This window comes from Equus caballus, chromosome 8 (genome assembly GCF_041296265.1).
Source record: "Equus caballus isolate H_3958 breed thoroughbred chromosome 8, TB-T2T, whole genome shotgun sequence".
In the NCBI taxonomy this organism is placed as follows: Eukaryota; Metazoa; Chordata; class Mammalia; order Perissodactyla; family Equidae; genus Equus; species Equus caballus.
In genome coordinates this window covers 84,387,888-84,676,245 of record NC_091691.1, presented here as the reverse complement: position 1 = coordinate 84,676,245, position 288,358 = coordinate 84,387,888, and the positions used below count along the sequence as shown (strand labels likewise).

General features: G+C 43.8%; 3 protein-coding genes across 28 annotated transcripts; all 3 read right to left on the bottom strand.

The window, feature by feature from the left end:
- Positions 1 to 30,454: 30,454 nt before the first annotated feature.
- SEC11C (SEC11 homolog C, signal peptidase complex subunit) lies at positions 30,455 to 42,718 on the bottom strand. Of its 2 annotated transcripts, XM_001489285.7 has the most exons (7): positions 42,591 to 42,718; positions 42,119 to 42,386; positions 39,566 to 39,675; positions 35,863 to 36,012; positions 33,027 to 33,146; positions 31,289 to 31,346; positions 30,455 to 30,655 (listed from the first exon to the last, which is right to left on the bottom strand). In XM_001489285.7, the coding sequence occupies exons 2-7, from the start codon at positions 42,203 to 42,205 to the stop codon at positions 30,602 to 30,604; spliced, it is 579 nt and encodes a 192-aa protein (XP_001489335.2). In that variant the 5' UTR covers positions 42,206 to 42,386; positions 42,591 to 42,718; the 3' UTR covers positions 30,455 to 30,601. The 2 variants fall into 2 exon arrangements, with proteins under 2 accessions (XP_001489335.2, XP_023503667.1); XM_023647899.2 differs by lacking the exon at positions 35,863 to 36,012 and having other exon boundaries at positions 42,591 to 42,670.
- A 43,863-nt stretch (positions 42,719 to 86,581) lies between these two features.
- On the bottom strand, positions 86,582 to 148,509 carry OACYL (O-acyltransferase like). Its single transcript, NM_001433606.1, has 15 exons — positions 148,321 to 148,509; positions 131,843 to 131,982; positions 130,409 to 130,487; positions 122,345 to 122,486; positions 121,119 to 121,345; positions 116,466 to 116,645; positions 115,344 to 115,446; positions 108,991 to 109,092; positions 103,577 to 103,742; positions 101,884 to 101,963; positions 95,228 to 95,341; positions 93,574 to 93,706; positions 90,788 to 90,974; positions 87,295 to 87,437; positions 86,582 to 86,978 (listed from the first exon to the last, which is right to left on the bottom strand). The coding sequence occupies exons 1-15, from the start codon at positions 148,475 to 148,477 to the stop codon at positions 86,853 to 86,855; spliced, it is 2,079 nt and encodes a 692-aa protein (NP_001420535.1). The 5' UTR covers positions 148,478 to 148,509; the 3' UTR covers positions 86,582 to 86,852.
- Positions 148,510 to 157,337: 8,828 nt separating this feature from the next.
- ZNF532 (zinc finger protein 532) lies at positions 157,338 to 265,532 on the bottom strand. 25 transcript variants are annotated; one of them, XR_011441558.1, is made up of 12 exons: positions 264,556 to 264,783; positions 262,936 to 263,017; positions 262,742 to 262,851; positions 215,795 to 218,157; positions 204,628 to 204,809; positions 200,311 to 200,487; positions 194,262 to 194,424; positions 190,266 to 190,547; positions 167,130 to 167,219; positions 163,396 to 166,142; positions 161,206 to 161,353; positions 157,338 to 159,326 (listed from the first exon to the last, which is right to left on the bottom strand). XR_011441558.1 is itself a non-coding variant. In XM_023647889.2 (12 exons), the coding sequence occupies exons 4-12, from the start codon at positions 218,138 to 218,140 to the stop codon at positions 158,832 to 158,834; spliced, it is 3,996 nt and encodes a 1,331-aa protein (XP_023503657.1). In that variant the 5' UTR covers positions 218,141 to 218,157; positions 262,742 to 262,851; positions 262,936 to 263,017; positions 264,556 to 264,783; the 3' UTR covers positions 157,338 to 158,831. The 25 variants fall into 25 exon arrangements, 22 of the variants coding, with proteins under 22 accessions (XP_023503657.1, XP_023503658.1, XP_070131888.1 ...); XR_011441559.1 differs by having other exon boundaries at positions 264,620 to 264,780; XM_023647889.2 differs by having other exon boundaries at positions 163,396 to 163,508.
- Between the last annotated feature and the right edge of the window lie 22,826 nt (positions 265,533 to 288,358).

Here is a 288,358-nt window from a genome sequence, read left to right as displayed (position 1 = left end):
TATTGAGAGGTTAGCATATTTCCTAGTGCTTTGCAGAACGCTCAGTAAAGGAATTATTATAACGTTCATATGGGAGGGAAAATCTCCTGCACATTTCGGTTGTCTTTTGTGTGGTGAACCACCACTACCCTCTTCTTTCTCTGGCGTTTACTGGGAGGCAGAGATTTAGTAAATACCTCCAGGGTAATGCCAAGGCCTCCCTTCCCCACGGTGCTGGCTTTCCCCTGAACCAGGTCCTCCCTCACAGGGGTATCAACGAGAAACAGAGGTGGACAGCTGTTAAAGGCGGCAAGACAGATTTTATTCAGACTGCTACCATAGGGGAGAGAGACTTCAGTATAGGACTGAGCCCAAATACTGAAATAAAGGGCAGGAGACTTTTGAAACACTGGGTTGCGCTCGAGGAAAAGTACCGCAGGACGTAAGAGGGGGGTGGTCAGTGTGATTAGGCCATCTGTGTTTGCTAATAGGTCCTTGTCCAGAAGAGAAACAAACTCCTCATCTCTTTACGACAGAAGGCAGTTTTGCAAATTGGAGCAAGGCACCCACCAAAGTGAGTCTCCCGCCTCCCACAAGACTAGGAGACGAGGGCGCTACCTCCCTTGATGTTTGCATTTCACAGAGATAGCTCTCAGATCCTTGAGGAGACATTTCTAGGTGGTAGAAGATGTACCTCTCAGAGGGGCAGAGAAAGGATTTATAACTGCAAGTTTTCTAAAGTACCTGCTCTAAGAAAAGGGATGTCAGGGGCCTATAGTCAGTTTTTAGCTGGAACAAACAGTGAATTCCTCTGACAGGGTCAAGCTGTCTTAGACAGGCATTGTAAGGGGGCTGGGGTCAGCCTCGGGACATGGTCTTGGGCTGATAGGAACCACGCTAGAGTCGGTCAGGTCTTTCAGCGTGGGGGGCTGGACCGAGTCATTTGTGCCAAGAATTTTGGGCTTCTAAGTGGGTGTGGCTCTCCTGTTGACCGAGGCCTCCCTCTGCTGGGAGAAGAGTCTCAGAGTATCTCAAGGTTCTGGTTGAACTGAAAAATATCTTCACCTTTCATTAATCCTCAGTCAACTGAGGGCATGGCAAGAGTTGTCATCTGTTAATAGACGGCTTCTAGTTCAGAGAGAACATTTTTTAAAAGTCTGTTTAAACATTCCTGCAAAAAATATAAAATAGTCTTGAAGTGAATATGATAAAAATTCAAGTTCCCTTTTCCTCCTAGTCCACCTCCCAGAGTTGATCATTTCTAATATTTTTTCTGAAAGCCCATGATGTGTCTATGAGGCAGGTACTCTATTATTCCCGTTTTACAGATGAGGAAACCAAGGCCTCCTTCACATGCCCATGGTGACTAGTTGGCAAGTAGTAGAGATAGGGATTTGAATCCAAGCAGTCTGACTGCAGCTGTATGTTCTTATCCACAATGGCATGTGTCGATGCTTTCAGTTTTTCCTTTTTCATTGGTATTCACATTCTACTCTGAAGCTTGCTTTATTCACTAAGCAACATGCCAAGGATGTTTTCCTGTCACTACACATAAATCTATCTTCTTCTTTTGAAGGAATATTACCCTTTTGTGTGAAGGTACTATTATTTATTTAACCCAGTCCCAATTGATGGTTATTTAGGTTGTCACCCACTTCTTGCTATTGCAAATGACCTTGTGATAAACATCCTTCTGCACGATCTTTGTATGCATTTGTGAGTACCTCTGTATGGGATAGTCCTAAGAACGGAATTGCTGTATCTAAATATGTGCACATTTAGAATTTTCTGGTCACTACCCAATTGCCCAGAGGACACCTTTAAAATAGTGCTGTGTCACTGGGACCTGGGAATACCTCACTTGTTTCACTTTTGCCTGAAATTTTTGGCCCTCCCCCATGACTTCTCAAGTGAAACAGCTGGTTTCTGTCAGTAAGTTAGGGTGCTGGGTCCAGCGTGCGTGGGGAGACTCTCTCTCCAGTGCTCATTTATACTGACTTTGAATTAAAGTTAACTGTTAATCCTTATGACTGGAGTGAGAGTTATAAATCTGGCTTCAGCTTGGCCAAAGGGGATCCCAGTCATCTTCCATAATTTCAGAATACAAGCACCAATTTAATCACAACTCACACTCTAATTCTCCCTTGGGCTTGAGTTTTTATTCTTTATCTGAAGCTTAAATATCCTCCTAAAATAGGCTGAATTAACAGTAGAGCTGGTCATGAGGAAATTCTGTAATTCGAGCTAAAAAACCAGGACCTCTTAACCTTTCTATATTCTAAAGAAACCAGCTAAACCAATTTTAATTGACTTGAAAAATATAACTACCAAGGAATATCCCCCTAGTTTGAAGGAAGAGGCTTTACTCTTTGGTTCTTTTTTTTTGGCAACCTCAGGCAAAACGATCCAAGAACGAGCTTGGGGACAGGAAGATGTTAATGGCTTTGATGCCAGTAATCTCATTGTTCTGCCATTAAAATGGTATGTATGGACATGACAAGAATGAAAGATTAAAGCTGCCACACATTTGCCATCATTCAGCTTACAACAGGGTAACTCCCATGACTTCCAAAGGACAGGGCTGATAAGATCTGAATATACTAGAATCAGACTCTAAAGGGCGTGTCTGTCTACGCGTGCTTGATGCAATGGAGAGAAATAGCTGGAAAATGGAGTCAGAAAGCACATTAGCTCAAAGTCTTTTTTTTTTTTTTAATATGTGTGGACTTACTGTCTGAGTTCCTGAAAGTCTGTGATCTTTATGGAGAGTTAGATTAAGCTATATTTTTTATTAGCTGCAGAATTTGTTAGCCCTTGAAACAAAGAATGAGCAGGCAGGAGACCTTCCTCTCCACTGGGCACTTGCCCAACTTCACCTTCCCTAATTCAAGCGCCAACTTTCACCTGACAGTGCCCCCCACGCCCTGCCCCCCACCCAAGCATGTCTGCTTGTCCTTGCGTTGTCTGAGGTGGTTCCCTTGGCTTGGACACCCTGCTTTGATCTTCCTTCCCTTCCATCCTGTTGATCCCCATTACTTCGCCATCCCCCTGTCCCCATTCCGAGGTGTCTCTCGCCACCCCTGGGAGCCTGACTCTATTTGAGCAGCCTCCTGTCAGACCCTTCCCTAGGCGGGGCCTCAGCGGGGACTGACGAGTTCCTTGTGCCCGCCCCCCCATACAAGCTCTTCATTCCAGGGAGACCAGGAATCCCTACTGTGTTGTCCGGGCTCCCAGTTTTATTCTTGCTGTTCTGCTGGCGGGAATGCCCTTCCATTCACTCTGGTTGTACAGACCCTACTCTTCGAGTCTCAGCCTGAAAGGTGGCTCCTCCGTGTTGTCTCTGGCTGTCCCAGCCCTGGGGCCCCTGCTTCCAACGCACAGCTAGTGCTCGGCACCTTCCCAGTTCAACCTGTCACCGCTTCTCGTTTTCCTGGAGCTTAATCTCCCCATCCAGACAGTATATGGTTAAGGCCAGAGACCAAGTCTCGACCTGAAATATATTTAATTAGTAATTGACCTGGGAATGAGGTTCCTGTACCTACGTCAAATATCCAGAGAAATGATCGGAAGCCAAGCCACCTGCTTCAGGACCAGGCAGCAGGATAATCCCTCACTGAGTGTGGTCAATGTCTTAGACCTGCTCGTGGGAACCAGAAGTTTCTCTGGGCAGGGTGGTGAGACGGTGCATCTTTGTCTTGAGTGAGCAGCCTTGGCTGTCATTGCTTCTTTCCTCCACTTTCTTCTCCCTCTTTAAGCCCCTCACTGTCCTCTGAGTTCTCTTTGCTTTTTCTCTTACATAAATAGAGATCCTGTCATTTGTGTGTTGATCAATGAACCTTTTACACTCATTTGCATGAGTGAACTCAGCTGCTATTTGTTGACGGTTTACAAACTTGACTGCACAAAAAATGCTTGAGTTCTTTTCATCCCTACAAGGACCCTGTAAGGAAGGTGTCGATTATAGTCCCCAATTTACAGATTAAGCAGATGAGGCTCAGAGAGCGATGGAAATCACCTCAGAAGCCAATGGCAGAGCTGGGATGGGTCTCAGGCCTCACGGAATCCAAAGCCTGTACTTCTAGCCTCCGTGTGGGGTTGTCTCCCTCGGCAGGACTGGTACATTTTAGGCCATATCTCAAATTATGGTATAAAAGTATTACTCTGTGGTAAAGATACTTTAGGCATTGACCAAATGAGAAATAATCTTCTTATGGGGAAGGAAAAGGGGACCCAGAGAGGTCCCTGAAATTGTTATTGGCTAAGGTTTGGGGGCTGCCTCAGAATCCCATGCGTTGCCAGTCCCTCTTACAGACAGGCCACTGACCCAGCAGAAGCCTGTCTGTGACTAGTAACCCCTTGTCTTGGGCTTATGGGGGAACCTGTCCTTTTTCATGGTCTCTCCCAGCACCTAGGACCCCCATGCCACCCCACACTCCCTACCCACTGCTGGACCTCTCCATTCAAACTCTCCTGGCAGCTGGTTCAGAAATCTGGCCCCTCTCTCATCTTAAACCCAAATCTCCCTTGCATCTGCCCGCAAGATCCCTGGGTGTCAAATATACCTGTGTGCATGCATGTGTGCGTGTTATTCCACATCTAATGATTATTCCTGTAGTTCCCAATATACCAACAGAAACACACTACCTGCCTCACGCCTGCTCTGCCTCCTGTCTTATTTCTACCTTTGCCCAGGACATTTCTCAAGGAGCAGTCTGCCTGGCAGCACAGTCTGCTCATCAACCGAAGAACCTCAGTTTTTCTCTTGGGTCCCCACAGCAACACGTGCAGAGTAGAGTACAGGAATCGAGCGGAAGCTCAATAATTACCTCCCAGAGGTGCGACAGACCACCAGCTCAGGGAAAAGAGGCCTGTGTCTGCTGCTGGCTGCATGAACATAAAACCTTCACACACACAGCCCTGAGGCCCAAAAAGAAGCAGGAATAGGCCAGCAGGAAACACATAGATTTATCCCACTTAACCGGCTACAAGCATAATAGGTTGTCTTCCTGTCCCTGGACACAGCCCAGGCCAGGCTCCTTGGCCTCTGCTCGGAGCTGTTTCAGTGGCTGCATCTGTGAGAACCCCTCCTCTGATTGGCATCTTTAGAGGGTTGGTTTCTGGGTATTGATTCCCAGCCTTGCAGCTGAATAACTTCCATTTCTCTCCTGTCTATAAACACCATCTGTTTGGGAGAAAGTCGTAACAGGAAAAGGAGAGTTTGCTAAGCAATTAGAGAAAGGCAAGCTGTGTGTGTGAGGGGGTCTTCTTCAGTGAAGAGGAAGCTCCAACCAGAGGCAGTGTGATGGGATTTTTCCAAGCAACTTGAATTCCACCAATGAGGCAAAGGTGGGGAAAAGCAATGGCACTGAATAACCTTCATTGTGACCTTAAGCATGGTCTGTAATAAATTAAGAGAATGATTTTATGTCAGGGGGATGTGGGTGATGTCTGTATGAACATCTCATTCCTCCCAAACTCATCAACCTCCCCACTCCCTACCACCACCGTATAGAAGGAACATATCTCCACAGGACTGGTACTCATGCTGCTCCCTGTACCACACAACCACAGTTGTCCCAGGCATGGTGCAATGGTGGCATCTGAACATACATTGATTTCCCTCCCCTGTAATGGCGTTTCCTCAGGTCACTGTGCTTGGAACCAGTCCTCGGCACTGTACTTTCTGGAATGTCATCAACAACTCCATGACGAGAGCAAACCGGTGTTTGTCAAGGATACCAGGTACCTGGGTCTAACAGGAGTAGCTTCTACATGGGATGACACAGTGATAGTTCAAAGTACTCTCCCAGGCTGGAGCTTGCGGTTGAAGAAAGATGGAGATTTACAAGGATCAACGTAAACTCAATTGCACAAAGAGAGGGTCTGTAGTCACAGCAGTTTTTGTAAAACAGAAAAAGAGATTTGGGGGACCACTTACTAACAGAATCTAAATAAGGCACTGGTGTCATATGGCTGCTAAAGTAGCCAAGTCCATTTTAGGTTGTGTATTAACAATTGTCATACTTAAGTCCAGATTAACTAGGGTAGGACCAGTTCTTAATGTTGATGAGATTCTGGATCGTGGAGAAGCATCTTGGCACAAAGAAAAATACTGGATGTGAATGTTGAATGTGCAGATTTGGGTTTGCATTCTTCCACTTAAGGCTTGTTGATTTCTTTGGGCCATCCATCATACTGAGCCTCAGTTTCCCGATCTGTAGTATCCGAGTGCTAATGCCTTTCTTGCATGTTGAAAGGATTGGAGAGAGGATCAAATAAGGTAAAATATTACAAAGAGCTATTAGAAATCATTATGTCATGTTCTGTTCTCAGCATAATACCTTAGAAGGTGCATGTTTGAAATATAATGATGTATACCTGAAATGTACATGATGTTATAAACCAAGGTTACCTCAAAAAATACATATATATATATATTTGTTAAAAATTGCTAGATTCTTCCCTTTCTGAAGGAACTGAGGCTGCGTTACCAGAAGGAGGGAAGTCTGAAGAGGGACCAGATTGTTGTTTTCAAACATTTGAGGAGTTGTCATGTGGAAGTGAGTAAACTTTTTATGTGTTGCTTTAGAAGCTAAAAGCAGTGGGTGAGAGTCACAGGGACTCCCGTTCAGTAGGAGTTGAGCACTTTCCATGCTGTTCCACAGAACACACTGCCCTGTGAAGGACTGAGCACCTGTCACCATTAGGTGTAAGAGCAGGGCTTGATTCACTACCTGTCAGGGACATTGTAAATGCACCCCTGACGTGGGAGAGAAAGAGAACAGGAGTTCCCTTTCCACCTTAAAATTCTATGATCTGTGACATTATGTTCCTTTAATTCCCTCATGTGTTTTCACTCACAGAGATAAAACCTATAAAAGCCATCCCTTAGAGAGTTATGAACAGCTATTTCAGTCTATGTGTGGCTTTAGAAAATAAACCCCTTGGATCTACTTATAGGAGGGTTGCTGGAACAATTTGTGGACGTTCTTCTGCCACAATCTCTATAGCAAGAGCACAGACTTGATGTCTCTGTTGAAAAGCTAAACCCAGACAGGTTAAGTCAAGTGCCAATGGCCAAAAGCAGGCTCTGCCATTGAGAATTTGCAGTAAACTTAACCTTGGCAAAATTGTGATCTAGGCAAAAGTATTTCTCAGTACCCTCATCCCCAATATTTTAATTTACTTTTTAAAACATATAGAAAAGTACAAAATAGTATAATATATACTTCACGTACATACCAGGCAGATTTAATAAATCTTAATTATGTTCTTTTTATGTGTTAGCATCAAAGTCACTTAAAGTTATTTCCATTGTACCCCTCTGGCCAGGGAAGTTCATGTCCCCACCCAGATTCTAGGGAGGAAACATGGACCCCAGCTCTTGGTAGGATCAGTGTCTGTTGAACTGTAGTTAGACAGGAACATTGGACTGGTTTCATCACGTGCAATCCACATCCTTCACTCACTCCTGACTACTTTCCACAAGAAGTCCCAGAAAACATTTCCTCAATCAAGGCATTGAGAAATATATAGGTAAAGGGAGAAGCTGGATCCTTGAAAGTGCTGTGGTTGCTCTCTTTTGTAGAATGGCATGACAGTATTGGAGACCACCATTGAGATAAGGTCTGTGATTTCAAGGGGAGTAATGGAACTCTAGGGTAGCAGAAGACAAGTGGCTGTACTTAACCACAAAGTCAAAGTGGGCACATCTACTGTAAAGGGCAGCAAGGATATACCGGTAGTAAGAATTCCTTGGACTTCAAAGATCTTTAGTGGTGGTTAATTGATCATGGTGTCCATAGGAAGAAAATAGATAGGCTGCCTACTAGGGTATTGCTTGGTTTACTTAACAAAAAAAAGTCTAGGCCTGGTAGCTCAAAACTTGACTTGAGTCACCATAGTGCAGAGTTATGACCATCCACTGAATTTCCAGACATAAGTCAATTACCAGGCGCAGAGTCATTCAACTGCCGGGCACCTGGGTCTCCTTGAGGAAGTACATATGTATAAATGTATATAAACAAATATATATATAAGTACATATTATAAAAGTACAAATAATTAATGTACATATGATAAATCTTCCTCAAAGCTTTCCCCAAAGAGACCTGAGACCATTTACTAAAGAAATGGTGCATTTGGGAAATGGAAATATCTAGATCTCTTGGGAATTACTAGTCATTAGCTCTAAATGACTTTAATGCCTAGAGACCCCAAATGTGACTGTTCCCACACATCAAAGTGAGGGCGTATAGTGGTTAGGTGAATGGTTGAGTCTTAGCCCAAGTCTGACTCATACTGGGACTATGATCTACAGAACCACCCTGAGGTTATTCCCCTAGTTTTCAGATGTATATTTTGAATAGATATAATTATCACTCTCAGAATCCCCAAATTCTCTCTGACCTGTAGAGTAAGGGCCATTATGGTAGGAAAGGCTAAGTGGAAGCCCATAGAATGTCTCCTCCCCACCAAGATAGTAAACCAGAAGTGATATCCTATTCTTAGGAGAATCAAAGAGATCAAGGCCATCATCAAAAGATTAAAAGATGCAAGGGTGGTGATATCCATCGTGTCCCCACTTAACTCACTTGTTTGGCACGTGCAGAACCTGGGTAGACCTTGGAGAATGGCTATGGACTATTGTAAACTTAATCAGGCGGTGACTCCAATTGTAGCTGCTATTCCAGATGTAGCATCTTTACTTAAACAAATTAACACAGCCCCTGGGACTTGGTATATAGCTGTTGACCCAGACAATGCATTTTTTTTAAATATACTAATTTACAAGGACCATCAAAAGCAATTCAGTTTTCTCTGGCAGGGCCAACAGTATACCCTCCCAGTCTTGCCTCAGGGCTTTGTCAATTCTCCCGCCCTCTGCCATAATATAATCCATACGATGCTTGATCATCTTGACAGTCCACAAAATATCGTACTGCTGTACTATACTGACATTATGCTGATTGAATCTGATGAGCAGGCAATGGAAAGTTACTTTTGATGGCATTTTGATGCAGATTAGAAAGTGGGAAATAAAGCCCACATAATTCAAGTGTCTATCACCTAAATGATAATTCTGGGGGTTCAATGGTTTGGAGCACATCAAACTTTTCCCTCCAAGGTGAAAGATAAATTGCTGCATCTTGCACCATCTACCAGGAAAAAGGAGGCAAAATGTTTGATTAGCCTTTTTGGATTTTTGAAACAACATATATCACATTTGAGTGAACTACTTTGATCACTCAGGGATGACTCCAAAGGATAGCAGTTAAGGGAAATCCTTGCAGTGGAAAAACTTTTTGCAGTATACATGGTTGGCCATTAGGTCTGGAATGAGAGATGGCCAGACCTATTCTAACTTAGGGGCAGTTGGTAATAGTTTGGCTGATGGTCAGGGACTTGGAAATAGGATGGGAAGATTGGTGACAAGGACGTTTGGGGAAGAAGTACTTGGACACAGATTGTGAAGATATTTGTGTCCCATGGAAGTGCTGACCAGAGGGCATCCACTGCAGAAGAGGCTCTTATTAATCAGAAGAAGAAAATGGCGGGCTCTGAAAATATCAGTCTATCTCTTTCCCTAACCACCTCAGTGTTTGCTCAGTGGGCCCATGAACAAAGTGGCCCTGGGGGTAGGTATGGAGGCTATGCATAGACTAAACAACGTGGACTTTTCCTTGCCAATGCTGATGCTAATGCTACGGGTAAGTGCCTAATCTTCCAATAGCAGAGACCAACATGGAGTCCTCAGTATGGCACCACTGACAATCTGGACCTCTCCTATAATGGAGAAAACGGTGATTTGTCTAACTTGGACAAACAAGTCTTCTGGCTATGGATTTGCCTTCTCTGCCTGTTGTGTTTCTACCAGCACCACCATGTATAGACTCACAGAGTGTCTTAGTCACTGTTATTGAAGAGCATTGGATCTCAGTTCGCAGCAAAGTAATCGCGGCAATGGGCTCATGCTTGTGGAACCAATTAGTCTCGCTACATATCTTATCACTTAGAGATGGCCGGCCTGATTGAAAGCTTGGACGTTTTATTGAAGATTAAGTTACAGCACCAAGGGGAACACAACACCCAGAAAGCGTGATGTTCTATCTTACAGAATGCAGTAAAGGCTTTGGATCAGAGACCAGTACATGGCAATGTCTCTCTTGTATCCAAAACATTGGGTCCAGTAATCCGGGGATGGAAGTGGGAGTGGCTTCTCTCACTACTATGCCTAATAACTCATGCAGTTTTTCTATTCTCTGAAAATGTCTGTATGAAATGCAAATTATCTGTTCCTGAATATTAGGTAAAATTGCACTATCTGGATCTTAAGAAGGGTGGAGACTTTTGTCTGGTGATTTAATTTTTTAAATGATTTTTTGTTTAGTTAGGTTTTCTATTTATCCTTGTCAATTTTGGTAAGTTGTGTATTTCTAGGAAATTATCATTTTTCTCTATATAGTAACATTTTTGGCATAAAATTATCCGTGGTATTCACTAATAATTTTAAAATCTCTAATACATCTGTTTTCATTCCTGATTGTTTAGTTTTGTCTCAATTTTATACTTTATTATTTTGTTCAATCTTGCCAGACATTTTCTATTTTATTGGCCTTTTTGAAGAGCGTCTTTGATTTTGTTGACTTTCTCTGCTGTTTCTTTGTTTTCTACCTCATTAATTTTTTCTCTTGATTTTATTATTAAGTTCCTTGTACGTTCTTTGGGTTTTCTCTGCTGTCATTTTTCTAGATTCTTAAATTTTAAAATTCATTTATTTTCATCTTTATTTTCTTAATGTGAGTATAAGGCTATAAATTCACCTCCACGTATCACAATGTGTGGTTCTGTTACTGACATCCGGTTCTAACTATTTTGTCACTTCCACCATGAATTACCTTTAACCCACTAGTTCTTTAGGAGTGCATGCTTTGGCTTCCAAGTATGTTGAAATTTTCAATTGATTTTTCATTTAATGGCTTTTAATATAGAGACTTGTTTGAAAATTGCCTCCTAATATGTGATTTTTTTCTTAATGTTTTGTGTGTTCGTTAAAGAAGTACATGTTACCTTTTCTAACTGGATGCAGACTACCTCTCTCATATCAATTTTTTTATCATGTTGAACAAATATTCTATAGACTGTCTAATTATTGTCTGCTTGAGCTGGCAGTTTCTAACAGTGGTGTGTTAAAATCTTCCACTCATGGGGCTGGCCCCATGGCCAAGTGGTTAAGTTCGCACGTTCCCCTTAGGTGGCCCAGGGTTTCCCCAGTTGGAATCCTGGGCGTGGACATGGCACCGCTCATCAGGCCATGCTGAGGCGGCATCCCACATGCCACAACTAGAAGAATCCACAACTAAAAATACACAACTATGTACCTGGGAGACTTGGGGAGAAAAAGGAAAAAAAAAATCTAAAAAAAAAATTCTCCCACTCTGATTGTGGCTTAATTTCTAATTGTTTTAGTTTTTACTTTATATATTTCAGGGCTGTATGTTAAGTGCATACAAGATTATGCTTGTTGTATCTTGCGATTGTTTTTTAGCATGATGTATGTCTTTATTTATCCTTGGTAACTCTTTTTAAAATTAAATTCTATTTTATCTGTCATTAATATTGTAAAAGCTTCATTTGAGTAATATATGCCTTGAGTATCATTTCTCAGACTTTATTTTTTTAACCTTTCACTGTTATAGAAATTTTCTGGATTTAGTTTGTTGTTGTCCATTTGTTTTAATCCAATTTGATGGTCTCTGTCCTTTAATAGGTAGGTTGATTCAATTTATATTTATTATGATTCCTGCTAATACATTTGAGCTTATTTCTACCATCTGGTTTCTCTTCATCGGCTTTTTACTTTTCTTCTCTGCTGTCTGTTGGGCTAATAAATTTTTCTATATTCTCTTTGTTTTCTTCTCCTCTTTCCCAAGCTCTTGATGGTATTTCTATTCTTTCAGCGTTAACCTTATTTTTAACAGTATCTCATCCCTTCCAGAACAAGGCAAAAACTTGGGTATACCTACCCATTAAGTCTGTGCTTCTGCTCTACCTTATTCATTTACTCATTCAACAAACATTTATTGAACACCTCCTATGTGACAGGCACCATATTAAAGGTTGGAGGTAGAGCAGAGAACAAAGCAAATCTTGATTCTTGGGGAGCTTATTTCCTAGTGGGAACCAACATACTCAAGTCTGTTTCTTCTTGTTATTGTCCAGAGCTTCATCTTTAAAAGGAAAAAAAAATGCACAAAAGTTTGCTCATTTGTTTTTCTTCTTTTAGTAACCAATAATTCAATGTACCAATTTGTTTTTTATTTCTGTGTTTGCTGTTGTTCCTTGATTCCAGTCGGCTTTCTGTCTGGATTCATAATTATTCTTGCTTAGTGGCTCTTCTGTGAGGCTCAACGGGTAGTGAGCTCCCTTAGTCTTTTTATGCCTACAAAGGTCACCTGTTTGTCCCCACTTACGTAGGCTGGTAAATCTGCCTAGAATCCCAGGCCGATAGATATTTTCCCAGTACTTTTACAACTTTGCTCCATTCAATGCCAGAGCTGACTGTTGCTGATGAGAAGCTGGCCCTTGGTCTAAATGCTCCTTTATACGTAATGGGTCATTTCTCTCTGATAACAGCAAAGATTTTTCTGTTTATCATTGATGTTCCTCAGTTTCACAAAGTTATGTCTATGTATGGATTGAATTTTATTTATTTTTCTCAGTACATAGAGAATATCTTTAATATGAGGGCTCATGGCTTTATTCAATTCTGGAATTTCCTTCTTACCTATAAGATCTTCAAATAATGCTTCTCTAGAATTTCCTCTTTCACACTTTCTTGGCTCTTTATTGGTGCATGTTAGAATCTCTCCATCTAGCTTCCATGTCTGTCTGTCTGTCAGTTTCTCTTTCTTTCTAAGTCTCTGTTTCTCTGAACTTCCCTCAGGTGTGTTACTTAGTATTATCTTCAATTGCTCTTTGCCTGTCTCTAGTCTAGAATTTATCCTATCCATTAAGTTTTTAAATTATAATCACTATATTCTTTTATTTCTGAGATTTCCAATTGCTTATTTTTCATATACTCCTGCTCTTCATTCATTCATGCCTGGTTATTGTTTCATCGCATTTTGTTAATGTCTATGGATGGATGATTTTCCTTCATTTGCCTTTAAGGATCCTAAACATAACTAGTTAAAAATCTTTTTCATTTTGTTATATTATTTTAATTTCAAGTGGAGTGAATTAATTAGATTGATCTTCCTGACACTGATTTTCCTGCATAGAGTCTAAGTTTTGAATTTTCTCTTTTAGGCTCCTCTTTTGTGGGAGGTCTCTTTCTTTCTGGTAGTTTTGCTACTGTCTCCACTGGCCCCCACCCTCCACATCCCCATAGCAAACAATTCAGAAGCAGGTGCCATAAAAACCTCAGGGATATTACAGAATCAGGCAGCAGCTTAGCTCAAGTCCTCTTGAAAGGATGTGTCTATGTCCTCCTACCTTCATTCCTGGCCGTGCAGCTATGAGAAACAAGAAACCTAGTCAACTGTTGCTACAGCTTTTTCCAGCCTTTTCTGGTTCACATGACGGAAGCCCCACCCCGACACTGCTTTTAGGCAGAGACTCTGGTTCCATTTCCCTGCCATTCCTAATCCTTGTGGCTGCCAGAACTGTACCCCCGACCAGTACTGCCCACTGATGGCCAAGAGCCCAGCAGGCCAGCACCTGTTGGTGTTTGGTGCAGAGGTGCCAGTAACGAGGGGGAATCTTCAAAGCGTGAGCTCTCAGTGCCCCAAAGTCCAGCCATCTTCCCATTTTGGCAGACTCTCCCCAGACACTCAGAAGGTATTGCAACACCTCTGAATAGCACTCCGTCACAGGTCTTCCCTCCCCTCCAACAAAATCTACCCTTCTTAGATAGCATCCTCCTGGAGCACTGATCTTGTCCTCTGTGCAAATGTTAGCAGGGCGTCCCTAACTCTACCCACACAGCAGCTGTGAAAATTTATACCTGAGGGAAGGAGTAGTTGCAGCGTGGTTTTACATATGTAGTTGACTCTGCATTCAAAGATGGAGGAAATCATTTTTCAGGACCAACTCCAATATGAGTGAGACAGAGAATCTCTGATATCTTCGTTGTAAAACTCCACAGATAGCTGAGTTACCATTTTAGTTTTTATTTTATTTACATATTTGATTTCAGCTATTTAGTTATGTCATGGCTAGCAACATTAGCGTTTGTCTAACATTGGGAAATTAAAGGATTATATTCGCTAATTAATGTCCTATTAGCCATTTTGACAAGGATATTTGTTTTTCTCAAGCAAGAGGTTTGGTGTTTACCAAAGTCATTTCTACCCCTTCAGTAAATGAAAATGTATTGAAATTCCCACAAAGAGGTTTTACTTTCACATATCAGGGGGCCCAGCATCAGATCATATTGAGTGCCAACCCTTAGTTAATTCACAGGCTCACAACTAAAACCATCTAAGGCAACTTTGTCCTTGACACTAAAAATAGGACATCATAGATGGATTTTTTAAATTTAAAATAATAACATTTATTGTTGTGCTCATGAGCAGTTTTTAGCTATAACAGATTAACATCAAAGAAGCATGTCACATATGTCGCCCAATCATGGGTACAGGAAAAGGTTTGCATCCACCATATGACCCGGACGCCTCAGGCTGGTGAGCATAGATAGCAACCCCGGTATTCTTTACCACCCACGTTTTTTTCCACCAGAACTTTTAATAAATAAGTACAAAACATATTGACTTGAGTTTCATCTCTCTTCATTTTTCTTGTTTTGAAGCTATCAGCTAGAAGCAGATGGCAGGAAAATTCAAATGTTTGGGCCATTTACAAACTGGGTAGTTAATTCCTAAATGTGCTACTTACCTGTCTTTTTACAGAATTTTAAATTGGAGAAGGAGCCAGTATTTCTCAAGGACAATAATATAAAGAAATTAGAAGCGTAATATGTTGACCTATCTAATCAAAGAATTCAGAGACAGCCAACTGAAACCCAATACACTTTTGCAAATGCCAAGCGACAGAGGCAACCGACTTCCATTCCAATATGGTTTTGCAATCTACAGTTTACTTCTGTGCTCTAGCCTCCAATAGTTTTTACTAATGTTCCACTTTTTTCCCGGTACAGGAACTTCACTCTGTCATTCTTAATATTTCTGCTCTCTTTGGGGCTGTCAGTAGTAATTTCCTTGTGGTTAGAGATGCAAATAGCTTTGCCTTTCTCAGAGGGTCGCCAAGCGCTGCCTAATTCCTCTGCTGGGGAAGTAGCTTTATGAAGAAATGCTGGGAAGATGACAAGAGACTGAAAATGCAGGAGCTAAGACAGGCCGTGTTTGGGGAAGAAAAGAAATCCCTTTAGTGGTAGCCATCGCGGAGATGTTCCCAACATGGGATCCTGCTTAATATTTCCTATTAAGTGACACCACTGTGTCCTGGTGCTGGTGCTTTGGAAATATTGAGAGGAATATTCAAGCGAATTATTTTATTTGCACTCACCCAACAAATGTATTTATTGCGCACCAACTCTCAGCTCAAGACTTTAATGTACCTTGCTTCCTAAGGGGTCTCCTGGAGCTCTAAGGAAACAGACAGGGTAGGAACTGGCATGTGACAGAAGGACAGGTGATAACAGCTGATTCCAGTGTAATGAGGTCTGGGTGAGCAAGATGATAGCCTTAAGCCAGCAGTCACACAGGGCGTGGACAGGAGAGGGACTATCCTTCCAAGTTGACTTGAGGTCATGGTTGATTTTCTACGGACACTCCTCACAGCTCTGTTCCCTGGCCAGGACAGGACACACTTTCTCACCTGGGCTCTAGTCTGAGTGTAGCATCAAGTCCACGACCTTGTCTGAGCCAAATCAATATAGTCACATCCTACCCCAAGTGAGGATCCCAGGTCCCCCTTATTCCTGGTAGCCTAACCCACGAAGCCACCTAACCCAGCTGGCCCAAATTTAACCCCACAAACTTCCAAGAAAAGGGTGGAAAGAAGTAGTATCCTACGGCCTTGCTATTCCTTGCGGGTCCACCAACGGGCAGCATCAGCTCCACCTGGGAGCTTGTTAGAAATGCAGACTTTCAGCTTCACCCCAGGTCTCCTGAAGCACAATCTGCATTTTAACAAGATCCTGCGTGATTCCTACATGGGCAGTCAAGTTTTGAGAAGCACTGACTTAGGGGCACCCATACGGGTGGAGAACAAAGTGCTGGCCTCCCCCCTCTCCCCAGCTTCCTCACACACACACCCCAAGTACCCTTGCTGTGGGCAGAAGGAGACTTGGTGAGATCGCCCCAAGGAGGAGGCGAGTGAAGAAGGGGCTCTCAGGGAAAGGCGTTTGCCCCACGGTAATGGCCCGGTGGGTAGATCAGGTTCTAGAAATCCCGGCAGCTGAGAAGGGCTGGGGATGCAGGGATCTCTTGCCCCAGAAATATCCCCTGGAAGAGTTATTCCTGACCCGCTTCACGGACACCCTTGTCTCACACGGGGGTAAGAAAGCTGCTCTCCCATCAGTGAGCTACAGCCTGGCTGCCCGTTAGAGTCACCTGGGAGGTTTAAAAAATGCGATCTCCAGTCCCACCTGCAAAGACTCTCTCAAATGGTGTGGGATGGGGCCCAGAAACCTTGATTGTTCAAAATGCCCAGGTGATTCTAACGGGGGCCAGGACTGAAAACCACTGATAATGGGAAACATAGAAAATTCAATGTAGACACTGAAGTTAGAAAACCCTGGGCCTGCTCTAGCTGCTTCCTTCCCACTGCTGGCCTCTTTCCCCTCCTCTCCCTCACTCCCCACCAGGAAAAAGCTGGAAATAGTGAGAGATGAGGGGAGGGAGACGGTGGCTCCAAAACGCAATGGAGGCTCAGGGAAGACGTCAGCAGACGTCCTGTTATATCTACCACGGCCACGAGGCCTGGCTGCAAGTGAGAGGCATTTCTGGTAGGAAAACCCATCATGGGCCCCCAGGGGAGACCCCTGCCCCTGCTGGCCCTGGGCTGCCCATCTTCGAGCCAGGAAGAATTACAGGTGCATCTGGAGCTCCACTCCCACACAGTTTGTTATTTATCTCTCTTGGGCTATTTGTTTCTCAGATTTCCTCTTAAACCCCTTAATCTCCATTTTACATCTTACCTGTCAGAGACCCCGCTGGGATTCTCATTTTGTTAGTTCCTACCAGTTGCCTGAATGATACAGATTTGTTATCTTGATTTTTTTTATTTAACCAATTTGGAACGAAATTTTAAGTGAGCCAACCCATGGAAAACCACATACATGCACATGTGTGTATGTGAGTGTGTGTGTGTGTGTGTGGCGGCAGGGCAGGTGGGCGGAGGACATTTTGCATAAGTCAATTTGCAGTGGGTGTAGGAAGTAGAAGTTGGGCGCGTGCAACTGTGCAAGTGCTGCAGAAACTCAGTTAACTATCCCTCTTGTTTAACCAAAGCAAACGTGTGATTCGATAGACTTGGGGAATTCACACTCCTCCGCACCCAAAAATTTTCTTCCTCAGCTGTCAAGGTATCTGTAATGACCCAACTTGTGTTACATTCCTGTGCATATTGAAGACCTCTCTCTTTTTTACAAATTCACCACTAAAATGTAAATACTCCTGAGAGGGAGACATTAAACCCCTATTAGTTACTATTTTTTGTACACTAGTTTAGGAGCTATGCCCTCAAGGTATAAGACCCAAAAGAGGCACCCCGGGGCCCCGAAGGACCTAAGAAGACTTCAGAGCATTAAGAGGTGGAGCAGAAAAGGTGCTTAAGGATTTTTCTCTTTTTTTTGTTTAGGGCTGACTCTGGAGAAAAGATTAGTCTTCAGCCTGGGAAGTGCTCTGGCCAGCTGAGAGAGCTATGTGAGGAGGAAACTGTCCTGGATTTGCTCATTCCCCACAGCGCCAACAGAGTGCTGAGAACACAAAGGGCAAGTGGGTGAATGATGGAGAATAACGGGACAACTACACACAGGACACATGCTGAGCAGGAAGGGTGAGAGGGACAGGCTTTGAAGGTGCTGGTTGCCACCTCCGTCTTCCCTAGCTACCCTGCACTACCGGCTCTCACCCCAACCTCATGTCACAGAGGCTCCCTGCCACTGACCCATCTCTTTCCCCTTGAGACATCGCCACAGGCTTGCTGGTGTTGGGTCTTGAGACTTGAGACCTTGTGACCACATAGCTTAATATCAGGACTGAGAACTGAGGCCACCTGTGTCAACATGACTTTATTTGTTTCAGGAAATCCTTCTGACTTCTGGGAACAGAAGGGGCAGCAGGAGCTGTGAGCCTGAGCCAGGCCCTCCTGCTACTTACTCAAAATGGACAGAAGGAACCAGCTTTCTCGGGAAACAGGGCTGCTTAGCAAGAGGCCTCGGACCTGCCATGGGATGGAAGTAGCAAGAAAAACAAAGCATGTCTGAGACCGAGGATGCGAGTCAAGAAGAAGCTGAACTTGGCAGACCAGATTCACAAATCCAGGATCTAGAAATTTCCAAGTTTCTGTAAGAGGAATGAAACCCAGCTCTGCAGTCACACGTGCCTGTGATTTGTCTCCCCTCAACAACATAGCCGTCTAGGATCCCACAGATGCTGCTTTCAAGGAACTTCAGAGGGTTCCTAGGAAAAGTTTGTTTCAAACTGATGAAACCCCAAATATATTGGAGATCAATAATTTAAAGTGTCAGTAAGATAAAATGTTAAGATAAGAAAAGAATATGGCCAAGTCAGCCACACCTGGTGTCCAGCGATGCTGAGGCTGCCATGCCTCTGGCAGCACACATTGTCCAGAGTCATGGTTAATGATGACAGGACCTGAGTCCTGTGATCTAAGGTGGTGGACCCTGTATACTCATAGGCCTGTTCTGCGGCAGAATTTTTTTTTCGAGGTTCTGGAAATTTAACCTCCCTTTGTTTTTCCACCTTCTGAGCTTGGATCTCCAGCTTCCACGGTAATTTTATGAGCTACCAAATGATTATTCAGACAATTGATTTTCTGGTTGAATGAGAATCACTTTCTGTTATTTCTAACTTAGACTGGACAGAGTTACTGCATAAAATTCAACAAGTCAAAACATATTAGGTGGTTATAAAACTAGGATTGAAAAAATAATAATTTCCACTTACGGCCAAAAATGGAATTTATAGCAACAAGATTTATTCTCCCACTTTAAGGAACTAGAAAACTGGACAAAATGCAAAGAACAGGGGTTTTCACTCACCAAACAGGCAGTGCGAGGCTGCGATCCCACGGAGAAGGGAACAAGGTGGGCCCCACAGCTGCACCCACTGACTGCCTGGATGCAGTTTCCAGGCCTCAGCACAGGGAGGGCTAGCCCAAACCGGAGCCAGTTATCTTGATGAGTGGAAGAGACAGAAATCAGAGCTCAGAGAGACCCAGGTGACTAGGATTTGTGGGGCAGAGTACTAGAGAGAAGAGAGCTGCACAGTGAGAGCTCTGGTGATCTTAAAAGGGTCCCTGTGAATCTTTAACCAAATTCTGATCTGTATATGCATAAAGAAAACTTCCTTGATGCCAGGGAAAGGACAAGATAATCACTGAAGCACAGAGTTAACACAGTTTGTATTGCCTCCAGTCATAGTGGAAAGACCTTGGAAACGTGAGTTATTATGTACTGTCCTCAGAAAGGTCATCATCTTAGTAGTGAGGTTAAATTAGGCCTAGTCTGGAACCACCCTAACACATCTTTAGAGAAAGGCTCAAAAGAATCCAGTTAATTCTAAGTAACTTAACTGAGCACCAAAAAGAAAAAAAGAACAAAAACGAGGGGCCAGCCCCACAGCCAAGTGGTTAAGTCCGTGTATTCTGCATCAGTGGCCCAGGGTTTCACTGGTTTGGATCCTGGGTGTGGACATGGCACCACTCATCAAGCCACGCTGAGGTGGCATCCCACATGCCACAACTAGAAGAATCCACAACTAAAATATACAACTATGTACTGGGGGGCTTTGGGGAGAAAAAGGAAAAATAAAAAATAAAAATAAATCTTTAAAAAAAAATTTAAAAACAAGAAACGATTTAAAGGAATACAACAAAATCCAGCATCCAACAACACAAAATTCACATGTCTGGCACCCAATAAAAAATTTCCAGGTATGCAAAGAAGCAGAAAAATATAATCCATAATGAAGAGAAAAATCAATAGACTCAGATCCAGAAATGACAGACATAATGGATATCAAGGACATTAAAAGAGCGATTATGAATATGCTCTCTATATTCAAGAAGGTAGAGGAAAATATTACCATAATGATAGGCAGAAATAAAACATATATTTAAAAAGACCCAATGGAATATCTAGAGAAGAAAAACAAAATATCTGAAGTAAAAAACAATTGGATGAGATTACTAGCAAATGACACAGAGGAAAAGATCAATATCTTGAAAACATAATAATACAAATTGTCCAAAATGAAGCACAGAGAAAAAAGACTGAAAACAATGAGCAGAGCATCAGTGACCTGTGGGATATTTAACACATAGGCAATTGGAGTCCCAAAGAGAGAGGAGAGAGAAGGTGACAGAAGAAAATATTTGAAAAAATAATGGCTGAAAATGTTCCAAATTTGATTAAAACAATAAACCCAAAAGTCCAAGAAGCCCAACAAACCCCAAGTGGAATAAATATGAGGAAAACCATGTCAGGGAGCATCACAATCAAGTTGCTGAACAGTAATAATAAACAGAAAAATTTTAAAGCAGCCAGAGGAAAGAAATGCGTTATGTTCAGAAAAACAAAGATAATAATAAAAGCAGGCTTTATATCTGAAACTATGCAAGCCATAAAATAACGGAGATCCATCTTTAAAGAAGTGAAAGAAAACCAAACTGTCCACCTAGGGTTCTTTTTTCTTTTCTTTTCCGGCTTTATTGAAATATAATTGACATGTAACATTGCAGGCATTTAAGGTGTGCAACGCGTTGATTTGATTCTCAGACGTTGCAAGCTGATTACCTCCATAGCATTAGCCAGCACCTCCATCATCTCCCCAGTGACCCTTTCTTTTTTGTTCAACCTGGGTTTCTTTACCCAGCAAAAACATCCTTCAAGATCAAAGCAGATGAAGACTGTGGCAGACAAATAAAAGCCGAGCGAATTCATTGTCAGTAGGCCTGCACTACAAAAATTGTTGAAGTTTTTTAGGCAGAAAGAAAAGTCTACACTCGCGGCTTTGGTGAACTCACCCAGTTTCATGGCTTTTATGGCATGATCAGGCTAACAACTCCTAAATGTAGGTCTCCAGCCTCAAATCCATCCCTCAACTCCAGACTGGAGCATCCAACTGCCTACTCAGCCTTTGAACTTGGGTGTTAAATAGCGTCACAAACTTCACATGTCCCAAACGGAATTCCTGATTTCCCCTCCCAAACTTCTCCACCTGAGTAAATAGTAACCCTCTCCTTCAAGCTCTTCGGAATAGAAACCCATCAAAGTAAATCCTGAATCTGACCATTTCTCTTCACCCCTACTGTCACCACCCTCCTTGAAGCTACCATCTCTCCTTACCTGCGTTAATGCAACAGTCTCCTCACTCTTCCTTTTATAACTTACTTTTCTGCCCCCAAAGTCTTTTTATATCAGTCCCTCCCTTGCTCATAGCCTTCCAAGGCTCCCAGTCTCAGAATAACAGCCAAAGTCCTGACAATGGCCTTCGGGGCCATGATCTTGTCTCTTCTCAGACTGCATCTCTTCCTTCTCAACCCTTAGTTCACTCAGCTCTGGCTACACTGACCGCCTCGTTGCAATTCCAACTCACCAGAGCCTTCGCACCCCCCACCCCCGTTCCCTCTGTCTGGAGACCCCTCTTTCTGGTCCCTGCCAACCTTGCTCTGCCACCTCCTTCAGCTCTCAGCTCAAATGCTGCCTTTTCAGAGAGGTGTGGTCTTTAACATCACAACTCCCCAGAGCACTTTCTGTCCTTCGGTCCTGCTTTCTTTTTCTCCGTAATACTTACCACCTTCTGACGTCTACATATTTTGCTTTATTTCCCCTAAATTATCTTTCTTTCCCAACTAGAATGTAAGCTCCATGAAAGCGAGATGTCATTCCCTGCTCTATTCCCAGTACATAGAAGAAGGACCAGAACCCAGTAAATGTTCAGTAAACCTTTGTGAATGAAGAAATAGAACATTAGAGCTGGAGAAGCGTTTAGAGACAACCCCGCTTAGCCTCTGCTGGTCCCCAGCTCACACAAAGAGAATCGAGCATGTGAAGACTACTTCTTTCATTACAATTTTTTTTTTCTGCAGGCGTGGCCGTGGCCCTCCTACCACGTCAGAATCTTTGGGAGTGAGACCAAGGAATCTTTTCTGATGTTATTTATACCCATTAAAGTTTGAGAGCCCTTGCTATATGCTCTCCAGGAGAACTCAACAGCAGAAACACACCATGAAATGTTGCCTGAAAGAGAAAGCTTTGGGGAGTGATTAGGTGTAATGTTCCTGGACCAGTTAGGATAGTTGTCATGATGACAGAACTATTTGAGAACCCCAGAGTGGGAAGGTCCAGCCCTTTGGACTGTTCCCCAGACCCTGAATGCCTTCATGCAGACACGGCAAGCCCTGGGTTAATGTCAATACTCCAAGTGCACTGACAGTTTGTGCATCTGTTTGTTTGTTTAGGAAGACAAATGCATCATTAGGTGTCTCTGGGTTATTAAAGCAGAACAAAGAGAAGACGCTGGGAGGACTGTGTGTAGAGTAATAAGCAGGGCTGGTGGGGCCAGGTCACTGCTGCCTGGCTTCAATGCCGTGCATATAACACCCAATAAAATGCTAACATTGATCAGCCTCTGGCATCGTTCAATCTTCACCCCACTGAAATCTGACTTCTACCTCCACTGCTCTATTAAACCGACTCACTCTGGTCACCAACGAGAATTTAGCAGACGCTTTTTCTTTTTTAACTTGGCCTCATGGCAGCGTGTGACTACAGTAACTTCTCCCTCCTTGGCTTCCAAATCACCTCTCTCTCCTGGATTCTGCCAAACACTTCAGTCACTTATTGTGCATTTTTGTGGGCTTGTCCTCCACTCACCCTTTCAATGTTGATGTTCCCCAAGGTTCTGTCTTCTTCACTTCTCGGAAAGAGGAAGTTAATGTGGACAACCCCAGCTCATCCTCTGGTCAAATATTTTGAGAGCTGTTCTAAGTGGTTCTGTTTACTGAACCTAACAGTTTACCACATGAAAATGTATTTAGAAAGTGAGAAGGCATAAAATGTTAAACATCAGGCATCTATAACTCCCTAGAAGTTCCACCATTCTTTGGACCTTATGAGGAACCTCTTGTCTAAATTTTCCACCTCTAAGATCTCGGTCTGAGAGGAAGTCTAGAAATGTCTAAGAGATACCCTCCTCATGAGAAGAATGTGGTCGTAGAGGTCATCTATGAAGCACCAGATTCAAGAGATTCTTTGAAAATAAAACTCAAAGACACAGAGAACATTTTTCCATGAGAAGCAACTTATTTCACTTAGTTTCTTAATAGCCAAGATGATTCACCATGACTTTGAATGCATCAGCCACCTCACTCCTGATGGCCAGAGGGCAAGTTACAAGCAAGTACTTGGAAAACTATAACTTTCTACTTACCTGTAAGGAAGCTCTTTTGTAGGTCTTTGCTTGGTTTTAAAATGTTTCACAGCGGTTTAGTCACTCAGCCATTAAAAATCAGAAAGTAGAAAACATAACATTTCAAGTATAAAAATGTGATAAATGATCTTTTAATGCTGATTTCCATTTTTGTTTCCCATGTTGACTTGAAAAGGCATCTGGCCTCTGTACAGTGCATGCAGGGAGACCGTGAGACATAGCTTTGCACTAGCAGGAATTAAAATGTCCCATCTCAAGGATGACTTGTTGAATTTGAGAGTGAATCACCAGGCCCCCTTTGGGCCTTTAATCCGCTATTGAGATCAAATCGACTGCTCTCAGTGCTACCAGGTAGGAGCTCTAAATGGCAGCCTGATTCTGTTATGATCCGTTTTTTCCTTAGTGGGAAGTCGAAGTCAATCTATCTGGCTTTAAATCCACTGATCTAATCAAGAGCTCTTGAAATTGATAACCAAGAGGGAGGGGGAATGTGTACCCAGCCACAACAGATAAACCGGATGCTGGAGGAAACCAGGCATGTCACAGTGAAACAGAAAAATAACAGAGGAAGCTCCCAGTAAATCTCAGGGGAGAGAGAGGCTCAGAAGTTTATACCAATGCATAAATCTGGGAAGGCGGATGAAAAGCAACGTGAGATTTTAAAGAAAGCGGGAATTCTTCCTCACAGATTGGCTTGAGGGATGAAACTTACAAAGGAATATGGCCATGCAAGGTTGTATGTTTTTTCCAAATATAAATACCTAGCAAAATTCCTGCAGTATGGATATTGACAAACTGATTCTGAAGTTTATAGGGAGAGGCAAAAAAGACCCAGAATTGTCAACTTGATATTGAAGAACAAAGTTGGAGGACTGACACTCCCTGACTTCATGACTGACCATAAAGCTACAGTAACCAAGACATGTGGTATTGGTGAAAGAACAGACAAATGGATCAATGGAACAGAATAGAGAGCCCAGAAATAGACACCAATAAATACAGTCAACTAATTGTTGACAAAGGAAAAAATGCAATAGAATGGAGCAACGATAGACTTTTCAAAACAAATGGTACTGGAACAATTGGACATCCACAAGCAAAAAAAAGAATCTAGACACAGATCTTACACCTTCTATAAAAATTAACTCAAAATGGATCATAGACCCTAATGTAAAACAGAAAACTATAAAACTCCTAAAAGATAGCATGGGAGAAAAAACTAGATCACCTCGAATATGGTGGTGTCTTTTATATACAAGACCAAAGCCATGATCCATGAAAGAAATAATTCATGAGCTGGACTTCATTAAAATTAAATCTTCTGGGGCCAGCCTGGTGGTGTAGTGGTTAAGTTTTTGCACTCCACTTCAAAAGCCTGGGGTTCGCTGGCTTGGACCCCAGACGTGGACCTGCTGTGGTGGCATCCCACATACAAAATAGAGGAAGATTGGCATAAACGTTAGCTCAGGGCCAATCTTCCTCACCAAAAAAAAAACACCAAAATTAAAACTTCTGGGGGCCTGCCCTGTGTCATAGTGGTTAAGTTCGGCGTGCTCCACTTTGGTGGCCCAGGTTCACAGGTTTGGATCCTGGGCACAGACCTACACCACTCATCAGCCATACTGTGGTGGTGACCCACATATAAAGTAGAGGAAGATTGGCACAGCTGTTAGCTCAGGGTCAATCTTTCTCAAGCAAAAAAGAGGAAAATAGGCAACAGATGTTAGCTCGTGATTAATCTTCCACAGCAAAAAAAATTTTTTAGAAATCAAAACTTCTGCTCAGCAAAAGACAATGTCGAGAAAATTAGACAAGCCACAGACTGGGAGAAAATGTTTGCAAGAGACACATCTGATAAAGGACTGTTACCCAGAATATACAAAGAACTTTTAAAACTCAACAATAAAAAAACAAACAACCTGATTTAAAAGTGGGCCAAAGATCTTAACAGACACCTCACCAAAGAAGATATACAGATGGCAAATGAGCACATGAAAAGGTGTTCCACATCATATGTTATCAGGGAAATGCAAATTAAAACACTGAGATGCCACTACACACCTATTAAAATGACCAAAATCTGGAACACTGACAACACCAAATGCTGACAAGGATATGGAGCAACAGGAACGCTCACACTTTGCTGGAGGGAATACAAAATGGTACAGCCACTTTGGAAGACAGTTTGGCAGTTTCTTATAAGACTAAATGTACTCTTACCAAAAATCCAGCAATCATGCTCCTTGGTATTTACCCAAATGGACTGAAAACACATCCACACAAAAACTTGTACACAGATGTTTATAGCAGTTTTATTCATTGCCAAAATTTGGAAGCAACCAAGATATTCTTCAGTGGGTGAAGGGATAAATAAACTGTGGTACTTCCAGACAATGGAATATTATTCAGTGCTAAAAAGAGATGAGCTATCAAGACATAAAAAGATATGGAGGAACCTTAAGTGCACATTACTAAGTGAAAGAAACCAATCTGAAAGGGCTACATACTGTGTGATTCCAATTATATGACATTCTGGAAAAGTCAAAACTGTGTAGACATTAAAAAAAATCAGTGGTTGCCAAGAGTTGTGGGGAGGGGGGATGAACAGACAGAGCATAGAGTATTTTTAGGGCAGTGAAACTACTCCGTATGATGCTGTAATAGTGAGCATGTGTCATTATACATTTGTCAAAACTCAGAGAATGTACAAGACCAAGAGTGAACCCTGATGTAAACTGTGGTCTTTGCGTGATAATGACATTAACTTAGATTCATAAACTCTAGCAAATGTGCTCCTGGGCTGTAGGATGCTGATGGAGGGGGAGGTTGTGCGTTTGTGGGGACAAGGGATACATGGGAATTTCCAATCTTTCCGCTCAATTTTGCTGTGAATCTAAAACCACTCTAAAAAATAAAGTCTACTAAAAAAATTCCTGCTGTATGGCAAAAGCTAGACTCCTGTGGGAAACCATGAAGCCTGACCAGAGGCACGTGGTGGATAGAGTTTGGCTGATGACTGAAAGGGAGAGGAAGCCCAGAGAAAACCCTACAGCAGGTGGAGGAAGCACCCCCAGGCCCATACTGGCACAGAACTGGTGCAGGGGAAAGATCCAGCTTAGGAGGGGCTTCTGCTCCCCCACATCTTCCTGAAGCTTCGTATAGCTAAAAGCAGAGGCTCCAACGGAAAATGTCCCTGTCGTGGGCTATGTCTGCAATAACGTGGGGAAGGAGACTAACTTAACAACTCAGAGAAAATATACGTAGAATTTTATGGCCAAAGATCATAGGGAAGAATGTTCAAGAGGGCTGGGAGGCTTGAAAAAGAAACAAATTCTAAGTATTCAAACTCAAGTGATCTGAGGAAGAAAGGGTAAAGCTCTATTTGATTAAAACCAAGTAGCTAATAAATTCCTGACCTACCTTGACCCTAATTCTGGAGATAAGGGAACTGAGTCCGGGCAGTTACAGATTACATATCTAGTAGGTGGAAGCAGGGCCTAAACCTCTGTGTGACTCCACATCCCTCTTTCCACTGCACCCCACCCCACCCCACGCCTCTCATTGGAAGCCCAGGGAACCTGCTGAACCCGAAGGGTGCAGATGGATGGACCTCTGCCTGGAGTTTCAGGATGAGGCTAAACTGACTGTCCAGTTCACTGGGCCAAAGGTACTTTGTGAGATGAGACACTGAAGCAGACACCAGACGACTATTAATAGAGATGTTAGCATTAGTTTGATGTGGAAAACGGTGGCAAAAGGGTGGCATATGGATACGGTGTGTTTCTGGTTTTTTCCTATCACGCAGTCTGAAAATGACTTCACGAAGATGAGAAGGAAGATATGAACAATCAAGCATTCTAATCACATTTTCTCCCAATTAATTTGTGCAGATGTTTCTCAGTGGTTCTCAACCCTGGCCGCATGCGTCACCTAGGGAATGTTTCAAAGTGCAGACGCCCAGCTTTGCTTCCCCGAATTTAAAGATTCCTACCTTGCTTACTTAGAATAGTCAGACTTCCTCCACTTCACAACAACACTTCATTTGCCCAGGGGACAGTGGTAGGTCCAAAATTTTTATAGAGCAGCAGTTTAGAGCCCACAATCTGGTCATTGCAGAGTATGTGTGTGTGTGTGTACATACACCTGTGAGCGCTTGAACAAATATGTGCACATGCACTCACACACATATTTGTCTAGTATTTGCATAAGACCAACACATTCATCGCCAAAGGAGAGAGGGCAGGACTAAGGCCTGGGGGTTGGGAAATCAGAGGTTCTACCACTAACCTTTTTAAAACACCGAAGCTTCCTCCTATAGTAGAAACTTTCCAGCTTTTGATGGAAACCTAAGTCAGTCTCAAACCCAGTATAGCACACACCACTTACAACACTCTTACAACACTGTGTCCTCTTACAACACTGTGAGGCCTTTGTGAGCTGAAACATGGGCCATCTGTCCCTACACCAGGTGGCGTCTTGAAATCCTTGCACCTGTTTTCTACACTTTGTCTTCTCTCTTCTCGGTGGGTATTACTCGTTTGGCCAGGTCCACCAGACGTCTTCTACTTTGATGCTTCTGAGCTGCCGTGAGGAGGAGAAGCAGTTGCCCAAGCATGTGAGAAACGCATGTCACAGAAGCATCCGAAAGCACCCAGCAGGTTTTACCTGAGAAATAAAGTATAAGCAACTTGGATGTCGCCATGCTGATTTTGTCTGCTCAGACACAGGCCTGGTTCTTGTTGAGGTCTTCTTGTTGATGTGTTCCAGACATTGAGACCCTCCGATAAAAGAACTTCCATCCAGCATTAACTCCCATTGCTTCCATTTTCTAACAACCAGCAGTATCTAAGAGGCTGGAAGACATCATTTTTTCTAACCAGCCACAATTAAATGGTACTGGCTGAGCAATGCTAAGGTTCTTGGGTGTCTTTGTCAAGTTTACTTCAAACTGTTAGACACGTGCAAAGAATCACCGAAAAGCTCAGCCACATTAAGAGCTTTTTAAGTTAATATTAACCTCCTACAGAACCCCAGGAAGATGATAAAATAGTAAAGTTTTGACCCAACACCTTAAAATGCCATCTTTGGTTAAGGGAAGAAAAATCTATTTTTCTTAAGAAAAGAGTTTATTAAGGGCACAAGAGAATAATGTTTTTATAAGGCATCCTGTAAATTTTTTCCTTTCACTTTGCTGATTTCAACAGGATGAGGTCCATTATTGTCACAGCAGCCTATTTTAGTAGCGATAAAGGATTAGAGGGCAAGCTGCCCTCATGGTTCACGCCTGCGTCTTTACCAAGTCACATGGATCACGCCTCTGTCTTTACCAAGTCACATGGATCACGCCTGCGTCTTTACCAAGTCACATGGATCACGCCTGCGTCTTTACCAAGTCACATGGATCACGCCTCTGTCTTTACCAAGTCAGGAGCTCACTCAGCAAGTGACTGGACAGGTGTATAATGAGGCCTGGGTTTACAGTGAACAGGACGCACACATAACCACAGGCACCATCTATTGAGCTGGTGCTGCCCACACGTCAAGCACCATGCCAAGTGTTCAATGAATCATTGACGTGTTCCTCAGGACAGCTGGAGGCCTAATGCGCTTCTTATCCTCCAGCTGAGGCTGAGGGAAGTTAGGTAACTTGCTCGAGGCCCATAGGTGGTTAAGAGACTTTTAGGGATTCCAAATTCTTAGCTCAGAATTGGACAAACCTAAAAGAATGAGGTAGATTTGTAAGTTGTGACCAAAAGGACGTCAATGTCACATTGTTCAGTGAAGAGAGAACATTTTTTGTAAAACTGAAGAGTGCATTTGAAATCACCACTGGCCTCCTTTCTATTCCTCTAACACTTTGCTACACAGTGTGGTCCGGGCACGAGCAGCATTGGCATCCTCTGAGTGTTAGGAAGGCAGAGTCTTGGCCCCCACCCCAGACCTCCTGGGTCAGAATCCGCATCTAACAAGAGCCAGGTGTTCTGCATCCTTGATAAAGCTTGAGAACATTCCCTGCTGGGGGCCTCGACACTCACTGGAACCTCTTCTCCAAGGTTTACATGCCTCATTCCCTCTCACTTCTCTGAGCTCTGCTTGACATCACCTCCTCAGGTCTCCCCTGACCTCCATGTGGAAAGCACCACCCCTCCTGAAACCACGTCAGTTCATCATCTTTTCCTCCACTGCACCGTAAACTCCGTCCAGGCTGGGACTTTGCATCGCCAGCACCCAACAGCGGCTGGGGTACCAGCGCCTGATAGATAGTTTAATGAAGCATTATTTCATATGCAGGACGACATATGGTGCAAATATAACAAAATGAAACTAAAATAACGGACCTCCCTGAGAAATGGAAAAGGGAGATGGAGGAAAGAGACAGGCCCCTTCTACCCTCCTGTCCTTTTTGCAGTTTTTCAAAGGCGTATGCAACTATTCTTATACCTTATTAAACACGTTTCAAATAATTACCCAACTTTTGTAAGATACAACCCGCCACAAAAACAAAGCAGATGACACCTTTCCTTCTTCAAAGGTTTTAGGCTTTGTTATGCATCAGATTATACTTTAATAAATCAGAAACCATCTCCTTTTAAGGGCCTGTTGCTCCCCCTGGAAATGCCATTATGTTATGCAAAGAATTTTATTTTTGAAGCTAAGACATTACAACTATACCATGTGGACTACGTGTTGTCCCCACGATCAGGCCAGGCCCAGACACGGCCTGCCAGGTTCCTGCAGTGGCCCAGGCCTCACGCTCAGTTAAGAAGGACTACCAGGAGCGGCAGGTAGATGGGGGAGATTCAAATCAGAGCGGACAAAAGACAATAAGCTTTACTGATGAATCATTTATTTGGACAACACAAAGAGGTCTCCACATTGTTTCCTTTTATACATAAAGTGGAACAGCTCAAATATATTAGTTTTTCTCTTTTTCAACAGAATTCATTTCCATCTCGTCCCAGGAACTGCTTCTCATTTTAGGATTCACGTTTTAGTAACACATACGCACCCATTACAGCCAAAAGAGCATACTGTGAAGAAAACACAGCGGGAAATTACCGAGAGGTTGACAAATAAATTTGGTCTATAAATGTATCCAGATGAAGTCTGTTCAATACTGGACTGAGGACAGAATCAAAAGATGGCCTCTTCCCCACGCCTTGTTCTCCAAAGGAGATGTTCAATGCCACATTAGAACCCCAAAAAAGACATTGTTAGAAACCCAAAAAGACATTGATGGACTAAGATCAGAAACCCAACAAACACAACTAACGCACTACTCATTCCTGCATAGGTTTCCTATTGTTTTCAAGTGATTAAAAAATATACATAGGTATCACTTTTACTGAAGTTGGGAGGCAAGTATTACTGGGTCTACTGGACTACTTTTTTGGTATGTTTACAGATTTCCAGAATAAAAAGCAACAAATATATAGGTGCCATTTTAGAACACACACACTATAAACGTACAAGGCGAAAGTAGCTATTTTAAATAATTAATTTGTGTCAATAATTTAAATGATTATGTAAATTTGCAGTTAACTACAAATACTCTGCAGGAAAAATAACTAGCAAAACATTTTAAACAGACTGCATCTTTACAGTTGTACATGCAAAAGCTCCAATATATTTTTTTAAATACAGACACACACATAAATTCCTACCTTGAATTTTGGATAGTCATTCATTATTATGGTGACCATACCAACATATGGTAAAAACCTAAATTGTGAGATAAAAAACGAGAAATACACAAATTGTAATAAGATGATAGCAACATTTGAAAACACTATATCAGGCTGAAGAAACAAATCTTCCTTAGGAACACAACTCATGGGGGCAGGAAGGACAATATCCCCTCCTATCTCAGAAGGTTTTTTTAGGAAGAAGCATCAGAGCCAGCAGCCAGGACAATTTTCTAAGGAGACACGATTTGAGCTAGAAGGTCACCTGTCTTCACCTGCTGCATTCACCATAACAGAATTGAAATAATTCTTTGAGCCACTTGTACAAACGGAGTGGGCAACTTTCACAAATCTAGTTTTAAATTTTTTTAGCAGAGAAGTAAGATTCAGACAGTCTATATAAAAACCGCTGTTAGAGAAAGCTTTTAAAGCACAGGAATAATTAGTCTGTAACTGAAAGAATCATCATCATTTTCATTTCACAGTGCTTTTCAGATGTAACACACAAGTTTATTGGGCAGTGAATACAAACGTGACTCCCATAACTTACACCCAAACGTGATTATGATCCCAGAGAGAGAAGGTTCAGAGCAGAAGCTGGCTGATGATTATGCTGATAAAATTAATGTAAATATGTAATCAGTCTGTCCCAGGTCTCAATCATCGCCCTAATGGGAAACATGGTAACACACCCTCCATACGCTCCACTCTTATTTAAATCAGCAGCTTGGATCTCTTGCTTAAATAAAGCTTATCACCAGAGTGTCTAAAGATACAGCCCTGAGCAGCTGGAAGTCTCTCATCTCCCCACAGATGTGCAAGTGGAAACACAACAAAGTAAAAACAGTTAAAAGGTGAGCAGAGGAGGAAAGGCACAGAGAGAGGCCTTTTTACACCACATCTGATGAACCAAGCTGAATCTCAGAAAATGGTAAGTAGTGTGCTCCAGCCTCACAGCTGGTGGGATTTAGATAAGATAAAAAAAGACATTTCTAACAAGGCTTCAACATAAAAACAGTCACCAAGAGAGGGCAAGCATCACCTGTTTTTTTGCTTTTAAATAAGAGGTTATACTCTCTGCTGTGTCAGTCAGAAGCAGAACTCATTGCTGGGACAATTATGCAAAGATGAATATTAAAATATTTATCTTAGGGCTGTTTTTAGTAGTGAAAAACAGGAAATAATCTAAATGTCCAGCAAAAGAGGTCTGACTGGTTAAACAAGTTACGCTGCTCAGGGGAACAGCATGGAGCCATTGAGAAGACAGAGATGGAGGTCTGACAGAGAAAACTATTTCCAACTTCCTGTTGGGTAAAAAAAATCAAATTCTTCTATGCAAAATTATGTCATCTATGCGCACACACCTGCATAGGCACAGGGAACAGCTAGGAAAGTGTTACACAGTGGTTATCTCTGGGAGGACTTCTTATAATTAAGTCAAATCCACAAATCACGAATCTCTAGGTGAGGATTTATTTCAAAAATAGAGTTCCACCCACGACATAGATAATAAACTTGCATTCAGTTTTAGATTTTAGGTCCTTATGAGCGCTGAGTTTTACTTAGTCACCACACTATAAACTAGAACTACTTATAAGTCTCCTGACATATAATATTTGTAATGAACGATTCTATTAGCCTATACATTTAGTTTGTTTGCTTCTAAACATTTTTGTGGTTTCTGACTGTTCCGTATAACTTAAAAGTTAATCCTCACCCTCTGGCTCTTCCCACCACGTCCTTCTTTTCCAGCCAGTTCTGGCCTTCTTTGTACAAGCCTCTATCATCGACTTCATTATTATCTCCTTTAGTCAGAAATTTGATGTCTCCATTATCTCTGGAAAGCAAAACAACGTCCTCTCAAAAATCATTTTCAGCAGAAGCATCATTAGAAAAATATAAGTTTACCCAACACTTTACAGTCAGATATGGGCATTTAGAAAAGCAGTCAAAGATAACTTGATGTTTCTTGGTCTAAGATGATTGCTTACAGATAACCATTCAACTAAAGCACAAATCTAGTGACAATTTTGAAGATTTAAACTCTAAGAGGCCGGCCCAGTAGCCAAGTGGCTAAGTTAGCATGCTCTGCTTTGGGAGCCCAGGGCTTTACCAGTTCGGATCCTGGGTGTAGACCTAGCACCACTCATCAGGGCACACTGAGGCGGCATCCTACATGGCACAACCAGAAGGACCTGCAACTAGAATACACAACTATGTACTGGGGGGGCTTTGGGAAGAAGGAAAAAAAAAGGAAGATTGGCAACAGATGTTAGCTCAGGTGCTCATCTTAAAAAAGATAAAAACAACAAATTCAAGTTACCCTGACAACCAAAAAGCTTGGCGAAGCACAAGGGCTCAGTAAGGCAACACTTAGCTTCCAGCAACTATTTCATTCTTAGTCCCCATGGACCAACTTATTAACATGGATTATAGTCCTCTTTACTCGAGATATGAACTTGGTCCCAGATCACACAGAACGGAGCACAAAGTAATTCAAATGCAAGCGTGCTCTTACATCTCCTCAAACTTAGTTTTCCTTGCCAAAATAGACAGTGTTAATGCATTATTTCCTTCACCACTGAGCAAAGTGGAGTAAAATCCAGTCTGCTAATTGTAGACTCCACTTTGTTATCAGTGACATCGCCAATTCTGACTCCTAGCGCCCCTGTGTACAGCAGAGGGAACCCTGCCCAGTCTTTTTTCACCATCCTCTCACTTTCCCGTGCTATCTTAGACAATGCTCCACAGCTACTCATAGGGTTTTCGTGGCCAATTTTTTTGGAAGTGGGTGGCCAGGTCCTTCTTCTTAGCCTGTCTTAGTCTGGAAGCTCCACTGAAACCTGTCTGCCATGGGTGACCCTGCTGGTATTTGAAACACCAGTGGCACAGCTTTCAGCATCACAGCAACATGCAACTGCCACAGTATGACAACTGACAGACTGTGGTATGGTTCCCCGATGGGGAAACGAACCCAGGACGCAGCAGTGAAAGCACCGAATCTTAGACCACCAGAGCTGGCCGGCCTAGACACTAGAAACACAACATTGTAGCATTACAGAGCTATAAACAGGGTCTTCTTTCAATGATGCAAATGGAAAAAATGCATTATTATAATTTGATAAAATATTAAAAGCCCACAAAGATTTGAAACCACACCAAAAGGAGCAAGCTGATTTGTAGCTATCGTTCAAGGAAATCAATAGGATACAAATCCGGGCAGTCTCTCACAATTGATGCAAATTGCAGACAATCATTATTTCCTCAACTTTGAACAATTTCTCATCTTTAGGAATTATTTTTAAATCAAGTGAGAGTATTGTCACATTACAACTGAGCATATTTCTCCATCAGTAAGTTAACAAGCAGGGGCCGGCCCCGTGGCCAAGTGGGTAAGTTTGTGCACTCTGCTTCGGGGGCCCGGGGTTTTGCCAGCTCGAATCCTGGGCATGGACATGGCACAGCTCATCAGGCCATGCTGAGGCAGCATCCCACATGCCATAACTAGAAGGACCCACAACTAAAAATACATAACTACGTACCGGGGGGCTTTGGGAGAAAAAGGAAAAATAAAATCTTAAAAAAAAAAATAAGTTAACAAGCAGACATCAAGTAACATTAGTGCAGTACCAGGGTATTAATACAAACTGACAGAGTCGTTCTAATGTTTAGGATAAAATGAAGGGAATATCTTAAGTATCAACATCTTTGGGGAACACCTGGAAGCAGTGAATGGAATGGGAAATGTACAAATAATTATGGTGCACACACACACACACACGGGATGAGAAATGTTCCATTATTTAAAAAACATAAATATACATATCTAACTTTAATTCCCTAACTCATGCAGGTAAAAATGCTACGCTGAGCTGCATAAAGGTAAACGAATAATCAAGCATATAAAACGTGACATTTTTGCTAATCATGTGACTGTATTCTCTAACAGGAACTTAATATATTTGAGCTAGAAGTGATTGTCTCTGGTTCCCAAAAAGTGTCTTAATAAGTTACCCTGGCATTTAAGGGAGAGGCAAGGCCTTCTGTGGGGCAAGAATTAACACAGGATATGCAAGGACCGAACTGTGGGATGAGCTGGGGAAAGGAATTTTATCCATCCAGGGCTAATTTTACCTCTGAGAATGCCACTTGGTCCAAAGTGACATAGAGAAACAGGTAGCTTTCTGCCTTTCAGAAAACAATTCTCATATCAAAATAATCCAGTTATAATGGGACCTGATTTTCTTCGAGACTCCTTCAAATAATTAATACTATGCTACACTACATTCCCCCTCACATTGTGCAGCAATTCAAGTTTTTCAAGTGCTTTAGTAAACGTCAGTTCCGTTAACCGTCACAGTGTGAGTTACTGAGGGTAAAGTATCATCATTCGCGTCCTACAGACTGAGTCAAGAAGCAGATCCGAAGACCCCCAATTAGTAAATGGCAGAACCAGGAACATAATCCAGGCTTTCGCTACTTTTTACTCAACTATTAAAACTGTCTACCAAAAATTTACAAAACACCACCAAAAAGAAGTAAAGCCTCTTTACTTTTCATGAACTTTGATTACTCTGTGAACTATTGGAATGTCTCGTCCTTCGACTTTAAAAACGACGATTTCTCCAGCTCTTATAGGGTCTTCCCGGAAATTCGTTAGGAACAGAAGGTCGCCCCTGTGAAAGGCCGGCTCCATACTGCCACTAGAAAGAAACACAAAATCACATCTAAATTACCCTGGGTTCACCAGGTGAATATTTCAATTCATAAAGAATATAATGAACACATCAGTTAGAGTTTCAACTTTCATCAATAGTCAAGTAGGTCTATGAGTTATAAAAGAGGCCACGCTGGTTTCCTCCTGACGCTCAAGGTGATGACACTAAGTGGGAAAGGAAAAGGTCTCTTCTTAGATGTAAGTATGAAAAGGGCACTAGCAGGCCCCTCTGCATTTTGTATTAGGGAGAAAAAAGAATCAAGAATAATGTGGATTCTTTGGAGTAAAAGCCGCTAATTTCTAGCCTTAAAAAAAGTCCTACATCTCACATACGTTACTCTTTTCATTCAGAATTGCAGACTCTGAAAGCTGGTTAATACTCTAGGGCAATTCTTAGGTGTTATGGTGTATCCCCAGCACCCAAGACATGAACACACTCGTGCCAGGAATGAGAAACAAACAAAGACCACACTTAGGAGGATGATCGATCCCAAAGTCACACGGAGGCTTGGGACAAAACTCAAACCCAAGTCTTTTGATTCCTGCACGTCATCCTTTCGATCATATTCTACAAAAAGCCCAATTCTAACAAACGTTGACTGTTTTTGTTGTTGTTGTTGTTGTTTGCTAATTTTTTTTTCCTTTTCTCCCCAAAGCCCCCAGTACACAGTTGTGTATTTTTTTAGTTGTAGGTCCTTCTAGTTGTGGCATGTGGGATGCCGCCCCAACATGGCCTGATGAGTGGTGCCATGTCCGCACCCAGGACTTTAAAGAGGGGAACCCTGGGCTGCCAAAGCGGAGCACGCGAACCCAACCACTCAGCCAGGGGGCAGGCCCCACAAATGTTGACTGTTTTGATGAGGAGGTGAATAAATAATCCCACATAATACCAGTTTAAACCCATGCCAAAAATCTTTGATGGATTCAAAGTAAATTATAATCTAGTGGAAGCTGAAATAATCAAAATAGAATTCATTTTACATACAGTCATGCTTTGTTTTAATGCACGAGCAAATAAGACCTAGAAATATGACTGCAGGAGTCGTGTAACCAACAATAAGCAAATGTGTTGAGGGCAGGAAAGGGGAGAAAGAACCAGACTAGTGAAGAAATGGGGAGCTTTAAAGGAAAATGTTGAGTTCACAATGGGAACAGCTCAAGAAGTTGGCCCCCCTATACCTCCCAGCTCTGACACCCCTTAAACTTATCACACGCTCGGAATGCAGCAAGGAGAAGTGCACAGAGACTGGCTGGTCACTAAGTACCTGCTGATGTGTTTATTTTTAAGTGGAATCAGTGACACCAAGTATGGTAATAGATCCAGCATTCAAAAATAGGAAATCTGAATAAAAAAGGTAGAGAGGGCTAGCAACATACATGACTAAGAGGGAAAGAGAGAGAAAACATCTGGGGGGAAAAAAGTTAGGGTTTTTTTTGTCCCCCAACGTGGAAGTTTATTTTGTTTTCTGAAAATAAAACATGATTGCTTCAGGGTTTTGTTTCCTTCTCAAGAGTAATTAACGGCTACAATTCTTAAGACGTTTTCTTCATCTATTGCTTCATCTTTACTCTTTCAACAAAATTCCTGAAGACAGACAATAGGAAGCTGTCTCTAGAAAACCATCTTAGTCCATGACAACAACTAAGAATTGCAGCTAGAAAGACCTCGGGACAAGCCTCAGAGGCAGGAGAGTCACTGCAGTCTGGCATCAAGAGTCATTATCACGTCCCACAAGGAAAGCGGTTCTTTGAAATGTTTCACTAATATCAAAGTACACTTCTCTCCTCATGGGCCGGGGATTCCCCCAAGGTCACACATCTCTCGTGATGTCAACAGTTTATGTTGACAAACCAAAGTGCTTTAGAATTGTAAAGGATGTTTTAAAAAAAAGTCCCTAGATACTGCAATTTCACACCAATTTTGGTGTGCAAGACTGTCTGTGTGATTTAAGGAGAGCCAGAATGTCTCGGATCTAGTTTTGGCTCTGCCAAAAGTTAACTGTGAGATGCAAGTGACTTGGCCTCGCTGGGCCTCAGGTTCCTTATCTGTTGAGTGAGAGGGCCCATCTAAATCTGAGGGTATTAATTTCCTCTTTTTTTAAAACAGCCTTAAAATCCTTCCCTCAGATGCAATCTTACCAGGAAGGATAACCACATACAACACATAAAAGTGGAGCTGTCATAAGTGAAGCAAGGCTAAGGTATCTAGAATCCAGGAGCTTGGTCCCCTCTCCCTCCTAACCTATCCACCTGGACCCCTGGGCACTCCTGGAGCACAGCGTGAAACTCAGCGAATCAGAGGTCCCCTGAGCTCCATCTGTGATCTATGCTCTCCTAAGGCTCCTAAATTTCTGGAAACACCGTATCTCTACAAGTGGGCCTGTTGGCCAGCCACAAGAGAGTGGCCTGGTGAAGCCAGGGGCATGGCTAAAGCCCCATGATGTGGCAGCGGGCCCTAGTAGAGGGAAAGAGCACCGGCTTGGGAACCAAGCACCCTGCATGCCGGCCTTGGCTCCTGCCCTGGCCAGCTGTGACCCTGCCCCAGCCCACTGCTCCACCTGCAAAACAAAGGGGCTCCACTCGCACCCACAAGAAGACTCAACGATCTAGGACACATCGGACAGAAAGAATCCTGAAGCACCTAAGGGCTCCCAAACATGTAATTTTAATTTACTCAGCTTAAATTATTTATATAATTTCAAATTGATTAAGTTTTTCCCCTTGGATGACTTCATGGCTACATCAAGTTAACAAAAGTATTAACTTTTCTAAAGTAAACAGGCTGTGCTTTATAAGAGTAACAGTCTCAAGAAGAGAGTAGAAAGAATACTAATACAAGAGTATTACAGGGCCGGCCTGGTGGCGCAGCAGTTAAGTTCGCACGTTCCGCTTCTGGGCAGCCCGGGGTTCGCCAATTCAGATCCCGGGTGCGGACATGGCACCACTTGGCACGCCATGCTGTGGTAGGCGTCCCACATAGAAAGTAGAGGAAGATGGGCACGATGTTAGCTCAGGGCCAGTCTTCCGCTTTCAGCAGAAAGAGGAGGATTGGCAGTAGTTAGCTCAGGGCTAATCTTCCTCAAAAAAAAAAAAGAGTATTACAGAAGCAGCTTGAAAAAATACTAGACACTCTGCTAGGCACTGGAGATACATACTCCCTGCCTATTTGGTACAAAGAAAACCAAGTAACGGTTTTAAATTACTTATGTTTAAAAACCAATTTGGACACAAATAATGCACTAATACCACATTATTAAATTGTCATTTTATGTGGATTAAAATAATAAAATACAAAAGCAAATATATCGCACTGGAGCATTAGCATCGACATGATAAAAGCTCTAAAATGTCTGTTGGAAAAGATAAGATTTTTCAACAGATGCCAAAGAAAGTGAAATACTCTCAAAACAACTATCAATAATGAAGACTCTAATACTTTATCAATGAAAGCTCTGAGTCTTGGCTGTCACGCAGCCTTTCACTCAAGGCAACCCTGCTCCTCGGTCACGGGCAGCAGGGGGACAGGCTGCAAGACCCACCTCAGCACCACCACGATGGGGCTCTCGCTGCCAGTGAGGACGATCAAGCCTTTCCAGATCATGAGTGCCGAAGACACGATCATGGCAAAGTTTAGAACCTGGTAGTAGAGCTGGAACGAAAAAGGCAAAACCCAGAGTGAAAACCAACGGCAGAATACTCACGAACCCTAAGCTGGAGGTGTGCTTCTTAAAAAACAAACAAAGCAAAGCTGTGATTTTAGGACATGAAACTCACTCTCACAAACTGCAAAATTAGGTAGGATTTCAACGTTTGTCCATGGAATGAGCCTTCCACATATCGTCTCTCCTTCAATGAAAGAAAAGGAGAAAAAAACCAGAGCGATTTGTGGGACCTGCTTTGTGAAAACCTCGATAAACTCTACTTACCTCTCTGGGATTTTCCAGAACCTTCAACCCTGAGTGGTCCCACTGCTCAAGTCCTACCACTAGGCCTCCTGCTCTGGTGTAGAGTGCGGGGCCCACCTGAGAGCCGGGCACACACAGTGGGGCTCCCCTAGAACCCGTCCTCAGCCCCATGCCCAAAGCGGCCCCAAATGAGGCTTCTGAGTCCTACAGTACTCAGCAACGAGGCCACGCTGCATCTGAAATTACATTTGAAAAGTGAACAAAAACTTTAAACACCTGGACGCTTAAATTTTCAGTAAATGTTTTAAAAGATGAACAACAAATCTTTGGTTAAGAACCCCAGTGGGAAGGCCACCTGAGTCAATATCCAACTCTAAGCCAACCCCCAACACACACCTTAGCCCACTGAGTTAAGACCCACAGGACTTGTCCTCGGCCTTCCCTGTACCTCACATGCTGAAGCACAAGGGTGCTCCTTGCTGACAGCTGCCTGACACACCTGCCAACCCCTGGGGACTAAGAGGAAAGCAACACCTGCCCACGTCACAACAGCCTGTCGGTCTGTGGGTGAACTGTTAGCCCAGATGTCCACCATCCTCCAAGAGGCTGTAGGAGCAAAAGCCACTGTGCCTAGTATGACTCAAAATGTCAGCATCCACCCTTACAGTCCTGCCTGGTGGCTCCGTTTCAGTACCTGCCTCAATCTTCTCACAACTCCTGCAGTGGCCCTGGGTGATCTGAAGAGCCATGTGGATGGCCCACCTATAACTCTGGCATCTCAATTCCTGGACCTTCTCACCTCCAACGACCTTCTGCAACTCTCAGCATCATCCCTGGAACTGAAACTGCCCGCGCCCATATCTCTAGTTCAGTCATCGCCTCCCCCTGACCGCACCTGCCTGCTCTTCCGGCATGCGTGCTCCCTACAGGCAGGACTCCTTTTTCAGGATCCCAACCCTTCGCTTGTGTCTTTCCATCCTCGGTGTGCATGCTGTTCCTCGCAGGAGAGTATCCACATCCTCCAGGAGGCCTGGCAGCCCTCACTCCAGGACCTTCCGTTTACCCCTCCAGGGAATTACCCTCCAGACCTCTCCCTGGGAGGGGAAGACCTCTGAGTGGAGTTGGGGAGGACAGCAGGGGATCTGCTTCTCAGTTTTTCACCCAATCTAATTTATTTTAGCCCCGCCTCCCCTTCGCCCCCAGTTCTGGAGATACTTGGTACTGCCAATTCTGGAGTCTGTTAGGAGTCTGCGAGGAGTCTGCAGCATAAATAGTGCAGACTTATTCCTCAGTTTCCCCCACTGCTGGCTCCAGCTGTCAGCTGCCACACTTCCATCTGTTTTCTAGCTTCTAGGATTTGATGGATCTTATTTCCTTTCTCAGGCTTCCTATCTTGGAGTAACTGATGACTTTTCAAGTCCCTTTATTACAGTTTTGGTGGTATTTCAGAACAAGTGTGATTAGATAATCGAGATGCCATCTTAACTACCTACCAGCTTACCCTACTAGCTTTCCAGAACATCCTTTTGAAGTGAGCTTGGAACCAGGACTCAGATCACACGGCTGTGGACAACATCGTTTCCCTCAAACACCCAAATTTAATTTTCACTGAGACATAATGCAGGGTTATGAGCTCTTCTTGAAGAATGAATACAGTTTAAACGCAGTTTTAAACACAGTTTAGATATAGTTTAAGATGCAGCAAATACATTTTTAAAAATGCACAAGGCCTGGAGAAATGGGGCTGAACACTGTCAGGAAGTCTCAATAGGGATGTGCCAGGCGGATTCATAGGGTTCGGACTTCAGAGAGTGTAGACCGGCCCTGACAGCAGTGGTTCTCAAACTTCAGCGTGCCCTAGAACTTCCTGGCGGACCTGAGGATTTACATTTCAAACAAGAAGCTGCTGTTCTGGGGACCACAGTTTGAGAACCACTGCTCTGTACAATTGGTTCTCAGTCTTGGCTGCACACGGCAATCACCTGGGGAGTCTTTGGAACACAGTATACCTGGTCTCCATCCAAGACCACTGAATCAATAGGAGGGGAGGAGTGCTGGCATCCACGTTAAATGTATTTAACTTCGCTGGACGCCGTTCTTGCCGGAGCCCTCCCCGGGAAACTCCGACTCCCCGCAGTCGCAGCCGGTCCCGACCCTCGGGCGCGCCCCAACGCGGGCCTCCGTTACCTGGCGCTTGTTCATTTTCCTCAGGTCCCCGAAGATGTCCAAGCCGGACGCGGGGAGATGCGTCCCCACGGCGCCCGCGCGCACCATGGCGGGGTCTCTGGGGGCCGAGGAGGCCCGCGGGCTCGGAGTGTCACAGACAGCTACGGAGCACCAGCCCGGCTCGGGCTCACCAGGCCCGCGTCCTTGCGGACCGCGCGACCAGCGACTCGCTCCAGCGTCTGGGAATTGTAGTCCTTCGAGTCTTGGCCACCAGTGTACGTGGGAGGAACTGGAAGGGAAAAAAAACTATCACTCCCAGAATGCCAAGGGGCGAGAGCCTTGTCCAGTGAAGACCCAGGACTCCTGGGAGGGCAGCGACGGGCCTCGGGAGCCTGGTCCAACCCTTGCGAGCGAACTTGGGGGAGGGTGTGATCCTAAATATCGCACGGGCAACTAGGGGAAGTGACTACCCAAGGGGAACTGAATTCCTTACGACTCTGGTCAGGCGCCGAGAGGACACCTAAAGCTTCCTCACTTTCACCTAGCCGTGTATCTTGGCCATTGGATGACTGCGCCGAGAGAAGGCGGGGCTTCTACACTGGTGGCGGGCTGCTCTGACTCGGGGAGGAGCCTAAAGATGGGCAGGGCGGGTGGGCAGGGCTTGGAAGAGGCGGGAGTTTTGAAGCCACCGAGTTCCGCGCTCTGCAAGGAAGCATGTTTGTATCCTCTTGACCATGGTTGTGTCGCAACGGATATTAATTGAATGAATAAATAACCATCTAATTTTATACACGAACAAACAGAGGCCCAGAAAGGTTAAATGACACGGCCAAGGTTAAGTGGCAGATTCTGGAATAGAACTCAAATTTTACAATCTCCAAATTCTGGACTACTGCCGTCGTGATCAAGGATTATCTTTAGGTCATTCATTCACTCATTTATGCAGTATTTATTTCATTCACTTATTCACGAGTCTTTTTGGAGCACCTACTATGCATCTGGGCTTGTTCTACGCACTTGAGAAACTTCAGCAAACAAAACAAGCAAAGATCCCTGCCCTCATGAAGCTTACATTCTAGCAAGGGGATATATGATAAATAAGAAATTATTCAGTACCTAGAGGGTGGTGGTGCTATGGAAATAAGAAAAGGAGATAAGAGCGATAAGCCGCTCTGGGAGAAGGCAGAAGGTTGCAATTTAAGATATCCCAGAAGCTGACTCACTATGAAGCTAATGAAAGATAAGCTTTGGAATCCTTCATTTGCAAAGGCCCCTTCCAAGGCGTTGGAGAAAAATGGTCATATGGTTTTGTGAAATTTTAAAAAGCAAGATATTTGAATTACTATTGGTTGAGTCCTGTTTCTTTGCATTCCAACTTCCCCTCCATCATACTTCTTTCATGGAGAGGGATAAGGAGCATTTTGAGGGTCCAGCTAAGAAGTTGAGTTGGAGATACATTTAGTTTGGGTTTAGTGGATATATTTATGGGGTTCATGGTCATTTCCTGCCATCCTGGTGTAGGAACGGCTTCTGGAAATACTGTCACCCACTGTGCCAACTCACCTGACATCATGGCAGGAATTTGCACTCGAGGTGGTATCCTGATATGAGAGTGTCCTACTGCACCTGGCCTTGGAGGTGTGTGGGTAATGGTGGAGAAACAAGGTTTGACATGTATGGAGCAGAAGCTAGTCTGTGTAATATGCTTCCAAACACCAGCTGTATAAAATTGTAAGTGGAAGATGCAGTTCTCATCAGCCCATCAGGAAGATATAATGACAGGTAAAACTAGCACTAACAGTTGCTTGAACTAAGGTGGTAGCGGTGAGGGTGTTTAGATGTGTTCAGATTCTGGATATATTTTGAAGGCAGAGCCCTCAGGATTAGGGTATGAGAGAAGAAAGGAAGTTAAAGCTGACTCCAGGGTTTTTAGCCTGAGGAGTTAGAAAGACAGACTTGCCCTCATTTGAGATGAGGAGAGCTATGGGTGGAGCAGGTTTGTGGGAGAAGAGTAAGAATTCACATCACTGTGACCAACAAACCCGAGACCCAGGTTTTACCAGCCCAAGATCCTCATGCCACATCATTTGGACTTTGCCTCCATGTTCCTGCTTAGGCTGAGCACTGGGTAAGGAGCAGTGCAGAGACATTGGGTGCAAATCCCCAAGTACTGTCCAATCTCAGACTAGTTGATTAACTTCCTGGAACCATTTTCCTCATCTGTAAACTAAAAACCATACTGATTACAGCCACTATGGAAGACAGTTTGGTAGTTTTTTAACAAAACTCAGCATACTCTTCCCATCAGATCCAGCAATCATGCTCCTTGGTGTTTACCCAAAGGAGTTGAAAACTTATGTCTGTGCACCCTGCACATGATGTTTATAGCAGCTTTGTTCATAATTGCCAACACTTGGAAGCAACCAAGATGTCCTTCAGTAGGTGAATGGATAAATAAACTGTGGTACATCCAGACAATGGAATACTATTCAGCACTAAAAAAAAAAAAAACAAGGGGTATCAAGCCGTGAAAAGATATGAAGGAACATTAAACGCTTATTCCCAAGCGAAAGAAGCCAATTTGAAAAGACTACATGTTATATAATTCCAACTATATGTCATTCTGAAAAAGGCAAAACTATGGAGACAGTAAAAAGATCAGTGGTTGCCAGGAGTGAGTGGGGAGGGGTGAATAGGCAGAGCACAGAGGATTCTTAGGGCAGTGAAACTGTTCTGTTGGATGCTATAATGGTGGATACATGTCATTACACATTTGTCTAAACCCATAGAATGTACAACACCAAGAGTGAACCGTAATGTAAACTGTGGACTCTGGGTGATAATGATGCGTCAACGTAGGTTCATCAGTTATAACAGATGTACCACTCTGGTGAGTGATGTTGATAATGGGGAGGCTGTACATGTGTGAGGGCAGGGGTATACGGGAAACCTCTGTACCTTCCACTCAGTTTTACTGTAAATCTAAAACTGCTCTAAAAAAACTGTCTACTTAATTTGAAAAAAAACCCTATATCGCTAGTATCTGACCTGTTAGTTGTAACAATCACAGACAGGACATGTGTGAATGCTTTGTAAACTGTAAATTTTATAAGTGTTATACACGCATATGCCGTTTAGGGGGCTTGTCCCTAGAAATGGTGTAAACTGCATTGGCCTGCACAGAGCCATTGTAGCACAGGGCCCACTGAGCTGCCTTCCCCGCTCTGTATATGTTACTGATATTTAGTGTATCCTTTTCCCTGGGCTGCGATAACCAAAAGCCACAAGCTGGGTGGCTTAAAAACAACAGAAATTTGTTTTATCACAGTTCTGGAGGCTGAAAGTCCAAAATCAAGGTGTGGGCAGGGCTGTGCTCCCTCCGAAGCCTCTAGGGGAGGAGCCTTCCTTGCCTCTTCGAGCTTCTAGTAACCCCAGCCATTCCTTGGCTTATGGCAGCATCACTCCTATCTCTGCCTCCCTCTTCACGTCATCTTCCCTCTGTGTCTGTCTCTTGTCCTCTTATAGGGATAGCAGTCATATTGGATTTAGGACCCACCATACTCCTTGATTCTATCTTAAATTGATTACATCTGCAAAGAAAGGCCCTATTTCCAAAGCAGCTCACATTCAGAGGTACCCGGTGTTTTGAAAATATGTTTTCATGCATCTGTGTGCTGGAATTAGAATTTGGCAAAGTGGTTAGGAGCCTAGGCTCTGGTGTAAGACAGCCTTGGGTGCAAGCCAGGTTCTAAAACTTACTAGCTGTGTGGCCTTGGGCAAGTTAGCTCACCTTTCTGTCCCTCAACTTCCTCTCCTGTAAACTGGAGACATGATAATGATTACAACAACCTCACAGGCGTGCTGTTATGAAGAGTCATTCTTAGAAGTAAAGCACTTAGAACAGAGGGTAGTACATAGAACTCTGTAAATGTCAGCGTTTATAAGCATAATGATTATTATTATTATCATTATTATTACTACCAGTGAGCAGCACAATGACCAACACCATTCCGGTTCGTGGCTGAGTCTTAGCATCTCTCTGCATTCATTACAGATGCTCTAATGATGGATACGGCTAGTTCTGGTGTCACTCGTATGCCCCTGGCGCTCTCCTGACTAGACAAGTGGGAGGTAAGCTTGCATTTTAACATTCAGCAGGTCCTTTAACTGCTAAACTGTTCTATTTGGCCTTTGGAAAGCTATGAAACCACTTGCTGCGATGACTATCTGAAAATAGGATGCGAAGGGCGGTGAGACCACTGATGACTAAACAAAATAGAGACAGGCTAGCCGTGCTCAGATGGAGGGCAGTGCTGGCTCAGAGGCCAAAGCAGAGGAGAGCAGGCCCTGAACTGCCCTGTGTCCAGCACCGTGACAACCAAGGCTGGCGGGGCCACACTGGGCGGGGTATTGTTTATTAAGGTATCCACTCTACCCAGCCCTGCACTGGTGCTGGGGGGCAGGGAGGTGTCCCCACTCACCACGGTGACACACAGGAGGCTGTTCTTTGGGGCAGTCTTTTCTGTTAACCCGAATTTCCTGACAGAGCGGGCTGGCTCTGGGCTAAGTGCACTGCCCCGTCCAGGCTTTTTCTCACTTCCTGGTTTGGCCAAATGCCCCTTCCTTTACTTGATCCTGCTGTGGCTTTAGGTGCTGGCCCCTCCCTATGCTCCCTTGAGCCATTCTCTGAGCACTTCCGCTCTCAGAGAGGGTAAGTGGTCTGCCCAAGGTCACACTGCCAAACTGGGCACAGCTCGGTCTTGATGCCAGGTCCACGGGCTGGTGTTTTCTCCACTGGGACATCACATAAAGTATTTCAGGGACAATATTTTTTTACTTCATGCTTAGGCCACAGTGGTCTAAGCTCTGCCATTTACTAAGTGTGGTCATTTCAGACAAGTGAATTGATCTCTCTGAATGTTAGTATCTCATCTATGAAATGGGGCTGACGATAGCTGCCTTACAGGGATGTCGTGAGATTCAAGTGAGGTGATATATGCAGAGCACCCACCTGGCTCATAATAGACTCTCAGAGGCAGTAGGAGGAGTTATTGTTACTAATTTCTTTCCTTAATCCACAGAAATAAGTAACTTAAGAGAACTAGAGTGTTCTCTTTGTTTCCTGTCACTGGTGGTGACATTCCCAAAGAAAGTACTCCTTCTTATTAACTCTAGAGAATTCCAAGCTCTTTCCTAAGATGCACTGAGTTGATTCTCTTGACTTCGGTCTAGGGCTGCCATCATTCCAGCAGCCAAAAATTTGGCGCTGTTATTTTGGGAGCTCATCTGTCTGTGTCTGATGCTGGCACTCGTGTATAACATCCTCCCTACCATAAGCTTCAGCCTCCACCTATATTCTGGAAACTCTCAATCTGTATTCCAGTCAGGGGCTTCCTCTAGAGCCCCAAACCCGTAAACGCAGCTGCCTATGGACACTACTACATGGATGTCCCAAAGACTTCAAACTTAGCATTTCCAGAACAGAACTCATCCTTGTCTTCCTATCTCACTCTTCAGCCTGCTCTCCTGCTCTCCTTCCTGTATTCCTTATCTAGATTGATGGCACCTCTGTCTACCCAGATTCCAAATCTCGTAGTCATCCTTGATCCCTGCTGCCATCCCGCATACTTCTCACCCCACATCCAACTGTTAACCAGAAAGCCTGTCAATTCTACCTTCCAAGCATCTCTTTGTCTTTTCCTCTGCATACCCTGCCACTGCCCTGGCTCAATGCCTCCTCCTCTTTTCCCTTCAGCTTTAGCCATTTCTCTACCTCTAGTCCCACACCCCTCCAGTCTAACCTCCACATGCTGCTGGACTGTTCTTTTTAACTTGCAGGTTTGACCATGTTGAGCAAGTCACTGCTCAAAATTGTTCAGTGGTTCCCCATGGCCTAATAGGTTAAAATCTAAACCTCTCAATATGACACATAAAATTCTTTATTGCTTGGCCTTTGCATGCTTTTCTGACATTCAAGGGACAACCTTGTCCACAAATGAGATTGAAGGTCCACGATGAGTTGCCTTCATGCCTTCTATGGACTATGGAAGGGGCTGGCTGAGACCCAGGGGCTCCCCCTTCTCCCTGCTAGAGGGTAGCACCCAAGCCTAGCTTCCTACATGACCAGAACCTTCCCCCTTCTGGCAGCAGGACTAAGTATCCCACCACCCCAAATTTCTCAGGGTCCAGGGCAGGTGAGTTTCCCAAACAATTCTTGTACATAGGTGGCTCCACAAAGCCAGCCAGGTGTCGAACAGCCTACATATTCTCCTACTGATAAGAACACTTTCTCCCACTTGATCCATAAGAAAAAAGACCCAGATGGGCAAAGGTTCCATCCACTGGAGCAGCACCCACACCATGTTCATCAGACATCCTAGCACACTCACTTCTCCGCGGGGCAAAAGGGAAGACTGGGGAGACATGTGCATCTCTGCTTGATGACCTTGGCTTTGTGGGTTTTCCCCTTCCCAGGAAAGCCTGCATCTTAACCCATACCACGTGCCTTTCCGGACTTTATTCTAGTCCCTTGCATGACAGAGAGCAGCCCTAAACACACACCTATGGAAGGACACTAGCCTCACCTCGAACCTTTCCTCCTCTTGAAATTTGCAGTATAGCATTATTGAATTCCTCATAATGCCCTGAACACCCATGTTGTCACACCTTCATGCCTTTTTGTCAGCTGGATTGCATGTTTTTAATACCTGGTCTTTGTCCTAGTAATCTGTCTAGAAGACTCCTCCACATCCTGGAAGAAAAAGGTCTCACTCTACCTATTTGGGGAAGACTTTTTCCTCATACACCCAGACTCCCCTTCTCCTATTGCACTTACTGTACATTAGGCACCCTCTTTCTTAAAGTCATTCTCATATAGTCTCTGTCTCTCTGTAGAACTGTGTAATTCTCTAGGGTAGAGATAGAATCTCTTATATTCTGCATACCCGGCAGCAAGTGCAGTGCCTGGCAGATAGTAGGTGCTCAATTATAAAAAAAAAAAACTGGTCCAATCAATAAATAGCCTTGTCAGTTTCTTGCCTCTCAGCTCCAAATCCACCCTTCTTTACCCTGCTGTGTGATACTGGAGCTGGACCTTGCAGACGTTTCTCCATTGTCAGAGGGAATAATGTTGAGCTTTATTAAGCTTTGTCATTAGCCGGTGCTGGAGAAACACTGCAAGAGGAAGGGGCACCTCTTCCTAGTTCCACTGACATGTGAGACTCCTAGCAAGTCTCCCTGGCACCGCAAAAGATAGCTCCCTAGCAAGTGCAAGTAGTGCTCAAGGAGGTGGCTCCCCAGGGAGTCTCATCAGCATCATAGTAGGCAGTTTCCTTCTTGCCAGCTCCAGTCTGTCACCTCTCAGAGAACTTCTCCACACTCGGTAGTATGCACCTTAACTCTTTCTCTAAACCTTCCCAGTGGGACCTGTGGCCATTTACAGGAGTGACTGTACACTGAGAAAAGGAACTACCCAGATCTTTAGGGGATTACTAGACACTGTCTCTGAATTGACTTTAATTCCTAGACACAAAATTGTGACCGTGCCCGCAAGTCCAAGTAGGAGCTAATAGTGGTCAAGTAGTAGATTGAGATTAGCCCAAGTCTGACTCACAGTGGGACCAGTTGGTGTACGGATTCACTTGTGGTTATTTCCTTAGTTCTTGGATGCATATTTGGCATAGATACACTTGTCACTCTCAGAATCCCCATGTTCTCTCTCTGATCCATAAGTAAGAGCCATTATGGTAGGAAGAGCTAAGTGGAACCCCATAAAACACCCCCTCCTTACCAAGATAGTAAACCAGAAGCAACATCTCATCCCTGGGGGCATTGCAGAGAAATGTTTCTTCAGTGTCATTCAATTAGCTAAACCTAGAGAGGGCAAAAAAACTTAAATTGTTGGACTAGGCTTTAAGCAATTACATTTAAAATAATGGTCAGACATTTAAATCTTGTCAACTCAAAGTGAGTGGAGAACTTAGGCAATTCTTGGTGTAACACTCTTGCAAGAGTCCCACTTTTCAAACAAAATAATCTGTGTATTTCAGCCATGGGTGATTTTGGAGCCTGAATGGCCCAGTTATTGGCCAATTGCTCCATTTAGAATCATAACACCAAATACTTCAAAGGGATTCAGAATGCATCTAGGTCAAATTTCTACCACAGCTGGCAGCTCTTCTTTAAGATTGAACAATCATAAAGCTTCTATTGAAAGGATATTGAACAGCCCCAAAATTCTCTAGAAAAGTAGAGCAGAAGACAACCACTTATCAAAAATTATGCTCAACACTGTTGAAATTGCACTTCCTTAACAGTTGGCCCTAAAAACAGGGAAAGAGGCCATTTGATAGAGGAAAAGCAGAAGGTGTGACACCTGACCAGCCATCCTTCCAACCTCACACCCCTGGCCAAAGGACAGGGTATACCTTCAGCATCCGCACATTCCCTCCACATGATGTAGCTGTGACAGATGTGATCTTGGGGATCCTTCATAGACCAACTCTTGATGTTCTTGGACCGCAAGTTTTGTCTGTTTGACTTGTTCTTACAAAGGAAGTCATTAAAGTCAAGTGAGGTCTCGGTACCACTGAGCCCTCAGACCTCCAGTCCCACCCTTGACTGGTACTCAGCCTCTCTCTGTCTCTGTTCTCAGCTCCTCATTTTCCATCTCCAGCAGTGCTGTGATATCAAATGCAGAGTCTTAGCTCCTATTGGCCTGTTTCCTCCAAAGATCTAGGAAAAGGAGCAGGGTTTAATTCCTATCAGCCCTACTGCCAATACCTGGGAAGATCTAGTTTGACTAGTGTCAGAAATCAAGCATTCCTCTGCCTCATTATAGAGTTGTCTCTGATTTATTGTATGTCTTAAACCAAAACATAGTATTGCTTTATTTCTCCTTTTTCCATAAAGAAATAAGTATATCGATTTTCCTTCTGAAATCCCCTAAACACAGGCTGACAACCATACACCCTTCCTCCCCTCACGTGAGATAATCAGAAATAGAATTTTACAAAATCTCCCATACAACAATTGGTTCACTCTCTTACTTATTGATTTATTTGCTCTGTAGAGCACTAGGAATGCAGAGGTGAAAAAGACAGAGTTCTCAGATCGAGGTGAAGCTGTAAATGAGCAGACATGATTGTCAAATGGTATAAGAGGTGAACTAGGTAGGGCTTCATAAAAGGTATGTACTCTGCTTTAGAACCCCTTAGCACATCAGGGTAGCCCTTATGAATGGGGTGAGGAATTGCTACAGAGGCTATCCCAGCTAACATTTTTGCATGTGTATTTTGTATCAGATAAGTGCTTCTTTATTTGTTGTTAGTGCCGTCTAGTCGATTCTGACTCCTAGTGACCTGTGTACAGCAGAGCGGAACCCCGCCCGGTCTTTCTGTGCCATCCTCTCGCCTTCCGGCGCCATATCAGACAGTGCTCCACTGCTATTCATAGGGTTTTCACTGCTGATTTTTTCAGAAGTGGGTGGCCAGGTCCTTCTTCCTAGTCTGTGTAGTCTGGAAGCTCCACTGAAACCTGTCCACCAGGGGTGACCCTGCTGGTATTTGAAATACCAATGGCTTAGCTTTCAGTATCACAGCAACAGGCAGCCACCACAGTGTGACAACCAACACGTGGGTGGTGTGGTTTCCCAACTGGGAGATGAACTGGCGCCATGGCAGTGAGAGCACCAGATCTTAGCCACTAGACCAGACCACCAGGGCTGGCAGAGCTTCTTTATTCTTACTATCAGTTTCATGCTTACAAAAACCTCACTTCACAGAAAATGGAAAATAAGTCTCAGAGATGATAAGCAACTTGCCCAACATTACAAAGCTGAGAGATGACAGAGCCGGAACTTGAGTCCAGCTCTGTCAAATCTAAGATCATACTCTCACTCGCCAGCACACAGTCTCTCCTCTGTTCTTTTCTGCCCTTTGAAACCCACCCCCAGGTTTCAAACACAGTTCCAGGTGGGACTTTAACGTTTTAGTTTCTGCGTTCAAGTCACTGCCTACAGACTATGGTGTTGGAAACCAACGCCAGCCCCAAGTCACGAACACTGCAGAATCTCGGGGATCCTGGTCTACTTCTGCTTGATGGAGAGAGGTGGGACTCATTCTCAAATGGAGCACAAACAGGAAGACGTCTGATGGATGACTTGGAATTGGGTCAGCCCTAGCAGGAACACAGGAGCCTGGCTGGCTGGGTAGGAAGGAGTCGCATCGTCTCAGATCTGAGTCAGCAGCACCTGGTTAACGGTGCCAGACATCAGCTTTCTGAGTCGTTCTCTGCCTTCGCTGTCTTTTGCATCTGTGGAAGGATATGCCTCAGAAGAACTGCGCTGTTACCAGGGATGTCATCAGCAGAGGGTGGAAATTCGGGCTGCCTTTCCCTCCTCCTCAATCTGTCTCCAGCTCTGCTGCCTAAGTGCTCTTGTCAAAATAAGCCATTTCTCAAACTGCCACCCTCTTCTCTCCCAGCTGACTCTTCTGACTACCTCCCTATGCCTTACAGTTGTTACAACCAACCACGAGGAATTTTATGCTAAGAAAAGTGTCAGGAATAGTAACAAAGGAGAGGAACGAAAGAAGGAAGAAAGGAAGGAAGGAACAAAGGAACTAAGGAAGGTAGGAAGGAAGAAAGGAGGGAAGGAAGGAGGGAAGATGACATTCATTAACTAAAGATGCTCATTCTGAGGGAGCCGACCCCATGGCCAAGTGGTTACAGTTATGCCCTCTCTGCTTCGGCGGCCCAGAGTTCACTGGTTCAGATCCCAGATGCGGACCTACTCCACTCATCAGCCATGCTGTGGAGGCATCCCACATACAAAGTAGAGGAAGACTGGCACAGATGTTAGCTCAGGGCTAATCTTCCTCAAGCAAAAAAAGAGGAGGATTGGCAATGGATGTTACTCAGGGCAAACCTTCATCACACACACACACACACAAATAAAATTTTTAAAAAGATGCTCATTTTGATTTATGTCCCATGCTACCTGACTGTCGTGAGGTAGTCAAGAGCTTTTAAATTTGACTTCTCAGTTTAACTGAATGCTCTATTTTTAAAAAGGTAGGGAGCCATTTTCTTACATTTGCTACATGGATGAGGCTCAACACTTTCTGAAGGAGTTTATAGACATAGGAAGGCAGCCCCATGTAGTACTGGGTACCCTGAACAAGACTCAGAGATCTAGTTGTCTTCCTGGCTGTGCTCACATGTAGCAGTGTCACCTTGAACCATCCATCTTTCTCCTTGGGCCTCAATTTCTTCATCTGTAGAAACAAAATTGTGGCATCTAATGTCTTGTGGCAAGTATAAATTTCACAATCATGGCTTCTGGGGAGCAAAAATATAACTATATGCTCCAGTAACTTAGAAAATTTATATTAAAGCCCCCTCTGCCTGGTTTGCAGGAACTTAATATAGTCGCTTTGAGTTTTAAAACTGGGTCAATTTGAGATTATTTAAAAACTCTCTCCTACCCCCTCCCTTTCCTCCTCAGATGGCTACTGAGTTAAGGGTGGTGTACCCTGACTTTGAGAGGCTGTTATTTGCATCTGATTCTCCCTTTTGATCTGTCTCACTTCTGTTCTAGCATCCTTGGAAATGTAGTCTGTCTTTCTGGTCCTCAGACATGACCTCCTCCACTGCTGAGTCATGGGTTTCTGTCCTTAGTGCCCCCATTGAAGTGCCTGAGGTCCTGTCATAACCTTCGGTCTTCATACTCACATGTATAACCTCAAGCCCAAAGCTTCTTTGGGTCTACCAGTCCTCTCTCGTTTGGTCCTTTCTTGGGTAATTCCTGAGTGTTTCTGACTCCCGAGTGAGTTTTGGCACCGTCACTCAGCGTCACTTGGCCTTAAAACCCTCCACCCACCTCTATTCTATTATCCTACACCATTGTGGCTCAGAGGACACAGGTAACACACTCAGAGGTCCAGATGATGCCCCTCTGCTCTGGGATTATCAGTCTGAAAAACAGCATGTGTCTTTATACCTTGCTCCACCTTCAGGACCCAGGTGGAAGGGGCTGGATGCAACGACCACTCTTGTTATCTCTACTGATTCTCCTCTAACTTTCCTCTCTATACCCTAATTTAGTGTTTTGAAGGGCGTTCAAAGAAAAATTGGTTATGCTAGATAGCGATCCCATTCATATCTTTTTGGTTTTACATCTGAATTGTACCTTTGACCTTAGAAGTCAAGAATTCACCACTGTAGTCTCAGACTCTGAAGTGACCCTTTATTCCCCGAAGCAGGTAACTCATCTTTGGCTGTCTGTGCTGGGGCAAGGACAGAATCTTGGGATACAAAGGAAGAGATTAAAATGCAGGACGTGGAGAGATGGGGCAAAGCTGTTAATAATACACATGACAATTCTATGACTGGATAACATGATCCTGTGAAAAGGGAATTCTAAGTTTAAAATTAAGGGTTTGCTGTTCTTAAAGAAACTCATTAAAACTTACGTATTTATCGAACCCTTACTACCTGCATTGTTCTAGGATCTGGGAATTCAACAGTGCACAAAACAGATAAGGTTCTTGCTTGCGTTACATTTTATTCTATTAGGGAGAGAGACAATAAGTAAACAAATAAATAATTAAGGTAATTTTAGACATTTATAATGTTATGAATGATGAGAAGCCAGCCATGCCATCTAAATCTGGGAAGATTTAGAATCTGAATTCACGTCTACTCTCTGAAGCTGGACAGCTTTGGGGTATTCAGACCCACTTCAGACAGTACAGGGCAGTATAGACATAGTCCAGTGTCCCACGTGGTGGAAGAGAGAGTTGTGGTGCAAGCAAGCCCTCAGCTTTGGGGCCAACTATGAAGATGGGATTGAGACAGGCAGGAGAGGTAGGGAAGAGCCAGCAGCAGGTTGGCTATCCATGTGCAAGAGCAGCCCCCGTGTTCCAATAGGATCCTGAGTGCAGCCACAGGTCCTAGCATAGGTGCCAACCACACTGGGCCAAACACAGCACCTATCCATCATGGCCTTTATGGTCCAGTGCAAGGGTGGCACCTGACACAGCTGGCATAGTCTTTCTTCAGCATTCTGGGATTTGGGAGTCTTTCCCTCAGTGCCTGGGGCTTCCCACAGTCATTTTTCTTCCATGAACCAGAGAAGAAGAGACAACATATTTGTAGAAAGAGGACAGGGAGAACCTGACTGGATGCACAGGGTGGACAGAGATGAGAGATGGAGAGTGAGTCCTGACCACGTTTGAGTTCCATGCTCCAGAGGTCCTAGGCATGACCTCATTCCTGACCCAGGTTCCATGAGACCCCTGGTATCTTTATAATAAAGTTCCCTTTTGGTTTAAATTGGGTAAAACTAGGTTTCTGTCACTGGCTACTAATAAAGTCTTAACCAATACAGAACATTCTTACAATTGTATAGGTAGACTTGGATGGAAACACAGTCATGCACCGCATAATGAAATTTCTGTCCAGGACGGACCACAACCATATACAACAGAGGTCCCAGAAGTTTAGTGCCATACAGCCTAGGTGTGTAGTCGGCTATACCATCTAGGTTTATGTAAGTTCACTCTATGATGTTTGCACAGCAACAAAATCACCTAACGACACATTTCTCTGAAGGTACCTCCATCATTAAGCGATGCATAACTGCAGTGGGAATAGAAAGGAGGCACTGGCCTCAGTAACAAAAGGAAATGGGCCGTAAACATTCTTCCTGACTTACCTCCCAACTCTTGCTCCCCAGAGATGCTCTCTGGAGCTGGGGGGTGAGAAGCATCGTAGGTTGCTGCCTGAGGTTACTCTCAAATGCCAGTTTACTCAGAAGCTGGTAAAATGGTCACAGAACAGATGCTGTGTGGAATGTTACTTAATTTCATTAGCAGTTTTGCATTTGCCAAAATATGTTTTTGCCAGAAGTGCCAGTGCATCGGGGTTGTGGTTTTGTGAGAACTGAATAAGATCCCAGGGAGCCCTGGAGCGGGCCACAGGCCACCTGGCAGATTGTCCCTCAATTGCCCACAGCTGGGAGGGAACAGAGTGGGGCCCACAAAACTGAGGCTCCCTGGGAGCTCCCGAACCCCTCTCATCCCACAGCGAGCTGGGTCTGTCACAGTGATGGTTTTTCACTGTTGAAAGACAGCCCAGCAGGCTCCATAAGTCTCCCTAACATCCACACATTTCTAGACTTCAAGGTGCTTACTCCCCACCTTCTGGAAGGGAAGGCCATCAGCACATCTTTATCTGCAGTTTGTACTCAGTTCTCAATAATAATACTGGCTTTCCTTCTCTTCTTAGTTACGCTTTCAATGATACTTAGCAACCACTCCATTCCTTCCCCTTACACATGTGGCAAAGATTAATGCTCTTTCCATGAGATTTAATTAACTTCTGTGGTTAATTGCAGGCCTTCTCTTTGAAGCAAATTCTCTTCTTTAGTAAACTATGTCAATAAATAATAACAGGTTCCGATTCGCCAGGAGAGCTCCTCAGCGATGCATATCTTGCATTGGCAGTAGGCTCAGCCTCCATCAGCAGCTTCACACACCATGAGGAACACAGTCCTGACCAGTTCAAGGATCCTCATGACCATCCTTCACTAGCAAACGTGCTCACTGGGACTGTTTTAGTCCTCTTCTGGATTGATGCGTTTATGAGTATGTCTTCATCCTGAGAACTATATATTCCAGATCAAGTGTCTCTCTATCTGCCTTGTCCCTGGGTGCAGAAGCCACCTAACAGTAATAATTTTGTCATATGTTTGCATAGTGCTTTTAGCTTAACAAGTTTACATAATCTTATTGAGTCTAGAAATAATCCTTGTGGTCAGGAGTTGTCAGAATTCTTTGGGTTGCGAATGACAGAAACCTAACTTGAAGCCAATTAGGCACAAAGGAGCTGCTGGTGTCTAAGGCCCCTCTGGGGGAGGGGCAGCGTGAGTGAGCCTCAGGACTCAGGATTCCTTTCTTTCTCTCTCTCTCTCCTTCTCCCTCCTTGTCTGTCTCTGTCTGTTTGTCTCTATCTCTGTCTCTGTCTCTGCCTCTCTCCCCTTCCATCTTCCACACATATCAGTTTCATTCTCTCAGATTGATTTTCTCCATGGGGACCAAAATCTAGCAGCCAGCAGCTCAGGGGACACTACCTTCCCAGCGTTGCCGATAGAAAGGAAAGGAATCAATTCCAGGGGATAAATTATGGAGAATTCTAACTGTTTGGGGATATATGCCATCTCCTGTGGCCAGGGGCAACAGAAACTGTGACTGGAGTCCCCATGGAGCTCCATGATTGGGAGGCTACAGTGGGGGAAGGAGTGTTCCCTTAAGACAGAGGAGTTTCCAGACAGAACCAGAGAACAGACACCTTCTCTGTAGGGGGTCTCTGCATTTTACAGAGAAGAGGCAGAAGCTGAGAGAGTAGGTGACGTGTCCGTGCTTACTTAACCAATAAATAACAGATTCCAGACTAGAAAGAACTGCCATCTGCTAGGTACAGTTACATAGTTTCCAGTCCAAAAGTGGAGACAAAGTTCTGACAACTAGTCTGACTTTGGGGGAGAATATTTGGAATCAGGGCTGTCTTTGAAATCTGGAATTTTTCCTTAAGAACCAATTACTCCCCAGACAGCACTTCCCATACGGTAGGTGCTCAAACACATTGAATTTCACAACCTGGCAGTGTTGTCTTGTTTGCTCTTCCTTCTTAATCTCTCCTTCCCTCCTTGCTAGAGTTTGCCGTGCCACGCGAGGGGCAAACCCAAGACCCAGGGCTTCATCGTAGTACCATCAGGACAGCCAGCTCCATCCTAAAGCCGGTGCCTTCTCTCAGTCTGCTCATCACAGTCAGCATCCCAGATCCTGAGAAGCAAGCAGCACTCAGAGTGAGCATGAACCCAGAGCAAACCCAGCTCTAGTGGAGAAAGCACCCAGGGGAGGTGACCTCCAGCCAGGGGACAGCAGCGGACTCTACTGCCAGCCTGACAGCTCCGGAGGCAGCCGTTTTGCTGCTGATGCTGTTCTGCACGATCTTCCTCTTCACCAGCCACAAAGCGGTTCCAAGTTTCACTATGGGGGAGCCCTTGGTCACGGGTGGGAAACATCTTGCCCTCCTACAGGTCTTCCCTTCTTCCTTTGTCCCTTCCCTCGCTCCTGTGCCTTAGACAGCCAGAGCCTCCATGCTGCCCTGCGGTGCCCAAACCCCTTCTCTGTACCAGACCCGGGCTCAGAATGAACCCACTCTTCTCCTTCCTACCCCAGCCTTCCTCCCATCCTCTAGGGCCCTGAGATAAACTGGAAGTGCAGATGATGAGAAACCCATAAAGGCATTTTCCTTGGCCAGGAATGCCCTGATTAGCAAAATATAATGAACATCTAACTGCTTAAAAAGTCAATTGAGGGGCCGGCCCGGTGGTGTAGTGGTTAAGTTCACATGCTCCTCTTCAGCAGCCCAGGGTTCACTGGCTCAGATCCCAGGCGCAGACCTACACCCTACTCATGATCAAGCCATGCTGTGGTGGCATCCCACATACAAAATAGAGGAAGATTGGTACAGATGTTAGCTCAACGACAATCTTCCTCACCAAAAAGAGGAGTCAATTGGAAGGACTGCCATTTGATCAATATGGCAGACTAGATATTCAGAGAGATCTCATTCAAGACAGCACGCTGAACTTTTCTTTTTTAAGTTTAATGCACAGCTGAACTGTCAGGAAAGTAAAGGAATTCCTCAGAGAGCAGAAATGACAATAAAGTGTGAACTCAGAGGGCAAGTAATACTATTGCTGGCGTTTTTTGACCCCTGGTGGTATACAGCCTGAATTTTAATGGGCCACATCACAGGGGACAGGAATATCCAAGTATTCTTTTCAAGTGCTTAAAAAACACAATCTCATACAAATACATAGTGAGCACATGTCAGAGCTTTGTGTAACCCATTAATGAGAGAACCAGCAGAAGGACAAGGACAGTTTAAGGAAAGTTACAAGAAATTCATGTAGATAGGTAGATAGATTGACAAAATGTTGGATTACGGTTTCTGAACTATATTTTTAAAATGGCTTAATACCCAACAGGGGAAAAAAAGGAGATAACTTTTAGAATCATCTCCTTTAACAACAAAAATCGTTTGCATCTCATTGGGAATTATTTTCTACCAACTAACATCTAAGTTTCTAGATTGTAAAGTTTCTGGGCCCTGATCAATAGGAAATAGTAAAAGGAACAGAGTTGCATGCCCCTACCCAGAGAGCCAGATGTTCTTTGGGAAGCTTGTTAGACAATGCCTGAAAATGACATTGAAGTCAGGCCCTTCTACTGGTGGACTTGTCACACCAGACGAAATGAGACTGATTCTCACATACAACACTCGTAAATTGTGTGTCCCGCCATTGACAAGGAATGATGTAGAAGTCATTAGAAAATACTTTCCTTCTGTTGTAACATTGTAATCTTGCTCTTAGATTCTTCCCTGCATCTTTTGAGTGTCTTGGGGCGTCTTCCTCCGCATTGATGAAAGGCTATACTCGGAGCAAGGATCTACATCCACACACGCTCTCAGCATTTGATGAGCAGACCTTCCTCGATGCCTCTAATCAGTTGGAACTTTATTTTAATTTGCAAAATAATGTATTTCCCATCCCTTTATTTGGCTTGCTTGTTAGAAGCCTTTGTACTCATACAGCAGCCTTCCAGCTGTTTTTCTGGCAACTAAAGCAACCATATTCCCGGTCTGCTTGTCTCCATGAAGCTTGCTGAAGTACTATAAGCAGAAGTGTGTTCCTGATTGAAGAGTGGAGGTTAAGAGGGTCCAAGCTTTGCAAACAGCAAACAAAGCTCAGCTGGTGAAAAGCGGGGACAAAACCATGTTTGCAATCACCTGTTTGTCTAGAAACTGTGTGGAGCTGTCTGGGGAGCGCTTTGTCTAGAAGACACTCCCCATGTGCCCACTACACTTTTGGCATCTATCGTCAAACTCAGCAGCTACTGTTCATATTTCTCTGCCTCTTCTCACCACCTGTGCCAGGAAAACAGAAGGTACAGGACACAGTCTTGAGGGTAAGTTAACTCAACACTGCCCCTCCTCGTTCCCAGGGGTTCTTCTAAAACACTCAGAAGTGTATTTTTTGGCATGCTGTTTAGGACTCCGTCTTTCCAGCAGGCTGATGGCACGCCTAGGCCTCATTCTCTGAAGCAGGGACACTGGAGCCCGGCCTGAATCTGCTGCCTGGCTCCACCCCAGGCCAGCTGTATTCGTTTGCTGGGGCCGCTATACCAAAGTACCACAGACTGGGTGCCTTAAACAACAGAAATTGATTCTCTCACAGTTCTGAAGGCTGAAGTTCAAGATCAAGGTGTCAGCAGGATTGGTTCCTTCTGAGGGCTGTGAGGGAGAATCTGTTCCAGGCCTCTCCCCTACCTTCTGGAGGTTTGCTAGCCATCTTTGGCATTCTTGACTTCTGGTGCATCACCTTGATTTTTGCCTTCATCTTGTATGGCATTCTCCCTGTGTGTCTATGTTCAAATTTCCCCTTTTTATGTGGACACCAGTCCTATTGGGTTTGCAGCCCATCCAACTCCAGTATGAACTTATCTTAACTAATTACCTTTGCAATGACCCTATTTCCAAATAAGGTCACATTCTGAGGTATTAGGGGTAAGGACTCCAACATACGAATTTTGGGGAGACGCAAGTCAGCTCATAACACAGGGTGAGTAACCTGGACAAGTTTCTCAACCTCTTAGATCCTCGGCTTCTTATCTCCAAAATTAGGAGAATGTGCTTACCTTGTGGGGACCCGTAAGGAGTGAATTTGATAGTTTAGTGTAATACTTGGAATAAAAAATATATTCAAGATTTCTTCAAATAATCGCAGGACTTCAGGCATCTCACCCTATTGCAACTAGATCAGTTTGGCCTTTAATGGTTTTATTTACTGTTTTCCACTTCTGTTTAAAGAAAAAGTTCTGCTGCTTTAGAAAAACAAAAGCACACAGATATAAGGAAAGCAGCACATTATACTACAAAGAATCTTCCACTAATATCAGAACAGGATCCAACCTCAACCTGGTCAGGTCCTAACCAGCAGGGTGACCCTGAGCTTCGGTGCCCTCAGATGTGAAATGGGATTACTATCAGCCCTCTCCACTCTATGGAAGAGCAAGAAAAGTGATTTCTGTAAGAGCCCTCTATGAAATATATACCATGATAAAGAAGGTAGCTGCTGTCTAGCCACACTCCACAATCAGAAATATGAGAGGGATTCCTTCCACATGCACACCAATTCCCTCCTATTAGTCAACTCGTGTTTTATTGATCCCAACCATCATTGCCTCCACTGTTTCACACTGATTTACAGGGTAGGAATAGACCTGTCATGCCTATGTCATTCATTATACCCCACACTACCACAAAATCAATATAAATGTTTCAGGAAAGATCAAAAGTCTTCACAGTCTGCCCCACACTCATAAACTAGGCAATGTTCTGAGGCCAGCATTCAATTCAGCCATAAGTATCTGGAGAAGTGAGAACAGGAGATGGAGCAGAAAGGAGGGAACAAGGTCAAGAGAAGTTGAATCCAAAGCCCAAGGCTCTGGGAGTCTGGGGCTTGGTGGGCTCTTAGATTTGTGGCTCCCAATAATTCAAAGTTTTTCCTGCAGAAGCATCCATGTAACCCCAAACACCCTCCAGGGAGAAGAATCCCAGGTCTAACACAATTTAACCAAATTATTTTGCATGGACAAGGCTAATCCAGTTATATAAATTGGATGCCTTTTTCAATGATGCCCGAGGTGAGGCAGGACCCATAAGTGCATTGGGAAGAAGGAGCTGAGGCAGATCCAGTCTTCACGTGCCCATTGAAACATCTAGAATTAGAGGCACATGCTCCTACAAGAGATCAGCCAGAGTGACCAGATGCCAGGCTTCAAATACCACCTTAGGCCTCCAGAATCCATGCAATTTCAGCAGATGTCTCTCTACCCATTTCATCCAGATTCAACACATGTAGTTTCTTACTCACAGCCACACCAGCCCTAGCTGGTCTTGTCTTGGGTTTTTCTCAGACTTGGGATTTTGCCATTTCTTTGGCTCAGATTTCACCACTGATTGTTGGCATTTCCTTCCTGACCAAGGCCCTTCCCCATCCATGCTGACTCTCCTTCAATTCATCTACCCATGTCTGACCTCAGCACTGGTGCCTGTCCCTAGCTTCAATATTTCAGGCTTCTAGAAAGACTCTTTCCTGAGCAATGGGATGATGAAAACCAGATTAACAACCAGGACTCCACGGGAATGAGGGGGTTTGAGGCAAACCAGGCAAAAATTTAAGAGATAGAACCTGGAGAAGAACATGGACATTGGAGAGAAAGGCAGGGCAGAGAGCAATTGAAAAACAGTAGGAATCCTGGATAATCAGGAGGCCAGCCGGACTTCAGGAGAAGCAGGTGAGGAAACAGGGGAGAAACCTGGCCACAGCCCCAGTGCGGTATCATGTGTTCTGTTGTTGAATAGACAAATGACCCTGGAAGTGAAAAACAAGAAGGCCTCGACCCCAAGGCAAATACGTAGCCCATCAGAGGAGCTTTTGTAGAACTCTTTCTCAGGGAAGGCTCAAGACAATGGAGGGGGGTAGCCGTACCTGCCTGGACATGAAGATAGGGCAATAGGATGGGTGAAGGCAGGTTGTGGACTCTAGTCTTCACCTTAGTCCTCTCCCTTCCTTAGAATTCGGCGGCCAGGCCACATGAGTGGTGTTGGAAGCAGCCTCGTGTACCCAAGTGAGCCTTTACCCTTACTCTGAATGGGGCCTTTCAGCCATCCACGGGGTTCCAGTTCCTCTTACATCATCTCTCTTTGGTGCCCCACAGCTCTGTGATTAGATTTTAGAAAGGGGCATTGCTGGAAAACATCTGCTGATGAGAACTGTGCCAGAGAAAGTGCATAGTCTCTGGCACCTGATAGGCAGAAGCAGCAAAAGGAAATGTCATTACCCCCAAGAGAGATCGACTCCTCCAATTAAAAGCACAAACAGAGGGACAGCTTATCCTTGCACACTGTTCTCGTAGTCTCCACGCTGTGTATCCAAGCTGAGTCCCATTTAGCCTTCGTAGTTGGGCTGCCCATAAAGGCTGCCCCTTTGTGGCCTTCCAGTTTTTCCATCCCACAGGCCTGCCTGGCACAGTTCAGCTGCTGCCACACTACATTCAGAGGATCATCCAAACAATAGAGTATGTCAAAAATCTGCACATGACACCGGAGAGGCTGTGGGACAAAACAACAATGACTCCCTTCCACAGGGCCCTGCTGCAACCTGCCCCTTAGTCGATCTGAGGCTGAAATGCTGAGACTGGGTGTTTCCACGCAGGGAGAAGAGCAAAGCACTTTCCTTCTGGGGCCTTTGAGCAGACAGTGGAGCCAGAGTGAGGGTGGGGGAAAGAAATTCACGCCAGAGCAGCTGTTTCTACTGCCTATTTCAAAATGCATTGCAAAAATAATAGACTTTGAGGATGAAAGTGTACTCAGCTCCCATGCCAGGGCTGGCTGCGTCATCCCCCGGTGTGAAGGCAATGATGTTCTGCAGAGCAATTTTGCATTTTAATGTCTTCAATGGAGGCTCTCTTTTAGACAGCAATTTCACCATTTTTTTAAAGGTTTCTTTAATACGCCTCCTCTTTCACAGTGGAAAATATTGTCTCAGAGAGCCTCTGGAAATGCCGTCTTAGAAATGTGAAGTTTTGAAAGATATGTGTTGAATTGTGTCCCTTCCTCCCCACAAATTCGTATGTTGAAGTCCTTACCCTCAGAACCTCAGAACATGGCCTTATTTGGATATAGGGTCATTACAAAAATAATTAGTTATGATGAAGTTATGCTGGAGTTGGGTGGGCCCATAATCCGATATGACTGGTGTCCTTATAAAAAGGGCACAGATATGCACACAGGGAGAATGCCATGTGAAGATGAAGGCAGAGATCAAGGTGATGCAGCAGAAGCCAAGGAATGCCAAAGATGGACAGGAAACCTCCAGAAAGTAGAGGAGAGACTCCCTCTCACAACCCACAGGAAGCACCACTGCCAACACCTTCATCTCGGACTTACAGCCTCCAGAATGGTGAGAGAATCAATTTAAGGCACCGAGTCCGTGGCACTTTGTTACACCCACCTAAGGAAGCTAATGCAAAAGGCGTTGGCATGCACATGAAAGATAAAAGACAAGCTGAAGGAAATTGTCCAGTGACATTTAATGAATTAGACAGATTCTGGGTATTGAGAGGGGGTGAAGAGCATGTAAATTCAAGGAGAAGAAATATTTTGCCTCTCAGGAATATATTTTCTCACTGGGGAAACAAGATACGTATTCAAGAGTCAAGGCTTGGGGCTTTAACCAAATTCCAACTTTTACGTCTTTTTTCAAAAATAGCCTCATTAACATGGTGACCTCGAGTCTCGCAGTTCTGGTTCCTAGTTCTTTCCGACACGTGGGCTAAATCCCCTGGCCCAAGAACCAATGGGCAGGCATCCCAGAAGCAGCCTTCTGAGGTCAGGGAGAGTCCCCGGGCCTGCTGTGTGGAAGGCTCCCCTCTTTCCCACTCTGCTTAGAGACATCTGCAAAGAGAGAGTTCAAGTTCATTTATTATGTCCACTGGCTGGACAAGCCCCAGGGATCTAGTCCCCCACTGGCGACTGTCACTGAGTCTTCTCCATGGAACACCAAGTAGAGGGTTAGGGCACAGAAGGGGTCTGGGAGCCCCATGAGCTCCCTGCAGGAGGAGGTAAGAGAGGGTGATGTTCCTGTAGCCAGGTGACAGGTATCAAGGGGAATGAGCTGCCCAAAGGGCCACAGCCTCTGTTCTGTCACTGCAAAGCTTCCTTGAACGTCTTTGTTCTCAAAGCCTGGAATCTACTGGCCAAAGGACTGCCTTCCATCCTTTACTGATTAAGAGCAAAGGCCCAAGAACCAGCTGGCCTTGGTTCAAACTCTTCTCTGTCAGTTACCTTGGGCAAGTTACTTAAACTTTCTAAGTCTCATTTTCTTCAACTATATTATGGAAATAATAGCAGTGACTTTGGGTTGGCTTAAGTAAAATAATCCATCTAAAGGGATTAACACATCTTCAGATACACAGTAGGTCCTCAATCCACATTAACTGCTTCATAGGCTCACTTCCACACCTGATAAAAATATCAGCCTCCTCCACTCCCCTCTGGAAAACATCCCCCATCTTACTCAACCAAACCCACTCTCCCTGTTCACAGCAGCACATAAAAGTTCTTCTTTTGTTGTGGAGGATCAGAGCAGCCCACACTAGAAATAGATCATCGGATGTTGATTACACTCATGTCTACAGTGGGATGAAAGGAATCACTTATCCCCCTCCACACATTTAGGTCCAGGTGCAGGTCCCCACTGGTCTCCAGTTTAGAGAATTCGGTAGCTCGTTCCTCTGCATATGCGGAGAGAGCATTTTTCCACTTTAACAAGATATGGCATAGAAGACATGTGAGTAAGCTGGATGACCAGAGAAACGCCAGGAAATTGCATTCAAATCGGTGTCACTGAATTCATAAGCGGCCAGCACATCTCTGCCCACACAGCCAGCCGTCAGGCAGACTGCCTGGATTATAGACAGCAAACATGTCTGTCTCCAATTGTTGAGTCACAAAATACTAAGTACTTATATGGGCACATATATTAAATAAAAAGACATGAATTTCTGGTAAACTGTATTAAAGGACTTTTTTTAGGTATTAACATTAATGTAACTTTCTTATATGCATGCCATTATTGAGGGATTTTTTTCCTTTTTATGTGAACTCATAGGTATATTTCTTTCAAATATCAAAGAAAAAAATTTCTTATCATTTGCTTTCAGAGTTATCATTTGTTTTGTAATGTCAAAATCAACAACTGAAACATCGATAGATTAAGACAGGAAGTGATAAAATTACTCTGGAAGTCAATTTAAACAGACATTTAAATTTGTTTAGGGGTGAAACATGAACTTGTACATGGGAACAAATCCTGGAAGGACACATGCCAAAATATCATCACATCTTTTTCCCCACCTTGGGTAGGAGAAATGTGAGTGATTTTATTTTCATTGGTTCATTTCTTTTCCTTTAGCTTCCATTAGTCTTGCAAGTTTTCTGAATCGAGAATGTGTGTTGCTTCTTTTTAAGGACTTCTTGAGAGCAGTTGCAGATGCACAGCAATATTGAGCAAAGATATGGAGATTTCCAGTGCCCCGACACATGTAGAGCCTCCCACATTATCAACGTCCATCACTAGAGTGGTACAATTGATGACCTACACTGGCAGATCATTATCACCCAAAGTCCATAGTTTACATTACAGCTCACTCTTGGTAGTGTACTTTCTATGGGTTTAGACAAATGTAAAATGATATGTATCCACCATTACAGTATCATATAGAATAGTTTCACTGCCCTAAAAATCCTCTGAGCTCCTCCTCTTCATTCCTCCCTCCCTACTAACCCCTGGCAACTACTGATTTTTTACTGTCTCCACAGTTTTGCCTTTTCCAGAATGTCAAATAGTTGGAATCATACAGTATGTAACCTTTTCAAATTGGCTTCTTTCACTTAGTAATAATATGCATTTAAGATTCTCCATGTCTTAGGGAAACAAAAGAAAAAATAAACAAGTGGGACTTCATCAGACTAAAGCACTTCTGGAAGGCAAAGGAAACCAAGATCAAAATGAAAAAACAACCCACCAAATGGGAGAAAATATTTGCAAATCATATATCCAATAAGGGGTTAATCTCCATAATATATAAAGAACTCACACAAATGAACTACAAAAAAACAAACAACCCAGTCAAAAAGTGGGCAGAGGATCTGAACAGACATTTTTCCAAAGAAGATATACAGATGGCCAACAGGCACATGAAAAGATGCTTGACATCACTAACCATCAGGGAAATGCAAATCAAAACTACACTTAGATATCATCTTACACCCATTAGAATGGCCAAAATCACCAAGATGAAAAACCACGAATGTTGGAGAGGATGTGGAGAAAAGGGAACTCTCATCCACTGCTGGTGGGAATGCAGACTGGTGCAGCCACTATGGAAAACAGTATGGAGATTTCTCGAAAAATTAAAAATAGAAATACCAAACAACCCAGCCATCTCACTACTGGGTATTTATCCAAAGAACTAAAAATCAGTAATTCAAAGACACTTATACAACCCTATATTCATTGCAGCATTATTCACAATACCCAAGAAGTGGAAGCAACTCAAGTGCTCATGAACCGATGATTAGCTAAAGAAGATGTGGTATATATACATAATGTAATACTACTCAGCATAAAAAAAGATGACATCATCCTATTCACAACCACATGGATGGACCTTGAGGGTATTATGTTAAGCGAAATAAGCCAGACAGAGAAAGACAAATACCACATTATGTCACTCATTTGTGGAAGACAGACAAACTTATGGACAAAGAGAACAATTTAGTGGTTACCAGGCAGAAGTGGGTTAGAGGGTGAAACAAGGGGTGAAGGGGCACACTTATATGGTGTCTGACAAATATTAATGTACAACTGAAATTCCACAATGTTATAAACTATTATGACCACAATAAAAAAAAGGCTAAGAATCTAAAAAAGAAAAAAGAGTCTCCATGTCTTTTCATGGCTTGATAGCTCATTTCTTTTTAGCACCAAATAATATTCCATTGACTGGATGTACCACAGTTTATTTATCCATTCACCTCCCGAAGGACATCTTGGTTGCTTCCAAGAGCTGGCAATTATGACTAAAACTGCTATAAACATCCATGTGCAGGTTTTTGCGTGGGCATAGGTTTTCAACTCCTTTCAGTAAATACAGAGGAGCACAATGGCTAGATCTTACGGTAAGAGTACGTTTAATTTTGTAGGAAACTGCCAAACTGTCTTCCAAAGTGGCTGTACCATTCTGTATTCCCACCAGCAATGAATGAGGCTTCCTTTTGCTCCATATCCTGGCCAGCATTTGGTGTTGTCAGTGTTCCAGATTTGGGCCATTCTAACAGGTGTATAGTAGTATCTCGTTGTTGTTTTAATTTGCATTTCCCTGATGACAAATGATTTCAAGCATCTTTTCATGTACATATGTGCCATCTGTGTATCTTCCATGGTGAGGTGTCTGTTAAGGTCTTTGGCCTATTTTTTAACCAGGTTGTCTTCTTCTTGTTGAGTTTTAAGACTTCTTCGTATATTTTGGATAACAGTCCTTTATCACATGTGTCTTTTGCAAATATTTTCTCCTAGTCCGTAGCTTGTCTTCTCACTTTCTGGACAATGTTTTTCAGAGAACAGAAAATTTTAATTTTAATGAAGTCCAGCTTATCAATTATTTCTGAGTTGTCCCTTTGGTGCTATATCTAAAATGTCATCACCAAACCCAAGGCCATTTAGAGTTTCTCCTATGTTATCTTCTAGGAGTTTTATAGTTTTGTATTTTACATTTAGGTCTGTGATCCACTTTGAGTTATTTTTGTGAAGTGTATAAAGTTTGTATCTAGATTCATTTTTTTAAGGTGGAAGTCCAGATGCTCCAGCACCATTTGTGGAAGAGATTATCTTTGCGCTGTTGTATTGCCTTTGCTCCTTTGTCAAAGATCCGTTTGACTATATTTATGTGGGTCTGTTTCTGGGCTCCTTACTCTGTTCCATCGATCCATTTGTCTCTTCTTTCACCAGTACCACACTGTCCTGATTACTGTAGCTTTACAGTAAGTGTTGAAGTCAGGTAGTGTCAGTCTTCCAACTTTGCTCTTCTCCTTGGATACTGTGTCGTCTATTCTGGATCTTTTGCCTTTCCATGTAAACTTTAGAATTAGTTTGTTGGTTGCCTCTGTGAGAGGCTGTGGGCCTCTTTGGGGTGATGGCCCTCAAACCACTGGCCTGGGCTCCCCAGCCTGAGGGAAAGAAGAAAGCCAGGAGGGAGAGGTGGTTTCCGCACAGGGTATGGAGGGGCCCAATGTAAGTGGTCAATAAACACTACCTATCATTGATAGTGCTCTTATATTATGGAGAAGGTAATAAGTAAATAATGCAAAAACAAGCAAACAAAAGAATCTGTTTGTCAGTATCTACGAAATGACTTGCTAGGATTTTGATGGAATTGTATCGAATCTATAATCAAGTTGGGAAGAACTGACATTTTAAAAATATTGAGCCTTCCTATGCATGAACCTGGAGTATCTCTCCATTTATTTAGTTCTTCGATTTCTTTCACCAGAGTTTTGTAATTCTTCTCACAAAAATCTTGTACATACTTATATTTATATCTAGTATTTCATTTTTCTGGGTGCAAATACAAATGTACTGTGTTTTCAATTTCAAATTCCACTTGTTCATTGCTGCTATATTGGGAAACAATTTATTTTTGCATATTAATCTTGTATTCTGCAACCCTGCTATAACTGCTTATTAGCTCCAGTGAATAATTTTCTTTTATAATTAGAAAAATTCATCTTTTTTTTTTTTTTTTTTTTTGGCTGAGGAAGATTCACCCTGAGCTAACATCTATTGCCAATCTTCCTCTTTTTGTATGTGAGCCACCATGACAGCATGGCCACTGACAGATGAGTGGTGTAGGTGTGCACCCAGGAACCAAACCTGAACCACCAAAACAGTGTGGGCTAAACTTAACCACTAGGTCACTGGGGCTGGCCTGAACAAATTCACTTTTAATAGTTGTTTGAGACTGGGCTTCTGAGATGGAGACAATCAGGTTCACATTCTCCTAACTTTCTATTAATTAAGGTAAAGAGAGCCTCAGCGTTTATGTGATTGCCAATAAGTCCCAAGTAGACCTGGTTCTAGAATCCTGCAGGTGGATGGAAGGTGAAGATGGAAAAGGAAGAAGAGTGTGAAGTGGCGGAGGGATGACAAGGCAAGGGGGAGGCTGTATTTCATCAGGACCATGCAAGGCTGCCACAGCAAAGAGCCTTAATGACAGAACAAAGGAGGAACAAAGAAGCTGCTCTCACTCTCACGAGACTGGCTGCAGGAGGGCCCCGTTCTGTCCTCTCTTCCGGCATTGTCATTGTATGGAAGGTCAAGGATGAGTCTCTGCACGTCCGCGTTCGGGGCTTCAGGAAGAAGGAAGAGCACAAGAAGCCGGCACACCAGCTGTCGTGTGTCCCAGGTGTGGCACGCCCTCTTCTGCTCACCTTCTGTTGGTGGGAGCTCAGTCACAAGGCTACATCTGCAAGGGAGGCTGGGAAATGGTGTCCAGCTGGGCAACCATGTGCCTAGCCATTAAGTGTCTGTTATTGTGAACAAAGGAGAAAATGGACGTTGGTGGACACTGACAGTCTCCCTCACAAAGAGGGGAAAAGGTGAGACGATAGAAGGGGAGAATTAGGCACTGAGAGAGAAAGGAGAATGAAGAAGAAGAGAGAACTGTAAGTGGAAGACAACGCTCCATTTGCTGAGGGGAAGTCCTGCGTTGGCTTCCCATCAGCCCCTGCAGCATCACAGAACGTCTCTGGGTTGCTAGAGGCAGGGTCTGTGACTGCAGTGGGGAAGGAGCATTGTTTTATTGCCTGGACTCACCAGCCTGGACTTCAGGTTCCTCTCGTGGCTTCTGTTTGTGAGTTTGTGCTTCAGACTTTTAAAATTGTTTTCCTTTTGTCCCATCTTATTTGACCGCTTTTGTTAAATAATTTGACCAGATGACTTGAACAGAAACAGTAACCGGACAGGGATGATGGAAAGTGGGGTCTCCTACTAGATTGCAAAATATATAAATTCCTTCCCTTTATAAGGTGGTTTAACTTTTTTGAAAGGTTCTTACAGATGTCTCAATTCCTTCTTATAACAAGACTGCAAGGTGGCAAGAGCCACTGTTAATAATAAGTAGTGTGGAGGGCACAGCCTCTGGGGTCATACACCTGATTGAAATACCAGCTCTGCCATTTACTAGCAGTGTGATCTTGAGGAATTCTCTAGGAATTCTCTCCACTCCTCTGAGCCTCATTCCCCTCAACTATAAAATGGGGATATTAACAGCATCTACTTCAAAAGGTTGTTTAGTACCTATTTCAAAAAGTTATTGTGAGAGATAATCCTGCCTTCACATGGTAAGTGTAACCAATGTAGACCAATTTGTATTGGCCCTATTTTATCCTGTTGTATCAATAATTAAATGTCAATCAAAGTTGTTTTGCAGGGGCAACCTTGCAAAAATTGCAAGTCATGCAGCTGGAGCATGCTCAGAAGATGGAAACCTTGTCCTCTGATGACCTTGAGCTACCCAGGAACCCAAAGTTGCCCAACTACGGAACTCAATGTGAAGAGAAAGCAGAACAGGGAACCTAAGAAGCAGCAAAAGCAGAACGGGGAACCTAAGAAGAAGAGAGGGGTCCCTTGATTTGTAGCAGACTGAACTGATAAAACTGTTACACTCCCACCCTCCAATCAGATTCCACCAAGTTAGCATTTTGTATAACCATGCCCACTCCCAACTTGTTAAAAGTCTGTCCCCACTTCAACTTGAGAGACAGATTTGAGCTTTGCCTCCTTTCTCCTTGCTGGTCAGCCACGTAATAAAGCTGTTTCTTCTCTCATAAGCCAGTGCCATAATTTTGGCTTCTATGCATATCAGGCAGCAAGCCCTTCCTCTGTAAAATAAGCACTTTACAGATGGGGAAACTGAGGCTCCACTCAAGTGGCTTGCTTAAAGATTTAAAATCAGGTCTTCTGACATCCAATTCTACTGCACCTCAAGGCATAGATTTTGAGGGGCTCAAACAAGACAGGCAAGTGGCTTGCTGGGTGAATTGAAAATTAATTTAAGATTATGAAACAGCACAAAACATGTGTATTAGAGAAGGAAATTCAAGGAGTGGAGAGAGCTGTAACACAGAAAAGAGCCAGGAGAGTAATGAGAGAAGAGAAAGGAGTAGAGATGGACAGAAGGGGCATAATGGTCACCAGAAGTGGCCCTGAAGTTCTCCTTTTCCAGAAAAGGAAACTGAGGCATAAGAAAGTCACATGCACCTCCAGCAGCTGGAGCTGCAGAAATCTGGAAGGAATCACTTCATGCTGGAGAACTTTCTCCTTCTGGGGAGAGCTGCTGATCAACTACCTGCAATAGCTTCAGCCTCCCCAGCTCACCGTGGTGTTTTCGAGGCGGCCTTTGGAATCTTCCCACTGGTGCCCACAACGGCAGTCGGACAAGCAGGAGCAGTCGAGGGAGGAAAGCACACATCACACATCACAATATGTTCTCCTCTCTTTTGTTTTATTTTAATCCCTCTAGGAACTGAAGACAGATAACCTTTCATTAATCCAAAATCCCAATAAAAAGAAACTGTCTCTGAAAAGTACACAGTGTTTGGGAAGGCTTTAGTATTTAGCAGACTTTAAAGATTTTCATCAGCCCTCCAATTTCTCTGTGTGCTTTGGAGGCAGTGAGGGGAGTTATATTGGCTGCATGAAAGGTCACTACCATAGGGGTTGTTTTTAGCCAAATAAATTTGACACAGCAGGGTCGAAAGCTGTAGATAGACACTAAGTTGCTGATAACACCCTGCAGCACGTACAAGTATCATTTCTCACACACCCAGGGCAGGGTAGGTGAAGCTCTTTCACGCTACTCTTGCTTGAAATCTTTTTCTTTTCTGTTTAACCCTTTTCTATATTCTTGCTCTCATTTCCTCTATAACTTCCTCCAAGCTTCACCTGGCTATGCAACCACGAACATTTCCACAGAAATACTGCCTTCTTGTTCTCAAACCTGAGTATGTATCAGACTTTTCTGAAGGGCCTGTTGAAACACTGATTGCTGGGCCCCACCCCCAGTTTCTGACACAGGAAGTCTGCAGTGGAAACTGAGAATTTGCATTTCTAACAAGTTCCCAGGTGACACTGCTGCAGATGGTCTAGGGACCACACTGGAGAGAAGGACTTGCCTGGATAAACCTCCCTGGGCTCTGCCTTAGCCGGTGCCCCCAGACCGCTCTGTACTTTGTCTCACTGTGGTTCCAAGGAGACCTTCATCGTCCACGTAGCACTCCGTTCAAGACCAAGATGCACCAATGGAGCTTTAAGGAGGGACTGGGGAAGCCAGCTTTAGAGCCCGGCAATGTCTTGAGCATCTAGTCCCAAAGTAGTCCCAGAAGGCACTCGGAACTTTCCTCACTCCCAAAGGGGATGCGGGTTCCGTGGGTGTCCTTAGGTTTGTGATATCTCTGGGCTGGCTCCCGTGGTCGGCTTTGATCAGTGGTCCTGAACCCCCAGAGCAGCCTGGAATTGAGCAGTCTCCCAGCCATCATCCCACCCAGGAATGCCAGCACCCTCCAAAGGGATCTCCATCACCAAGGAGCCAGGATGGTCCCTTAGCTTGGTGGGTGGAGGGCAAGGGCACATCCAGGCATTGGTCTGATGGATTGGTATTAAAGATCTAGGAACTTCTGAGGTCTGGTGTAAAAGGCAGGCCTCAGCTTAACAGTTGAAAAGTAAATGAATCATAAGGTTCATTTCAAGTTTTTCAGAAAGAAGGCAATGGAAATCACGGAAAAGATAGAAGTTGTTTTCAGTTAAAAATAACAGATATATTAGAAAGAACAGATGTATTTCCAAAAGGATTAAGTGGAAACCTTATTCGGGCAGTCCTCATGACATTCTAAATTTCCTAGTAGGCTGGCCATTTAAGAGGAAAGTATGAACACTCTGACTTTTCTCATTCACAGTTCAACAAGTCTACAGCTTTCCTAGGAAGCTTCCAGTGTGTTTCAACAAGGCAATGGGGCTCTGCCCTGGTCTTTCAGATGCTGCCCTCTTGTGGCCGCCTGACCACATGCAGCTAAAGCTTTCTTGAGGATTCTGCACACCTATTTCTTCAAATCAAAGAGAGCAGAGCTGAGGAACTGACTTCTCTCACCCAAGGGGGATTGGTGATGGAAGTCGACCACAACACATATGTTTCCACAGGGCTGAAACTGTTGCTATGGCTCTTGCTTCATCAATGTTCTGCAAGCAGAGGAGGTGAGAGAAATCATCAAGGCAGGTAATATTGATTTTTCTAGACTTCGTTAAGAAGAAATTTGGAAAGTAAGAAAGAAAACAGGTTTATGTATATAAATATGTATTTACATTATATGTATACATATACACATATGTATATATACATATATGTGCTGTATGTGTGTAAGTACACGTATGGAGAGGGAGAGAGAGAGAGGGTTTATTTTGCTCCTCTGTTCTGTCCACATGATCAAGCAGGTCCTGGCTCCATGATGGCTGGGCTGTGAATTTGGATAGGTCACAAGCTTTCAGGGGCTCAGCTGCCCCACTGTAAAATGATGTCATTGAATAGACAATCTCTAAAGTCCCTTCCCATTATAAATTCTGATTCCACTTAAAACCGAACAAAATAGCAGAGAAACCCTTTCCATTGCTCATTCCACATGCCTGAGCTGGTACACAATGCCACGCCTTTCGTTCCTTCCTTCTTGCTTCTCTTTCCATGTTTTCTAACAAAGAATTCCGTATGTTGGCATTTTGGCTTATTTACGTGCTACCCTCTTTTTGCAATATTATATTATCAATATATTTTCAATGTTTTACTGTGAAAGTTTCATTTTTCTTTTTGAATCTTAGTGAAGGGTATTCCAGTTGTCTCGTCTCTGGTTTTTTTCCTTATTTTCATGCTCCCTTAGCACTTTCCCGTGTATCTCACCGTGCCCTTCGTGGTTGTAAGTGGTGAGCTCCTGCTCAGAAGCTGCTGGTGTTGGGCTTCAGCACAGAGCTCCTCTCTTAGGAAGGATGTAAACCAGAGTCATTCGTGACTAATTTGCATAGCGACTCAGAGCAGTGATTTTCAAAGCATGATCTGGGTGTGTCTCCCCCCCCCCCCCCCCCCCCCCGCCCCACAGAGTCCCTGAAAACCTTCCAGGGGATCCACACGGTCAAAACTGTTTTCACAATAATTCTAAGATGTTAAATCCTTTTTTATCTTTTCATTCCCTCATGAGTCCAGAATCTACGTCGTGATGTGTGATATTGCAACAGACTGAAAGGAGTAGCAGATCTCAGAAGCAGACAGCTTCTGCTAAGGCGAACGTTAAAGAGATTTGCAAAACTGTAACAACATTCTTTTCACTAATATTTTTGGTTTTGTAAAATATAGGTCTTTTTCATAAAAATATGTTATGTTAGCATGTAATAGATTTATCGTTGTTACGTTTCAGTGAATTAACAAATATTTTAATTTTTCAGTTTTAGTTTCTAACACAGTAAATATCAATGGCAGTAACCCACATAATAAACAGAGGCTCTATGGGATCCTAAATGATTTTGAAGGGGTCAAGAGGTCCTGAGATCAAAAGTTTGCGAACCTCTGACATGGAGGAACCGTGGGACTCCGGTTCCTGCAGCTGACTTGGCACATGTATCCTGGGCCCTGATTTACTGTGTGAGGGGAGATTTGGGGCAGTTATCAATCCACTGACCCAATTTAGAGAGTGGAGGAAGGAAGGTTAGGTTCAACTGCGCGAGCCAGGAGGATATTCTTAGGTTGCGGTAAAATTTCCGTGATCCCAGGAAAAATGAGGCTCCTTTGCATTGCATCTCTGCTGAGCCCAAAGAAGCTGAGGCCCCAGCAGAATGTGTGCCACTGAGTGATGCTAAACAAGTTTGTTTCCTAGTGCGGCTGCAGAGATCAATGGTTGAAGAACACTAACCGAGCTGGTCCTTGCAGCAGCTGCGGGTTAGACACAGGGTATTGGCCTGAAACATCCCTCCCAGCGTCTTGCTGCCCTACTGGAGAGTCTAGAAAGCCGAGTGTTCTATTTCTTAGACTTAGTTGCAGCTGAGATACTGTTATGGACTGAATAATGTTCCTGAAAATTCATATGTTGAAGCCCCAAACCCCAATGTGATTATACTTAGAAATAGGGCCTTTAGGGGCCAGCCAGGTGGCCCAGCGGTTAAGTGCGCACCTTCCGCTTTGGTGGCCCGGGGTCCGCCAGTTTGGATCCTGGGTGCAGACATGGCACCGCTCATCCAGCCATGCGGTGGCAGGCGTCCCACATATAAAGTAGGGGAAGATGGGCATGGATGTTAGCTCAGGGCTAGTATTCCTCAGCAAAAAAAAAAATAAAGAGGAGGATTGACAGATGTTAGCTCAGGGCTGATCTTCCTAAAAAACAAGGAAAGAAAGAAACAGGGCCTTTAGAGAGGTAGTTAAAGTTACATGAGGTCATAAGGGTGGGGCCCTAATCCAACAGGATTAATGTCCTTATAAATAGAGGAAGAAAGACCCAGATGTGTGTGCACAGAGAAGAGACCACGCCAGGACACAGAGAGAAGGCAGCCACCTGCAAGCCCAAAAGAGAGGCCTCAGGAAAAACCACACCTGCTTGAATTTCCAGCCTCCAGAGCTGTGAGAAAATAAATCTCTGTTACTGCATTGCATATTTGAAATTTGCTAAGAGAGCAGATCTTGAAAGTTCTCATCACAAGAAAAAGAAATTTTTGTAACTGTGTGTGGTGATGGATGTTAACTAGACTTCCTGTGGTGTTCATTTCACAATATATACAAATATCAAATCATTATATTGTACACCTAAAATGACGATGATGTTATATGTCAATTCTATCTCAGTTTTTTCAAATAAATAAATAAATAGCGCCTGTGGTTTCAGGCCCCCGTCTGTGGTATTTGGTTACGGCAGCCCCAGCAGACTAACACAGCTACTGACTGTGGTTTAGATTCTATCAAATAGGCGTATGTGTGGGATTTGGAAGGTGGAAGTGAGATAAACACAAATCCTCTGCTGCTTCTGTAGAATCTTCTGGAAAACATCTTGGATGTGTCTTGTTCTCCATGGCAGCTTGATGGCTGTGCCTTTGTCTGATTGTATTGGCTTCCTGAGCATGGCAGATTCCTGATATACTGGCATTCCGAACATGGTGACAGAAGCCTGGCTCTGGGGTTAGCAGCTGCGATGCTGACTTCCCATCTTGACAGGTAGCTTCCTGGTCACAGAAGAGACAGTAGCTCCCATGGTACTGAGGTGTGGCTTTCAGAACTGTTCCTGAAAGTTCTAGGCAAGAGAAGGCTCTCCAGGGATCTAGCTTTACCATTTGGCCCCTATCACCTAGTTGACCCAATGGTTCTCCAAGTGTCTGTGGCAGCTCAGGATGCTCTGTGGAGACCATGACAAGCCCTAAAAAGTCCCTGGGGTCATGCATCAGAGCCAAGTTCTCTTTAGCTGTTAATCTTCTTCTTTTGTAAAATAGCCTCTGACTTACTACTGGACCCTGGTAAAGACCGGATACCTGGCCATGGGACATTAGTGGCCCTGTGGCTTAAGCTGTCCATCATGAATCGTCTATTACCTAATCTAGCAAGCTATGAGGTTGGACGCATGTGGACGTACTCCGTCATCAAGTGGAACTGGAATATATGAGCAGGTCCTGAAGTACAATTAAATTGCTGGAGCAGATGCTGCACTCTCTCAGTGCACCGCTTTCTGCCACATCACCACCTGCCCTCAGCCCTCAGCCACGACCTTATGGGTGATTCCCTAGGACTAGCTGACTAAGAAGAAGTTGAATCTGGTTTACAGAAAGTTTCACACAATAATCTGAAACAAGGCAGAAGACTGATACAGTATTAGGGCCCCACTCAGGGGCTACTCAGGGTAGCCCTGTAGGACAGAGAAATCCATGCAATGAGCTGAACTTTAAGTTCCAGAAAGGAGAGAGGGTCAAAGATATGGATCTTCACTAATTCCTGAGCAGCAACTAACCATTTGGCTGGATGATTAGAAGCTTGGAAGGAGCGAGACTAGAGGAATTATTGACATGGTCTGGGGGAAAGTTATATAAAAAATCCTCTCCGAAGGAGCCCCAAGTGTGACAATAACTGTATCCCATGTTACTGTCACCAAAGATCCCATGACTGTCACCACTGCATGAGGCTCAATAATCAGGTGAGCAAGATGGCCCATTCTTTGGATGTGAGCCATCTCTCCCTATGCAGCCAGTTTTTGCTGCTCCTGTTGCCCTGGGAGCAGACACGGTCGGTGGAGGTATCCGACATGGCAGCCTCCTGATCCTAGTGGCTCCCTTCCCCTCTTCCCTCTCCATGTGTTGGGCACTGCTTTAATATCCTATACCCCAAGGAGCATATTTTGGGACATCCAGCACTTAATGTCAATATCAATGTTTCTTAAAGTGTGGTCATCAGAATCACCTGCGTCTGCTTGCTAATAAGTAGGAATCGGGAAACTGATTTTTATTGAAATCTCCAGATAATTCTTACCTTCATTAAATGTTTGGCAATGTAGTCTTGAACAAAAGGAAAGTGCTTGAGGTTTCTCTCAACTAGAGTCTGCCCTCTTAGTTCAGTTTCCCAATCTTAGGACTTCCTCTTCCCTAGTACCTGGCCCCAGGATTAATCTCTTCTTAGGGGCAGTAGCCCCCCCGCAACCTGCAAGGTGAAGCCTTAAATTTCAAGAGAACCACAGGCCAGGTGAGCATAGTCTCGATGCTCCTGTGAGAAATATTCACATCCAAGAACAGAGTGGGTCGTGCCCTGACAGCACGCTCTTTACCATCCCAGAATTCCTCATCACGGCAGAGAAGGCAGGCTGCTGGAGAAAGAAGGCTGGAGATCATGTGCTTATCAGCCACTCCTCTCTGAAGAGGGGTTGAGATTTATGAGATCTTCAAAGGGGACCAACTCCTAGACTCCCAGCCGGAAGGCACAGCCTGGGAACAGAGAAGCTATCCATGCAAATGCGTTTGAAAGTCAAGAAAGCGTTCTCCTGTCCCCTCCAGTCTCAGCCAGCCATACGGCTCTCGGCAGCCACTCAAGCAGACGCCGCTGCTGGCATGCCACTCTGGTCCCTCTTGTCACCACCTTCCCACCTACTCCTCAATGAAGTCCTGCTGATGTTTGCTTAAACCTACACACACTCAACCTCTTTATCCTCTTCACTGTGGTCGTTACAACCTGCTTAATTCCTTTGTGCCAAATAGTAACTGACAAATCAGATTTCTGGAGCTGGGAATGGTTACCCCACCAACCGAATGTTTACATGTCAGGCCATGATGGAATACAATATTTTCAATCTTTAAAATTTAATTAATGGCTAGCTAGTGTTTCTCCCACATTCCCAACAGCAGTCACTGAAACGTAGAATATCTAGGCCCTTCTCAGACTCCTACCCTTATACAGTCCATTGTAGGGGTTTATAAAGTGAGATCGTGGGTTATGGTTGTCCTTCCAGCACAGAGACAGTAGGAGGGGATCTATTTAGAGTAAAAGAAGCTCCCTCATGGGACTTGATTCTGTTGCCCATGTGGGATGCTCGTTTGCTCTGTGACTTGAAGCACATTTGTCTCGGGTTCATTCTCTGTAAAATAAGACATTTCCTAAGAAGGGGCTTCTCCCTCTCTCAGAGGGCTGGATGAGGCCGTGAGCCGCATTTGATGCCAGAGGAAGAGTGATCAGCTCTCTCTTCACAAGCCCATTCCTATTCCCAAGCATGGATCTGGAAACCACAGGGGGCCAACCTCTTCAAGAGTTGGCTATGGTTTCTGGCCCAGACCCATGAAGACCCTGAGCATGTTTGCAGAAACTGGAGGGAGTGCAGAGGGGTGTCCTGCGGGATATGGGGAGACGGAGTGATGCCGTGGAGAAAGCAGCACATTGAGAGGAGCTCTGGGTCCCCAGGTCTGGTTGTGAGACCCTTCCTTAAGCTTCCCAGGTCTTCATTTTCCTTCAAGTGTTGAAGAAACACAGAATTCCTCTCCGAATCCTCAAGGAGTGCAAACGTGCTAAGTCTTTCGCATCTTTAAAGCCCACATCACACTCCAGCCCCCAGCTCACTCTCCTCCCCCTCACAGCCAAACTTCTGGAAAAAGTTTTTCATAATATCCCTGCCTGATTAACCCAACTCATTCTTAAAGTTCCCAGAACATGGTGGCTAAAAGTGTGAGTTCTGGACTCAAATTGCTTGGGTTTATATCTTGGTGCCCCCACCTGGTTGTGGCCTTGGGCAAATGACTTCTCTCTTGCCTCAGTTTCTTGATGTGAAAATGAAGATGAGAATAGTATTGACGTCAGAGTGATGTATTAGGTTTAAATGCCTTGGTTTCTGTAAAGTGCTTAGAACAGTACATGGTATGTAATGAGCCCTCAATAAATATAGTTATTCTGTTTAAATCTCAATCTAAGGTTAGTTTCTCAGAAATTCCATCTCTGGCTTCCCACTTTGGGTCAGGCTTTCATAGTTTTCCCTTAAGTTGTAATTTGAGTTTTTTTTGGTGTGGTTTATTATTACCCTCACCCAGGACACTATAAGATCAAAGAGAGCAGGAATTGCTTCTTGTTTGTCGACACTGTATTCCCAGTGCTTAGCACAGGCCTGGCACAGAGCAGGGGCAAGTCAACATGTGTTGAACATACAAAGGAATGAGCGAGTGGGTGTATGAGTGCCCACCTGTGCCCCTGAATGATGGATGCTGCCTGCAGAGAGCCAGCCCCAGATCCCTGATGAACTCACTGTGGGAGGGATCTTTGACCAAAGGATACCTGGTGCCTTGAAAAACTGACTGTGGCTCTTAAAGCGAGCCCATTAGGGACCCCCTTCAGGCAGAAGAAAGCTCACTTGAGCCAAGACTGTGCATGTCTTGGAGAAGTTGCTATTTGCACATGAATGTCGTAAATTCAGACTCTGAGCTGTAGAACAAATCCTATCGCTCAGTGAGTCCAGTGGTTCAAAAACACAGTCACCATCAGAAACCTTAGGGAAGTTGTGAGAAAAGTACAGATTACTGAGTCCTGCCCAACCTGCAAATCCCCAGGAGTTTATGCTGGGAACTTGAATTTTTTAACAGCTCCTCATGTCATTTTGCTGCAAGCAGCCTGCACGGACCAGCATTTGAGACCCTCTACTCTTGTCAAATTCTCTCATTTTATAGAAAAAGAAACAGAGGCATACTGGCACCATATCAATAATGGTAGCATGACTGTTTTCATGAACAATGAAGTTAACCAGTAATTTGCTTGGGACCAGAAAATATGGTGTGCCTTTTGAAACAACACAAAATACAAATAATACATATCAGGGTTCACCAGCATGGAAGTGGGGCCTGGCAGCGCCTCCTCCCCTTCCTATTGTGGTTAGAGCAAATATTAGATTGTACGACTGACTCAGTCATGTTTCTTCCTGTAGCTTGGCTGGGGCACGTTTGCCGAGTTCAACATGGAATGAGCTGGTATAACCTGTCTAAGCGCTGACAGCCCCAGACACAAGGCTCAGTCCCTCCCACGCAAGTGCTTTGCACCTGAGTGTTCCTAGTTTGTGAGAACACAGCAATTATCACCATTGTTCTCTAACTCAGAGTGTCGCAACCTGGGCACTACTGACACTATGGGGACTTTCGACTTTTACTAGATAATTCTTTGATGGGCAGGGGGTAGCTATCGTGTGCACTGTAGGACGTTTAATAGCATCCGTGGCTTCTACCCACTAAAGAACAACAAAAACATCTGCAGCCATTGCCAAATCTCCCCAGCAAGGGTAAAGTCACCACCCCACTCCCCCGCCCCGTCCCCCAATGAGCACTGCTCTAACCTTACAAACCCATCTCACAAGGAACTTGGAGAACTTACAGTACGAGATCAGGAATTTTCACTGGACCCTGTTTCCCCCACGGAGAAAATATAGAAGAATATTTCTCTGGATTTCATCAACAAGACCCAAAAAGCACAAACCAAAAGGAAAGGATTGATAATTTTGCCTACATTAAAATGTAAAACATTCGTATGGAAAACATCATACGCGAAGCTACCGCAGACTGGGAGAAAGTATTTGTAAGACAAATATTCCACAAAGGGTTAGTCTTCAGAATACACAAGGGACATCTCAGAATCAATAATAAAAAGACAAAGACTTCATAGAAGAATGGGCAGAGGATATGGTTGGCAGTCTATAAAGAGGAGACTCTAAGTGGCCAATACACATATGAAAAAACCCCATCGGTAGACAAGGAGATGTAAATGGAAGAGATCAGATACTACCTTACGCGGCAGGGATTTAACAGTAGTTATTAGGTTGACAGTGCCAAGTGGTGGAGAGGGTCTTGAGTATAGTATCTACTCCCATACACCTCTAGCAGAGGTGTAAATTTGGAAAATCACGTTAGAAATTGTGGCGTTATCAGGTAAGGTTGAATACACATACACCCTATCATCCTGCAGTTACTCTCCTGACCATATTCCCTGGAAACTAACTCATCTCCATGAGGAAACACATACAGGGAGTGTGTTACAACCACGTCTGCAATCATGAAAAACTGGACACAAACCTAATGTCTACCCACCAACTGGCGAATGGATGAATGTTTAAGGCACACGTGCACTTCGTAGAACACCATTAGCATTAAAAATGAATGGGCTGGCTCGGCGGACTATTTAACGGGGAAAATCATATTTTGAAAGGATATTGCAGTATGGATCCAATTACATAGTGCTTAAAAACAAAGAAAGTACTATATACTATTTATAGACATATGCATGTTATTAGCAAAAATATAAAAACATGGATGAAACGAGGATAAGAAAAAAGAAGCAAAGGGGATGCAGGGAGGTCTACCATTGTGTTTACAATGTTTTATTTTTTTAAACAAACCAAAAAAAAGAATACATCCAAAGGAAAAATGTCAACCTATGTTTATTAAGGCTGATGGCTACGTGGGGTACCAATTGTTTCATTTTTTAGACTTGTTTGAATATTTGAAATATTTTATATTTTTAAACCTTAAACATTTAAAAATAAACACATCTGGAAAAGACAAAACCATAGGGATGGGAAACAGATGGTTGCTAAGGATTCGGGTGGGAATAGAGGTTGACTGTAACGGAGCCCCAGAAATTTTGCAGGGTGATGGAATTCTTCTGTATGTTGCCTTGGGTGGTGGTTACACAACTATATGCATTTGTCAAAACCCACTGAAGTGTAAATTTTTAATAAAGTGAATTTTTTGTTTGTAAATTATGCCTTAATAAAAAAAAAGAAGAAGAAAAAATTCATCCAATAATGGTAGGACAACTCCAAATAACATCGTACTCTCACAAGACTGAAGGAGGTGAGGACAAGAAGGACTTTCTCCTTGATGCCCACTGCTCCCTCCTTCAGTGAAGACAGTCTTTCCCAGAAGTCCCCAGCACACTTCTCCTTAGGTCTCATTGGTCGGAGCTGGGTCACATAACCATACTTGGACCAATCATTGGCAAAAGCACAGAGGATGCCAAAACTGGCTTACACCAAAAATGAGTCTTTCCCTCTGTCTAGGCATATTGATACTGGAACAACATTAGAATTTGTTTAGCAAGACAGGAGGGGACAGTAATGTGGGTAGGCCACCAAAAGCGGCTGCCTCTCAGCCAGTATAAGCCCATCACTGATTTAAATCCCACTTAGGGACTAAGAGCTAAAGTTCTAAACACTTCTCACCCTTCAAGTGCCCTGGGGCTTCGCAACCTCAAGCTTCACCGGAAAGGTGCCTGGTTGGGCAGTTTGGGTGATAGATTCTTATAAAAATTGAGCATATCTGAGACCTCGTTGAGAGGGGCCTGCCCATCTGTATGAGCAGCTTCCTGAAACAGAACTCTTCTAAAGGAAGAAAGGGTTGATTCCATCACTATGTCAGCTGAAATTTATTTAACACCTACATGTGTCAGTCATGGTGGTAAGGGCTGGAGACATAGAGAACAGGACAAATGTAGAGGAGAAGCAATTGTCACTCAGGTCACCCTCCATGCCAGCACCCACAGACACAGTGCATCCAAGGGAGATGGACCTGTATTAGGATGAGGAAAATCTGCAAGAGTAGTTTCTATAAAAACACAATGAGCACCCAGCAGCACTGCATCAGAGCCTGGATGAGAAAGCACGGATGACACGAGTGGGGGCAGAGGGGATTTATCTCCACGTGGCATTTGTAGAGACCATTTGTGCTCTGAATGGACACAGTGGCCCAAGTATCAAGCCAGCTCAGCCCACATCCTGCTCAAAGAAGTCACAGGAGGAGGAGGCATGCTCTGGAGGTGGAGTGGGCACGTGAGTGGGTGTAGGGGGCACTGAGCCCTGCCAGCAGCTCTCAGTAGCTCTGATGGCAGGGCAGAGGTGCAGCAGCTCCATAAAAAAGGAAATAGCAGAGTCCAGCCTTTCACAAAACAAGCAAGATATCCCTGGACTCTCCCAAGACCAGGCAGGAGGAATTTAAGGAGAGCTGGAGTTCCTTTAGATCCCCTGGGGATGATGCTCTACTGTTGATGTGACCTATTTTTATCCACAGGTTGGTACATGGGGATGAAACATGGACTTCAGGACTTAGGAACAATCAGAGGAGGCACCCATCAGTTGACGATTATTCTACTCTGATCCTGCTGCCTCGACAAATTCATTTGACTTTATTATTATAGAAACTTCAAGCATATACAAAAATGAAGAACACAGTATAATGAGGCTCCGTGTACCATCACCCAAGCTTCAAAAATTATCACTACATGGCCAATCTTGTTTCATCTCTCCCACTTCCTCCTCATACTATTTTGAGGTAAATACCTGATTTTATATCATTTTTGTCCATAAATATTTCCGGATGCATCTAACAGATAAGGACTCTTTAAAAAAAAGAAACATAACACATAATACCATTATCACTTAAAAAAATTAGTAAGTCCTTAATATCATCAAACCCAGGCAGTACTCAAATTTCCAATTGTCTCATAAATGTCATATACTTTTTTTTTACACTTTGTTTCAGGATCCAAATACTGTCCATGCATTCTATAAATCTTAAACTTCTGGGAATTATGGTTGAAACAAAAGCCAGAACAAAATTGGACTTCTCTATCCCTATCTTATGTTTTATGAAATTGCAAAACTGGGGAGAGTATTTTTTTCCTTATTAAAAAAGTTTCAAAGGTTATGTTAGTAATTGGCAAGCTATTTCCAAGGCCCTCATGTTTCTAGCCTCATAACCAGAAGCACTAGGCAATTTGACTGCCCAGCAATGTTGGCAGGTGAGTTATTTCCCAGCGGGGTCCATCCGGATTGCAGTGTTCCTCCTGTAAGAGGCACCTGCCCTCGGGATCTCCTCTGAGGCCTAATTAAGTCAGAGTTCAGGTGCTGAATCAGCCACCAGAGGGCTCCCGAGGAACTCGATGAATTTCGGAGTTACCCAAAAAGCCAACTTGGTGCATTTTATTATATACAGACTAATCACATTAGGTTGCATTCTGCCAGCAGAAAAGAATAGACCTCAGGCAATTGTGGCTTGTTGCCCAAGATTGGCAGGAAAAGGACACAGTGAGCTGTCAGTTGCCCTGTCAAAGGATTTTATATTTGCAGCTCCCCCCTCAACCCCTCAGTGGTCTTCCTTGCAGATCCACTTGAAGGCAAAGAGAGCATACTCAGATGGGGAGAACTCCATGCTAAGATCTTTGGAACCCCCTGATTGTCAATAAACCCTTCAATTATTAAGTTCATAGAGCGTCATTATAAGCATGTTAGACATATGCTTACGTCTAGGTGGGGATGGTTAACATGAAATTACACTCCCAGGAAGGAGCACAAGCCTGAGAACCTGGACATCCAGATTCTCCATTTGGCCTTGCAAATCTCTCCCCATCGCTAGGCCTCACTGCTGGAAACTGAAGGAGTCGGGAGTGAAGCCACTCGCGAGGGTCTCTTCCTTCTCCGTTGGGAGTTTTGGTTGAGGGACTATTTTAGTTTGCCGGGGCTGCAATAACAAAGAACCACAACTGGCTGGCTCGAAACAACAGAAGCGTGTCACCTCACTGCTCTGGAGGCTAGAAGTCCTAAATCAAGCTGTCAGCAGGGCCGTGCTCTCTCTGAGGCTCTTGGGGAGAATCCTTCCTTGCTTCTTCTAGCTTCTGCTGTTTACCGGCAATCCTTGGTATTCTTAGGCTTGTAGATGGCCGTCTTCTCCCTGTGTGTCTTCCCTCTGTGCATATCTGTCTCTGTGGCCAGATTTCCCCTTTTTATAAGGACACAGTCATATTGGATTAGGGCCACACACAAACCCCCAACATTTCAACTTGATTACCTCTGTAAAGACCCTATCACCAAATAAGGTCACATCCCAAGATACTAGTGGGATTAGGACTTCATATCTTTTGGTGGGCTACAATTCAAACTATAACAGGGACCACATCGTCGAAAAGATGATGTTTAGAAGGCTTGTAATGACAAACCCATGAAGTGTGCTCCCTAGTGGGTCTTACCACCCTGAGGGTCCAAGACACAATTACCAATCTACAAAGGTATCATAATAACACAGAAACAATTATGATATGGAAAACTACATACTGTGATTTTAACGAGGAAAATGAACATTGTAACCCAAATTACATTAAATTCACTACATTTGATGTTTTCCTATGATCATTAATATAGAAAATAAATACAGGATAAGACCGAAAATATCCAGATTTTTTTTCTAAAAAGGTACATCAGAGGGTCATTATTATGCTACTAAAAAGATTATCACAGAACTCTTTTTTATAGTAAACACTCAGGACTCTTTTATATACTAAACACAGAGAACTTGTCCATCTTAAACATTCACAGAATCAGATTCACCCCTTTTGAGGAACACAAGTGTTTGTTACCTACACGAGGCCACCCCAGCTTTGGCTCATCACCACCAACAAGGGGCCATCCATTCTTCCGGGCTTTACCTGACCATTCATGGCCCCACAGGTGTCGATCCCAGAAGGCACCCCTTCAGTTCCTGAGATGGTTTCTCAATGAACAGCGTCAGGGCCAGCCCAGCGATGAAAGTCAGCAAACAGTGTCCAGAGAAAAGATAGAACTGGAGAGAAAGAGGGGCAGAGTGGACAGAATCTTACTACAAGACTCCTATTGTGTTTAGATCTTAAAATGTACCATCCTGGCTTTACGAAATGGATCTGTAAGATAAACATTAAACTAACATTAAACTAAACATTAAAAATAAAATAAAGATATCATCCTTTGCTGAAGCCCTCCCTCAAATAGAACAAAGAATAGGCTCTTAATTTTCCAAAAAACTCCCCAGGCTTCTAACAAAGCCAGTAGGTTGCTTCATTGTTCCAGAAAAGAACAAAGTGTGGGGCGACCCCAGAGCGGAGAGCTGGGGGCTGACTCACCATGTTGGTGTCGGTGTAGTGAATAAGCATTTCCTGAAGTCCGTTGTAGAGGATGATGATGATGGGGTGCACCAGGTAGCAAGCGTAACTGATGCTGGCCAGGAAACTCCAGATATTGCAAGAAAGCAGCTGGTTTACCAGACCTGGAGGGAACAGGCACTGATTCATGGAGCCCCAAGCCCCTCTCTGAGGGTGTGAAGACACTGGGTCATCACCAATTCCTCTGTATGCTCTACCTAAGTCTGTGAACTTCTTTTAAGAAGGTCTTCATTCATTATACTTTTCGAGAGACTGTGCCCAAAAACACCATTATAGATGAAAAACTAAGAGGTGCTAATGTGGAATTTACAGTCAGTTTACTTCCTTAGTGTGGTTTCAACCCCTGAGCACAAAATCGTCCACATATAAAACAAAGTGTGAAGTCCTTTCACTAGCCTGGGATCTGGTTCAAGACGCAGCCACACAAGCAGCCTGCCTTGGGATGAGGCAGTTAACATCGAGGGCTCAGCTTCTTCATCTGTTATTGAGGGAATTGCGTTTGATCAACTTCTAGGTCCCATTCAGGACAAATATTCTGTAACTTGGTGTATCTTCTAGAACTGCACTGTCCTATATGATAGCACCTAGCTACTGTGGCTATTTACTTTAAATTAATTAAAATTAAATACAATGAGAAATCCCTCTCTGAATAGGACTTACTGCTATCTGTAGTGGGCTGAATACTGATCTCCCAAAAGACATGTGCAGCTGGAACCTCAGAATGTGGAGTAATTATTTGGAATAAAAGTCTTTGCAGATGTAATTAAGGGAAAGAACTCAAGATGAGGCCATCCTGGATTAGGGTGGGCCATAAATCCAAAGACAAGTGTCCTTATAAGAGATAGAAAAGAAGACAGAGACACAGAGGAGAGGGCCATGTGAAGATGGAGGCAGAAACTGGAGTGATGCACCTACCAACCAAGGGATGTCAAGGCTTCCAGAAGCCTCCGGGAGCTAGGAAAGAGGACAGAACAGATTCCCCGTCAGAGCTTCTAGAAGGACCTTGCTAACACCTTGATTGTGGATTTCTAGCCTCCAGAAATGACAGAATCAATTTCTATTGTTTTAAACCACAAAAAAACAAAAAGAAAAAATTTCTGTTTCTCCATCGCCCAGCCTCGTCTCAAGTAGTGTATCATCTCAGTAGTGTATCATTGTTCGCTCAGTTGCTCAGGACAAAATCTTTGGCACCGTCCCATACTCCTTTCTTTTTCTCCCACCCCACAGAGTCCTGTCAATCTATCTTAAAAACGTATCTCAAATCAGATCATTCCTCACCACCTCCTCGGCTAACACCTTATCAAATCCTCCATCTCCTCCGTGGACCTCGATGGCATCTTCCAAACGGATCTCTTGGTTTCTCTGCACTCACTCTTGCTGCCCTACAGTCCCCATGCAACATCCAGAGTAATCTTGTAAAGTCAAAATCAGATTATGTTACACAGCATTTAGAATAAAATCAAATTCTTCCCCATGCCCTTGATTCCTCTCTCTCTTCCCCCTTGATCCTTGATTCCTCTCTCACTGGTCTTCTTGCTACTCCTCCCACCCACTAAGCTCATTCCAGGTCTAGAGACCTTAGCCTTCCCTCTGCCTGGAATGCTTTTGTACCCCCTATTTGCAAATTCACACCTACTCCAGTTACCCTCGGATCACTGCTTTATTTTTATTCACTGTATTTATCTGCATCTGATATTATATTATAAATGTACTTACTTAACATGGCTCTGGATTCCTTTCCTATGGCTGCTCTAAGAAGTTGCACCTACATGGTGCTTGAAACAAAAGAAATTGATTCTCTCATCATTCTGGAGACCGGAAGTCCAAAATCAGAATCAGTGGCTGAAATCAAGGTGTTGGCACGATCACATTCTCTCTCGTGGCTCTAGGGGAAAACCCATTCCTTGTTAGCTTCTGGTAGCTTTCAGCATCCCTTGGTTTGTGGCCACATCACTCCAATCAATGCCAGCATTTTTAAATCTCTCTCTGCTCTGTCTTCATACCGCTGTCTCCTCTGTGTGGAGTCAAATCTCCCTCCGCCCCTCTCTTATAAGGATACATGTGATTGCATTTAAGGCCCCACAACCTAGACAACCTCAAATAACCAGGTGGCAGGTATTAGGCAGGAATACCATCATGTTTGCCACCGCATCATAGGCGGCCTGTGCCAGGTGCGGGGAATAGTCGTTTATGTTCTGAGGCTCTATCGACAGCTCAGGGTCATTGTCACCAGGTGGGAGCGAGGTTAGGGTGTGGTCATGTGATCTAGCTGCCCATACATCCACGTATATCAGTCAGAGAGAATGCAGCCCATTTTCTCTTTAACATCATTTCTCCATGTAACGGAATGCTTTTAAAATTAAAATATTAAAGGACAAATCCCTCATCATTATAGACCATACAATTCCAGAACAATTTGAATAATCAAACATCTGGGAGGTTCTATTGCACAGAAGCGAGGAGCGCAGGCTTTCAGCTTTGAACCTGGTCCTGGGTTCACCTTCTCGCCCCATCACTACCCAGCTGAGACCTTCACACGTTACTTTATCTCCAGCCACCGTTTTTCTCTTTGAGAAACAGAGCTAAGTATCACTCTGCCTACAGGGGTGTGGCCAGGTTACCTGGGGTCAGACGAGTGAAATTCTCCATGGGGCCTGGCATGAGCACGTGCTCAGTCAGCATAAGTTGTGATGATCACTTTGTTATTTTCCTCCTTAAATGGTGACTTCCAACCCCCTTTGCTTTGGGTTCACAGGCCAGAGTTTAAGCTTATCCTCATTGCTTCCCTAGGATGTAAAATGGTCAGGCCCCCACTTGGCTGGTTTCATCACTTCAGGGCCTCTGGGCAGTGTGGGCCAGAACCTTTCTGGATGATTCCTGCCAGCTTTTCTCCTGTCATTTGTTGACACCTCAAGCACCCAGTTCTTACCTCATACCAAATATAGAGAAGAAAGGAAAAAAGTCAGGTGACTTGGATAGATGTTTCTAATCTGGAGAAGACCACTTTCTTTCCATTTAAGACCTTTTTCTGCTTGACTCCCTGCACATTGAAGTCGGGGCGCAACAGAAGTTTTCTAAGGGGATTTGGCAACTACTCAACCTCCACCCTCAGATGAAGAAACCGAGGCCCAGGGTGGGGGTGCCCAGAACTCTTGTCCCCGCCACTGGGATTTTTTTCTCACTACACGAGAATCCTGTCTGAGTTCTCTTCCAACTTCCAAACTAGCTTCATTGGAGAGGCTGTGTATCTTTCTTTCGGAGCATGCATTTATACAGAAGCCAGTGTAAAAATCGAAAACAGAATATGTGGGTGTTTCCCCCAAGGACGTAGACAAATTGATGTTTTTGAGTCAATATCAGTCATTCATCAGAAAATAAAAGCCCCTCTGTGTACACTGTGTTTTCCCATTTGTCGCCTTTAACGGACCAGTGGGTGAGCGCTCGAGCATCGTACCTCCATAGCCTTCCTGACAAGCAAACACGACCCAGCCCACAGCTGCCGCCCACAGGGTCCGGTGGAGTGCCTGGTAGGCAGCGGTGGCAGCTGAAGAGGTGGCCGAGGTGTCGTCCACTGCGTACGCCAGAGCGACCACTGCGAACAGGGTTGACAGGGAGCAAATCCACCCCAGCAGAGCCTGCACCTATGGGAAAAGGAAAGAAGAGGTCAAGGCTGTTTTGGCCAATGGTATTTACTCCCTTTTACACTGACTTACTTGTATGTTATTACTGTCCCTTTAGGTGTCTATTTGTAAACCTGAATGGGAGCCCAAATTTGACTAAAATGGAAGGTTCAGATTAGTGGTTATGAGGGATTAGAGTTGTGTGGGATGGGGGAGACGGGGTGTGTGACCGTAAAGATGTGGCACAGGGGAATCTTTGTAGTGACGGGGGAGTTCTGTACCTTGATTATGATGGTGGTTACACAAATCTACACACAAAACTATATACACACACAAATGAGCGCACATAAAACTGTGGACCTAAGGTCTATGGATTGTGCCAATGTCAGTTTCTTGGTTGTGATAATGTACCATAATGACGTAATATGTTACCAGTGGGGGAACCTGGGTCAAGGGTACACAAGACTTCCTGTACTATTTTTGTCACTTGTGATGAATCGCGAATCATTTTTAAATGAAAGTTAAAACAAAAGGTAATGCCCTAACCCACTCCCACTACTCCTAACCTCCCATTCTGTTCCTTATCCAAATGAGGCTCCTTGACTGGTTCTGCCCCCCCCTCCCAAAAATATGAGGGCCCCTGGTCCATAGCACCTACCTGGGCTGTACCTAGTCACCAGGGTCATAAAATGGTGGCAGGAATGGGAGAATGGAGACGTTTCCAGCTCAAAGAACAGCCTCATGAGTTAAATTCTCTTACTGGGCTCAGTTCAAGATTTTAGATCTTACGTCACCTTACTTGACCTTTTGAGACCCAGACCTATCTTCCAAAGATCTCTCTTGCTTCTCCGTTCCAGTTCTCAATGACACCTATGTTGAACCGAACTAGCATCTTATCATTCCACCATCTTGTCTCTAAAGAGAAGCTCTCCCCTCCTTGAGTCTGAGGTTTCTGCTCTAGGTTCTGGTTACAGGGGAGAAAAGGTATTTCCTCAGATGTTCTCCTTGAGCCCCCTCTTTTAGCCTAGGATGTCCTTTACTCCTTTACTCATACTGCACACTGCCTATCTCATTCCTAACATGTGGCATATGCCCCAGCTGCCTCCAGCTTAGACTCTTCCTTATTTTCTGGCTTCTAAAGGTTTGCATTTGGTCTGCCCATCCTTTCTTTATCATTTCTCCAGCTCAGCTTGACTTGAGTTCCAGCTCCTTGCTCCCTGGTCCTGACCCAGCCCTCAGGGTGATTCCCAAATGCTCCATCTTCATCTTAAGTTTTCCCCTTTGCTGGCATCCATCTTCTCCCTGGGCACCCACGCAACCCGGACTACACTGAAGCACCTCTATAAGGCACTCTGTTGCCACTAAATCTACAACTGAGCTGTGCGTTTTCAGGGGAACTTCATAACGCCAACCTACAGAAAAAGTCACATAGCTCCTGCACATCCATTCCTTCCAAGTAAGCCCCAGCTCCTGTTCCTGCCATGAGCAACACAAGATTCTCCAGGGACCAAGGCCTCTTCTCTGGAACGTCTAGGTGAGGTACCCACAAGACCTAGGCAAACCAAGGTAGGGCCTAGCAGAGGGGATTTGGGGCCAGCACTGTACCCTAATAGCGCAAGGAAATTCCTGGCCCTTCTTCCATTGAGAAGAAAATTATCCTTCATTCATTCATTTATGGAGTGCCTTCAGTGAGTCAGGATTTCAGAACTGGGTGCTGGGGGTTCAGAGGTGAGGAAGACACATGTTCTGCCCTCAAAGTCTTGTGGGTAAATGGAAGCCACATGAAAAGGTTTTGCACAGTTCAAGGCCAAGGCCAAGCCCAAGGCCAAGGTAACATATTCAATAGATTGCCCCGAGGGTGGATTTGAGCTCAACAAGACTGGAGGCAAGGAGCAAAGAAGTCCCCATGAGAGATGAAAAGAGCTACAACAAGGTCGGTTGGAGAAGCTAAGTAAGAAGATGGTAGGAGAGACAATCAACAGGGCTTAGTGGCTGATTGGATGGGGAAAACAGGTCAGTGAGGAGGAGGCACCCGAGATGAACCCAGGTTTCCTGCTTAAGTAATGAGGTTGGATGATGAACCAGAATGATTGCCCACAAAGGAGCCAGGGAAAGAGCTGTGTGCTGTAGGCCTGCTCGGAAGGCAAAGTAACAGCTTCTCTCCCTCTAGACACCACATGTTCTGATTCCCAGATGGAAGCATCAAATGTGACCAAGAATCTTGTCTATAGAAACCAAAGAGCTTATGCTGTTTAAAATCCAACCCAAGTAACTAAGCCCTTCCAGAAGAGAGTCTTGCCATTGTAATCTCACTGGATGTGTTTCCCCACATCAGTGGTTTCCCTGGGTCTGTACCAAGGTTCCAGTGAGTGGGACCCCACTGGGTTCCAGGTCTGGAGCTTTCTTAGGGGAGCTCAGTAAGGAAAGCAGAGAATCAAGCTCTGGCAAGAAGATAAGGGCCCTCTTACTCTTCAGTACCAACAGATATCGCTAACACACCACAGCACAATAAGGTACGCAGCAGTCTGACTCCTCTGTAGCTTCGGAAGAGCCTGGCCAGGTGGGCCACCCCAGTCCTAAGCAGTCCCAGCCCTCACCGTGAGCAACAGGGAAAACTTACCTTGGTCTTGAGAATGTTTGCCTGGCGATTTTGGTGCATGAAAATGCTCAGAAAGAGGCCCACGAGGAATGGCCCACATCGGCAGTAGGGCTTAGAGTAGTACTCCAAGAAATATAACACAGCCACATTTTCACTGAAAAACACAAAGAAATAAGACAAAAGATTATGTTTGATCTGGACATGGAAAAGAGAATCTCTCAGACGTCCATTGGGGCAATCAGCAAATCCAAAGGAAAATTTGGGGTACATTTGTTCACTTCCTTAGTGATGATCCACAGACAGTGACTGCACAGTCCTGCCTTAGGCCACAGCTGTCTTGTTACAGTTCCAAATCCCCTTGGGTCCCTCCATCCTGGATCCCAAGGAAATTTGATGACTGTGTTCATTTTCAATAGCTGTTTCTGGTGGCTGGTATGTCAGGATCACTCTAAAACTGTGGTTCTCAGAAGCAAACCTTTTCTGAAAGAAGTGAACCTCTTCATAGAAGCTCTTATGAAATTTGGTTCCTTGGGCCACACCCCCAGGGATTCTGATTCAGTTGGTCCAAGACGTTGCTTGCTGGACCATCAGTGGGATGTCAAGCCTCCCCAGGTGGCTCTCATGTGCATCCAGAGTTAAGCACCACTGGGCTCGACAGGAGTGAGCTTCTCCTCGGTTACCTGGCCTTACCCTCAGCGGCCAATGACACGATGGGAAGGCATGATGCTCTCCTGGTCAAAAGGCCTGGGGTGTAGTCATTCATTCATTCATTTCATCCGCTCACAGATACATATTGAGCACATGCACAAGGCATAGTTCTGGGTTATTTTATATCAGGAGGTCAGCAAAGGCTGCTCTGAGAAAGCGATGTTTGCACAGACATCTGAAGAAAGTGAAGGAGCAAGCCCTGCAAGCTCTAGACTCTAAAGGACAAGCATTCTAGAGTAAGGGAACAGCAAGTGCAGAGGCCCTGAGGAGGGAGCGTGCTTGGTGTGCCGGGGTAAGGAGGCCAGTGTGGCTGGTCCAGAGTCAGCAAGCAGGGTAGTGATAGATGAGGTCAGACAGGGTTTCCACTGTGAGAGCAATGGGCAGAATTTGAGCAGATGATTGACCTGATCTGATTTTCACTGGCATCACTCTGACTGCTGTATTGAGAATAGATTGGCAGGTAGTCATGTCAGTTTTTCCTGTGTAGTACACAGGGTGGTTACAAGAAAGAATCGTTACCCATACTTCACTGGGGAGGCAAAACAGCACAGCGGTAAGGTCCTAGGTTCAACTCACACCATGCCACTTACCGGCTGTGGGACCTTGAAGCGGTAACCCCACCTTCCTCCCATTTCCAGGGTCTCCGTCCAAGGTTCCCAGCAGCAGTTTGCCACTGGAGGAGAAATACAATACAGCCACGTGGGGGCACCCCTTTCCTCTGAGAAGTGTTTCAGCAGCGAGAAGACTCCCCCAGTGCAAGTTGAAAGATTCAGAAGTTTAGAAACCAGAGTGCCAAGCCCAATCAACTCTCCCATCCAGGCGGGAGCACTTCCCACCCAGTTGTTCCACGAGCCGGCGCGCACAGTGCAAACAGCCTGGTATTCATTCAGCTGCCCTCCCTGGGAGGTCCTGGCCATCCGGAGGGCAGGCGAGGGGCAGAACCAGGCAGGCTGGGAACCGCGGTTACCTTGCTTCTGATGGAGCTGCCACCGGAAGGTCATAAGCCAGTGTGAGCAGAGCAGTGGCAGTGAAGGACGCCAAGAACAGCACGGCCCCGAGGAGGATGAGGACATGTTTACTTCTGCAAAGAACAGAGGGCATTGACAGGGGCGCTCTTCAGTTTCCTGCACAGCAAAGTTGGTGGACACGAAAGGCTTGAAACCTTGGCAATCAGAGGCGCTTCCTGCGCGGCCCACCTTTGAGAGAGGCTGAGGTGGGGGCCGCTGTGGCCTAGTCGGGTGAGAGCTGGGCTGGGGTTGGAGTAGTTGGTTAGCCTTGACACTTGACCATTTACTAGCTGCGTGACCCTGAGCAGGACCTGAGCAGAGATAGTAATGGCATCCTTGCCTCACCCTGAAGTTTACTGCGCAGCTCAAAATGAGACCATGCTTGGGAACGTCCCTTGTCACCTACAAAGCACTATGCAGACATATGTCGTTGATTTAGGAGAGACATGCTTGTCAGGCAGGAGGGGACACAGGGTGGACACAGGCACCCATTCCAGGCACAGAGGAGAGGGTAGGGTAAGAGGAAAATCCAGGGGTCCCTCCCCCACCTAGATGCAGAGTCTGAGACAAATATCTGGGTGTGGATAGCTCATGTGGGGACAGGAATGAGGGATGGGGTGGTGGAACAGAGAAGCAGGGAAAGCCAATACAAGGATGCGCTATCAAGGTGGCCAGTGCTCAATTCTTCTAGAATGCTCTGTGGAGCCTTATGAAATGCACCTGAAAACTGTCCTGGGGGATAAAAGAGGGAAGCATCTTCCTACTGTCTTCTATGCCCCATGGGTCAACTGCCACCCCACGCAAATTGATTCCTCCATACTTTGGGACCATGCATGTCTAAGGACAGGAAGGTTCTTGAAGGGGTCCAAACTACAGTAGGTTGGACGTCCTGGTGCAGGAAGTGAGATTTAAGGACACAGAATCAGAGTGAGGCACTGTCTGGTTGTACCTACTTGGAATTGTGAGGGTTGGGACCGAGAGATCTGCGGTGGTATAGAAGAAATGTCAAACTCAGGCACAACCCTAAGCAGATAAGCCCTTTGACAATCCTATTCCACTGCTTGAAGTTGCTGTGGTTCTTCATGAGGATGCAATACCACTCGGTTGTCACCACAGTGATACAGGGAGCAAACGATTTTCATCCAGAGTGCCAATTCTAGTTTAGCGTTAATGCTTGGAATGGAGGAGGCGTCTTAGCTCAGTGGTGCTGTGATTGATTAGTAATGTCTACCAGGAGTGGGACAGGGATGGTACGGTAATAATGCTGTGTATTTACCACACCGTTTGCCAAACCCACTAGCTCTGTCCTCGTTGAATACTGGCGTTCTACGCAAGTGTGTTCTCTGAAGGAAAAAAGCCCTTCCTTCTATGCCTGCCTCCATTTGGAAGCTAAATGTAGTTGCATAGTCACGAGCTTTGGGCAGTGCTGGCTTTTAGCTGAGGGCTTGAAACCAACTTCCATGACAGTCTCTAAGAAAGATGCTGACATTGGGGCCAAGGCTCCTCAGTCACAAGGACACTCAAGTCGGTTCCCAGCCAGGTCTAGAGAGGGGGAGCTACTAAGAACTCATTGTCCTAGGTAGGTGGTAAACCATCCAGTCAGGCCATCCAATAAAAACCCACATCCACTCAAGTAAATATTTGTTTAACTACCTGGGGGACGAGAGCTAATCTGTGGCACCTCCCCTCAGGAGTCAGACAAGTCTCCACTAGCTAACCACCGCTACGACAAAACTCCTAAAGCTTCCCGACATAGACTGTTGTGGGCTCAATTGTGTCTCCCCAAATTCTAACCCCCAGAACATCAGAATGGGACTATTTGGAGACAGGCTCCTTAAAGAGAAAATGAGGGTGAAATGAAGTCCTTGTGGTGGGCCCTAATGAAATATGACTAACGTCTTTATAAGAAGAGAAGATTAGGACACAGACAGACACAGAGGGAAGACCATGTGGGGACACAGGAAGAAGACGGCCACCTACAAGCCAGGGAGAGAGGCCTCAGGAGAAACCAACCCTGCCAACACCTTGATCTCAGACCTCCAGCCTCCAGAACTGTGAGGAAATAAGTTTCTGTTGTTTTAGCCCCCCAGTCTGTAGTACCTTGTTATGAGCAAACTGATACACAGAGGTAGCAAAACAACCAGACGGGGAGATAGTGAGCCACGCCCCTGCTCCCCTTCTGTTAGCCCTTTGTCCTCCTGAGCCCCCGAGCTGCTAGTCAGGACAAACGCCCTTGTGCTAAGGTGTTCCCTCAGCCAGCCCAGGTTGGCAGTTGTATTTCCTGGTTCTTTGAGGGAACTGCTCCCAGAACAATGGGATTGAGGAAAGGCCCAGAGCTTCAAGCATTGACCACCACCCCTGTTCCCTCAAGAGTGATGGTTGCTCAGAAAGGCCCATTCGGGGATATAGCCCAAGAGGAGGAAGGAATAGCAGAGTGTCTCCCTCTGGTCTGAAAAGACCGCAGCTGCCTCAAAGGCCTCTGTCAGCCCCCAGTGTCCTGACGGGGACTCCCCCCACGATTTCTCTTGCCCTTTCTTCATTAAATACCTAGGCCTGCTCATTATTTACAATAGCCAAGACGTGGAACCAGTCTACATGCCCAGAAACTGATGATTGGATAAAGAAGATGTGGTATATATACACAATGGAATACTACTCAGCCATAAAAAAAGACAAAATTGGCCCATTCACAACAACGTGGATGGACCTCGAGGGTACTATGTTAAGCGAAATAAGCCAGTCAGAGAAAGACGAACTCTATATGACTCCACTCATAGGTGGAAATTAGTATACTGATAAGGAGATCTGATCGGTGGTTACCAGGGAAAAGGGGGGGTGGGGGGAGGGCACAGAGGGGGAAGTGGTGTACCCGCAACATGACTAACAAAAATGTACAACTGAAATCTCACAAGGTTGTAATCTATCATAACATTAATAAAAAAAAAAAAAAATACCTAGGCCTGCTGCAAATGCCACCTTGGAGGAAGCCTGCAGAGGCTGCCTTTCCTCCTCTCCTAGGGCTGCCGGGCCTGCTGAGGCTGCGCACCTCTCCCTCCTGTACCAGCAGGCACTTGCCGCGGCCTCCAGGGCCCTTTGAGTGGCCATAGCCCATCCCAGAGCCGAGGCCTTGTCCCCTGGAGAACTGGCCAGCCCGGCTCTGCTGGGCCCAGCTGCTCCCCGCCCCTGAGGGAGCTCTTAAGGTTTGACTGCCTTATGGGGAGGGAGAGTCCACCCCACTGGAGCCCCAGGGGCCTGTGCGTGTCTCAGCTCCTGCTCAGCTCCAGCAGCAGGAGGGATGAGGGACCCAGGAGTGCTCCGGGTAATCAGCTCACTCCGTCTAAGAGGCTTGTGCAGGGTGGGAGGCTTGCTGAGCAACCCAAAGACACCTTTATCTACTCTCAAGCTTCCTTGCCTGATTCCGTGTTGGGGGAGGGGAGGAGATCACACTAATTCCTGATTCCCACCGCTCTCAGTGGCTTCATCCTGGGGCGATGTGAGTATAAATAAAGCAGACATAGAGGGTAGATCTTTCGATGAGAGGATGTTCAGAGCTTTTTTAAAATCTTGATTCCCCAAACAAATAGCAATGTGATTCTCAGATCTTACCATTTCCATAGTCGATCTCATGTGTTTTTATCAGCTCTATTATGCTATCAAAAATCAGGGGCCGGCCCAATGGTACAGCAGTTAAGTTTGCACATTCTGCTTTTTGGCGGCCCAGGGTTCGCCGGTTCGGATCCTGGGTGTGGACATGGCACCGCTTGGCAAGCCATGCTGTGGTAGGCATCCCACATATAAAGTAGAGGAAGATGGGCACGGATGTTAGCTCAGGGCCAGGCTTCCTCAGCAAAAAAAAGAGGACTGGCAGTAGTTAGCTCAGGGCTAATCTTCCTCAAAAAAAAAAAAAGAGAGAGAGAAAAAAATCACACACACACATCCCCCTCTGAGAAAAGAAGACATTAGATGAGGATGTCTTTGTTTCAGGGGAATGGGTAGAGGCGAACCTGGGCCTCACCCCTCCCGCCTTCCACAGCGTGCGTCTGTGTACGGTCACCCCTCACCCTCCCCCACAAGACTGGGCACTTGCTCATGGTCTGCACATCCCCCCAGCCTCTTCGGAGGAGATGGAATTGAGAAATGTAAAGCAAGAAGTGTGTGGGCGAGGCTGAGCAAGAGGAATGCAAAACCTCCAATCTGGAAGCCTTCATTAAAATCTGCTCCACACCAATACCTTCTAGAAAGAGTGTTCAGAGAGGAAATCAAGGAAGGGGCCTAGTTGCAGAGACAAGGGGACCCTTTGTGGAACAGGGACAGTGCAGAGATGGTAAGAGGGCCACCCCCCTGGGTCTAGCTGAGCAGAAGCTCACAATGGGTTCTCCAGCCGCCCCTCCCCTAATCTCTGCAGAGACTGGGAGGGGCAAGGGGCTGCCATGGCTTGGGGACAATGGCAATTACTTGAAATCTCAAAGGACAGGTGACTGAGTTGCACATGGTCACACATCACTGATGAGCAAGCACTGTGCTAGGTCCCATGTGTATGACCTCACTCCTGCCTCCAGCCCTGATGTGAAGTGTTATCATCTCTACTTTATAGACAAGAAAAATGAGGATGAGCGTCCAGCAACTTAGCCTGGGTGCCCTAGCTAGTAATTTACCAGTCAAGACTTGAACGCACGTCTTGACTCAAATTCACTATACCAGCAAACCACCTCTTAGTGGTTAGCTGTGAAACAAATTTTTTATGGTTAGTCAGAAAATCTTTTACATTTGAATTTAGAAAGCTTTGTGTGTTTAAGATATGAATGTAAAAAAGCAGATGTGCCTCTTTTTAAATTGTTCAATTTTTCAGATTGTTAAAATTAGGATGCATTTCCCCTGACTAGGATTCTTGAATGTTTGCATGTGGCTAGAATGGGCAACATCACGGGCCAGCCTGAGATTTAAATGCCTGCCTTGCAAAGGGCATGAATAGGTACCAGGAAACAGCTGGGCAACACACATTTGGAACTCAGCTCTGCTTCCTAGTAATCAAAGACTTACAAGTTAGATGCGGAAAATGAATGTTTTTTACATAACCAAACAACAAGGTTTGTGTTTTGTTTTGTTTTATTATTAATATTCCATATTGGCAATGGTGTAATTAGACAGCCAGAGGACTGAATATTGATACAATCTTTTTTTTTTTTTTTGAGGAAGATTAGCCCTGAACTAACATCTGCCACCAATCCTTCTCTTTTTTTGCTGAGGAAGATTGGCCCTGAGTTAACATCCGTGCCCATCTTCCTCTACTTTATATGTGGGACGTCTGCCACCGCATGGCTTGATAAGCAGTGTGTAGGTCCACACCCAGGATCCGAACTGGCGAACCCTGGGCCACCAAAGTGGAGCATGCAAACTTAACTGCTGCACCACTGGGCCAGCCCCTGGATACAATTTTTAAGGGAAGCAATTTGTCATTATGCTTCAAGAACCCAAAAGACATTCATGCCCTTTGACCCAGTAATTCCTCTTAAGGGTATGCATTCTAAAGAAATATCAGAGGTGGAGGCAAGTGATTATCACGAAAATGTTTATCAGGCTCTTATTTATAAAAACAAAAACTGGAAATAATCCAAGTATTTAACAGTAGGGGAAGTTTACTGTAAGTAAACTATAGTTCATTTAAGGAATGAAATGTTACGCAGACATTAAAATTATGTTTACTTTAAAAAATAAAATAATATAGGAAAATGCTTATGTCATAAAACTATTAAAAGAAAGATATTAAAGTGGACACGCAGAATCCTTTCGTGTATAAAAAGCTGTACAGAAAAAGGATAAACACCAGATGTTAACAGCAAATTCACCTCTCCTTGAGTGAGTCCCTTCTCTTCATCCTAATATTGTCCAATGTTTCTTAAATTGAACATGTATTTTAACAAAAAAAGAATAACAAATCTTTTAAAATATGGCGTGAATAATCCACAAACTATAAGTCTCTCTGTGAATTATTGAGGCCTTAAAGCTTTTCTAAAACTAGCAAAAATTAAGGTGATGAATATCCAACTCAGGGAAGCAGCTACGCTGATGTATTGCGCGGGGCGCTGTAAATCACTTCACTCTTTCCAGAAAGTAGCCCCACAATATGGGACAGGCACCACAAAACGGTTCCTACCCTTTCACCTAGTAATTCCACTTGGAAATATGTCTCCAAGGAAATAACTAAAAGGAAAAGTCGTGTGTTCAAAGACATTCATTGTGGTGCCATTTGTAATCATAAAAAATTGGAAACAATCTAGACCAGCCATAAAAACAGCATATAAATTCTAAAGCTGACAAGTATGCAGGTCACGTCACTATGTGGAAGTGTTTATAAGAACATTTAAGTGGAAAAAGCTGAACACTACACATTACATACACGCTGATTATCACTCTGCCGAAACACATAGTGATTTGCGTCGGACGTAGATTGGAGGAGAATGGAGAAGAAGGTAAACGTGGAAGACCCAGCGTCTGAACTCTTCTGAAAGCTCATTTCCTAAGTTTTGAAATCTGCTCTGCGCATAACTGGAGCGCTGTCTAAAAGTTTCGTGAAAGAGGCCACGTGGGGAGAAATATTTGTCCCAATCAGACTCACTTTCCATAGATGAAGATGATCGCTGGTGTCGTGAGATGGAACTGAAAGTCATTGGCGAGGTACCACGTCCAGCCGTTGCACTGAAACGAGAGGAGCAAAGGTTACTTCTTTCCTTCCCTTACGGGGTCTGCTCCACATGGTCTCGCCTTCTGGGACCAGGAGGGAGAATTGAGTAGGCGGGTGGGGGGCATTTCCATGGGAAGAGAAAGGAGTTTTGAGTCACAGTTATTTCGGATACCTTCTCTCATCTAGTGCTTGTAATGAGCCTGGATGGTAGGTATTATTACTGCCATTTTACAAACTGGAGATTCAAACAAGTTTTCTCTTTTTTAAAAAAAAAAAAGACAATAATAGCTAATCTCCTAGGACAGTTGTGGGAACTAAACTCTCTCATGTTACACGAATAGAAGGAGTAATTAATGTTACATGAGGTTGGAGCCACAAGAGTCGATGTTGTTCTCTCCTCCTCGCCTTGCCTCCCCCGTCAACTCCAGGAGGAGAGAATGTGTTCATTTAGAAGGGAGGCCTAGTGCCAGACGAGATTTTGTTGGAAACCCCAGAGTTCCCACTCTTGATTGACATGAGATCGTCTGGCCGAAGCCACACTGTCCCACAGTCTGTCCATGTTTGTGTGAAATGAGGCGGCTACCTGTATTTCTCCTTTAATGTGAGGAAATTCCTGGGGGCAACTCTCTCCAGTGCTTCAGAGGGAAAAGGTGCCTTGGTCTCCTCCCCAAACCCCATGGTCCAAGGGAGACCAGACTGACCCAACAGAAGCGACAGCTTTCCTCGTCGCAGTTACAGAGAAGTTCTCATGTTGGGGAAATTTGTGAGTACTCAAGGCTTGAGGGCCCTCACACCTCTGCTTTCAAGGATCTAAGCTGGGCTTTACCTCATAGAGACGAATGGCTGGTCTCCATATGGCTCAAGCCAGTCTGCATCCAGACCCTGTCACAGACATGAGCCCACCTGAAGGCAGTTAGCCGGTGATGTACACCCTGTCAAAGCTGCCGGGCACCTGCGAAGGGAAGGTGGCTGCCTATTTGGTAAGTGGTTATGTGCAGGAATTAGGCACGCTTTAGAGATTCTCTTTTCAGCTGCACTTCTGAGGCATACGCAAAATCAGCGATGTGATTTAATCACGTCTATTTCACTTTTATTCACTCCAAGTTCATTGTGAGGACATTAGGGCTTGAGGGAAGCCATGACGGATATAGAGCTTGTTGCTCCCAACCAACTCTGTCAGGTCTGGCTTGAAATTGCGCAGAATTCATTATGGTGAGCGGGTGGTGCAACGTTCCATCCCATGACAGGCTCTCTGCGTGGAGGAGAAAGTGTCCTTTCCCCTGGGGGCCATATGGACTGGAATGGGCAGGAACTGTGATGGAGCAGGGTCAGCTGTGTCCAAGATGTGCACTTAGATGGTTGACCCCTCAGTGCCCACCACCCTGCTTCCTCCTTCTGCTTTTCCAAGCAACTGCTCCTGCCAAGACTAGTACGCACTCCATCACAAGAGGCTAGACTCCAGGCCCACAGCCCACCTTCCTACAGCATCACTATGACTCCAGAGAATAGACCCAAAGAAAGGGGTTCAGACTCAGGGTTGGTCCCTGGAAAGTTCTCCAAACCACATGAAGTGGGACTCTGCCTCTGCGCCCATCTGCCCTTTCACAGCCAACAACTTGGGACTCACCGCATTCTGAACCGACAGGAAATTATTTAGCAGCAGCAAATTTGTCCACCATGCTTGCCGGCAGTTATCCAGGTGGAACTTGGGCACTTCCCAGACAGGTCCCCAAGGAACAAGGGAGAACAATCCAACCAACAGGCACACGGAATACAAGTGAAGAGGCTGCAACCTGGTGGGAAAGAGCCGGGTGAGAGAAGGTGACTCCACGTGGGTTCTGTTCAGAGCCCTGGGTGGGCACACAGAGACGGGGTCTAAGATGCTCTAAAACAGATTGCACTGGGTGGGCAACCACCTCCCCACCCACACCTCAAACAGTCACACATCCGTGGGTTCAAAATCTTTTCTTGAGCACCTATCATGTGCTGACTACGATGCTGCTGATGCAAAAATACTGCTTTTCACTGAGGAAGTCATACAATTCGGCCACTGTACTGGGAGCTTTTTAGATATTTCTAAACCTCATAACACTCCTGTCGGGTACCTATTACCTCTGTTTTACTGATGAGGAAATTATAGCTCAGAGAATCTCAGGTGACTTGCCCAAGGTGGCCCAACCGTATGGCAGAACAGAGATCGGACACCAGTTTGTTCTTTCCACATGGCCTCCCTAGATGAAAATATCTTTCCTCCCTTCCTCTTTCCATCTTTTCCTCTCTCCCTTCCTTGCTTTATTTTTTCCTTCCTTCCTTCATACCCTACCTCCTTCCAAGCAGGATCTGAAGCAGCTACAAAGATGATGCACAAGGCACAAGGTGTCTAGACCAGCGCTGTGCAAGAGAAATATAATTCGAGCCACATCTGCCATCTAGTTTACATTTTCTGGTGGCCATATTTTTAAAAGTCAAAAGAAATAGATACGAGTAATTTTAATAATATATTTTATCTAGCCCAATATAGCCAAAATATTATTTCAACAAGTAACCAACATAAAAAAAACATTAAGCTATTTTACATTCTTTTTTCTTTTACTAAGTCTTAGGTGTGTATTTTACACTTACATCACATCTCAATGAGCCATGTGTGTCTGGTGGCTACCTATCGGACGTCGCTGGTCTAGAGTTTAAAAGTAAGGTTGTGGCAGGGAGGCGCACACACAGGAGTCTGGCATGGATTCTGGGTGGGCTGCAATCACAGCATTCTTTTAAAAGAGCAAATTTAAAAATTCAGGGTAGTGCAACCAGAGCAGAGCACGTGACCCAGCAGCACCTCCGAATATCTCAGTGGCGGTGTCAGGACCCAGTTGGTGGTGTGGCAGATGGGAAGGGCAGGTCTGTTAGAGGTGCCCCCTCCTAGCAGAGTCGTGGGTCAGCACCCAGCCTCTGGTCTGCACCCAGGACCCAGACCTGTTGGCCTCCTGTCATCCCCACAATAATAACATCAGTGGGCATGCAGGGAGCAGAGTTGGAATTGGTGATTAAAGTCAGAGAGAAAGGGCAGGGCTGACCATGCCAAGATGCAACTTCCCAGACCAGCTCAGGCAACAGCCACAGAGCCCTCTCTTGGTCCTGGTTCCTGCCAGATTCGCCGTCAGAACGAGCTGCCTACCAGCTGCTCCCACCGGCCTTAGGCTCCCACCTCCCTGGCCTCCCTTCCCACCATCTGTCGCCTCCCCCTCCCCAGAGAGAGGAAGTCATCCCCCTGCCCCCTTCAGAAGCAGAGCTCAGGTTAGACGCCCTCAGGAGAGAGTATGCGACAGGCAGCGTCCCCCACCTGTTATCCACAGGAGGCAGAGGCTGCTGTGTGGACCACACCCTGAGTAGCGAGGCTACATGGGAAAGAACAAGACACGTGAGCTCTAGTTTTGTCTACATTTTTCACGCTGAGAAAATCATATAACTTCTCTCTCCCCCCTGCTATGGAAAAGGGGGCCGATGATTGCTTAGGTTTTTCCAAGGAGGAGGATTCCTGCCTCTGAAGATTTTTTGAGAATGAGATCAATAAGAAAACAGTTTGAAACATTGAAAACATCATATAAATGTGCATGTGCTCCATTTTGTCCAAACCTCCAGTAGATTTAAAGTCAAAGTGGGTTTTCAAAGATTAGGAAGTACGATACTAGTCAGTGTCACAGAGGTGTGAGAAGCAGTGTTCTCACACTTGGTAGGTGGGAAGGGACATTGGAAAATGGCCATCAAAACATCAGATGCACTGAACCACCAATTCCACTTGTAGGAATTTACTCCACAAACATGCTCATACAGTTGCACAAAAATATACAGGTTAATACGTGATGGTCCACTCCCACACAGCACCACCCCAGGCAAGTTTAAAATCAGTGAGGTGGGTTCCTGCATGCTAATAGAGAAACACGCCAGCACTGAATCAGTAGGTGAAAGAAGCTACGTGCAAAAGTGTACAGTATGTAGGATAATCCTATCCACGGGAAAAAAAGTGCTTATAAATACATGGAAAGTTTCTGCAAGAATTCACAAGAAACCGTTAGCAAAGATGCCCTTTGGGAAGTAAGACTGGAAGGGGGACCCTTAGTTTTAATAGATAACTTTCTTTTACAGTTAGACATTTTTATCACAAGCTATAAAAAAATCTAATGTTTAAAATGTGGCTCCTAGTTGGACTAATCACAGCTTTAAGGGTCTGGAGCAACTACTCGCTCTGTTTTCCCCGGGATAATTTCTGTTCTGACTTACTTCTACAAGTCAGGTTTTTGCATTTTCTTATAACTTGCAATGGCTCCCAACTGCTCTTTGATCTCCTGCCCTGGCCCTCCTGCTCTTATGCTCTCTTCTCTGCCCTGCAGCCAGAGTGATTCTTGCAAAATGTAAATCAGACCACACCCCCTACTGGAACCTTCCAAAGGCTTCTTTCTTGTCTCAGAATGAAACGGAAAGTCTTCAAGGTAGCCCACAGGCCCTACACACCTGGGCCCTCGGTGCCCCCATCCCCACCTCTATGACCTCATTTCCTCTGCTCCCTGCATCCCTTGCTCCAGCCCTGCACCTTTGGGCTCTTTGAGGTTCTTCAAACACACCAACCATACTCCCTCCTCAGGACCTTTGCACGTGCTTCCCCCTGAGCAGACCCTCTTCCCCCACAGCATTTTCCTTGCTTAGAATATTCCTGTACTTCCTTTAAGGTTCTTGGTAAACGTCACCGTCCCTGACTACCATTCTAGAGGAAGACCCCGTCTTGCTTCCTTCTCCAAATTATCTCTTTGTGGCACTTATGGTTACTGACCTAATATAAATTTATTTGCATATTTATTTGTTTCTTTCCACTTGGATGTAACCCTCCCATGCCCGAAGGCATGTGCATGGCTGATTAACAGCTGAATCCTCAGAGCTGAGGACAGTGCCTGGCACACAGTGGTCCCTTGACAAATACAGACAGAGTGAGTGAACAAGTGGCCTTATTTCCAGTCCTCTTGGAGGTAAATAGGCAAGTAATAAGTCGTAACTGAGCCATAACAGTGAGTTTTGCTGGCATGAATGAGAATATTGAAATGACCAGGAGCATGGCTGCTTCTTCACTGGGTTTACCTTAAGGAGGGTGAGTTCAAACTATGGGTTGGTGATACTTCCCGCCATTTTCAACATAGCTTTTGTCCCAGGTTGGACTCACTGTCTTCCAGGCTCCAGTGTGGCTTCTCCCAGAGCTCCCTTTCTCAAGAATGTCACCACCATCTGCCACATCACTCAGGCTAGAAAATTCTATTTGCTCTGTCTCCATTCCCACCACCAATTGCCAGTCCAAATCCTGCTCTCCTGCCCAGATATTGCAATAATTTACTCACTGGGGTCCTCGCCTCCATCTCACCCTGTAAGGCCCCCCACCACCACCCCCAGTGCACTTGCTGCTCTCACTCCTGCTTTATCTGCCTGGTCCTCAGTCCCCAGCTCCAGGATTTTTCCTGTGAAGCAAGTTTCCCAGGCAGAATTTGCCATGTCATTGGATCCCCCACCCCAAGCTCTAACTAACCCATCTTAGCGTTTATTACTAAGAACCCCTGGCCTGAATACCAGTCCGTTTCCTCCAGTAGACTTCAGAGCAGGACAGGCTACTTAACCCAGTGCCACCTACCCAAAAGCTATTGAAAGAATAGGCATTCTGTCCTTCCCAGGATGAGGGCTAGATTTAATAGAGCTTGCAAGGAACCACAAAGGCCGATGGTGAAAGGAAGTCAATAAAGGTCTATTCCATAGCTCACGGTCATTCTTAACCTATTTATAGGAAAAGTTAAAGGGTGTATGTAACAACAATAGTAACAACGATAACTTATACTTACTGAGAGCTTACTAGGTGTTAACGCATTTTTTTAAGTTCTTTACATACGTTATTTCATTTAATCTTCACAAGAGTCCAATGAAGTGAGTGCCGTTATTCTCCCCATTTTTGAGAAGAGAAAACTCAAGCACAGAAAGATTGAGACATTTATTCAAGGTCTCACAGCCGGTAAGTGATGAAGTCAGAATGCAAGCCCAGCAGACAAACTACAGAGTCAAATCTTACCCACTCCATTTTACTAGCCCAGAAGATTATTTCAACATTCTCTTTCCTAGTCATGACAGTGTCATGTAACAGGAGGGACATGGACCATGAGTAATGAAACCCGGGCTCCAGTCCAGCAATGAACCATGATTTAGAAAACGTGTGAATGGAAGCATCAGGTTGCGTGAGTTGAAGTTTCCCCTTCTCCCACAACGTCGACTGTCTTATAACATCACTGCCACTCTGTTATCCCACTGATTCCATGTTCTTTCCCCCTATTTCAGCCCTTCTGCTCCAACCAACCGCACATTCACAAGAAGACGATCATCCATCCTGCCTCCCTCTCAGCAGAACGACCATTATCTCAAGCTTCAACTAGCCCCTCTCCTGGTTGTGTCTTATTTTATTTTTATCATTATCATTAGTGCTTTTATTTATGGACCAATTAATACCCAATTACAGGAGCCATACAAAGTCTCCTCTTGACTATAGATTCCACGTCAGAATGTTTATTGAAATCTGCTGCCCATCTGATGAGGAATAATGATATTTTTGGCAGTAAAAGAAACCAGTTTTCATGGTATTTGTCCTAAAAGAATTTGAACTACAGTCAAATTCTATAGTCAAAAAACTATATGTCGCTTAACGACAGGAATACATTCTGAGAAATGTGCCATTAGGCGACTTTGTCTTTGCAAAAACATCACAGATGGGATAGCCTACTACACCACCTAGGCTATATGGTACTAATCTCATGGGACCACCATCATATATGTGGTTCGTCATTGACCAAAACATTGTTATGCAGCACAAGACTTATATTAAACCAGCAAAAACCAACTGTATTTAAGGAAAACTTTTCTCTCAGTTTATTTTTCTTTGAAAATTCTTTCAAAAGAGGGTTAAAGACTGAAAACTAACAAATTATTACATAGCAGTAATGAATTGAGAAATTATATAAATAAACCTACCTTGTAAGGCGATTGAAATAGTATCTGAGTATGACATTAGCAGTTATTCCCTTGTCTGAATTCTGCTGCATCTTTAAAAATGACCTCGCACTTAACCAGCCGCTGAGGGAAAGAAAAGCATAGTCATAGGAATTACTTGTTGATGAGACAGTTCATTGGTTGATTAATTCGGTTGTCTCTATCAAGATAGAATAAGTTACTCTACAGGAACAAAACGCCTCCAAGTCTTAAAACAATAGTGTTCTTCTGGCTCATGTTACTTGTTCACAGCCAGTCACCTTGGGGTCAACATTTTCCTCACTATGGGACCCAGGCTGATGGGGCAGCCACCATCTGAAAGTTCACCAGTGACCATGGCAGAGGACAAGACAGTTCTGGAGGGGCTCAAACCAGCAATTAAATGCTCTAGTCCAAAAGTGACACACGTAAAACTTTTAGCCTAAGAGTTTAAGGCTCTTGGCATAATGACAATACCAGGTACCACTCATTGGTCAGACCTAGTGATGTGGCCCACCCAACCACAGTGGGGCCAGGAAGCAGAATGTCACCAAGTGCCTGGAGGGAGGAGATCCAGAAATATTTGGTGAACAACACTAATAACTACCACATTAGTCTCTTGCAATAATAACGTCAAGGCCTCCCATTTCGGTACTACCACTCATTTTCAAAGTACTTTCACTGATCCGATTGCTTTTGCTTCTCCAGCCATACCAAACAACTTTGCCATAAATATTCACTGAGTGAGTGATCAAATAGAGGAATAAACAACCCTACTAGGCAAAAGGGAAGATATTACCTAATAGGGGAACAAAGACTGTTATGTGGGTTGCCCAAGATCCCAGTTGGAATTCTTAACCAACATATCCTGATGACAAAGTCATTACCCAGAATGTTCAGCTAAAGAAACCGAGGATATGCCTTTGAGTTATAACTTGAGGGTAAGCACATTTGTGAGTGTTTCCCAACCTTCTGACATTTATACCAATAACACTTGTGGGTGTTTCCCTAAGGAACAAATGTATTTGCTATTGCAAAAGAAGGTTGTGCATGTCGGGTGGGACTTGGAAGGGATCCGGGCCTGGGGGGGTAATGTCTTTATTCTCTGCCAGCTAGATTTTCTTTTAAAATGCAACAAGCTGGATTCACTATAATAGGAACAAAATTTATAGAGACATGTGAAAGAGAGCACTGAGATGTACAAGTAGGACAGCCAATACTGATCCCAGCCTTCTCTTAATTTCAGGAAAGAATGAATGAGGGGACTGAGCAATCCTTTCTTTTCAGAGTGCCTGGCTCCTCCTCTGCCAGCATGGTTGCTAAGCAAGGCCTGGGTCTCACTGTGTGTGGGCATGCACTGCCCAGCCTTTAAGTTCATAAAGACAGGACAAAGAGAAAGGCTGGCAGGAAGACAGGCTCAGAGCAATAGAACTAGTTCTAGGAGAGTAAGGAGATCCAGAGACCTCAGCAGACTGGGACAGAGTAAAATCCTGCAATAGAGAGCTATGAAGTCGCCCTGAGGGGTGGAAAAAGATTCCAAAACTGTCACCAGTGATAAGCAGAGTCTTCAGTCTTACCCTGTAAGCATATTAGTGATGTAGGGGAGGAAGACATTTCCTCTACCCACTCTAGGTCCTTCTGGCTGGGCTATGAAGTATGAGACAGAATAACAGGAGAAAATTAAACAAAGCTTTATAACATGTATATATGGGAGAGACTCATGAAAAGCGAGCAACTCGCCAAAACGGTGGAGGGTCTCATTTTGAATACCATCTTCAGCTACAAAGGAGGATGTTGGGGGTGGGGGAGTCAGTTATGGGAGATTACCAGAAAAGCACAGTAAACAAGAGTAAGGTTATTATGCAGATTTAAGGCCTTGCCTTCTGCACTGATAAGAGTTTCTAGAGATAAGGTCATCCCCTGTTCTTCCTGGTACAGAGAGGGAGACACATTTACAGATGGAGATTTCCCTTACAAATGTAAATGTCTCAGGCTGCCCCGTGGCCCAGTGGTTAAGTTCTCGTGCTCTGCTTCAGCAGCCCAGGGTTTCACCAGTTGGGATCCTGGGCGTGGACATGGCACTGATCATCAGGCCATGCTGAGGCGGCATTCCACATGCCACAGCTAGAAGGACCCACAACTAAAAAATACACAACTATGTATCAGGGGGCTTTGGGGAGAAAAAGGAAAAATAAAATCTTTTAAAAAAATGCAAATGTCTCTTATAAAGGGTACCTTCTGCTTTTCAGAGTTTCTCTCATGTCTGCAGTTTTTAAAAGTAACCAGCCCAAAATAATCCTCATACCAAAGAGACATATCTTGGGGTGGCCAATTCCAATCCCTCACAGTGACACAGTGGTTAAGACATGGTTTCAGCATGAAACAAACATTATATTTAACTTCTGGCCATACTCTGAGCACCACTGATAAAAGACACAGTACTCCTCAGGCCCCAGATGGAGCCAGGTGTCAGGTATATGGTCTTGAGGATAAGGAGGGTGGCAAGGGGTGGGGGAGGGAGCGTGGCATTTGTCGTTTTCTTGGATGTCTGGAATTTCAACAGCCTTGGCCTGTTTTGTATGTCTCAGGGCCAACCCAACGGCTTCTCTGTTGTCTCAGATTCCCACTGATGGCCCAGGGATGGCCAGTGACCTTTCATGCCCTTCATTCTTCCCTCCAAGTGGCAATTCTCCAGCTTGCGTCTTGGCGTTGGTTCCAGCCATCCTGATCTGCCCTGGCTGGCCTCCCTCCAGGGCTTAGAGCTCTGCCAGTCAGTCCCATCCAGCATATGGTGCCTTTTTTGCCTTGTTCTTCCCAGTCCCCTTGCAGGGAACAGAGTTCTGGTCTTTGCTGTCCCATGGATGCACCTCCCCACTGTCCAGGGGGCCTCCCTGGACTTCACCTGCCTGGTTAGACCCCGCTATGCTCTCCTGGAAAGCCTGGTGCCCAGTGATTCCCAAATCACTTCTGGGTTTGCTGCCCATGATGGACGCTGCACCGTGCCTTCTGGGATACTCTCTGTTGTCACCTTGGCCACCTCCGAGGTAGCATGAGCTGCCACCCTAGTGGACAGGTCTCAGATCATTCTGTGCCCTACTTTTTCTGCATTACCCCAAGAAACTATGATGTCAGAATCATGCCAGAGTCTTGAGCTAGAACAATTAAAATAATTCTGACAGCTATTTATAGAGCAGTACTATATGCCAAGCATGGTTTTAAGCACTGGTGACAGCAAAACACACAACAGAAAAAGTCCTGCCTTACATTCCAGTGGAGACAGACAATAAATACATAAATAAAATGGCGTCTATGGTACGTTGATAAAGAGGAAAAATAAATCAGGAAAAATGAAGTAGAGAGTGCTAGGTGGGTCCATTTTAAACAGGGAGGACAAGAAAGGCCTTGCTGTGAAGGTGACATTTGAGTGAAAACCTGAAGGAAAGGGAGCAAGCCACTGGGACATCAGGGAAGTAGGTGTTTCGGAAAATGGATGGTTCTTAGCAATCCCTAACTATTGTTCTGCCCAGCTTGGGAGCTGGTTCTCTCCTAATCCAGTGGTTCATACACTTTTGAATGGCATGGACTTGTAAAACTAAAAAAAAAAATTGGGGCACTTATCAGCAGATTGCTCTGTCATTGTTTGCTGATGACAACCTCTCCAGCATCCATCAATTTGTTCCCTTCTCTTCAGTTGTTCCCAACATACTGTAAATATGTTCTTGACTCTCCTCTCTTTAAATGACCTCTCTCTAAGCCCCATAAACCCTACAGCAACACTCCATTTCTTTTCTCCCTCAAACAGCAAAACATCTTAACAGAGCTGTCCACGGTCAGTGTCTACACCCTCCCACCTTTGCCCCACTCCAGTCAGGCTTCCATTTCTACTCTTCATGGCCACTCTCATGACAGGGTCACCAGGATGCCTCCAGTTGCATATTCAACTCCCACAGCATTGAGCGTTGACAATGTTCTTCCTTCTTGAATTGCTTTCTTCTCTTGGCTCGCTGGTCCCCATGGTGTCTTGCTTATCCTCCCACTTCACTGGTCACTCATTCTCAGACTCCTTTGCAAGCTCCTCCCCTTCTTCCCAGCCTCTAAAGGTTGGGACACCAGAGGTCCTAGGAGTCATTGCAGATCTGTCATTCCATTCTCCTCCCAGAGTGATCTGATTCAGCACTATGGCTTTAAATGCCGCCTGTATCCCAAGGACTCCAAAACTGGTGTCTCCAGCCTTGACATTTCTACTGAGCTCCAGGCTTACATAGCAAACTGCTTACCTAACATCTTTATGCGGATGTCTGAAAAGTTCCTTACTCTTAAATTGCCCCAAACAGAAAGCTCAGTTTTCCCCTCCAAATCCTGCTTCTTCTCTAATCTTTTCCATCTCAATGAATGCCATCACCATCCACTCAGTTATCAGAGTCAACCCCTAGAAGTCGTCCGTCCTCGACTCCTCTGTTTTTCTCACACTTCAATCCAACCCATCGACACGTCCTAACAATTCCACCTCTGAAACGTATCTTGAACATGTCCTTTTCTTTCTATCCCAGCCACCTCAGTCCAAGCCTTATCATTTCTCGTCTGAAATACGACAAAGTTCACCTGATTGATCTTCCTGCTTCTGTTTCTGTTTTTCTTAGATCTCTTATTAACATAGAGCCAGAGTGATCGTTTGAAAATGTTAGGTCATATCACTCTCCAAATTAAAGCAATCCAACAACTTCCCATCCGAGCAAGATTCATGGCCAGACTCTTCAGTATGGCCACAAGGCGCTACATGGTCCAGCCCTGCCTGTCTCTCTTGTCTCCATCTTCCCCGCTCTCCCCACCCTGCACTAGACTTCGGCCTTCTTCTGCTCCTTTAACAAGGCTCCCTCGCTCTTGCCTTAGCACTTTCGGGCTACTTGCTCCCTCTTTCTTGACCTGGGTTTTCCCATGGCTGGCTCCTTCTTGCCATTAAGGTCTCAGATCAAATAGCCCCTCATTCAGACAAGGCTCCTCTGACCTAATCGAAACAGCTTCCCGATCCCTCTCACAGCCTCTTGTTTAATTTCTTTCCTGATATTTATTACTATCAGATAATTTCTTGTTTATTCACTTATTGCTGGAAACACACACACACACACACACACACACACACACACAGACTCTAATAGAAGCACCATGAGAAATCCTTGTTTGTTTTACCCACTGCTGTATCCTTGGGGTCTAGAACAATGCCTGGCAAATAGACATTCAATGAATCATGATTGGATAGATGAATGCTTAGCATTTGATAAAAACATCACAATCACCATCTCCCTATAACAGAAGGGATATTTAGCCCAAAGAGGTAGAGGCAAGGCAGCCCAGTGGCTGGGAACATGGACCCTGGAGTCAGATTGCAGGGGTTTGGATTGTGGGCCCACAGGACTATCCCCTCAGTCTCCATTTCCTTATCTTTAAGATGGAGATTTAGCAGTCTATCCCTACAATGGAATATTACTCAGCCATAAAAAGGAATGAGCACCGATACGTGCTACAACATAGATGAACTTCAAAAATATCATGCTAAGTGGAAGAAGCCAGGCACAAAAAAACACGTGTTGTGTGATCCTTTTATGTGAAATATCTAGAACAGGTAAATCAACAGATACAGAAAGCAGATTTCCAGGAACTGGAGGGAGCGGGCGCTGGGAAATACTGCTTAATGGGGATGAAGTTCCCCTTGGGGATGATGACAATGTTTCGGACTAGACAGAGTGGTGGTTGCACAACATTGTGAAGGTACGAAATGCCACTGAATTGTTCACTTTAAGTGGTTAATTTTATTTCATGTGAATTTCACCTCAACAAAAAAGAAGAAAGAAAAAAATGGGAATTTGAACAAGAGCCCCTACTGTGTAGGGACATCGTGAGGATTAAGTGGGGTAATGCTGCAAAGTGTCTGACATTTATCACACAGTTAAGGAAGTTGATCTCTTAGTAGTTAATTTAAACAAACAGAGCTTTAGGAGACATCACATCATTTTCTCAATTTTTCACCTTTCCCTGGAGTGAGCGCTGGCAACTTTATCATGGATTTGCATCAGTCCATGAACCAGAATTTGAGAACCACTGAAACAAACAACTTTGATAAATAAAATCACCTTTCGTAAAGACCCATTTTAGAGAGCCATCCTAACTCATTTAATAAATTGGAGATAGAAAAGAGAGGAGCTGGTCACAGCAGTACTGTCCAGAGATGGACAGAAACAACATCCAGGGAAGAAAATGTATGCTGTTCAGTTTTTCTCACTAAAGTGAGAATGGCCACACACACACATCTGCCCAAACAAACAGCAACAAGCACAAGAGCAGAGAAGACACCTTATTACCTGATCAGGAAAAATGTGTCAACCCCCAGATAGAAAGGGCCACTCCGGGAATAAAGGTACAGTGGGTTTTTGAGCACTCTGGTTTTCCATTCAAGCACATTATCTGTAACAAACGTAAAAAGCAGCGTCTTTTTGTTTAATAGAAAAAAAACATGTCATTTATCCTTTTAGAGAAAGCAAGGGGAATACCGTCAAGCTTCAGATGTCTTGGGAAGGTTTTACGAGTCTTGTAATTAACTTAAGAGGAGAAATTGGGTCGGGAATAAAAGATGGTGACCAAGGGGGCTTGCCTGGTGGCGCAGTGGTTAAGTGCACACATTCTGCCTTGGCCGCCCAGGGTTCGCCGGTTTGGATCCTGGGTGCAGACATGGCACTGCTTGGCAAGCCATGCTGTGGTAGGCGTCCCACATATAAAGTAGAGGAAGATGGGCACGGATGTTAGCTAAGGGCCAGTCTTCCTCAGCAAAAAGAGGGAGATTGTCAGCAGTTAGCTCAGGGCTAATCTTCCTCAAAAAATAAAAATAAAAAAGAGATGGTCACCAAGGTACTAAATCGTAACTAAGGCTTCGAGCTCCCTGTGCTCACAGTGGCCACACCCCTCTTAGGGCTACAGCAGCATCACAAGTTCAGGGTCTGGTGACAATCTCCTGGGAAGTTCTTCAAACTGCCCTGGGCTGGCCCCCTGCCCTCAATTCTGATATGTATGTTTGGCCCCCGCTTAGAGAGTACCCCTGCTACCAATGAGAGTGCTCCAGGCATGTGGAACACTGATATAATACTAATGCAGAATGTTTATTTATGGTTGCCTGTTTATTCACGAGAAAAAAAAATGTTAGTTTCTGGCTTCGTTAATTATGACGAGATTTTGACAATGATAATACTCAGGTACCACTATTCACCTGGTAACCAGGTGCCTGATGTATACCTAGGAGGAGGTAAAGCAGCCACTGGAGACTGGCCTGGAAAACTCACTCACGGGAGGTCATGGCTATGTCTCTAACGCAGAAGGAAGGCTGCTCGTGGGGATGCTGCAGCCTCCCGTCCTAGGGCCCGACACGATTCCCTCCCAAGGAAGAGTCTCTCTTCCTTGACTGCTCGTAAAGGCTCATCGGCTGTCCGCACCCAGAGACAGCCACGCGGTCATCTGACTCGTGTGCCCCGACATGATCCAGAGGAGACTCAAGACTCGGATGCCATTCAGTGCCGAGCATGTGCCTCCTGGCATCCTTGTAGTCCAGATGGCAGGCACGTTCTTCTGCCAAGAAAAGCATCTCAGAGCACGGTCCATGGCTCCTAGAAATCCTGGGCAAGAGCAAAGGTGTTACTGTCCACCCTGAAAGCCACACCGATCCACACGCTGCCCCACAAACAGGAACCAAACCATGCACACTGATGACCTTGGCTGTCACCGGACGCTCCCTCGCTGTGACCCTGGACTACTCAGCTCAGTTCTCATGGTCCCCTCCTCATCTTTGGACCTTTGGACTTGACCCCCTTCCCCTGCGAAGCTTGACTTTCCTTATCAGACTTGACCCAGGGTTGGTGCCTACACTGCCTTGCACAGAATACGCTGCCCAAGATCAGGCCCCCGCGATGTCAACCCCTACCCCCAGCCCTGTTTCTCCAAGGGTTGGGGGGAAGGGGAGCTTTGACATCTTTAAGAATCACATGCTCCATAAAGCCAGCATTTCACTTGAAATGGCATCCCTGCTGCTCTCCCAAGAAAGAACCACTTGCAAACAGCATCCCTATTGGCCAAGTCACAGGTGTGGAAACAGAGGGGCATGTGGCACAGCAGCCAAGGGTGCGGGCCTCAAAGTTAGATGCTCCTGGCTCTGAGTCTAGCTGTCATTATTAGCTCTGTGACCTCTGGCAAGTGAATTAACTTCTCTGGCCTAAATTTCTACATCTGCAAAATGGGAATCAAAGTAGATCTTATAATCTTGGGATTATTATGAAGACGAAATGAGATAATGTCACAGCTACCACCATCACGATTTTAAGCCCTGTTGCTTTAGAAATAGTTAATCCCTTCTACTTAATTTATTCCCCTTAATTTTTTTTAAATTTAACTCATCCTAGGAGCCAACTAAGTGCTGGAATTGTGACACGGGTGCCTCCCGAGCTCAAGCTGGCTCCAAGAGACTCATTATTTTCTCCTGAATGTAGCTTGGTGCCTTAAACATTGTGGGCACCAGAAGTGCTTGCAGAATTAAAACTTCTTTACAAGCGAGATCCGGCTTATAACCAAGCTCTGGAAATCCAAATCAATTTCTTAAATGGAAGAATGTAATGACCTCATATTTTGAGGTTGCAGCTGTAAATACGAGTTTTTCCATTGGAGTCGCTCTCGAATGGTCCTGCCTAAAGGCGCGAGGCTCACCCTTCCACTTAGAGGAATTCACTCCCCAGGAACTGGCTCTGCGACGGCACCATCAGCAGTGCTGGAACCACCAGGTGACCTGTGTCCTGGCTCCCCTCAGCATCCTGAGAAGCCAGGTAATGCCAGGGAGAGACCCAGGACCTGGGCTCTGCTGAGTTCCGCCAATTCCTTAACCTCTCAGAACTGTTTTCCTCCCTTCTAAACTGAGCGCAGTTTTTGGTGGGGTTCTTGTGAAGAGTGGAGAACAACATTTGTCAACCATCAGGCCCCATGCCTAACTTGATGAGCAAGCACTGAATACATTTTGCTATCAGTATTATTTTTTTCCCATCTAAATTCTATTTGTGGATTAGCTTAACTCAGCTTATAAAATTGCCTGAAAACAACCGGTCTACAGAGAAGACAGCCTCTCTGAGTCCCGTTTCGCTCACTTGTAATTGGAAAGTATTATAAAGCACAGGGGCACAGGAGGATGGATGAAACAATGCATGTGGTCAGTGGTTCTCCTAGTGGGGGTTCCGAACCAGCAGCTTCAGCATCACCTGGGCACAGTCCAGGCCCCATCACAGACCTGCTGAATCAGAATCTGCGCTGTGACAAGCCCTCCAGGTGACTCCGACACTCACCAAAGTTTGAGAACCACTGGGTCTGACGGTGCCTTAAGCCACCTTGCAGCCCCTTTGGGTTCTCTCTGTTATGATTACTGTAAGCCCACCTTAAGCAACGGACCACCAAGAGCCCTGACCTCTGGGGCCTGAAATCCATAGCTACTAACTTCATGAAAATGTCCTCAAACATTAGCTCATATTTTCCCATCTAAAAGCAGAGGACGGCTCATGTTATGGGAAATCACTCTAAGCAAATGCAATGATTATTTGGAGGATAAAGAACCAGGAATTCAAAATATCCAACCTGGCTCTAAATTCTAGAAGACTCAGCGGTCTTGGGTTGGTTTGACTCACTGGGGAGTGTAAAAATGGAGAGGAAAAAATGCTGATTCTGGGGGTCTCTCCACCTGGATTTTTATGTCCAAACATTCAGGAATGTGATGTTTTACTCTGATTGGATTGAATACAAAGAAACTGCTACCGCAACAGAACATGGAAACCCCGATTTTGAGGCCACAGTTAAATGTGGCTGCTAAAAAGCTAACACACACTTAGTGTTCGATCATAGAGTCTCATTTTGGGGGAAGAACCTAAAGTTTCGGTGACCAATTCCTGACACCATACCGGCTGTGCCTGCCCTAAATCCTGTGATCTGACCTCAAAGGGCAGGCCTCTGTGGGTTAGCCCTCTACCCGATGAAGCGGTGGTGAATCTGGGGGACCATATGCTCACCCTCACCCTCAATCTGACAGGTAGAAGCTCTTAGCAGGTCCCTGGAATCCAGTTGACCTCAGCGAGGTCAGTGTAGCCCAAGCAAGTGGTCTTGGCTAATTAAAACCCCGACACCTTCCTCCCTCTCCTGGCTTAAGTGAAGAGAATGAGGAAAAGAGCAACAAATTAGGAGGAGGTAAATACATATTATCTCATTTAATTCCTTCAACAAATCCCATTCTATGTCCCCATTCTACGTATGTGGAAACTGAGGTTTCTAGAAGTCAAACAGTATGACCAAGGGTAGAGATGGAAACCAATGCAGGTTTGACTGGGGACCGCTAAGCATGTGCCATGCCCACTGTGGAACATTCTACACGGCCAGGGAGCAGAGAGAGTTCCTGAACCGAACCACATCATGTGAAAAATAATTGAGGGTTTCTGAGACAGGGGAGACCAGCAAAACTGTCCTCAGTATCTAAGGAGCTGTAACAGAAACAAGAGAGTAGATTTACTTTTTGAGGACCCAGGGGGCAAAATCAGGGCCCATGGGTAGAAATTATCGGGCAGCAGGAACTGATTACAATCAGGCATCACTTAATAATGGGGATACCTTCTGAGAAATTCATCCTTAGGCGATTTCATCACTGTGCGAGCATCATAGAGTGTACAAACCTAGATGGTATAGTCTATGACATACCTAGGCTATATGGTACTAATCTTATGGGACCACCATCGTATATGTGGTCCATCATTGACTGAACCATCGTTATGCGGCGCATGACTATCTTGTGTAGAAGCCTGACGATGAACACTTCCTATCGCGATGGGCTCAAAGGGAAGCCACCAGGCTGGTAGATAGCTTCTGATTCAGGGAAGGGGGCTGCACAGAGACCTAAGCCTTCTCAGCTCTTGTATCATCTTTATACAAATATGTTTTTTGTTGTTTTTCTTGTTCTTGGGGCTTTTTGTTGGCATTGCTACTGTTTTTGTTTTTGCCTGAAGACTCAGACAGGATTTGATAAAATCATCACTATACTTTCCATTTTGGGTGTATTCCCTGAAGCTACTTTATCACATATCCATATTCTTCTGGTCCACTCAATGAAATTTTATTTTTATCCCTCTCACTGGAATAAGGGAAGGACAATTGTGTAGACCTAAAGAGGCTCTGCGAAAAATTATTCCACATTTTTTTTTTTTGAGGAAGATCAGCCCTGAGCTAACTGCTGCCAATCCTCCTCTTTTTTTGCTGAGGAAGACTGGCCCTGAGCTAACATCCATGCCCATCTTCCTCTACTTTATATGTGGGATGCCTACCACAGCATGGCTTGCCAAGCAGTGCCATGTCCGCACCAGGGAGTGGAACCCCGGCCGCCGAAGCAGAACGTGTGCACTTAACCACTGTGCCACCAGTCCAGCCCCTTCACATGTTTAAAGGTATTGGCATGACAAGACTATTCTTGTTTTAGAATACACATGTGTGTATATGTGTGTGTGTGTTCTCTTTGCCTTGCCGTATGGACAGGTGGAAATGAAGGTAATGCTCTTGATTTTTAACTAAAACACAACACAGTTTGACTCATTGCTATCCAGCCTCTCACTACACTATGCTGGGGTTTCGCCTCTTTCTGTGTGGTGTTTTAATCAACTTGTGTTGCACGCTGGCTCCCCTGGCTTCGATTTACATGTAAATCATTCTCCTCCGTGATGCCAGGAAGGTTCTCTGAGTCATCTGTGTAGCTGTGACACTGAAAATAGACATTGTGGTTATGGAATTGTTCCTTAGAGGATTACTATAGCAAAACCCAAGCTGTGTTCTGACCTCGTCTTTGAGTAGCACAAAAACACACTGGATAATTGTGCCCAAGAAATAAAGCAGCATTTTTCCTGACCTCGACTTAACACACTGATGGTAAACAAAGACTGGATTGTGACGAGCGGGGACGGGCCCTCCACGCTGGCCTTTAGAAGCTCTTGGACATTCACCACACTCCGGCACCGTAGGGATTATTTTCCAATTGTGTAGTCATCTAAATCTCATGAGTTGCCCTAGTTTATTAAAACGCCTACTTTTTCCTCTGCTCGGGGCTCCTGACAGTGAGAGATGGGCCGGGCAGTCTGTCCACTGGATTCCGTCTCCTTGTTCACTCCTCTTCGTCTCTCTCAAAGGCATACTCCCATAACTGGCCGAATGTGCCCCAGATGCGGGTGATGCTCTGGGGTCTGACCCCCACCCTCTGGCTGCCACGTAGACAGTTCCAGCCAGAGGAAGGGCAAGGCCCAGCAAGGTGAGGAACCTGCAGGGAGAAGACGCACACCTGTGACCAGGTCTTACCTCCCACCGACACCACAGTGAGATGCAGAGAAAACAGCCCAGCAGAAACAAAATCACTCAAGCCCCCTACTAGAATACAGGTAAATCTTCAACACTTTTAAGGGTTGGAAGTAGTTTTCTAAGAATAAATAAATGAAAGAAATTACAAAGTAAAAGCTTAATGGAGTTCACTAAACTCTTTACGAAAATTATTTAAAAAATTCATAAACAAACAAAAAGCAACCAAGACACTGAGGAAGACACCTGGAGCTGATATGACTAAGGATTCATATCTTTCCTCTATGTAATGAACTTTAAAAATCCAAAAATCCAACTAACGCACACATGGAAAAGGGAGTGAAGAGTATGAAGAACAGATAAACTTAGGAAAAAAACCCTCATTACCGATTTTTTAAAATGTAAATTAAATCAATGTATTTATGTATCAGATTGGTACTAGTTTTTATAAAGGTAGTTTTGGATGCTGGTGACAGGGTGATGAAACAGACGTGGACATCTCCTCCCGGGGGCAAAATAAATGAGGTTTTTTCCAGGAAAGCTCCTCATCAAGTGACTCGAGTTCCAGGCCAGCAATTCTGTTTCTATTGGTTTGTCCTGAGGACAACGAGAGATGCAAAGAAGTAATGGGCCAGATGCTGAAGTGTTTGTGGGAGAAGCAATGACTCAAATAAAAGAAATTAATCTGCACTGGTCACATGACAGGAACAGGAATATTTGGGGACAGGATATATTTCTCAGTGACTCTGAAACCCAATCACATTTGGGCACGGCCAGCCTTTCTCTTGAACACTTGCATTTTCTCGTTTAATGTAAATGGTGATCTCTCTGTGCACAGGCAGCATTGGCCAGACATCATGCAATGAATGAAAATTAAACGGCTAAGTGCAGTGGGTGAGTGGAAGTTGATAAAACAGCCCCAACATACACATCCCAACCAGGTACCTCAGATGCTCGTACTCACAGACACACGGCAACAAACGTGTCCAGGGGAAACATTCCAGCAGCACATCTGGCTATAACCCCACTAGACGAGGAGGAAGAATTTATAGTAAAGAGAGAGAGAGAAGGGGCCAAAAACGAAGCATTTCTGAATCTTAAAACATCTACCAAGAGAAAAAACAGATTGCATTAATTATATTCTATTTTGCAATAAATACCTTACACTTTTTCAAGAGCTTTCATATCTGTTATTTCAAAACAAAACTTTGACATTAAAAAGGGTGGCTGGCTTTTAATATATCCGATTTACAGATGGGGAAAATAGGGCACAAAGATGCTGAAACTCACAGAACTAGGTACTCTTCGCCCAGCTGGAGGTGGGCCACGGTCTCCCAATCCTCAGCCCACCCAGACTCTCGCAACCTTTCTGAGTGCACAGCCCGGGAATGACAGACCTAAAAAGGCGCCACTGTCAGTTCAAGTCCCTTTGTGAACAGGTCCCCACCAGAGAGATAAATGCAATATGAGATGCAAAAATATGATGGAAGCCCACAAGCTGGGGAAAGGTGCCGTCCGAAATTGAAGCTAGAAGCACCACCTTGGGACACAGCTCATTAGTCACCACAATATAGTTTGTAAAGGTTTTAGTGGTAAGACGAGGGCAGTGGTCTCACACTTTAGCGTGCCTCAGAATCCATTACCTGGAGGGCTTGGTAAACAGGTTGCTCCCCACCTCCCCTCCCTGCGAGCTTCTGATCCAGCAGGTCTAGGGTGCAACCTGAGAATCTGCATTTCTGACAAGTTCCCGGGAGCTGATGCTGCTAATGAGGGTGCACACTCTGAGAACCCCAGGACCAGGGGACTTAGCAAAAGATGGGGACACAGCATGGTTTAATAAGACAGTAGCCCCAATTATAAATAAAAAACGCTTCTGTTTATTAAGTGCCACTAGATATGAGACATGTTTTGGTCATTATTTCTACTCTGTCGACAACCCTACAAGGAGCTATTATTTACCTGATTTTTCTTTTAAAGAAAATTGGCCTCAGAGGAGTTTATGAACTTGAGCACAGTGGTTAAAAAATAGGTTCTGCAGTTTGGAAGCCTGCATCCACTCCTTACTATATGACTATGGGCAAGTTATTTATTTACTCCACGCCTCAGGTTCCCCCTTGGTAAAATGAGGATAATAGTACCTACCTCCTAGGGTTTTTGTGAAAACTCAATGTAGCAATAACTACAAAGTGCTTACAAAGTGCCTGGCATACAGTAAGAGCTCAATAAATGTTGATTGTCTTTATTATAATTGCTGCTAAGTGGCAGGGCCAGAACTCACTCCAGGTCTGTATGAACTTGAAGGATGTGCTCTTTTTAGTTTCTCATGCTATCTCATCTTACCACACTACAGTGGCTAGACTTGCATTCAGGAGCCTTGAGTCTGAGCCAGCTTGCTGTGTGACCTTGGGCAAGTCACTCCACCTCTCTGGGTCTCATTTCCTCATCTGCATAAGCAGGAAGGGTGAGTTGGACACAATGTATCCTAATGTCCCTTCTACCGCCAACACCCACTGTTCCCACGAGTCTATGACCAGAGGGTTTCTGAAATGTCCAAATAGGCCACTAAAAGATTGAATAATATATGATTAATTGTGATTCTCAATTAAGGGTGGAGACAAGAAGGAGCTGTACATGTGTGCTCAACACTGACCAAGAGAGTACTCGATGGAGTACATGCCCACAGTGGACACGCAAGCAGAATGCCTCATTGTCCAATTCCATTTGTTTTCAAGTGATGCCCCTGAGCTACCCCCTGCTCCAAAAGTACTTCCTACTTTGGAATTTCAAAAAAAACCTCTTCTACTGAAAAAGAAGTGTACTGAGCAGCTGACATGTCTATTCCCCTTGGAAGCTCTATTTCTAATTTTAAAGGAATCAACAAGCACTTTATTTTGTCGATCCACCACCCCTGAGCCTCTGGGCAGTGTGAACCAAGCCCCGGAGACTGAGACTGACGACCCTGGATGAGCTGAGAACACCCGGGCCTGCAAAGGAAAGCCCAGCTCCATTCCTTAGGGCTCTACATGCGACAAAAAGTACAAGACAACAGAACTAAGAATAAAATGATAAAGTTCACCTCTGGGCTTTCCGATTAAATTTCCTTCACCCTCCATTGTTTTTACAAGCATACTTTTTTGTTAGACCTGAATCCTCCCTTCCCAGGAAGCACAGGCTAAGCGCAGCTGGAGAATGTCCCCCAGTCTCTCTGACGATGGCCTCTGCATCTCAATCACAGAGGAGCTGCCTCCCAGGCCAGAAGGCAATTGAAGGAAGTCACTACAGACTTCAGCTCAGCAGGGCCGGCCCGGGGACTCCCTTCCCATCAGCTGTTGACTCGTGGATGAAACCTGAAGCTTTGAGCAACAGTGTCCGGACCCTGAAGGACACAGGAGACCTGGGTCCTCCCTGCTGAGTGGGCAAACCTGGAAGTCGATAACAATTGTGTCCCCGAGGTTAACACCGCCCCCTGAACCCCAAAGCCATTCCAGGCTGGTTACTTACGAAACGACCCTCCTGGCTCTGCCCAGCTCCATCATCATATCCACTTTGTAGTTGGGCAGTGACTTTTAATCCTCTAAATAGCTCTGGCCCAGCCATGAAGCCAGAACAACACTGGACGTGTGCGTGCGTGCGTGTGTGTGTGTGTGTGCACGCGTGTTGGGGAGGTAACAGAAAGGGTTAGACTTGGTTACACTGGAGGCATCACCAGTTTTGGCCTCCAGACACTCAGGCCCATCCCTCCGCAGGATCCTGCCACCCCTCCAGCTCCTGGCCCGTCCCTTTTCTCTTCCCATGCTCTGTTCCTTACAGGCAGGAGTGTGGACCACCAAGGCTCCACCCTTCTAACCCCACCCCCACTGCAGTCACTCCTTGGAGGGTGCTGAGAGCCAGCTGGGCAGGGAATTCTGGGGTCCTAGACACTCAGGACATGGACTGGAAGAGAAGGGGCAGGCTCCAGGTCGGCATGTCCTCTTGGCCCTAGAGACATCTCATCCCATGGGGAGGACACAGCCAGAGGAAGGCCAGAGGCGGGGACCCTAAAGTATGGGGCCCAGGACAGGGCCCTCCCTGCCCAGGTCTGAGGGCTGCACTGCAGACACCCCCACCACCCTCCCAGAGCACCCGCCCTCCTCTCATGTTCATCACAGACTCGGGGGAGGAAGAGAATGAATAGAACAGCACTGAGCCCTAGAGGTCCCCAAATCAGGTTCAAAGGGACTTTGAAAGGGGACTGTTATGGACTGAATTATGTCCCCCCCAAATTGCTATGTTGAAGCCCTAACCCCAAGACCTCAGAATATGACTGTATTTGGAAGCAGGGCCTTTAGAGAGGTGATTAAGGTAAAATGAGGCCATGGAAGTGAGCCCTAATCTAGTCTAACTGCTGTCCTTATAAGAGGAAATTTGGACACAGACGTGTGGGCACACGGCCAGAAGGTGGCCATCGGCAAGCCAAGGAGAGATACTCAGGAGAGACCCACCCTGCTGACACCTTGATCTTGGACTTCCAGCCTCCCAGAACTGTGAGAAAATACATTTCTGTTGCAGAGGCCCCCCCTAGTCTGCAGTATTTTGTTAAGACTGCCCGAGCTGACTAAGGCACAGATGCACCAAAGCCTGTGCGCAATGGGGCAGCCCTTGGGCTGGGAGTCAGGCCAAGGCTGTCCATGGTGGGGGCTGCCTGTGGATGGCTGGCTTTCCTGGGCTTGTCCCATCTCACCCAGTGACCCTAGCCAGTGTCCTCAGGCCCCAGTAGCACTGAGGAGAAGCACCCACAGGCTGATCTAAATTCTGCCGTAGAAATAAAGCAATTGGCAGCCCATGCCCATTCGGTCAACCTTAAGTGTCTACACTGTGCCAGAGTCTAGGTCTACACAGGGGAATAGGAAACCTTTATTTGATCTCTTTCCCAGCAACATCTCACCATGCCCGCCTTCACTAACACAGGCCAGCTCAAGCCATTGCTACTAAATTCCGCTTCTACCTAAACCATGTGGCTCTCTTCCCCTGGCGCCTCACAGCTCCTTGACATGTCTGCCTGTCCCCTCACTCAAGGTGAGATTGAGCGTTTATTTCCTGACAGTGTTTCTGATAGCTTCAGGCACACATACTTTCCTTCTGTAGTTTTCCCCAAATGAGTAACTCCCAATTCTTTTGATTCTCCCCCAACACACACATGTGATGTCTCACACAAAGGCAGATATAAAAGTGCTCAATAAATATTTTTGGAATTAAACTGAGAACAGAAAGTGGTATTCTGTGAAATGTTTTGGATTCCTTTTGAGCCCTTAGTCAGAAAGGCACTTCTGTGGGTAATTCACGAAGTTATTATTAAAATAGCTCCATTTTCTCAATCAGGGAATCCCTGAGAGATAGTAGTGGTGGGGGAAAGTCAACCCTTGCATTCTAGCACCATTGTTCTACAATAGAGGCACATAATTCTAATTATAATAGGCAAAGCAAGATGAAATTAGCCTAATAGTGCGTTGACAGCTTATGGGAAGGAACTATTAAACATTGATTGTAAGCAACTCAGTACTCATTGCTTTGGGCCACTGCAAACTGAGACAGGGTGATCATCATATAATGTTATAAAATTTCCAACAGCACAGGAGACAGACTGAGAATGAGTCTGTAAGAATGAAATATGTAGCCCTTTGAAGATGAATCTGGATAAAATTTGCTAACTCAGTGTTAACAGACCCTTAAACCAAGCCCCTTCTTTTTCAGCTCAAGGCTGTCCCTGTGACCAGGTAAGGTCATTCGCCTCACAATTAAATTTCAGTGGGGGGCCGGCCCCGTGGCCAAGTGGTTAAGTTGCCGTGCTCCACTTCAGCAGCCCAGGGTTTCACTGGTTCGGATCCTGGGCGTGGACATGGCGCCACTCATCCGGCCATGTTGGGGTGGCATCCCACATGCCACAACTAGAAGGACCCACAACTAAAAATATACAACTATGTACTGGGGGGCTTTGGGGAGAAAAAAGAAAAATAAAATCTTTAAACTTCAGTGGGATTTGTCTAACTTTTATCAGGCACATTCTCAATGCAGGACCCTGGGCCAAGTCCTGACTCCCTGTTGTGTTTAAGGACCTCAGAGTATTTAGCCAAACTAGACACTAGGAATTAGGTAGTGTTCTGGGTTGAATTGTGTCCCCCCAAAAAATGTTCAAGCCCTAACCCTTGGGAAGTGTGAATGTAACCTTATTTGGAAATAGGGTCTTGCAGATGTATTCAACTTTAGATGAGGTCATACTAGGTTAGGCAGGCCTCAAATCCAGTATGACTGGTGTCCTTACACAAAGAGGGAAGTTTGAACATAGAGAAGAACATCATGTGATGACAGAGGTAGACTGGAGTGACGCATCTTAAGCCACCCAGTTTGTGGTACTTGTTACAGGATCCCTAGGAAATGGAACACAGTAAGGAACACCGAAACACTCAGGTGTGAATCGTTAGGAAACTAGACTATACTGGGTTTGTGAGCATCACCCCCCCAATTTTATCTAGACTCTCAACACTCTGGTGTTACATATTTTCATTCTCCAGAACTCACACAAAGTCTGTTGGTTAAAATTTTGTACATCCCATGGCAACCACACTGTGTAGTTTTTTGCCTAAAAGCCACACATTCTGACCTGCCCAGAATCTTTTTCTCTCTCCCTGCAATACTGGGCTCATTTCTTCTTGGCTTGTCTGCTACCGTCTCCACGTGGTAGCTCCCTGCCCTCCTGCCCTAGATGAATAAAGTCTGCAGAACAGATTCCTCCTGTTATTGCTGAGCTGGTTGCCCCCACATCTGTAGGGGAAATATTGGCAACTCCATCAAAAAGCTTTAAGGAATAGCTGACAAATCCTTTCCAGATGGGGGCCTTTTCCCCCGGGCAAACATGTTCCCATTTCTGCCTCTGCACAGAAGCTAGAGAAATGCCTTGGCAGTCAAGACTAAATTCCACTAACATATCTGCCCCCAGTCAGCTCTGCTCACCCTAATCAGGCCCTTCCATTTTCCCAGTCCCTCCAGGAGAATCATCAAAATATCTTTGTATTGATAATAGCTTCTAACCTTCCATTCTATTCTACTGTCAACTCTGGCTAAGAAGCTTATCATTAGGCAGAAAAACTAGGCCAACCACTTAAATAATACTAAACTTTAACTCATTAGACTCAGGGAGTCATTTATTCACTTGAAATCCTAATTTAATAAGAACTCTGCAAATTTATCTTTGTTTCTAGGATATTTATGGCCTTGTCCAACAGGAATTGAAATTTAAATTTGATTGTAACAATTGCTGCTCTGTTAGCACGTAAAATATTTGGCTAGATAGGTAGATAATGTACCCGAAGCTGTAGGGATAATCATAAATTCAGAGGACAATTTAAGGTTACTGAAAACTAATTGCAATATCAACACTTAAAAGAAGACTTTTAATAATGTGCACGATATTGTGATATAATAAGAAATATATATTTGGTCTTCATCTCCAGTTCCTGGCACAGAGCTCCTAAAGCCCTTGGAATTTCCTGAGAGAGAGAGGTAAGAGGAGCATCTGCTGTCATTTGTAATAAGCCCCTTTCAACCATACTTGAGTTTATGCCAATAAGGTGACCCTTGGAGGATGGGAGCTGCTTGCCAGAGGAACAAACCTCATGATTAGAGGATTGGAACTTTCAGCCCCTTCTCCAACCTCTGGAGAGGAGAGAGGGGCTGGGAATTGAGTTAATCACCAATGGCCAGTGATTTAATCAATCATGCCTATGTAATGGAACCTCCATAAAAACCCTAAACAAAGAGGTTCAGAGAGCTTGTAGGTGGTTGGTGAACACATTGAGGTGCTGGGAGGGTGGTACATCCAAGAGGGCATGGAAGCTCTGTGCCCCTTCCCACATACCTTGCCCTACGCATCTCTTCCATTTGGCTATTCCTGAGTTTTGATCTTTAGAATAAGCCAGTAAAGTATTTCCCTGAGTTCTGTGGGCCGTTATAGCAAATTATTAAAGCTGAGGAGAGGATCATGGGAAAAAGTGAGGATTATGTGAACCCCTGATTTGTAGCCAAGTTGGACAGAGTGTAGGTAACCTCGGGACCCACTACTTACTATCGGCATCTGAAGTCGGGGGCAGCCTTGTGGGACTGAGCCCTTAACCTGTGGGGTCAGCACCACCTCCAGGTAGTTAGTATCAGAATTACATCATGTGACAGGAAAACCCACACCTTGGGTGTCAGAAATGTTCTGCGAGTAGAGAAACAGAGTTTTCCTTTTAATATGTCACATTCATTCTCATTTGGATAACCAGAATAAATACAGAAGATACTAGTGGTAAAAATTTTAGGCTTTCAAGCTCTTCCTTGAAAAATTTTGAAAGACTTAGAAGAAGTCAAACCAGTTTCCCCGTGGACTAAGATTCATTCATTCGTTCTGCGTGGCTAAAGTCAGCAGCGCTGGTAAGGCCACAGGGAGTCAGAGCCAGACTGACCTTCCTTGTCCACCCTCTCTGTAGAGAGGAAGAGACTGGAGCACGGGGAGATTAAGTGATTTGCCCAGGATCACACAGCTGGGAGGTGAAAACCAAGACCAAATGCTGGGCTTCTAATGCTAATCCATTACAACACATGGCTTCACACAATCCTGGTGTGGAAGGGCCTTCTGGATTTGGCAGCTGACAAATTTCCACACACCGGCCACAGCAGAGAACGCTCACAGTATGGAAAGCAGACACCACTCACCTTTCTTCAAGCCTCACCAGGCAGCTGAGGGTGAGGGAAGACTGTTTAAATTTTTATTACATAAAGATTCAGCTCTTACCTTCTCTTTACTGTCTTTCTCCTCCTTCCCTCCTACTCCCTTCTTATTCTACCCCCTCCACTCGAAAATCCCCCAGAACTCCGTTTGTCTCAGGTTAGTGGATTTGTCAGGATGAAAGCTTGGTTCATTCCTGAAAGAATGGCCTTTCTTGGCTCCAGGGGTTGGGGAGTTTCAAACTTTATGCTGAGACAAGAGTTGCCCTGGGTTTTCTTTCGGACCTACCCAGCCGAGACAGCGCAGTCACATCCTCTTCGGCACAAGAATCAGGGACACACACGCCCACACTGTAGTCGGCTCCATCCTGGGAAACAACGCCACAACGCTCTTTAATATGAGTGTTTATAGAACACATGCACGATCGTTTCTAAGGCTGCTGCTGCACCGCCCGTGGATTTTGAGCAGATTGGGAGCGGGAAGAGAAAGACATTGAAAGAAGAAAAGTTCGCTGACTTCTTTGGAGATGGCTTTTCCATTACAGAGTAGTTCAAGCGAATTTATAGAACATCAGATGCACCAACATTTAAATAAAACTATACTCCAAGGCTTAATGTAGCTGCTTATTTAAAAGGCAGCCACCAGTGTGGGATAATCTACCATGGTGCCTCTCTCGCCCGGATTACAGGTCATTCAAAGTTCACACTCTTACAACTTCCAACAAAATTACCAAGTTGCCACTTCTTTGTAGCAGGACACAATGTATCAAGTAAAGATTGTATTAATAAATCAAGCGAATAATTAGAATGCCCCAATAAAGCAAGACAAATTACCAATAAAAATTTCTGGGATGCTTCTTCTAAACATATTAACTTACATGATTATGTAGGTCTGACCTTTTGCTCTGATATCAAAATCATTAATCTGCTTTGAAAACGGGATAGGACATTTGTACACAGTGATGAAACCCTCAAGCAATCACCATCATAACTCTCTGCAGGACAAGTGGAGCTGAGTAATAATCTCCCTGTGTCCAACAATTAGCCATTGTGAGACCGTTTTACAGCATTAATATCAGAGAGCTTGGATTTCTTATTGTTACTTTCTACAATCGTTATCAGTCAACCAGTAATGCATTTTCTTTTAGTGTTGTATGACACGCATAACTTCTATCTCTGTATTTAATAGGAGGCTGTGCTGTTCCTAGGCTTTTTTCTCAGCACTAAAAGAATTAACACACTTTAGACAGGGAGCCCTGGGGCCTCGGTCACCTGATTTAGTGATGTATCCTTAAAAGTTCCAGCCCATCTGCTAGGATAACCTCCAATTCGCGTGTCGGATTCCATTTCCGGTTGAGTATTATGGGTAATGGGAAGTCCATCCTCCCTTTGGTATTCCAAAAACTAACAGTGAGTCTGGAGACAATGCCCAGGAACATTGGCCGGGATTTGATCTTGAATTCTCCACAAAGGTCATCCAGACGTCTGACCCCACGCAATGTGGAAGGAAGAACATCTAAAGGCCCACATGTTTTGCGGACGACTGTCTCCTGTAATGTCCCACACTCAGACCATGCAAGTATGTTTCTGCCAGCTGTTTAAAATTTAGTTCGAACTTTTTGAAAAACATCTTAATTGTTTTTTTGTTTTAAATTAAAAAGGGCTATCGGTGGAGTCGTTCACTTGTCCTTCAGGAGCATGCACACCGGTCCCCCAGGCTCACCTGCAGGACGTGAAGCTTGCAGTACTGCCCCTGAAAGCTCCCCGAGGGCGGGTGGGTGGAGAGGCACTCACTGTAAGATCCCAGCCTGTCCACGTTTCCATTAAGAATGTTGCTCCCAAGCTTCCCGATGGAGTCATACACTGAATTTCAAAGCAAAAGTGGGCAAAGTTAGCTTCCTGGTGTCACTTTCAAATGAATTTATAGGCACTCGGCTCCACCTTCAAATTTAAGCGACCAATAAAAGGGGGAGACAGATATATTCTGATACCACTTTCAGAGCCTGCATTTTGCATCCGCAGCCCCTCTCTTCATCAAGAGAGAACAGTGACGTATGTTCTCATGTTGGTCACATGGTTTGTTGCTGAAAAAGATGAAGAGTTTGAATTCTTTTAAAAAATAAATGCTTTGAGGGGCTGGCCCCGTGGCCGAGTGGTTAAGTTCGTGCGCTCCGCTGCAGGCGGCCCAGTGTTTCGTTGGTTCGAATCCTGGGCGCGGACATGGCACTGCTCATCAAACCACGCTGAGGCAGCGTCCCACATGCCACAACTAGAAGAACCCACAACGAAGAATATACAACTATGTACCGGGGGGCTTTGGGGAAAAAAGAAATAAAATCTTTTAAAAAATAAATAAATAAATAAATGCTTTGAGGGAGTAAAAAGATGTAACTAAAATTTAGTGGCTTTTCTTTCTCCCCCCATAGAGCCAGGAAAAAACTCATGTCTTTAACATTTTTTACCCAATTTTGGGGGACCTTATTTTGGAGTTATTTTTTTTTTTAACCTTTAGGAGCAGAAGGGTGCAGTAGTCAAATCCCACATTTCACAGCACTCTTAGCCCTGGTCCTGCAAATCTCTTCCTGTGTTTGTTTGTGCTTCTGTATGTCCTTCTCGCTTTCATTTTAAATAATTCACTTCCTTCTGTCTTTCTTCCTCTCTTCCTTCCCCCAGTTCCCCCCTCCTCCGTGTGTTTGATGTGTGTCCTCTCACTTGTAGGTGTTCTTGTGTTGTGTAAATGTGTTTGTAATTTATGCAAATGACCATGCTCCAGATCTCCTGCTTCTGCACGGTTCACTCGGTGCCACATTTGTCCTGTGTGTGGTGTGACTGTGGCCCCTCGGATCTAACTGCTGTATGAGAATTCATCGCCATCTTAGACTCAGCTATTCCCCAAATTATGGACACGTAGATGGCTCAACCCATGAAAACGCTTGGAGATGAACTCCTCATAGTGTTGGGTACAGACCCAAGTGAGGGTTCCCCTCAGAAGAATCCACCTGTGAGTGGGATTGTTAGATCATAAGGCGCACAAGTCCTGCACAAATCCCACAGACTGCTCCGGAGCGACTGCCCCAATCTATACTCCCAGGAATGCTGATTCCAGGCTCTTCTTTGCATTGTCCAGATTTCTCATTTTTGACAGTGAATGGATATAAAACGATATCCAATTGTTGTCAATTTTCATTTCTCTAATTACAAATAAATCAAGATATTTTTTTTGTCCATCAGCCATTTAAGTTTTCTCTTCTGTAAAGTACCTGTTTGTATCCTTTACCCATTTTCTTTCATTCTTCTCCCCAAAGCCCCCCAGTACCTAGTTGCATATTTTTTCATTGTGGGTCCTTCTGGTTGTGCTGTGTGAGACACAACCTCAGCATGGCTTGACGAGAGGTGCTAGGTCTGTGCCCAGGATCCGAACCTGCAAAACCCTGGGCCGCTGAAGCAGAGTGCACCAACTTAACCACTCGGCCATGGGGCTGGCCCTTGTTTTTAATGTTTTTAATTTTAGCTGTGTCCTGACATATACTCAGATGTAAAATTTCTTTATCAATTTGATTCAGCATTCCGTAACCATTTCAATCTGACATCTTTGATCCTCCTTTAACTCTGAATATTGCTATTATTTGTTAAATACTTCCTTCTTTCTATTTGTTTTATTTCTCCTTCTGATTCCTGTTATCCAACTGTTGGCATTTCTAGCCTCAAAATCTCTTCGTTTCTCTTATTTCTTTTCCATCTCTTTACCCTTTCCTGCTATATTTTGATATTTCTCTCAAACTGATCACCCAGCTCACTCATCACTCTTGGCCTCTGTCCATCTTGCTACCTATCCTGTCTATGGTGTTTTTATTTCAACTGTACTATCTTTACTATCTAATAGCTCTTCTTGAATTTTTTTTTATGATTTCTTGCTCATACTTTGTATTACTAATATTCTCCTTTATCTATTTGATTATACTTATTTTCATTCCTTGATGACTATCTGTTCCAATAATTCAGCTTCATGTAGTAAACATATTTGTTCAATTCACTGACATTCTTTTATGTGTTTACTCCTCCCCAGGGATTTAGGTATTTTGGCCTGCGCATCTGGTCCCTTTCATCACGTATTGTGCATTGGGGGGAGCGTAGGGGCCCAGACCCCAATTCTGTGCCTCCTCAGGAATTAAAGAAGTGTGGAGAGGAGCGTACCACAGAACCACTGGCAATCCCATTTGCTGCTCTACCCAGCAACTCCTTCGGTCTGGGATTTCCCCTCCGATTATTTGAAAGCAGCAGCACTGAGAAGACACGTTCTCCTGAGCCGTTAATCCGCCAGCCTTGAGGGCAGAGGGCAGAGGAAGCAGTGCTCAGGAACACTGACCAGCCCTCAGTGCCTGGGAGGTGAGGCGCAGGGGAGGGCTGGCCTAACATCAGTGTCTCCAATTAAGGCTGCCACGGCTTTCTTAGTGGCAATGGTGGCCTACGGTTGTCAAAGGTTAGCTTGCCTCGGAATCATCTGGAGGGCTTGTTAAAACACAGATCTGCGGCCTCCACCAGCAGAAGTTCTGATTCAGTCAGTCTGGGGTGGGCCTGAGAAGTTGCATTTTATCAAGTTCTCAGGTGATGCTAACACTGCTGGTCAGGGACCACACTTTGAGAACCACTGTGTCAGCCGTCGCATACACACACACACCAGGTGACCACCTTCAGGATCCCAGAGGCTTCTCACAGTTTTTACATCAGTTTCTCAATCGATGCTTCTCTCTGCTTTATGTCTCCAGGATTATTTTAAAAGGGAGCCAGTAGCTCTTACTAATTCACCGCCTTATCGGCAATTCCCATTTTGTGGGATCCAATTTGCCATTTTCTCAACATGTGTCATCCAATCCTAAATGTCTTTAAAATTGTGGAGAATTAGCTTCAAGAACCTAGTAAATATAGCACAGTTGGAGTTTCTTTTAAGCTTGATTTATACGGTCTGGTTGATCGCTTTCTCTTAAAATTTTGTAGCAAGACCTATGCTGCCAGAGCTCAGCCAGATCCACACATCACGACAACAACAACTAACATATGGAGCCTGCTTTGTGCCAAGAATGGTTTGAGAGCTTGCTATCCATTGTCTCATTTAACCTTCACACAACCTATCAGATTATGAGTAACCATTACAATTCCCATTTTACAGATTCGTAAACTGAGGCACAGGGAGGTCAAGTCACTGGCCCAGGGTCACGTCATTAATAGGTGGTAGGACAAGTGAGAAAACTGAAGCACAGAGATGATAAGTAATATACACAACAATATAAATCTACCTCTTTTTAATTGCTGACAAGAATCAGAGCAGGGTATTCAAACTAGCTGGTAAGGATCAAGCTGTGTCTTCAAACCCATTTTAATCTGAACCCATAAACCCTCTAAAATATACAAAAAGACCCTTTTTTATTGGTCAGTTTGGTGTATAGGTTCTTATATGTAACTAAAGATAATGATATTCCTTAGAGTGAGTGAAGGGAAGACCCCAAATACTGCTTGGCAGATTAGATGGCTCCTCTTGCATTTCTGTCTTTGTTTTGTTTTGTTTTGTTGAAGAAGATTGGCTCTGAGCTAACATCTGTTGTCAATCTTCCTCTTTTTTTTTTTCTTTTCTCCCCAAAGCCCCAGTACATAGTTGTATATCCTAGTTGTAAGTCCTTCTGGTTCTTCTCTGTGGGATGCTGCCACAGCATGGCTTAATGAGCCGTGTGTAGGTCCACGCCCAGGATCCGAACTGGTGAACCCCGGGCTGCCGAAGTGGAGCACATGAACTTAACCACTATCCCACTGGCCCAGCCTTCTGTCTCTGTTTTCACTAATGATTGGGTTCTTGAGATTGAATCTGGAAGCCAGGTTGAAGGGCCTGCATTTTGTTTATGTGTGCTTTTCTTAATATATAATACGTTATTTTGAAAATCTCCTGGCCATAATTGGGCAAACGGTCCTTGCTGAGCTCCTTGGGGTAACCTGACTTTCAACATGAGCCGTTGCCTCTTCTGGTCAGTTCTGCTGCTCGGGCTCAGCCCATGGGTGTTGGTTATCACTGGCCCCTTTTAAATGGTTCTCAGCATCCCGGGTTGTTGCTGTAATGAGAATCACTGGCCCTGCCGTGGGTGGGACTCTCCTCTGACCACACTCAGAGCTGGCATCCACTCCACCGCTTGTAGCCGGCAACCATCTTTTAAGCTAAACTGTCTGAATCACGAGACTGACCACATCCCTCCCCTCCTTAAAGCTCTTCCAAGGCACCATGAACAAAGCTACCAGGTAATTCCAAAGGGAGAGGACTTATTTACCATATTGATAACTTGGATGAAGAATTATATTCAGATCATATAAAGAACTCTTATAAATCAATAATTTTTTTAAAAACCAAAGAAATTGATTTAAAATCTGCAAAGGACATGAACAGGCAACTCTTGGAGAAGGAAATCCAAGTGATCAATTAATATGAGAAATTGTGAAGTCTCACCAGTAAACCACAACTAGACACCACTTTTTTCTACCCATCTGATGGGTAAAAATTTAGAAGGTTGATACAATTAAGTGTTGGTAAGACTATGAAGAAATAGTTCTATCAGTTTTGCCTCCTGGAAGCTATCCTCCTTCCTAATAGCAACCGGATTTCCTTTTGGAGAATTATCACTCCCCAGTTGCGTGCAGTCTTGACAAAAATCAAGGTGCTCTGTCCTCTCATTACAGAAGCTGACGGGGTCCCTGGAGGCTGCTCCCACTCTATTCTTCAGCTCCCTGTGACATGAGGTCAACCCTCTCCCAGGACAAGCGCGGAGCGAGTCAAGGCCCAGAGCAAAGCTCAGGCTTCATTCATTCCCTGTTAGTCCCCTGAGAGGCTGTAGAATGGGCACCACCGTGGAGACCGTCTGCACCTGACGTGTCCAGAAACCAGTTCTGAGCCTAGCAGGTCCTTGGCCTTCCTCTCCATCCTGTGAGCTGCCCCATCGTCTGCCAATAACCTTTTTACTGAAGCCTGCCAGAGTTGGTGTCTGTGGTTTAACCAAAGACTCCTTCCTAACTGATATCCCCAGGGACCCTGCAATTCAGCATCTCAGAATCTGCCCCAGGGAAGCACATAGGAGCACACGTTGCAAGATGCTTGGGGCAAAAATGCTTGTAAAGGCAAAAAACTGGACACAAACAATTAGGTTGAACCCCGTGAAAATTCTATCTTATGGGACAAAAAAAGCTTAATGTCAGCAATTTCAAATAGTTCAGCCTCTGTCAGGAAAAGGTTAAATGAGTTATGGTACTTCCATATTTTATAATGCTATGAAACAACTAAAAAGATAGATCTGTATTTGCTGCTGTGGAAAATGCTCCAAGATATATTATTATGTGGAAAAAAACCCCAAGTTTAAGAGCAATAAATACATTTTTCAATTTTACAAAACAAAACAATATCTGTCTAGTAAACATATATGCACAAAAATGCAAGGAGAAAGTTCTAGAAGGATACACACCCATTGATAACAGCTCTTATGCAGGAAGGGAACTGAGATTGAATGAACAAAAAATACTTGAGCTTTGTCTGTACTGTTTTGATTCCTTTACAATGAGAATAGATTCATAAATTATTTAATAAATATTATAAACAATAAAATATAAACAAAATTTTAAAATCGGTATACTTTTTAAATTCTTCAATGGCATTCCATATTCTAGAGTAGGAGTTGACAAACCATGGCCCTGCCTGTTTTTGTAAGTAAAGTTTTATTGGGATACAGCCGTCTCATTCGTTTACATATTGTCGGTGCTGCTGAGCCCATACAGGCAGGGTTGAGTAACTGCAACAGAGGTTGTACAACCCACAAAACCGAAAATATTTACTATCTGGCCCATTAGAGGAAAACTCTGCAGACCTCTTATCTAGAGCTGTGGTTCCCAACTGTGGACAGACATTAGAATCACCCGGGGCATTTAAAAAATACTAATGCCCAGGCGGCACGCTCACAGAGAATGACTTAATGGATCAGGAGTGGGCTTGGGCATTAATTGCTTTTCAAATTTTCCCAGGTGATTCTAATGTGCAACCAGCCTTGACTGCTCTGATCCTTCGGATAATTCCAGACTCCTGAGCATGGTTTACAAAGGCCCTTCGTGACTAGGCCTGCCTGTCCAGCCTCATCCTCCCACACCCAAAGCCATTTCCTCTGCTCCATTATACAGATGCACCCAGGCCCGCACTTGTCTGACTTTCCGCCTGGAACACCCCTCCTTCTTGTCGGCCTGGCAAATGCTGAATCATCCTTTGAGCCCCGGCTGAAGGATGGTCTCCCCCAGCAAACATTCCAGACCCTTGCTTAGTGTACCGCACTAAAAGGCACGTCATTGTTCACCTGTCTGTCTCTCGTGTGAGGGAGGGACTATGTCTTCATTAACAGATCTCTCAGCAGAGGAGCTCAATAAACATTTGCTGAACTGAATTAAACTTTGAAAAAATTACGTTCAGATGCCCCAAATCCAGCTCCATGAATGTATTTTGAGGTCCTCCTAGTGTCAAGAAAAACAACAACTACAAAAACTGGATGTATTTCTTATAAATTGGTGAAATAATTTCCAAATTCCCTCCTCCACCACTAATTGAGTATCCCAAACTCTGCAGCTGGAAGTTTAAGGATGTGGAACTACCAGAATTGAAAGAGATAAAAACAAGAGAGGCATCAACACTGAGCATGTCTTCACCCTTAGGTAAACCCCTGAAGGACAAACTTAGAAGGTTGCCCAATTCTTCTTCACTTGAGAAGATTAAATTCTAGTTTTCTTTCCAATTGGTGTTTTGCTTTCTAAACTGATTGGATTTATGGTTTCTAGCTGAAGTTGTGTGCTATGCTAATTTGCAAATTACATTTGCTTCCTTTCTGATTATGAACTCAAATGGACAAGTTGCCCTCTTCCTGTCTCATCCTTAATTGGTTTCTGTCAAGACCCTGAGATGCCAGGCCATGCCACATCCAAATCAAAATATATTGGGCTTGCCTGGGAGGGAGAGAGAGCATAAACTAACGATTAATCCCACCTGCCACTTCAAAAGCTCATAGCAGTTGTCCCAAGTTTTCATTTCCAAAAGATTAAAAAGAGCTCATTTCAGTTCTGCTGGGCTAATTGGCAGACAAATTTTCTTTCTCATATGGTGGCCATGATATATGGAGATGAAGACGCAGAATTGATTAATTTCCGGGTTTGAATGGAAGAAAGAAAGACCTTGGTCTATGGTCTTAAATTTTTAAATATGGATGCACTTATACCATGAGGTTGAAGGTAGCAGAAGCTTCTGGAATGCTAAGCCGCAAACGAATCCTGAAAGTAATGATCACCTTCAGCATTAACAGAAAATATTTATTAAGCATCTACCAGTTTGCTGTGTTACATTGGAGATTTTTTAAAACAAGAATTGAATAGTCCTTGCCCTGTAGTTGGTGACAGAGGGCATGCATGTCAAAGGCTAACCACCGGTTGCCGGAGATCTCCTTGTAGTAAGAAAGAAATCTGAATGTGCCATCAACATGACATGCAGTTTGAAGTAGGCTCCTTGCCAACCCCTCCTGGCAATGCCTCTTGTGTCTGGTTGACTATTAATCTTGGACTTGGAGAATAAGAATAGCACATGTACTCGTTTCCTGTGACTGCTATAATAAATTTCCACACACTTGGTGGCTTAAACAACAGAAATATATCCTCTCACAGTTCAGGGCCAGAAGTCCAAAATCAGTCTCACTGGGCTGAAATCAAGGCATCCCCAGGGCTGCATTTCTTCTGGAGTCTCCAGGGGAGAATCCATTCTTCGCCTCTTCCAGCTTCTGGTGGCTGTCGGCATCCCTTGGCTTGTGGCTACATCACTCAGATCTCTGCCTCTGTGGTCACATCACCTTCTCATCTGTGTGTGTGTCAAATCTCCCTCTGCCTCCTTTTTCTAAGGATACATGTGACTGCATTTAAGGCCCACCCAGATAATCCAGGCTAACCTCCCCATCTCAAGATCTTTAATTTAATCTATCGGCAAAGATCTTGTTTCCATACAAGGCAACATTCACAGATCCCAGGAATTAGAATGTGGATATCTTTTGGGGAGTGGGGGCCACGTTTCAACCTACCAGAGCATGGCTATCTGAAATCCAGTTAACCTGGAAATTTCAGTGGAGCCCACCGTGTCACCCTTTCTCTATTACGAGATTTTCTTGGTTTCAGCATCTTTTCTGTCCCTAGCTCCAGCACCAGCAGAGAGGCTGGCCTTGAGTAAACCACCCTCCAGTCTGACAGCTGGATGGGAAAAGAGGCAACCTTCAGAGAATGCAAAGCAAGTAGATGGTCAGTCCTCCACTGATGACTGGAGAACAAAGGCTTGGCTGGGGCCAGTGACTGGCCAACCAGTGAGTGTCTACCTACGATTGCCTCCTATTACCGAGGTATAAACCCTGGGCCTTGGCTTCCAGGAGAGAAGATGAGACACAGAGAAGAGACATCAAATAATCATTCCAAGAGATAAATGGTAGGGCCAGCCCAGTGGTGCAGGGGTTAAGTTTGCACGTTCTGCTTCTAAGGTCCAGGGTTTGCCAGTTTGGATCCCGGGTGTGGACATGGCACCACTTGGCAAGCCATGCTGTGGTAGGCGTCACATATATAAAGTAGACAAAGATGGGCACGGATGTTAGCTCAGGGCCAGTCTTCCTCAGCAAAAAGAGGAGGATTGGTGGCAGATGTTAGCTCAGGGCTAATCTTCCTCAAAAAAAAAAAAGAAAGAAAAGAGGAAAGAAGAGAGACTAAAAGTTGTAGAGCTAAGAAAAAAAAAAAAAAAAGAGATGAACGATGAAGCCAAAGGGGGTAAGTCATCAGAGGAGGAAGCTTAGCAACCTTAGCATCAGGGTGGGCTGAGGGACTTGGTGTAGCAACCAGGGAGATGGGACTTGAAGGGTTAAGAAAGTTTTATAACAAAAGTAGCTGCTTGGGGAAGATTTCAAGGATGTTATGAGATTAGGGAAAACAGGAAATGAAAAGGCCTGCCGGCTGCTTGGGAACCAGAGGCCTCCCACCCCTCCCCTCGTTCTGTCCCAGAGGAATAAAGTGCAGGAAAATGCAGAAATCATGTGAAACTATAGGGACCTCAATATGCTGACACAGTCTTAATTCCACATAAATCGCTTCCCCTGTAAATCCTCTGCTGCAGACAGTGTTACAGATGGGTCTGGTTGGCCTTTGAAATGGCCGCAGGCGGGTCTGGTACAGCTCACAGAAAATGAGTTCCAGGATCTACCTGAGACTGCTTGGGTTTTTCTGGGTCTGTTGGTTTGGTTTTTTGCATCTCAAACAATGAATGCAGGCTTTCTATTCAAGGGGGTGTGTTTGAGAGGCCATAGCTGGCTGTATTTGTTTCCTAGTGCTATCTTAACAAATTTCCACACACAGGGGGCTTAAAACAACAGGAATTCATTGTCCCATAGTTCTGGAGACTAGGCATCCTAAATTAAGGCTTGGTTCCTTCCGGAGGCCGTCAGGGTGAAGCTGTTCCATGCCTCTCTCCTAACCTCTGGTGGTGGGTGGCAATCCCTGGCTTTCCTTGGCTGGTAGATGCATCATTCCAATTTCTGCCTCTGTCATTATATGGCATCCTCCCTGTGTGTCTCTACCTGTGTCTAAATTTCCCTCTTATAAGGACACCAGTCATTAGATTAGGGTCCTCCCTAATCCAGTACGACCTCATCTTAATTTGACTACATCTATCAGGACTCTATTTCTAAATAAGGTCACATCCACAGCTTCCAGGAGTTAGGATTTCAACATACCATCTTTTTGGAGGACACAATTCAACCTACAACCCTCTCCAAGTGGGTACTCTCATCTGAGCCACAGATGCTACTAATTAGCTTGTGAGACATCGTTGAGGAAGGTGTGGATCTGGAGAGAAACATCCATGTGCTCAGGGAAGGTATGAGAATATTGGAGAGATGGGACCCCAGAATGGCTGAAGTAAGAGAACACAGTGGGTCATGGCAAAAGACCTGCAGAAATAATCAATCAGGTGCCTAAGAGGACCAAAGAAACATAATATGGCTTCGGTGTCTCCTTCTAACAGAGTTTCTATTGTATGTCCTGGTCATCTACTCTTTAAATTATGTACATATATACCAAGGGTCTACAGAAGGGGCATAAACCACAAGTTTTAGCTTCCAGGAGCCCTTCTCCAGGAAAAAGATGGGATGACAAGATATTCAGACAAGAGACATAAAATCATTATTCTAGAACATATACGATACGGCCAAAAGGAGTAAGTCCCCAGAACAGAACAACTGAAAAGGCTATATGGATATACAGATATATCTCTATCTCCACACATATATTGAGAAGGATCACATATTCACTAACTAAATTCACCACTCTATGTTGTGATCCAATATTAAAAACACCGCAGGGAAACTGCTAGGTTTAGTAACTAGGTTTAGTGGGGGTGTAGATCCCAAAGTGTTGATAGAGCAAAAGGGTAGGAAAGACAGCGAGAAATGTGGTCACCGAGCTGTGTGGCCAAACCAAGAAAATGAGCTTCCTGCAAATCTGTATGAGTTTCCTATGGCTGCTGTAAGAAATTACCAAAACTTTGTGGCTTAAAGCAACATAAATTTATTATCTTATAGTCCTGGAGATTAAAAGCCCAAAATGGGGTTTACAGGGTGTTATGGGCTGCACTGCGTCCCCCTCAAAATTCGTATCTTGAAGCCCTAAACCCCAGTACCTCAGAAGGTGACTGTATTTGGAGATCGGGCCTCTAAAAGAGGTGATTAAATTAAAACAAGGCTGTTAGGGTGGGTCCTAACCCAAGCTGACTGAATTAAATAAACATAAAGGGAGATCTGGACACCCAGAGAGACGCCAGGAGAAGGTGGTCATCGGCCATCTGCAGGTCAGGGAGAGAGGCCTCAGAGGAAACCAACCCCACCAGCACTTTGATCTTGGACCTCCAGCCTCCAGAACACTGAGGAAATTAATTTCTGTGCTCTAAGCCCCCCTATCTGTGGTACTTTCTTACAGCAGCCCTAGAAAACTAATACAGTGGGTATGGGTTTTGTGTCTACTTTTGGTAACTTGTCCAACTCATGTTTTACTAGTAATTACCTGTGAAGTTGACATACCTATTTTCAGCTAACCACCGGTTATCAGAATCATGCAGGAAGCTTCCTTAAAATTCAGATTCTTAGGGCTGGCTCCTAGAGGCTCTATTAGCAGTGGGGTGGGGCTCAGGCAGTGGTGGTAAATGCTTAATAACCTGCTCTCCCCCCAAATACGAGAATGTATATATATGCATATATATGTGTATCTGCACACACATGCATAGCACACTGTATTAGTCTGCTGTGGCTGCCATGACGAAGTACCACAGGCTGGGATGGCTTAAACAACAGAAATGTATTTCCTCACCGTCCAGGAGGTTATACGTTCAAGTTCAAGGTGTCGGCAGGCTTGGTTTCTTCTGAGGTCTCTCTCGTTAGTTGTAGTTGGCCGTCCTGTCTCTGCATCTTCACATTGTCTTCCCTCTATGAGTGTGTGTGTCCTCATCTCCCCTTCTTATAAGGACACCAGACATATTGGATTAGGGCCCACCACGTGTCCTCGTTTTACCTTTGTCACCTCTTTAAAGGCCCTGTCTCCAAATACAGTCACATTCTGAGGTACTGAGGTTAGAACTTCAATGTATGAATTTGAGGGGAATACAATTCAGCCCATAACACACAAATTACAACTAAGAATGAAATCCATAACACTCCTTACTGTAAATTCCATAGATAGCCAACTGATTCACTGCTTTCAGTGATTTTTGCCAAACTCATACCTGTAGCCAACCTATGGTTTCAGTTGACCAATGAGTGTAGTCCCAACATGAATGATGGATGATATTTTTATCCACCTTAACGAGCATACAGATGTGAAGCGAGAAAGACATGTGTCGGGACTTCACTCATTCGTCCGTGACGTGAGCAACATTTTTGCTAAATCAGATAGTTTTCGAGTACTGAAGAATATTTCCCTCAACTTTTTGTGCTATTTATAATGTGATGGCTATAGACATAATACACTTTTAAGTTTAACACGCATTTGTAACATTTTCTCCTTCAATTTCTTAAGTCTAGACAATCAACAAAAGAATAAATCAAGCCGCGACCTGTAGCAATTGCTGACATCTGTGGTGAATATGCTTCCGCCACAGCTGACTTCAAGCTCCCGACGAGATGTTCCCGAACCTGAGGGTGGCCGGTGATGTGCGGCACTCCATTCCCAGCATGCAGACACAGCAGATGTAAGCAACTTCAAGAGTACAGATAAGAGTAAAGTGTACTGAAATAATTAGGAAGTGGTAACTTTTTGAGTATTAATTACAATTGTTCTTAACATAATTTATTTAATTGTCAATTTATGTAATTTAATCCTTAAATGTTACCATGTTTGACAACCAGCTTGAAAATTTAACGATTGGCCCTTGCAAGCCAGGGCAGGCTGGCCGTGGCAGAATGCTATGCGAAGGAGTCGGAATTTTTTAAAGGCTGCTACACATTTTCAGAGTTTGAGAAACACAGCCTCTCCATTTCACAGGTGAGGAAACTTGTCTAGCCAAGTGACGTGGTTTGGGTGAGGCCAGCCACACTGCTGGCCATTGACCAAGCCAGGATGAGAGCTGAGGCCTCCGGAGGGCTGGCCTAGCACAGTTTCTATGGCTCAACACCCTGTCTCTAAAAGGTCAGTAGTTTATAAGAAAAGCAGATGAGGAAAAGAAGAAATGCCTGGGGCAAGGTGCAGGGGGTCAGGTAGAGGGAGAAAGGGGAGGAGAATGAAGACAGATCCCCATCAGGGAAGGACGCCTTGGACAGGGGACCCACCGTCCCTGAATTAGAAATAGATGAGTTTTAAGGATTCACTGTAGTCAAGGAGAAAGAAAACTGAGAAGAAAAAGATTAATCAGGAGGAAGGATGCTAGAGATGTTTTAGGGTGCAATTTTCATACCTGATAAGAGATTGAATGCAGATTTCTGTGGACTACGGAGTTTAAAAACAAAACAACAAAACCAAACCGGAAGCAGACGGACAGAACACTGACCCAGGACTCCAGCAATGAAAAGGGGGATAAAATCAGACCGTGGCCCGAGAGGGTGGCAAAATGAAAGCGCACAAAAGTGTTTGGTGGATTTTGTTTGCTTTAATATAGTGGACGTGGGTCTGTTAGAAAGCAAATGGAGAAGGATGACGGGAAGGGAGAAATGGAAGCTCGTTCTGCACTTATGGTATCACACTCTTCTTTCCTATAATGTCCACAGCTGCAATCCATCCTTCCCACCGCCCCACTGGGTCTCCGTATCCGTCCCTAATAGCAGGCTCTCTCCTGCTCCAGCACGGTGATGATTTCAGTTCCCTTCTGTAGGACCAAACATCCCTGCCTAAACTTCAAGGACCCTCTCTCTCCACTTTATTCCTCAGACCCCCACCCATTCTCAGAAATCCTGCCTATCATCATCTCTGTGTTTTGGATGGGGGATGGAGTTTTAAAACATTCTTATGCAGGGTTTAATATATTTTTTAAAAGGCATAAAGAAGAAAATAATAAACACTGATATTCCCAACATCCAGCTTAAAAAATAAAACTTGACCCATCATTTGAAATGTGATGTGTCCCCAATTGTGTCCCCAGCCTACCCACTTCCCACTCCAAGGCAACCCCTGACTCCGGAGGCTATCATTTTCCTGCATGCCTTTCCATTCGTACTACAGACATATGTCCCTTAAGCAATAGAGCACCTTAATTCGCATTTTAAAAATGCTTTATATACTGTATATATTCTTTTACAACTTTTTTTCTTGATCTTATTTCTGTATATTCCCTCCATATTGATACACGCAACTCTGTTTCATTTCTTTTCTTCTTTTTTTTAAAGATTGGCACCTGAGCTGACATCTGTTGCCAATCTTTTTTTTTTTCTTCTTCTCCCCAAAGCCCCCCAGTACATGGTTATATATTCTAGTTGTGGGTCCTTCTAGTTGTGCTACGTGGGATGCTGCCTTAGCATGGCCTGATGAGCAGTGCCATGTCCATGCCCAGAATCCAAACCAGTGAAACCCTGGGCTGCCTGAAGCAGAGGACACAAAGTTAACCACTGGGCCACGAGGCTGGCCCCCCAGGCTGGTCCCCCCTCCCCCTTTTTTTTGTGAGGAAGACTGGCCCAGAGCTAACATCTGGGCCAATCTTCCTCTTTTTGCTTGAGGAAGATTGTTGCTGAGCTAACGTCTGTGCCAATCTTTCTCTATTTTCTATGTGGGACACTGCCACAGTGTAGCTTGATGAACAGTACGTAGGTCCATGCCGAGGATCTGAACCCATGAACCCCGGGCCGCTGAAACAGAGGGCGCAAACTTAACCACTATGCCACCAGGCCAGCCCCTTGCTTCATTCCTTTTTTGCTGCGGATTTCTTTTTCCCTTGTTTCTCTTGTTGCTTATTTTAGGCAATGATTCAAAGTACAGGCTCGGTAAACATGATCTGGGCTCAAATCCTGTCTCTACCACTTATTTCAGGCAAGATGCCTTACATCTCTGTGTCTGTTTTCTCTTTTACCGAATAAAGATGATAATAACACCCTCCCCGCAGGAGGGCTAAATGAGACCACTCCTGCACAGGGCTGGGGGCGGGCCTGCCATGTAAAGTACTCTCTAAATGCTGACTCTTACTATTTTTCCACCCACACGACTGTCAGGAAAACCATGGTGAGAATGGAGGTCAGAACCACGTGCTGTGCTAAAAATCTCAGGCAAAATGTCAAAGCAACGACATCCAGTGTTTTTGGTACATTAGAATGAAAATCAGTTAAAACAACTACAGATGGCAGCATTCATCTATTAAATTAAGTAACGGTCATCTATCCCATTTATGTAAATCATTCAATTCTTTCTTGGACCATTCACCTTGGGGAAAATTTTTTAACTGAAAAAAGAAAATTTCAGTTTTCAGGCCCCTACAGATGGACCATCATTGGTGCATGACTAGGGGACATTTTAGGGCAAATAAAGAACTAACAAGGCTATGACTAACAACGGCAATATGTGCCACCTCCTCATCACCAGAAATCTAAACCAGTCATTGCACCTTCTGGATTTTTCTTGGCCAGCTTATTTGGCTGGGGTTTGCCAGAATGTTCCCTGTCAATATCACCAAGTGTTGTAGCAAAACATAATCAATTCCAAAATGGGACTTGAAGATGGCTATTGAATTAGGTGGATTTATATTTTCCTACCGTTTCATTAAATATTAGGAGAATTAATCCAGTGTAGAAAGGCAAATGCTTCAAATCGTGTACTATTTTGAACTACCCAATATTAGATCAAAACTTGTCTATATTTATGACATATATTTTTGCTGTTTCCCAAGACAAAATATTAGTCATGTGTTCAAAATGTAAGTGGAAATTGCCATGATCGTTTTTCTGGCTTTGGAAAGAGTGAGTTTTTACATTTTCCTCAGTGGTGGTGTCCATCAGCATCATCAACAAATCATTCTCCCTGAGAGATTACCCCTCTGAAAGCAAATCTGATTTCCTGCCTCTTTCTGGCAGGAAATTTTGTGTCCCTTTAATTGTGAGAATAATTTTGGGAAACTGACAAAAAAAAAAAATTCTGGCAGCCTAAAGTCCTTCCAGATCATATGCAAAGAAAAAGTTTTGGCTACAGTGGAACATCTTCCAGCTTGAGCCGGGACATTCACCAACACACTCCTAGAATTTACTAGCAAACACATAACGGGCAAGACTCCTTCCCTGAATAATGAAGCAATTCATTATCAAAAGCAGACTAAATGTCTAGAAGATGAAATAAAGTAAGCAATCTCATACGACAGTGAAATACTATCAACTTCAACAATAGTAAACAGCATCACACAATTTATAAACAATTCTCGTCTTATTAAGAGGTTGGCCCTCACGAGATTCCTTCTGGCTAGAATTCATACCACTTCCTCTGTTGCCTTCTGCAATAAAAATTCCTCCTCCCTCCTTGATTCCTGGTGCAATTTGTAAATTAAGGCTCATTTGTCTTCCCCGTTTGGTTCTGTGTTTTTAACTCTCAAGAGTTTTTCTAGAATGCTCCAGCACGAACCTCAGACTGCCCTGTGTTCACCTACCCCAAGGGCCAGGAAAACCTACTTACTTCTTAGAGCGTATTCTTTGGGCTTCACTGAATTCAGATCAGAAAGGAATTCATCAGTGTCTTGCATGCACTTGAGAGAAATGTTTCTGGCGGAAGAAACAAAAGGTAACTGAAATTGAAAAGACAGCAGACTAAACAGTAAAGTCAGGACCATCATCGTCCCTTAACCTGTCAGGATAAAACTCCCCTCTCAGACAAAGAGCCCTATATTTATGAAACGCTAGTTGATAACGTGTTGAGGGAAAATGTGACATCGCTTGCTCCTTAACATGCAGAAACAAGCTGTGTCTCCTCAGCCACCTGCAGAGCAGCCAAGAGGAACAAACCATGGAAACCGATTGACATACAACTTGTTATTATTGAGTAAAACCGGCTACGGATGTGGGGGCCGCTGGCCACCTGGCTTCCTTTAGTTATGCAGATTAACATTTCCAGCTAACACGGAGAAGGCTAGATTTTTTCCAGTTAGACGGGCTTGTGTATATCTCTGGGTTTAAAAAGTATGCAGAGGAGGCTAAGTGGCAATATTTGTTTTTTGCCCAAGAATGATTACGAATCCAACCTATAAAACATTCGAATAAATGATAAGCAAAGTAAGGCTTCTCCATGATCATCTGGATATTTTCTGCATCCGTTAATGTGTTTGCTGGGCTTTGAATGCGACATAGGTGTGGGAGTGGTGAACTCCCCCATGGAAAGCCACAGTATTGCTGTGTTACATATAAGCACACGCATCCTCACATGGAGGCTTAGAACACGCATCCTGGAAAGGAAATGATGCTGACAAAAAAAGACCAGCGTAACGGTGTTCATCTACTTTAAGAAAATGTAAAATGTGTGGCTCTGGATTTCTCCCGGTGTAAATATTTTCTTTCCAGAAACGCTTTCTTTAAATAGTCACCTCCCTAACTATATTTAAAATATGATGCAAATCTTGTTTACACTGCCAGAACACGTCCACACCTGTGGCTGGCCGTGACTCAGTTGTACTTCCTGCTGCTCATTGGCTTCCCAGCAGCCTCTAGCATCCCAGACCGATACCCTTTGTCTGAGTCCGTAGGGGCTGCAATAGCAAAAGACCACAGACTGGGTGGCTTACAAACAACAGAAATTTACTCGTCACAGTTCTGGAGGCTGGAAGTCTGTGATCAAGGTGCTGGCACGGTCCTGTTCCGGTGAAGGCCGTCTTCCAGGGTCATAGCTGGCACCTTCTCTCTGTGTCCTCACCGGCTGGAAGGGGTGAAGGATCTCTGTAGGGTCTCCTTTATAACAAAATGAATCCCACTCATGAGGGCTCCACCCTCAGGGCCTGATCTCCTCCCAAAGTCCCCACCTCCCAGTATGTCATCTCTGGGGGTTAGGATTTCAACATATGGATTTGGGAGGACACATTCAGACAAGAGCACCCTTCCTTGCATGCTGTCACCTCTGTCCCCAGTGTCCTTCCCCAAGCCTGCCTCTTCCTGGGCATTACTTACCTACTCTACTTACTCTTCTAAGTAGGTGTTGACTCTTCCAGGAAGCTCCCCTGGGCTTCCCCTTGGGTGAGGATAAGTGTCAGTTCTCCATGCTCCCTAATCGCCTCGCATCCTCTCTTCACCTCCTTACACTGCGTTCCTCCCTCCTTACAGCCTGGAAGCATCATGAGGGCAGGCGCTGTGCTCTTTTCATCTACCTGGGCTTTCCTGGAGGTGGTCTATGTAACGGCCAAGAGCCAAAGCTGACACTAAATAACTACCCTGTGAGCTGGGGCAGTCTCGCGACCTCAATGACTTCATCTGGAAAATTAGGATAACAATAGTCTCTACCTTTTGGAATCGTTTTAAGATTTAAATAATATATTTAAAATACTATTTAAAATAATGTATTTCAAATACTAATATATTTAAAATACTTATATTTAAAATGGCCCATCATAAAAACTCAAACATACTAGCTATTATTATCTTTATATTCTAAACAGTTACTACACCTGGCAGATGATAATATATATACCAGACACCCAGATAATGTATATACAAGGAGGCCTTGCAGTGTCTGACCTGTAGTAAACCCTTAATAAACAGAAGCTATTGTGGTAATTTATTATTACTCTCTGTCATTGTTATTGGCCTAAAGAAAAAAGATTCAGGCACACAGCTGAAATAGTTAGTGCTACTGGGCAAATAGGTCCTTGAAAAAACAGGCCATTAGATCCAAGTTACAAAGGGGCAGTTTTAAAACAATAATAAAGAACTTTCTAATAGTCAAAAGTACCCAAAGATGACCTGGGCTCTTGCAAATAGTATAGAGGTCTCGAAGTTTGGAGGTGTTCAAATAGTGGTTGAACGTTGCATGTGGGTGTTACAAGATTTAGCATCAGATGGTCCTGATACAAACGACTTTTAAGGTCTTCTCTGCCCCTCCAACCTCTGAGTTTACCTTCAAAATTATTTTCTGCCATTAACGCCTTGGTTGTTATGATGCACCTCGGAGGATATTCTTAAATTGAAGGAGAAATTGAAAGTTCAGTGCAAAAAATGAAAGAGAACATCCAACCTGGAATTATATAGAGAAAGCAATAACTTGCACTAAAAAAGGAACTTAATTTGGCACCAGAAACCAGGCTTCAAGTCCTGGCTCTGTCAGAAGCTGGTTCAATTTCCCCGTCTGTAAAATCATAAAATTGTAAGATCAGCCTACCTCGCACAGTTGTTTCCCAGTATTACATTAGAGCTCTTGAGTCACAAAAAATATTCGTTAGCATTAGAGCTCGCAATTCCAAATGCGCCCTGTGCTTGACTCTATGTTAAAAAAAGCTGGGGGAGGGGGAGGATTGAAAACACAGGAAGTTTAGGTAATTTGAATATTTAGGAGTGATTAAACAGAAAAACCTCTGAAATCTGGATTTATTTCCTAGACAGTTGTTGATGGTGTATAGTTATCAAAAATAAGAATAATATTGCTTTATAATTCAGTGTTAAATACATCTTTTCTCAACTAGAAAAAAAATAATGAGAATATATATCCACGTGTTAATCATTAGTGGGGCTGGCCCTGTGGCTGAGTGCTTAATTCCGTGTGCTCAGCTTAAGTGGCCTGGGGTTCTCCAGTTCAGATCCTGGGTGCAGACCTACACACCGCTCATCAAGCCATGCTGTGGCGGCGTCCCACTTGGAAGAACTAGAAGGAATTACAACCAGGATATACAACTGTGTACTGGTGCTTTGGGGAGAAAAAAAAATTGAAAAGTGACTGATTCTGGCTTTAAAAAAAAAATCGTTAGTAATAAAACCGACCTACAATGATTTTCAAATATTATCTAAACAAAAAGGAAAAAAGAGAATCTTACTTTTGTGTAATTAATAGCTCAAGATCCCACTAATTTGTCCCAACTCCTGAGAAATAAAATTATGACTAGTCAAGGTTCAGGGAGACTCAGGTGATTTATGAAGACATTGTAGGCACCTGTTTTATGCAGGGCAATGTGCCGGGTGTAAAAATAGGACACGAAAATAAATAACACCTTCCTTCGCTGAAAGCAGGTCTTCATCATTCCTGAGGCAGCAGCAACCAGCTAGCTGACGCTATTATTAATGCCGCAGGCATTTTATTCACGTAACTAGCTCTATGGGGAAGGAAAGAGCATTAGGCCTCTCATCGTTTGGCAATGGGTTTGAGAAAACAAGGATTTGTCTTTGTTGACAAGAATAAGGATCAAGCTGATGGGGAAAATGTAACTAATATCTGCTGCTCTCAGGCTGCAAAATGAAAACGCCTCTTGCAATGAGAGGAAATGGCAGATCAGAAAGCAGGCAGTGTTCCTGGAACAGCTCAGGACATTTATCCAGAGGATGGCAGTCAGTTAACAAATAAGCATATAACGTCAGGAGTGATAAGTCCTAGGGAGAGAAATAATGCAGAGTAAAGAAATGGAGAGCAGTGAAGCGGGTGTGGGCCATTGGTGGGTTCGGGCACATCTTAGTCAGGTGACCTGCAAGGGCTCTCTGAGCCAACTGGAAAGAAGAAAAAAAGCCCACATGGGAATAACTACAGAGGGAAGAACATTCTAGGCAGAGGGAACAGCAAGTGCCAGGTCCCATGAAGGGAATGTGACGAGCGTATTAAAGGAACAATAGGAGGGAGCGAGGTGGAGGTGGGAAGAAGTGGTAGGAGGTGAGGTTGGTGAAGTGACCGGATGCTGGGGACGGACGGTCTGCTGGGGCCTCACGGCTACTGAAAGGCACACACTTCTGCTTATCTCGGTAAGTCTCTTCTAAAATAACTGATAGTGTCATGTTGTTTGGCTGGTGTCTTATTCAGAGGGAAGCAAGAGGCTGAGCTTTGGAATGTCCCACCATGATGTCAGCACTCCCTAGGTTCAAGATGGTTCGGTGGTTCCTTGAAGGCAGACTGATTCCCCAGTGAGCAGAGATGCGGAGGAATGTCCACATTCTTTCCTCCCAGATCTTGGTCCTTCCCTTTCCCTGACCAACCAGTGCAATTCACAAGGTCACTCTCCATCTACAATCACTATGACTATTGCCACCACGCCACTAGAATGAATGAATGAAACTGTCCCTGCTTCTTTGTATCACCTACTAGAGAGTCAAAGCAAGAGCATCATTTTGGCCACGTATTGGTCATCCCATGCCTGACATTAGGCGGCTAGGGGTCATGAAGAGTGACCTTTTGGTTTCTGGAGTAGGAAGCAAGATCCCTCTCCTCCTGAGATTCATACAACGGCAGATTCCCCAATCCTGGAAGGGGATCAGATGCTGAAGTGACAAAATCAAGATAAAGGTCCACTACTCCTGCTTGGAGAAATATCTTCTACCCTTCCCAAATAGAGTCGTTCCCTTTGGCCCTTGCACTCTGCTTTCTCCCGACTCTTGTCAACATCGCACCATCCTCTCCAATCAGATCTATGCCTTCCTTGTTCTTTTTCATCAACTAAATGTTTATTATCCAGAAATAACCAATCCAATTAAATTTGACTTAACCTGAAGGTCAGAAAATTACTCTTGGGCTAAACCCACACTTTCTGGAACTGAGTTGGAGGTGTGAATGGCAGACTATAATTATAGCTCTCCCTTAGATAAAAATATAGTCTTGCAAAGGATTGTGTTGAGAAACAGACCTGCCATGGTAGTGTAATTTACAATTGTAGCTGTAGAAAAGCTCAAGGATAAGCAGCTTGCAATAAAATAGCAAAGCAAATTGAATAATCAGTTCCTTTAAATACTATGAAACATTATAAATAGTGCTGCTTTATGAGTCAGAACTAACCTCATAAATTGAATTTGGAAACTAGCAAAGAATATTTTCTGGGAAATGCTATTCTGTTTCCTTAAGTAAAAATAACCACTAGGGAAAGGGTATAATTCCAGGATAAACCTGGTAAGGTAATTAGAAAGAAAAGGTAAATGTGGATTCTAGAGTACACTTTTCCAGCTAACAGCCTGCCTATCAGGGGTAAAATGCACATCGGCAATATTACCAGTATAGAGCACATACTTCCAAAAGCGCGTGCTGGGTGTCTGTGAGCATCATGTCTCCCACCCGGTACCCGAGATCATCATTCACCCTGTGCTGTGCCCAGCTCATGGACATTACAGACTATTACTGGGGCTTCCTTGTCCTCTAGGTTTTATTTGGCTTTGGCCAGTGGGAGGTGTGGGCAGGAAATCTTCAAGTGTGAGGAAACAGCTTCTTTGTCATTTCCCTCCCACACCCTCTTGGCTTCACTGTGTCTCTGGCTCTGGCTCTCATCTAGAGGTCCCTGTTCCAGGCTCCAACTCCACCCCTCTCGGCAGACCTGAGGGTAGTAACGGCTCCCCACCATGCTAGTCCCTGGGTGCCTCAACATCCCTTGTTCCAGCCCACAGCTCCATATATAGGCCCTTAATTTCTTTAAACATTTTCTAGTGTGCTATCATGTCCTGCTAGAACCCTAATTCACACAGGATCTAATGCTGGGCTCCCTCACATCTGCCTTCCCAACAAAGGCAGCAAATGCGAGTGAGCAAAATCCCAGAAATATATAGGCTAAGATGATGAAAGTTTTACCATCAAATGTACTGAGTCCTTACTAAAATGTTCACCAAAATCAGGACAGCAGGGAGGGGAAAATGGATGTGAAAAGAGAATGCTCTCTTTTACAGGGAAGACTGACAGTAGCCAAGTCTCAAACTCAGCCTCACACCCAAATCATGTGGACCAAGGCTGGGCTATTCAAAATAAATGGTTTGGGGGTGACGGTGACTACAGAAGTACAACTGGCTAGTACAGAAGCTTCTAATAATCAGAAGAGAGGCTCTTTGCAGAGATTAAGTTCACATTGTCATATAGCAAAGGTTTACGATTAACTCTGTAGGGATGTGAGGCCCCTAATTGCAAAAAGAAACTCCAAGTAAACAAGAAGGTTGAAGGATCCATTTAAGCAAAGAACGACTTATGCCTAAGCGGGAGCCATGTTTTTAAGGTAACTAAGTCTAGGTTCCTTATTTAGAAGATGCATGCTTAACACTAAGAGCTACACTCTGGGATCCTTAGAGCATCTGATTTGCAAAGTGTGTGTGTGTTTGCGTGTAACTAAATGGCATAAATAGCATCCCACACTCAGCACACCCCTCTCTATTTTCAGACCATTCTTTGGGATAGATGAATGGTTCCTTTAAGTCATATTTTATGAAGTTCTTCAAACACATTTTCCTTTTATCCCCTTCCAAGTAGGCATTAAAAAACAATGCTCACAGCATGATGAATATTTTAACATGAAATAATACACTAATCTTGGCCCAAGTTTCCAACAGGAAATCTCCCTGTTGGTCAAAGATCCTGGGATGGAACTCACCAGCCCACTGACCCTGGAGAGAAGCACCCACCAGGGCTTTAGGGTGGAACAGCTGTTCTTCAGAATACTTACTAGAGTAGGAGTCAGGAATTTGCTGAAAATGTGTTTGGGAGGAAGAAGTGATTTATGCCATGGAGTCTAAGCCCACATTTTCCTTTTTCTCATGTTATAAGTTCTTATCACCTTGCTGGCATCCTTCTTTATGCATCACTGTTACTCAGTTATTGATAAAATAACATCATCCAACCAGACGCATTCAAACAAGAACGTATCTCGTATGTATATCTAAAGCACAAGCTTCCCCGTAACTAGCTCTTTCATATTTCTATGTAAGTAATCTAAACCTTGAAAAAAACATCTATTTCAGAAATCACCTAGGTTTGAACTTTCCAATCAGACTTATCCTCTTTCTCTGTATCCCACCACACAAAATCCTCACAATACTACTTCTGAAATGCCACCCACAACTGCAGCCTCTCTCCAAGCCTCCTCTCCTCAGTCGAGTCTGCACGCCCACATGCACTACTGCATTAGCACCACAGCCACACCGACTTACACCTTATTCCTGTGATGGTCATTTATGCTGTTCAAGTATTTTCAGCCTTCTGGGCACATGGTAGAATCACTCTTCCTGGCCTCCTTGTGATTACATAGGAACATGTAACTGGTTTTGGCCAATGAGCTGTGAGAAGTGACCCCTTGTCACTTCTGGGCCAGAGCATTTAATGGCACTTGTCGCAGTCAACCCTCAATGGATATCAAATGTAAACAAGAACTCAGTCTTGTCATAAGTCATTAAGATATAGGGTTGTAACTATAGCATAACTTATGCTGATTGATACACTCTCCCACCACCCATTCTAAACACTGTCACCAATTCATATGGTTATGTCACTCCCCTGTCCAAATAACTCATCTCTATCAGAGTACAAACCCCTTAGTCTGTCCTTCAAGGCTTTTTACAACTTGGCACAAGCTTACACTGTCAGCCTCAGCTCGTACCTCCCTACTAAACAGAGGAAATCGGCTTCCTAAGAACTCACTGAGCAGGCCCGTTTTCTGCCTTTAATCTGATTAGGTCCCGTTTCTCAAATGCCCACATCTACAACCACACAGCATCTACAGCTAATGAAGACTGCATAGAATTCACAAGTCCTAGTGTGGATTTTTGTTCTGCATTCACCAAGTTAACCCAAATATTCATGTCTTTCATTAATGGCTAAGAATCTTCCATGCTAGCCCTTCCTAAATTCTATTCCCTCTTTTGGAACTCATATAAAACTTGTTAGATCTTCACATTTCGTCCTTTTTGACTTCTAACCTCTTTCATATATTTCATCTCTTTATCTCTGTGCTGTATTCCAGGTAATTTCTTCACGATCTATCTTCCAGTACACCGATTCTCTCTTCAGTTGAACCATCCGAATTTCCTCCCAGGGCTACAGCATGGTATGCTGCTTTTCTACCCTGTATTTCAGTTTCTTCTTCATCTTGGACCTGTGGGCATTTTTAAAAAACTTTCTTGGATGCTCAACTAGGCATTTAATAGATGCTAATTTCATATTACCAAGCATTTTTGGGTGTTTTAGACAGACTTTCCGGTTATCTTATAAAAGACATTAGTGCCACAAACAAAAATTCTAGTATCGTGTTTTGCACATACATTTTATTTGTTGAATAAGTGAGTATTTGTCAATATGTACATGAACACACAGGCGAGCACTAGGTTTAGAGCAAGAATATCTGGGTTCTAAGATGCAAAGCCACTTCCCAGCTATGAGGGCTTAGGCAAAGAACTTATCTGAGCTCAGCTTCCTCAACTGTAGAACTAGGCTGTTAAGACCTGTGCAGCCCACCGCACAGGTTTATTGCAAGGTTCAAATGCAGAAACATAGGAAAGTGCTATGAATACAACTTAGGGAAATACAAGTATAAATATAACAAGTAACAGAAACTGAATTTCAAGTTGAGGAACACTTAATCATGCCCTCGGATTATACCGATGGACTGATAGGAGTCAACAAGAATGTGACAAAACCGCCAATTGCTAATGAGAACGAATATGCCCTTCTTCTGAGTGGGAAGAATTTTGCAATATCCTGTAGCCTGTCCCTGTGATTAATCACTTCCTAAACTTCATGAAAACGTCAGAGACCCACCATCAATAACTCTCTCACAGAAGCACAAGGGCCAAATGTCCCACGTTTATTTACATATGAAATGTGTTTAATACAGTTATGATGGATGTAGTGCACCACACCTGACAGCAGCAAGACCTTTTGAGGAACCGAACGTTGACTACAGTATATCATGCAAGTATCTATATATACACAAAAGAATTTCTTTTCTTTAAAAAAAAAAAAGTACAAAACATGTTCAGGGATAAATACAAGATATAAAATGCAAAAGAAAACACAAAACGAAACCCAAAAAATATAACTCTCCCAGAGAACTATAAACGGAAGGGACAGAAGAGTACCTCTGCTGCACTTCAATAAAGCAGAACTACTGATATGAAAGATACTTATTGAAATGACCGAACTAAACCCAGGTGGCTCAGTGCTTAATTGAACGGCCAATCGCGATGCGCAGGCGGCTGCATCGATAAGTCGGTGGTTGAAGTTGTGCATCCCAACTCTAAGTACCAGAACGTTTGGCAGTAGCACCCAGAACAGGAAACGCCAACTCTTTCGACAGCAAAGGGTTAAGTCAACTGTGATTTTTTTTTTCCTGTCAAGAGCCAGAGAAATACTTGATATCTTTAGTTGTGTCTTTGTAATAGTTAATAAATTACATGACAAAAACTTGACTATATAAACCTATTGATCTAACTATATATTTGTAACTTTTACAGTAGTCCAGCCCTTTCGTAACTTTATCTCCTTGTGCTCTATAAGCCAGCCTTGCAAATTTGCTCAGAAAACCGCCAGCCCCCGTTTTTTCCCTTTAGAATAATACCCTTCCTCCCGTTCGAAGATGGAATTAAGGAAATCCACATTCCTTGCTGGATTTCTGGCCTAAGTTTTTATCCACCACCGGGAAAGAAGCTACCTGCAAGGCTGCTTTAAACACTGTTTGGCGTGGCCTGGAAAAAATGCCACACGCGGAGTGCGGTCACGTCAGAAACGCGCACCCCCAGACTTAGAGCAGGCACGTTGAGGATGGTGCTAAGACACTTAAAAGTCCCTAGTGTTTTGAGACCCACAATCACCTACAATTTATGTAGTGAATTCTAAAAATTAAAAACACTAAAAAAGGCATTATCTTAGCCTGTAATTAGTTAACCCATTCAAATCTGTAACATACAAAATGGTTTATTTGAATTCAGGAACTGCCCCTGTTACTAAGAACTCTGTTTTAAAGAAACAGTACAAAAAGAAAAATTCTAACCTGGAAAGAAAAAAAAAAAAAAAAAAATTTCCACTAAATACTGATACAAACATGTAACAAAGAGTATAAAAAGTTATTCATTTAAATATATACAAACTCTTTTAAACTCAAATACTGTTTTAATACTCATCGAGGACATACACGACGAGGTGAAGGTACACTGAAGGAGAGTATATTGCAACAGCCTGGACAGGACTGTTAACTCGATTATTCTGCAGACTTCTTGTAACAAAAATGTCCTTTTTATTCCAATGTGGACAGGGGTTCTCCGTGGGGAGGTCGGTGGCTATTTCTCAGCTGAGCTCACTCTTTTGGATTTGATGAAGGCCATGCCGTGTGTCCGCATGTGAGCATTTAAGGCAGCTTCCGTTTCGAACGTTTTGGCGCACACTTTGCACTTTCTGTCTGACGCCGCGCCGTCGGCCGCGTCGTCCTCGTGGCTGGGCTTGTTCTCCTGCTGACTGTCCTCTCCGGCCCCGTTCTGCTTGGACACCGGCTGCGGCTCCTTCAGCTTGTGCACAATGAAGAGGTGCCTGGACAGGGAGACGTGCGACGTGTAGCAGAGGCCGCACTCGCGGCACTGGTGGGACGAGCCGTCCGACTTGTGCTGAGGGATGTGTTCGTGGAACTGCAGCAGATTTTCGGTGGTGAAGCCACACACAGCACACTTGTGAACCTTGAAAACGTTTATCTTTAGCTTTTTCAGTGGCTGAGTAATTGCTCCTCTGGGAGGTCTGAACTCCAAAACTGGTTCTTCCAACTTCCGCTTGGGACTGGGAACCTTTGAGAAGAAGAAAAACAACAGATGACACAACTGAAACCCGTCTGCTGTGTGGGTGATAAAACGATCAGCTCTCTCGGACTCCAGAGCCGCTGGGAAGACGTGTCCTGGGAGCTGCGGGATCTGGGTTTTCTTACAGCTGCGCGTCTGCCACTGCACCCCATGCTCACACCTTTCATCCACCCCGCAAAAGTGAGCGGAGTTCCCGTGTGACCAGGCATCACTCCGGCCAGTGGGCTAGCATGACCAAACAAGCCCCAGCCTTCACGGGAGGGAGGCTCCAGTGGAGCAGGATGAAAACAAAGGAGTCAATCTACAGTGTGTCAGACACACGGGAACAAACCAGGACACAGGAGAGGGGGATGGCTGTTAGGTCACGTGGCTCGGTCAGGGACGGCCTTGGTGATAGTTGACATCCGAACAGAGGCCTGTCGCAGCCATGGTGCGAGCCATGTGCCCCCACGTCAGGGGAAGGGTCCAGACATGGGGAGCTGTGCGTGCAAAGGCCGAGGTGGGAGCTGGCCTGTGTGCTCAGGGGACAGCAGGGAGGCCAGTGGGGCTGGAGCAGGTGACCAGCTGTGTGCGGACACGAGGCCAGGGAGAGGCAGGGGGCGGACGGACTGAAAAGCACCTTGTGTGAGAAAAAATGTCAGGGACTTGTGCTTTTTCTTTGACTAAGATGGAGAGCCACTGGGGACTCACCTGGAGGGACTGCCCTTTCCTGCCCCCTCGCCATCAGCAGACCCCTTCCCCCGCTGGCCATGCCTTCCTCTTTCCTTTCCAGCTTTCCAGGTCCGACCCACATCAAATCCCCTCACTTCTAGCTCTCCAAAAACCCAAGCCAAAAGAACACTCACTCCTCCCTACTCCCTTTCGGGCCTGTTCACAGGGCACCACTCACACGCGGCCTGGACCAGAAGCTGCCTCTGCACCTACACTGTTTACTTCACCTGCCACCCCGCCCCCGCCATTACTCGAGGGAAGGGATTACAGTTCAATGCGACACTAGTCTGACTTGTATCCTAACGAGGCTCTACTCAGTGGTTAACTCCTTGAAGCACACAGCCGCTTTTACCAGGTACATTCCAGATGCAGCACAGTGCCAACGAAAGACGTCTCTACAACGTCTGCTCAACTGTTGCTTTAACTCTAAAAGCACCTGCACACACACCTCTTTACACAGGTCATCACGTATCCTGTTGTCTGATTCAAGTTCACTATCCACTGGTGTAAGAACGAGGCACGAATTTGTCATGCTATCTTTTATCGTTACAAAGAGAAGCTGAAAGGAATCAATTTTTATTAGGTACCTCTCACAACCGATATGTTGCCAATGAAAAAGAATCTAGCTTTATACACTCCTTCTGGCTAAGAGACAATTTCCATGAGTCAACATAAAATTTTAAAATCTATAAATGTAAAGAGATCCCTACAGCTGTTTTTGGAAGGATATAGAAGAAACCTAATAGGAGCAAGATGAAAGGTCAGAATGGGTGTAGAGGGAGATTACCCATTATTTTATACCTTTATGCATAGTCTGAATTTTTTTTTTTTTTAAGATTTTTCATTTTTTTCCTTTTTCTCCCCAAAGTCCCCCGGTACATAGTTGTACATTCTTCGTGTGGGTCCTTCTAGTTGGGGCATGTGCAACACTGCCTCAGCGTGGCTTGATGAGCAGGGCCATGTCCGCGCCCAGGATTCAAACCGACAAAACACTGGGCAGCCTGCAGCGGAGCACGCGAACTTAACCACTCGGCCACAGGGCCAGCCCCTGAATTTTTAAAATTGTGTAACTGTAGGAAAATTTAAATGGAAAGAACACATGGGAAAAGCAAGTTGACACACTTTTACTACAAAGAGATCAAGTGCAGTGTTTGACCTTGGTATCTTCTTTTATTTCGGTCTCCTCCTCGTTGGCGGCTTCTGCCATTTCTTTCAAGTCCGGGTCCTTAATACCGTGCATGAGTTGGATATGCTTCTCCAGCATCAACCGTTTCGTAAAGGTACGCCGGGAGTCGGGGCAGTGCCTGTGGAGCCAAGACAGGGAGATAACCTACTTGCCGAAAAGTAACTCATGCCGAAGAAGGTACTTGTCGCTGAAAGACCTTCACCACCGACGGTACACTCTGAAGGGTCAAGATGACCTGTATGAAGACCAAAGGTCCAAAGCGAAATAGCCATCTTGCTATAAATCATAGTTTCCAATTGGTGAAAAACAATTTCGCAGCTTTTGTAAAGAGTTTTCTGTCAATTTTTGTGTCCTTACAGGACCAGCCTAATTTGGTTCAGATGGAATATTTATTTTCTAGGTTTGGTTAAAGTATTCATAATTAATTCATAATTCCAGATGGCTTTAATTTTAAAAAGGAGAATATTAAATTTCAAAAGTTTTCTTTACAATGACTCAGAGTGTTCCTTCAGAATTTGCATCATGAGAGGCACTTAATACGAAGAAGGTCCCTCCCTCACCCTTCCTGCCGATGGTAACCATCCTGGGCCACTCTGCCATCAGGAAGAGAAGACGGGGCTCCAGCCCTGTCAAATTCCGCATCAAAACACAAACACAGTATGCGTGATTATAACCACAGCACTCAAACACGTGTTCATTCAGTAGATTAAAACACAGAAAATGGTGAACAGATATCCAAAGCAGGTCAATTATTTAAGTTTCCATTTCATCTTGTGCAAAAATCCCCTGTAGATTATGAATACAATTTTTTTAGAAGATATGAATTTACCATTTTCTTAATAGGGTCCAAAACAGGTAAACAAAAAGTTAATGACCCTGGTGATTACAGACACTATAAGGCAGACACCAAGAAGATCACAGTGAAGGAGGATGACAAGTCCCTCACGGTCTGACACTGAACCATATCTGCTGCCTTTGAAAAGGCTTCTGAGGATGTTATAATGATTGGTCCCAAACCCTGATGATTTCAGGTTAGAGATCCTCTCCAGGGGCTGTGACAGGAGCCGGTACCGACACCGAAGAACAAACGAAAGGAGCCGGACAATCCCATTTTACTGCTTGACACTGACTTCACCAGGAAATAGACAAAACCCATCAGATGAGGGGTTAGGCCTCGCCAGACTTCCTTCTCATCTGCTCGGTCCTGGGCTTCCTTCTAAATTCTCTGATGCTTTCAGTGTGGTCTCAACATACAGACTTTATTTACGGAATGTTCTCATCTCATCGGAATCACTCCCAGCTTCAATGTCATTGAAGGAGAGTCTACATCCCTATTTTCCTACCCAAGAAATTTTCCCTAACCAACCAAGACACAGTAAAACCCCACTGATCTAACAGCCAAGCTTCACCGCCTCCTGACCACATGGTACACGGAGCCCTGCTTTCATCATGGTCACACGCTACACACTGGCCACATGACTTCTGGGTCTTTTAGTCCTCTCTCTTTTATGAGAAGCGCCTTAAAGTAAGTGACCTTGTTATATCAACTCACTTTCGGCATGTTCTAGTTGAATGGGTGATAAAGCTTTTTCACTAACCATAATATAACAAGTTCTAATCTTCAAATACACAAAGAAGTCACACACGACCATGCACTGAGTGCTATGACGGTCCAACAGTGTGTGCTGAGAAAAGGCTGCTCTGCATTAGGTGGTGGGCTGCAGCCAAGGGGCAAATGGTCTAGCCTAGGACTGACTCCATGACCGGGCTCTGTCAGGGCCTGCTCCAAACCACGGAGTAAATCAACCAGCCAAATCAGCCCGCCGATGCTGGCAACTCACTGTGTGTATAGAGACCAAAAAGCACCTGGAAATCAATCACTTCTCCAAAATTCTCAGTAATAAAATACATACGCCTGGATAACAGATAAGAACATAGGAATGTACACAGGGTATGCAAGAAACTGCTCCGTTTTACTTTAGTATTTTTAAGCATTACAACCAAGAAACTGTATGTCAAAACAGAATATATTTAAGAAACAAAATCTATAAACTGGAGCAGAGGATGTGGAGCAGAAAGTAATGGCAAAATACGAAAAACCTTGGAGAAGTTCCAGCTTACTCCTTTCACTGTGCTTCCACATTAGAAACTACGACTTACGAGCAGGTATAAACTTTCCTGATGCCTTTGTGCTTGATCCGGTTGTGACGGCACAGGCTGTGCGAGGAGCTGAAGGATTTGTCACACTGGCGGCAAGGGTGCTTCTTCATTTGCTTTATCAGGAGAAAGGAGAGAGAAAGTCACTGAGAGAACAAAACCAGAAACGCTTTAAAAACTAAGAAGTCTTTCATGATAGCTTAAGTTAATCATGCTTATTTAACAACACAGTAACCAAACTAGAAGGTTCTTTTTAAAATGTAACAAAAAGGGAGGGTAGGGCTGGGGTAATCGTGAAGGGGCTACTTTCTAGAGAACGGGGTAAACTTTATCAGAAGAGTAAAAAATTATGTATTTTTTTTTTTCTCAAAAACACTTACATTTTTGATTCAACACAAACACCCAGATATTTGAAGAGAAAACATTACCTAAATTTTCTTTGCAAGAGATAGAAATGTTATTTTTAAAAAAGCAGATAACATACGAAAACATAATTCTTCAGTAAACACCCAATGAGTTAGTGTTATATCTAGAAAGCATATGTAAGCTTGCCAATGTGCCATTTTAAATTAAATCTCTGGCTAATTTTAAACATTTTAACTTTTCCCCCTAATGATTAAGTAATTATTCCTTCTATGAGGAAAGAGTTTGCCAGAAGGTCTTTCGTTTTAAATAACATCATTTGGTTATCTCAAGAACAAAAAAGTTTGAAACCACTTTATGGAGATTGCCTGGTGGTGTATGTTGGGTGTGTGAGCGCATTTGTATACGGGGTAGGGGGGAACTCAGCGAGAGAGTGCGAGAGAAAGCTATCGAGAGATATAAAATCAAAGTTAAAAGTTTCCCTCTTTAGCTATTGCTAAGACATAATTATGTTAATTCAACAGATTCCCATGTGGAACCTTTGAAGTAAAATTAGTGGGTTAACTTTAAAACAAATTCTTTGGTGATGATGTGCACTGCAGTCTGGAATTAAATAATGTCACATCACAAGGAAATTCAATCAAGAAAGAACTGTCAGCCTCATGAATGGAACAAAATTTGGCTCAACCCTCATGAAAAACAAGGCTGAAGTAGAAGTAAGTTCTCATGCGAAATAGCATTCCTATTTTTGGCAATAAGAGACAAGCAACTGTGAGCTAAGTGATAAAGAAATGATAAAGATTTTTATAATTATTTTTACACTGATCACCTGACAAATGTGTCCTTCTAGGAAAATCTGTTTAAGTGGTTGAGAGTTTGGCTCTGGAGTCCCAGAGACGGGCTGGGACTTGTCTCCTTGCCTCCACTGCTCACAGATCATGTGACAGGGGAAAGCTTCCCAACCTCCACAGACACCCAGCCCCCAGACTGTAGGGTGGGCGTCACCACAGCGCCTTCCTCAGAGGGTGCTGGGGGACGGGGGGACGAAAGGGTGCCTGGGACACAGAGACATCCTCAATAAAAGTTCTTTTATTAATAATAGTAAAGTTACATAACCAAGTTTCAACTAAAAGAGTAGAAAGTACTGTCTTTTATAAAGCAAATCAGTCTAGCAGGCGTTCAAAGGGTCTTGAATCTAGACAAGGGCAAAGGAGTGTGCTGCTTCTCCAAGTTAAAGACCAAAATCCTACGGTTGCTTTTATTGTTTTCCTAAGCACATCGCCTCTGGGATCCATGCACAGATACCCCAGATTATAAGAGTCGTCTCTGGGAAAAAAGAGGGAGAACAAAGCCAATAACCAGGTAGTGCCTCTGAGACACAGTGCCCCTTCTCCCAAAGGTACTCCCTCAGAAAACTGTTGACTGCATAAAACAGACCATCCCCAGTCTCCCGGATTAGCACTTATGTAGCCATAGAATGAATAAGAGGTCTCTTGAGAATAAAGCTTTAAGAAAATAATAGTCAGCCATGAATATTTCTGCTATGCTTCAATAAAGGTATTTAAATATCTATTAATTCTAATTCCCGTGGAATTTTGTGCATAAAAGATGGACAAGGTTAAGATCACCTGGAAGAGTCCACGCACAAGACATCTTTCTAAAAGCAAGAGAGTTGTAGCAAATAATCATAAAGGACGTAGAGAACAGAAATTTATCTTTCCAGCCACATAATAGGGCAAGAGGCCTCAGAGAAACATGAAGTGGATTTTCTAAGATGAAGGATTTAATATTCTATTTCTTGTTATGCTGTAGTTATATTAATATAAAATCAAAGTTTTAAGAGAAATATCAATAAAGAAATCCTCAGTAGATAATAAATTAAATGAAGAGCAGTTTAGCTGAATCAATAATTACTATTTTCAAAAAGAGTCAACAATGTGTAAGATATTCCTTCTTTTTCAACATCTTTATAAAAAATGCAGAAATGAACTGTGCAATCCCAAAACAATGGAGCAGAGTTTCAAAATCACTGACGACAAGAAAATTACAGGTTTAAACACCAGTTTCCATTTCAAACCTGCCATGTTCACATTGGCTAACAAAACAAGTGACTTTCTTCTTTGTTAAATTTTAAATACTAACTTATTTAAACGTGCTTTACTGATTTTCATAACTTATATTTTCAATATTATGATAGTTGATACTACTTTATGAGACAGAAGGCAATTTTTATAAATCACATGAAAATGGAAAAAACAGCATTAAGAAAATGTAAAGCCTATCATCAATGTTTTCAAGGCTTTCAAGGTCATTTATTTCCTTCTGGGGCCAATGCAGTGTAAGCTGATCTCGAGGGAATCAGCGCCTTGAGTAGACTTCATATTTACCTAAAATCAGAAAAGAAATATATTTTTCTATTCTGTTATGAATTATTGTTTGCTTTCAAATAGCACTCTTTACTAAAGAAAGAGTGAACTATTAAGCTGGCAGGGTCTGAAAAGTTTTGTAAAACTTTAGATAAAATATCAAATAAAACAAACACTTGGGAACACTTCCTAAACTTTCTCCCTAATCTCCAATTTTTCCTTGATCTTCACATCCTCTAAGAAAGCAAGCACTGGTTCCTCTTACCAAATTCCTCTGCTCTGAATGCCCTAGCCATGGGCTCTAGGCTGAGCTGCGTGATCTAAAATGCCTCGGAAAGCACTTGGATGACACTTGGTGAATGTGTCTTGGAATGCATGGGCTCTCTCACAATCAGACATTTCCCATTCTGACAACCAGTCCCTTCTTGTCTCTTGGCTTGAAAGGCTCTTTCTGTGTCAGGGGATTTCGAAGAAGTCAGAGGGAGAATCGTCACAACTTCACACATCGTCTCCAGCTTCTCCTGAGATCCCCGCCTCCAGGAGGTATCTGCCTTGCACCAACATGCAAAGGGCCTCCTTAATGGCCATCACACATCCAGAAACACCCACAAGTCTAAGATTAAAGGGAGTGGAATTATTCCCAAACCATGCTCACACACACTCTTCAGCTCTATCATAACGTTCTTTATACAAAAGAAAAAACCAAACCAACTATATCATAGCAGCAATCCCCAGAATTTAACTCCTCAAACTCTGGACCCTTTCACTTGGGAATCTATTCTACAGATATACCCACATATGGCACAGTCCTGCTATAACACAACATATATATAACGTGTTTATGTACCACTGCATGATGCAAAATCAGGCAATAAAACCTCAGGGCTTCCAGTAAAAATGAAGTCAGGGGCCTAACACTCAACAAGTCCGTCAGTGACACATTTAATAAAAACAGTAGCATGGTTTTATGCATGTTAAATGATTAAGAAATACATAGATAAAGTTTACCTTGAAAAAGACCTGCAGTTTGCCTGTGGAACTGGGCATCAGAGGGTTGTGGCTTGTTGAGTTTTTGTGAAGTGGTGGCAGGAGGGTTATCTGAAATTGGAGGGTAGGAGGGAAGTTGTAACACCAGGTGTGGACCGGTGTGACGTTACTCAACCCATGGGGAGATGAGGTCGCTGGTGGAAGTGTGAGGTGTGTGTATGAGTGTGTTTTGTGTAGGTTCCTACACAACTCCATCCACAGTCTTCTGTGCTAACCTAGTGTTTCTGAGGGATGAAATCATATGTGAGCAAACTCGGGCTTCAAGTCATGCTCCAATTGTTTCCTGATACATCTACTGCATTGGAACAAATTTGTGTTTTCAACAGTGTTATAGCAAAACCGACTGTACAAGGTTATTCACTGCAGCACTGTGCATAACGGGAAAAGATGGGAAAAAATCTGGGTCCGTCACATAAGAATTGGTTAAATAAAGCATATGCCCTCACATACAACAATATTCTTGTCACGCAGCTGTAGAAAAGAATGGAAGATCTCAATGCACTGATGTGAAAAGAACTATAATACATATGGTATGCAGAAAGAACGGGTGCAGAAAATAATATTAATAAGCTGCGTTAGAAAGATGTAAAAATGAGAACCATCTATGACGATACCTGCACAGAGATACATAAGAAACTTAGTGATTATGAGGCCCAAGGGTAGCAACGTGGCTTTTCATTGTAGTGCTTCATAATGTTGGGATTTCTGAACCGTGTGAATATAGTACATATCAAAAAAATTTTTTTTCTGTTGCCTCAAAAAAATTCTAAGTCAGCTTTACTGAGGTATAATTTACAAAAACGTAAGATTTGCTCTTTTTAATGTATAGTTCTATGAGCTTTGACAAATGCTTACTAACTGCCACTACAATCAAGACACAGAACGGTTCCACCACGCCCTAAAATCCCCATGAGCCCCTTTATAATCAAGCCCGCTTCCTAAACCCTGCTCGTGGCAACCTGATCTGTTTTCCACCCTCTAGTTTTGCTCTATCTGTCATAGAAAGGGAGCTATATGGCATAGCAGGGAGTTTTCTGAGGCTGGCTCTTTCACTCGGCCTGACAGCCGTGCATTTCCTCCACGCTGCCCTGTGGCCCGGCAGGCCACCCCTTTCGCTGCCGAGTAGTAGTCTGCGCTATGGATATACTCCAGTTTACCCACTTACCAGGCGGAGGACATCTAGGTTGTTTCCAGTTTTTGAAAATTATGAATTTTAAAGCCACTATAAACAATCACATATAGGTTTCGGTGTGAAGATATGATCTTATTTCTCTTGGGTAAGTACCCAGGAATGGGATTACTAAGTGATATAGTAAATTAAATAATAAACTGTCAAACTGTTTTCCAGAACGGCTATACTTTGCATTTTCATCATCAACGGATATGAGTTCTTAATTGCTCTGCAACCTCCCCAGCACATTGTCTGACCATTTTATTTTATTTTATTGTAGCCATTCTAAAGGGTGGCTAGTGGTCTTTCACTGTGGTTTTAATTTGCATTTCTCTAATGACTAACGATATTAAGGTAAAAAATTTTCAATTAGCAGATAAAACACCTACTTATACAGTGTACCTCTTCCTCCAAAGAAAAAGTCTGAACTCTAAAAGTTTTTGTTGTTTTTGTTTTGCTGAGGAAGATGAGCCCTGACCTAAGATCTGTGCCAATCTTCCTCCACTTTATATGTAGGTTGCTGCCACAGCACGGCTGACGAGTGGTATAGGCTCACACCCGGGATCCAAACCCACAAACCCAGGCCACCGAAGTGGAGCACACAAACTTAACCACTATGCCACGGGGCTGGCCCCAAGTTTTTGGCATTTTATTTTTATTTCAGGACACATTTCACTTCCCTGTAAGCGCCCCAAAAATAGAAGCTGTGAATCTTTCATCTCTATATTCCTGGCATTCAGCATACAGAAAATACTGAGTAAATATTTATTGTGTGAATGAATAAAGGAAAGAATAACTGAATACACAATGATCTACTGGAAAAATATGAGCAAGTTCTACAAAGTAATCACAGAGTAACAAATTTAGAATAAAGTGCTGGACATAGAGCACGCATTGCTTGTTTTGGAAGAAGGCTGAGACACGAGCCTGTTTAAATACTGATAGGAGCCTGTAAAAATGAACATGCTGAGGACAGAGGCGAGCAATGAGCCAGTGAGCAGGGAGGCACTCAGACGGGAGGAAGAACAAGGCTTCCTGAGGGGTGGAGATAAGGCCCCCTCCAGAGACAGGTGCAATGCTTAGTACGGTCAGCAGCGGGTGGGTGAGGAAGGGACCAGGAAATCGAAGGAATTCCTGCCCGGCAGCTTCCATTTCAAAGTGAAATATATACGGTACATCTAGATGCTACCGCCTTCATTTCTTCTGCAGCCTTTTCTTTCTCTAATTGTTTCCAATTATAAAAGTAACAAATGCTCATTACAAAATAAAAGAGAAATTAAAGACTACTTCTAATCTCACCAATTGAAGTAACCAGAGTCAACTTCCAGCTATACAGCCTTCCCATTTCTTTTCTGAATATACATATTCATGTGTATTTAGAAGAGTGAATCTATATTATACATATTGATTTCGAACATGATGTACTTTCACTTGTATAACACACAGCTACGCGTATCTTGATGGTTCTACATTCTTCTTAATACACCATACTATTCTATTGTATAAGTGGACCATAATTTAACTATCTTCTATTAATGATTTAGATTGTTTCAACTTTTCAGTAATTACAGACAAAAATTTTTGTAGTCAACCAATTATTTCCTTTGTATAAATTCCTGAAAGTAGTCTTTGTAGTTTAGAAATTGCCAAAAATCTTAAGGTTCTTTGACACTTCTTGCCAAACTGTCCTCACAAAGGACACCACAGATCTAAATGGGTGCTGATTCAAGAGTCTTCAACCCTGGATTATCGCTCTTCAACTTTGCCAACGTGATAGGTAAAATACTACGCTGCACTTCATTTTGTTTTTCCTCAATGCTCAGTGATGTTGGACATCGATCCATACATTCCTGAGCCATTTGTGTTTCCCCAGGGAATTGCCCAATCACATCCCTTCTGCAGTGTTCTACACATGAGGGCAGGGGAGAACGGTAGGCAAGACCAGAGAGCAGACTAGAGGGTCTTGTAGACCACGGTGAGGGCTCTGGATCGTCCATGAGCACAGCGGCAGGACACTCCAGGGTGTGAGCAGAGGAGTTAAGATGATCGGCATATTTCAGATGGGTCATTCTGGCTGCCAAGTGTGGAAGCAGGGAACCAAGGCACAGGCTGTCTGTAATGATCCAGGGGACAGATTACATGCCCCGGGCTTGGAAAGTAAAGGTGATGATAAACGGCTAGATTTGGTATATATCTCAAAGGAAGAGAGCCAGCAGGATTTGTGGATGGGCTGAACGTGGGTGACAAAGGAGAGAAAAGGAGGGGTTAAGTATCACTCCAAATTCTTTGGACTGGGCACCTGGTAGAATAGTTCCCAGTCACTAACTGGGAAAGTAGGGAAGAAGCAGGTTTAGGAAAGGAGAGGAATCAAGAGTTAGGTTTTGGCTATATTAAATTCGAGAAGCTCACTGGAGATCTAAGTAGAGCTGCTAAATAGCTAGTTAGATTCAAGTCTGGAACTCAGGGGAGAGGGCCAGACCAGATATATAAACCTGCGAGTCATTAGGATCTAGATGGCTTTTAAAGTCATTGGCCTGGATGAGAACTTCCTGAGAATAAATGAACACATCAACATTTACAGGCTAGAAAGATGGGAAAGACAGAAGAGCTATCAGTGAGGCAGGATGAGAACCAAGAGAAAATAGTATCCTGGAAGCCTAGCAAAAGAAAGCACTAAGAAGGACCTAGCAGACAAGTGCTTCAGACAGGTCAAGTAAGATGACAACTGAGAAAGCCAAGACCCCTGGGCTTGATGACATGGAAGTCACCAGGGAGCTCGACAAGAGTGGTTTCGGTGGAGTGGTAAGACAAAAGCCTAAATGGGAGGAGAAAAGCAGGGGGTACAAGGATGGAAAACGGTTTCAGGGAGATTTGTTGTAAAGGGAGGCAGAGAAAAAAGGTAGTAGAGGAAGCAGGGTTAGGCAGGTTGTTTTGTTACCCTAAGAGGTACTGTGGCAGCTTTATGATTTTGAGAACGATCTGGGAAAAGCTAAGGTGCAGGAGAGAGGGGACAAGTATTGTTGTGACATCCTCCAGTGGCCAAGAAGGGACTGGACAGAGCTATAAACGGAGGGACAGAGAGTTACCCCTTGTAATGGGAGAGGACAGTGTATATGTGTTCAGAAGCAAAGGGGTTTTCATCTCACCATCTCTCCTTATGTGTAAGGCAAGGTCCAAACTTCTTGGCTTTTGAGACTGCCCACAATCTAATCCTCAACCCATCATTTTGACTCTGTCTCCAAGGACTTTATAAACTTTCCATTCAAAGCAACTCAAACTCAAATCTTCTGAAGACAACGATACCTTCCACCCTTGTTCTGAGACAGCCTTGCCTCTCCTTGAGGCCCAATCCACCCCTCTGGGCTGCTTACCTCTCAGTTCCCTGGTGGGCCTTCCTGACCTCTCCAGCCGCCAGCCTCTCCTTTTCCACCCATATCCCACAGCTACCAGAGCAAAACATGAGAAACCCACATGTCAGTGTGTCACTCTTCTGCCTAAAACCCATCTGGTGTTCTCAGTAGCTTCAGAGAGGAGGGCCTTTGGACTTGCCTACCTCACCAATCCCAATCTGCCTTCATACCTTTTCGAGCACATCACGCTCCAGAACTACTCGTTGACAGTCACTTAGCTTGTCATGCTGGTTTCTACTGTATACATGCTCTTCTTTCTGCTCTGTACATAGGGCGAATTCCTCTTGTGCATTCTCCGAATACCTCTGTGGGTAGTATTTCTTCTGTGAAGCCTTTCCTGGCATCTCCCAAACCCTGCCAATACCCCATGAAACAGTGGTGTTCGAATCTCCACTTCCTTGCTCCTTAAATATAAATCCAATTCTTCTCTTCCATGCATCACAAGCAATTTTAATTTTTAATTCCATTATATCTTCCTGTGACCTCTTTAAAGGCTGGACTACATTTTATTATTGCTCACTCTATTCACAGGGCCTCAACAAGTACTGAGCTGAAACCTGAATTGAAAGCACCTTTCATTCAATATTTAATTATATACCATCTTGTGATTCCTCTAAGACTCTTGTTTTACACCCAGCTCATACTAGTTTTAGCTTTTAAAATATTTTTGCTTTCTTTTTCTACCCAACTGTAAGCATCTGCAGGGCAAGAATTATACTTTACACTTTATTTGTACTCTCCCATAACAAATACTATGCAATTTGATAAATGTTTATAGAATAAAAGAAAGGTGCATACAGAAGAACAAACATGGTTAAAAGTTCAACATTCCCAAGGTATGAATGGACGACCTCTTCTCAATGGCTTCAGAATTGCACATTATTCCTGTAACACACAAGTACCCAGACAAACCAAAGACTTAAAAAAAAGAAAGAAATAGCACAGATTGATAACCTGAACAGGTTTTAAAAATCTATAGTCTAATATGTCTCCTAGAAAACAAATTAGCTTTTCTGCAGAATAGAAATGTACTAAGACTACCTATAAATTATTACTCAATAAAGTTGACTTAAAAAAAAGAAATTCAGTAAAGAAATATGTAACACCATTAGCACACCTATTAAATAAATAAAAGGTATAATTTCACTCTAAGCATTCTTGAAACTTTTCACCAGGGTAAATAAAACTAACGTTTCCTAGGTATTTAAGTTTATTCATCTATTTACGTTAGATCCGAATATAGTCAGTATGTACCCACAAAACTGGAAAGCTTTTGCTCCCTTTATGTAAATACTACCTACAGTTACAGATGATAAATCATAAGAAATAAACCTGCTTACCCAAACCACCCATGCTCTCTTAGAAACTGGTCTTTTACACCAGCAAGGAGGCTTCCCCTGAAGTTTGGAATACTGTGGGTCATAAATTCTAAAGTCCTTACTGAAAAAATTTACTATCTAGGACACTAGCGAGATTTTCCAGTTCCAGTCTCACCATATCTCAGAACATACAAATAAATGAGCATTCAGAGAGCGCAGTACAGGAAACGCAATCTACATACGTGTGAAAGCACCAAGAAAAATAATTTTTAACTACTAAACCATCCAAGTTTCTACAAATTGGAACTGAGTGGTTGAGGGAAATATTTAAACACAGAGAATAAATTTAGACCGGAGGTTGGCAGACTTTTTCTGTAAAGGGCCAGACTGTAAATATTTTAGGCTTTCCAGGCCATGAAGTCACTGTTGCACCTACTCAGCTCCACCTTGTAGTTCAAAAGCCACCGTGGACAATGACACGTAAACTAAGGGGTATGGCTATGCTATGAAACAGGTGGCTGGCCTGTGACCCCCAGTTTGCTGACCCTTAGACCACTGCCTCACATTCTACAGAAAAGAGAGCCAAGTCTCAATCACTCAGAACCAAATCTATTTAACAAAGTAGGTCACCCTTCTAGGTAAAAACTAGTCGTAACTATAAAGTAAGGAGAAGGGTTTCTTTCTCATGGGACATGCTCAGCATGTCTTGAGTTCTGCCAATGCCACTGTGCCATGTCTAGATTACTGAGGTGACAACTCTGAAATGAACAGTGTTTGCAAAGACAAGTATGTGCTTGTTGCTATGCTTCTTTAAAACAACAATAAATAAAACCAGTCTCCTAACTCTCCAGTTATGAGACCATCTGGTTTGCCAATGACATCGTACAACTGAAAAAATAAGACACGGAACTGAGATAAATGCAGAATAACAAAATGCCAAACCCAGAGCAGACGGGAAAGAAACACGTCCACCCCCTGACTCTGTGCTCAGAGCCATCAGACACTCAGGCAACAGGAAAAGCAAAGTGCTGAAAGAAAGGCCAGAATCACGACGATGAAACTTAGAGATGCCTACCAGGGCGTCACGAGGTTACCACGGGCACTTGCCAGCCTGGGACCTCTGCATCTACCCCCGCAGACCAGTGGTGACATTCAGCAGAGCTTTGGGGGTCCCGCGACAGACCCTGAACAGACCCCAGGTCTCTTCCCTCCTGCCTGCACTCCAGAAAAGGCCCTCACACAGTAAATCCTGATTCATCACTGTGCTCTCTCCTTCACAATTCACAAGGAGAAAAACACACCTGACAGGTGCTGTGGGCCGTGCGCCACTGTATTTCACTGACTCTACGACATTCAGGAATCAAAGACCACACAAGTATGAAAAAAATCTCTGCTGCCAAATTCTTCTGGGTCTGGTTCAGTTTCATCCCACTTCTTCTACATATGAGGGTCTCTCCTATCTTCTAAGCCCTCTTGGTTCCTAAAATGTATGCCTACAGATGGGCAACACGTTAGTTCTCTATTATTTCTGCTCCCAGAGAATCTAGTGCTTAACAAGGGACCACTGGAAGGAATATATAGAATGTTTTCCTTCTAATTTGATTTTTAATACAACTTTTTGCCTTTTTCTTCTTTTTTTTGCCAAGGAAGGTTTGCCCTGTGCTAACATCTGTTGCCAATCTTCCTGTTGTCGTATGTGAACCACCACCACAGCATGGCCACTGACAGAGGAGTGGTGTAGGTCTGTGCCCAGGAACCGAACCCGGGCTGCCAAAGTAGAGCACGCTGAACTTAACCACTAGCTCACCAGGGCTGGCCCTTTGTAATTAAAAAACAATCTAAATAGGACAGGGGTTGTTGTGAAAGATTTTTCCCTACAATCACTATTTTATAAAAGAAAAGGACAAGTATTACTACAGAATAAAAAATTAAAATATACTGTCTGAAGACCTAAGTAGAATCTAAGATTATTTCCACAAATCAAAAGAAAAAAAGGAACTAGTTATTCCTTTTAAAGATAATCACTGTTTTTATGTTGTTATCAGATGATCTGTAGGAAATCTGTAGATCACTCTAAGAAGTAATGAGCAAGCACAAATATCAAAAACACTAACATTAAAATTGACTGATGACGGCTTATTTTCTCCTTCATCCCATGTCATCTATTAGCTTTCCCAGCTGCCTCAATAAACCATGTTAACAAGGCACTGCTGGTGGGCATAAGCAACCGTCAGATCTGGGGGTGGGGCACATGGGACATGGGGGTGAGTTCCCGGGAAGCCAGTCTACACCCTGTGTGAGAACAAACGTCAGACAGCTCCTGAAAGGCTCTTCTGTGTTTCTTGTCTTGTTGGTGTTGGTTCCAGTTTTGCACTTACTTGGCTGAGTGAAGACGAAGAAAAGCTATAACTCGCGGATTCCCTCCTCCCTTGAACAACCCTTCCAACTCTTTTCATTTGCAGCTCTGTGTGTAGCACATACTGGGCATTGACGTGGACTTGCTGAATTAACAAATTAAACAGAATCCTCCTCCTCACTCCAGTCTCTCCCTGGGCTCTGGCTCTTCTCCAGCCAAACAAGAGGTTGTTCTCACTCTTTACTTGGGGTGACTGCTTAAAAACCCACACCCCAACCTTGAGGCCGAGAGAAGGACTCCTGCGTTCAAAGGCAGCCTTTGGTACAGGGTTCAATTCTGAAAAACGCCCTGCAATCCTGATGTCGGGGGACATCAGTCTGGGGCAGTGGAAGCGAGAGAAGGAAAACTGCCCATCTGGGACAGAGAGCGAAGTAAGTCCCTGGCTGCAGGCAATGTTTTTAATAAGAAATGTTCTTAAGCTAGCAAGTGCCGGTACAGTCACCCAAAACAGATGGAGACGGCCCAAGTCTCGTATTTCTCCTGTCTGGCAACAGCGCCAGCCCAGCGTCAAGGGAACCTCTACCTCCCAAGCCTCGAGAGATAAACAGGAAAAGACCAGGGAGGAAGTGACTCCAAACTAACAGCAGCCCTGGTGGGCAATGCACTGCAGATGCCGGAGTGTCTGTAAACATCTTAGTCACGGGGGTGCTAAGCACCCAGCTCTAACCAGGCGCTGTGTGCACACCTCGCAGGCGACTGACTTCTCAGAGAAGAGGACCAGACGAGCCGCACTTCAAGTGCAAGGATACAACCTGGTCTCTGGAGCGTCATGATTTTTTAGGTGATTTTCTAACACTTGTTTAAATGAGCCCACACTGATTCACTCCCTTTTGGCCAGTAATTCTGGCCAAAGGTTTGCATCTGCCAAGTGGCCAGGTAAAACTCCAGGTGCAATCTATGGTTACAAAAAGGAGTGAGAGTGACCGGGCACAATGAGGGTCCAGACGCCTAACTGACCGCACACCACGGAAGGCCACAGCACAGTGAAGAATTCCTTCCCCAGCACTGACTGAGCACCTGCGTTTACTCACCTGGATCTCCCTGCCCTTGAGATTACAATCTGTTGAAGAAGACAGAAAAAATAGAGAGGACGCCCGCAAGATGGGCGTTAGGATAACGGTGGTCAGAGGCGTGTAGAAGAATACAGAGGGGGTGCAGTGGGGACAGGGGCACTCCTGCTGACCAAGACTAGCTGAATCCAAATGGGAGTTAACCAGGCAAGGAGGCAAGGAAATGGACTTCCAGGCAAAGGGAGCTGAAGTGGCAAAGACAAGGAGGAATATGGTGTGTGTGAAGGGACTACAACAGCTCCATATTGCAGGAACCACAAGAAAAGGCATGGTGGAGTGGGTGTGGAGAAGGCGGGGGGAGATGGCCATGGTTTCAGGACTCCTCCTTAAACACCAGGGAGGGGCCACCCACGACAGACAGACTTGTATTGCCAAGAGAGGCACTGGCAGCTGTTTGGGGATCTACCACAAAGCTCTACTGTCTGCTGGTGGGTCTAATCTCTCGGCTTCTCATCACATGGCAACTGATTCTGTCGGGGACCCCCCACTGGGACCGCTAGCAGCCCAGCTCTAGCCCCACCAGTCCCTAAATCCTAACAGACTTTCGGAAACAGGCCTACTGACCTGATTACTTGGACTTAACAAATTTGCCTACTACTTCATGTTATTAATTTTATTGCACGTCCCTCGATTTTGGGTTATGGAATGTGCAATAACATGTCCTGTCATACAGTATAATCAGAAAATGTGCACACCATGACAATAAATGGAGTTAATAGAGAAAGTAAGGACCTTTTCTTTAGACCAGATAACTGGCTATATATAAATATATATTTCAAATCCTTCAACCTTGTTTGTAAAAAAAAACCTCTGGTGAGTTTTCAGAAAAATGTCTCCTAAAATGGCTGCAATAGACATTGGACTAGATATAAACGTTTCACACCTAAGAGCAAATCTTCATAAGAACCTGAAAAAGATCTCTTTGGTTAAAACCAAAATTTGGACTATTTTATAGTCTTATTTGAGTCACATTTTCAAAATAACTTATTAATCTCTCTTGAAAGGTTTTATTTTTCTTTATTTTCTGCCCCTCATGGAACAGTCACAGTAAATTTCAGAGGCGGAAATTGGTCACTCACTTCTTTGAACCTAGAGTGCCAAATCTCACAGCTCCTTCTCTACACCTTTAACTTTATTTCAGTGCACAGAACTGGGAAGGCGGGGCTTCCCAAGTTCTTCAGGAGTCAAATATAAAACCGGCCTGCTAAAATAGTTTAACTGAAATAAATTATAAACTATTATCAAGGAAGCAATTTTTAAAGTAAATTTTTTAAATGGAAGGAAATGCCGAAGAAAAAACTTGCTGTTTTCTACCTATTTAAAAAAATATATTAACTCCTAAATTGAAGTTCTTCTCCACTCTCATCTTCCCGTTAGGCAGCTTTTATAAACTCTCAGCATTAAGAGCTGAATACCCTAAAAAGCTTATCCCTCAGCTGTCAACTAAATTAATTCCTTCAGAGCAGAACTTCAAGGGGCAAAGAAAGGGGAGGAACGTAGGAGGAGCGTGGGTGAGTGTGAAGGTATCATTACCTTGAGGAATCTGCCTGCCCAGGTCCCACCCGCTTCTCCACACCTCAACCGCCCACAACCAGACCATCAGACAAAACTCTGATTCTGATTATACTCTCTCCCTCGAGACCCTCGGATTTAAGATAATGCCTGGAGTCAGGCAGGGGCCTCTCTCTTGTGTATTTCTCCAGATTTCTGAAACCCTCTTTCTGCAGGAAGACCCTCTGTCTCCCAGGAAGCCCACTCTTGGCTACAATCCCCTCAGCCCCCAAACACATCCCAGGCAGTCTAAGAAATACAGGCCCCTCAAAGCACCCCACGACCCCACCGGAAGATCTACGTGTTAATGACGCTGCAGCGCTAATAACCAGAACTGACTCACTCCAGTAAAACATCAGTTCCCAGCTGAGGAATAAGACCGATACACTCAACATTCTTCCAAAACTACAAACACATGTTCATGCAAGGATGGTACCAACTTTAACCAAGACTGAACGCCTAAAGGAAAGTGACGATGGATGGAAAGTCATATATTCACGAACTGTTCCATATCTCCATTGAAAAATTCAATGAGGCTAAAATTAAGCAATTTTTCTAATACCAAGCTTTTCTACTCTCCAAAGAGTAGCCCTTCAGCACAGTGCTTGAGGAGTCATGGCTGGAATCTCACTTCTGCCACCTACAAGCTTAGAAACTGCAGTAATAAATTACTTAACCTTTCCCCCAAGCCTCCTTTCCGTCTGTAAAATGGGATTAGTAACAGCGTCTACCTCATGAGCCTGTTTCAGGGATAAACGAGATAATAAATAGTGCATGCCATATGGCAACCCCTTGATCCCTGTCCTCATCATTGCCATTCCACCTTCCAATTTAGCAGAATTTACTAAAATCATCAATAGATATGTATTTTAATATGCTTCAAACTAAGTTTACAACATCATTTTTACAAAAAAAGTTTTTCATTAAATCACATAGAAAACTTATAAAACTATATATAGTAAACTATACTAATAAAATATCTAATAGAATAAAATATACTAAAGTATAATTATAAATTTTAATTACAAATATATGAAATATAAATATATTAAAACATTATAAAATTTAAAACATGAAATTATAATAAAATACAAATTATAATAATAGATTGAAGTATACTAATGAAATATCAATTTCAGTGGCCAAAATTAAAAATAAGTGTCATAAAACTAGCAATGAAGTACATTTCTAGCACAAAGCATTAATGCACAAACTCTAACTTATGTGCCTTTTAACTCTTGGATTCACATCTGATGCCAAACATAGAACCAAGTGAGAAGCCATCCTTCTCTTACAACCGGCCAGGAGTAGGCAGAACGTGCAACCGATTTAAATACATTTCTCATAAAACCTTGAGAAATCACAAAAAGTTCTAAGTCAGAAAGATGAGAAACTGATTTTTCTTCACCTGTTGCTAGGGTAATATGATTTTGGCAGAGTTAATATCACCATAGCTAAAAGATAAGTTTTAGAAGGATAAAAATCTATTCTCTTCCTACATTGAGATTAAATAAAACACCTTTCCATATTCCCAAACGATACAGGCTTAATGAAAACAGAATGAGCTCTAACTAATGCTAAAAGAATGAAAATGAAGCCATCTGGCAAATTCACTGTGCGATCTGAACAATATTTTCATACCCCTAACTAATGGTCATCACCACGGTAAAGTAGGAAGACAAACAAAAAGGAGATGTAATATTTTATTTCACAATTTTCTCTAAAGAAGTGCCAGATTAAGGGGAAAAAATATGCCCTACCATAAATTTTATACGCATGACTAGGATCCAAGTTGGGTGGGTGCTTTAAAAAAAAAAATACATACACACACACACACACAGGGAGAGAGAGACAGAATATATATAAAACATAAGAAACTCACCGTCAAAAAGGCACGTGACAGCAGACTCACATCAAATAGCTCTGCTAATCTCTCAGACTCTTTCATCATTTCATTCTCCCATTTTCCTTTTCTGCCACTGCCCTTTCTTTCACCTACATCTCTGAGTATGTATGCTGAAGTATATTTCAGAACAGAAAACACTAAATATTAGCAAGTATTCCAAGTCTCCTGTACCCAGTACGGCAAAAGCAGGAGATAAGCTCTGTGGACTTATCTTAAAGGGTTTACAAACTTGTTGAAAACAAACATTGAGACACTCTAAAACAATTTATAATTAGGCATTAAATTATGTCAGAGACTCTGGGCCCAACTGCTCCTCTCTCACTAACGCTGGACTTTCCATGAGTTGTGTCACATGTATTCCTCCCCAACAGCAATCATCAGGTGGCGATCATTAGGCGGTGTCTCGTAAACAAATGCACTTGGGGTCAGCCTTTGCTGCACCGCAGACCAAGAAAGTGTGTGCTTCAGATGAGTGAGGGCCACAGCAAGGAGGAAAGGTCCACGGCAGATCCCTGGTGACAACCAGTGTTCTCGACCCTGGCTACACACCAGAACCACCTGGGAGCTTAAAAATGCTGATGCCAGCTCCCAGCGCCAGCGGTGCCAATGAAATTGGCCTCGGGAGCACGTGTGTGCTGGGATGGTAGCTCTCTAGGTGATTCTAATTTGCAGTCACTGTGTTGGACTCACTGCTCCACTGGTAGCCACGTGACTTCTTTCTGGATGTTCTGCTTCAATCTACAAATTACATCAACTGTGAAAAGATAATGCTTTCTCTAGAGTGATGGCTGGTTTTAGGAGTGACTTCAGACCGTGACTGGATGTAAATGCCCACCTCCTGGTTGCTATGGCACCACTGCATGTATCACTACAGGTGCTTTCATTTAATTCCAGTACGAGTTGAATGGCAGCCTTTCTATTCCATCCCTTGCAGGGGGACATCTGGCCACTGCCTGAATAATCCCAATGACAGGTAGGCAGGTATTTCATCTACACACTGCTCCAGCTCCCCTAGAATTAACATGCACTCGTCCTTACATGGAGGAGACAGGTATCTGAAGACAGCTCTCAAAGCTCCCGTGCACCCCAGACTCTCACCATCCTGGTTATCCTCCTCTGAGTGCTAGGATGTCAGTATCCATCTTAAATCGGTGCAATAAGAACCTGAGCACATCATTTCAGATTCAGGAGCCACTGTTCTGTGTGATAAACATTACTTGTTATCCCCCCTCTTTGGGGCACACTGAGGAAAACACTTCAATTGTGTTTGGTCACATGACTTGTTGTGGCCGATGACATACATGGAAGGACACCAGCGGAAGGACAGCTGCCCCAGGGAACTGCTCAAACCCGTAACAAACTCTGCACATGCAAGAAAAACACTTTTACTGTATAAATAAATGGGCTTTAGGGGATTTCACTGCCACAAAGGGTAAACCAGTAATGCTCAAAGTGTAGACTTGTAAGAAAAGCAAATTATCAGGTTGATCCTAGAGCCAATGAATGAGAAACTGTGGGTGGGACCCAGCATGAGTATTTTAACAAGCCCCCAGGAGGTTCTGATGCACACCACACTCAAGTTTTGAGAACCACTAACTAGATACGGTTCCCAATCAAAGGGCCTTAGCTTCCTTGATGTGAGTGCTATCTTGGGAGCCGTAAAGAAGGATGGGTTGTATTAAGATAGTCAATACAGCCGGCCTGTGTTCCACATAAGGAAGCTACAGCCTACCTGCCCCACATATGTGTGCACTTGATTTTTTAAAACCTAAATGAAAAGCTCTGCACTTACTAAGATTTACCTTGTAAAATCCCTCCCAGCTTCTTTCCCTATAATCAAGTCATTGATATAGAAATGTTGGGTAAAATCTGATCCAAAATGGAAGCTTTCTCTCCGACACAGCAATGAGCCCCAAGTCAGCTATAAAATCAGTATTTCACCCAGGACCTTTTGTGCTATCCTGTACAAAACAGTATTAGCAGAGAGAGTCTGTCAAAAGTCAGGCTGAAACCCAGTCACTCTATCTGTGGTGTTATTCTACCCACCGCCAAGTACCCTGCGAACAAAAGAAAATCAGATTTACGTGGAATCCGCTGTTCTTAGCTTTCACTAAGTTCTTCTTCCTATTGCTCAGAACCAAGTTACTCAACAATCTGTTCTCTGAAATAGGCCCAAGAAGGTCAGAATAACATTACCTGACTGAAATTTTCAGTCTTCCCAACTTTCTCCTTTTAGACAAGTAGAATATTGGGTCGCACCTCATTTTCCAGGATTAATATACCTGCAAGCTCCTTTAGCCCCATGTAAAGACGGAAAGGGAACTTATTTACACGAGCTAGACCCTTTCTTAGGGACTTGCCCTCTTTCTTGGGCATCCATTCCCCCTTAGTGATGTTGGTTTCACTTTCCTTGGAGAAGTAAAATAGGAGCTGAGTATTTTCACTTTCTCTTGGTCAACTGTAAACATTACGCAGTACATAATTTTCCTGAAAACACCTGCCTGTGCGTATCCTTTTCCTTCATATTTTGCAAAACATCTCTTGAATATTCCCTGCAAAAATTGGATAGATTTCACAAGCTTTGGCTTATTCTAATTCCAAAAGCATGTAACAAAAAATATATTAATTGCCAAATACATCATTACCTCACACTAGATAACTGAGAAGCCACTTTGAGCCTTGTTGCTTTTTTCCACCCACATTCTATTTTCCCAATTAAAGTTTCCCATGCTAAGTCATAATCAAAATACATATATAGAGAGTCTCTTAAAAATATACGTTTTCTATCATTCTCAATAAAAGGAATCAGACTCCTTGGAGAAACGGCTAATTGCAGGGCTGGGGGCAGGGAAAATACAAGATGACCCAGGAGCAAAGTGTGACACCAGAAAGCAAGGAAGTGCTCAAAAATGGGGTATGTTGAAAGGAAACAAGCATCCACTTAAAGGGGCTCCCAAAGGCCAAATCTAGGACAAATTGAGCAAAAAAATGAATAACAATAGTCATGGGTTCTAACTCACTGGATAAATATTCATAAGTCCATTTAACTCTAAATAAAAAATTGAGCTCATCCTTACAATGAGTTCCAATTAATAAATGTAAAATAAGTAAGGGAAGCAGAAAGTCACCATTAAGCAAATACTACAGTAATAACTGTTGCAGGCAAGAGTAAAGAATGGATGTTCAAATTGGTGGGTAAAATTGTGATGAGAAGTAGGATCATTTGCAGTCTCAAAGCATCTCCCCACAAGACACAGTTACAAAGGGAAAATAGCAATTCACAGTGGAGAAACCTGGCAGACGCCACCTCAACCAAGTATTCCAGGTTAACATCACCAAGAAGGAGTCACGTTAACATCATGTACCTCCTGATATGATGCACTGGGAGGGGCATAACATCTCTTCTGTGATATCCCTACCAAAAATGAATAACCTGAATCGAATCATGAGGAAACCTCAGACAAATCCTAACTGCAGGACATTCTACCAAATAACCAATAATCTTCAAAAGCGTTAACATCACGAAGGACAAAGACTGGGAAACTGTCATACAGATTGGAGGAGACGAAGGAGGCATGACAACTGAATGCAAAGTGGGATCCTAGATTGAGTGTAAGACTAGAAAAGGGACATTAGTGGGACAACCGGTTAAATTATTCTAAAGACCGAAGATCTGTTAATAGTACTGTATCACTGTTAATGCCCCCGTTTTGACCACGCCCCATGGTTATGTAAGATGTCCATATTACGAAGTAGGGTGGAGGGTATATATAACTCCACACTATTTCTCCAATTTTTCTGTAAGTCTAAAATCACTTCAAAATGAAAATGAAAAATACATATTCGTATGTTGTGACTTATAATGTCTATATAACAAGAACCTTTCATTTTGGTGAGCTTTTTTAAAGCAAAATTTAATTTTTAAAACTCTAGGACACAGAGAGGAAACAGAGACCAATGTCTGCTATGTACTGTGCTATATACATAGCCTCTTATTTAACGTTCAAAAGAACCCAACTGGTGAACATTATTATTATTTCCATTCTAAACCTAAGTAAAATAAAGCTGGAAGTTTATTCCTCACAAAGCCACACTGCTAGTAGGTGATGGTACCAAAATTCAAACCCAGGTCTGCCAGGCTCCAAAACCCCAGGCTTCTCCCAACTTGTAGACAGGAACTGGACCACATCTACACCCAGGAAGAATCTCAAAAGGTCTTGTAGAGTTCGTCTGGATGGCATTTGAGCTCCATAATTAAGTAAAATCTTCTCTGCTTTATGATCTTTCTATATAAAAAGTTCAGTAATGATTTCTTGATGTGTAGGAATATCAGGCAGCAAACGAGCAAATGACTACAAACAATTATCATAGATCACCTTGTAGTTCTCAAGATTTGAACAAGTACAGGCAACTTTTACTTTTTTATTTACCATCAGATCACATAACTGCAGAACGTCTGATCTGTAAGAATGACTTCAGGTATTATCTTGCCGAAGGGATCCTAATTTGAGGTTCGTGGATAACCCCTAGAGCAACCAAGGAAGAACGTCAGGAGGTAGGTGACTCCTAAAATCGTATATAAAAGTCTGTGTATTTGTCTGTTTGTCTAGGGAAGGGCTCATAGCTCGCAGGAGATCATCAGGTTAACGATACTGACAAGCTCATCTTCCTGACTTCACGGTTGAGAACATGGAGACTGGGAAGGTAAAAGGATTCCTGTGGTCAGAAAACTAGTTAACGCCCGAACCTAGACTTCAGCCCCTATGTATTCAGGACTCACAAGGGCCCTTTCCGTAAGTGCAAGTGACGATCCGAGGAGACCTGCTCCAATCGGTGACTCCGAAGACACCGTGCAGGGCACAGTGCTACACACCACGGGAGATAAAATAACCCACAGACACAGAACCTATCCTCAAAGAGTGTGTGATTTCAAAGGACAGCCAGAACCTGCTCATAACAGAGCAGTGACACCAACTTCAGGAAGTGATCAATTTTTTACCGGTTTCTTTGTATAGAATATCTATAACAACCACTTTTTAAAATATGGCTGCTTTAACTATTTTTTTTTAAATAGCTAAAGTAACGTTCAGCAGATTGTAGGGTTTTGAATAATAATATTTTTAATAAGTTTTTACTGAATATTTGTCAAAATTTTGTAAATTATTTGACTTAAGATCAGATTATAACAAATTATTGAAAAAATTAAAAACCACTGAAAATGGATACTGGATTAGTATTAGTAAAAAACATATATATGCATTAGAGAGATAAAGAAGCTGGCTACTGAATAACTAGCATGGCTGGAACTAGGTTTTTGAATCTTGAAAACAAAGCTACTGAATATCTTCAACATGGAACTCCATACAAAATACTTCTCTTAGTAAAGATTTTTTAGATGAGAACTGAGGACAGGAAGAAAGGTCAGAAACAATTACTGAAGCCAAAAAAGGCCATCTAAAAAAAGTAGCAGTGAACGAGCTTGACATAAATTTTAATTTACGCCAGTTGGATTTACTCCTAAAATATTTTCTCCAAACTCTACCAAAATAATAATTGTACTGGTTATAAATAACACTAAGGTAACTGCTGTCCTGCGGTTGGCAGAATGTGTTTATTCCCTCACTTACTCTATACACATATATATTTGTTTTTAAGGCATGATTACAGTATTGAAATGAAGTATAGCTTCACAGTTCACTGGTTCACAACATTTACTGTCATACTGTCACACTGCACAGCAGCATTTCACCGGGTAATCCACCAAAATCAGACTTTTCCAATCACTTCTGGCCTGGTGGAAGTAAGCAATTCTTCTCAGCCAAATACAATTTCAAATCCCTTACAATTTCATATTTCTGTCTCATCTCAAGCCCAAAAGGGTTGGAGGCTGCACGTCACCTCACATACAGTTCCCTGTAGATACCAACAACACAGGACACTGTGTGGTCACTAGAGCACATATTACTCCCATTTTACAGAAGAGGAAGTTAAGGTTACAAGTGGTTAGGTCCTCCAAATCAGCACATATTCATGATTCATTCCTTCAACAAATATTTATCGGCTTACCAGGAGCTGGGGAAACAAGCCCCCAGACACTCTCTGGATGAGAGCTGAAGGGAGGAAAAAAAGCATAAAGTGTCTGACGAGAGAGACTGGAGGCACCCTTCACACAGCGCCAAGGGTCAGGATAAAGGCAGTACATGCTGCTGTGGAAGAGGACTGATTCCGTCCAAGGGGACCAAGAAAAGCTTTCCAGATGAGGTGACATCTAAGCTGAGACCCAAAGAACTAAGGCAGTCACCAAAAAGGTGCGGCCTTTCAAGCTAATGGGACATCACCTGAAAAGCTCCAGGGGTGAAAGAGCAAACCACGGGTAAGGCACTTAATGTAGCTGAGTTTGTCTGGTTGCACCATGAGAGAGCCGGCTAGAGAAACGGGGAGATGAAAGGAGACCCATACGCCACCGGACCCCTGAGGGCAACGGAGACACAACACTGCACAATCAGAGCTGCACTTGAGAAAACCCTCTCTGGCTACACAGAGAACAATATTCCAGGCAAGAACTGATAGTTGCCTGAACAAAGGTAAATAAATGGGTGGACTAAAGGGTATTAAATGGATGGATGGAGGAGAGGGTTGGGCAGAAGTAAGAATCACCAAGTCGAGCTGGACACCAAGCTTCTGATGCAGGAGCCTGGGGGGAGGGGCGTTGGACAGGCTTGCGGCTTCTGGCAATTATCCAAGAAGCTGAAACACTTGATAGGTAGTTGGACTTCAGGGACTGGAACGCAGGCAAGAAACCACAGTAGGAGGCTGAGATTTGAAAGTAATTTGCACACATATATGGGAAGTGAAGCTATGAGAGTAATTGAAATTTCCCAGAGAGAGTGTTAAATGTTTCCAGGACAGAAACCTGATGGATGTTCTGGCAACCAGGAGAAAACACAGGAGAGCGCGGCGTTCAACACTTAGGGTAGAAAATGCTTTTAGGAAGAACTGCCAATCACGTGAAATACTGCAGTGGGGTCAATCAAGGTAAAGATGGAAAAAAGTCTAACGGACTCAACAATGAGGTCACAAGTGAAGTGGGTGTGGTTACAAGGTGAGGCTGAATATCAAGGGCGGTCAGTTGAGGAGGAAATGCGAGTGGAAAAGTGGAGACGGTGGGGGGCTTGCTTGGTTGCCTGAACGGAAGAAGAAAGATGGAGGGTAGGAGATTTGAAGTTTGGGGTTTAAACGGAAGAGAGGGGACGGGAGCATTCTGACAGGAGAGAGGAATGGAGTAGATGCACGTACGTCTTGCAGGCGGGACGTCTGGAAGTGCAGGGTCCTGCCTGATTCGGCACGGGAGAACTCACAAGTTGGTTTCCGACTCGAGTTCAACATTCTTTTCATTTCACCAGCTTATAAAGACATTTCTTTCCCTCCCTCCCCCACCTCCCTTTAGCCCTTTCAGGAGGCTGAGCGAACAGAATTGAAATTGTAACCTAATCCGATGTGCCTCATTCCAAAAGGCAGTCTCAACTTCTTCAAAGCTAATCCTAAAATCCTACTAAGCCAAACGTTTCCTCCGCGATGAAGGGCTGCTCTAACCTAAGCACACACGCTGCACAGCATGCCTGCACACGCCTCCAGTCCGGAGCAGGCTCCCCAATACTGTCCTGAAGCAAACAGTCTAGGTGTTAAATTTCATCCCGTCACCTCTCCTGGAGCTGTCTCCTCATCGTATATTCCAGATCCAATCCTTGTCAGACAGGCAAGAGAAAAATAGTTTAAAAAAAAAAAAATGAAAAGAAAGAATTCTGAAATGTTCCAAGACTATTACAGAAATCTCAAATGTACAAGAAACGAAAGGACTGGAATGCTAGATAATTACTAAGATCTGCTCCGTTTTAACATTTGTGAAAGCCAGTTTGGGTGCCAAGAAAAGGCTTTTCCTAGAATCACATCAGGCTCTGAGAGAACTATTGTAGCATGTTTACACAATAAATTTACCAAGTGTTGCCCCTTAAGAACTATCCAGCATTTACAGTAAATATTCTAAGTTGCCATGGCCTATTAGGGGAGGCTGCAGTTGAGATGATTAAATCAGCAACGGGCTGCTAAACCCATATATATATATATATATATATATATATATATATATATACTCTATAAATAACTAATTTTTACATGAAGAGACACTGAATTAAGTATAGTTAGACCAAATATAATAAAAACATCTTTCCGCAATTTGTAACCATTGTGATTGATGCTCAAAGACAAGTTTATATTATTTGGATGGTAGCAAGGCAAAACATGTTAGCTTCACGAGTAGCTCAAATAAACAGCATAAATAAATGAGATTACAAAGTAATGCTTAAAACACTGAATGTAACAAACTTTCCAAGGATCTAGTACATTCTAATTGCAAACCAATTTCTGTGCAATCTTTACACTGGTTCCGCAAGGATAACTATTTGGCTTTATTGGCTTAAGTTAAAGCAATAAGACGGTTTCTTTTTTCTGAAAGATTGGCACCTGAGCTAATAACTGTTGCCAATCTTCTCTTTTTTTAATTCTTCTCCCCAAAGCCCCCCAGTACAGTTGTAGATTCCAGCTGTGAGTGCCTCCGGTTGTGCTATGTGGGACGCCGCCCCAGCATGGCCTGATGAGCGATGCCACGTCCATGCCCAGGATCCGAACTGGTGAAGCCCTAGGCCGCCGAAGTGGAGCGTGTGAACTTAACCACTCAGCCATGGGGCCGGCCCCTAAGATGGTTTCTTTAAAAGTATAGTGTCTCTGAAGCCACTAATCAATCTTACTCTCACTAAAAGTGGGAAAAACTGGTATTAAGTGCCTCGGGGTGTGATACAAAAAGAACATAGCACCTATGACGTATTCTTATCTAAAAAAAAAAAAAATTCAATCTGAATCTAATCAAATTTCTAGGAATTATGGGATAAAGAGAAACAAGTTAAACAATGTCAAAAGGAAGCAATTACACAAATTCAGAAGTTCACGGGACAATCTACAGGATATATAACCCCATTTTTTCAACACATCAACAGCACATTAAAAATAAAATAAAAAAGGGGGCTGGCCCCGTGGCCGAGTGGTTAAGTTCGCGCGCTCCGCTGCAGGCAGCCCAGTGTTTCGTTGGTTCGAATCCTGGGCGTGGACATGGCACTGCTCGTCAGACCACGCTGAGGCGGCGTCCCACATGCTACAACTAGAAGAACCCACAACGAAGAATACACAACTATGTACCGGGGGGATTTGGGGAGAAAAAGGAAAAAATAAAATCTTTAAAAAAAAAAAAAATAAAATAAAATAAATAAATAAAATAAAATAAAATGAAGGGAAGGCTGATATAGAATAAGAGAGACTTAAGTTATACAACACCCAAATGCAATGAAGACTCTCTCTGGATGCTGACCGGAACAAACCAACTTTGAGAAAGTCAGAATAATATGAAAAATAACTTTGCTAGTTTTATTAAGTCTAATGAGCATTTTGAAAAAGTCATCAGTTGGAGATGTGTGCTTATTACGACAATGCAGATTTCTCAGTGATTTTGAGTTACAGAGCTTCTTCCAGGTGTTTTAAGGATAAGGACCCTCTTCCCACTACCAAACTCAAGGAAGAATCACCTAAGTCATAGAAATGCCACTAGCAGTTTTCAAAACATCCACTTTCTTTCTCTCCTGCATTCTGCCTTATTTGTCATAAGGCTAAGAAGTAAATTCAAACTTTTTTATTTTTTTTAAGTGAGGAAGATTGGCCCTGTTCCAACATTTGTGCCCATCTTCCTCTATTTTGTATGTGGAGCGCTGCCACAGCATGGCTTAATGAGTGGTGTGTAGGTCCACGCCTGGGATCCACACCAGTGAACCCAGGGCCGCCAAAGTGGACTGCACAAACTCAACCACTACGTCACCGGACCAGCCTCACGAAAACGTTTCTAACTTGGGTTTACCGTTGTTCTTGGTTTCCTCAGCTATAAACACGACTGTGGTGGCTGACTCACTGCAGGCTTTGGGATGAAGGCTATTATTAGCAAAGTGAAGGCAATTACTAGCAGCATCACAGGACAAGACTGAAGGACTTGGAAACGTCCATTTTATAGACAAAGAAACTGAGGCTCAGAGACACTGAGTGATTTTCGAGGTCACTCTACTAATGACTGACAGAGCCGAGCCAAGTACCCACATCTTGGAGGCCCGTCAGTCCAGGGCTCCTCCTTAACACCAAGCGGGTGGTTTCCACTCTTACCTTTCCGTGCTCCTTCCTCACGTGGGAAATGTAAACATCTCTCTGTGTGAAGAGGCGGTCACACTCCCAACACGTCCACCCAGGGCTGGCCACTTTCTTGGGTTCCAGTGATTTTTTCACAGGAGACGGAGATTTCTTTTCCAATTTCTCTTTCCCGTTCATGGACCTGGTGTCCTCTTTGTTCTGATTTGCTGAATTTTGAGTTGTGGGCTTAATGCTCAAAGGCAAGTTTATACCCAAGTTCGGAGGCCCTTCAATACTCTTCAATGTTCCATGCATAGACTATGTTACAAAAAGAAACGAAATATCTATCACAAGTCACACCACTAAAAGAAAGCACATGCGGACTATCTTGATACGTTATCGATACTTCAATACAATTTTGTATTCATTCAGAAATATTTTTTAATATATTAAGAAGAAAACCTACATAAAATACACACTTAAAAAGGGATAGAGGAGTATTAACTTTTACGATTGCTATTAGATATGTTTCTAGTTCCAAATAATTTTTAAAAACCTGCTTGTGCCATTTTAAAATTCTTTAAAGAAAAACTTCTGTATTGAATCCAAATTATTCCTGGCACTCTGCCCTCCCCAGTGTACCACAGCGAGTCCTCTCTGTAACAGACCATTTCTGGGGAAGAGTGTTTCACGTTCCCATCTACCTGGAAACGTCTCAACAGGCTAACATACTGCAAGGTGCTCAAGACCCTCAGCCAACCAACTTTAACAACCGCCTGAGACCACCGTGTTATCAGCAAACCTTCTTCTCCCTTTCATGCCTCTCACATTCCTGGAATACTTCTAACAGTCTGGGATTTTGCTGGGTTTGGGGGGGGGGGGGTGGGGAGTTGTGGTTTGTAATTTTAATCTCCCTACACCCCATCCCAAACCATCCCTTCTTACTGGCACCCAGATTTGTGAACCATAACAGTTAGACACTCAAAAAGCCTTTTTAAATTGCTCAGCTGTTTATTATCATTAACATAATAGTTTCAACAAGCTATCTTCAACTTAAACTCACAGGATTTCAAAATTCTACTGGGGTAAAATTAGAGTAATTTGATTCTAAAGACCAGCTCATATTGGTTTTTGTTTTGTTTGTGTTCTAGAAGCATGGAATCCAAAAACCAAAAATAAAAAGGAAGCAAATAAGTCTCTGGAGCCTTAACGTACGATTTGTCTCTTCTCGGTATTCAGGCTTGCAGCTAGCCTCCGAGTTCTTGAAGCCAAAGAAAGACACAGCATGGCACGTGTTTCCTAACGTGCTTTGGCACAACTAGGTCTCCGGGGTCACAGACACTCACACTGTGAAGATCTCAGCTCACACTGAGTGTGCAAGAAGCTGTTCCTTCAGCATCCTCCCATCACACTTTCTCAACGGAAGGTCTTCTCTGAACAGTGCCACAAATCGGCCAACCTTCTTCAATACTGTCTTACCCCAGAGGCAAAAAAGGGTTCCATAATCTTCTCATGAGCAGAGGTTGCAAGGTCCACCCAGACAATCAATCGTTAAACTGGTCTGTGAAAAGGGCCTGAGCGGAATGTCTAATGTTCTATTGCAAAGAGAAAATCTAGGGCGAGATGTGATCTCTTGATAGCCAACAACTGGGTACTGGCTGCTTCTCCACCATGCAGGACAGAGGCTTCTGTGTTTAAATGGCCTTTTTCAAAAAAGAAGCCAAGTTTTTACATTTGTAACATATAAAACCCAAAGGAAAAAAACCCCCAAAATCTTCCAATAAACTTTTCCTAAGTTTCTAGGCAAATACATTTTTACTAATAAAAAAGTTGAAGAGAGGATAAAGCATTAAGGTATTCTTCTATAAGACAACCTTTCATGCTACAGAGATTACAGAAAAGTGGCAAAAAATTCTGCCATGATGAAAGAGAGAAATGGAATGTGTGCTAAAATGAGAATTTCTATTTATTCATTTTATTTTCACACTGTAAGTAAAAGTAGGATTATTTGTTAAAAACAAAAGCATTTTTTAAATAAAAGAAATACAACTTAATTCTTTTAAAAGTGATTTTTCCTTAGGTCCTGTAACAATAAATAACTTGATCGACTAACCTGGAAGTTTATTTTAAATGTAAATACCAACATGGAGCACAGGGGTCCTACATAGTGAATAAATGTATATTTTGGCAGAACAAAGAAACGATACAGATTGGATTAAACTGGGCAAATAAAGATCTACCTTTAGATGAATATGTATGTGGAAAAACACTGTCCCTGTTCTACTTTCCTTTAATTCCTTCCTCATGAAAAACTGAACAGCATAGATATTTATTTACATTGCTTAATGTAAATAAATTCACAAGAGAGAGGTACAAACCTTAAAAATAAAAAAACAAAACAGGGTGCCCGTGAAACTTTATCTTTACTTTTACCCATCTCCAACACATAAATGCAGGATAATATTTAAAATGTATAGAATATAATTGAAATGAGAACATAACTGTTTTCATACAATGTAGTCTTGTCAAGGTTCGGATGAATAAAAACAATTCTTTCCTCCTTGTGGCCACAGGATTTACCAGTCCTCTTCAGTCTCTCTTTCTTGGAACCTTGTATTTCTCCAAATTCACTATTAACACAAGGAAGACCCTAACCAAAGTCGAGGAGCCCACTTATAGATGCAAAGATGAGAAAGCAAATACCTTAAAAGCCTCTTAAGGAGCAACTTTTCTTTCAACCCCCCCATATACAGTATGTTAAAATATTTGGGTCTGATTCCAATTCCCTATGTTTTTATTCACAGTTTTTAGTTTGTTCTGATCACTCATTAAATAAATACCTATTGTCAAAGTAACTTTGTAATTTTAGTGAAAGCCTTTAAAATATCCTAAGAGGATTTTGTTGTACTGTACAAAGTGAGAATGATGAAACAGATCTCCCATGCACTTTATTCACCCTGGTAATGCCACACCGCAGCTGCCTTCACCTGGCCTGCAACGAGCACACCCGCTGGGACGTTAAGCCCTTTGCAATAGGCAGTTACACTAAGTGATCTCACACACATTCAATATAGGACATTTCAAGGATTAATAATCCATTCATTTAACTAACATGAGACCAGAATAATTTAGAGACTTGATTTTCTCTTTAAACAAACCTTTTCTGTGTAATCCATTTAAAAAGAGAAAAACTAAGAGAAACAGAGATCAATTTCATGATAATATTGTGACCGTTGTTTCTCTTTTTAAAAAATGTCACTTTAATCTCTGAGAGCTGATGGCTATTATCTCCTAATGACACAGGAATAAAATTGCTTAACCTATCACAGTGGACAGTTAGGAGACTAGGACTCAGCTCTGTCCTCAGTAAGCTTGAAAGGCTGCAAAGAGATTTAGGTGCTCCTTCTGGGGGCTGGAGAGTGGGTTGTCTAAATTGGACATTTATTCATTTCATTAACTGAACACCCAACAGGGTCCAGAAGCTGTGCTGTATCCTGGACATTTCATTGTCAATTTATATGCAACCCTGACAGGAAAAAAAGAGTAAGAGATCCAGGGGCATCAGTTATAATGCAAACTTAACTGCTTAAATAATTTCAAGGGGGAAACTTTCATTTTTCTAAACACACCAATATTTATATGAATTAACATAATTCATCAGAGTCCCTGTCTATTTCTAAATCCTATACAACACCAAGTTCTCAAAAAATAAACTGCACGGGCATTATTTTCATGTGTAGGAAAAAAAGAGCCCTATTACTTTATTATTCTTTTGAAATGAGGGCACGCATTTGCTACTTTGCACCGACTGCTCTCTCACGATATGCAGATCAGGACTCAGGAATGAAAAGCCTCTCTCAGTCAAGTGAACGTACGATGACAGGATGTTGTAAATTGCTCATTAACAACAACCAGCATCCCTCCCTCCCTCGACAGCACAGGCGCTTTATCGTAATCTGCAGCTCATCCTTGATATACGACCAATGAATGGATCTGCAATTCATTTAAAGGACAGAATAGATGTGTACACACCTTGATATGGTCCATCATGAGTTGCTTCTGTGCATATAAAAGAGAACAGTCTGGACACTTGAAAACAGACACCTTCTGGTTTTCGATGTGTTGGTCAAAGTGGCGATACAGCAGGGTTTGCAGAGTAAATACAGTGTCGCACATGGAACACTTATATATTATTCTAAAACAGAAGTGCAGGGAAACGTCAGTCAGCCCTCATCTCTCAAGCCAAAGGAACCGCTGCTTCACATCTCAAGATTCAGCAAGCAGAAGCAGTGAGAACACACAAACATCATAGTTTTGAAACAAACTATTGAAGGTAGCTGGCATCACTCAAGTGCAGATCCATCTTAACAGTTTGGGTAGAGATGCATTCAACTATATTCGCTTATAAGTCTAAATTAATGACCATTTTCCTACTCACAGGTCTACAGCTATATAAGTTTTTACAAGGTCTTTACTCGACAGTTATTTTAACATAGAGCAAAAGCATCTTTGATTTTTTTTTTTGGAGGTATTTTTAAGATCAGACAAGGAACACAGCTCAATAGTGGTACCCTAACTTGAAAAAGAATTTGACCAATGAACTAAGCAGGCCCAACTCAACTCCAATGCCCGAACAAGCTGTTACTTGTTCCAAGTTTTTAGAGTCTGTAGCAACCTCCCACTTGAACGTCAACGTTCCTGGACCTACTTTTCACATAGAAAGCCCTACTACACCAGTCAACAATTATACACGGAAATACAGAAACCGAAAGGAAAATCAACACCACTGTTGCATCAACACCTGAATGTCTACTGTGCTTCGTATGGTTTAAAATACTCACTGTCCACTACAGACCACTTCTGTTCCCACTATGTTACTACAAGCAGCCTCCCTAAGTTAATTCAGAGGATCTGAATCTTCTACCCATCAACACCTTCCAACGAAGCTCAGGCAAGAGTGGGCTGGAGGACGAAAGCAGCACACTCCCCTGGCACTGACCGTCGCCTCCAGTGGGTCTGCTGGGTCCTTGTGAGCACATCTACCCACAGCAGGTCACCCTTTCCTCAACTGCTGAGGTCATCCTGGTCTTAGAGGAGGCCCTGTGGACGCCTGCGTCTCCTCTGAACTTCTGGGAGAACAGGCACAAAGACTCCTAGTGAACAGCTGAGGAGAATGGCAGGGAAACACTGACTGCAGGTGAAAGTCAGAGATGGAAAAGGGAAAGATGAGGTGTCACTGGTATTTCCACACCGCAGCTAAGGACAGACTGACTCTTGAAACCAACTGTCATCTCAGGGTCTTCTTGAGGGAACACTCCACGTAACCGGCAAACTTCACTTTGTATTTTTCAGTCAAAAATCACAGATTTAACTTTTTTTCCTCTTTCTACATAGGATTTATAAATTTAATTGGAGTGAGTGACACGTGTTTGTACAAGGTCTTGACATGTTAGTTACTTTGGCACAGAGTGCAAGCACCCTTGACAGGAGGTAATTTTTTAAGACCAGACAAGGCTTTACAGGACTTCATCATCAGCTCAAAGTGGTACCTTAATGAGGCATCATCATCAACTTTACCCGGTGCGACAAAGATGTTCATTTCCTCACTGTCTGAAACAGCTTAGAGTTGGAAATAGCCCAAATGCCCAGTGATATATGTAGTTAAGAACAACTATGTAAAAAAATGTTTAAGTTATGTTGCAGATATCTACCAATGACATGGAAAGATTTTCATGAAAATTAAAACAACAGGTAATGAAAGAGCATGTATGACATGATCATATTTTTCAAAGGGTGTCGAAAAGAAACAGAGGCATGTAACTGTCATCATCTCTGCTGGATGATAACACACGGATCCTTTATTGCTTTGCTTGTCTACGTTTTCTGGTTTTTCTATAATTAGCATATAGCAATAAGAAAAAGAATAGCCTCGAGAAAAGAACTAAGAATACCAGCCAGGCTAAGAATTGTCTCAGGATTCTATTCTTACATTTTCAGAAATAATTATTTCACAAAAAACAGCATGGCTCATTTTATTCAGGCTACATTCCTTTAGGGAGGGGTTCTGTTTGTTTTGATCTTTTGTCTTCGACTTAATAGCAAAGAAAGCATAAAACAGGAGATAATCTATTTACTCAGGCATTTTTCTGAGGAACAGTTGGTGTGATATCAGAACACCGCCCCACAAGCTGCTCACAAATTCACAGGGGGAAACAGTGACTTTACAGTGGAGAAATCCGGCAGACACCAACCTGACCAGGTGACGGAGGCTAACATCACCACCAGTAGGACAGGTAGGCATTGCATGCCCCCGATGTGACAAGATGAGAAGATTCCTGCCAAGAGCGTGAGTCCCGAGTTCAGCTACGAGAAAGCAGTGACGGATGGGGGAGGGGCATCCTCAGAATGAAATGCTTGTAACCTTTAGTGGACAGCCAAAGACAGGAGAGGGAGAAAGACTGAGCAATGGTTCCAAGCATAAAAACACTGATGGGACAGAACAATTAAACGCAAAATGTGCTCCCACATAGGATTTTGGACTAGAAAGAAAGAAAGAAAAAAAAAAAGACATTGGGTCTCAACAATTCAAGAAATTTTAATGGGGTTTATGAATTGGACAGATATGTAATCAACACTCATTTCTTGATTGAGAGGCTAAATGATGGTAATATACATGACTGTCCTTTTTGGGAGGAGGGGCAGAACACACTCAAATACTTACGTCACAATGCCCCATTATTCCTAAATACAAGACAGAGAGAACGTGCACGCACACACGAATGAAATGATGGAGCAAAAGTAGTAAATGCTAATAACTGGGGAATCTGGGTGAAGGGGATTCAAGAGTTCTTGAGAGTATTCTCCCAAACTTTCTGTAGAATAGAAACTATTAAAAATAAAAAAACTGGCACTAATGTTAAAAAAAAAACAAGTCCAAATAAAGGTGCCATGAACCTCACAGACAGGGATAGAACATGAAGATGGAGCAAACTCTCCAACGACAACAGAAATAAACCACAGGGAGAAAGCCACGCAGAGACGAGGGAAGGCACTGACGACGGTGAGACCAGTTTGCACAACAGCAGAGTCCACACGGCAGAGCACGGGGAGGGAAGAGGGAGACAGTCGGTGCGGCTGGATTCCCAGGGGTCTGGGAATGGCAGGGGGAGGGGTGGTAGTTGTGAAGGGCTTTGAAAGTCAAACCTAAAAGTGTGACTTAATCCTGTATGTAAGACTGAGTGAACAGCGGGGCCATTAGACTGTAACAAAGCAGGACAAAGGATCTGGAGAGAAGGGGTGGGGGAGGAAGAAAAGAAGAAATAGAAAGCTAAAACCAAATACCCACACTATGTCCAAATTACAGCAACCAAAACTCTCCAGAACAGACTGCTACACTTGAAACAAATGTAAAAACAAACGAATCAAGGCATCTAAGTTCTGAAATTGCTGCCACAAACCTCCTCCATTACCACTGACTGAATCAACTCGTCCTGGATATCATCCGACCCCACACCTCCCTGAGGTGAATTTACACTACTGCCACTTCACAGATGGGACACTGAGACTCAGAGACTTCAGAGAACTCGCTTGATGTTGTGGAAATCCCAGGGCCATGGTTCAAATTCAGCTTCATCTGCACATGTTTCGCATGTTTTATTTCTTAGGAACCTCTCCAAAAACTCTCTTATACAGTTCTTAACTTTGGAGTTCTCATTTCCCCACTTAGTACATTCAAAGTGGCAAATAAAAGGAAGCCGAAGGCAGCAAAAGAAACTGCTGCTAATCAGATGTCAAGGAAAAGATAAAAATAGACATAAAACTGCATTACCATAAAATCCAGTAACGAACATTCCAAATGATCTCGAATTACCCAGAAAAGATTCAAGTGTGTCCCAAGCTTCCTTTTAGACAGCAGGGAAACACGTGTGACCACACGCTGGAAAGCGAGAAACAAAGCCCCAGAACAGTACCTGGTACCTAATAAACACCACACAACGGTCTGTAAGACAAGAAGCCTCCTGCGCTTCCCGAACTGAGGTGCTGCGACCGCAGGACTTCACAGATCTATTTTCAGAGAATCTTATGTTTGCTAAGGAAGATGGGGGGATTACTTTTATACTGATCTTTAAAAATTAATGCAAATCACTTACATAATTACGTGTTAACCAAATACTACTAGGAGATTTCAGTGCCTGAGGTTCCAAGGTAGAGGGCACTACTTATTTATTTTGGGGAGAAAGGAGATGGATTTCACGTCAAAAGAAAGCTTTTGGGTCAAATGTTGGCCAAACGCCTTCCAGCCCCGGACAGGAAGGAAGGATTTACAGGAGAGAAAGGCGGCAAGGGAAGGTGCTCTCAAGGTGCACTCTAATGAGCACAGGTGAGACCCACAACAGAGCCCAGGGCGGCACCTGCTGCCACGGCCTGGCTGCACACGACTCGATTCAGCCAAGCACCGTCATCACCCTGAACCAATGCTGTTAACAAAGCTCGAGGTTTGGGAGTTTTGTTGCATTTCATTTCAAAATTGGTTATAGTTTTATAGTTTAAAATACAGTAGTTGGTGCCTATCTTTAGGCTTGGCACTTGTTAGGGAACCACTGTACTAAAAAAATTTTAAGAAAATACTGGAACGATTTTTCCTTATATGTTAGTCAAATTTGAAGAATATTGTTTTAGCTTATTTTAATCATTTGCTGCCCTATCTTCCCAGATAACAACTACTGTTCCAGATTTCATACACACTTCAGTCTATAAAGTTTTATTTATTTGAATAAAGAACCAAATCAAAAACTATATACACTGGGGGGAAAGACTGTGTTAGCGTCCAGAAGCCTTACTACCACAGATGTTGAAGACTGTTTAAAATCCACTAACATCTGTCTTCAGAGTCAAGACACCAAGTTGTGTATGGAGCCCTGATCGTACTGTTTCATTTTGAGTATCTACAAAGATCAGAGTGAAGGTCCTATTAGAAGGAAATTCCATTTTATCAGTTTTTAGTAAGCAGGGTCATTTCTACACTGTTCAGACAATAACATTTCCCCAAAACTAAATGCTACAATAAAAGCCAGATATACATAATATGGCATATCTGCATATCTTCCCCCGACACTTCCTTGACGATGGAGTTATGGGCAAAAACACACCAACAGATTTAAGGCAGCAAATCTGGCCTGACATAATTATCAAATTCCACATTCCCATAAATAATACAGGAATAAAATGAACAGCCCATGAGCACCTAACCCAGTGCTGTGTACACGTACACAAGGACAGGAGGGAACGTGTAAGGAACCAAGGCTACAGAACCCTCCCAACTCCAGAATAGAGACTGCATGCTACGCACTTGAAACATGTCGTCTCCCTTATCCTCACAAAAGCCTAGGACGTAAGCATTACCCTCACTGTACAGGGGAGAAAACAGAGGTTGAGACAGGGCAGGTGCTGGTCCAAGTTCACACAGCGGGTGGCGGGCGCCAGGACTCTGACTCCAGCGCCCACGCTCCCTCCTCTTGGCTAACCTGCCTCTGTTGCGGGCAGGCAGCCCATTAAGCGTCTGCTGGAGTTCCACTTCATTAGGAAAGACTCAACAATGCAAAACTTGACACATTTAAGAGCAAGATTAAGACAAAAATGAAATTTACTTTTATTAATCAAGGCCTTATATTGGCTACAAAGTTAAATTCAGTTAGCAGTGTTTTAAGTTGACTTCATTTTATAAATGTTACTGTGGAAGGTGTATCCTATAAGATAGAAACTATGGAAAAACTGAAAGATGACAGTTTTTTACAGTTTTCCTAGAGCTTGTTAAAATCATCTTAAGAAAAAAACAGAATTGGTAAATATTCGCTTGTTTAGTAAAATTGATAACCAAAGCATAAAGAAGTGACATTTTTGGGACGACTTCACTCGGAAAGAACTGAAAGCTTTAGGTAGCTACGAGCTGTACTTCAAAGAGCATCAAAATCTGCACAGCAGCTTAGTTTTCCCTATCTTAAAGTTTATTCCACAGAGCTACTACCTCGTCTAAATTCCTAAGACAGTGGTGGAGTCCAGGTCAGAAGGCAGTAGGACTTACTTTGGTTCTCCTATCTTGATGCCAGGATGCTGTGTGTAGGCATGGGAATGTGTACTTGGGGCAGACTTAAACGCCATTGGACAAATAGGACACTTGTAGAAGACTTCACAGTGAGAGCCTTGAATGTGAGACTTCAGCGCGGCCACGTCAGAGTACACAACGTTGCAATGGACGCATCTGTTAGAAAAACAAACACACAGTTGTTAGCGCCAGACCATTCAACGTGTAGCTTAACTGTGTAAAACTTGAGTCAAGTGAACGCATATTAACAGCCTTTTTGGGTTTCTAGTGGCTTTTCAGAAGTATGTTTTTGTCTTCTATTTATAACAGATTAGATTATTTTTACATATTTAAGAAGGAAGATCATGAGGAAGAAAAATAACTCAAATGGTCTGTTTTTTGAGCATCTTTAAAGTTTCTAGGAATGAATGTCCAGACGCCAGACTGTGGAGAGACCAGTGGATCATGGGGGGCCACATCAAGACTGGGAACACAGCAAGACCCGATGACTCCTGGCTTTGGAGAAGATGACTGCATGCTGGATTCTGAGGTTCCAACCCCTCCCCGATACCCAATGGCATTTCCAGTAGAAGAAATCTTCGCTATCTAATCCTACATGTCATCAACAGAGGGGCGGAGAGGAACAACTGAGTACTAGCTCCAAAGTCATGACAACTGTTTCCTGGTATACACTGAGGCAGTTAATGTCTCTGGAAGTTATGGGGGCCCATAGGGAAGAGAAGGTCAACCACCTAGGGTGTGCGTCTCCTGGAAAATAAATTAAGTATGCTTATGTTTACTTAAGAAATGACATGAATTATAAGCTTCTGAAAAATCAACATCTCTAAATCAACTGCCTCTCTAGCTAACCTCTTTACTTCTTGAATTTCTAAGAATTTGATCGTTAGCTCATTCCTTGCTCAAATCTAGTCCTATAGAAACAAACTTTAAAACTCAAGATGCATTTCTCCCCAACTTCATCTTTCTCATGCGAGGACTCCCAACAACACTTATAACCCATCCATTTGATGACCTAGTTGTCCTTTGTCACACCTGAAAACTCTTTGTGAGTCGTCTCTCCATAGACTCTAGAGATGCACTTTTCAAACAGCTGACAGATGTGTTCCTGGATGTGAATGTGAGATTTGCCCTGGGGAGGAAGCCTACAGACAGGGACCACCTTCCAGGAGGCGGTGTTCAATGACTTCTGTGTTAATCTAGGGTACTTCTATTCTTAGAGCCTCTCTTCCAACATGCAGATGCTTTCAAAGTCATGCGGGAGCGGCATGCTCTGAATTATATGTTCTATAAAGCACGCCACATTAAGCTTTGGAAGCTTTTATAAAAATCATAATTAATGCATTAGCATTTTAAATGACTTAAAGCATAATGTTCAGCAGCATGTACTTTAAAAACACTAAATAACAATCGGAGAATAAATAAGGAAAGCTCCTCTATCCTACTACCTGAACTCTTATTTTAGGCAATAAAGCCCCCCAAGCACAGTGAACAGGTTTACTGATCCTCTCTGGTCTGATTTCTCATTTGTAAAATGAGAAGAATTGGACAAGATCTTAGCCCTTCCCAACTCTACAAGCGTATGATCCCTATGAAAGAGGAAGATTACATAAAACAAAAATAGATGAGCTACTAACCAAACGGAAGGACCTTCTCTATCACAAATTATAAACAAAAGACTTTCCCCACCAAGGGTCAAAGGGCAAAAGACCAAGAAGGGCAAAAAGAAACAAAGAGCTACTTGTCTGAAGTTGCCTGCAGTGTGAGGAAGATGAAATCCTAAAGAAAATAAACAGGAAGTCAAAGCATCTACAGTTGATGAAGGAGGGGGCTACTGGGTGCAAAGCGCATCACAGAGGCCAAGGGAAAACCCTCCTGAAGGTGATGAAAGAAAGCAGAGAGTCTGAAAAGAACTTAAGAGAAAGTTGTAAAAGATCTGCCTACAAGTGGAAAAAAAAGTTCAGGAGCAACAGAAGTCCATAGAGAATGCAAATAAGACAGACATTAGAAGGCAGAATTTGAAGGGTTCACACAGCATCCTAATGCTACTAAAACCCCAGTCTATTAATAAGTATTTAATATACCTGAAGTCTTTTGTGTTATGGGTACCGATCAAGTGTTTTTTTTAATTTTTAAAAACATGTTCGCGGTATACCAGCCATCCTATAATCCTTTCTAGATGCAGATAAAATGGGATTGCGAAGCAGGAAACTTCAGAGAAATATTTGACTTTCACCAAATTAACCAGAAGCTAGAAGTGATCCCTCAACATCTGGGAGATGCAATATGATCACGAAGAGAAAGAGGTACACTGACTAAGGAAGAGACAGAGTAAGACATGGGGGCAATGCTAGAGGGACACTCCGGCTCAAAAATAAAGAAAAAAAAGAAAAAGAAAAAATTGAAAAAACTAAAGCCCCCGAAAGGAAGGGAAGACCTACAAGGCCCACAGGCTGCTGGGGCCCAGTTAAAAATCAGACTGGACCATTATTTGAAACAGGAGGAAAAAACATTATGGCCAAATTTTTTTCTATCGTGTAAAAAGGTAAACACGAACTAAACTTCAAAATACACAAACACATTATTTTTATAGCTCTTTTAAGTCTCAAGCCCACAGGAAAAAAATCTATTCTAAACACAAAAATTTCAGTAAAAATTCAAAGCACCAAATTTAGGCAAGTCCGTGAATGGAGCCAAAAAAAAAAAAAAGAAAGCAAGGGATGGGCTTTTCCAAGTGAGCTGATTACTTTAGCTGGCCTGCAGAGTTTCAGTTTTAATTTAGAAAAGACCGTGAACAGCTAGAATTGCAGAAGTCTTAATTCCTTTATTCATTCCAACCTAAGTTTACTTTCATTATATCAGAAAAATAAAGTAAACATTTGAGGAAAGTTTGGCATCAGTTAAAAGAATTGCACTCAGAAAATGCTGTAGAACTGCTTTCTATTATAAACAAAGAATCTAGTAATAACAGTTTCAAAATATGGGCTAAGAACCAAAGCATCATTGTGTATGTATTTTATGAAATCAAAGGCACCTTCAACGTGTGTAAGTTTCCTCCTAAGCACTAGGAGCATGCATTCTGATTATCCTGTTTTACTCTGTACCATCCCAGTGGAGAAGGAAATAGGCATCACACTCTTTTATAGACAAGGCACCATGGCACAGAGAACACATGAATTACCATCCAATTAACAGAACTGGTACAAAAAACTGGTTTCTTAATTTCCAAACCAAAAGTTTTCTACTAGGGGAGATCCCAATCCGTTAAGCATTTGTGCATCACAGATTTGGACGCGTGAGATAAAGATGTGAAATAAATCTTTCTTAGTGTTACAAAAAGGGACAGAGCCGCCTTGGAATTGGTGATGCCATAATCTAAATTTAAATGACATAAAACCATCAAATCATACCAACTGGACCTCATTTTTACAAAACATCATAACTGTGTTACAGCTAAAAAAAAAAATTACTGTGTATTAATAGTCTAACATTAAAGTTACCAAGCAACCAAACACTTATTTTAAGATAAATATACAATACAGTAATACCTCTATTAACAAAGACACTACGTACCAATGACATGTTTTCTTGGTGGACTGTCATTGGGTCAAAAGATAAAAGGCATAAGAATGCATTTCAAATGGTCACAAAGTGGAGGATAAAGTTCAAGAACACCATCGTCAGTTCTAGCTAAACAAACATTAGATTTCCCAGATAGTGTAAAAGACACATCTGAGACTCTTAGAGAGCAGTAAAAGGGGTCATACTTAAGACGTGTAGAGACGAGGGAGAAGCCTGGACACAGGTGATGGAGAAGGAATAAGGGCAGGTTATTTGGGGAGGAAGACTCTTGCACAAAGAGCGAAGTTAGCTAAGGACACACACTTGATGCTTCAACATGACAAAAAAAAGCAAGCATCGCACCCTTTCTGTTTGATTAGAGAAGTATTAAGAGGTACAGAAATGCATGGTATCCTTACAAGGGTTAAAATTCAGAGAGCATGACAACAGGAGATTGCTAGAAAGGGGGCAGAAAGAAAAAGCTCTAACAGTTCATCAAAGCCAAACATTGCCATGTGCACAGTTTTGCCTAGAAAGACGGGCTCCATTTGCCCTCAGCTTTGTGTGGACCACAGGTATACAAACAGACCAACTCTGCCACAGATGACCTACGTTCCCAGAGATCTGTTAATCGAGGTATCACTGTATTGCCCTTAAGACTGTGCACAGACCATTCAAAACAACGTGTGGTTCGAAGTGAACAAGTTTTACTTGCACACAGGGGAAGGATATACTGACCGAAACCCAACTCTCCTCGTGTAGTGCAGACAGTTCTTGGTGACGTGGGTCTGGAAGTGCACCGACCTGCAGATGGCCCCGCACTCAGGGCAGGTGTAGGGAGATTTGTGCTGATGGATTCTCTGGTGGGATGCGTAACTGCACTGGTTGGGAAGCAGCATCTGGCAGATGGTGCAAGTCTTCTAAATAAACCAAAGCGGGAAACAGGGTTGGTCCTACGAAGTTATTTTCTAATACGCAAAGACTCTTCGTTAAGAAACCTCAAAATAACTATACATTGTGACTTCAAATACTACTATAATTGATTCTAATCCTAAGGAAAAAGCAAACTTGAAAGTTAAATGTTCCATGTGACACTCCTTACCCTGTGAAATAAAAATAACATGAACTATATACTCAGGCTCATCCTCAAGGATTAGGTAAAGAGAATGTCAGCTTCAGGTAGAGTTCCAATTTTGTTACCTTTTGCATTTCGTTTAATCAAAAAGAGGTATCAGAAGAGGAATTCCTGCAAATTACATTAGCAAGTCAATTTTAATGTATAATTACAAGTTTATGGGCATCTACCTTGACAGCAGTCACAGTTCCCAGAACTCAGAAAAAACTTTCTTCAAAATACTAAAAATTAATTAGAGGCGAATCTAGTTTCCTTTTCCAGTCACTTCAGTCATCCGAAATCTGAAATACTGGAATGCAAAAGAATGGCCACAGCAATTAGTTGTTCTTTTTTGCACTTAAATTAGTCTTTAAATGGATGAAATGGCCATTATATGATTTATAATTAAAACCAATGAACTCCAGTTCAGATACATAAATTTAGATATTAAATTGAAACTTTATAGAGCTTAAAATCTAATCACATATAAAATAAAATTAAGACTGAAATCCTCTTTGGCAAAGGCTCTCCATCATTAACTCACCAGCAAAAACTGAAACACACTATTTTTCAGCCTCTAACATGAAAGCACTGAACATGGCATATTTTTAAAACACAAAAACAAAACACTTAAAGTAAATATAAACTGAGGACTTATTACTTCCATTCCAAAACTAAACCTAACACAGCACAAGATAAAATGTGTTTGAATACTCTGTGGACTTTCATGCAACAAATACCTACTAGCTTCTAAAATGTATGATTCGTATTAAAGTCAGCTAAAGAAAGCCTCAAAATATAGACTCTAGATAAGATTTAAAATGATCTTTTATATTGACAACAGAACTACAAAATTTTAAAAAGTCTTCTTATTCTTTTAGCTTCTGAATAAAGCCCAAAAATTAAGGTTTAAATTTCTGAGCAACTTAGACTAAAAAAAATCTGAAACTCACTTGAAAATTCTGCCTTGGTTTTCTCCTGAAAGGACTAAAATACAAATTTTATCCCATAAAATGTTTATTACAATCACAAAATAAGAACATTACAGGCAGCTTTGATGAGGTTAGCATCATTAAAAAATAGCATTCCTTTTCTAATAACACATATTCCAGAGGTTAAAGCAAGCCACAGCAAGGAAAACCAATCAACAGATTCATTAATTATAAGATCCTGTTGACATCTACATTATCACAGGTAATCGTCTGTTTCTTTGAACTAAAGTTCTCTGTTTACTTTCACCACATAGTCATTAATTCCAGGCAGTGAATTATATCTGAATTTTCACAGGCATCTTAAAATATCTTGCACTTACTTAGGAATAAAACCACTATTTTCCATACTACTAAAGTTAAAAACATTTTATTTATAGTGTATATATATCTATGTATTGGCACTGCTCCACCAGGAGCCAAGTGGTGAACTACTTACTTTTAATAAACGAATAAATTTCAGTAGATCATCTCACTTAATTCTCACAATAATCTATTAAGTAGGTAGTATTATCTCCATTTTACAGATGAGGAAATGAGGTTTTAGAGAAGTTAAGAACCTTGCCAAGGCCCCAGAGTGATGAAGTGGAAGAACCAGCATTGGAGCTGGGCTCTGTGATGGAGGGGCCGAGAGAGGAGCGGGGTGGGGGTTGTAAGGATAAACAAACACACTTACACAGGGGAGAACCAGCCGCAAACACACCCGAAGGCCAGCGATGACCACTATGTTCAGATTATAGGTGACGATTTCCCCTCCCTCTACAGCTTCTCTTTTATCTAATGTGGTTATACCACTTTTATAATAAGCAAAAACAGCAACAAAAATTAAAAAGAAAATCGGAAAAGGAGACAGAGTACGTGTTCCCTAAAAGCTGAAAAAATTTTCACCTTATCTCTCAACAAGCTATGTTAACAAATATCCTTCATGATACATATAAAATTCACAATGAATTACTTATATACTCTTCCTTCCTTCCTGTCTGTTATGTTTTAACTATATAAAGAATTACGGACATGTTGGTGGGTGAAGGGGCTTTGTTACTACCAGGTTAACTCAAATAAGTATCAAAATTATTCAATTAAGAAGAGATTTTATCAGGTATTCTTTACGAAAGAAATCTCTCATTGCAAAGACTATGAAAAATGTCTTAGAGTAACAGGGTCACCTAAACACCAATATTTCATTACCAACCTCTCTCATGCCAGTTCTTGGAGAGGAGAAGAGTTCTGTGTGGCAGGGAGGTCCTCTATGGCCCTGCGGGGCTCTGGAGCCTTTCCCCTCCCCGCCCCACCCACCCCCAACCACTGACCAGCTATACAATTTCACACTCAGCCATTTCCATTGGCTGAGGCGTCTCACCCACCCAGAAAGCGGGAGTCAGTTTCAGCTACAGCCCAAAAACAACAACCTTCCATATTTTGCAATTACTGAAATGAGAGAATTCAGTCATTGGGGAATCACGTTGGATAAAGATCTTATCTTTAGTTTAATATATTCATGCGCACAGACTGTATTTACTCCCACATTTCTCTCTTTGAATGAGAGGATAATAATATTCCAGCTAATAATATTTCGGGTGGGTGAGAGAAGTGAGGTGGGCTCCATGGTTTCCAGAAGAAGCTGCTTGAGCAGAGTATGGCTAGAGCTGAAAGCTGGCTGGGGCCGCTCAAAATAACTTAATATACTTGGTATGTTGTGTTAACGATGCCCAGAAAGTTCCTAAAATTAAACTGAGTCAGCAATCCCTAAAGGTGAGGAGGCCTGCAGGTAAGCCACCTTATCTGCACTGCTGCAGCTGAGCTGGCTGCAACTCTGGGGTCCATTCTCACACGAGTCTGAGCTCCCTGCAACTGCAAAATCCTATGCGTCTGTATCTTAGGATGTCAGCTGACAAACTGGAAAGAATAATGAACCAGCAGAAAAGAAACCCTGCCCTGAGTCCTGAGTCTGCCTCTAACTGTTTCTTCAGTTGTAAAATAAAGGGGTTGACCAAAGGATCTGTAACATTCTCTGAATCTATATGGCTGACGGAGATTCTACAGGAAGAAGACTGATTTTACCAATTAAGAGGTTACAGCGTGCACTTCCAACCTGAATTGGCTAAATTTAGTCATGATTTTACTGAGAGGTGAAGCAATGACATTCTGATACATTTAAATATCAATTATTAAATACTTCATGGAGAGGAGGAAAGCTTCTCCAGCCCCTCCATCTACTCCTTTTCTCAATGTGCCCCAAAGCAGGGATTATTAAGCAGAGAGGTTGGAATACAAACCCACAGCCAGGGCAGATTTACTGGCGTGAAAAGTCCCACGTGCTCCATTTTTATTGCACTGCTTGGCCCTGTGTGGCTGGGAAGGTGAATGACCCATTAAAGATGCTCTGCCATCCACCCTCTCCCTGAGCTGCTCATTCCTCTGCGGGGTGGGCAGATCAGGCAGGGCAGTCTGACCTGAGCCTAAGCAGGCCCAGGGTCCTCTCCCATATCACGCAGCAGAGTGTGACAGAACTCCATGACTCGGATTCAGGCTTGGGGAGTGCAGGATGAAGAGAGCCTTAAGCCCATGTATTCCAAGCTTCTTCCAGAGACCTGCACTGGGTAGACTGCTGAGCACGGGGCCAGTTAACAAGGAAGTGGCACTTTGACTCTCTGTGACAATTGTCACTTTTGTATAGACTGTCCACAGAACATTTCTAACAGGAGGAGTAACTGGCAAGGTAGACTTCAGCAAAAGCCACCAAAACCTTACTTTATCCCATCACATACTGGCAAAGTCTCAAGAAGCTAAACATGCATTTATGGGGTGATAGAAAGAGATGCAGCGGCACAGCCGCAGACGGTCTTAACAGAAAAAGAGATCCTTTGCTGGGTTCAAACACGCAGCCTTGGAAAACTTAGAAATGCATCCATTCGAACCATAAACAGGAGTCAAGATATAAATGGGGAGAAAATGAAAAACAAAAGGAGAAGGAAGATGGTGACTGGCCTAAACCAAGAAAAGGTTGCTCTCAAGAGAAAGGCTGAGGCCTTAGGAGGCTGGACTCAACTGATGTGAAAGGGAAAAGAAGAGTCTCACCCCATTCCTAACAGCTTTTACAGGCGGGGCTAAGAAAAAGGACATTTGCACTGGGCGGGAAAGGAGACAAGGAGAGGACTCGGGCAGCCACAGGAACACTGTGCTCCCAGGAAGCCTAGTTCCAGAAACAACTGAGATGCACAGGCTGGAAGCCTCAGGAAGAGGCTGGCAGTATAATCAGGGAATCTCTCCTTGAAGAAAGAACAGCTACACTCAGGTGTGTAAACAAGCAGCATGAAGCTTTTACTTCCAGGAAAATGGAAAAGAAGTACCTTTCCCTATTCCTCCCACGAAGTACAACTAAAAATCCTGAGTGCTATATATAAAACAAACATAAAAAGGGCCTGAAAGGTAGAGAGAGGAGGGCAGGCTGCCTAGGGACCTCAGGAACGACACAGCGATGAGTTCTCTGGATCTCTTTTTGCCTCATACAGCCCAAATTTGGAGCTGAAGAAACTGGCAACCCAGAAACGCCCATGGGTAGACAAGCTTCCCCAACAGAAGCCCGCTATCTCCAGCCAAAGGACCAGGAAAGGGGGAGGCCAGCAAAAGAGAAAACTCGTAGACAATTACTGCTCTACTCGAGCGAACCAAACACCATAGGAAACGCTGGCCCCACGCCAACCATGCCAAGTCTGAGTGGAGCCCAGATCTCCACCCCCTACAGGATGTAATAACGTGTCCCAACACCCCTGCCCAACCGGTGTCAGAGGCCAGCAGAGAAGTGGGACTTTCACCTCTACCAAATGATGAGTCCCTCCACCAGCCTAGCGGGTGTTTAAAGAAATCGCCAGGCCCAGATGGTTTCACTGGAGAATGCTACCAAACACTTAAAGATACACTAACACCAATTATACAGTCTCTTCCAGCAAATAGAAAAGGAAGGAACACTTCTCATTCATTATAGAAAGCTACCATTAATCTACCTAAAACCAAAGACAGTACAAAAAAAAGAAACCTGTATGAATATAGATACTAAACTCCTTAATAAAATATGAGCAAATATAATTCACAAAGTATAAAAAGATTACACAGGGACCAGCCTGTGGCATAGTGGTTAAATTCACACACTCTGCTTCAGCGGCCCAGGTTTGTGGGTTCAGATCACAGGTATGGACCTATACCACTGGATGGCCATGCTATGGTGGCAACCCACATATAAAGTAGGGGAGGACTGGCACACATGTTAGCTCAGGGCCAATCTTCCTCAAGCAAAAAAAGAGGAAGATTGGCAACAGATGTTAGCTCAGCATGAATCTTCCTTAGGAAAAAAAAAAAAAAAGATTATACAGTCGGATAAAGTAGGATTCATTCCAGAGATGCAAGGCTGGTTCAACATCTGAAAAAATCAACATAATCCACCAACCAAAAAACCCTAAATCCAATAAATGAGTTTAATAAAGTCAAGGGATACATGATAAATACACAAAAATTAACTGTATTGCTATATATGAGGAATGAACATGTGAAGACTGAAAAATACAATATCATCTACAACTGCTAGAAAGGACAAAAAGGAAGGGAGGAGAGGGGAGAGTTAGCTAACAAAATATATACCAAACTTCTATGGTGAAAACTACAAAATGAGAAAAGAAGATCTAAATAAACAGACATTCTGTGTTAATGAAATAAACACTCAACATAAAGATATCAATTCTCCCCCAAATTAATACAAAGTTTAATGTAATCCCTATCAAAATCCTAGTAAGACTTTTAGTAGATACAGACAAAACTATTCTAAAATTTTTATGGAAAGGAATTAGAATAGCTAAAAACAATTTTGAGAAAAAAGAATAAAGTTGGGGGCCGGCTCCGTGGCCGAGTGGTTAAGTTTGCCCACTCCGCTGAGGCGGCCCAGGGTTCAGATCCTGGGCGTGGACATGGCACCGCTCATCAGGCCATGTTGAGGTGGCATCCCACATCCCACAACTAGGACTGGCAACTAAGATATACAACTATGTACAGGGGGGGTTTGAGGAGATAAAGCAGAAAAAAAATTGGCAACAGTTGTTAGCCCAGGTGCCAATTTTAAAAAAAAAAAAAAAGAATACAAGCTTTCTTAATCAAACTGGCAAATGTTGACATTCCATCTTGCTTCTTCAAATACCCAAAATAACACTCTTGAAGTGAAGGAAAGCATATCATGTGGGAAAGAAAAAAAAAAAAGAATAAAGTTGGAGGAATTGGTCTACCAGATTTCAAGACATTCCAGAGTTACAGTAATCAAGATGTGTGGTACTTGAGCAGGTGGACATGCAGATCAATGGAACAGAACAGAGAACCCAGAAATAGCCCCACACAAATACGCCCACCTGATATTTGACAAAGGCAACTCAATGGAGGAAAGACAGCCTTTTGGACAAACGGTGTTGGAGGAAGTGGATGTGCACGGCAAAAAAAAATAATAATAAACTTCAACCCAAGTCTCACACCTTATACAAAAATTAACCCAAAATGTAAACCATAAAACTATAAACCTTTTAGAAAAAACATAGGAAAACGTTTTCAGGATCTAGAGGAAAGAGCTCTTAGACATGACACCAAAAGCACAAGATATAACAGGGTAAACTGATAAACTGGACTTCACCAAAATTTTTTTTGCTCTGCCAAAGACCTGTTAAGAGATGAAAAGACAAGCCACAGACTGGGAGAAAAGACTTGCAACCACATATCCAACAAAGGACTAGTATCTAGAATATATCAAGAACACTTAAAACTCAAAAGTGAAAAAAAAAAATCGAATTAGGAAATGGGCAGGAGACATAAAGCAATGTTTCACCAAAAAGGATGTACAGGTGGCAAATGAACATGTGAAAAGACGTCCAACATCATCAGCTGTTGGGGAAACACAAATTAAAACCACAAGGTATCACCACACACCTGAGAATGGCTAAAACAAAAAATGACACCACCACCAAAGGCTGGCGAGAACGCAGAGAAGCTGGATCACTCATATATTACTAGTGGAATGGAAAACTGCAGAGCCACTCTGGAAAGGAGTTTAAGAATATAAGTATGCAACTACCATATGAGCCAGCAATTGCACACCTGGGCATTTATCCCTGAGAAATAAAAACACGTTCACACAAAAACCTGTACACAAATGTTTATAACAGCGTGATGCATGATAGTCCCAAACTGAAGACAATGCAGACATCCTTCAACGACTGAATGGTTAAACAGCCTGTAGTACAACCATACAATGGAATACTACTCAGCAATAAAAAGGAACAAACCACTGATATACGCAAGGACCTGGATGAATCTCAGGCAGTTACATGCTGAGTGAAAAAAGCCAATCTCAAAGGTTATACATGGTATGATTCCATTTATATAACATTCCTGAAATGACAAGTTATAGGAATGGAGAACAGATTAGTGGTTGCCAGGGGTGGGGTGAGAAGGAGGTGGAGGTGGTTCTAAGAAGGCACTATGAGCGACGCTTGTGGTGATGGAAATGTTCTATATATTGACTGCATCAATGTCAACATCCTGGTTATGACACTGTTCCAGTTTTGCAAGACGTTACATTGAGGAAACTGGGTAAAGGGTGCACAGGATTTCTATGTATTATTTCCTACACGAATCTAAAATTATCTCCAAATAAAAAGTTTAATTTTAAAAGTTGAATGATTTGAGAAGGAAGACCCAGAACATCAGCACCGGACACTTCCAGCGTTATCAGGTCAATTTAAAATTATCATGGTAACTGCAAGTAGCAGGTGGGCAGGAGGAAGGAAGGGGAGAGCAGTCCTGCCGCAGTGCAGTAATACGCCTTCCTCTGGGCCTCGTAAATGCAAAAGCTGAAAGGCAATGAGCAAGCGGTGGTGGACCTGTCAGTCTTGCTAAGGTCCTGAGGTCACATCCTTTAACCTTCAGTATTGACCTTCAGCAGCAAGGTCAACTCAGGAATCCGTTGTGGATGCTTCTCTAAGACTGTGCAGACTAGGGACCCTGTCCCCCTGTCCTGGGCAGACCTCAGAAAAGCCAGGAAGGGCTTCAACGGCCCTGGGTTCCCACTCTAGAAAGAACAGCCAGAGCCGGATGTTACAAATTCGAGGTGGTCTACTTTTTCTCAGTTCGCCAGGGAATTAGCAAAAATGTGGAAGACAAAGGAGAACTGTAAAGTAGAAGTTTTAAATACATGGAATGCAGGGGACTACAGAGGAAAGAAGGGGCTACGGAAAGAATCTGGTACCTGAGGTGGCATTAGTTCAACTTCTAAATTTTATAAACTTATAAATTTTATAAATGCCATTCTCAGAGAGGAAATAGTTTATAAAGGTGGGTTTTTTCCTCAATCAAATTTAAGTTCACAAATTGTAAACTGGCCAACGGTCGTGTGAAGGGCAAACTCGAGAAGATGAAGAATTTTTCCTCTTCTCTTCTGTCCCTCCTGTCTTCAGCCCCACCTCCCACTCCCACCACTACCTGATGCCACGCCAGGTGAGGACCGTCAGGGAGGACCACTCTGGCTTCCACTACATATGAGGCTAGCACAGCGATAGCCATAAGGATCCTACCGGCCTCTGGGACGGTGGAAGAGCCTTGCGGGGGGTTAACTAAACTGAGAGAGCTGAAGAAGTGGCAGCCTCTCCTCTGACCATGTGCAGCCTGGGCTGCTGAGCCAGAGGCCAGCCTGCCCACCTGGGTCTGCACCAGAACCCTCTGGGTCAGTGCGAGAGGAATGGGAAATTGCGGAGGGGGGTGTTCTGGGCAAGGATTTCAATAAGAGAAGGGGAAATGAGCAACAGGAAGGGCATACCATGGGGCCTGTTTCTGTTGCCAGCCTGGTGGTGTCTGGCTATGCGGGCAGCCGAAGCTCCATGAATATACTCTTCTCAGCGAGCTGAGTGGACACTCAGATAGGAAATAAAATAGAGGGTGAATGTGCGGCTTAGTGTCTATTTGGCCCCAAAGTTAAGGTACATTCTTTCAGAGGAAAAAGGTGAGTCTCGCTATATACTTGTCCCAGCAAAATACAAAAGATCAAGGCAAAGCAAGTGCACACACAACAAGAGATGCTAATCGGCCTCCCTGCGGGGAAGAGCTTCGCCCTTGGTGGACCCAAGTTTGGCTGCTGAGCCTAAAAGGTTAACAGAAAACAAAAACCAGAATACAGGGAAGAAAGAAAATTCCTACCTTTCCACCCATGTCCTTCTTCCTTCCTAGAGAAGATGGGATTTCAAAGAGCACAGACGTATCTGAGGGCAGCCAGATGCCAGATACCGACCAGCACACGTGAGCCAGGAGCGGGTGGTGAGAACACCAAAGCCAGGACACAGTCTACCACCACCACCCCCCGCCCCAAAATACCAGCAGGTATAGAAACAAGCCCAGAGAACAAACAGAAGGCAAGAAATGGCTTTTTTTCCAACTGCATCCTTTTAAGAGGGAATGAAATACTACCCTTTTGATGGACGGGTGACAAGATAAGAAGGGACCCAGACAGAACCCACACACTATCACTAGCAGACGCTGGAAGAGCTATGCCAATCACTGGCTTCTTGAACCAGCCAGCCCCTTCTCTCTCCTTGAGTGTTCTACTTTCCAAGCCAACAGAACATCTCACATCCAGTGAGGCAAGAATGCTCCCAAAACTCTTTATCATTTGCATTTCCACTAAACTGAAAACCCAGAGAAAAACAATAGTGAGGTATTCTTGATCTTTTATTCCCCAAACTCAAAATCTTCAAAGAACATAATTCAGTAGTCGCCCTTGGGGAACTAACTGATCACGGTGACAGTTCTAGACGTCTGAAGCAGAGCATAAACCTCCTACTTAACAAGATACTGGAGGCAAATAAAGGAAAGATCAGTTTACCCCTGGGGCTTCATAAAACAGAAGTTTGAGCCAGAGTATATTAGCTCAAAGTAGTGCCCCTTTCCAATTTCACACGTTTTCTGGTTTGGACGATAAATCATGTGGTCTCTCTAGCCTGAATTAGTATCATTCAACATGTCCAGTTACTTCCAAATGATAGGCATCCTATATTAGTAGAACACATTTACTCCCTGGCCAAAAACTGCCTTGTGGAGAGAAGCAGATGATAGAAATAGAAGCGCTTACTGATGCCCACTGTGAAATGTATTTCCCCAACATCAACCTACACTTCACCCCAAAAAACAAAAATTCTCTTTAAATGGAGATGGGTTTTCCAATTGTAGCTTAAATTCATCACAGTAAAGAACATTACTGAAAATACTCCTGGACCGACATCTTAAGCAAGCACGCAAGTCATAAAAGTGGGTACCAATTAGGTGTGTTTAACTATAAAGAACAGTAATTATCAATAACAACAGGAATTTTTAAAATCTCAAAATTGTCGCTAATAACTCAAGAACGTTGGTGATGCAGCCTGACTTGAACACTTAATGCAACGAGATGATGCTGTAATTAGCTAGATCTCAGACTTCTGACATATATTCCAATGATCCGGCAATTAAGAACTCTACTTACCCTAAATCTAAGGTGCCATAACTCACAGTTTCTTTCTGTCTAAAAGAATCACCTTCTCCAAAAGTTGTTTTTTAAGTAAGACTCATGTTTCAACATTGTTCTATTCTATGAAAACAATCATTGCTCTCTCATATGTGAGAGAGACACACACACACATATCCCCCCATTTAACTGAGCTCCCACTGCTAAAATCAAGGGCATCAAAGAGAGCACACATGTCTACAGATTCACCACCAAAACACTGAAACGTAAGTGATACTCTACTTGTCCACTCGTGTCTGCAGCCTGCTGGAAATGAGTAGCCAGTGACGTCTCATCCTGGAAAACTTCATTACACTCCAAACATTTCAGACTATGCCTGCAGAGCTTGGATGGGTCTTCATCTAGAGGCATAGCTGGAATGATGGGTGTGCTGGAAGGAGCCGATATGACTGTCCCCGTTATGCCAGACTGAATTTTTGTGACAGTGTGTGTGCTGGCTCCCACAGAGCTCGGAAGAGCGGAAGATGAAGCCGAAGTATTGCTTGACGGAGAAACAATCATTTGATCTGCTGGGACTGGCTTTAAAATCAAGTGGGAGCACTGCATCACGACTCCCTTTTCCTTGTGCCCACGGGCGTGGGAAAGGAGACTGCACTTGTTGTAAAAAACGAGGTTCTTGGTACAGTGGTTGCACGTTACTTCAATGCGCACGCTGCGTCTGTCGTAGTGTTGAGTCAGGCTCTTCTCCAGAGCGAAGGAGTCGCCGCACTCCAAGCACTTGTACCCGCGGGTCGGTAACGTGATGCCCGCGTTGGCAGGGGGACTGAGGTTGGGGATGTAAACTGGGACTGGGTTGACGCTACTCAGCACCTTGTTGAAAGCTTCCACCACAGAACTCTGCAAGGAGGACACCACCTGGACTCGAGACACCTTTTTGGGTGGTTGTGAGGCTGCTGCATTGATTATTGCCTGCTTTATTTGCTGCTGAGGTTTGGTTAGCACTTGGCGGAGCTCAGAGGTGGCCTGGGCGCCCTGAGGCAGAAGGTTAAGGTTGGCGAGGTGCACAGTCTTTGGCACGAGTTTGGCATTGGCCAGGCTGGATGCCGGCACCACGACAGTTTGCTGCTGGATAGCATTGGCAGCTTTAATGATGGCACTGCTGGCACTCTGCACAGAGGCAGCAGATATGACCGTGGCTTTGACCGTCGTGTTGTTAGCGAGCTTCAAATTAATGACTTGAGATCCCGCCGTCTTCACGGCCGACACTGGGAGGAAGGCAGTTGCCACAGGCTTGATGGTCACCTGTTTGGGGGTCAGCTCTGCAGGGGCAACTGCGTTGGTGACGACAGCCGACTGGAGGGGCGCTCTAGGGGGGGAGGAAAGGACGGCAGCCGACGTTGGAGACGACAGAAGTGACGTCACAGACGCCATCATGGACCCCGTCTGCTCAGAAGGCTTTTTCCCAGAGTCAAGATCAACTTCTGGCAATACCCTTGTCACGGTTCTCTTTATTTCCCCAGAAGACGTCTTAATGGTTTTTATGCGGACTTTGGGAATTGCTGGTGTTGATCCTGCGGGAGAGGACGGCGATCCCTTGCTACTGTTTTCACTTGAAATGCTCCTGGGACTATCTGGCTGCTTCAGGGATGCTTTTTTCGTCCCATCGATGAGACTCTGGGATTCAGGAGACTTCTCAATGGCTCTAGGACTATCATTTACTTCTTTTGGTAACGGAGAGGATTCCCGTGAATTGGTCACCGGGTCTTTACAGGAGTCTGAAGCAGCCTTTTTAGCACTCAGTGCTGCAATGGCAGCTATACATGAGGAAAGCTTGGAGGATGGCTTTGTCCTTGATGGCGCGACCCCACCAAGGGTGGTGTCATTCTTCTCGGAGCTCAGCTTCCCCTCGTGGACCCTGTTTTCAAGCACCTTTTCAGAGTTTTCCTTCAATTTATCCTCCACTTTTCTGACTTTAAAAGGTTCATAAACACTCAGATTTATAGAATTTGTTTCTGTTTCTCTCTTCACAACTTTGCTTTTATCTATATTGCCTGAAGTAGAGATTCCAGTTTTGCTTAAATTTTCCCCTCCAAGTGCTTTTAGTTTCTCATAGTCCTGTTGGGGCACTGACCCGGTCAACACATTCGATCTAAAACTTGAACGCAAGTCCTCTTTATCAGGGGGGTCATCCACCTCTATCTTCTCATCGTCATCAAACTCCTCAGCACTTGAAATGGGGCTAAACTGGCTGAAAGTTGAGTCTTTTAAAGTCACCTCTGAGGTAGGCACATCTCCTTTCAAGGACTTCGATCCATCTTTACTATAACTGTCAAGAGAAGACGCTGTGAGAAACCCATTATGTAAGCCATTGCCTGTGGGATTGTGGCCATCTTTCTCCGTGCCCTCGGAGGAATCAATGTTCCGAACATTCTTCACAATAACACTGACGCCAACGTCAGAAGAGGATGGTGTGTGGGAGTCGTCATCTCCATGAGCGTTCTGCTTGATGTGGCTTTCCTGGTCATCGTGTCCAGACTCAATAGCTGCTTTGGGATCGACCATATCTGGGATGTCAAATGCTGCCAGGAGGTCATCAAAGTCCGGGGTCTTCATATCCCCCATGGTCATGAATTTGATCAGATGTTCTGTTAAACAAACAGAAAATAATTCCATCAGCAATTAACATTTTGTAATGATGAGACAAATATCCCTCTAGGATTTACATGAACATAGTGATGATCACCAAGAAAGAAGTCAATAACTGCACTTATTATAACCACAGAACTCTGAGTCAAAGTGAAGACAGATAAAGCCTTGATAATTATAGCTTCAAGGTAATTCCTTCAAAACGCTGTGCAGCATTACCCGCGTGGCACCTCTCTAACACAAATGGAGTTGCTCAAAACTGTTACAGTATGAAAAGCAGGTTTTGGTGTAACAACTAGAAAATATGTCATTTATCACTGGGTTCATGATACTGTCTTCATAAAAAGCTACTTCCAAACATATTTTGATCTTGACAGCATTTAATTCTACTGGCAAAATTATCACTATTATACTCAACATCAGATTTGGGGTATCACATTAAAAGAAATACATTACAATCAAAAAACCAACTACAGATTTCATTTCAACCATAGAAAAAATGAGTATTCCAATCCACCAAAGGATATCTACAGCTAATAAAGATCTACCTAAGATTTTAAAAAACCCCTAAGTAACTGATTCCATCAGCTGATTCCATCAGTTTTTATCTAATCCTAATTTTATTATGTTAGGTTAAAAAATACTCTCCCGGCAGAAAAGTACAGCATCCCCTCCGTTTTCCTCCTGGTTCAGTGGTTTAGTGGTTAAGGTAACACACAGCTGTTTCCTAACTACCACTCATCCAACAGAGCTGTGCACGTAGCTGCGGCAGCTGAGACAGGCCCTTCCGTGGAATCACTCCTCACGTGTGACAACATGGACCCAAGGACGTGACAGAGCCCGCGAGAAAGAAGGTCCTCTCTCTTACACCTGGGCTGGATCACGGTGGATAACACTTGACGAAGAAGTGCTCCCATTAATGTCCACAAAACCCCGGATGGTAGGAAGATGGAGGGTTTTAGGAAAATGGACGGTCACAGCCATTACTAAAGATGAACGACGTAGAAACACATGAAAGGCTTGGGGTCTTTAAAAAGGGCCCTTCATCCCACGTGCAGAGGACAAGTGATTGTCAGGATCAGATAAAACCTCCACTGTGAGAGAGATCTTTCTCCTCCCTGGACCCCCAGAGCACTCCACCTTATGATTTTCTTATTTTCTAGCATGAGCTACCATGTGTGTGTACTTGTCTCTTCTTCCCTACTAGCCTGTCAGCTGCCTGAAGACGGGCAATGTCTCACCCTCCTCTACACCATAAATGCCAAATAACTAACACACCACAAGTCAGGGATCAGAACACTGGCTTTATAACAGAAGGATGGGCCTAGACCCAGCTCTGGCACTCGCTAGCTCTGAGACCCTCAGGAAGTGAGGGAATCTCTCTGGGCCTGTTCCTTCCTTCTGTGGCAGACGGAGGCCAGCAGCCAGGAAGAGAAGGGGAGAAGGAAGGGAAAAGGGAGAATGAAAAATAGGGAAGTAAGGAGATTAGGAAGCAACAATCAGTGTCAGAAGGGACGAGGTTTCAGCGCATTTGGGCAACTTTCAATGGAAGAATTAGCCTAAGTGATCTGTAGATACATATTCCTAGACTCTGCTCTTCAACATTTACCATGTCCTTCCTCCTTTAAACCTGCTTTAAATCACTGAGAAGTTGTCTTCCACATTTTATTGAAGTATTTAATGACTTTTTTCCTGGTACAATCTGCAAAAGATCAGGCATTCCTAGTAAAAGAAACTATACAAGGGTCAAGGTAGAATTTTTACTCAGGCAACAATAGCCATACCTGTGAAAACTCACAGAAACTACAAATCCATCAGCAGCTGCTAAGACACTCTCAACATATTCACTCCCTCTGGGATACGTCCAAACTCTTCTAAGAATTTGGTGGGAAAAACTATTGTTGAAGATGAAATAAACACTATGGTTCAATGGGAGCTGAAGAATAAATCGCCTTCCATTCACATATGTCTCAGTTAATACAAGTCTAAAGAAGTCCCGCATACTTTTCTCTAGATGGTTTGCTGAGCTTACAGAAAAGACTCCGTGGTCCACTGTTTTCTCAGACAGATGCCTGCAGGACATGACAGGAACAGTGTACCCCCAACACCAAACTACAGCCAAGACAAAAAAAGCAGACGAAACAAAAATCAACACTTCTAAGCTGACGTCGATGTGAAAATATCTACGAGAAGTCATACCTAGTGCAAAAGTTTGTGATTATGATTTTCTTTTTAAAATGAAATTGAGGGGCCGGCCCTGTGGCTGAGTGGTTAAGTTCATGCTCCACTTCGGCAGCCCAGGGTTTTACCGGTTTGGATCCTGGGCATGGACATGGCACCACTCATCAGGCCATGCTGAGGCGGCGTCCCACACAGCACAACCAGAGGAACTCCCAACTAGAATATACAACTATGTACTGGGGGGCAAGATATACAACTATGTACTGGGAGAAGAAGAAGAAAGAAAAGAAGATTGGCAACAGATGTTAGCTTAGGTGTCAATCTTAAAAAAAAAGAAAAAGAAAAATATCTGCCCCCACCCCCGGCCAAGAAATGAAATTGAACATTTAAACTGTAAAATATGGAGAATGAAAAATCCATCTGTCAGATAATATATCCACTTTAGAGTCCACCCACTTAGGAATAATCCCTGAATGTCACCACTTTTATTTTCAAGTATCATGTTGCAGTTACAAAAGAACACTCAATAAAACCACCATTAGCAAAGCATTCAACCCTATGATCTATCTTTACCAACCATGTTGATCCAAGTTTGTAGACAGATCACCATTTTTAGAGAACTCAAGACATGGAACCATGAACTACCCCCCAAACTCCCCCACCAGAGTAGAAAGGGCTTGGAAGTTTTCTTTTTTTTTCTTAAGGAAGATTAGCCCTGAGCTAACTGCTGCCAATCCTCCTCCTTTTGCTAAGGAAGACTGGCCCTGAGCTAACATCCGTGCCCATCTTCCTTCACTTTATATGTGGGACGCCTACCACAGCATGGCTTGCCAAGCGGTGCCATGTTTCAACCCGGGATCTGAATCGGTGAACCCTGGGCTGCCGAAGCGGAACGTGCGAACTTAACTGCTGTGCCACCCGGCCAGCCCCTGAAAGGTGGTTTTTTTAATGCCACCACTTATCCAAAGTTTAGACCCAGGCTCTGGAAGTCCCCAGTGGTAACTGGGCTCCGCCTAAGTCCCTCCATCCCTTCTTCACAGCTACATGGGACTTACGTCATCTGCCCTCTCCTTACAATGGAGACGAGCAAAAGACATCATCCGGTTTCACATCGTTCATCCCAGAGGGCAGCTGGTTCAGAAAGAAAAGGAACATAAGACGATTCAAATACAGGTGGTAGGCCCAGGACACAAGCACAAGAAATGACAAAAGACCACCACACAAAACAAAACTTGTTGAGTGACTGGCAGTTCAGACCAGCAGTGCAACTGGCAGGTGTTACGAATACGTGGAAGATCAACAGAGAATTTTTACTGTCTTCTCCTGTTTACACGTAGCCGGGAGCTGCGTGACTTATCAACGCACAGGTGCTCACATACAGCAGCAGCATTAAATCATTTAGTCAATGGTGGAGACCGCCCGTATCTTCTCCTATCCACACTACTAAAGCAGAGTTAAGGCTTGGAAAACCCCAGAGAGGAACCTCCAAGAGTTGAGAAGACATTCCCGATGCAGGAGCAACTCTTCTCTGTAGAAATCTAGCCACACACCCTGCTCTCCCACTTCTCTGCATCACCTAAGATTTATACTTTCTCTTGAGGGTGAACCCAGGGCTGAAATAACCGGACATTTCGAAGAGGTAAGAGTGAATTAGCAGTGTTTTAGAAAACTATGAGTCAGCCCTCCCGGTTCAGCGGAAACGATCCTGACCGTAAGTTGAAAATGCACAGTGGCGCAACAGCCGTGAAAGCACAGTGCGCTGTCGGAAAGCCGAGACCACCGAGCGGCTGGTCGGGGGGGGGGGGGGGAATCCTCCTCCCCGGGCTTGTATAATTAATGTAATAAATACCGCTCTCTGTAACGCCACACTTCTTTTTGGTTTATGGAAATGTTTTCATACCCACAATCACACTGTCCTATTACCCTCTCCCTTCCCACATTCTGGAAGGCAAGAGCAAATTTTCCACTTGGGGGGAAAAACTGTCTAACTCCCACTTCATTTCTCATCTATATCAAGTACAAAGAGAAATGTTTATATTTGACAGTTTCCTTCATTTTTCACCCCAATTCCTAAGTACTACTGTTTTAAAAATAGATTCTTTTGCCTAAAAATATTACAAAAATAAATCTGTCTTCTCTTTTAAAAGATAATATAAAAAGATCTCATTTTAGCTTCCTTTTCCCTCAACAGCTTGATTTTCAAACAGAATTAGCTTTCGTTATGGTAAGAACGTCTTCCATTTCATTTATTCCATAAAACACACCTTACTTCAAAGGCATTAACAGTCTTCTAACTTAAACTAAACGCCATATAAATAACCTGAAATTCACTAATGGCATTTGTGCTTAACGTAGAATGTTCTTTCACCCAAAGACACTGAAAATATCTGGGGGAAAATGCCAGGCCTGTTTACAAAAAAGGAAATTAAAAGAACTCAAGTTTGTCACGTTATCATTTTATTCCCTCCTATGACACAGATAAAACACTTCCTTTCCTACCAAAGCCGCTTAAAATTATAGAGAGCTATTTCATCTCTGCTGGCAAAAGTCAAAAGTTACCAAGTCAAAAGAAACACTTAAGAAAAAACTATTCACCCCTTAATCATACTTCTTAGACCCTGTAATTAAAGCAGCCGCTCCTCACGGAGCCGTCTCCCCATCTCCAGCTGGAGAGTGACAGCATAAAAGGCTCAGACGTCACTAAACCATTGAACGCCAATCTCAAACAACCCCCAAGTGAGAGAGACATGCCCAAACCCAGCCACGGTTCTGCCTCCAAACCCAACATGCAAAGGTCAGTCTGAGCGGGGAAAACACATCAGGTTCCCCATGTAAATGGAGAAACTAACATTTTCTTAAATGAAAATCAATAAACTCTAAATCTTAATAATCCTAAAGAAAAACAAATCAAAAGCTATTGACCACCTTGATGGTATTCTACAAACGTTCCATAAAACTTCTGTAATAATACAAGGTCTGTTACTCTCTTTTGAGACTATATTTTATCATTATTTTCTAGCACTATCTGGCCATTGAAGCTCTTTTTAAAGAAATGATTCAACAGATTAACGAATCTAATTCACGTTTCTATCCTTATCTTTCTTTCAAATATAAAATGTTCTTATAACATACATTTATACTACACAATGTTTCACATTTAATTTGTTCCTCATAGAAAATGAACCAGCATTCCCAATTTCTATATGTCTTTAAGGAAAGACAGAAGGATTGGTTTCTTTTGGCCTTGTACTTTTCTTTTTTTTTTTTTTGAGGAAGATTAGCCCTGAGCTAACATCCACTGCCAATCCTCCACTTTTTGCTGAGGAAGATTGGCCCTGAGCGAATCTTTCTCTATTTTATGTGTGGGACGCCTGCCATAGCATGGCTTGACAAGCAGTGCCAGCTCTGCACCAGGGACTTGAACCAGCGATCCCCAGGCTGCCGAAGCAGAGCATACGAACTTAACTCCTACACCACCGGGCCAGCCCGGCCTTCTACGTTCAAATGCTTTTCCCATTCTACCATTACACAAACTTTTGGCTCTTCCTCCATCACCAATCCCTTTTTCATCTTGAGGATTTTTCAGGGCTCTCCTATCGTTACATCTCTTCAATCAAAAAAGAAAAGAAAAGAAATCACATCTTTTTCCCCCAAACGGGGAAACTGGCTTCTTCAGTTTTCTGAAACCAGCTGGGAACAGATGTCAGTTTCGTGGAGTTCAAAAAAAAATCCGATCAGCTGCATCTCTGGAGCAGCTGTTAAGAACTCTGCCCCGAGCTTCTCTCTAGGAAGGGGAAAGGAGGAGACCCGGCTCCAAAAGTGGCAGCACTTAGGTTTAAAAAAATACCACCACCACACACACATACATATATATGTGAACGTCTATGTGTGTTTCACCATGAGGAAAAATAAACAACAATCAATGCTGCTACGGAAGGAACCTCTTAAGAATCACATGCCATCAGAAGGCCCCACGCAAGTGACAAAATGCCAAAGAAAACTGCTCATTTTATCTTCATCTTCCACACTAATCAGACCCTGAGTGAATCCTGACAACAGGCCAGCGCACCTTGTACGTCTAAAGGTTCCTTTCCAGCCACAGGGAGCAGTGTGACACGCAGCATCACTAAGCTGCCCAGCGGCCGGGCCCTCCCACCTTTCAGCACTGCTCTCTGGGGGGCCCTGACGATGCTGCCCGCTGAGCGCAGAAGAACTTTCTTCACTAGACAGCCCACACCAGGGTAACACACAGTGTGTGAAAGGACAGTTCATACGTAGGGTGGAAAGAGCAGAATACATGTTTTGTTAATCCTGTATGAGTTACCAAGAAATTAGTAAATACAGTTGCTCTTATCCCATCTAGATATTTACTTGTTTCACTAAATCCTAATGGCATCAATTATCGATTTACAGACACCTTGGCCAAGGCAGTCTTTCTTCTTCAGTTAATACCTAATATTCCTGATCTGAAATACAGTCATGCACCGCCTAAGGATATTTCAGTCAACGACGGACCGCACATATGCTGGTGCTCCTATGACTACCACACAGTCTAGGTGTGCAGCAGGCTAGGCCACCTAGATTTGTGTAAGCACACTCTAAGATGTTCACACAGTGACGAAGTCCCCTGACAGATGCACTTTTCAGAAGTATCCAGTCCTCAAGCAACGCATGAATGCGTATGTAACAGATGTGAAAGTTCAAGCTGCTTCTGGAAATATAAACACAAAGTCACGTAAGCAGGACATAACCTTGGAAACAAGAATAAAACCGGCCAGCCCTTCCCTGGGCTTATTCTCCACTTTTCCCTTGAGGCTGTACAAACAGGCGCCTCCCCAGCCTCCCCCCCCCACCCACTCTCCCCCTCCCCTTCAGGAGAAGCCAAGGGAGCGTGCCCTCCACATAAGCAAACAGTCCTACAAACCTCAGCCTTTCCAGAAGCTCAACTTGCAATTCTTGGCCTACTTCTCACGTCACCCCCTCTCTAAGGAAGGTCATCCCCTAGCTCCAAGCACTCAGAGGTCAAAGGAAAGCTCAGCCATAAAGAGCTCCTCTGCTTTCCCACTCAGGGTCTGCAGCTGCTGAGAGATCCTCGGGAGAAGACTGCAGCAAACCCGGCTCTCCAGCCCCCACAACCCCCATATCACTTAGCTCCACAATCCTCTTTCCCTGATTAACTCCCACCCTGCCAGGGGACAGAGGCTGTTTCTAACCTTCCCTCTCCCCTCCGCCACGCCTTTTGCTCTCTGCAGTCAACTTCAAAGATAACAGGCATCAGCCCAGACCTCTCCCCACGCCCTTCCTGCCTTCAGATCTTGCCTTTCCAAGCCAAATCTCCGCTGTGAGCTGGAGGCCCCTCTCCTGTGCTTTGGTCACTCCCATCACCTCTAGATGCCGGCATAAAGAGACCTCCCCAACGGTAATCTAGCGACTCTACCCTTGGTGCTCTCTCTCCTCAGCATGCTGCCTTCACAGTTGAGTTCTCCATCACTGGGACAAATCCTGCAAGTTCCCGCTCCCCGTGCCGTGCAATCCATGCTCCTGAAGCCTCTGCTCAAATCCAGGCTGTGGGAAGGGATTCAGGGGCTGATGGAACCGTTCTGTATCAAAATTGTGGGGGGCAGATACACACTTCTATGCAGTTGTCAAAACCCAGGGAATTTTACTGCACATAATTTAAAAAAAAAAAAAAAAGCAACCAGAAATGAAGGGAGACCCAAAATGAAAGACCAATTCTAAGAAAGAACCTAACTGTGTTACAGGAGAATAACATGACCATGCTGAAGAGGGCAGGGAGGAAAGGCACTAACAAAGGAACTTCGGAAGACACAGCGTTGACTGTAAAGTCTGTAATCTGGTAAGTAGTACTACACCAACGATAATTTCTGAGTTTTGATAAGTGTGCTATAATTCTGCAAGGTGGTTAGGGAAAGTTGGGTAAAGGGTACATGGAAACTCTCTGTATTGGTTTTGCAACTTTTCTATAAATTAAAATTATTTCAAAATAAAAAGGTAAATGAAGATGCATGCTGTCATCACAAAGTGAAAGACAGCAAGCGCCTCCTGGCTAGAAGGCTCCCTGAGCGGTCCACGACTGTTCTCCGTGCCTGGTCCTTTCCCGCTGGCCTGTCAGCAGAGCTGCATTTTCCAGCCGCCCTGCCTCTCTCGTGGACCCCGCAGCACGACCCGGAGCCCACCGCTCCTGCCAACTCCCTGCTCTTCCCCTCCTCCCCTCAGGGGTCCCTTCAGACTCTCTCATCCAGCTTTGTTCAAAGGCAACTCAGCAACTCCTGTGACCACGACAATTGCTTATATTCACAGAACTCACACATGTCTACACTCAGCCCTAAGAGCCACTTTTCCAACTGCCGGTTTTATATTTTATTTGGCTCTCCCAACTGTACGTCAAACTTAAACTAAAGCCCTCGTGTTCCTTCCCAACCTGTTTCTCCCCCACGTCCTGTCTGTGTTATGTCACTGACATCCTCCTTCTCTAGGCAAACACTAAAACCCTCAGGCAGCATTTTACAGAGACACTACGAAACACACACACTAGTTCTGTAGGGTCTATTAGGCTTTCCACAAACACAAGACTGAAATACATCAGTAAATGCTGGATTTTTCTACCTTGAACAGATTTCTTTTGGGAGGACAGGACAGCCTCTATTATGCTGATGAATATTATAAATCTCCAAAAAGAGGGATGCAATAGTTTCCAAATTTTGACCTAACCACAACTCATTTTTTCTGATCCATGAATACAAACGCCAAAACGATTTCCCAAAAGGCTGCACCAATTTCTGTGGCTGACATTATGCACTAGAGTTCCTTTAAAGCGTATCCTAGCACTCAACTTTTAAATATTAATTAGCTAACATCTAAGGTGACAAAAAGATGGCTTACTATATACCAATTTCTATGTTATTATTAAAAAGCTTAAACTTTTTCCCATATGGTTTGCTTACTAGTTGTAAAAGAAATATCTGTCCACTGCATGATGAATGAACGCATGGAGGGGGACGGTGAATTTCCTATTTAGCACTTTCTGCAGTTTTATGAAATAACTTACCGAGCGACACTCTTGTCACTTAACTAATAAGCAAGAACACACAAAACCCATCCACACAGCTCCCTAAAGTAAACTAGTTTCTATAGACAAACCATAGCGAAGAGAATGAGCTTTTAATGTCCCAGCTACACGACACGCAAACAACAGGTGGGAGGGCACAACACCCGTTCCGGCGCTGTTCCACACCAGCACCCACGCTCCCTTTGCTCTCTAGCTTCTCTGTGTCAGAAAAACTTCCACCTAAAAAATGAGGCTAACAGCATACACCCAACCCCAGGGATATGAGACGGGAAGAGTGATCTTTAGAGGGAACGCTGTCATAATCAAACGCATCGCACAGAAAGCGTAAAATTCAAACGAGGAATGGCCAGTGGTCAGAGAATTTCAAGGAATGTTCCTACTGTTTTCATCCCACTGCCAGGCAGGAGGCCTACCTGGCCCAACAGTCAAGACCACACTGCAGAGAACGGTCTGTGATCCCTGACCTTCCCCATCACAGAGGACCCAGATTTGAGCAAGAGAAGGCAGGAAGCCTGGTGGGCAGCACTCTCAGGAGGGAGGGCTGGTGCTGAGGGGCCGGGGCGGGAGGTCCAACCCAAAACCCATACAGGCTGAGCTGTGAGCCTCGGTCAGGATCAGAGTTAGAGGCTGAGGCACAAATGACCCATCAGGTCAGAACCACGGAGGACATGGAAGACGCCCAGACCAGAGGCACAGCGGCAACATCCCCACCTGAGCCCAGCTGATTTCTGCAGCCCCCAAATCACAACCAAATTACAAATTTGCATGGACACAGCTCTCTGCAATGTGCAAACTTCCCACAAGCAGCAGCAGCAGCAGCAACCGTGGCCGTCCTATCTGAAAGGACTCCAGCTCCTCTGTGCCCTGAAGAAGCCGGGCTCCCTCCTCGTAGATGGGCAGAAGGTCAGAGAAGGTGAGACCTGGGGCTGCCTGGTGGCACAGCAGTTAAGTTCGCACATTGTACTTCGTTGGCCCGGGGTTCGCAGATTCGGATCCCGGATCGGGGGATGGTACCGCTTGGCAAAAGCCATGCTGTGGTAGGTGTCCCATGTATAAAGTAGAGGAATATGGGCACGGATGTTAGCTCAGGGCCAGTCTTCCTTAGCAAAAAGAGGAGGATTGGCAACAGATGTTAGCTCAGGGCTAATCTCCCCCCCCCACCCCCACCCCGGCCCTCGCCAAAAAAAAAAAAAAAGGTGAGACCTGAGAGCCGTGCTTCTCCAAACCCTCAGAACCCTTGCAGGTAAGTTTTCCCCAGGGGAGCTCTGAGAATTATATAAAACTCTAAGTTTTGAGTCTTAGTTAATTAAAAAAAACCAATCAATAATTAATGTGATGTGGAGAACAGAAAAAAAAATAACGTCTACCTTTACCTGTGTTGAGACAAGAAGTATATTCGTTTCAGCCTACAGTTTACCCACACTTAAAGGCAAGAAAGTGGTTCTGATTTAGGGTTTCCCATAAAGGACAAATATAGGGAAGAAATTATATCCTGAAGATGTGAATTTTATATTGCTCCAGCTGCCTACACTTCAATTAATCTCTTTCATTTTACTATCTCACTACCCGTGGCGTTCTCTACGATCTAAGCTGATCCTTAAAGTAGGAACAATAAATGCAAATCTCTAGTTCCTGAGTCCATTTTGTTTCATCTGTTTATTTTGCCTTGATGAAACCAAATGCTCAAAATTTAATTTTAATAAGTTTTTAAGTATCTCCCTAAGGTTCATAAATCTGTAAAATTCTTGGAAATTGTAATAAAAGATATGAATCACAGACCAAAAATACTATTGACCCAAATTCAATCTATAGCCAGATTCCTACGCAGTGTCAATACTGGAATTCAGACTGCGTAACAAAGCAGCTTAATTCCCCATCTAAGGAACAATAATTTTTTATTGATCTAGTCTTCTAAAAATCTGACAGCTATAAAAACCAAATCTAGGCAATCTTGCGGAAAGACTCAACAGGAAAAAGAAGAAAAGTGAGTCTGTGAGAAGGTGAACCCAGAACTGGTGCGATGCCTGGCAAAGACCAAACGTAAGGACACCCAGCACTAGCTAACACCATCCTCCTCTAAGAGGAAGCACGGCTCCTTGGAGAAATGGCCGATTCTAGGACTGGGCAGAAAATGCACAAAATGAGCCTAAAGCATCTTGGAGCACCAGAAAGCAAGAAAGTGCTCCAAACAAAAGAAACGACATTGATGGGGCATGCCAAAGGGACAGAAAGGGCAGCTGAAAGAGCTCCCAATGGCCCAGCTGGCACAACTGAGCAACAAATAAAACTACTGGATTATAACCCAAAGTATAAGATAAATATCCATGAGTACGTACTGACACAAATAACTGAAATGACTGAATAAATAAATGAGGAAAAGCAGACAAATCTGCTGTGCAGAAGAATTCCAAATAACTTATGGAGATACCCTGCCCCTATGGAGGTGAAGAACTCTCCACTTGTTAAGCGACTTTCTTCCAAAGAAGAGAGTGTGGAAAGGGGAGAGAAAAGAGTAACTTTCCAGTGGAAAAGCTTGACAAACATGCTCTGAGCCAGGTGACCAAGGTCAACATCAACAGTAGTAGGTCATATGGATAGGACGTCCCCCTGATGTGATGAGAACGGCACATTATCCCAGAAACCCATTAACTACCCCAGCCTAACCACGAGGAAAACATCAGACAAGGCCCAATGGCGGGACATTCTACAGTGTCTGACCAGTACTCCTCAAAACTGTCAACGCCATGAAAGACAAGGGAAGTCTGAGAAAGGGTCACAGCCAAGAGGAGCCCGAGGAGACTTGATGACTGCATGTAAGGGGACAGCCTGGATGGGACCCTGGGACAGAAAAAGAACATTTCGTAAAAACTGAGGAAATCTAAATAAAGCACGGACTCTAGTTTTTTTTTTAAGTGAGTAAGACAGAGATAATGACTAGTTCAGAGAGTGGAGGAGTAGTAACATGCAAAGAGGGGAGCTGGGATGAGCAGAAGATGGGTACGACAATCCTTTTACTTCCAAAAATGTTGGCGCATGGTGTTATAAACAGAAATAATTCCTAAAATGTTTCAGTAACAATCTCTACTCTGTATACGTGGAGATTAATTTTCCATTTGAACCTCTTACCAATAAGCTCACTCAAGGTCAGTCACAGACTAATCAAAATGACTTAGCAACTTTTAAACCAAAGTTTATTAGAAATAGAATTTCCAAAAGTTTGCGTTCTCCATGCTTTCTGCACACAAAATGATTGAGATGATCTTCCACTACTACAGTCAGCCCCAATCCGTGGCCAGAGATGATAAATGATTTATTTGGTTTCTCTTTCTGCCCAGTGGTGGGCAACATGACAACTGGAACACTGATAGTTTAATATATGAGACAACATCCTATAAAAAGCAGGTCCCTCTTAAAGATTTGGCTGTACAGTACCACAGAAAGAAATGAATCATTTACTCCTCTTGCCATCCTTCAAGTATCTTCTAACAAGGCCAGTCTTTCCTTCCATAATACAATAGCAATATGGGTTTTGCCATTCCCAAAATTAACAACCATAAATGGGAACTACTGTTTCCCTTTAAATAAATTATATGCAGTATAATTTCCCAATCATACACTAAAATCCACATATATCGAAAAGCCAATGTAATTAATGACCCACACACGGGAAAACAGAGCAAGGTAATATGTTTTTTAAAATTGTGATAAAATACATATATACAATCTATCATCTTAGCTATACACATTTAATTTTTCTATGAAGAGTATGTAAAAAAATAAAAGCAAAAATGCTACCTGCTATTACTAAGTGAAGATACACAGAGGAATAAAAAGTAATTAGTTGAACTGTCCCCAAATGTAACTTGATTTTTGTTTTTCATGAGATATCTAGTAAAAGTCCTGGGGGATATTTACAATCAGATATCCCATAATCACTTCAAATATCTTCAAGTGAATTTGCCATCACTCCTCAAAATCAGACTTCCTCTTTGTACTGTTATTCTCTCAAGTACCCAAACTAAGAATTTCACCTCTAATTCTTCTCTCTCACCAAGTCCTGTCCATTTTCCTTGGCAATGTTACATCCATCTTCTTTATAATCCCTGTCACTCTAGTTTTGGACCATTTCATCTTCCATCTAGCCAGCCCTGGTGGTCTGGTGGTTAAGATTTGGCTCTCTCACTGCCACAACCCAGGTTCATTTTCCAGTGAGGGAACCACAATACTCATCTGTTGGTTGTCATACTGTGGCAGCTACGTGTTGCTGTGATGCTGAAAGCTATGCCCCCAGCATTTCAAATAACAGCAGGGTCCCCCATGGTGGAGAGGTTTCAGCAGAGTTTCCAGACTAAGAAGGAGGACATGGATACCCACCTCTGAAAAAAGTGGCCATGAAAACCCTGTGAATAGCAGGAAAGCAGTGTCTGATACAGCGCCAGAGGGTGAGAGGATGATGCAAAAACGAGTGGGCAGGGTTCCGCTCTGCTGTCCACAGGGTTGCTAGGAGTTGGAATCAACTCAACAGCACTATCTTCTATCTAGACAAATACAACACCCCATTCTCCGTTTCTCCATCCTCTCATTCATTCAGAACTGACAGATTTATCTTTTTAAAACACCATTTTATTCATATGTCACTCCCGTCTATTAAAAATCCTCAAATCACCTTGCAAATTAAGTCCAAACTCCTTGGCCTGACACCAAAGACCCTTCCAATCAGAGCCCAACCTGCTCTGCTGCAGTCCTGCAAGTATCTTGTGCAGATGTACCTTTCCTTCTTGGGCCATGCTATTCCTGGACCTAGCATGCCTGCCACACACACACACACACACACACACCCTCCATCAGCCAACTCCATTAGCCAAGTATAAAGAACCTCTTCCTCGGGTTTTTCTGAAGGAAGAGCCTCAATTTCCTCATCCTTAAAATGGGAACTGATAATAACAGTCATATTACAGGGTTGTTATATATATGAAAACAAATTACAGGGAAAGCACCAAACACATAGGCATTAAAATACTATTTCTTCCACTCTTTGATTTGTTAGAATAAAAAAACAAAATAGTAAAAAAAGGAGAACTGAATAAATATTTTTGAGATGAGAAAGTAAAGTAGTCTTAAGGTGAAGATGGTTTGATTGGAGGAAAAGGACAAAGAGGGGCATTCTTGGGCACTTCATACAGTGATTGCTCTGGTTCCTTACATCTCCTATCATTTCAAAATGTATGACCTTTTTCCGAAGGTGAATGTGCCTCCAGTCCTACTCTAGGTATCAGCCATTGGGTAGGGTCACCTGGAGTTTATACATGGGAAAGAATGCAGTTCTCTCTTCAAGGGCAGCAAAATTTCAACTCACAAAGCACAATACCTCAATATGTCTCTCTGACTGTCCCAGGACGCTTCCTCTTACTTTCGAAACTGTCTTCCCAGTCAAGCATAACCAAGGCCTGGCTGCGATCTCTACTGCTCAGTGCCTAACCCTGGCCCAACCCACACCTCTAGACCATGTTCACACACTGACTGACAGCTGCACAGGGCGCCGGCTCACAGACTGGGCCCCACAGAGGGCTGAGCGCCACATGAGCAGCCACAATATGACATGGGTGGATGAAAGCCACGCGAGCAGCCCTCAACATAATCCTCCTAGCCATGAGCCCCCATGCAGAGGAGCAGTACCCAAGTCCTAAACCAACACTCTAAGAGAAGCGAGAGGAAAAACAGGAAGGGAGAGACCAGGCTTAAAGACAAGTCAAAGCAAAAGTGGACCAAGAAGTCCTCATCATGTGCAGAGCTGACTACCCAGAGCCACCTAGTTCTCTGGAAAGTTGAGTGGGTGCCCCTTCTTCAGGGAAAGACGAATGGAGGCAACCTTGGCGGTAGGAAAGGAGAGTACCACAGCCTGGCAGGCTGTCAAAGCCAGGGGTGAGGTGCAGAGCCAACACAGGAATCCTGGAGGTTCATAAGAGATGGGGACAGGACTCCCCGGCAGCATCTACAAGAAGAGATTAGTGGGCTGGTCCCATGGCTGAGTGGCTAAGTTCACGCGCTCCGCTGCAGGTGGCCCAGTGTTTCGTTGGTTCGAATCCTGGGCACGGACATAGCACTGCTCATCAAACCATGCTGAGGCAGTGTCCCACATGCTACAACTAGAAGGACCCAGAACCAAGAATATACAACTATGTACTGGGGGGGGGGGGCTTTGGGGAGATAAAGGGGGAAAAAATAAAATCTTCAAAAAATAAATAAATCAATAAAAGAAGAGATTAGTGTCCACTCAGGACATCCCTAAGGCCATGCTAACTTGGGACTCCACTCCTACAGGTGTACTCATCATCATCTGTAACAGATGCTGCTGTCTGTGTGTTCGTCTTCTCTCTCTGCCTGGTTCAGTCAGAGCCCAAAAGTCCATTTTCTAAAACTGTCCAGAGCGACGCTCTCTCAAGGCAGGTATTGACCAAACAGTACATGCATGAGAGTAAGATCTATTAAGTGACTCAAGTTCTATCTACTCTCACAAACACACAGCCCCCACTTCCTCAACCAACAGGACACTTGGGGGCTTGGATTCAAAGGTGGCTTCCAGCTCCCAAGTCAGCTACCCTTGTACAATCACTCTTCAGACACCTGAAAATTGCTAGAAGCCAAGAGGACATCAAGGCCACCGATCTCAGCTTGGCAATTCCAAGCTCAAAAATATCAGAAGTTCAGGTCAACGAAGACATTAAACAAGGGAATAAAAAAGCAAAAAGAGAGAGAGAAAATACGGAGTAAAATTCCCATGTCTGTCAAAGGGTACTTAATCCTCGAAATGCAAAAATAGACAAACAGGCAGATTTTTTGGATTTTAATATTTTATACATGGCAAGAACTTCCCACAAAAGAATGTTGACTGAATTCAGGAGTTTTTCCCTTCCCTCCTGAAATCCTACAAATAGGACAGTAACATTATTTTTAAAAAGACAAAAATAGGCAAAAAGAGAGACAGAAAGCAGATTCGTGGTTGCTTAGGGCTGGGGGGTTGGGAGAAGTGGGGAGTGATAGCTGAAAGGACGGGGTTGCTTTTGGAGGTGAGGAAAGGTCCTAAATTGACAGTGCATGTGGTTACACAACTCTGTGAACAGACTAAACACCACTGCGCTATACAAGGGTGAACTGCCCCTCAACAAAGCTGCTACCAAAAATATGCATATATATTATATGCCCACAAGGACGGGGCAGTGAGAACGAAGTCAAAGCCAACGTAAGACACCAATAAAGTTTTGGGAAAAGGAAGAGGACGGTGGAGCGGCAGCTGGCTCAGCAGGTGGAGAAGTTACGTCCCAGGAGCTTGCAGGAGGCGAGGCTGCCGTGCAGAGGGAGGACGGTTAGTCCTAGGAACCTGAAGGGAGCTCAGGCCTTGGCATCAGCAAAGGAGACACCAAAGACGGAAGGAGGAGTGGGGAGGGGCTGAGGACGGGGACGGAGGGCAGTCAGTACATAGGGACAGCTCAGCAAGGGCAAGAAGGAAATTCTCTGGGGCACCCAAGCCAGCGAGGCCCGAGCTCCGAGCCTCCATGGTGAGGTATGAGCGGAAAGCCTGGCCTTCCGTTTCCTCCACTCCTGAGGCTACAAGCCAAGTTTATTCCCCAGGCAGGAGATTAAGCGAGTCTCCTAAGAAACGAAAGCTCCAGTGGAAAGACTCCAGATGCTGGTTTGCAGAATCCTTCAACGGAGAGTGCGGCGCCACAGATAACCACAGAAAAGCCCCCCAAAGACGGGTCTCACCTGTGCAAGCAGAGCTTCTGACCAGCTTTTCACAGCCTCATCCTCAAATAGGATCGCCAGATCTGCGGAAAGCTTCCAGCATGAAATAGAACAAAATAAACAAAAGAGTAAAATAAAGAAAAGAGGACAGAAACTCTGCCAAGAGTGGAAGAATATATATAAATATACAGAAATAGTATCTTCAGAGAAAAAAGAACAGGAAGTTATGGAGAAGCACTCAAAGAACAAGGAGGAGCTTTTAGAAATAATAAATACTAACAGCTGAAATAAAAGAGAAAACAGGTGAAAAAAAATAGTCAAGGAAATCAGGATATCTCCCAGAAAATAGAACTAGAAAAGAGATCCGGACAATGGGAGAGAAAAGGCACAAAAATAAAAAGTTCAATCCAGTTGGTCCAACATCCGACTAAGAAGAGTGTTCAGAAAACACAGAGAGGATATTATCAAAGAAAAAATACAGGAATATCTCCCAAGACTAAAGGAGCCAAGTCTGGGATTGAAAGGGCCTTCACAGGGCTGCCAGAGAAAATACAGGACGCCCAGTTAAATCTGAATTTCAGATAAACAACGATTAATCTTTTCGTAGAAGTATGTTCCACTGTTTATCTGGGCATCTTGTATTTTTTTGTTTGCTAAATCTGGCAACCCTCTACCTCTGACAGCCTAACACATCAAATGAAAAAAGTCCACACACAGCAAAACTGCAGAACTCCAAGAATGTGAGATGCACCGCAAACAGCGTGTGGCTCCCTGCGCCGTGGGCCCTGTTCTGAGTTTCACATGTTGCGTGAGACCCCAGACAGCCAGTGGGCACTCGGGCCCTGTGCCTCCAGACCAAAGGAGCCTCGGCCCTGGGTCTGTGTTTAGACAACTTTATCTTTATGTAAAGTACTAAATCTTTATCTAAAGTACTAAAACACAGAGAATGTTTTTTTAAATTTTCAATCTCATAGAAAAGTTCTGTTTGGGGATTTTTTCTTAATTTTGGAAACTGGTTGAGTGAATGGGAATTATGGGAAGGAGACAGGTGACATGGGAGGTGGCATAAGGGGATCACAGCCTGCACCCTGACTGCCCCTTGCATGGAAGGTACGGGTTTAGGGAGGTGCTTACAACTGCCTGGAAATCTCCAGTCAGACAAGTTAGGCGTGGGGAAGTTCAAGAAAACTATCCTGGATGGAGACTGCACCCATGCAGGCTGCCTGGGAAGCTTGAGCTGCTCGGTCTGTGGCTGGGTTCAGTGGGTCCAGGCCCAGCTTCCAGCAAGCCTGCCCAAGCAGACTCCTGCTGTCACTCAGCTCACAGGGCGGGTCCAAGGCTGAGGACCTCTTCAGATGTGGGTCTTGAGGGAGACCCCTTAAGAGGAGGCTTCAAGGCCCTGGGTGGGAACAGGGGCCGAGCGATAGATACAGCTTGATTTAAACCTTTTAAATATTTAGGCATATGGTATATACCTTCTAAATATTTAAATATATCTTTTAAATATTTTATTATAGCTTTTAAATATTTAGCCATCTGGTCTCCATTTGTACTCTCGCCCCAGGCCCTGCAACATTAAGAGCAGGCCTGGGAGCCATTATTATTATTATTAGTCCTGTTTTACATATATTAGGCAGAGAAAGTTTAAATGTTTTGCTCAAGGACATATGGCCAGTAAATGGCAGAGGACAGACAAGAACTTAGACCTTCTGCCTCCACAGCCAGGCTCGGTTACCTCTATCAGAAAAGACAGGCAGGAGGTAATATCCAAAATGAAGAAGCCCCAATTCAGCAGCGTAAGTCTGCTGGTTAGAAATAAGAAGTCAATAATGGAAAAACAGATCAGAGAGTTGAAATTAAGTGCTTACAGGGATGCGGACTGGAAAATACTGTCTGCTTTTTTTAAATCTATGTACATGTATTACTTTGACAAAAAATTAAAATTGTTAAAAAGAGTTAAGTAATAATCTTAACTTCACATCTCTTTCCTCAATGTAAACAACTCAAAATTAACTCTGTTCCTCAAGCCTCATTTCTCCAAAAATGCATAAAACATACTCATGGCTTTTCCTAATGCAAATGCAAATCTGTCACAGTAAGAAAACCATTCACTAATTGTAACCCTTAGGGTGTTACTGCATTTCGTGTAGTTTCAAAATTGTTTACAGTGAAATACAGCAAATTCCATTATTTGTCAGAAAATGTTACATAACTGAAAACTCAGAAATAGTCATTTATTATTGCAAAATTAGGTTTCATGAATACTCCGAATTTTTAAACGTATTTTTCTTTTTTAGCTCTCTTTTTCCCAACCTCAATGCACTCAGCAGACCCTGTTGCTCAGTAATATCTAAAATAAAGGGAAGAAAAAAGCGGGGATGAGAAAGAAAAGCTTTCAGCATTCAACTACTTTTAGATTATCTATATTCCAGAAAACTACAGAGCCTGTAAAATTATTTAATTCAAAAACAGCTGAACCGTTCCATCACACTTACCAAATCTAAGAGCAGCACTATGAAATGTTAATAACAATTCCCCCTTAGACCAGGACCAGTAACAAAGAGAAATTCCAACCCAAAGAATTTTTTGTGTTTCTGTTCAAGCCCTGGGGGGGAGAAATAAAACGAAAAAAGAAAAAGGCTTACGACTTAAGACTTGATCCCAGAACAAAACCAGGGCCCTTTGAAGAATGTAGCCCGTGTGGCCTTTTATGTCCACAGCTATGCACACTGCCCATTTTAAAATGCGCAACGCGAGGTCACAGGGGGCTGGGATCCTGTCCCCCAGCGTGCGACGTGCTCTTCTGCTGTCTGTCTTCCCGCGCTCTATTCCTCAGCCTAGTCCATCTGCTTCCTGTTCAAAGGCTCCTGAAGACACGTCTCTCTGATTAATCCCAACCTGCTTCAATCCACCCAATTTACCAGTCTTTTCAATATTTATGTACATCATGTGTTGTTGTTTTATTTATGTAATATCTCTATGGAAGGATTTAAGGCAGTTTATAGGAAAAAGACACGTGAATAAGGACCAAAAACTGTGCAGAGGGAAGGAATACAAAGGTATCCACTTAGATGCATCTGACTGGGGATGTCCCAGGCGTGGGCTGCAACCCTCTGCCCCCAGCTTCCCACCCCACACGCCAGGGATCCACGGGGTCACAGCAGCCACGCCACAGAAAACTGCCCTGCTTTACACTTCCCTGAGGTGCCTAGAAGAGGAGAATTCACAGAGAAGGAAAGCAGAATAGAGGTTACCAGGGGCTGGGGGAGGTGGGTAGGGGGAGTTATTGGTTCACAGATTTTGCTGAGGGTGACAAAAAAGTTTTGTTGAAGGTGATGTATTTAATGTCGCTGAATTGTATACTCAGAAATGGTTAAAACGAAAACTATCATTATGTATGTTTTACCACAATTTTTAAAAAACCTGCTGCACTCAACAGGGAGGACAGGGCCTTGCCCAGTGGCACAGTGGTTAAGTTCACATGTTCTGCTTTGGTGGCCTGGGGTTCGCTGGTTCAAATCCCAGGTGTGGACCTATCCACTGCTTGGCAAGCCATGCTGTGGCAGGCGTCCCACAAAACAGAGGAAGATGGGCACAGATGTTAGCTCAGAGCCAGTCTTCCTCAGCAAAAAAGAGGAGGATTGGCAGTAGATGTTAGCTCAGGGCAAATCTTCCTCAAGGAAAAAAAAAACCAGGGAGGACAAGTTACAATGAATCAAAAATTAAAGATTTCAGAAATGTATTCTAGGGGCCGGCCCCATGGCCGAGTGGTTAAGTTCACGCACTCCAGCAGTCCAGGATTTCACTGGTTCAAATCCTGGGCGCAGACACAGCACCGCTCATCAAGCCGTGCTGAGGTGGCATCTCAAATGCCACAACTGGAAGGACCCACAACTAAAAATACACAACTATGTACTGGGGGGCTTTGGGGAGAAAAAGGAAAAATAAAATCTTTAGAAACGTATTCTAATATCCGGTATCCTTTTGCAACATCTTTAAGGAAATGGGCTGATCAATATCAGCCTTTAAAGAGCAACCTTTAACAACCAGCAGTCAGAGGGATGGGGAGCCCTACTTTCAGCATTTACCTATTTCCATGATTTAAATATTCCCACCATGATACATTTCAGGCAACTAATATGACGTCACTGGTGGGGCTGAGAAGAGGCACATGCAACAGACCGCTGAGCTGGCGAGAGGGAGCACCAACACACCAAGTCATCTCCACATCACTGTTTCCCAAAACGTGTTCTGTTTACAGATATTAGGAGGGAAGGAAGATTCCAGGGTCAAATGGCTAAACAAAGTTTAAACTTGTTCCTTTACCACAAGACTTCCCCAAATCTTTATCCCCACTCCCTTTTGAGATCTATAATATAGTAATGTGCATTCTGAATCACAAATCATGAAATGTTTACCAACTCTATTTGACCTCTGGACCCTTTTTCTCTTCTAAGAGCATCTCAGAGGTATTCTGTGCCTTTTGGGAAATGCTGCCTTAAGGAAGTGAGTCTCAGGGCCAGCCCTGTGGCCTAGTGGTTAAGTTCAGCAAGCTCCACATCAGCAGCCCAGATTCAGTTCCCGGGTGCAGACATACATCACTCATAGGCAGCCATGCTGTGCCAGCAACCCACATACAAAATAGAGGAAGACTGGCACAGATGTTAGCTCAGGGCGAATCTTCCTCAGCAAAAAAAGAAAAAAAGAAGTAAGTCTCTTCATTTGCAGACACCCCCACAGAAAGCAGAAAAGATGTCTACTCCTGTGTAGGCCGCCACCAATACTGGCTATGAGGGGCACCCTGTTAAACAATCCAAGTGGGGCAAGCCAATTTGTGTCAAACTTCAGTGACAATTTACACAGCAAAGCCCAATTAGAGCCTCTGCTCATTGGCCCTGGGACACAGGGATGTGGGGGAAGAGGAGGAACATGTGGGCACAATTTCTTTTGGCCTTTTCTGTGGGATAGTCACTGCTCTCCAAGTCCCACAGTGCATCTCTTACTATTCCAATAGCCCTCCAAACCTTAACTTGTAGGATATTCCAGGTCAGGCACAATATTAACCTAGATAGAACTGCCAGGATATCTAGAAAAAATTGATAGGCTAGTTCTGTTCCTAAAATGCCAAGGAGCATCTGAAAAATGAAGAATACGTTAAGTTCCATGGAAATGAAGTGGTAAAAGGAGGATCAAACTGAAGAAAAGGCAAATGATGAATTAATTCCTGAGGAAGAATAAGGAGGTCAATACTCCTAAAGCCTCAGAAATTAACACCCAGAATGACCACGGTTTACGGGATTTGACTAGTAAGAATATTATCCTCATGTACTTTATGATTTAAACCCTTCCTAAACAGAGGAACAGCTTTCTATGATGGAAATCACATAGTTATGCTTCTTTGCAAAAGTGCTGAGAATGATAAAACAAACGATGGACTGTAAGAACAAGAAGACAACAGCAATCTACTAAGAAAGTACCGGCAAGACAGAGATGGGTAATGGAGCATCTCTTTTTTTTCTCTAAGTGGTTTGAGTTTGGGATCAGAGGAAATGGTTCTTCTATCTCACTAACAATGACAGTAAACACAGGACGAGGAAAGAGCCACAATAGACCTGGTGAAGATTTTAAGGGTTTTCCTGAAAGATCAGGATATTCTGGAGGCACCCAGCTGATCCACGGTTCAGTAAAAACGTGCCACCATTCTACCCCACACAGTCATTGCTCTCTCTGGCTTATAGACATGAGAAGCAAAAGGCAAACCCTTTAAAGATAAACAGAATACTGAAGCCAGCCATTTCACAGGTAAGCCAGCTCTTGAAGCAGTTCTAATATATTAAATAATCAGCACTTACATCCAAAAATGTGTACAGCTTCCCAATTATCTCATTTCTGAAAGCTAACCATTAACTTACTCCATAATAGGAAAAGATTCATAAATGTCTAAAGTAACTCACAGAAACTCCTAATTATTCTTTCTTTCTTTGAAGTACAAATCAGAAGTCGCCGATCTGATAACCTGGAATGACCACCTCGCTCTCAGTTTACTGACAAGCATTCCTTAAGACTTTCTGTGTATTGAGCACTGCAGAAACGACAGGGCAGGAATGCCACCACTCCGTCCACCAAGAACAGAACCTTGAGTTCTCCTGGATGAGTTTTGCTGCAGGAACGGCTTCCCACCTCCTCTGTCTCTTTCATACACCCAAGGGACCTTCTAGCCAATATAATCCCTTAGATTCAAAATCTCCATGTGAACATTCCATTAAGATCACTCTTAACTTGAATGCCCAGGAAGCATCTTCAAAAAGAGCTTTATTTAGCCAACAAGCTACCATTTATTCAAACTCACTCTCCTTCATTCCTGGATTTTTAAAACACTTTCATTTTAAGAATAGTATATGCTCTTTGCCAATGCTCTAAAACCCAGAATATAAGTAACAGAAAGCAAAAGTCTCCAGGAGGCCCACTCGTCAGAGATGAGCTCTGACATCATCTGGGCTACAGACTTCTGAATGCATGCATAAGCATAAATACATATGCACATGCATAATTTTAACATAAAAGGCTTTTTTACATTCAACATATCACAGACATCTTTCCATGTCTATGCATGTTTCCATCATGTCACAGACATGCGTCCATGTTAATTCAACACATACAGTTGTTCAAGAGTCTCCTTTTTAGATTTTGATATTTTCCAAAGAGATTTTGCCAAAGCAAGGAACCACAAGATAGACTTTTCTTCAAGAATTCTTGCAACACTAAGAACACTTCAAAAAATAACCTTTAAGACATACAGTGTTGAGTTTCACCCATTTGCTTTAAAATTCTGAAGATATATTTTTAACTCATGATGAAATGAACGACGAGGGAAACAGAGACTTTAAAATCATTTACTCATGCTCTTAAATCATAACCACCACATTTAACATGTCTCAAAGTACAACTCCTGTCATTCCATCAACAGACTACATACTCTTGATTTCACAGTAAACTACGCTTGCCTATGGATAACATTGATCTATATTTATCCACATGCCTGATGTTTCACTAGTCTTTTACTTTCATTTTCCTAAGAGATCTTAGCCTGAAGGAAATCTTACCTAAACAATAAACTACTTCCCCCAACTCAAGGAAAGCGTGAACCCAGAAGTTCATCAAGCTTCAGGAGAGAGGCAAACTGGTTTAGGCTCGCACTTAATATCATATCATGCTGGCATGAGAAGGAAAATGGTATGGTCAACAATAAACAAAGGTTTGGTCAGGGGCCAGCCCGGTGGCTCAGTGGTTAAGTGCGCACATTCCACTTTGGTGGCCCAGGGTTCGTGGGTTCGGATCCCAGGTTAGCACCTATACACTGCTTATCAAGCCATGCTGTGGTAGGCGTCCTACATATAAAGTAGAAGACGACAGGCACGGATGTTAGCTCAGGGCCAGTCTTCCTCAGCAAAAAGAGGAGGACTGGCAGCAGATGTTAGCTCAGGGCTAATCTTCCTCAGAAAAAAAAAAAGGCTTGGTCAGAAAGACAAATCAGGTAGCAAGTCAACCTTCTAAGGTACCTTGAGTTAAACATGTTACAAATAAATTCTTATTTTAAGTAAAAAGTCTTAAAACACATGCAAAAACACAAACGAAAACCAAGTATAAGAGAACTTTTAACCCCATTTATAAAGCATAATGTTTTATCTGGTGATTTTTAAATGTTCATAAGTACAAAGGTGCCAGGTCCCTCTAGAAAGAAAGGAAGGAGCCATTTACCCACTAGGAGGGAGAGGTCTGAGGAAAGAGAAAGAGGAAGAGGAGGGAAGGAGGAGAAAAGAAGGGTGGAACAGAGAGAAGGAGAGGCAGACAGAACATGCATAGGAAGAGACATTCACAGTTAAAACAGTGGCTGGTGAGAATACAGGTCATACAGCCAACCCTCTCTCGGTATCCAGTGTCCAAGTGGGATTGGTTCCAGGACTCCCCCGGATACCAAAATCCGAGGATGCTCAAGTCCCTTATATAAAATGGCATAGTATTTGCATATAACTTTGCACATCCTCCTGTACACTTTAAATCATCTCTAGATTATTTATAATACCTCATACAATGTCAATCCTATGTAAATAGTCATTATGCTGTATTGTTTAGGTGATAACAAGAAAAAAAGCCTGTACATGTTCAGTACAGACGCAAGAATTGTAGGCCTTTCTACCCATGGCTGGTTGAATCAGAGCGTGCAGAACACGCAGATATGGAGAGCCAACTGCATTTGCTATGTAACTCATGTTATGCTTTTCATAAATTTCTCAAAAAAGAGAGGAAGGGAAGGAGAAAAGAATTCCTTTAACAGAGAAATTCAGAGCCACGGGGATTTTAGCAACCAGATACCAGGTAGAGTTAAAGATCAAAAAAATAACTAGAAGTCGTTGAAGAATAATAACCACCCTTCCAGTGAAAAAGAGCAGAGAAGAAACGAGCCCTGGACACAGTAACTGCCCTCTGGCTGGAAGGAAGGCAAATGTTTGGACAAGCCCAGGTTGTAACAGTTAGGTACTGACAAGAGCACTTAATTTTACTTAGGAGTTTATATTTCTTAAGCACCTGCTTCACTTCTGGAAAAATGTCCTTTTAAGTAGAATGTACAAGTTAATGTGAGTGCTGTTTTCTCAACAACTGTATTTTACAGAAAAAGTAAAAGATATATGTGAAGAGGCAAGTAAAAGTAATATGAAGAAAAAGTGAAAGATACAACACAGATATATGCTATACAGCTCAAGAAAGACACTCCCTTGGGGCCAGTCCAGTGGCGCAGTGGTTAAGTGTGCACGTTCTGCTTCGGTGGCCCGGGGTTCGCCGGTTCAGATCCCTGGTGTGGACATGGCAGCACTTGGCAAGCCATGCTTTGGTAGGCATCCCACATATAAAGTAGAGGAAGATGGGCACGGCCAGTCTTCCTCAGCAAAAAGAGGAGGATTGGCAGCAGACGTTAGCTTAGGGCTAATCTTCCAAAAAAAAAAAAAAAGACACTCCAGTGGACGTAAGGTATGCCCTGAACAAGCACCCCTCTTTATGTGCGGCAGCTATCTGCAAACAGGGAGCCTAGGAAGAGTTTATTCACTTCTACCAGCTAAGCTCAGGGCTTTTACTTTTATGCGTTACCTAAATTCTTGGGAAGAAGGAAAGGAAAATCGAGGAAAGAGAAAATATGGTCCACAATATGCTGAAGATGGGGGAAAAGAGAAAGAAAAGTCTGAATCATATACATTCTCATTTTTAAAAAGAAAACAAAATGAAACTATTTGATTTCATATGTACAAAAGCAGAAAATACGTGATATTGACCCGTGATAGGGTACATTCGAAGTGAACACATTCACATGGTGTTAACTGGTTTATATTTGATTTTCATTTGTAGTTTGCTAAAATCACGTGCAAGTTCCAAAATGCCCAATTTCCCACATTTTCCTCTATTAATGAACTACCTAGGAGTTTTATCCTGAGCTGCTTGTATAAAATTAAATATCCCATGAAGATTGTGCTTTCTTATACAAGTGGCTAAATTCCTTTAAAATATATTGTTTTCACAACTTATATCAGAGCATAATCCCAGAAAAAACCCTGTATAGAAAGACATCAAGTTCTGCTCTTTCAATGTTCTGATTTCCCAGAGTAGAGGCCAACCACAGTAGGACAACTAGAACAGTGGAGCGGGAAGAAAGAATTTTTGAAAGCATAGCAGTAATCTAACAAAAAGATCACTCGTGAAGGGCTCCTTTAATTTCAAAGGGCTGCTCAAAGGAAAATCAATTTGCATGGGATTCTACTCCTCTGGCCCCTGTGGGACTCCTGGGTAAGGCAGCTTTCACAAAGCTGGCCGCCTCACTCACTTCCTCAGGAAGTGGGACTGACCACAGCTCGGCCCCCAGCTCAGCGTGGTCTCCAGCATTCACAGAGGGACCAGGATTGGGAAGAGGACACTTTCACCCCAACAAGCTATGCTGGCTGGTCCCGAATGACACAGACACTCCTGCGCGCTCAAGCCTGGGGGCTCGGCCTTGCTCTGTGGGTTTTTGCTGAGGTCCGGGTGGAAGGCGACAGGTCCCCCCCATTGCTGCAGCAGACCACAGTTTCTTTATCTTCCTCTTCTCCCACCAGATCATCTCGGCCGACCCAAGGCACAAGACCCAAGGCAGAAGAGACGCAGGGTGCTGGATCACCCTGCGACTAAGCCTGCATCAAACACACCCAAATGAAGCAACTCCAGTCGAGCCACATAACCAAGGTTTTCTTTTTCTTGCTCTAGAATCAATAAAAGAATTGTGCTGACTTTCCATGAATGCTAAGGTTCTTGAACAGTGGAATATCTACTTACTGAATATACAAAGCTTCCAAAAATACCTGTCCCATATTTTTCTTTAGAAAGCAGAACGTAATTTAAAGGGCAGGACAGCCCTCAGGCTAGCATTCCAAAATGATGGCTCTGCTAGAAGGACTCAAACACAGAAGTAAGAGTTTACCAAACACCAAACTATGCACACATACTCGAACAGCTCGGCTCTGCCCAGGGCCTCTTCAGCCTCCCCTCCCCGACCCCCACCAGCTGTGTTAAGGAATAAGCCGCCTAACCCAGCCATCAGAACCCGGTTATCTGGTTGTGTGTTCTCCCTGGAGGTGTCCTTCATTTCACCTCCAAGAATTCACCTTTGGGAACCAGGTAATCTACCCAGGCTGACCATCTCTGCTGATATCTGGTATGTGACAGTAAAAAGGTGCTCAGGGCAAGGGCTTGTCCCGACACCCACTGAGTTTACAGTTAATGAAAGGAAACCTTCAGCTAAGGAGATTACTATGGATTCACTCTCCAACAGCACTCCCGCAACCAACAAATTCTTAAAGCCCAGAAAGAAAAAAACCTGCTCTTTCCTTAGTCACTCCCAAAGAAAAAAAGGGCAAGGATCCTATTTGTTGTTTCTGGACAATATGCCATTGATCTTAGGGCACAGTATTTTAAACCAAAGAAATAAAATCTTCCAAAGTGAGGTGTATCTGTATAAAAATGTCTGCTGCACAGTTATTTGTGATAAAGACATGCATCCCATAACAACGTTTCGGTCAACAACAGACTGTACATACGATGGTGGTCCCCTAAGATTAGTACCATACAGCCTAGGTGTGTAGCAGGCTACGCCATCTAGTTTTGGGTAAGTGCACTCTATGACATTCACACAACAACAAAATCACCTAACAACACATTTCTCAGAAGTATCCCCATTGTTAGGCAACGCATGACCATACTGAAAAAAATGTAAATATCCATCAATAGGGAAATGATTAAATCAATTATGGTACATCCTTTTTTTTCAATTGTGGTAAAAGATACATAAAATTTACCATCTTAACCATGTTTAAGTATACAGCTCAATAGTGTTAAATACATTCACACTGTTTATGGTACATCCTTTTGATGGAGTATTACAGTCATTGAAAGTGGGGTAGAGCTGTTATAGATACTGATATGGAACAATCAAGATACACTATTCCGTGAAAAAAATCACGTTATAAAACAATACATAAACTAAATTAAAATTAAAAAGAAAAAATAAGCACATCACATTTTTCCATTTACTTATATAATATGTAAAATTTCTAGATATTTAAGATTCATAGAAAGGCTTAGAAGGATGCACACCAAACATTTTGACGCTTGAATCTAGAAAGGTCAGGGGATGGAGGACAGGGGGAAAATGTTTTTCAAAGTTCAGCCACCTAAGTAAGGTCTGCATTTTCAAAATTTCATATTTACAGGTAAGCAGACAGAAGTTTAAATTTCCTATGAACTTAAGGATAATCAAAAATCATAAATCTTGCCAATTCTGTCAAAGGTACTTTTGTAAAAGCTCTATTTCCTACTAGATATACATTCTCTTAAATAAAAGGCCCTTGTGCTAGCAACTTACTAATTCATCCATGAGTTGATAGAAATACTGAAAGGGTCTGGGCTAAACTTGTCACCATTAATAAACTTCAGGAAAATTCATTACAGCTTCTGCCTGAAGTGGGTTATTTAAATAGTTTTATGATGGGAAGCAAGAAAAAAACTTCTAAATTTCTCCACTATTAGTTAGATATAAACTGCTTTTTTTTTTTAAATGAATCATGTTTGGTGAATTCCAGTATTTCAAAACTAAGAAATCACTTACTTACCCATCTAAGTATTAAAAACAAAGGCTTCCTGGTTTCGGAGTAAACCTCATAAATGCTTTAGAAGCATTCCTTTAGCATTTTACGAATACCACGCTTTTTAGTAGCATCTCTACAATTCTAACTTAAAGCAAAGTACAGATTTTCTAAATTAGGAGTCATATTTTGAGTATAGAAAGGAGAACTTCAAAGTAATTTTCCTTTGTCATCTGAATAAGCCTTCTAAATTTCTGCACATAAATCCTAAATCCTGCACAGAAGCTTTTGTCCCTGAAACACTCCAATGAAACCAGCAGCTCTATTTGCTGTTTCTTCTCATTCATTTTACCAGCAATTTGTTCTTATTTGAAATACTAAATAAAACATTTGCAAACATTTTTGAGACATCCAGCATTAGAAAACATGGAAGAGAAAACTCGTAGCTGAAGGCATCTTGCACTTCTCTGGTTTTCACAGCTCAAGGACGCTCGCTTGCTTGCTTCCCTCCGAGGTCTTTCTTTTGGAATTTTTACTACCCAAAGTTTGGAAGTATCATCCTTGCTACAAGGCTTTAAGTCAGTGATTCCCAAGTGGGGCAATTTTGCCCCTCCTCCTCCACCACCACCGATATTTAGCAATGTCTAGAGACATTTTTCGCTGTTACAACTTGGTTGGGGTGAGGGGCACTACTGGCATCCAGTGGGTTAGTGAGTAGAGGCCAGGGATGCTGCTAAACATCCTACAATGCACAGGACAGCCCCCACAACGAAGAATTACGTAGCCCCACAGGTCAGTAGTGCTGAGGCTGAAAAGTCCTGCTCTAAGTGAACAGAGGCTTTCCGCTTATCACCCTGTCCTCCTCCCAATCCTCCTAAAATCACGATAAACCTCCTCCCCTCAGTCATCCACACCAGAGCCTTCTCCTAGCATGGAGATGGTGGCAGTCACTGCTCCAGCTCACCCCTGCCCCTTCTCCCACCAAGGAGGAAGGGTGTGGACATCAGGGCTCCCTGCATGGTCATCACAACTGTTCTTATATTCCAAAAGGATGCCATCGCCTAATCACTAAACAATTCTCACAGATACCAATCTCACTTCAAACACTTTTGGAATTATGAACTGTAGGACTACTTTCCCTCATGAAATATGATGGAGAGCATCTCCCAAGGTTATCATTTCACAGCAAGCCTACTGGCTGTTGACTTTTAAAACAAACTCATTTAACAGTTCTCTTCCTGGAGTAGATAGAAATACACAGAGAAAGAGAATGAATTACATCATTTCATCAATCACTACTTTATATTAAAAGGAGAATGGAGGAAGCTTTCTTTATATTCCTCACAAGGCCCTCTCTCATTTTTCATTAGTAATTTCATCAGAGACAACCAACAGCTTGGAACGATGTTCACCCAGGAATGCTCCTCCTTTTACCAAACTTTCCACCAAAAAGGGGGAAGAAGGGATTCTACAGTCTAGGAATTTGGGAAATGCTGGGTTAAACACACATACATACACACACACACACACACACACACACGCGCGCACACAGAGCTTTCCTCGCTCAAGGCTTCTCTGAACTTTCAAGAGCGAATGTGAACTTCCAGTGTGAATCTTCACTATGGGGATCCAGGGTTGGGAGCGCAACCCAAGCTCATTTGATGCTGGAGGCTTTCGGAGCAAGACATCTCTGGGCCATACTTGAAACGAGGCTTAAGTAATTATTCTCCTTGAGAGGCAGTATCAGGAACCAGGAGTGCATTCTAGAGTAGAGTGTGAGGCAGATGCTTCCTGCCCATTTTTCTGAACAACTCTTAACTCCATGATTTTCTTGGTAGTTCCTCTCCAGGGGCACGTTCGCATCAACCAAAGATGACTTAAGGAAAGAACGACTGAACGAATCTCCAAATATGGAGGAAAAATAATAAATAGGTCTTTCTAAAGGGGCTCCGCCTTAACTTCAGTGCCACAGAAATGGTTATAAACACGTTGTCCGGCTGGTTCTACATGTATTGCCGAAAGGAGGCTATTCGTGGTGTAAAATGCACAGGCACACAAGTAGGCACACACATGTACTGTAAAGGAAGAAAAATCAGGAAAGGGAGCAAGGTAACTCTTACAGTGTACCTGTTTTCAGGAGCCACAGTCACATCCATGTCATTGGGCAAGCAAGAAACATCTCATGGATCCTGACAATGGGAGAAATATTGGTTGACCCAGAAACAGTGGCTTTGAACCACAAAGATATTTGAGCCTGCCGCCAGCCAGCTGTAGAAAGGACACCTACCTATAAACCACAGTACACTGTAGTGGTTAAAAGCATGAGCTTTGGAGTAAGACAAATGGGAGTGAGTCCTGGCTCTTCCCTTTGAAAGTTACAAGTTTCTGAACAAGTTACTCAACTTCTTTAAGCTCCTGTTTTCTTTACTGTAAAATGGAGATGATAAGATCTACCTCATGAAGCTATTGTGAGGATTAAATAAAACAATCAGGGAGGTGCTTACTACAATATCTGGAATATGAGAAGTACTTATTAACGTGAGTTATTATAACATCAAAACAAGACCAGCAATAGGATTCTAGCATAGAGAAAGCCATAGAAGGAATTAAGCCATAACTGATGCTCCCCAAAAGGTGATGATAAGAAAGACGCCGTCAGATGTCCCAACAAGTACATGGGATATAATAAAGAGCATCCTTAACCTACGTGCCTCTTGCAGAAAGGCAGTCCAGCAAGGTCTTCCAAGAAGCAGAGCAGATTCAGACTCTAAGGACAAATTTTTTGAGCACCACATAACCAAAGAAGTTACAGCTAAATTTGAAAGTCCACCAGGAGTCAACAATATCCTAATGCTCAAAATTAGAGGAACAAAAAAATTTTCTTTTTTCTTTTTTCTTTTTTTTGAGGAAGATTAGCCCTGAGCTAACTACTGCCAGTCCTCCTCCTTTCTGCTGAGGAAGCCTGGCCCTGAGCCAACATCCATGCCCATCTTCCTCTACTCTACATGTGGGACGCCTACCACAGCATGGCGTGCCAAGCAGTGCCTTGGTCCACACCCGGGACCCAAACCGGCAAACCCCGGGACTCGAGAAGCGGAAGGTGCAAACCTAACCGCTGCGCCACCAAGCCAGCCCCAAAATTTTAAAATTCTATTGAGTCATCTAAATCAAAACCATTAAAGCCTAATTATTACTCAAGTGCTAAACTATGTGTTTAATCTTTCCCAAATTAACATAGGCCAGATAAACCAGACTTGCATTCTGCCAAAGAGATATAGACCTATGAGGGGCCCCAAACATACATCCATACACACATATACCTACCCACCTGTGAGAAGCCTCAAATACACATCTGTGTACCTATGAGACCTAAACATTAGGCTTGAACAATTCCTCCAGCCACTTGGCCAACTTTCCTCCCTCCAGTGTCCCAGTCCAAAGCATTACTCAGACACTCAGCAGTTGCTATGCATTTATGGAGCAAATACTGAAAGCTAACCATTGTTTTTGTGATTTTGAGTAAATAGAAAATAGAGAAAAGATTCCATTTCTACACTCAAAAGAGCTCAGGCTCCTTGGCTATTATACTGAGGAATGGTAAAGGATGTAGACTTCAGGTCAGAAAGACCCAGGTATGAATGCCAGCTCCAACACTGACTGGCAACTTATTTGTTCCTAAGTTCACAAGCCTGGGCCTATCCGTTCATCTCTCGGAGCCTCAAGGTCCACAGGCATCAAACGGGTTCAGGCCACCCACTTGTCAGGGTTGCTATGTGGCCTAACCACTCAGAAATCAAAAGTGGCTTCAAATAGACACAGTTTCCTTAGCCGCACTTTCCCACAGTGACCAAGTCAACCTTCAGCTAATCCTCCTTGGAACTCTTTTTTTCATCATTTCCTGGCTCAAAATCTCTGTCCTAGCCAGAAAGCTATGCTCAGCATCCTCTGAACACGTTTTCTTCCTGTGCCAAGTGTTAAGCTTCCCCATTATTTCCCTCCTCAGAACAAGTTTCCCATTTTGTCAAACTCCATCCCTCTCCTTTTTCACAATTCCCCCCAAAATTTATCTTTATCAGAACCTCTACTTAGATCCAATCTTTCCTTTTTTGTATTCTTCCTCCCACTTCTACCCTTAGAATCCAAATGAGCATGTCAGAAAATAGTGCTAAAAATTAAGGACACAAATTCAATTTACCTATGGGTAAGTTATTTTCTGACAATAATAAATTAAGGCAAAGCTAGAGACTGCACTCCCAAAACACTGTAATCATACAGCAACTCTGTGCTCCAGGCTGTAAGGAGAACAGGCGAAAGATGGGATGAAAATCCATCCCTACCAGTGAAAAACACCAACAGTTGATCAACAACGTCATTTTCATATATGAAGAAGAGCACATTCTATAAAAAGGCAGCCCTCCTGTCATTGCCTCCTTTTTGCCTACACCGTGTTAAACTTAGCTAGTAAACACGCACAGCTCATTTCTCATGGCCTTTACCCATTCACTCAATGGTTCTGCCGATGTCTGAACAAAGGCAGCCACCAGGTTTTGCTCTTACAATGACATTGTCTAAAAGGCACCACGTTGTAACATGAGGAATGCCTTGACTGGACACCAGAGATAGCTGAGGCTGTATGGCATTTGCCTTTATGACCTATTGCAGTAGAGCCCTAGGGCAGTGTTTCACAAGCCCACTGACAACTCCTGTCACCCACTGAGGGTCAGCAGTAACCCTGCCCTCCAAGCCACAGCTGACAAGACCAGGACAAGTTAGATTTTTAGTCTTGAGACCTGGATATGGGACTGAGAAATACAGACGATGTCCACCAGTAGTATAAATGAGGACGTGGAAACACAGGGGCTGGGGGACAGTCGTATTCACCACGGGCACAGGCAAGAGAATTTAGTTCTACCAAGGGAGAGGAACGAAGAAACCACTGAGGACGTGGACGTGAACAGAGTACAGAGTAAGCTCAGTGCAAGATGACGTCTGAGTTCCTGGTTTCCAGTCCTCCTAGCAGCAGCTATGGCCTTATAATCAGCTCCCTTTCTTTCGGTGTTAGTTGGAACAACTGTGTCTTGCTCATGTGTTCTGTAAACCCCACACACCCCAAATAATCCAGTGTTTTAACACCTTCCCATGTGAATCTTGCCTACAAGGAGCTACTGCTTCTCCCAATCCATACTCCTCACTCAGCCACCTGAGCAACAGGTGTCCTCAGTCACCATCCTCCATGAAGGCTGCCAGTAAGGCTGGTTCTGGTTCAGGTCTCCAGTGATCACTGGCACTGGTGTCTCATACTGTCCTCACTCACTCACTCCATAACCCTTCCCTAGGCCTCTCCTGGGAGCACAGAGACCGTTCATGATGCCCGATTCCTGCTGTGCTGCACTCCCACACACCCATTTGTTCCACCTCCTTGTGCTCTCCTGCTTCTTGCTAGTTCACTAGACTTGTGACCATCGGCCTTTGCTTTGCCTTCTCCGCATGCCTATCAGCCTAGTCTCTGACTCCTCACTTACCCTGACTCTTGGCATGCTCCATTAAAGCTTCTGACTCACTACTCCACTACATTATGAATTAACCTTCAACTCAGATTAACGTCCACAGTTCCAAACCCGTTCTCCAGGGCTGGCCCCACGGCCTTGCACGTCCTAAAGGCCCAGCCTTGTCCCTATTCCCCCAGCCCCACCCCACCCTGGTTCCAGCAATCTGACTCCACAACAGCCACAATCACAGGCACAGGGCAGATACTCCCACCACGCCAGGCACAGGAAGCTGCACAAAACAGGGAGCTGACAGATTCAGCTGACAATAAATAACATCCAACGTGCCAGATTCATTTTTACACAACTCTCAGCGTCCAATGTCCAATAAGATGTAAAATTCAACTAAGATTTCTATAAAATGGGGCTTTCTTGTGGAAAGATGGGGATGGTAAACTGTCACATGTAACAGATATCATTTTATCCTTCCAGCTTATTTAATCAACGTGCATTCCCAAATTTAAAAACACACTAAAGTTTTGCCCAGTCTCTTACGGTTCAAACACATAATACACCAAACTCCTTCCTGAAAGTCAATTTCTTGTTTGGCCCAGGCCCCAGGGTGACCTTCCCCAGACATCTGGATCCAGGGACTGCACGTGGCTGTCTTCATTCTGTGCTGAGGAAGCATGTGATGTTGATTAGCCATTCTTCAACTCTGCTCTGTGACGGGGTTCATTAGAACTCCCATTCTAAGGAAAAGTCACCCCAATTCCTGGTCAGGTGTGGAGGCAGAAATAGTAGCAGGCCAAAGCTCAGGGCCCTCATCTCTCCTTAGATGCTGAATCCCTGAACCAAACAGGCAGACACTCTTAAGTGTTGATTTAAGGCCTGCGAGTCTTCATGACAATGACTTATAATGGGTACCTCTGCCAAGTACCTCCCAGATCTAATCTCAATATCAAAATTATCTTGTCCTAGACTATAGGTGTTAAGGGGTCAAGATAATAAAGCTGAAGTAATACAGGAAGAGGAATAAACTGAGGAGCCCCGTGAACCCAGAAACCAGTGTTCATGCCAGAACTGGGCATCTATGACCAAGGCCCAGTTCTGACCCCATCTGAACTCACTGGCATTACATAAAGCCAGAGGGTGAGGCCCTGTAGAGTCGGACAAGGCTTGGACAATCAGATAGCTCAGGAAGTACAGGCAGCGGGTCCAAAACCAAGGGCAACAGCAGAGACCCTTGCTACCCAAAGTGTGGTCCATGGACCAGCAGGCACATCACCATCACCTGGGAGCTTGTTAGAAATGCAGAATCTTGGAGGCAGCCCTACTAAATCATTGTCTGCATTTTAATAAGATCTCCCAGGCAATGTGTATGCGAATTGAAGTATGAGAGTGCCTTCTTGACAAGAGGGGCACCCAGAATCAGTTGTAGGACTCTGGGCAACAGGTACAGGGCACCAGCAGCAAGCAGGAGCCCTTATTTGGGAAAAGCGTAGGGAGCAGCAGAACCACGGAACAACTTCAAAGCCAGAGAGACCCTGGTCCAAATCTAGGCTCATTCACTCACGAGTGGTGCAATCCTCGGCCAGTCACTTCACCTCTCTCACTGGGAGTGTGAGTTACACCTTACAAAGGACAGTAAGTGCAAAGCATCTAGCATACAATAAACTTGCAATAAATACTGGTTCCCTTTCCATTCTGCAGCAGACACCAATCTGGCATGGCTGTCTAGACCCTGTAATCCAGAGATGAATTAGGAACACCTGGGAGAGAAAAAGGTCCCAACTAGGGGATAATGAGCTTCTCTAACAAGGAGACCCTAACTCAGTTCTCTGAATACTGGAGGGCACCAGAGAAACTTCACTGCTAAATCTATTTAGATGTCCATGCAACATTCCAGACCAGCACTCTCCAATAGAAATAGAATGAAAACCACATACAGAGTTTTAGATTCCTTTGTAGTCATATTTAAAAAGGCAAAAAAAGGGGGAGGGTGAAATATATTTTACTAAATGGTATTTAACCAAAATATCCAAAATAGCATCATTTCAACATGTAATCGATATAAAAAACCATTAATGAGATATTTTACATCCTTTTGTGTGTGTGTGTGTGTGTGTGTGTAAATCTTCAAAACCCGGTGTGTACTTTCTGCTTACAGCTCATCTCAGGACTAGCCACATGGTCAGCGCTCAATAGCAGAGTATGGCTGGTGCCTACCACACTGGACAGAGCAGTTCTAGACAGAGAGATCCCTGGATTCCTTCCCCACTCAACAGTGTACCGTCACCAAATCCCAGTGTGCAAGGTATGAATACCCGGTCACAGTCACGCAAGCGTGGGAAGCAGCGGCCAGGGGACAGCGACAGAGCAGAGGCTTTAGCTAACTGGCCATATTTCACAATCAAGTTATTTGTTTTTAAAACTCTGGTCACCATAAATTACACCAATAGACAGACAATCTAGACTACAGCCACTTGCTGATTGGGCTAAATTTTTCTAGGAGCCAAGACAGTTGAAGCACAAGATTATAACTACAAATTCATCCAAGATTTTCCAACTAGAAATGGAAGTACAGCCAAGTAGGAACAAGCACACTCCGCTTGCCCACATTTCACCCACTTTTAACCAGATACGGGGCAGCTGTAACGGAAAACCTACAGACAAGGCAGGAGACATTCACTGTGTATGTTTTCACGGCCAAAAAAAAATCTCCTTACAAACGAGGTAAAAGGTAGGACAGAAGAAACAACACGCTCCAAGACAGAAAAAAGAATGTCAGGGCTAAGACCCTTCTCTTGAAACAGGAAGGCTAAGGAACAGAGTAGCTAAGACTTCAGGGAGCACTTACCACGTACCAGACACTCTGCTAAGCACTTTCCGTGCATTTAATCTTCATAACCACCCTCAAGCAAGTATGGCTTAGAATTTCAGTAACTTGTTCAAGGGCCCACAGCTAGTCCGTGGCAGGACACTGAGAGCTACGCAAAGGCAAGTAACAATCTCCACGGCCTAAGCACCCAGATTTAACTAGAACACTAGGCACAGCCAGCGCTCAAGCCAGAGACCTCAAACTACCTCTCCCACTCTTACTACATTAAACCATCACAACTGCTAAGGACCAGCTTATCAGTGAGGACTGTGTGAGGCTGAACTGCAGTAACTCATGTTTTCAGGTTCACGTAGTATAAGGACTATAAATATGAGCTGGCTTATACAGCATCAAAACACACACGACAAATTTTGGAAGGCAGAGAGAACGCAATGATGGACACAGCCATAGACCAGGAGTCCGAGTGCTGGGTTCTAGTTCCAAACCTATTAAGTACTTGCTGACCCCTCTCTCCCATTTTGGCTCACTGTAGAAAATGAGGAGATAACCATAAATAGTTGAAGTATTTCCAGCTAGGTGATCTTTTTGAAAAAAACAAACAAAAAACAGTAGTCTTTGAATTTTCTAATCTGATAAGTTTTTCAACAATTCTTATTCTTCAGATCCCTAGAAAGAATTTGTTCCTCACAGAAGAAAATTATCAAAATCAATACCCAGTAGCAGACCCATGAGTCAGCCTTTGAAAAGCAGGAGTATGTATCCCCAAAAGAAAAGGCTGAGTTGAGGAAGCATTCAAGAACTACCACCTTCATTTTATCCTTTGGTCCCTGTGAATCCTTCAGGACGCCCGGAATCTCTAATTATGTAAAGCTGTAATAATATCTGACCGAAAACAAAACGGTACAAAACCTGCATTTTCAGACCCCAACGACCATCCACCAGAGGATACTTAATAGGGAATCCTTGGGACAGCTAAAAAGGCCACTCAGAGTTTGTCTAAAAATTCCTCCAGTCTCCAGATTTAGACTACGCAGAATCTGCTCTCCGTCCTCATCGTAAAGCGGGCAGAATTCAGAACTTCCCGTCCGCAGAAGGGGACTCAAAGAATTCTTTCAACTGTATTTATCGTTGGAACAAAAAATGTTTCTCAGCACCACTTTCAATTTACTTTGATTTTCTCATCCTTTTTAAAGGATAAATAAAACAAAGACATCTCTTTGTTCCTGCTCCCTTCCAATTTGTGTCCTCACCCCAGTGCCCAGTAAAAATGTTTAAGTCTTTGCGAAACGCTATTTCTAGCGCCATCGCTGGCGCAGATACAGACTCTCCTCCCTCCATGATGACTGAAATCAGGACAAGCTGGCTAATTACAAGGGCCCTTGACTGTCTCAAACGTCTCCATTACATATTCTCACCTGGGCCGTCTTCAACTGCCACTTCTAATCTGAGTATCATCAGGGCCTTGCTGTCTAGCACCTACTTGTGGCTTCTCTCAGGCTCCTCCACACCCTTAAACACCTTCCACGGTTTCCCCTTGTCCACCACCTGTGCTCCGCCAAGGCAGAGTAGCCCAGTGGTGAGAAGCGGACTTGAAATTCTGCCTCTACTACCATTTATGAGCTGGTAGACCTTGGCCAGGATCTTTATCTCAGTTTCCCCACCTGCACCATGGAGATACTAGGATACAGCTCATCTCACTGTTTCAGTATTAAATATATGGAAATACCCGCCACTGGAGTGCAGTGTCTGCAGGTGTTAGCTCCTACCATCACCTCCTACCTTTCTGGAAATGTTTTGCCATCTGACTTTCTAAAGCATGTATTTTAAGTTCTTCAGCATCCCTCTTTCATTTATAGTTTTTACTATATAAACCATTATCTTAGGGGATCCCAAATTCAGTTCTTTTTTACAATTTTCTTCTACCATCTCTGTTTTATGCTAACGCCTCCCAATCTAAGCCTCCCACCCAAAAAGATGCAGGAGGCGAAGGACACCTCCCTGGACAGCTCAACCCAAACTCAAACTCACTGTTATCAAGCCCCTCCACCTCCACCTGCCAAATCTATTCTGCCTTCTGAATGCAGTATCACAGACAGAAACCACCAGCAGCCAAGAAACCTCAGTGAGCAACCTTGGAGGCATTCTCTGCTCCTCCCTCTCCACCATTCGCCACAGCTAATAAGGTACGACCACACACACCCACCCCTTAAGCAGAAGCTGCCCATCACTCCATCCCCACTGCAATGCCTTGGATCAAGCCCTCCACTTCTCTACTGGTTTGCTGCAGCGGTCCCCTCATTTGAACTCCCTGCCTCCAGCCCAAACAGCCTCCATTCCATCCTCACGGTAGCGCCCCAGGATCTCTGTCATTAAAAGTCAGTCTTTCTGCCTATGCTGCCCACACTCAAACTACATAGAAAGATCTTCAGAAGTCTGCCCTTGACAGCCTCCTAGCTTCATCTTCTATTCTCCCACACCCCACTCTCGCACCCCTACTTGCAACAGCAAGCTCTCTCAGTGCCTTTCCATACGCTGCTCCATCAACTCTGGGTTCTTCCCCCATGTGTTTGCCCGCCTTCCATATTCTTACTGGTTTTTCACACTTCAGCTCAGAAGCCACCTCCTCAAGGGCTCCTCCCTCGACACTTGGCATTAGGTGGCCTAGTCCCATCCCTATCATAGCATCTGTAGGCTCCTTCCCACTAGATTTTCTTCTCTGGATTCCTTTTCCCTCCGTACCCCCAGTGCCCAGGCACAAGGTCTGGTGCTTGTAAACTTACTCAGTAAGTGTCTGTTAAGTGGACAGAATAATCCCCAAATTAACATCACTCCCCACTTCCCAGGCTCTCCTCCCTCTACATCACCATAACCTTAGTCTATTTGTTCTTCCCAATCCTGAATGCTATTTTATTACTTTATCCTCTAAAAAAGAAAAACCTGGGGGCCGGCCCCGTGGCCGAGTGGTTAAGTTTGTGTGCTCCGCTGCGGCGGCCCAGTGTTTCGTTGGCTCGAATCCCGGGCGCAGACATGGCACTGCTCATCAAGCCACAGTGAGGCAGCATCCCACATGCCACAACTAGAAGGACCCACAACTAAGAATATACAACTATGTACCGGGGGGCTTTGGGGAGAAAAAGGAAAAAAAAATAAAATCTTCAAAAAAAAAAAAAAGAAAGAAAGAAAAACCTGCTTCCAAAATCTCCCTACTTCATTGCTTTGACATTGCTGAAAAGTTTTCATACCCTCAGAAGACATAAAAGCTGAATAATAACTTCACCAATATTTTGGTAGCCAATAAATCAGACAAATTATAATAATAAGTTGATTATGCAGCTAAGATCAACAAAGACCTTTGGTGCCACTTTCCAAAATTTTGATTCTATTATCGTTCAGTGTTTTACTGAACCTGAAGATAACTGAAAAATTAAACTGCCAACTGTTCCTGAAGAGATGAAAAATAATTGCTGTAAGAAATAAAGGATATTTTACCACTTGCAGTTTCCTGTTTCCACTTTTCGCTAATTCCGATTAGTTATGGGTTATAAAGCATGTCATCCCGTTACTGAGTGGTCTATTATCACGATCGTCTCTCACGTGTCTTCAGACAATGTTCACTACAATCTCTCCCTTGGAAAGTCCAACTGCAGCTGACAAGGCTAGATCTTCTTTTGTGAGCTATGACGAGCTGAATTTATTTTCATTCACACTTCTAATTCTTACATACTTACCAAATGACCCAGCCATCCCACTCCTAAGTATTTACCAAAGAGACATAAAAACTTACGTTCAGACAAAAACCTGTACGCAAATGTTTATAGCAGCTTTTATTAACAATCACCAAAACCTGGAAACAACCCTAACGTCCTTCAGCCAGTGAATGGAGAAACTGTGGTACATCCATATAGTGGCCTTCAACTGGGCCGTAAAAAAGAAACACAAGTATGGATACACACGACAATATGGATGAATCTCAAATGCAGTTTGCTAAGTGAAAGAAGCCATTTGTATGACGTTCTGGAAAAAAACAAATATAGGGATAGAACAAATCAGTGGCTGCCAGGGGGCTGGGGTGGGGAGAAAAGGCTGACCACAAGGGACAGCAGGAGGAAAGTTCGTGAGGTGATGGAACCATTCCCTGTCGATAGTGGTGGTGGATACACTGGGCTATACACTTGTCAAAACCCAGAGAAATACAGCGCAGAATAAATTTCACTGTCTGTAAATTTAAAAATTTTTTAAAAAGTGAATTATTTAATCATGACTTGGTTAAAGATCATCCCCTAAATGTAATTAACACAAAGGTGTGGATTTCCTTAACGTTTACTGTCGCTGTTATTGTTTTGTTGTTATGTATTCTAACGATCAGGAAGAGAGGGGGCACCCCAAATCTTTTCCAGATACTTCCAGTTTCCCCTGTATTGGCAACCTTTGTGAGGATCCACATCAGGGCAACCTCTGCTCCAGCTGTGAACAGCTAGATGGAATTCTACCAAGGATATGGGAAAGGTTATTCAAAAACCACCGGAAGACACACTGCACTCCACAGCCAAGCCCAAGAAAGCATTTCAAGGGAAGAAATAGAGGCGGATGGAAGACTACAAATCCTAAAATTCTAACTCATCCTAATCACAGGTGTAAGGAGAAAATTCCATTTACAGGTTAGCTCCCTCCTTCCTAGATCCTCCTTTAAACAGGAGTCAAGGTGGCTGGGAGCAAGCAATCTCTTTGTAAGAAAAGGGGGCAGGGAGAAAGCAAAAGTGCTCCTGAACCAGGAGGCAGAGTTCTAACAGCCCTGGATCCAATGCTCTTTTAACATGGAAAAAATGAGTCTACGTACACAAATGATAAAAACAAGCAAAGGTTCAACAGCCGGTGACACTTTCTTTCCAGTGCCCCCTCATCAGCCAAACCCACACAAGGCCCCTCCAGAACGGATGGCCTGCCTGTCCTCCTTGAAGACTGCCGCAGGCAATCCCGACCAGGCGCTGGGCTCCAGGCTCCAGGCGTGGCTGTCCGCACAGCACAGCAGCAGTGGCAACAGCAACACACAGGGCCTGGCCCCAAGTGTGGGTGCCACCCTGTGTTCCCTCCTGGCTCTTCCAGGAGAGAGAACACTGTTGCTTATTCTCCACACTCTCATTCCCAAGCCCAGAAAACTGTCTGTTGCTCTCCGGGAGACCTGGGCCTGCTACATTGTTATACCTCGGCAGGAGATTGCTACCTGAGACAAACCTCAATCCAAGATGAGCCCCGGGTTGCCGCCCTAGAGAACCAGCTCTCCAACCTCAAACAGCATTTGCAGCTGGAAAGACTGGCCTAAATGCAAACCAAATGCTATTTCCAGGAGCCTCCCTGGGGGAGGGGAAGTAACAAAGCTAAAAACCACAAGAGAGTAGACCAGAACATTCTGTGACATGCAATGCCTTACCCAAAGGGCTTTAAACATATCAAGAAATATTCATTGCAAGGAATTGGCTGTCAAAGTTAAATAAAAATCACTGACTTTCTAAAGACAGGAGTGAAGGACTAAATTATAAAACAGCTTACTGTCTTAAGCTAATTAAGGTTTATCACATTAGCCATCGGAGTTTTAGTTGGCACCAGAAAAGCAGGAGCAGCATATCATGCAACATGGATTGGGATCTGCTTTGCAAGCAGATTTCCGCCACACTCAGACACAGAACCTCTGGCAGTCAAAAATGATGTCGAATTGAAAAACAATTTTAGCACAGTGATTTGTAAAGAATTTTGTTCCATCATGTAAGCTATTTACTGGTCTATCAGCCCACAATTACATTTATCTCTATTAAATACTGCACAGAGCATTCTGAGCTAACCATGCACTCTTCTTCCCCTTTTGCCAGTTTTATCAAACAGTGGACACTCTGCAATCACATGAAAATATTTCTAACAATAAAAACCCTTGCATACTTGACACCCTTCACTCAGTTACTCTGCCCACCAACTGCCAGCACACAACTTAACCGATTCTAAGATACATGGCATTTCTGAAAAGACCATTCTGCTGAACGCAAAGAGAAGAAAACCCCCCCTTCAAAGCAGGGGAGACATTTCTTTTCAATCATGTCTTCTATGAGCTCCTCTTGACTGTACTTTTACCAAACCAGGAGACAGAACTCGTTCCATGAGTTGTTGAGATCATCCTGGAGATGATTCTGGAGCGGCTGGTTTCCTGTTTAGGGAAGTTGCTGGTTTTTTTCACAAGGAACCCCAAGGCAAAATGTTTAGTGTTCCCCTGTCAGCTCCCACTGCCTTTGTTCTTCACTTTCCTAAACTCATTACTGCTTTCTTCTCTCTGTTCAGCTAAAGCCTCTGGTTTTGGAGGGTGCATAAAAATGCCAGCTCACATCTAACTACAATCTTTTAAGGCGTTCGACACTTTTCTATCATCCCCTCTGTAAAGCTTTGAGTTAACTGGCATCTATTCACAGATGAAGCCAGACGACCCGGTTTCCTCCTGGTATTGCATTAGTATTCCACATTAAAATGTATGCCACAAATAATCCAATGGCAAACTCACCGTCAACAGCCCCCAAAATCAATAAAAGCCATTCCACCACTTGACTCGGAGTGAAAAACCTTTCAGGTCAACACAGAGAGCAAGGCAAAAGAAAGGTGGTGAATGCACAAAAGGGAAATCTACCTGCAGACTCCTCAAATCCTAAAAAGGTGACTACGCTGTCTCGATTCGGTGAAGTCCTTCCTTTTCTTGTAATCATCAGGGGGAAAAGCTACATGTGTACTGCTTTAATCTTATGCAAAACACTGCATTCTCCACAAGGCCCTGACGCCTACCATTCTTTAAACTTGCTTCTTTCCAGGCCTGACTCTTCCAAATGACTCGACATATGCGATTTAATGAAGTCATTCTGATTTCGCCTTGACAGCAATACCATCATAAAGTCACTCTAATCCCATTAAACTTGGATAACATTGAGAGTATTTCTTCTCCATCCTGAACCCAATATTACCTCCAGGGTACCAATCCACTGTCAGTCTGTACCTGAATGGAGCTTCAAATAAATACTTAAATTCATGCTCAAAATATCGTTCTCTCACCTTGTGAACCTTGACCTTTTGGAAAGACTTTGGACCAATGTTCAGTTACTGTCACACGGTTGCATTCTCTGCAAATATGAAAGGGTTAAGAGCAGCCCCAGTCAACAGGCCTACAAGGAAAAAAAAGACAGCATGTATGCCTTACAGCATCACTGGAATGCATTTATGCTCATTTCCTAGAACAATATTGTTACCTTTTGGCCTTCATAATAGTCAGAAGTATCCCCAACACCCTTTAGTAGCTTCTAAAAGGAAAAGCACAAAACAGAACATACCCTGAAAGAGAAAAAAAGCATGCAAAGTAGCATTCTCCAGCAACAAACAAACTACCATCACAAAGCCATCAGTTCATTTTGGTTTTGTTTTCTTAAAAACAGAGAGAGAGAGAAAGAGAGACTGCATAAACGAAGTGTCCCCACCCTAGCAAGGCACATTGTTTTCTTTAATAAGGGTCATAAATCTCAGCTCCTTGTCCATCCTTTAAGCAAAAGAAAAAGGCAGGAAAAGCCCAAGTAATCTCAGACCTTGCAAACCTGCACATTTCTTTCCATCTTCTCTACACAGAATCTTTTAGGGCTCCATTAGTCACGTACCAGTGCTGTGTGGTGTCTAAGTGTGCGTTCACATACTGTGTTGGGATGGTACCTTCCTGCAAGCTCCTCTGCTTTTGGCTGCCATGAAGGGAGGAAGCTGCTATCCCACTGTAGTAGCTCAGTGACTGCATTGTGTTCAGGAGCTGATCTGCCTCAAACCAGTTTCAGCCGGTTCTGGTCACCCTACATAAAAAAGCTATGGCAACCCTCGCTGAGTTGCCAACAAGTCCCTGAAAATCATCAGCACAGGGGGGATCTCGCTGGGGGTGGCTTTTCCCTGTTAGGTCTTCGTGCGCAGGGGAAGGTCATCGTGTGTCGCCCCCGACCACACAAGCACACAGTCTTGGAAATGCTCACCTCACAAGCACCCAGAGCCCCTCAGGGCCCATCCCCCCCTCCCCTCCACCCCAAAGCCCACCGCAGACACTGTTTCCCCCTCCTTCTCCTTCCCCCACTTACCTCCCACAACCCGGCTCAGATCTTTGTGTACGTGTGTGTCAGTGTGTGTTCTCTGTGTTGGTGGCTGACAAAGAGCCCCCAAGAAAGCAATCTATGTGTCTCCACACTGGCTGCGTCGGCTGCAGGAGCCGGCCTCGGCCTCCTAGCAGAGTGCTGCTGGCTTGTTGACCAGGCTCCTCTCTGCCTGTCACCCCCACCCCACCCAGCCCCCTCCTCCCGTCCCTCTCCTCTCTCTCCCAGCCCTGTCACCACCACCACCACCACCACCACCACCACCAGCAGCCCCCCCAGTCTTCTCCTCCTCCGACCTTCTCTTCTTTCAAGCACCTGGGGGGAGCAGTCCAAATCCCTTCCCCTCGGGGCAGAAAGCTGGGAACGCCTGGGGTGGGGTGGGGTGGGGGGGCAAGTCAAGCGGCGGTGGGAAAGAGGGGGACAGAGGCCTTTGAAAAATTCTCTGTGCGCGGCCGCGCTGGAGGGGGGAGAGGCGAGCTGCTGCGCTCACGTGGCCCCCCTCTCGGAACCTGCGGGGCCTAGCACACCGGCTGGTCCTCGGGCCCCCCACGGAAGCTGGCGGGGCGCGAAGGCCAGCAGTCCCCCGGGCCGGGGTGGGACAGGCCACGGCGGGCAGGCCAAGGGGCCTGAGCCTCCCGCGCTCGCCCCGACCCCGGGTGGGCCCGGGCCGGCGCCCCCGCCTCGCCCTCCCCGCCCGCGCCCCTCGCTCTCGCCGGCGCCCGCGCCCCCCGCCCGGCGGCGCGCACCCACCCCCGGCCCGGGGTTGGCCTTCGCAGCGGTCAAGCCCGGGCGTCTGGGCCGCAGCTCGGATGACCTTTGTTCAGCGCGGCGCCGCCGGCTGCGGCTGCTCTGGCTGCTGCTGCTGTCGTCGGAGCGGCGGCGGCGGCGGCGGCGGCTTCCATGTTACGGGCGTGTCAGCTGCATTCCCGCGGCCGGGGTCTGTGTGTGCGTGTGCGGTGGAGCGGCCTCGCCGCCGCCGCCGCCGCCGCCGCCCGGCCCCCGCTCCCGGGCCGCCCCGCCGCCGCCGCGGCCTCGCCGTGCGCCCGGCCCGGCCCCGCGCCTCCCCGGGCGCCGCGCTCTAGGCCGCGCGGCGGCGGCGGCGGTGGCCCGCCACGCCGGGGCCTACGGCTGCGGGTGCGGGCCCGGGCGGCGGCGGCGCGGCCCGAGCGGCGAGCGAACAAAAGGGAGCGCGGGCGAGGGGGAGGGGGCGGCCGGTGGGGGAAGGGAGGCTCCGGGGAGCGGGGAGGCGAGAGCGCGAAGCCCCGCGGCCGGCGGGCGCGGACGGGCGGCCGGAGCCGCCTCTGCGGAGGGAAGAGGCGCCCCGCAGCCCTGCCAAGTCTCGCCCATATGGGGCTGCTGGAGTGCAACTTCGCCCCGGAGAGCGGGGTGGTGGTGGTGAGGGGATGGAGGGAGGGCTGCTTTTTTTTCCAACGACATTTCAGGCTCTCACCCAGTCCTTGCCATGGCCCCAAGCCGCAACTTACTCGAGTGGAAGGAAGCAAGGCCTCGCCAAAGATGGTTGAAAAAGCCCGTGAGCCTCTACCCAGGATCTTGAAGCCAAGGTGGTGTTTTGTTATCCTCGTAATGGTGGCAAATAAGTAAGAGGAGAGCACGCTATCTTCAGAGAAATTAATCTGAAATTCTCCCTGGAGGTGGAAGAAGGGGCTCTCTTCTGTGCAGTTAGTGGTTTGGAGCCCTTTTCGCCTTAAACTGAGCCACAAAAGAATGGAAGACACCCCCTGGGGTGGGGAGAAAGCCCTGGTGTAAAAGACACACGTTTTGCTTTCAGAGAAAAAGCCACTGGGGCCAGATTGGAACATGGCATGTTCAGTTCATGTAGTTTTTTTTTTTTTTTTAAATGGAGGAATGATATTGAGTAAACAAGATGTAATAGCTAGGTCTTTAAATTCAAGAAGGGAGATGGTGTACAAAAATGTAACAAGCACGTATTGTACATACAGCAGGTGGTCATAGCCTACAGAATGCAGAAAGATACATTTATAAACCCCGTAAGGACCACAAAGGTGCATAATCGTTAACACATCCGAGAGCGAGACAACACATTAGAACCACATCAGGCATGCTATTTATCCAGTCCTGTGTCCTGGTTCCTACATGATTCAGACATGCGCTCCATTGAAAGGTTTTTTAAAGCGAGAGAGAAACCCCATGTCAAGCTAATTGTGCTTACCCTGGAAATAGGACAAAATGGAAGGATCTGCAAAAATGTCACCATAACCTCTTAAAAAGGCTCACTCCTGTTTGAATGGACTCTGAAGATTCTAGTATTACTGGAGTAGCAGTGAAAACTCCCAGCCTAGGAAGCGTTTCTGAGTATTTTATTTTAAATTAGATTAATTGGTTAATATTTGCAAAGTATACTGAAAAGTTTTTAAATCTCAGTGTGCCTCTTCTTTGCATTAACTTCCATTGAGGAAGCCATTGTTCTCTGTTATGGGGACACTGTATGATGTAAATTGGAAGTAGAATTTTTTGCTATTTAAGACTTTTCATGTAAATGAACCGAGTGATTGTCTCACAGAAGAGTTGTTGGTCTTTAATTTCAACCAGCAAATTGGTTGGAGGGGCACATAAATTGGGACATCTATTTAAATGTGTTTAGAAAGACCTATGTAATCTGCAAATTTTGCCAGCCACGGCATCACATTTATCAGTGTTACAAGATAATGAAATTGAAACTCTCATCCTTTAGCCTGAAAACAGTGCCGGTACTCTGTGGGTTGAGTTTCAGCTGTACCTGGGCTTGATTTCATTTGAAAGGAGGCCTTTTCTTCTCCCAAAGGTGGGCCTTTATTAATATGCATATAAAAACACTACATGCTTTGAACGGTATACAAGGACCCGCTTATCTGAAATCTTGATAAGCTACACACATTACAATATACGGAATTTCATACTGTACATACTGTAGTAAATCCTAGGTTTCCTAGATTCCGAATCTTTGTTTACTTAAAATACTCTCTTGCCCCTCCCCCATTCCCTTCTCTTAAGCGTTGAAAGCACAGGGCAGCAGTGTTTGAATGGTCACAAGAATTGTACTACCAAAACTCAAGTCTGGATTGCTTCTCATAAAGAGTCTTCGGTGGTGGAACTGCCGCATGGCTTCATAATGCCAAATACTTTTTGAGCAGAGCTTCGTATAAAGCTCAGTGTTCTGGTCAAGGTTTGGCTGGAAGAAATTAGTTTGAAAGCACAATTCATCATTTGTACAAATGGCAACAGATAACATTGCATCTGCTTTTAAAAACCATAAACAACCAGAAAAGTAAAAGATAATAATTTCTTGCAAATTATCTCAGTTCTATTTTTATAAAGATTTCGGAGAAACCCCTTTGCCAGATAGACCAATAGTTACAAGTACAGCACCCATTTTAATCCATTCTGCGAAATCACTGAATTTCACAGCAGAAAAAAAAGTTTTTAGTGTAAGTTTTTAAAAAAAAATGACACTGCCCCTCTTGCAAAAAATCAATACAAAAGTTTAGTCTATTATTCCACCTATGTAAGGCTATCTTGGGCCCCACTCTGCTTTGGGCAACAATAGAAGTAACTCAACTGCAAGAATGAAATAAACTATTATTTGAGTGCTGTAGATAAGAGACCGCAGAACAAAGAAATCATATTATTCTTATGCCAAATAGAAACTAAAGGAATTCCAAATCCTTTGGGATTTTGTTGTTGCTGTTTTTATTGCTAACTCTCGATGTCTTACATTATCCTCCAATCAGTGTATTGCAAAATCCCAGCTTTTTTTTTTTTTTAATCCTTTTGTGGTTTGAAGCCGCTTTGCAGGCGCATATTGCTATCAGTCTACACATCATACTTTCCCTCCAAATTCCACAATGAAACTGGGAAATTCCTTTGTTAGGCAGAGCACACAAAAGGTGTGCTCCTTGAGGGAAAGGAGAAGGAAAACAAAAAGAAAAGTCTTTTCTTTATCTCACTATCAAAAGGCCTTGCAAACCACTCTTAAACTGAGGGCCCCATGACTTGAGCTACACATTTTTTAGCTGAAAACTAAGCGAGGCCTAGGCGTTTATGGAGTTTAATATGTTAAATTTGTTGGCTTGTTTTTAAAGGAAGTTTTACGCTGTTCGACACTAGCAGTGTAATTTAAAGATCTGTAGCTGAGTGGCCAGCACAGAAAAGGAAAAAAATCTTTTATTTTTAACATCAAAATATTGATAGAATGAGATGGGTTTTTTTGTATTTTTCTGACAACATGAAAGAAATGCTGAAAGAAATCATAACCAGACTTAAATTATTATTAGCCTGCCAGAAATAGACCATGGGGAGGTCTAGGGAACAATTCTCCTTATCCTTCGTCAGTGATTTCATCACAGATTTTCTGTAGCAAAGCCTCCTCCCCTTTTCCAATCCTCAGTTTGGAAATGTCTGCAAAGGTCCTTTACTCAGAGACCTGAAGGGGTGGGGGTTGTGTTCTGTTAAAAGATAAACTGAGGCGTATTAAAAGTTTTAAGAGTTTATTTGAGCAAACTGGGATGGAATAGGGCAGCGCCAAACCGGAAGCGGTTGGGAGCGCTCCCCCTACCGGAGCCAGGGGGAAAGACAGAGAAGGCGCAAGCAAAGAAAGGAAATGATTTGATTGGCTGTCGATTAAAGCCCAATTGGCTGTTTGTGATTGGTTGTCCATAGCGTTTCAAATTCGTAACCTTGAGGTATTTACGGGCTTAGATTATGGTTTGCTTATGTAGGCCACCACCTCATTACAGCCACCTCAATCTAATGGCCTCCTTGTTTAATTGATTTAACTGTTCGAAGTTGGGCATTATTCCAGAGGCCCCTAGATATCTGAGTGAGCTCCGAAGTCCTGGTTACTGGATGGATCCACTTATTTTATCTCTCACTGTCTCTTGAGGTCTAAATGCTAGAAAGGCAGCCTTGCCCGAGGAAAGAGAAGGGTAGGGACTGAAGAAAGTGTTTCATGGACTCAAGAGAATCAAAGAAGAGCCAGAAGTATGGGGTAGGGCTACCAGCAAAGAATCATCTTCAGGGCCAAAGGACAAGGTCTGTTAAGAACTCTAAGATTTTTCTAACTCTTTCTAAATTTTACATTACGTCTGGGCTTCTTTGAAAGGAACTGGTATTTGGGCTTGTTTCCTACTCTCTAAATCCAAGAGGAAGGGAAGAGAAAGAAGAGAAAGCTAAAAAGTTATCTGAGAAAAGGAAAAGCAATCAGGCTTAATCGTTTAAGGGGAAGGGAATACGCAGGAAATGGAGACTTAGTTCTGCCTAAGAAGGGAGTTTATTGGTCCCCTGCAGTACAGAGGCACCCTGGGCACTATGGATGTGAATCTTCCTCTTTGCATCTGCCGCCCCCCCCAGCACCCCCACCATCCACACCAGTTAGCACAATGCCTTGTGTATCCCATAGTTGAAATGAACTAGTTCCTTGTGAACTAAGAAATGGATAATAAACCCACAGGCACCTAAAAGTAAGCATGTCTCAAAGTAAACATAGATCTCTTGCCACCATAGGGGATACTATAGAGCTTTGTCTAGAACCTCTCTTCAAGGTGTACCCCTATCCCATGGCTGCTGAGATTATTGGCTGCTCACCACTCACAGCTGAGTCCCTCCATGCAAATGAGGTTGGCTGCTGTCTTGTGCCAGTTCCTGGGAACTGTCTCATCCAAGTTTATACCCCCTCCCAGGGAGCAGCCGATGTCTGCTGATGTAGAGATACAAAGCTTGGCCTTCTTGCCTTAATTTGAGCCAATTCTGAAGGGCCATCCCAGCTCCAGAGCTCCCTGTGGGTTGGCTGAGGCCTTAGTCAACATAGCATTGTGGGTCAGCCTCTTCTTCTGCCTAATCCTGCCCTCCTCACTCCCTCACAGGTGTATCTGCAGAGTGTCCAGAGCCTGTTTCCAGGAAACAGCCCCAGACACCCACCAAACCAGATCCATTTCCCTTGACTCCATTCTCTCATCTACTCCATTGCCACCTGCTGTGGATTCTGTCTCCCATCTGTTGATTCCAATCCCTTCTCTCCATATCCATCACCCGGAGTCAACCTTTGGCACATCACCTCAGTTTAGAAGTGGTCACTAACCGGTCTCCATTTCTCCAAACGGGCCAATTTTCAATACATTCTCCGCACTGAAAACTCTAGAAACTTTTCTAAAGGTATCATCCTGTCACCTGTCTCCTCAAACCTTTCCACATCTCTCCATTGGCCTTAGAATGAGGTCCAGACTCGGTAAAAGTGACTTAGAAGGCTCTCCCATGATTCAACCATTTGCCTGTCCACATCCCTTGCCCTTCCCTCCCCACATTCCAACATCCAGTCTTGTTGAACTTTTTGTTCTTCAAGTGAGATCTGATTGTTCTCACTCAGGTTTTCACACTGCTGTTCCTTCTTTCTGGAAGACTCTCCTCACCCTTCCCTGCACTTCTTCCTCTAACTAACTCTCATGTATCTTTAGGTCTAAATTTATGTCACGCATTTGGACAAGCCTTCCCTGACCTCCCCCCATACATACAAGCTGCGTACCGGTGGCCCTGACACGTGTCCCTAAGTTGTCTTTTTCACATGGGATTTGAAGTGTATTTGGCTCTCTCCCCACGAGACAAGAAACTTGTGAGGTCAGGGACAATAATACTTTGGCTCACTGAGGTCTCCCCAGTGCCATCACATACAGAAAGGCACCTAAAAATTAGGTGTTCAGGGGGCCGGCCCCAGCGCCAAGTGGTTAAGTTCAGACGCCCTGCTTCGGTGGCCCAGGGTCTCGCCAGTTCAGATCCTGGGCACGGATGTGGCACCGCTCATCGGGCCAGACTGAGGCGGTGTTCCACATAGCACAACCAGAGGGACCTACAACTAGAATATACAACTTAGTACTGGGGGGCTTTGGGGAGAAGAAGAAAAACAAAATTAGGTGTTCAGAACATCAAGATTGATTGCATGCCTATAGGGGTTTTCTTTTTCAATGACATTTAGAGATAAGAGATGGTCAAATACTTTAAAGTTTTTGCTAAATTTAATAAATTTATTTAAGACCAAAAGGCCAAAAGCCACGTATCACTGGGGAGACCTTAGTTATTTCTGGAAAGGTAGAAAACACAAATATAAATTAAAAAATGTTAAAATATGAAAATAATAACCAGAAAATAGACTGCAAAATAAAATACATTCATTTGTCAGCAAACAGTTGGAAGATGCTTAGAAAATATTGCTGTAGATTTGAAGAAACACGTATTAGAATAAATTACACGATGTGGGAGGATTGCTCTACTGTTGAAAGAAAAGAACAGCTATTTCTAACATGCCGCCGCCTAGGGTAGATGCTTGATCCTGTTCCAATGATGACATATCTGAAAAAACTGATTTTTTATGAACAACTAAATAAAAAATTTTGCAGAGGGGCTGGCCTGGTGGCATAGTGGTTAAGTTCACGCACTCTGCTTCCGCGGCCCAGGGTTCACAAGTTCGGGTTCCAGGCACAGACCTACACACCGCTTGTCAAGCAAGCCACACTGTGGCAGCATCCCACTATAAAATAGAGGAAGATTGGCACAGATGTTAGCTCAGCAACAATCTTCCTCAAGCAAAAAGAGGAAGCTTGGCAACAGATGTCAATATATAATTGTTTTTAACTATGCAGCAATAACAACTAAAGAAGTGGCCTCTACACAGGAACTTAAAATTCCAGGATTAAATTACAAAAGTTCCTACACACAAAATTCATCACTGAATCATTCACAGATAAGTTACTGCAGCCAAGAAATGGAAGCCAGAAGTTCACAGATTGCTACAGGATATCACCAGTGAGGTTAATTTTATTTTCACAGGGGAGGGGGTGTAAGAAGGACTGTACAACGGTCCCTTTAAAGAGGGACTGTTTACCGTACTTTGAAGGATGAGACATGACTATTGAAATCTTGTGTATCACACCGTGGTTGCTGGCTATGTTATGGCAAAAATTTAAAGATAAGTTATGCATTGTCTTTTAAAAAGAGTGGTTTCAAATTTGCCCACCTTTTTTTTGGTAAATGCTATCCATAATATGCTGACAGATATTTTGTTAGAACAAAAACCTGTTTAATCTGTCCCTTTGAGGTAAAGATAATATTTTAACCACAAAAAGGAAGTGATTGCTTTTAGAAAGAAACTCATGCTATGGAGAGAGCATTTTAGCAACTGATGTTTAGAAATCACTCGTGATTTGGTACTTAAAATTATGTATGAATATCACTTTTGACAACTATTAGATATGTTCACTTAAAATAAAAGTATTTTCTAAACTGTCAAAAAAACCCAGATAGTTTCAGTGTGTTTGAACCTATCTGTTTAAAATATAGAAATGCAAAGGCAACTTCTTCTAGTTTACATTCAGAAACAATTGACCAATGATGGGAAACAGATTCATCACCCAAATTTCAACTAAGCCTTTTGCATAGTTGGTAGGTGAGATTGAAAAATAAGCATTGTCATTAAGTGGTAAAAATAACCCACCTCTTCCAATGGCACATAACTTTGTGAAGCATCTCTTCCCACCATGACAGCGTTGAAAACAACCAACATTGAAGTAAACTGAACTTAGAACAAGATCTTCAAATTGCTTTATCACAATGTGTTAGATCAAGACTTCCCAAAAAGCAGCATATTCAACATTTAGAATTTTAATGAGAGCAAAACACTTTATACCACTAATAAAGAAAATTAAATTGTAACCACATTGTTTAATCCATCATAATTTCAGCCTTCTTTGCCTCCCATTTTTGTGTATAATTTGTAATGTACATGACATACTAGAATAGTACTCCCTGTATTTAATTTAGAGGTAAATATATAGGTGATCCATCGAGACTACAAAGGCCACTGGGTTCGAAACATTTCCTTGAGTGGACAAGCTCAACTTTTGCTGGACACAGTGAAAACCTGTATTCCTTAGTTTCACTGCACTGACAGTCTAGATTTGGGGAAATAAAATGCACGTGGTGCTGAATAAACTCATTCCAAGTATCAGGTAAATAATCATGACCACACTTTTTTTTGCTTCCACCTCAGCCTCTCACCAAACGTAAAAGTGCAATGTAGACTGCACCACTACAGAGAGCTCCTGGGTCCTCCTTCCAGACGGTGCCTCTGCTCTGACCTTTCTCCCATCTTAGACATCCCAGTCCATCACTTACAGTGTTAAAGCAACTCTACTGTAGCACGTGGAAAATTCAGAGCAGAAACCACAACCAGTTAAGCTGCCTCGGGCACTAGACACACTAAACACCATGCCCCACGCACACTACTCAGTAGCTTTGCAAAGGAACCCCTACAGGTGCTGCCTGTCTGTCTAGATTGTTTTAACTAATCCATCCTCCTCTTACCCTTTAAGCACAAATTAAGCCAACGAGAATAAAGACCCTTCCTCTCGAGGCATAAAGTAAACCCTTGGGCCCCTTTTTGGCTGCCTCCCTTAAACTGTAGTCTGAAGGATTTTCCGTACTTTGAGAATTCTGCATGGGGACCCTGACACCAGCCCCTTCTTGAAATTCTCTCTTCCCTCAACTTCCACTGCACATTTCTCCCTTCCATACAGATCATTCCTTCTCAGTCTTTCTTCTTTGCCGATTTTCCTGCATTCCTCTGCAACATATGGATTTTCTCAAAGTTCTATCTTTGGCCCTCTTTTTTCCTAAATCTGTGCTTCTTGGGGAAACAATCCCTCTCAGGGCTTCAAGTATCTCTTTCTTCTGGATTCCCAAATCTGTGTTTCTGGCCCTAATATCTCCTCTAACTCCACAATGAATTGCCAAGTAAATTCGAGAAATGACTGACAACCACTTACAACTCGGGAGGTCCAAAACTATACCTCCTCCTCTTCCGTCCTCCACCACCCGCATGTCACTCAATGGCCCCACTCTCCTTTCTCCATCCCTCGATCATCTTCCACTCCCTCCTCCAAATCCAGGAGGAGAATGCAGCCAGTTCTTTCTGCACCCTTCTCAACATGCTCGCCCCCAGTTCCTGCCCAGGTTGCTGCCTTGGATTAAGCAACTCTCTCTCACACAGACTTCTTAACTAATCACAAACCTCTTTTCAATGAATTTCTTCCCACCAAACAGCCCTTAAACAACCAGTTTATCATATTAAATGCGTGTTTATTTAGGAATAAACCATGTTATTCCTTTCCTCTAAAAAAAAAAGTGTCCCCTTGTCAAAAGTTGGATCCCCAAACATGACCATCACAACCTATTGATAAGGCAAAGCTGAGTTCAAGGGTGACCATGGTACATAAGGGAGAACGCCACCTCAGAAAACTTGGGCAGGGTCTCTGAGGGAGGTGGGTAAGGCGCGAATTTATTGAGAATTGGACACTTGGTTTAAGGTGGGTCTATCGGTGTGGGAACTTGGCTAGGAAGGAGAAGAATCCAGGACTGGTGGAAACAGCAAGGTGAGGACTTCAAGGTAAGGGATTTAAAGAATCTTAGAGCACAAACTATTGTGTCCTTTTCCATTGAAGAGCTGATAGGTCTTTGGAGAAGTTCCTCTAAGAAACAATCAAACCATTTTCTTGGGCAGGAAAGTTCTGGCAGAATAGAAAAAATGCTAATTAAGACAATGGAATAGCTAAGTCATGTTAACACAGATTCTAGGTGTAGTTTAGGTTCTCAACATCCAGGCTGGGGTTGGGGGTAGCCAGTTTTGGCTCTTGCTGATTTTGCCCCTTCAAGGCTTTCCTAATTTGACTCCAGCCTCAACGTCCATCTCATCCATCCAGTCTGAGGTCATAGTGCCAGGTGACCAGAGAGGAAAGAGAGATCATGCACAGAAGTATCCCAAAGCCTTTCTCTCCGGAACCTACTAAATAATAAAACATTTGGATAAATAATAAAAATTTCAATGAAAAGGTCTGAGCCCTTTATCCTTAGCAAATCCAGAGCATCTTGCCATAAGAAAGGGGGAAAAGTGGGGGCTGGCCCCGTGGCCGAGTGGTTAAGTTCGCGCGCTCCGCTGCAGGCGGCCCAGTGTTTCGTTGGTTCGAATCCTGGGCGCGGACATGGCACTGCTCATCAAGCCACGCTGGGGCGCTGTCCCGCATGCCACAGCTGGAGGGACCCACAACGAAGAATATACAACTATGTACTGGGGGACTTTGGGGAGAAAAAGGAAAAAATAAAAAAAAATCTTTAAAAAATAAAAAAAAGAAAGAAAGGGGGAAAAGTCTTGCCATCTGGAAAACCAAGACCGTTGTAGGATTCCCACCTGATCAGGTGGGTAGGATCTGAGGCACGCACAGGGCAGATCTGGGAAAAAAGCTGTGTTTCCATTTTCCTTCTCTTAGCCTATTTATTTTGTGTTAAAATATTTATATTGTTTCTGCTAGGAAGCTTGTCACAGAAGAAACAACTTTCCTTTTTTATTACTGTCCTAGATAAGATGTGAATAAGCACTTAGAATTAAATAGCAAAAGCCCATGAGCAAATATAAACCCAGGGAAGGCCTCTCTCTGTCTTAGAGCTGTGGATCTCTAGGTAGCACTTGGAAAACTGTTCTTTATCTGTTATCCGGGGCACCTTCAGCGGCCCAGGGTTTTGCCAGTTCGGATCCTGGGCGTGGACATGGCACCGCTCATCACGCCATGCTGAGGCGGCGTCCCGCATGCCACAACTAGAAGGACCCACAACTAAAAAATATACAATTGTGTACTGTGGGGCTTTGGGGAGAAAAAGGAAAAATAAAATCTTAAAATATATATATATATGAATGGCTAATACAACTGTGGACTGATGTAGAGTTAGACCAACCCATTTCAGTTATTAAATGCTTGCTAGTGCGGAGCCCAATTCTTGACATGGGAATTGGACCTCGGGGCCTCTGCGGTGCTATTCCTGCTCTCTTTGATGCTCTTTCCACAGTTATCTACCTGCCTGGCTCCCTCCCTCCCTTCAGTAATGTCTCTGTTCAATTGTCACCTTGTCAGAGGGAGTTCCCTCACACCCTAACTAAAATCGCACCATTTCCTCCCTAGCTAGCCCTTGACTCTGCTTTCTTGTCCCACAGCTCTTACCCTACTCAGCTCTATATTTAAGGTTGCCAGATAAAACACATGCCATCTTTGGAGTCTACTTGTACTAAAAAATGCTTCATTGTTCATCTGAAATTCAAATTTAACTGAGTGTCTTGTATTTTTATTTGCTAAATCTGGCAACTCTAATTATATTGCATCTTTAATTCCTTTCCCTCTCATTCGAATGCAAACTCCATGAGGCAAAGATGAGGTCAGTTGGATTCACTGCTCTAAATTCCCAGCATCTAGTGTTCTGGGGCCTTGTCAAGCTTGGCATACATTAGGCACTCATAAGTGTTCAGGAATGAAGGAAGAAAGCGCAAGGCAACAGAACGCCAACTGAGGACTTAGTGCGAACGGGGCCATGCATGCTCACTCCCATCTGGCCTCTGCCGTCTCCTTGGAAAATTTTCAATTGTAACGGGGATTCCAAGGATGAAAACATTTGCTTTCTGGTCCAGATACTGGATTAAGACCACCAGTACATACCAAACTGCCAAACCCCGGGCAAAGGACAGCTTACAAATCCTACTGATATAAATCAGAATTGAGCCATAAATTTGGCAGTAAAAACACAATCCTTTGTTTTTTTTTAAATACCCCTTATCCATTCCTCATCTTGCCAAGCATCTCTGATCTACAATCACTGGATTTCCTTCCCCAAGTGCATACACTCTATTATTCCTCCATTGAGCTCTCGTTCTCATAAGCTAGAAAACAAAACTACATCCATCAAACATTGTCTTCAACAGCTAGTCTTTAAAATACTTGGACACATCTAGGGTGATAGTTTGGGCAGCTTCATTTGATGTTCTGACAACTGAGTATTGTTAGTTTTGACTCGGTTACTTAGAGAAGACTTTGTAATTCTTCCCTAATCACTCATGTGTATTTATTCAGCTAAATAACTCTTGTGACCCGTGGCATTCCTCTTATGGGTCTTTTCCAGAGACAGGAAGCCAAAAGGCGGTGGAAGCTCAGAAAGCACACCTTTTCCACCCAGCAGCAGAAAGGAAGGGCTTCTTGCCATGGTTTCAACTTTGAGTTTTCACCCAGAAGGAAGCCAGGTCTTCTGTTTCTTCTGCTTATCCCACACCCCACCCACCTGGAGGGGAAAAAAAATCCTACTAGAAAACATCGACCTTTATACAAATAAATTGCCAAGTATTTTTTTTCTTGCTAAATCCTTTAAGCTTTGCTGTGCCTTAACCATAGAGCATAATTATGAGCAATGTATATCTCAGTACATCTTGAAGTAAATGACCGAAGACTGACAATACACTGGTGGGATACAGGAAGAAAGTGACAAGGAACAGATTGCTACTGAAAACCTGCCAAGAAAATTTCAAACATCTAAGAAGCAACCCCAAAAGAGAAAGTGGGAACAGGTGCAAGACCTGGACAGCCAGGCAGGTTGAAGCTGAGGTGTGGAACAGAGATACGGCATGCTGTGCTGTCTACATTGGATCTCTTGGACATCTACTATGTTCTATTCAACATAACATTATTTCCAAAGTTCAAAAAACATCCTCCTGCCTTTATAGGCAAGCCGCATTCTGAAAGAGCCTTTTTGCTCTCAATAGTTGTACTAGAAAACGGTGAAGCCTTTAGTGTGCTTCGGGTGCATGGGACTCTCACCCTCTGCCCTAAATGACCACAGTCAGCCAGTTTGCTATACTTCCGTGGTTCTTGCATCTATTTCTCCTAGTACTTCGACTTTCCTTGAGCTGCCAGGAGTTGCTTCTGCCTTTCCTAGGGGACCTGCTCCCGGCAGCTCCTCCTTTTCTAATCAGCTACTGAAACCAAGTAACCAAGTTGGTAAGAACCATGACTAAACCAGGAGGAGGAGCGCCAAGCTCCTGGAGTTTCCATCTTCTGGCAGTTTGCGAGCATCCCCCTCCCCCTACATTCCTCAGATACTTTAGAGAGCTGGCTTTGCAGGATCCGTGACTCCTTGGTGTGTGAGTTGTGGGAGCCAGGATAATACTCAGCACTTATGGAGCCCTTACTTTCTGCGGGGTAATGCTCTAAGTATTTTGCTCTGGACGTATACCTCATTTAACCCACCTTCTCTCACACAAACCTATGAGTTGAGTCCTGTGATTATCTCAGTTTACAAATCAGAAGACTAAGTAACTTTCTTAAGCACACAGCCTTGAAGGATAGAGCCAGCATTCAATCCCAGGCAGTCTGGCGCCATGTTCTGTTGACCACTGCTCCATATGGAAGCCAAGCTTGAAAGCCCTGAGTCATCCACAGCCCTCCTGTAGCCTTTCCTCCCTGCTCTAATTTTTATCGAGCTTGTGGACCTCTGTCTCCCAAACACCCCATGGCTCTTGGGATAAAATCCAGCCCCCTTATGTGGGTTACTCAGCCCTCCAAAATCCAACTCTTGCTTACCTCCTCAGCTTCTTGTCAGGCCCAAGGCCCCTGGCGAAGTCCACCCCCAGATTCTTCAGGGTCTCATTGTTGGAAGAAAATCTTTCTTGCCTTGAGAGCTCTGCACGGGGCACTCAGTCCTCCGCCTCTGCCTGGCTAGCCCTTACTCACCATTCATGCCATAGCTTGAAGCCCACTTCCTCTGGGGAGCCTCGGAGGACTCCGGTCCTGCAGCTGGGAGCTCCAATAATACCCTGTATTTCCCCAATTTGTTGCATTTATTCCACAGCACCGGGGTTGCTGGTCTCTCAGCTCGAGGAGGGGAGGACCCCATGTCTGGTTTACCATTATATCCCCAAAGAGTAGCAAAGTGCCTGGCACATGGCAAGAGTAGCAATAATCATAAGTAATTTTTTGCATTCACTCATTCAACAAATTGATGGCGTGCCTACTAGACATCATACACTATGGTACTCAAGATTTTCTCCTTTAATCCTTCTGCAAGATGACTTCATTTATTCTTCATAACAACTCACTCAACAACCCAGTTTATAGATTAGGAAAGTGAGACGTAGTTTCTTCTGCTAGAAAAACAAAATTGCCCAAGATCCCAGTGGAGACTCAAATATATCTTTGTTGAATGGATACGCGCGGATGCATGGACCCTGGTCGGGCGATGGAGGTTTCCAGACTGATACCCCTGAAGGAAGTCAGAAATAAGGTTAAAAGTTTACCTCCTTAGAGGTGAACTATTAAAAAATCTAATATAAAAGGCCTAAGACAGGCAAAGCCCCCTTAAGAGACAAAGCTTGCCAAGGCAAGACTAGACTGTAATCTAATTGAAGAAATTAGCATATCTAAAGAAAGAATGTGTCAATCAGAAGAGGGGGGTTGGTCAACTTAGAACCTTGGGAAAATAAACTCCAGTCGAAAGCAGCTTTGACAGCGCCCGGCCGAGAACCTTTCCCGGGGGGAGGTGCCTGCTAACGTGGCAGGTGTAGCCCGGGGCGCAGAGAATGCCGCCGACAGCCGAATCCCCCGCTTACCTCCCCCGCACCGGTCCCCCGCCAGCCCACGACCCGACTGTGATTCCGCTTCCGCCCGCAGGGAGAGCCTAATAATAGCTCCCATGTACTGATCTGCGTCCTGGGGCGGGCACCTTTCGGACTCTCCTTGTTGCATTTCAGCCTCACACAGCCCAACTTCCTGCCGAGGAACCCAGGCCTCGGGGAACAAGAGGGTTTGCCCAAGGTCAAACTGCAGATGTGGACAAACAGTGGAGGTTGGGACCCAGGCTCGCCCAGCTCCAGGGCGCAAGATTATCTCTCCTCTCCCTTGCACGCACCCCCCAACATGAGCATACCTGGCCCGAGAAGAGCTCTTCTCCTCCTTGTAGAAAATAACTGAGTTGACATTCTGGTTTGTGCCCTTGCCTCATGCGGGGCTGGTTTCATGCATGTCTTCCCCGAGAAGTGAGTCCGCCTCAGTTTGTTAAGGTCGAACCTTCTACACTTCAGAGTCCTCCTCCATCGCCCCCGCTCCTCCCTGCCCATCGAGCAACTCACAAGAACATAGAAATGCTCCCTTCTCTATGCCGTTCCTACCTCCCGCCACCTGCCCTCCTGCCATCTCTCCCCTAGAAACAATCGCCATCATTTATGGGCACCTGGCATCCTGCTGGGGACTGAAGATAAAAGGAAGAAATGGGTACTCTCCTTAAACCGTTTAACATCCCAACTGTTACACTTTTGTGAATGAAAAGGACAATCCATTAGTAATTAAGCAGGACAATAGGCATAACCCAGAACCACCAGGCGAAGGGGACGTGTGTATTCACCCTATGCACTTGGAAGTCCGGGAGATGAATCAGCCAGTATATAGCTGTGTGATCTTGGAAAAGTCACTTAAACTTCCTAAAATTCAGGCTCACAATCTGCATAAGGACAAAGCATTTCCCCCTCTTTCAGGATTCCCCCCTCTTCAAGTGTGGGGTAGATTTAGAAGAAACAGCAAACCATTTTAGCCTATGCACTGACAGGCACCCCGTGCATGATTTTAGACATTTTCCCCCAGATCTATATAGACAGGACTGCAAGGATAAGAGAACAGCACGGTGAGAAATATGTGCATAAACCTTATGACCTGTATTATTCATCCCCTTCTCTCTGCTCCCACTCTCCTGTCCCTGGCTCTTCAAACACGCGCCAATGCCTCATTAAAGACTCAAAACCATCCCATTAGGTCCAAATGCATGGAAACATATTCATGATTATTCAAATGATCCCCCCGTAATATAATCAGCACCGCCTTCATAAATATTCATTTTCGCTGTGCTAATCACTGTGTAATCTTACAAGAGGGAGTGCCTCTGTAATCCTCTTCCCTTTTGGCCTCCCCTCCCTCCTCCCTTTGTCTGATACTCTTTTCTCTACTCCTAAGCCTTCCTAGGTCTTCACGATCTCTTTCAGGGTAAAGATATTTCTGGTTCTGATCTAAAGCATTCTTTATTTATCTCTATCTGAAGATTATTCTACGAGAAGGTTATCCTCTTCTGAAAGGAGGGCTGACGAAGGCCCGACAGCTCTTGATTCTCAGGCATCAGTACATCCTTGATATTCCCTGTAATGGACAAGAGAGGTTCTCTTCACATTTATAAATGGGCGTCCCAGGCAGATCCTGCACTGGAGGACCACCCAGAAGAATAGCCCCTTACAGGTTATGTTCTGGGATACAGACAAAGCAAACAAGGCTCTGGAATAGGGCACGGAATGAAATAGGCAGAATAGAAGGCGAGGCAGAAGCTAGCAGTGGGGGAACACTGGGGGCAGGAGGAACCAGGGGGAGGCAGGAGATGAGAGAGGGAGTAACTCAGGGCTGAGTGTGGCATTTGGAATCTCTGTTGCAGCTATGTACCTGGATAGTTAGGCTGACGATCCTTTATCCTTATCCTGCTGTCTGCCTCTTGCCTAACTTGACCATCTGTCATTGACTGCAGCAACCATGTGTAAAATCAGGAAATAAACATGAATTCGAGCAAGGTGGAGCATGAAGAAGATTCCTATAAGAACGATGAGTCAGTGGAAGTTAATCCTTTAAATGAAGCCCCCCAAGGAGCTTGTTTCCTGTCACTAGGTCTTGGCACAGTGGCAAGGAAGAGCCCTAGTTCTCGCGAAGAAGTGCATATGCATGCATAAGCCCACAGAGAGCAGAACACAGGTGGGTCGCAGTGGGTCGCATGATCATCCTTTCTCAGTAGCCAGAATAGTGCCCACGATAGTCTATGTGTGCATTTGCTGGCAAGAAACTGTCTATACCATTTATATCCTTTGACGGAAAAACATACAAGAGAAGAGGAACGTTTTTATGGTAAAGGACTTTGGAAATTCTAGAATGGGGACAAAAATAACACAATTAAAGGAAAAAAGATAATAGCAGTTAACATAACCTCTAGGCCCAGATAAAAAGTGTAAGTATTCAATATTGTATGCTGCTCTCTAAGACACAGGGAAATCTCACCGTTGTCTTTAATTTTATATGAGAACCGTTTTACTGTTCAAGCTTTTTTAGGGTATAAGGAAAACCCACTGCTGCTTACAGTTTGAATAAGAATCATTTTTCTTTTCAAATGAGAAGCAAATTGCTCCTAAGTACCAAATATGTATAGGATGAAAATGAATGGAAAACAGCCTCTAAAGCAATACTTTCAGTAATTTCATTTGTCTTCTTAAAGGCATGAAAATAAGATGGCTTGTCAAAGAAAGCCTTCTGTTTCCCGAAAGGGAAACAGAGAACTCTACCACGATAGAAAGAGGATGCTGGTGACAAAAACCATTATCAATTTTTCACGGTTGATTTGTTAGTGGTTTCAGAGAGATAAATAATATTACTTTCTAATCCAAAGAGGTCTCATACCTGAGATTTGCAACATTATTTCTTAAATCAACATAGTTTTCTCTTCCTAGGAATCCTCAGAGAACCTGGAGTCCCTGATTGGGTTTAATGAGATTTACACAAAGGGAGTTGTCAGTAACCACAGAAACAGGGCAGGGGTTTCATAATGATTGTGCTTGAATTGTATTACAGTCTGAAAAGAGCCTTTTTAATTATAGGGTTTTGAGGCTGGGGGGAAAGGGGTTGCGGGGTGCAGGGGGTGGGAGGGGAGGTGGGGGTGGATGTAGTTTTTCATGGTAAGAGACTGAAAAGTCTTTTATCTATTTAAAAGGATGGCAGGTGGGCTCCACTAGCAAGTCTTAACCCCAGGACTCAGCTTAACCCTGGAGAAAATGTTTTTCCTTTTCAGCCCTCTGTATCTGCTGGTTCTTCACTTCTTTAAATCGCTAGCTCTTCAGATGGAGTTTAGCAGGCCTGGGGGTGGAGGAAGGTTCGGCTGAGGACAGCTCCAAGGGTTTGAAATCCCTCTGCAGAGCAGAGTTCCTGGAGATGCTACCGTAGTTCTGCGGGCGGCTTGGGCCCGGAATCAGCCGCTCCCAGGCAACGAGACCTGACCTGCTTTGAAGCTGATGTCACTCAAGCCTGAGACCCCATTTCCAGCTTAGCTGTGCAGGACTGGGGTTTTTGATGGTGTTATGTAATTTCAGCCCGTTTGAGTTTCCCTAGTTGATTTCTCACCTTAAATCTGAAGACATCAGTGGAACTCATTGTAGCAAGAAGCACAATCAGTTAATATGGCAGATGTGAGGTCTGGAACTAAATCTCAACACAAAAGGTCAGGGCCCAGAGGCCGTCTTCACAGGGGAGCCATGCTTGGAGGGCCAGCTTAGCATCCCTTTGGGTTCCTGTCTTCTCAGGATCTACCTCTCCTCCACCATTCTTTTTATTTTTTATTTATTTATTTTTTGAGGAAGATTAGCCCTGAGCTAACATCCACCGCCAATGTTATTTTAATGTTCTTACATTATTGAGAAAATGAATCATGTACCTAATCTGTGACCCAGCAATTCTGCTCCTGGTTATCCACCCAAGGAGAAGGAAAACATATCTACAAAAACTTGCACAATAGCCTTCTTCTTTTTTATTCGGTGAGGAAGATTGGCCCTGAGCTAACATCTGTGCCAATCTTCCTCTATTTTCTATGCGGGATGCCGCCACAGCGTGACTCGATGAGCAGTGTGTAAGTTCACGCCAGGGATCCGAACCAGTAAACCCCAGACCACTGAAGCAGAGCACATGAACTTAACCACTATGCCATGGGGCCGGCCCCACAATAACTTTCTTAACAGCTTTCTTTATAAGAATCAAAACCTAGACATAGCCCAAATGTCCATCACCAGTAGAATGGATAAACTATGTTGTATTTGTAAAATGGAATATTACTCAGCAACGAAAAGGAACAGACTATAGGGACACTCAACAATATGGTGGAATCTCAAAAACATTTTTACTGAGTGAAATAAACCTTACACAAAAGAGTACTCCCAGTTTGATTCTATTTATATGAAGTTTTAGAACAAGCAAAGCTAACTATGATGGAAAAACATCAAAACAGTGATTTTTCCCTGAGCGGGTGGAATTGACTGGAAAGTGACAGAAGGGAAGTTTCTAGGAGAATGGTAATATTGTATATCTTGGTGGAGACTTGGGTTACATGGGTGTGTAGATTTATCAAAAATCATCAAATGATACCCTTAAGATTTGTGCACTTCACTTTGCAACAACATGGATGGACCTTGAGGGTATTATGCTAAACAAAATGTCAGACAAAGGGGCCAGTCCGATGGCACAGCAGTTAAGTGTGGACATTCTGCTTCGGTGGCCCAGGGTTCGCCAGTTCGGGTCCTGGGTGCGGACATGGCACCCCTTGGCAAGCCATGTGGTGGTAGGCGTCCCACATATAAAGCAGAGGAATATGGGCATGGAGGTTAGCTCAGGGCCAGTCTTCCTCAGCAAAAAGAGGAGGATTGGCAGCAGATGTTAGCTCAGGGCTAATCTTCCTCAAAAAAAAAAAAGAAAAGACAAACACAAATATTGTATGACTTCACTCATATGTGGAAGATAAATAAATAAACACACAGATATGGAGAACAGATTGGTGGTTACCAGAGGGGTAGGGGATGGGGGGCAGGGCAAAAGGGGTAAAGGGTCACATATGTATGGCGACGGATGAAGACCAGATTTTGTTGGCAAACGTGATGCAGTCTATACAGAAATCAAAATATAATGATGTACACCTGAAACTTATATAATGTTATAAACCAAAGTGACCTCAATTGAAAAAAAAAAAAACCACACGTATACCAAGTGGTCAAAAAAAGATAAAAAAGATTTCTGCACTTCATTGCATGTAATTTTTAAGGTAAGGTAAATTACATACAAAAGCTTTTCAGTATCTTGACTGTGGTGTGGATACATGAACCTGCACAGGTATACAATTGCATAAAACTTAATGAACAGACACACTCACACAAATGAGTACAAGTTAAACTGAGGAAACCTGAGTAAGGTCAGTGGGTTGCATCAATGCCACTATCCTAATTGTGATCTTACACAACAGTGTTGCAAAATGTTATCATTAGGGGGAACTGGACAATGTGTGCAAAGATCTCTCGACATTATTTCTTACAACCGTGTATGAATCTATAATTATCTCAACAAAATTTTCAACTAAAAAAGATAATACACAAATAGTCTACTGAACCAGATGCATACTGAAATGTCTAGCGGTGAACTGTTCTTAGAAATACATCAAAAAAAGACGGATTGGGCCGGCCCAGTGGCGCAGTGGTTAAGTTCACACGTTCTGCTTCTCAGCCGCCCGGGGTTCACTGGCTCGGATCCTGGGTGCGGACATGGCACCGCTTGGCAAAAGCCATGCTGTGGTAGGCGTCCCACATGTAAAGTAGAGGAAGATGGGCACAGATGTTAGCTCAGGGCCAGTCTTCCTCAGCAAAAAGAGGAAGATTGGCAGTAGTTAGCTCAGGGCTAATCTTCCTCAAAAGAAAAAAAAAGACAGATTGAGGGATGATTGGAGAACTGTTTAGATGGACAGATGTGATAAAGCAAGTATAAAATGAAGACAGGTGGTGGGTGTCCACTGTACAATTCTTTCAACTTGTCTGTATGTTTAAAAATTTTTGTAATAAAATCTTGGGAGGAAAAAGTAGACAGTAGCTGGCTGTGGTACCGCTGCTCATCAATGCCAACAGGGACCCAGATGCTTTCTATTTTTGGCTCCTTCAATCCTAGCGAGTTGGCTTGTGCTCTCAAACTTTTCCGTCTCATGGTTGCAAGGTAGCTGCTGCTGCTGCAGACATCAGATCCCCGTTAGAGGGAGGGGAAAGGCAAAGGTGCCTCTGTCCCCCTCATCAGGAAAGGAAAAGCTTTCCCGGACAACTCCCAGCAGATTTCTCCTTACCTGTCGCTGCCCTGAACTGTGTAACGTGGCCAACCGTACCTGCAAGACAGGAGGGAAAGTGATGAATTAGCTGGGCACCTTGTCAACCCCCCGCAAACACACACACAAATTTGGTTTGTTAGCAAAGAGGGTGGGATGGACACTGAGCAGATCACACCTATTAATGGCCACACTGCCTGGTATCAGATGCTGCTGGCATTGTCAGAGGTATGCCCATTTCTGTGATTCTGGCATGAGCTGCTTCCTCTGAACTTCCATGTTAGCTGGGCAGTATAAAGACACTCCAAAACATATGTGATTCCAAAAGTGCGTGGCTGAAGAACTTACGTAGCTGTTTCACCCAATGTATCATATAATTTGGGGATCCCACTGGTGCCACGAGCCATATAGCTGAAAATGGAGTTTACTAATACCCCAGAAACGAGATGCCTTGAATTTCTTCTATTTTGAGATGACGTTTATACAGCACATTAAAAAACAATCAGGTCTAAATGTGCATTCTTTGTGTATGCAAATCTGAAATAATCTGAAAACTTCAAAGGTATTCCTCGGTAGGCTCAACACATCTGTGTGTGTCACCGGGTACAAACCCATGGGAATGACCTCGGGCCTGAGAGGCAGCAGCCGCTTCCAGGTCTGTGAGCTCAGGACCCGCAGGTGTTCTATTAACTTGGAGTAACACCCACCGCAAGGCTTGACGCTCCTCTGCCACAGCTCATCTGTGATTGGATGACATCCTTACATTTTTAGATCCAAAGTAAAACACACACCTTATAACAAGACAAAATCTTCATTCAATTTTTAACTATCACTAATGGGCACTCCCAAGAATTGTTTCTTAACGTCCTAAGGAAAGGAAATTACTACTTGACCAGCCCACTTGGACAGTCTCTTTCCTCACCCTCTATGACCTCACAGAGTCCTGGCCTTTTCTGTGGTGGGAGGGTCTCTTTCTCCTCCTTCCCTCATCCTGCCTTCTCCAGGCTCAAAACTCAAATTCAGTTTCCATCAAAGTCACTTATTGGTGACCTTGGGCAAGTATTTAACTTCTCTGGGCCTCAAATTCTGTATCTATGAGAAAGAAACAAGTGATGTCTGTACAGGATTCATGTGAAAAGTCAATGAGGGGCTGGCCTGGTGGCATAGTGGTTAAGTTCGCACACTATATTTTGTCTGCCTGGGGTTTGCAGGTTCGGATCCTGGGCGCAGACCTGCATGCTGCTCATCGAGCCATGCTGTGGTGGCATCCCACATACAAAATAGAGGAAAGTGGGGGACCAGCCCCATGGCTGACTGGTTAAGTTCGTGTGCCCCGCTTCATTGGCCGAGGGTTAGACTGGTTTGGATCCTGGGCGTGGACATGGCACTGCTCATTAGGCCATGCTGAGGCAGCGTCCCACATGCCACAACTAGAAGGACCCACAGTTAAAATATACAACAATGTACTGGGGGGATTTGGGGAAAAAAACAGAAAAAAAATTAAAAAATAAATAAAAAATAGAGGAAGATGGGCAGTGACAGTCTTCCTCAAGCGAAAAGAGGAAGATTGGCAACAGATGCTAGCTCAGGGCCAATATTCCTCACCAAAAAAAAAAAAAAAAAAGTCAATGAAATGAAGTCTTGGAAAGCAGCATGGCACAGAGCCTGGTATAGTCGTGCTTAATAGACATTAGCCTCTTCCCTCTATTACAATAGATGGCACTGTTCTTGCCATTTAAAATTAAAAAAAAAATCAGTGTTGCCCATTGTTTTAAAATAGAGCACATTAATAGAAAATTTGAGGTTTAGTAAGGCCAACAGATGAGGGCTGGTCAGGAGGCGGGGGGTGAGGGGTTGGGATGGGATGGACAGATGGACTGTGGGCAAGAGCCTCGATGGTGGTTTCTGTGGGAAGGAACCAGGCAAGGCAGGGTCAGCCAACTTGGAGTTAGCTAGTTTGCATAATGTCAGTGGGTTCAGGGGCGGAGTGGGTGTTCTTGGTTGTCTGCTACTTGCCCTGCGGTGACCAGGGCAGGTAGATAGTGACCCAGAGTGTGAGAGCCCAAGAAAGAAGGGGTAGGGAGCCTCTGGCATAGTTGGAGTGCATTTGAAAAGTGCACTCACTGGTGAGTTGTCCACTCTCACTAGGCATTGGCTAACCCTGGGAGGGACAGTCCAGGGTCAGCAAGGCTCCACATGTCAAAGCATCTGAATGCAGAAAATAAAAGACATGGCTAGTACACCAATGTTTAGAAATTGAGATATTTCATGGAAGAATTTGGACTTGTGACTTCTCTGTATGAAGTAGGAGGATCTTACAAAGCTGAGCCTGTGTCTGGGCATGGCCACAGCAGATGAGACCTGAGCTGCTGCCTCCCTAGGTGGAGCCTGAGAGCTCCACAATCCTCACCACTCCCTACTGCCTCAGCCTGCTTCACTCCTTTACATGCCTGGCTCCATAAGCTGTTTCTTTTCTTTTCTTTTCATTTTTTTTTTTGGTGAGGAAGATTGTCCCTGAGCTAACATCTGTGCCCATCTCCTCTATTTTGTATGTGGGACACCTGCCACAGCATGGCTTGATGAGTGGTGTATAGGTCTGTGCCAGGGATGCGAACCTGCAAACCTGGGGCTGCCCAAGCAGATCATGTGAACTTAACCACTACATCCCTGGCCCGGCCCGGGCCGACCCCTATTTTTATTTTTTGATTATAGTCATCCTCACGTGCATGAGGAGGTATCTCACTGTGGTTTTAATTTGCATTTCCCTAATGTA

Coding starts and splice junctions, on each gene's coding strand:
- SEC11C (XM_001489285.7), bottom strand. CDS start 42,205: ATGGTGCGCGCGGGCGCCGTGGGGACGCATCTCCCCGCGTCCGGCTTG. Junction 36,013..39,565: donor CCCATCGTGGTGGTGCTGAG/GTGGGTCTTGCA, acceptor GTTTCTTTCTAG/TGGCAGTATGGAGCCGGCCT. Junction 31,347..33,026: donor GTGGTGGGAAGAGCCAGAGG/GTGAGGATTAAC, acceptor CTCACAATTTAG/GTTTTTACCATATGTTGGTA.
- OACYL (NM_001433606.1), bottom strand. CDS start 148,477: ATGATGGTCCTGACTTTACTGTTTAGTCTGCTGTCTTTTCAATTTCAG. Junction 122,487..130,408: donor GACTGCGCTGTCTCGGCTGG/GTAGGTCCGAAA, acceptor TTCTCTTGGTAG/ATGTTTTAAGATTCAGAAAT. Junction 86,979..87,294: donor ACTACACCGACACCAACATG/GTGAGTCAGCCC, acceptor CTTTCTCTCCAG/TTCTATCTTTTCTCTGGACA.
- ZNF532 (XM_070275788.1), bottom strand. CDS start 218,140: ATGACCATGGGGGATATGAAGACCCCGGACTTTGATGACCTCCTGGCA. Junction 200,488..204,627: donor ACGAGGAGAGTTGGGTTTCG/GTCAGTATATCC, acceptor TTTTTCTAACAG/ATGCGTCCATTGCAACGTTG. Junction 163,509..167,129: donor AACTGCAGGTCTTTTTCAAG/GTAAACTTTATC, acceptor CTCCTGATAAAG/CAAATGAAGAAGCACCCTTG.